Below are 288,358 nucleotides of genomic sequence, written 5' to 3'. Positions count from 1 at the left end.
AAAAAGACTTGCAGGGTTCCACAGAATTAAAACTGTCTTAGCTCTTTTGCAGTTTTACTACCATAATGAGCTCATTTAATTTCTGATGCAAATAGCATGTTTGAGTTATCATTATTCATTACTTTAGCTTCTGCAGTTTCATTTGTCCTGCTGAAACTCTCCATTGAGTTTGCTTAGGCTATAAATAAAGATCTCTTGGGATCCTGGATCTTGCCTTCTGAACAAAAATTTCAGTGACTCATTCTCATACATATTTTCTTCCATTATCTTCATCATGGGCAAATGTTCACGCTCATTCCAAAAGGTCAGAAGGAAAGAAGCTGTGACTAGCTTCCTGTCAGAAGTAGGTCAGAATGCTCTTTCCTTAGATGTCCTTAAACAAAGGTGAGTTATTTTTTAACGAGACTGTTGGAGTAGTTTCAGGTTACAACTAAATGTCCTTAAGCCACAGAGATGTTGGGTGATTCCTACCCAAAAAAGGAAAGTTGCTAATCAGAAGAGTGGTGCCAGACTGACTGACAAGTCTAATGACTTCATTTGGCATCACTAACTTGTAAGCTAGTCGACGCCTTACTGAATTGTTTTTTCTAATGGATATGTATGGTGATGGAGTCAAGAATGTCATTCTTAATTACAACAAATAGTAACCTGAGTAACAGACTTGGAATGGACAAATCTGCAGAAGCACTGCCTGGAGGGGACACAAATTATCCAAATGACACCCCATATATCAGCTCATCAACAGATTATTTCTAAAGCACAATTTCCTATTTGTTTGAAACATGTATTTTGTATAATTAAAAAACTCAGGGACCAGAAACCATTGGCAATAACTCAAAAAGTGAATTTCTGAGGATGCTATCAAGTGCCTAGTCCTTTTCCATACATTGCAATGTACCATACCTATTGATGCATTCAGCTTTTCCAGAAGACTTCCATTGTATGTCCCTCCACATACTCCTGACAGATTCATGCAGACAGTTTCACTCACAGAGCTCTCAGGTATTTCTCTGATCTTTCCCCAGACACAGTTACTCATAGTCCTCCTTTGTCTTTTAGTTCTTTACACCAAAAACTAGCAGGATAATGAGATATTCTCCAGGACAGGTGGTTATGACTGGCTGTGGATCATGCATTGCCTGATGACAGTGGGGGACAGCTTGTAGAATGATCTTGCAAAAACTCTCTGAAAGTGAAACTATCCCCGATGGGCCAAAACTGCTGCCTTTAGCTCACTTTTATTTCTGACTCACAGTGACTTCTGACACTTTCAAGAATATCTCTTGCAATGCGCATGTAAAAAATGTGAATTCCATCAAAATCCATATTATCTCAGTTAAGCAATAGCTTGTGGCAGCTGCATTCTGCAGCACCACACTGCTTTGCTTTAGGTAAATGAACTCAAGAGTAGATACTCGTGCGGTTATAGGCCTTTTCAGGAAAAGGCCCTTATCTTGTATGCCTGTTGTTACAGCTATATTGTTTATGTAAGAAAATGACAAATCGATAACTGTGTTTACCTTTAATAAATTATTAATAGCTCTGTGAGGAATCTAAAGTAGATTGCTACTGAACTACACAATTTCTGCTCTACACTAAGCTCTACACTGCTGCCAGTAAACCTCCAGGTGTTAGTCAAGGTGCTGGTCACAGACTATAAAGTTCTTAATAGCTTGAATTCCATCAGCTTTCCTTCCCTGTCCTGCTGTACAATCTGCATTTAGCACTAGAATGCTTCAGGCAACTGTCCCAGTGATGAGACTTCACAGGGTCTGGGACATGGGGTCAGGCTGCTCACAGGAGCTAGATCTCCTGCCTGGTAGCATTAGCCAGAGTTGGCAATTGGAGCATTGTTCATGCTTCTGGATAATGATCAGATCATTTTTCTCCTGTTGGAGAGTATTTCTTGTTGCTACCTGGTTTTAGTTGCTGATGCTAAAAAGGATTATAGAGCATAAACTCCGTGTAATAGTGAATGCTTCTGACTCCAAATTATGTGTAATGAATCTGGGCACTGCACTGATAGGCACAACATACCTATGCAATCCATAATAAACATTTAGACTTCTTAGGCACCTGTCAAAGTAGTTAAATAATCAAAGTGAGACCTGCAAAGGTGGTTTGTGGGTTTTCTTCTTTCTCTCCTTTGCAATATGGAGAGATCAGGTGATTTCCCTGGCTTGAACCCATTTATGCAATGATTCTGAAACCATCTGCACTCTCCTGACCTGCACTGCCACAGGTTATGTGTTGATAAGCAGCAGCCAGATCTTGCATGTCCCCCTGTTAAACCACAGGAATATGAAAGCAGCAGAGATTATTTTAGTTCTATAAAATAAAGCTGTTCTCATTTTTCTCCTACACTACCATCAACTATTAGACAATACACAATGCAGTTCACTTTTATATCTAATGCACACTTAATTAGAATTAAATAGAACTAGGTCTTTCCCAGTTGCTTTAATAGTTTACATAATTATTCCAAATCTTGACAGGAAAAAGCCAAGAAATGGATGTTTCCTTTCACTTAATTTTTCTGTGGAGAACTAAAAAGTGGTTATAGATTTTTATGGCTTCTCACAAGAACAAGACATGGAAAAAGTAGCAGATTCATGAATATTTAACATGAATTCAAAGAAGAGTTCAGTGTTCATTTTAACAGGAAATACAAGCCAAACTCTAATTCTTTTCTTTGACGTTCTCACCGTTCCACCAGTAAGTATGTGTTCTAGCTACTGAGTGCTCAACTGTCACTGGGTAATACTGAAAAATTCATTTGTTTCTCCTCTTACACTCATCTCTAAAAGATGGAGTAGCATGCACTTCTTTTATTTACTCTGAGTGGCGTGAAACCACTAGAGCATATTTTAAAGTATTATGAGATGTTTATATGCATTCAAAATACTATTGTGAAGGAGGAGAATCTGTAACACTTAAATACCTGGCTCACAAGCTGAGTCTTAATAAAGTACTATGGAAGAGGGAACGTCTTGATTCACTACTTAAACAGAAGTCTCTAATTGTCTTTAGGAAAAAAGACACAAAAGAGACAGTTTCTCTCAGCAAGTTCCAGACTACAGAATGGTGTAAAATGTTCTTCCTCCTGCTTAGGTGAACAGACAATTAGGAGTGGCACATTTGAAGGTATGAAAGAAGTCACTGTTACAGTTCTTTTTGCTATGTTTGCTAAAAAGTTCTCTTTCTTTCATTCCCTTCTTGTATAGTAAAGAGGTCCTCTTTGTCCTTTACTTCTTTATTATCTTAATGTTTTCAATACTGGACCAAAGAAACTTTCTATCCATTTGCAATACTTCTCCAAGCAATTCTGCCATTTAGCATTATCATTATCATTTTTACTGCAATGAGTTCAGCAAAGGAAAGACTGGATAATTATTGAGATATGGAGGAGAAATACAAGTTTCCAGCTTCTCTAGTATTTTTAGCTGGAGAGGGAACCAATAGGACAGGAAGACTAGACTTGTTTCATTTTCTCAGAGATATCCATATTTTAAGAAAACTAGAAGTGAAAAATACTTCAAGAATAAAAAAATGGCTTGATTCCAATAAAGATATCCTGGAATATATCTAAATACCAATTTATGAAAAGGAACAGATCAAATTAGATGACAAATTGACATTGATTTCTTTGAATTAAGATCTAGAGTCTATATTTTAAGGCCTGTATTATTGCATACATAAAACTCAGTCACTGAGTCCCCCAGGCATTTTCATCAAGGCAAAACATCAGAATGGGTTGGTATATCACCACAGCAAGATGAATTTCAGTGTTTATCAACAGTGAGTCCCCATCCACTTACTGACAATAAGGTATTTATGCTGCAATTGCAAATTCTGAACATCATAAAGATGTAATGAAGTACTGTGCACACCATGATGAGAACTTAATGAAATGGAGAGAGATGAAAAATACGTTTATGTTATTTTTTTAAAAAGGAAATATTGGTCTTTCACAAAAATGCCCCCAACCTGTAAAATTCAAGTTTTGATTTCAAATGCCCCAGTACTTTAGGACCCAAATTGCTGTGACCTGCTAGAAGCAGAATAAACCATCTGGATATTTAAAATGAAAGGGAGGGCTATCATCAGGCTCAGAGGTAATCCTGGCTCTCGTGCACAGATCAGGGGGGGAGTTTTCAGAAGTTTCTAAGGGTCAATAAGGTATTGCGGAGCTTAAAGATGAAGGTCAAAAATATCAAGACAGCACAATTCCCACTCAGTGCAACTACAGCATTGAGCCAGCCTAGATATCTCTGAAAAATCTCTTTCCCAGCCACATTTCTGTTCTGTTAAAAATATTACTCTAGGCTCAGCATCTAATTATTAGAATGAATAAATGGTTCAGAAGAAGGCACAGAAATGAGACTAATTACTTATGACATAATCTGCTGGTTTGAGAAGCTTCTATCCAGCCTGAGTTTACCTTCAAGTTTATTTCTTGAGGCATGGAGATTTATAACACTGCAGTCATCTTAGCTAGTTTATGAGTGATTGTTTTGTTAGCCACATAAATGTCTAATCTACTTCTAATCTTGCACAGCTCTTGGCACAATGTTATTTTATGACAGTGAGGAACATGAGTTATGTGTTGTGTTTAAAATGTTTTTCTTTTTTCAACATTTAATTACTGTCCTTTTAATGTCATGTTAAATATTTTAAATGAAGACTAGTTTATTTAATGTAAATAAATATATCCAGCCATGTGCCTTTTTTAAAAAAGACTGTGCAATCTGTATTAATTTTAATTTTTATGATCTAGACCAGACTACAATATGGAGACTAAAACCTCAAGTTCATTCCATTGTAATTCTATTCTAAAAGAGTCAAGTTATTGGATAGCTTAAATGCATAGGAAAGAAAAGGATTCTTTCAGGAGAGCCTGGTATCCCCCTCCTGCCCCACCACCGCAATTCAACTGCTTTACCTAGGAAGCTCAGGCCAGCATCCGACAAGCCCTCTTATTCACCAGTAGGACTTAAGGAGAGGCGAAGTTGCTCAGAGCCTTGCAGAATAGTTCAAATAAAGTGTGGCAACTTTCTAAATAAATCGTGATGGCATTTAACATGGTGAAGTCTCGGCAGGCATGGACAGATCTGTCTCAGTCATACTTCACCTTGGCCAGGCTTTAGCCACCTCTGGCCAAGGAGCCACATAGCCGTCTCCCAGAGATCAGTGTTCAGGCTAAAAAGCCTTTCTGGGAGAAGCAGTGGCCTAGTTCAGCTATCACAGCTGTTCCACTGCTGGGCTGAGCAGGCTAACAGTCAGCCCATGCAAAACATAAGCATTGAAACTCCTCTGGTTTCCACAAATGTTCCCTTCTCAGATTAAAATCCTGAAAGATTGCATATGTCAAAGATTTCACCAAGGTTTAGGACTCATCTCCAGCTGGGATCAGGAAGAAATCCTCTTTCCTCAGTGCAGTTTAGCACAGCATTGTAAGGGATTTACACTTTCTTTTGGACAGCTTCTGTCCAGGTTATCATTGCAGATGGGATACAGACCAGCCATGACCAACCAGCACACTTTTGCTGCAGGTCTGTTTTATTACACTCACCAAAGACAAAATCATTCTTATTGTAATAACTTTCTCATAGAACACTTATTCTGTGTTCTGCTATGTTTTATTTAAAGTGTGAGTCCTTCAAATGGCCCAAGCTTTTCAGTCACTTGCATGCCAAGTGATGTCTGTCATGAGCTGGCAACTGACTTACAGACAGGGTTTCTTTCAGGCACCTGAGCCACGCCAAACTTTGTAGTATATAATATTTAGACTGCTGGAGCTTAGATTCATTCTCAGCTTTCTTATGAAAGAATCTAAACATACTTTAAAGGTCACAGCTAGGATTGAGGGAAAATCTGACTATTAAGGAAGGATGAAAGATGAGAAGAAAATGAAATAAAATAGGACTTCTGATCAGCCAAAGCATCAACCATTATTAGAAATGAATTACAGGGAGCACTGTGTACCCTGCACTGCCAGTGAGCCAGTATTCACTGTGGCAAGTCCATGGTCTTAAATAAAGCTATTTAGTTTATGTACCCAAAGTTTGATCCGTGTGAAAACGGCTCCTGAAGACTAAGTTAATTCACTTTTACCTCCCACTGCCGAGTTGAGAATTCTTAGATTATCTCAGTGGTTTGAGAAGGCGAATAAGCTCCTAACTAACTAAGTCTTGTGGAATTAGAGAGAGATTCCTGAGTCTAACACACATTTTCCTTTCAACCCTTTTAATTTCAAGCATAGTTAATAAGGACTATGGTCACTATTTTGGGGTGGAGACTCGTTTTTCTACAAGGCATACATATCTCAAGCAACAATTGAGAGGGCACAAGAAAACCCTTTGAAATGTTTCTCCTTCTCTTCATGCATTTACGGCTTTAATCCACGTTGTTCTGCTTAGCCACACTGCAGTATAATAGCAACTAAGTGACCAAATTTCTAGATAGAGAAGAGGAAACCAATCAAGACTGCACATTGTATAACCAGAGCAGCAGCACATAGAGTGCAGAGGCAGCTCTATCACACCAGCTCACCAAGCACAGGGCAATTTTGCAAGCATCTTTCCATTGATATTCTATGACAGATATTCACTATTTTTGCATTCATACAAAAAATCAGTACAGCTCTATAATCCTGCACATGTCAAACATAGCTTCATAGCTTTTTCTTATTTTAAGTAAAGATATCCTATTCTTTATATGAGTAACTTAGTAAGATTTATTTTTTACTGCATTATGGTTTGTCAGAACATCTTGTCAGCTAATATTATCTTCCAATAGATCTGTGATCTCTCCACAGTTTGCAATCAACTCCAAGCCAGTGTGACTTCCTGGAAAAAGTCAAAGGAGACTCAATAAAGTAAAATTTTCTTCCACCACAAGAATGTCTTTTTATGCTCCAGAAATGTGCTAGTGTTCAATGCCAGTAGGTGGAAACACTTAAGAAGACACCTGCAATTTATAAAAGAACAACATGAGTGATTGTTCCTATAGAAACTTTTTTTTTTTTTTTTTTAAGTAGGGGATGTTACAGGATAGAACCATGTGTTCTGTTTCACTGATAGTCCCAGTGCAACCACAAGCAGAAAATAAGTTGTCTGCATGAATTGATAAGAGGATCATAAATAACAAGAAAATTATATCCTGTACGCCAGCCTGCCAGCAGACCACGAAGAAAAGTCAGGACTTCATGAGTTCACACTTTTTTCCTCATCCTCTGGTGATATTTGTCTGGTATTTATCTAACTCTGTGATAGTTACTTCTCCAGCAGTTTTAGTCCTCTCCTGAGAAGATGCCAGTAATACTACCTTGGAGCAGGGAGAAGTGTTGGGGTTTTTTTTTCGACAAACAGCAACCCAATGACCTAGTTCAAGCTGCCTGAAGGAGCCTGTTTATAGCTGTTCATCGGTGCTACTGGCTAAGTGATGCTTTGTTTTTGTAGCAGCAGAGCATGCAGGCTAGAATTGCTACTAGCGCTACAGGAAGATGATAAGAGACCGTCTTCTGAGTACTAGTGCTCTGCCCTCTTCTTTTTCCCCAACTCCAGGGAGCAGAGGGCAGGTGGCAAAAGAGAGCAAATGGTCACTGACCATGTGATCAAAACATGGAGGTAGATAAACAGAAAAAATGCATAGTTTAGATAAAGCATAGAGAAAAGGCAGAGAGACTCAGATGTAGCACCTTGTTACTTTTGTTTTCTCTTATTTTCGGGAGGATGAAACAGCTTGCTGTCATCTGTGCTTCCTGGATGCTATGGTGATACTATGTTGTGATACACAGAGGAAGAAAAAGAGATCCTGGAGCCTGCTGAGATTAGCAGGTCCTCCCCCTGTCTTTGCTCTTTGTGGGTCTGTTTAGTGCAGTGTTTGCTTGCAAACTGTGTACTTTATGAAACACAGGTAAGAGTCTCAAAGCAGAAGACACAAAACAGTATCTGTCCGTCTAAATGATGGTAATGTGAGCCATGTGACAAGGTGGCAGCCTGAGGGGAACCTGTACACCAAATTAGCCCCATGGTTTCTGATAAAGTGCAGTTTGCATTAAAAGACTATAATCCCCCCAAACTGTCTCAGAGACCTGTAACACCTAGGTTTGCCTTTAGAGAGGATGTAATTTGCAGTACTGTGAATTCCACATTGGCATGTCTTTTTTTTTTTTTTAATTCAATTTCTCAGTGACTTTTTTTTAAAGACTGACGGCATTAAGTGGGTCCATGAGCTTCCCAAGCATTTTCAATGGACACATGGACATGCACTAATTCCTCCTGCTGCTAGAGAGAGAGAAGCTGTTATTTTCCTCTCTCTTTAAGGCAGGGACATACTTTTTCCAGACTTCCAAATACTGATTTTTTACCAGACCTAAATACATAGTCCACTACCCTCTGCCCAAAAAAGTTGAACTGACATCATCCTCATGAAGTCTGTTTCTGAGATGGGGCCTATATCAGTAACTGGTAATTTTGGGAGTCTTTAGTACAGCTCTAGCAGAAATGCACAGCTAAAGCAGCTTGAGAAAAAATATGTTTTAGTGTGGGAAATAGGCCTGCAAAACCTAAATCTGGAAGAGGGTTTAAGAGTCAGTGACAACATAAAAAGCATAATATTTTTGTTAATTGGCTATATTTTACTTAGAAAATACTCTTTAAATTCTATTTACATAAAAATGACGAGCACTGAATCACCACACAAAAAAAAGATTATTCAAAATTGCAAATGTTTGCAATCTTCTTTTAGCAAGTTCAAACTAATAACCTTAGCTTTTAATACAATCCTATGATATATTTTTCTTACTCTGAAAATAAACCCACAAGTTTTAAAATATCATTACTGGACAACTGAAAATTAGCATTTTAAATGCATTTTTTGTCATCACGGAAATTGATCCTTTCTTGAGGTTCAGGGTTTATGTGCACACATTCAAAGGAAACTAGGTTCTGTTTAATCATGAAATGTAAGGAAACTATAATCCTGTGTGTTTCCAGTGTCTGTGGGAATATTTCACAACTCTGGCTAAGCCAAAGAGGTTTTCTATGAAGGACAAAGATATGCTAATCAGCAGTAATGGAAATAAAGAAGTTTTGTGGATCACACTGTCTGAGGATTTTAAGTGTTTTCCAGTGGTCCTTAGAGAAAGAAAGAAGACTTCAGAAAGAACACTTGTACCAAAACAGTAGTAACATTTTTCACCATCTGTAATTAATAAAACAAGCAATAAAGTAAGGGTAGCTATGCAACTAACACTGAAGTTTCTAACAAAAACAGACAAGAGTTTCATCTTTTTATCAGTATATTTTTAATGACTGACACCATCTACAGAGGTGGTGTATTATGAAGAAAATCATCTAGTGCCAAACAATCAGTGTCTTTCATTTTCTCTGAGCTGCAGATACATTTTATGCATCACATGAGTCTACATACCAACCCACAGTCATACAAAAAAAAATTCCCCAAGCCCACATCCTCGCTCCACTTCTTTGGAATGTTTTAGTATCAGAGACAGTGGCAGAGAAGTGAGATATTTCTACAGCTGCATCCAATGCCCTCCTCATTGTTTCTTGCTTTTCATACTTCTTTCATGAGAGGAAGGCTTTCTGATTTGTGCTGGTATGACAAGAACACTTGTATCAAATACAAAAGCATGTTCACGATACTGTTCAAGTCAGAGTGAATAAGCTAAACTATTTCTGACACTATAGCTTTGTTTTCCTTCAGTCATATCTGATTGTTTATTTCTGTGAGTTATCAGGGTTTCTAATTAAATCAAAGAATTAAGAGGAATTATATAAAACTATATGTAGATATACTCATTTAAATTCTGTATCAGTTCATACTCCCATGCCCAATTAGGAGCAGGCTGTATTGTTATTCACTGGTGTTGCAAAAGTGCTCTGGAAGTGCTTCTGCTGTGTTCCTGAAATCAGATCAAAATACCAGTACATATTTTTAACATCATTTTGTAAAAGAAGAATAAAAGGAACACAGTTCTTTACAAAACTGAGCCATGACAATAGGACTCCTTTTGCATCATTTATCTGATACAACAAAATACATTTTAAAAGTCCAGCATATTTCAAATTTTGAACTAGTCTAAGAACATATGAAGGTGTTCTCAATGTTTCCTCAAATGTATGTTCTGTATCCAGTCTTTTGCTGCTTCAGCAGGCTCTCCGCAGAAGTACCTTGAATACCTCAAGGGCATCCTGTCTTGCTGTACATCATTATTGACATAATATTGAGTAGAATCTCCAGGCTATTAAATTTACTTTTTCATTGAAAACTATGATTCATCTGAATGAAAGCAACTCTGCAACGAATACTATCTGCACTTCTCTGATCAGATGTTTTCAACTGCACTTGCTTGAAGTGCTACCTTGAACTTGGCAGAAAAAGTAGCCTATTTTTCACGGTACCAATTCTATCATTCATCCAAAGGTAGATAAATAGTTAATGTTCATGTCTGGGTTTCAATACAGTCTGCTTTATTATAGCACCTGGCACTGAAGATCCCAAGGCAATTTGTGAACATTAATCAGCTGAGCCTCATGACTATTCAGCCAGTATGTTATTACACAGACTGGTAAACAGAGCTGTGAAAACACATCAGACTTCTCAGTAGGGATGTAAGAGATGAGCAGTAGCTTTGTCTTCCTCTTTGACCCCTAGAATAAGACTCTTCTGTCGTTTCATCTAGAGGGGCACAGAAAGCAGCACTAGTAAGAGAAGCAGACTGGTTCCAGTACTCCTGTCAGCAAAAGACACTGAGCAAAGAAATGGGTTTTAGTCCAAACACTACCAGTTAGAATCCCTAATCCCTTCCCTTCTGCCCTTTCCCGCCACTGCTGTTGGCACAGTGTCCTGGACCTTGCCAGGAAGCTGGAACTAGCTGACTCCTGGAAGTGGCTGTTGAAAGGCTCCTGAAAGATCTGGTTCCTCGGGGCTACAAAATCTTAATGTAGTGTGGCTGAAGCCAGGAAGGAGTTACAGGTCACTGTGTTATTCTTTGCAGGCTGGGCACGTCCCACATGTTGCCAGCTAAAAAACTGAAGTAGATCAGTTTACTCCCTCACTGATCTTTTCTTATCCAACCTCTCCACATTTTGCAGTGATATTTTCTTACATGCCAAAGGCTGTAACATCGTTATGTCTGGACATAATGATCTGATCAAACTAGTTTTAATCAATTTAGCTCAAGCACCAAGAGTGGGAAGATGCAGGCTTCACTGTAGGCTATCCAATCCCACCAGGACGCCCAGGCAAGCAGCTACTCCTGCTGCCTTCTGCACTGCCGCAACGCCACTGAGAGTGGTCCCAAGTCAGATGCCCTGGCTGCGCACAGCTGTAATCACACCTCCCGACAGCTGTGTCCGCACCTTCACAACAGGAGAGAACCCCTAGCCGGAGGCATTCATGGTTTAAACAGACAAGGCAGAGAAACAAAATCAGAAATCACAAACAAAACTGAGAGTGGTTATGTGGATTCCAGCAAGAATGGTAAGTGTGAAGGATACATGTCCAAAATCAAAGGCTGTTAACTGCTTTTATTAGCAATGAAAGCTCTGCCTTGGAGAAAGCAGAGGCAGAAAAGCTGAGGCTAAGCTCATAAATTGAGTGTTTGTTGGTCTTCCCTTCAGTGACTCCATGACATGTTATCATGTCATTCTTGTAAATGTTTCAAAGAAAAGTTTTTGAATGATAGTGCTTTGCGATAGTCCCTGTTGGGAAGGGCTATACAAACATCTGCCATACACTCCTCAAATAAAATTCAACCAGAGCTTTTGTTTACATGGTTTGTCCTTAAAATCAGCACTCTGCAACTCTCAGCCATAGCTGCCTTATTAAAAATGAACCTTTTATTTTAAACACAGTACATTTTGTAACAGGAAAATCAATATACAGTAACCCAGAGTACTGCAGACAACAGCTGTAGGACATAATCTGATGACAGAAAGTTGAGAACAGTATTTTGGCAGTTATATGTTCAGCTAATCTTTCACTTTTTGTTTTTAATGGCACCAAGCTATAAAGATCTCTCCCCACCTGGTGACCAAAAGCTACACAAAATGAAGAAACCAAGAAACCACTCTTTTCAACATTAAAGGCTATTATCTAAAAAATAAATCAGTTGTTACCTATTTTTTTCATTTATAGGATACTGTAAGAGGATAGCTCTTCCCAGAGCTACAATGAGTTAACAACAGTCTCAAAGATCTCACAGCCCTTAGGAAAGATATAGGAAGATACTTAAGCATAAAGAGTACCTTGAAAAGACTACTAAACACTTTTCACTGCCCTCACTTTGGCTGTGGGTAAGGGTGCTCAGCTCTGTTCAAGGCTAGGATTCATCATGTACCTATGCTTAGAAAAGTTATCTAGGTAGAAAAGAGGAGATGAAGCCACAGATGTGCCTGTTACATAGGAGTATAGAACAAACATAAAGATCTTAATAGAGATTTTGATAATCTGTTACTTTTTCTTTATTAACAGAAAGTTTACAATTAGAAACAAACTACTCCCATGTATGTTTTTATGCCATCATTAAATACTGAATCTACGAATAAACTAGGGATTTTTGGAACCTACCTATTTTTCCTTAGAAGGTGGGAGATGATTAGTTCTCTAAAATGGCATGTGATTCACTTCGATTACAAAATAAACTCAAATAAATTTCCTTGGTGAGCAAAAGGCAAAGGGCGCTAGATCATTTTGTACTGAAATCGCTTTTTTCACCACATCCCAGTGAGTATATTTTTCTCAGATAATGAAACTGGGTTTTTTTAAAGGTTTCCAATCCAGATTTATGTGGCAAATGCTTTAATTAAGATTGATATATTCCATTTGTTTAGCTTTCAGATTTTGATATGGAAGTTTTAACTTGAACTGCATTGCCCTCTAGCGCTGTGACGGGGCCAGCCGCAGTGATGTCACTAGCACATGCAGTGTGAGCACAGCCAGCCAGTTCATGCAGAGCTGCCTAAATGCTGACAAACCCTTCTTGGAGACGCATGTCACAGCAGCTAGACAGGGGCATCCTTCCAACAGAACCACAAATGCACAAGGGAAAACAGTAAACCTGTCTTTTATTGCAGGGACGTCATGATCGAAACAGCTACTTTCGAGCTCCAGCCAAGACTTCTGCCTGCTAATTTCTGTTTAAACGAGTTTGTATGAGAAATTAAGCAAGTTTGAACAGCCTATTATTCCTGACAGGCTTCAGAGGACTTCACGCTGTGCAAGTTTTACGTGCTCATGGCTGACAGCTTGCTGGGGAGATGAGTTCTCAATCTAAAACTGGCCGGGGCTTTGCAGCAACTTCTTGGGTAGAGAGATAACTTTCAACTGAACTCAAACCATCTGCGTGTTGTGCAAGGGATCCAATCATAACTTGCTATGGAGGATGATTTTTAAGATGAATACCTACCTTGGCCATAAATCCAATTCATCGATACCTGGATTTTTGAAAGTGTCTGCACTAAATAATGGCAATCTTTCTGCAAACAACTCCAATGAGACAGCAAGCAATCTGGATTCACCTGCCTTGGATATCAGTAGGGCGATAATTGTGGGGCTTATCCTAGGTGCCTTTATACTTTTTGCTATTATAGGTAATATCTTGGTAATTCTCTCTGTTGCTTGCAATAGACATTTAAGAATCCCTACAAACTATTTCATAATTAACCTCGCAATAGCAGATTTGTTGCTGAGTTTTACTGTCCTTCCATTCTCTGCTACACTGGAAATACTTGGCTACTGGGTTTTGGGGAGGATATTTTGTGATATCTGGGCAGCTGTTGATGTTCTATGCTGTACAGCTTCTATTTTAAGTCTATGTGCAATTTCTATAGATAGATATATAGGGGTACGTTATTCTCTCCAGTATCCAACTTTGGTAACAAGAAGAAGGGCAATTTTAGCTCTCCTAGGTGTCTGGGTCCTTTCCATGGTGATTTCTATTGGGCCTCTTTTGGGCTGGAAAGAACCAGCACCCAAGGATGATAAAGAGTGCCGCATCACTGAAGAACCATTCTATGCTTTGTTTTCTTCCTTGGGGTCATTTTACATTCCTTTAATCGTCATCCTCGTGATGTACTGTCGGGTCTACATAGTGGCAAAAAGGACTACTAAAAACCTGGAAGCTGGGGTTATGAAAGAAATGTCCAACTCCAAGGAGCTGACTTTACGGATTCATTACAGGAACATTCACGAGGACACATTAAACAACACCAAATCCAAGGCTCACAATCCCAGGAACTCCTTAGCTTTCAAACTTTTTAAATTCTCTAGAGAAAAGAAGGCAGCCAAGACGCTGGGAATTGTGGTTGGCATGTTTATCTTGTGCTGGCTACCTTTCTTCATTGTTCTGCCACTAGGTAAGTTGGTAATCAAGGGATTGCAAGGGGAGGGGGAGGAAGAGGGTTAGATGTTTACTACAAAAATATCATAGAAAAAAACGAGATGAACGATATGTAGATATCATTTTGAGAACTGCAGTGAACAGATGAAAGGAAGGGAAGTGAAAGTGATTTACTTCTGATGTTGGCTTTTTCAGAGAGTCATGCTGAAACTGTGAAGTGTGCAGCCTGCAGAAAGTCTGCTCATCTGGTAGTGCTTCTCAGTGATGGGGCAGATGTCAAATCAGGGGACAATATCTTCAGAGTTTATATATTAAATCCCCCTTTATGGTCTTTGAACTGAATTAGGTTTCAGAAACATTTTTATAGGATGCTTTAACAAAAATCCTAGATAAGAATGCAGTTTCAGCACTGAAATGTTCTTGTTTTAGTTTACTGTTACATGTTTGGACTATAATACAGTAGGTCTTCTGGCATTATCAGGTGTCTTAAATGGAAATGAACCTGATCTAATGATGAGGTGCAAAACTCCCCTGAGCTTTGGGAAGCTGAAAAAGTTCTAGTTCTCAGTTCAAACATCACTGATCAAATCCTAAAAGCAAACACACAAAGCCCACTGATCCCCACAGAAAGGTTCTCATTGGTTTCAATAGGTCTTACTTAGTTCAGGCATTTCAGGAGATTGCCATGTGAGGTTTTGGCAGCCACTTTGTTCACTGTCAACTTTAAAATATTATTAAAGCATTAGATGATAGAGACCTTTGTTTGCTTTTTTGATTTGCTCTGTGTTCCCAAGTCCTTCTGAAATTTGCCTGTATTGTCTTTCATACTAGCACTACCTCTGAAGCGGAATATCTAAAGACATTGAATTAGTAAGCTCTCAAAAATATCTGTCCAAAATTCATTTCTCTGGGACACAGACAATCTGGCAGCCTAAATATGGAAAGAGATGGAAAAAGAAAAGGGAGAAAAAGCCTTTATTAATGTTCTGAATTCGTATTTACTTAGTTACCCTACCAAAACATTTCTAATTGAGTGGTAAGCGAATATTTTTAGAGACTGTTATAGAAAACCAAACTGAGTTCAGCAACCTGGCCTAGTGAAGTATTATAAAATTATAATTTCAGTGAATGTGTAATACCATTTAGACTAGAATTTTTACTGCAAGACAACTACTTAAGCTATTGCAGGGCAACTTTATAATCTCTAGCTTATTGTATCATAAACTTAAAAACCTTTATGATTCAAGATCTGCATAAAGCTAATGTTAAGGATGTGAAAAATTCCAAAGAGAAGGAAAATTGTGAGCAAAGTTCTCTTTGGCTACTGAAGTTTAAGCCCTTGTGCTGGCTCTTAAAGACAGTTTATAACACAGAGCAAGTTTCCAACCATTGCAAAAATACATACCTGTGGACAGAAATATATTTTAACCACATTGTAACAGTAGTAGTACTAGATATGTAGCTAGGAGGTCATGATCCCCTGATAAAGTAGATTCCCTCCTTGATTTTGTATTACTGAAGGAACTCTGGAGAAAAAAAGCAAATGTGAATGCAGTAGAGCATACCCTTAGCTAGCAGAAGCCAGTATAGCTACTGATGCTGTCAATGAACACAGATGCAGACCAGTCCATTAAAAACATTATGGTCACAGGGCAGAAGCAATGTGAGAAACAATTAAGTTTCCTGAAAAAGTGTCAGTTTTCCCTTTGAGAAGTTATTTCAAAACTCCTGGTCTTTCCTGGGAAGTTTAATGAGTCGTTGCTTAAGACACCTGAGTGAAGAATGTATTGCTTGTCACAATACAATTTTATCTTTCATATAAATTGTGTCCAAGGCATCAGTGAGGTGACAGGCTGCGAGCCTCCACCACAACACACTGTGTGCTGGTAGAGGTGCTGGGTGGGCTGAAGGGCTAAACCCACTGCTGTGGCCTCTGACCCAACACAGACTGAGTGTCTATAACCCCCAACATGCTCACTTGAGCGCTGTGAGCACTTGGTGCCCCACAGAGCTGAGGTTCAGAAAGAGTTACCATTGTGTTGGTTAGAAGAGTGAAAAAATCAGCATCTTGGCATCGCAATGTAGCCTGCTGGCTCTCCAGCCTTCTGCCTAGAAATCCTTTCAGGGGCCCAACTCTTAACTGACAGCCTTTAGTCTAAGAAAGGGGGAAAAAAGGTATACATAGTACCCAATACAGTATCCACATGCATTTAAACAGTAGGTACTTTCCCTTTGTTTTGCTGACTAGGAATAGGGCTGGTTTTGTTCCTTGTCCCTGATCTCTTTTTTTCATTTATTCAGCACACTCCAGAACCTTGGACTTTTCATCTCTGTGTATCAGTGCAAAGTTAATTAATGATGTTAGGCATGACTAAAGCATTGCTCACTAAAACAGGTGGGGAAAAGACCTTTTCCTGACATGCATAATGCAGCCATCCTTAACTGGAGAAGAGGATACAGCAGTGGAGAAAGACTTCTTGCTGAGTGCTGCATTCTTCATACCAGAAATCTTTTGCTTTGTGTCTTGAAGTCACAAAATTAAATGAAATGCTATTAAGAAACCTTACAAAAAGCACACAATGGTATGAAATAAATTTCAGTGATAGGCAAACTGTAGAATCCAAAAGGTACTGATGATTTACAAAACCCTCCATAGGTGCCCTGGACTGCTTTAATCACAACCCACTCACTCATCAGTGTAGGACTGCAAACTGCAATACCTTTTCTGCTACTGAGTCCAGATTAGATACTTACCTTCACTCTACCGGAAGGATAGGCTTCTTCCTTAGCCTGTATTTTTCATACCTTATATTTGCATCATTAACCCAAATCATACCCTCACATCTGCATCTTTACTGTTTTTTGTTGCTCCCTGTTTCACTCAGTAATGCCATGACTCTGGAGAATGGCGTTAGCAGAGCAACTCTGGATTTCTGAGGACCCAACCACAAAACATTTGACAAGTCAGTACACGTTCTTTCTGCAACACCCCAAAACCACGTCTTAACAAATCTGCTTATATGTAGAAGAGCTTCCTTCATGTTAAAAGTGTTCTCAGCTCTTCTACTAGTTTCCCAGACAAGATTATAATTCTTCCACTCTAGCATTTCCATACATTCTGCAGCTACCCATTTTGATATCCCAGACAAAGGGTTATGGCATCAGGTGGCAGATATATACTGGGAACTGACGCGGTGCTGAAAGCAGGGATGTTGCTCGAATAAATATTCCATGACAAAGGAAAAGAAATAATATTAACACTCACAGATTGTTTTTCAAGCAAGAATCAAAAGGCTCTGCAAGGAAAGCTCTCTGACAGAGCTCTGTATACAGCTATGGAGAGCAATTACAGCACTGGCACTATGACATACTGAACATCATGACACAATCAGCACAAAGAATGACCCACGATCTCTTTTTGTAGGACTGAATCATGCTGCCTTTAGTGTTAAGCACCTGATGATGCAGCAAAACTGGTATCAAAGAGAATCATGTCAGAAATGTGGTTTTATTCCAGTAGCTGCCAGATATTTTTTCCAGATAGCAATAGAGTTACAGAATATCCTTGTTGTGCACATTCGTAAATGCTCCATGTCTGTAAACAGTTGTGGTGCCACTCAAAATTATTTGTGGTACAGCATAAAAAATAAAATGAAGACGTGTCTTTGAGACAACTTCTGGTGCCATAAATTCAGTGACTCAGCTTTGAAGAGTAAATATCTTGCTTCTTTAAAAATGTTTTTCTTCCCCCTCATACAAATCTTTTCTTAGGCATCAGGACTGTATTAAATATGCATTGCTGAAAAACGCTGAGTAAAATAGATTATTTTAATGTAGATACTAGAGCCCTGCAGAAATAAGGTAACACTCATTAAAACTCCGTCATTTAAACAAAGGAATATCCAATTTTATGCCAATGCTTTTATTTAAAAAATGAACCCAAAATGAAGGATCATATGTTTCCCCCTGGCTACTAGGTAAAAGTTTAGTCTCATTCCTGTTAATTAAGATATCAAAGTGGCTTGCCAGTCTTCTCCCAGACACCCCCCAACCCCCCCCCCCCCAAAAGGGAAAACTCAGCACGTCCAGTACTTTAACCAACTTTAACTAACTTCCCCAGCCCATTGCTTAACTCCAGTGGAGATCAGCAAGCATTATTTACTTCCCAGTTCAGAGGCTAACTCCCCCCCGCTCCCACAAAACCTGTGATCTTATCCACTGAAGTCAGAAACAAAATTCTTGTAACTTAACTGGCAGTGGGATAAAGTCCCAAGAGCCTCATAATGAAGATACAACTGTTTTGACTATCCTTATATATTAAGCTTTTGAAACCTCTCTATAAAATAATAAAAAGAACATAAAATATTCTTCATGCTACAGGTCAGCCAATACGAAATTTTTCTTAAAATAAAATGTTATTCAAGTACAGTATGTAGATTTATGCTACATCAGGCCAACCTCTGCATCTCTGCACCAAGAATACCAAATTAGGCCACTTAGTTTCCCATGGGAAACACTTCAAGATGTTAGGTCCAGTGCTGTCAATGCTACTGGGTTCTGCTTTCTGCAAGGCTTTAGGCCTGGTTTGTCTTTTATCTCATTTTGGTCTTGCCCCCTCTTCCCCTCTCTAACTAGCCTAGCTCTCTAGATTTGATGCCCTCAAGTTAATAGTTATACAGAATTTGGACAAATTAATGATATATGTGGCAATCTGACCCTCCGCCCATTTGCAGGTCAATCTTTGGTACAATGTTCAACTGCACGGGTGATAGCAGGAACCTTCTCCTCCTATTTTCTAGCCAATTCCTGTAAAACTAAACATCATAAGGGCATTTCTTGACCAGTACAGCATGTTTCGTCACATGTGGAGGACTAGATTATTTCAAGATGATTCATTTTACTACTAAAATAGCATCCCTTAAGCCCTGGTTTAAGCCTTTTCATTTGCAAAGGATGCCAATTATCAGTTACTTAAAGAATTCTACTTTTTAGAACAAAACCGTTTGTTATCAAAGCAGATGAAACTGCACAAATTCTGGGGTACTTCCTATGTAGGCTTTTGATTTGAAGTCTTACAAAAACAAATATGCAAAGCAATACAGAAAAAATACAAAGAAATCCACTCATGTTGACTATTCAACCTTAGGGATGGCAGCAACTCCAGTGATCAGAAAGCTCCAATGAAAACAAAATTCAGGACTGAGCCACTGGGCAGCAATAGGAAATCTCAAAACTACTGAAATCAAAGACAAAAGAGAAGTGATAATTTCAGAGGAAACACTGCTTTCAGTATCCAGCATCCAGCAAAGCAGTGGACACAAGGTCCTGATGCCAAAGGCATTTGTAAACACATGTGCTATTGCTCAGGTTGGTAGTCATAATGAAACCATTGAGTAAAGTTATACATGTGCATATGGTCCTAAAGCATTGAGGCCATACCTCAGGACCTCAGCTGCATGTTCTTTAGCGTACCTATCTGTGAAAGACAGACATGAACAAAAAGTGATGGGTTTTTTAGTATCTTCATTAAAGTCCTCCTCCACTGCCCATGGCAAGATTTTGAGCTATATTGATGGGCTTTGAAGTGATACCTAGAAACAGAAAAGCCATAACCATCAGTCTCTAAGTAACAAAAGAGAAAAAATATAATGCAAGTTCATACAATATCTTTGTAGCTGTGTTACTCAATTCCATGCTAGAGTCCTGTTATTTACCAATGATGTCCAAGGCAGATCACCTCAGTTATAAGTCAGAAGCGAGAAGGAGAGAAAAAGGCACAAAAGCATGCCCAGTAATTGAAGATATTTAAGTATAACAAATGAAATGTCAGCAGACTTAGATTAGTGTTTCTAGGCTCCCTTAATCAGCTAATCCTTTGCAAAACAAGCATAAGCTTAGCTCATATTCTTTCTAGTTAGCAAGCTGCAAAAGTCTGTAACTCTTTTGGACAAAATAATAATAACAATAACATCATGTTTCTGACCCTATCTACTTTCAGTTTTAGAGTACCAAACAAGATTCTTACTAAAATTGATCTTGGTTTTATCATATTTATGTGAAGGCAACACAATTCAAACACAAGTGAATTCTCTCTGTGGTGTAAGTCATCATAGCTATTCTGGATTGAGAGGTGGTAGACTAGTATGCAAGGATATATAGGGTTTGTGTCAAAAATGTAAGTGCTTGATGGAATTTTTCCATATCTCGTATATTTTCCATATCTTGTATCTCCATATTTTGTTACTCAATATATACTCAGAATTTTTGCTAATATGACAACTATGGATGAGACATGAAAAACCTTAATCCTGTTGCTTTTTTTTTTTTTATTGTTCTTTTTTAAACCACAGCTTTCCTCTTTCTTTTTCTTTCTGGGCTGGGCAAATAAAGCTCCTGTCTGTCTTTTCAATTGCTCTTCTAAATACCAACTTGCAAATGGTCTGTTGTACCATAAGGTTTTAAAAATAATTTTCAACTCTCAAAGCTTTATGCATCAACACTATCTTTTGTATGATGCTGTAGGAAGGACAGTCATAGACTGCAGACCAGAGCAGGATCTCTGGAAATGATAGACTATCTCTTAAGTTCTGCCTATCAATCAGAGACAATCTTACTGTGCCAGGAGTACCAGTGTTAGTAGCTCTGTGGTTAAATACATAGGCACTGTCCCTTTAAAAATGCAAATATAGCTACTCTGCTTTGCAATTGCTTGTAATATAAGAAGGTGTAGCAGTTCTGGGTTTTAGTAAAAAGATCTGATCCCTATCTGTACTACAACCTCCATCAGCAAGGCTTCAAGGGAGGTTAAGTCCTGGTTTTATTTTGGCCATTCTAGATAAGTATTTTTGGAGTCTTTAAAAGGCTCTCAAATTTGAGCCATTGTGAATGAAGTTCATGCAGGTCTCAATGAAGTGATTTGTTCATCTGAAATATGAGATACCCTTTATGAAAGAGATAGTGTGGATGACAAGAAATAGTTAATTTTAATTAGGATAAGAAAATAGAACCAATAACCTTTCTCAGCCTATGAGACAGCAAGGAAAATGTTTTCCTTGGGCTTTGCTCTTACTCATGAACATATACATAAGGGGATGTGCTCTTTATGGGCAGATTCTGCACTTGTGTATGTCTGCTACTTTCATTTGTCTGCTTAAGCACTTGTCTATACAGGATCAGGCCTTAGATTGGTAGGAGTTACTGAGTTTAGTTAATACCAATAATGTATTAGTTTGCAGACATTTATTTCCCTGTTTGAATGGGATGGAGGAATGGGTATAAATCACTTTTAACCTGTCAGGACAGTTAGGGGAGATTTCTCTCTGTGACTTCCTTGACTCAACTGGAAAACAGGGAAATGAAAGACTCAAGGGCTGAGGACTGGTTGAATGATACCTTCATTACCCCTCACAACTGTCAGCTCACTGTAGGGCCAGAAGGCTCCAGCAAAGAGAATCCCACAACTGCTACAGGTAGTTCTAGAACATAAATTCCTCACAACCAGGACACTTTTCTTAACAGCTGGCCTAGATCCTTGGGCATATACGTAACATACCTATTAATACAATGAAAAATAAGAACAGCTGTACTTGCAACAGCATCGTGTTTGTATTTCTATTTCTCTCACATTATCTTATGCAATATCATTGTCTAGTCAGTTACTCCTTATTTGATATTTCTCCTTCCTTAACAGCGAAGTGCTTTCCCCCAACACACACACACACACGTTACCCACAAACACAGGAGTGCATGCTGGTGACTGCAGGGTTACCGTGATTCCTATGGTGTCCGCCAGCCTGACAGCCACTGGGATATGCAGCCCAAGGCATCCCACAGAGACTCCAACATGCTTGAAAACCATAACCAAATGCTAGCCATCTTTCCTTTCATTTTCCTTACTGAATTTTATTGTTGATTTTGGATACTCTTCCTATTTCTCAAGATCTTTTTTCACTGTTATCCTAACCCTCTTCTCCAGAAGGCCTACAGTCCCTCCCAGCCTGACCAACTCTCAATTTTATAACCATACTTTCTATTTCATCCTCTACTGTTTGTAAACTGTGGGGGGGGTTCCTATATTAAATAAGTCCAGGGGAATGTAAACAAACACTGAATGCTGGAAGGAAAGAAATCAGGAGCTTTAGAAATCCAATTAGCTTTAAAACCTTGGCATGCTGACTTGGCTAAGCATGTGGTAAAAAGGACCGCAGAAAGCTTAAAAGACGAACACATCCTTTCCGCATTCTCTAAACTCATACTCACAGCAACTCTGGTCAGAGGCAGCTTATTACTTTTACAAGGAGAATTTTACTAGCTATACACATATAGCATTTGAGCTTTCCTTGTTCATTATGAAGTGGCTGTAACTCAGCCATTAGCAGCTACCAACAGTTACGGCTGCAGCAGGAATTACAGCTTGAATTGCAGGGGAGAAGCGGAGGTTCCCAGCCAGGCCATCAGCAGACATCAACTGCCTAGCAGTGGGAAAGTCTCTTGCTGATCACATTACAAATTTGGTCAAATCACTTTTCACAGGCAGGCTGAGTTCCATCGTAAATCAAATTTCTTGCAAAACAATACTCATTTTTGCGGAAGTTGTCTTCTCAAGAACAGATTGAGAGACAGGGTTTGATATTGTTGAAGCTTCCTGTTTTTCATGTTTCAGAACTCATTTGTTATCATTTTGCATTTTGCAATGCTTTTCATCACTACAGCAATTTTTAAAACATTGGAATTGTCTTTTGTGTGGAATGTTGAAAAGTTGAAATTTAACTCGAGTCAGAATGACTCCAATCTGCACCAAAATAGAATAATTCTCTCCTCTGAATGAGGGAGGATATGTTTGCCTTCCAAGGTTACCTTAACTATTTATATTTGACCAGACTCTATAACAAAACTTCCAAATACTTATTACCGACTCTCTACCTTCTCTCCAGAATACCCCCACTCAGTGTTTCAAGTTTTGAAACACTTCATTTTCTACTTGTTATGAATAAAGACAAGTAGTTTCAAATTTTATGGCTTTTCTTTAATCTTAAGACAATGACAAAAACCCGTGCAGTGAACCTCTCCTTCTACCCCGTTATTGTTTCATGACATATTTTATTGTAGCTAGTTTGCTATTACTGGAATATCAACTGACACAAAGTGAAGTACGTAAACAACTCCAGACTATTTTGTTTCAAAAAACCCAAATGTTGTATTTGTTCCAGTAAACAGGAACATACACTCACCCTAGGTTGGCTCTTATCTAAGCAAAACTGGATTTAAAAGATTTTGAAATGTAATTTTTTGAAATGGGCAGAAAACATAGCACCTGATAAACCAAAACTCATCCATAGAGACTTTTTCTCCTTAAATCCAGGAAATTCACAATACTCCTGCTCAACTATTATCTAATCTAAGTATCAAATACTTGATTCTGAACAGAACTGATGATTCTATAAGTAATTTAGATACTTAATTGATATCAAATACACAACTTATTAAAAATTGATGTTTAATTAATAGAAAGTCAATTATCACAACATAAAGTGATTAGAAAAGAGATTAGCAGTTGGAGTTAAAAACTAAATAAGACAAGGAGAGTAGAAATAAATATTTAAACATTAATAGGAAGAAAGGAAGTAAGTAACTGAAAAGTGAACATGCCTGGATGGAAAAAGAAAAAGCAGGGATATTAAAGAGAAGGCAGACAGTAAAGGAGTATGTGCTTAATTTTAAATTTAAAAATCATTAATATTTTTAAATTTTCCTCCCACTGGGTACAAATAATAAATAATGGCATTCTTGAAAATACACACACAGAATACCATCTCCCATGACTCACACAAACATTAACATATAATGTAAAATTATTCAAATGCCCCTATCAGATGCAAGCTGCAGCATATTGGGCTGTATAATAGGAACGGAGGCAGTAGATGGAGCAAAGTGATTATGCCCTTTTACTCAACACTCATTAGACCGTGTCTGGAGTACTGCATCGATGCAGGGGAACACAACAATAAACTGGAGTCCAGTGGAGGCAACCAAAACAATCATGAGGATGGAGCACCTTGTGTGAGGAGAGGGTGAAGGAACGGGGCTTCTTCAGCCTTCAGAAGGGAAGGCTTCAGGGGACCTAATGCAGTGTTGACCCTGCTTTGAGCAGGGGGCTGGACAAGAGACCCTGTAACATCCCTTCCCACTGCAATAATTTTGTAATTCTATTAAGTTCTTGGCTTTCAGTCGCATCACGTATAAATATATATATTCTTTGCATGAAGGATGAAGGGAAGAAATATAACCACAAAATGGAACCCAGTGATATTTCACAAATGACTGTCATCAGAAACAACTGCTGGTCACATATACATAGTTATTTCCTTTGTGTGGCAGGAAGTAGCACACAGAGCAGAATGGCACAGAGATATCAAAGGCATTTTCAAAAGTTTTAGCTCATAAACATTATCTTATATGTTATTTTTCAGATTTAAACTCCAGCTAATCACTAGTATCTCATCACCTTGCATATGCATACAACTGGAGTAGCAAGTTTTCTCCCTTCTCCTGGACATAGTTTGGGGGTTTTGTCTGATTGGTTGGTTGCATTGGCAGACCTAATTTTGATGTTAACTTCTTTCTTCCCTAAAGTGGAAGTGGAAACTCAAACATGTCCTGTGTATTACACTTTTGTCAAGAAGCTCGCCAGCTATTACATTAAGGATCCATAAATAGAAGGTCTTAACTTTCCCATCCTCCTTTCTCTACGAATACAGTGGTCAGTTGTGAGAAGTAGCAAAGGAGCAGATATTTAGATGGAAGAAAAATAGCAGAACAGGAAAGAATATGAGACAGTAGAGTGTGTGTGTGTATGTGTGTGTGCGCGTGCATGCATGTGTGTGTGTTTTTCCTCTGCAGAGGGCTACATCAAAACCCCTTCAATGAAGAGTTTTCCTTAATTAAGAGTATTGGGATTAAGCCAGTCCAGAAGATTTTCCTGCTGCTCACCCTGCTGTTCTAAGGGCTCTTCCAAAGACCGCTGAAGTCCTTATGAGCCTTTACAAAGGCTTTCAAAGACTCCCACTGACTCCAGTGGACTCTGAATTTTAAGGTCTCAGTGATGTTCTGGACAGATATTCTGCAGAATATGTTAAGACAATTAATATGGCAAATTGTTTCCCACAATGTTCCCTAATTTCATTGAGGGTGCTTTACGTACTTTCTGTGTAATAAAGCACTCATTATAAAGAACCAGTCAGACCCTAAATGAAATAAGCTTTTACTAAATAAAATACTTCTCAATTTCTTTTTATGATATTTGCTGTTGCTCAGTGTATTTCCAAACTGAACAGCTCTATCAAGTCTGGTGAGCATGGTCAAAAAACAATAAAAAATTATCAAGTTGATTGAGTGTCTGAAATATTTCTGGTTCTCCATTTGTGTTGGACACAGGCTTTGCAAAAACTTCATTGGTGTCAATGGTGCAATCAGAGATAAGATTGCAGTGCTATGTTTAAAAAATCACAGGGTTTAGTGCAGAAAAATAAAAGAGAACAGAAAATTTACATTCTCTTAGAGTGAAGCTGTTAAACATGAAGCATCAAGAAAGCGATCAGTTTGAGTAAGGAAGCTGCTCTGGCTACCCCCATCACAAATAAATCACTGAGGAGATAGATAATCATATGTAAAATTTTCCAGCCATTTTGAAAAGCAATCTAAATCAGTACAGGGAAATATTTAATCTGTTTATCAGACTACGATGGGAAAGTAGTTGGAGATTAAGGAAGGAAATACTAGTCTCATGTTTAGAGAGTGTGTCTAGTAGGCTTAGCTTTATCATTTTATCAAGGTACCAAAATAGCCCGCAGTTGTTTGCTCCTGACAGGTTAATTATGAGGTAAAGCATGTGCGCAGCTAAATAAAAGGTATTGTTGTTAATTCCAAGAACAAGGTAGGGAAAAGGGTAATGTTAAAAATATACAAGCTAATCAAAATATTTTTCATCTCTTTATATGGTGAAAGTCAGTGAAGCTTTGCATAATAGTCACCAAATTAAACTATATTTAGAAGTACATGGCATGTATGGCAACATCCGTCTAAACCACCTTCTGGGTAATAAAGAACAGCTTTTCTTCTCTCTGTAGAAAACTCAGGCTAGGATTCCACCCAGTGAGGAGGGACCAAATACAAAAACTCAGAAACTTTCCGAAGGCCTGAAGAGAATAAGTGCCCAAATAAGTATCTGTCTTGGACATTCCATTTTTCTAACAGTTAATCCTCAACCTAAATAATGGATATATTTACCAAGGGGATCTAAGACTACATTGTCAGTGGGATTCTAGTACTGCAAATGTAAAACTCTGCTGGGCTGCCAAAACTTAAACCATAAAGTTTTCCTGATGAACACAGCTATATTCTGCAGAGTTAATCAGACAAAAAAGGAATAGAAGGTATCTGAAGAGGTCATTCAGGACATCCTCCAACCCAAAAGCTGGATCAGCTATACATAAATCAGTAGACGTGTGTCTACTCTGTTTTTAAGAGCCTCCAGGGTTGGATTTTTACACCTTTCTTAGGCAGTATGTTCCAGAATTTTTCTGTCTTGGAAGACAGAAAGTGTTTCCCAATCCATAATCTCGGTTTGTCTTGCTGCAATTCAAATCACTGTGCTTCTGTAGTGATGGAAGCACACTGTGCCACTGTAGACGACGTGAAAAAAGATTTACTTTCCTCCTTCTTTGCAGGTAACTTCTATGTTTTTAAAGACGAATTGTCATGTCTCCTCAGTCCTTTTTCCTTCACCATGATCAAAAGTTGTATTACAAAAATACTACATTTCAGAGCATCTGTAGCTTTTGGTGGTGGAGGATCCCTTCATTAGCCATGGATCCCTTCATAGGTGGAGTTTTGCTAGAATCATGTAGTCATTGCATATAGCCTCTGCAAGGCCAGAAATGTATCTGATCATGTGCATCAACCAGTTTCTCTTAATCTCAGGAAATATTCTTGAATTCTGCTTTTTCTTGGGTAGTGGCGAAGGCAGCAGGACCCACCTACACACTACTTGAATGCACTGTACTACCCACTGTGAGTTCTAGTGGTTAAGAGAGTCATGTCAGGTCTCACGGGTCTCTTCTCGGTAAAACAAAAACTTTCCTACTGGTGAAAATTATTAGCATATGACCATCAGCTGATTGCTTTACCTTCCCCCAGCTCAGATTGCCCACTGGTAAAATCAGGAGGATAGCACGAAGTCAGGATGACTGACAGATGAAAAGTGCTATCTGAGAGCAAATGAGTCGTGCTCCTATATACGAATTTATTCTCACTGAGACTGCAGCGACCTCTCTTATTGCTAGAGCCTTCTTGGAATAATTGTCTACCTACCACCTGACTGAAAAAAACTAGGAAGTAATAGGGCACTACACCATAGACAAAATTCATAGATGAAATCCATCTCCCTTCAGAGCAGTTGCACGTATATATATATATTAGGAAGGGTAGAGGAGTTAAGAAGAATTCTATCCAGTTTTAATACATCAGTCTGAACTGAGAGCAACTAACACACCAGTCTGTAAATCAATGGCTTATTTATCAAATTAATAGTCCTTGTTCAGAAAAGCATACTTTCTTACCTTCTTGTGAAAACTTAATCTACTAGTTTGTGTATAATTTATGAGTCAAGCAACACTTGCATTGTGCTGTTTGCAGAACCAAGAAAAAGTGGAGAATGAAGTAGTGTTTAATGATGAGTGTTTTCATTAACTCCTTGACACTTATTCCTGAATTTCTTAGTTTCAAAACTTTTCTACTATTGTAGCTAAATGCTGATCTTTATTTTCAAGTCACACTACCACACAGCTTTCCAAACTGATCTATTTCCATATTTTCTGTTAATGACTCAGCTAGGGTCATGATAGCTTTTAAATGATTGATCAGGGCTCAGTGATTTTTCTAGAATCAGGCCTGAACACAAAGTGCCTCTGTCAGTCAGGGTTGCTATGAGGAAATTCTCTGCTCTTTTGTGTTGCTGCCCTTTAATATAAGAGCTTTGAAAACGCTTGCTGCAGCTGCTGAAAATGGCCTGCATGTCATTTTTTTCAAATGGCATTTGAAAAACAGATTATCATGAGATAAGCGTAAGATAAGCATAAGCTCCTTACCTTTTTTCCTTAAGGAACACATACTCTTTGAAGAAGTTTACAAAGATTAGCCATTTTTCAACACTCAGCTTTTTACCCTTTTCCCTATTTGGTCTCTTAGTCTTTACTGTATGTAGTTATATTCAGTTCATGTGGAATATAGATTATACAAGCATAACTCATTTAACTACATTGGTTCCCAGTTTTCTTCTCTATATAGCTTAGCTCATTTTATTTGTCCTTAGAGAATTTAACAAAATTTGTCAGTAAACTTCCTTATTTTTTTTTTTTATTTTATTGAAAAGTATACCATAGCATTTACTCTGTCCATATATAACCTGCCTAAAAATATTTAAATCTGGTAGAGGGATGTCCTGTAGATTTTCAATTGTTACAGTATGAGAGAAAGGCAAACCAACTGATCTGGAAACATTCACCACTGCTCATTCAACATTCACACATAGGAAAAAATAGGACCTCTTTAGCCACTTCACAAGGTTTACTGTGCTTTAAGAGCTAAAACTCATTTATATTTTAAAGGAGAACCAGAAAAATAATTAAGAAATTATCCATATGAGCTCCAAAAAGTTCCTTGTTGTACATAATAATGCTTTGTTCTTGTTTTGTAAAGTCACAAAGCTTCTCTTTTCCCCAAACTGCAGGGAAAATATTAGCAATTATTATTTACAAAATGAATTCTGAAAAGGTTTGCAACTGTGCATGTGGGAAATTTTGGAGCATCTTGCTCATCTTGGCTGCAGTTATGAACTGAGATCAACTTTTCCTAAAGCTTTATAAGAATTTGACACCTATTTAACTGCTTATTTCATAGAATCACATGAATTGTCACTGAATCTTTCATCAAAAAGTATGTAACACTCACAAGACACAGTTTTAAGTGCTTGCATTGATTTGATTTATCTGATGGAAATTTATCAAATACAATTCATAGTTTCTCTGATGTTAGACATGTTGTACCCTGTACTTTCTGCAGTATCAGTCAGGATGGATGTAGGATCTCCACCAGATGGACAGAAGAGGCATTGGTCAAACCCTGCAAATCATTAGCAGCAACAAAGCAGTAAGGGACATGGGTTCAACTTACAAGAGTCTTGCACATGGAGTAGAAGTCAGTAAAGTGCAGGAGTCATGAAACAAATACTATGAACCTTGTAATTTAAAACCTCCATTTTAACCTTAATGGCTAGCATGTTGCTTAGCTCCAAGGCAATAGGTAGAGCTAGCGCTAGCTGGCACCATACCAAAACACTGCCAGGGAAAAAATCTATTATTGCAGATTCACAGGATCCTTCCTGACTCCTATTGCCCAAGTGAAGGGGGGGAAGAGTCTCTCAGATAGCTAATGCCATCTCAGCATCTTATTTTCTCTTCTGAGCTAGTTCACGGACTAGCTGACACACTGAGAAGGGCAGTGGGTGTGTGAGGAATGACACATACTTACTTCCCTTTGGCTTTCTTGTGAGCTAAGGAGACTCAAACCCCTATAGTCAGCACCAGGCCAGCATTGTCATTTAGATAAACAGCAGTATCTACTGTGGCACATAAGAGCTATTTACCCAAGAAGCTAGGAAGTGCTTTTGCATAGTTTTGAGGCCACAGCTGTGGCCTCTACATTGCTATGAGATGGGAAATATGCCTAGAATCATATCCCTCCCCACTAAAGCATCCTGACAGTCACAACTGACTCAGCTGCTTTCATAGCCCAGGGAATCTGAAACCACACCATTGTAAAAGGTTGCTCTTCTCAGAGATGTGACATTCAGGCTTGAATGTCACCTTCCATTTGAAAAACTCTTCAAATCTAACTCCAGTACTTGACATAAGAATTCTCTCCTGAATCACCACTCTTTGATTACTTGAGCCAGGCACAAAGGTATTTTCCCAGCTGGATAACTGTTGAACGCCTGTTTTGCTTTAAAAATGTCATACATTCTTTTATAAAGCCCCGTTTGCTAAATTTAACTGATCAATTGCATGTTTTTAATACTAAAAGTACATGAAATGGATTTCCCAGTATGAATTTTTCATTTGGTCAGCTTCTTTAGGGAAATTATTTGGTTGTGAATGGAAAAGGAAGTATTCATAAAATAACCTCTTTGTTTGGGTTACACCACTTTTATGAATGCCTGAGATATGGGAAGTACCACAATTAACTTCAGGTTTCAAGAGGTTTGTACTATCATAATAAGATAAATGGGGTGATGTTTAGCAGCTGCCAGAGAATGTATTAGAAGTTATAAGGTGTGTCTGAACACGTTCCTTCTGAGAAGCCTGGGAACAGTTAGATCTTTTTCTTCAAAAATGACATGCGAAAGCTCTTTGAAGAAGGCACATGTGTGCATTGTGCAATAGCTTGGACAATGGAGGTTTGATCTTTCATTGTGATCAACAGATGTTAGTGCAACAGGTGTGTACATATAAACACAAGCACTGCTTTCTATTTTTTAATTCTACATCAATTATGTGCTCCTTTAGCTTTCAGATGGTGGAAAGTATTTCCTTATTAGCTTTAAAAATAACAAAAGTAACATTTTATTACCAAAAGACCAAAAATGAAAGCAAGATGCGCTAAAGATTTTTAATAAACGGAGTCTTAACAGTGATCTGATGGGACATTTATCCTTCCTAAAGGCAGACAAACCAATTATCTCAGATATTGTCTCTGCTTGTTTCTTCTGGACAGGATCTCTGTTTTCAGCTCTGAAGCCCCCTGAAACAATCTTCAAGGTGATTTTTTGGCTTGGCTACTTTAACAGCTGCATGAATCCAGTCATCTACCCTTGCTCAAGCAAAGAGTTCAAGAGGGCTTTTATACAGATCCTAAAATGCCAGTGCCACCGTCGAAAGCAGCTGGGGTGGTGGGCCTACAGCTACAGAAACTGGAATCGGTGCTCCTTTGAACACCCTAGGAAAGACTCTCTGGAAGACAGCGGCAGTTTCCTAAGTGGCAGTCAGAGGACATTATCTTCAGCATCTCCCAGCCCTGGCTACCTGAGCAAAATCACTCACCCACATATGGAGATGTGCACATTCCAGGAATGGAAAAACTCCAGCTCTTTCCTGAGCCCCTTACAGGAAGGCAGCAGACAAAAGGACCCATGCCAGTTCTTTACCTTCAATCTCTTAACAGAGCGCAATGGCCATGTTCCTGCTGGCAGCCAAGCTTCCAGCAATGGGGACCATGAGGCCATCTGTGACACCCTGAATGGCAAAACTGATTGTAGAACAAACATGACGCTGGAATGAACAGTCTGTTCTCTTTGTACACCAACAAGTTTGACGTTTAGCCCAGGTGAAGAAATGGACCAGCGCACAATTTCTCAGTATAGCACTAGAAGGAAGCCAATGAGGAACAGGCAGATTTATGTCACAAGAGCAGCAAAGTGTAGGGGTTAACCACATTCCCAGTGAATTGCCAGAGAGGCTACTGAAGCAAAAACAATGCAGAGAAGGTGCCACATAAGCCCAGGGAAGTGCACATCCAATTATTTAGCTGTCATGGAAGTACTGTGGAACAGCCAAACACATATGTATATAGAAAGAATGTATAAATATGGGGGTGGGCAGGGGAAATGTGTATGAATGTGTGGGTGTACATGTGTGCTAGTCGCATGTATGGATGCCCGAGAGCAGAAGTGAGCAATGCAGTGTTGTTTGTACCTCTCCAGGGTACTAGTTGCCACTGATTTTGCCTGTAAATTCTTATTGTTGTTGTACTTCACTGTACATTAGCACTTTAGAAATGGAAAACAATGTCAAAGATTAAAGTAATTTCGCAACAATTTAAATACTTGCACCTCTTACTATACGACTGGAATTCAGCCAAGTTCCCTCATCACAGTTTTCACTTCAAAATAAAACACTCATAGCGGTTAAGTTTGCCATTGTAGCTCCTAGGATGCTCTTGAATCTCTCTGCAGTTGCTTCCCTTCCATTATTCCCTTATCACCAACATATGTAACTCCTCTATCCTTCATCATGTTCTTTTTTGAAAGTTTGAAAATAGCAGCAATGATGAGAGCTCATAATCTACATTTCAGCACATTAGTAAGTGTCCTGTAAACATACAGGCTACCAGAGGATCTGATTTCTAAAAGCAATACTGATAAATCACTCCAAATACCTCATAAACAGTGTCGTGAACAAAGCACAAAAGAGCACTGACCACTGGAGGCCCAAAACCCAGGAGTCCCTGGTTCTTTCAGCTCACTTTGAAAATAGTATTGCACATTTAGAGGCTTTTACTTTGCCACTCAGACAATAAGAGAAAGAGTCAAAACAAGGGAGCAGTGTAAGTTTCACTGTCATTAATAAATTTCAGCTCAGTACTATAGTACTGTAACAGAATTCCTGAGAATATCTTCTAGGACATTTTAGGAAGTTATTTTAATCTCTTGCCTGTAAGTGAGAATCATGAAACTAATGACTGATTTTTTTACATGAAGTGGTACAAACCATGAAAATTGTCATTTACTCTGTCCTTCAATCGAGACTTTCCTTATTAGGAATTTTAGTGACTTTTTTTAAAGCTTGAAACAGAGAATGAGCCATAAACGGACTAAAAACACTTAGGGACAATTTAACAATGCTAGGTCCCAAGGGAGAGCCGTTTCCTTAAATGTTTATTCTCTCATTAAGTTGACAGGGATGGATGTGGCTTGTGGTTAGATGAAATATGCCCCAACTCAGTGAGCAACGATAGGAAAGTCATGTTCCAAGCTCTTCCCATGGTCCTGTGTTACAGTAAGAACCACATAAGTATGTTTTAAGTCTTATCCTGATTGAAGTTATGGCCAATCTCCCATTTTAATAATTCCATTTTGATTGTGGGGAAGGCCATAATTTCCTCCTAAAAGGACAATGCTTATAAAATTTAGAAGTATTATAAGACAGATAGATAAACAAACTCTTGTTGCTCATATATTGAGGTTGCCATAAAGAATATTCTATCTAGCTGTGATATACTAGTATGAAGCTACACTCTTTGGACCTCTAAATGGCAGAGAACTGTATTTCTAACCTATTGTTATAATTTTTGGAGGGAACCTACAGAAGTCTGTCGAACACTTCTGCGTTTTATAAAGCTTCTTCAAAATTACTGTTAATTGGAAATAAAATTGTTTAATCTAACCACCTGATAGCACACTTAATTTTGAGTCACACATGACCTGTATAGCGTAAAGTAAATCCAAATAATGTTACCCATATTTGAGAATTTCTAAGTGATACTGCAAGGTTTCAGAATAAATAGCATTCCATTACTCTAAAGCCTTTAACTAGTAGCTCTCAGAGACTGATAATTCTTTTAATTAGTTTCCAGTCCTAACAAAGGCTGTGTAATCTCTGATTATCATTTAAACTCCTTAAATAATGACATAATTCTCCAATTACCTATGAAATCAGATAGGCTTTTATCCCATACTGAAGTGACCTATGAGTACTTATCATCTTTGTATGTTTTTTACATGTAATGTCACAAAAAGTGCAAGGGAAGTTCCCTCAGTGCTTTTTTTAAAATCTATAAAAAGAGAATTTCAGCCATTTTAGTACTGAAAAAACAGCTTTCTCTAAACACTGTAATTAATCAGGAGAAGATAATGCATTAACATCATGCTAGTCCGTGCCATTTGTAATATCCGGTGCCTCTAACCTTATGAATCATATACCAAAGCCCTCAGCCAAAAATCCCAAGACACATGTCCCATAAGCCTTAAAGAGTGGAAAAGAGAAGGCATTCCACATGCAGACAGTAATATTTTTCCCCAAGAGTTACACTGCTTTTCTGTAAGTTTGAGCTGGGAAGGCTGCTGGACTCTTCAGGGGCAGCAACACGGACTCATCCACGCATGCTAGCTTGCTTTCTCTCACAGCCAGCCACAGCCCTGCTGCTCTTCCTGTGTCCTACCTTGCATGGGAGGCACCTTGGAACTGCATGCAAAACATATGTGGCTCAAGAGCCACAGGATTTCTACCCTGTAGTGCTTCCCTTCCTCAAGCCCAAGTTCTGCAAGTATGTTAAGGGCAACCTCCCTGGGGACGTGACCAGGTTATGCTGCCTTGCCAAGAAAACAGGAAACTAAGAGAAGCTCTGCTTTGGGATTTCTAATACTGGGGAAAACAAGAAGGGGAAAAAAGTTTATTCACCATGTTGAAGTTGGAAAACAAGAAGTTGGAAATAATCACAGGCAATCAAAACAAATATACTCTGTCAGTATATTTCTAAGACAGACATTATGTTCTAAGACATACATTTACATCAGGCCCGTTTTTCTTAGCATATTCATTAGGCCACATCCTATGGGATCATCTCATACAATCCCTAGCTCAGACAGATGAAGGAATGACAAACTGTAGGCTCCACCATGGCAACCAGTGATAACAGAAAGAAGTGAGAACAAGTTCAGGCAATACCTGGTATATACTTCAGATATAATTTTAACAAACTGTGTCTCATTGTTAATCACTACCCAATTAAATTTTAAGACTGAAGAGCCTACAACTTGTAGCTTTGACAAAAATAAGATGAAAGGCTTCCTAATATTTCTCCAAAATACATTTCTCTTCTCCAAGCTTTTTTCCAGGACATGTACATATTTTGCCATGCCAGGCTCTCCATAGCCATGCATGATATTATGTGACTTCCCCAAAACAAAAAGATGACTGCTCTTCTTCTAAGCTCTTTACTTTTTGTCTCATGAATTCCCATTTTTGTAGGGTCCCATACAGCCTGTTCTTACACTCAGCAACACTGTACCAATTTGATCCCATCCATGCAAATATGCTAAACTATGTAAGACTTCAAAAGAATCATGTCACATCTGCTCATAAGCTGCCAACACCACCTACTTCACCTCCAGCCACACCTTTAATGAAGGTACAGGCAATAAAACTGATTGTAAAAATGGAAAAAAAATTACACAGATCTGAAGGAGGGACCACAAAGATTACAGAGAGTGAAAGTCTGATATGCCACCTTAAAATATGAAACCCTTGCAAAGCCACCTGACTTCTCTAGAACAAATCTATTCTAAATACCTTTATTTTTACCACTGGAATCTTCTGTGACCTCCACCAGGCAAAGCCAGCCCAAATGAGGCCGTACAAATCACCCTCTTCCCTCTGTTAGTCCTTCATTTGTTGCAAAGTTTTCCTTTAAAGGAAAAACTATTTGGGTCAGGGCATCACCATCAAACCTTGTGGGACAAGCCCATATTAGCCCATTTTTTTAGTACAGCCAAAATTAATTTGACAAGCAGAACATCCACAATCTAGAGAAATGGCAATTGGCGCACAATGGTGGTCTATCACGCATATTAACAGACCTTCTGATGAACCCATGTTGTGGGCAAATAGATTTGCCTCCCAAGGGGAGTTGCTGCCATTTAGCACAGAAGGTATTCATAAAACACTGTGAATTTCTAGTTGGAATTTCTAGTTGGAACTAGATGATCTTTAAGGTCCCTTCCAACCCAAACCATTCAATGATTCTCCAGGTTAAGCTACTGTGTGGAGCTTAATCACTAACGAGGGGCTTGTACAAAGCCTTTCAGTTGAGAGGCACAGCTGTAATGACTCACAGAGTATTGTTACAGCCCAGCTGCACATAAATTAAACCCATTAGGCTTCAATGCACTCAGCTATCACAAAAGTGCTTCTTATTTTTGAAAAGAGTTATGGTAAAATCAATCCAACTGAATGAGACTGAAACTCTAGAGCATTCTATATTCTTTACTCTTTGGAAATGCAGTTTCCTATTATCTTTCCAAATGTGACAGGGAGAGAAGAGGGGACATTAATATTATTAAGTGCAGTTCTAGTTTGAAAAATGTAAAAATAGCAATTTTCTATTCAACAGATGTGCTCTCTCCTCTTGGTTTCTGTGCTTGACTTTCACCTGATACAAATGAGCATAAAATTGCACAACATGGAGACGATAATCCACAGCAGCTATGGTATGAAAGTATTGGTATACTAACAACTGCTTATTCCTGTTAGTGGCCACAAACTCACCACCTCATTCCCATGAGAATAAACTGGATTCTGTTTTGATACACTCCACAACAGATATGCTTACTTTTTTTCCAAACCATGTTCACAGTGCTATGGCTCACACACTTCATAGGCAGAACGTGGTATCACGGGGATGATGCAGCAGACAAAGAAATATCACTTTCATCCTGAAGTGGTCAAAAAGAAATACTTCAGAATATGAAGACACATCATGCTAGTTTAAGTCACTTTAATGGAACCAAAAAATGTTTCCACCCACTATGACTTTTTCAGGACTGGAAGGGGTACTAGTTACCTTCCCCGTGAAGCATATTATTTCTGCAAAAAGTCACAATTCCCAAGATCAGTATAACACCTGAAGCAGTAACACAGTGGTCAGGGCAATAACCTAGGAAAATTTCAGCCTCTGCCTTAACAACTGTTTTTATATTTCAGCTCGAGGCTGTATAATAAACTGCACGGACAGTGCAAGAAGCAGAGAATAGTACTCCTCCCTTTCAGATGGCTGTGCACAGCACTGTGGCATGACATTCCCTCCCCCTTGCACAATGCATCTTGAGGTCCCAGCTATTCAGTGGCACGGCTTCTACACGAAACATCCAGCAAAACTTTTTCTCTAGGGTTTAAGGCAGACCCTAGAGTGAAGAGAAAACTGAACACGAGTCCCTCTTACAGAATGACTGCTATGCCCAACTGCCATTCTGTAACTGTTGGGCCTCCTCTAACTGTTTTTTTAAAAAAAAGTGAGCTTTACTCTTCCCTCCAAAGAACACTTGAAAGTGCCTACTCTCAGCAGATATATCAAGACTGTGGATCCCAAGTGTTTGGAGATCACTTCCTGCAGCATACAGCAAGGTCTTTGGACAGGTCCTTGGTTTCAGGATGCCTTCTGTCCTCCCAGCAATGTCCTAGTACATGCCAGCATGCAGCTTTCAGCTTAGGTTCTCCCCGGTAGTCTGTATTAGATCCCATTTTCAGACACCTAACTCTCTCCATGCATTGCACACAATCCATAGACAACAGTATTTTGTTGTCTTTTGTTATGATCCTAGATAACCCTTATTTATGCAGGCATATTTTTTCTTTTATCAAATATTTTTCCACATACTTGTCTCAAAAGAGTTTACTACTTTCTAGCAGACCTATATATAGCATTCAGCAAATATGTTAAGTATGAAAGAAAACCTCCAAAGGCTCACAGAAGAAAGGGGAACAGCTATTTTACATGTAAGTGGCTTATTGGAGCCATCTGCTCAGCTGACATTACAAGCAGACAGAAATCATGTATCTTCCTCAGCTCTCTTTATCCATTACTATTTTAGGTTTGTATACTTACACACACAAACAACTCTAAACTCCCTCATTATTCTCTTGGGATGTGTAATTATTGGTTTGTCTATGAAATGGAAGAGAAATTTCTCTCTCAACACATAGTAATCAAAGCACCATTAACCATGCTTTCTGTGGTAAAGCGTACAGAATTTTTTACTCCATTCTCCTGCCTATGTAGAGATATTTGTGCCAGCCAGCTGAGAACAAGCATGACGTTTGAAAGGCATCAACAAAGTTCATATATATATTGGACAGCATGTAACATTTCCTGGGAAACAGAGAATGAAATCTAAATATAAAAATAGATGTGGTTTAGCCTATTCACTAAAAATTCTGGACTCAGGAACAGAGACCTTATTCCAATATATCATGCAAAGCTGCTTTCACCTTTAGTTGTAGATGAATATATGAATATATATAAAAGTTTACAAATGACATATTGCTCATTAACTTGCATGAATCTTTACCCTGGTATTTTAAAGAACTGAGGCTCACACAATCATTCTGTCTGTCCATCCATCAGCTTCCTTTCTCTTCCTCTTCTTATTAACCTTCATTGGTTACCTCTTCATTGATTTCTATCAAATTGAACAACAAGATAAATTAAGAATGATAATCAATTCTGTATCATGAAAATTTGTAGCTGAATAGAGGAAAGGGACCCAAATCAGTGCCTCCTCAGGAGAAGACCTTTATAAGTCTGTCCCTTGACCAATTTCAAAGCCTGCTGGCTACTAAGCTTGTACATGCTGACTAGCTAGTCAGCACACACATAGCCCAGAGGCAGCTAAGCCACATGCCCCCCCCCCCCCCCATTTGCCCAATAAGATAGGGCAATGTGGAACAGGGTATGTGGAAGGACAACACGGAAGACAAATGAGGGTGCTGAAAATACCAAGTGAATGGGAGAAGTGTTAAGAGATAAAGGTTGCAAATCCATAAATCAGCCTTTATTCATCCTCATGGTCACAGGACAACTTGTTATACCATGTTTATCTGATTGGTTTATAACTAAAATGAGGAGATAAGCAAAGCCTCCCTGTAGAGAAAAGCAAGGCTACTATGTCAATTTATGTCACTATAACATGGACAGATGCATCTGCATTCCTCTGTTCTCTTGCCTTGGTTGTAAAAGCCTAAGGTTAGGTTCAATTTATACTCAGTTGTAATCTATGGTTTGGCTTTTTCCTAGAGTATCCATAATTTTAGGAATATCACGTTCAAATTTGAATACACAGTTCTAATAAGACTAATCTGAAACAATTTTTTCTGCTTTTTAGTCATTCACAATGATACACTTATTGCTGATTTTAATCAAGCACTGGCTTAATGTTAAAGTTGCATTTTTTATTTATTCCTGTAACCAGTGAACTCCATAGAGATTACAAACACGTCTCAGTCACTTCACTTTTCCATTAACATTGTTGGGGGTGGAAATCTGAAACCAGTGTAAGAAGCAGCATGCCCCAAATGAAAGTCACTGGTAAGGCATGCAATCCCACCAGATGAATCAGTGACTTCACTATGGCAAATCCTCATGATGTGAATTGGCATAGTTTTGAGCTCAAATAAGACAAATTCATTTACACTGGCTGAACAATGAGCATCCTGCCTCTACAAAGCACGTAAAGAGTGATAAAGGCAAAGAATAGTCTTAATGAAAAGGTTAGACCCTTAATTTATACCCTGTAAACTTGAGTCAAACTGATGAAAACAATGGAAGGCTTGAAAAATACTGGGATAGGGTAGTTCAGATAAGTGGAAGGTGACAGGGAAAGGAAATCTGGTGTTGTTACTGGAAATTCCTTATGTCAAAATATATTAGCTTGACCAATGAAGAACATATTCCCTATCTAGTAATTCCCACAATCTTTATAGGACTCCAGCCAAGACATGGAGAAAAAGAGAAAGGATGTTCAAAATTAATAAGAATCCTCACAGTTTCTTTAATAAGTCAACCTAAAAAGGGGATGTAGTAAAACTTTAATTTGTAGCTGTGATTAAAAAGCCTTTAATTGCCTATTTCACAGTTTCCTTTAAAATGTTCTTTGAGAAGCACAATAATTTGATTCCACTGAGAATTTTGTGCAAATGTTTAATTCTAGCAAAGAACCTGAACTTTATATGACCTCTGGAAAATGGTAAATTATTTTTTCTTTGCTTGATTTGTTGAGCTTTGGTTTCTTCACTGTGAAGATCAAAAAAGCTGTCCCAAAAAGTAAACTTAGCATATGCTTTGGAGCCTGAGGTAATTATGGAACAGTTCATCCTTCTTCTTCTAGTTAGCTTAGAGTCCAGTCCTGCACTGTTGTAAAACAGGGGAGCTTCAGCCCCGATTTCAGTACGAACTGGATTAGTTTTACAAGGAAAGGAATGTGGACCTGGCTTTGAAAATCCAACATCGCCATCTATTGGATTTCTATTCTGAGTGAGATTCACAAATACTCCAATCCAGCTAAGAGTTCCTGGATTTTACACATCACAAATTCAGCCTCTTTAACAGTAAATCAGGAAGACTTTTTCTTAAGGCAGCAAGAGAACTTAGATATCCTATCTTCAATTTCAATTAAGTCTTTTCCAGAAGTGATGAATTCCCAAAGCTCAGTTTGGTTTTGTCGAAACATTTCTTTTTTACACTAAAATCCATGAAGTAAAGCTGATTGGCAAGCTTACAGAAAAAGAAGATAACTAACTAAATTCTGCAGATGCATTTATAAAATCCCCTCCTTAAACTTTAAGTACATAAAGTGGTAATTTGGTTTCCATAGAAATTCACGTGTCTTGAAGTTTTATTCTGTTTTATTTTTAAAAAGAGAGAATGCTGTTCAGGCAACTCGGAACTAGAACCTATAAAAAAAGGAAAGCTGTGAAAAGCACCTCTTCCTTGGACTGAAAGCTTCCAGATATAACATGAATTCTTTTAGTAGAAACTCTTTCATTCAGTCTTCATTTCTAAAATAAGTCACCTCTTGTTCAAAACACGAGTTTATTGTAATAATAATAATAATAAAAAGTAAAAGAGAAGCTATTTTCCAGAAGGCTGAGTTTTAGCAGCACAGATTGTACTCGGCTTCAGTACATGCCAGTTCGCCTATCTGTACCCTAGCTGTGAGTGCATTAATTTGTATGCATCTTTGCAGTGCTAGTATTGTACCAGTATTGCACCCAATGTGGCTTGAAGCGCTTTGACATCCATGTTAACAAACTCTTATTGTATGCCTGTTCATTTATATTATTCCTGTCTTAAGCAGCAGAAGTCTGATGTTTTCTCAATGAATGCATACTTTTAAAATACATCAGGAGTTACCAGCAGCAGATACTTTATAAGCTTGTGTGTAAGTAAGTTAGCCATTTTCACCCATCAACAAAGGCTCCTGCTTTCATGGCTGGGTAAAAACAGCAAGTCCAGCCTAGGGATCCTAGTGCAACACTTAACTGAGAAGAGCTGCACTCAGGTGGGCAAAAGAGCAAGCCTGAAACAGGCTACAGAGAAAAGATCCTTTTAATATGCAGAATTCATAACCCCATTGGCTCTAGTCTTGCTGTGCTCCTCAAGCAAAGCTTAGATGTTCTGTGAAAAACAAGCAGCATGCATACACATTGCTCAGTTTGTGGGCCTCACATTGGCTCTACCTTGTGAATCCTATGCTGTAAATATTAGTATTTAAGAATGTCTAAACACAGTAAAATTCAAATGCATATCCTCACAATCTCTGGCTGTTTGAATCCAGGGTTTTGGTTCCATCTACTAGCAAAATTCAAACCTCCCTTCAGGCTCAGATTTGAAATACCTTAACACCTTTAATATTGTATGAAACCAGAATGGTATGTGAGACTAAACAAGTTTAGGATCATCTCAAAATTACATGGGAAAATCCACATATTCCTGAGATATATAAACACGAAATGTTCATCAGAGGAGCTCAGAACTGGAATAACTCAGTTCATGGAAACATTTTGAAAAACAATGCAACTTTCTGGATTGAAATATTAGAAAATTGTTATCCACAAAGACAAATTAAATATGTGAGTACCACAAATCTGCAGGACGGAATGCAAGCTTTAACAAGGGGAGCTGCTTTTATTTATCACAAGACCCAGAATGTTTTAAGGATGATTTTTTCAAAATGCAGGTACATGGTTTTTCTTATGCTCAGCCTTCTTGCTTTTTCATATAAATCAAGCAAATGAGCAAACACAAGATATTCAGTGGTAAATTGTCACCCAATGTGTCCCTGAAATCACTGTAATTATGCACACAGATTAGATGCCCAATTGTGTGCAGAGCCATCTTGAAAATGTAGCCATAAATACAGGAGCTACAAACTCCCAGTGTGAGATTTAATTGCCAGGTATTGTTCTCAGGACTTTGTTCAGCATAAAATCAGCTGGCCTGTAATATTTAAACTATTGTATGTCTATTGTTACATTTTATGAACATTTTACACTTGGAAATATGAGAAATTCTCACTTCTAACTCTCAATGTTAGAAGACATTTAGTGAACTCAAGGATATTAGGCTACAAATTTCCATAACTTTCTTAAAAGAGCAGAGTCATTCCACCAACTGCCAATTAGGCATTGCTGCAAAATAGGGAGTAACTATTGTGAAGTCTAAAAATATGTGTTTTTAACAAGCTGAATAAAATGCTCTACTCCGCCCAGTTGCTCCCTTGTCTTCCATAATAGTATTAATAGTTATAAAAGGTAGGCAAAATCTAAGTTTATCTTGAAAGCAGTAAGAAAAAAGTATTTGTATACAATCCAGTAGAAAACTTCCATGTCAGAAACAAAATAATATAAATCTTCTTTCACATTGGTCCTCTCTATATTTGTTTCAGCACTACTGAGAAAGCTAGAGTGAACACAACATTCCTCGCTTCCTGCAGCTTTTCTTTTGGCACGCTACATTGTACTTGAATCTGTTGATCATGCCAGATAACATCACCATCATCATGCTGTGGGTTTGGGAAGAAACAGGAAAAAATTTGGAAGGGTAAAGAAGTTCTTGCTGTAGGAAAGCACTGAGGTATAGACTCTTTCTCTGACTGTACCTCTTCAACTTACACCTGGCTCAATAAAAGTGTTGTAGTATTCAAGTGTTCCACTTGAGGTACTGTGTGACCCTGGATTCTGCTGCATGCTTACCCAGAGAGGTAAGCCCAATCAAAACAGAGAGTAAATCTCAACACTACAAGCTAAGGCTTCCATCGCTGAACTCTTACCCAAACATATCTACTTATTCAGGATTATATGTTCTTGATTTTTTCAACAGGTGTTCACTTAAACAAACATCAATGCTCTGAAAAATCCCTTAGCACCAAGAAGATTAAACAAATGATACCAAGTTTTCATTTTTTGTATATATACAATCTTCAGCTATTCATACACTTCCACTTACAGCAATGAATTAGAGGTTCTAAAAGTCTGATTAAAGCAGTAACATGTTCTGTGTTTGAACAAGTAAGATTTAGTGGTAAAAACTGGCAACTGCCCTATAATCTCTGGGGTAAGTGTTTCTTACTAAAATTGTGTATGTTTGAAAATACTGTAAGACAACTTGTTCTTGTATTTTCCAAACACAAAGTAACCTATGAACACAACACTCCTGTAAGGAAAGTTAAAGAAGAGAAAGTGAGACATACAGACAGTAAGTCAGCACTTGGGAACCTTAAAGACAGAATTCATATGCATTGACTACGTTGATACCTAATGAAGGGTTAGAAAGTCTCCGCCTCTTCATTTGCTACCTGGAGGATTGGTCCCCTGATGGTGGGCAGAGAGCCTCTGCTTCTGCTGGTGGGTGTCTATTCCCTGAATACCAGTGAAGCCTTTGGGATTTTACTTCATAGTGGCAGTGAGGAGCAGTTCCACAGGAGAGATATTCACAGAATTTCACTGAGCTGCAGCTTGCTCAAGGCTAACCTCAGGGGAAACCAACAATCCTAAACAGCAGCCATGAGGCTCAAAGGTCATTCTGCTAAAACAGACTCCTGAGGACATCCCTATCTTTAATAAAGTAGGACCATGAGAAAGCTTGCAGTTCTTGCTAGATCTAGGGTAAAGATTCATAAAGGAATAATCACCCCGAAATGAGAGCAGGGAATTGGGATTCTGGAGGTTGCATCTTTTCCCCTATGTTGTGTTGGGAGAAACAAAATGCTGAATAGACTCCAGTTATAAAGTTCAGGGAGGCCCGAAGTATCTCCAGATCAGAGGAGATGCAGGCAGAAAATTTAGATGGTAAAATTTGCTAATTTTTCTCACACTTCTTCCTATTAAGTCAATAAGATGGTATGTTTCATCAAAGTTGAGGAACTCTATTTAAAAATGTGATGATAAAGAAAAATTGTCAGTCATTTTGGAATAGTAACCCCATGGGATAGGAGCCAAAGTCGGCAGATAGATTTTGGATGGTGTGCAATAGGGCGGTCCAGAGACTGGAACTGGGAACCATGGCTTTCCTGAAAAGCAAACATTCCTAGTCCTGCCTCCCACTAAGTTCAGAGCTGTGTGGAAGCTAGAAACCTGTGCCTCACATAGAGGCAGGGTAGTATCTTGCCACTGAGCAGCAGCAGCTCAAAACTTCTAAGCAAGTCCAATTCCTGCAGAGTTTTTGCTGGCAAATAAACTCTCCTGGAAAAGTTAAAATAAAGGCTAGCACAACACCCTAGATGGGTTGCTGACCCCTGATGTCTAGTAATATTCTTACCAGTTCAATTCCTTCTGGGGATGAAGCGCCATAACTTATTCAAACCCCTGTGCTCTTTGCACAGCCAGAGAAAATTTTAAGTAGCATTTCAGCAAATTCAAAACTGCATGGATCGATTTTGTACTACAGCTGTAATTTCCATGACTTTTAACAGGACAGTGTGAAGGTTCAGAAATATTTTCTGTAACTCAGAATAAATTACACAGTGCTAGCAGAACAGCAGAAAGGCACATTTTTGTGGGCTAAATCACTGCAGCTGGGATGTTCAAGAATGCTGAATCTACTTTTTTCTCTAGAAAGGGAGAAAAATCAGCCATAGAGCTCCTGTTTGCTTTCACTGTAACTAGCCATGCTCTTGCCAACTTACCGCAAAGTGTTCCAGTCTCTCATTAACACCCGCATCCATCACTGACACCAACAGACTCAGTCATCAGAAATGTTCATTTAGAAGCAGTGATCAAGCAAATTAAGACCACAAATGAATCTGGCATCTGAATCTTCAATTTCTACCCCAACTTTGAAACGCCAAACATCCCACAGACCCTTCAGGCTTCAATCAAAGCCTGGTGATGTCAGTTAGAAGTAGTTCAGAAGTCAGGACACATCTCAAAATATTTCTAAAGATGCACCTCCTCCTCAGCACCCTCCTATGGGACAGACACACTTCAGTCTGCTAATGGAGTTCTGCCAGATTTAATACTTTCTTGGTATTTTAACAATGGTGGCTGGTAATTCCAAAAGAGCTGATATGGCTTTAACAGTCAGTGTATTTCCCCACAGTATGAGTGGAAAGAAGAAAGAGAATCACCCTCTCAATAAAAGATTGATAACCTTCTGTTTTTAAGAACCGTGTTCTCTGAGGATAATCCTTGACCATGTCCTACTGATCAGAACAGATTCTACCTAACCTGAATCTGGAACAGCTTCTTTAGCGCAGGGGCCTTTTGGTTGTTGTTGGTTTTTTATATTGGGGGTTTTTTCTTAAATGAGAGCATTTAAGAACTTTGAGGAACATTTTAAACTTTACCTTTCATCAGAACTTGCTTACTGAAAAGCTGTTTAGAGCAAGGAAAACCTCGTAAGAATATGCCTTAACTGCCTCATGGCTTGGCATAGTGATTTTCAATAAAAAGGCATTGCTTCACATGCCCTTGACTTCAAAACTTGTGAAAATTCAGTTTTGTTTCAAAATTTGGGGATTAACATTTGCAGGGTACACAAGGAATGCATGCAAAACAAGATGAAAGGGAGTTTTATTCCAGTGCTTGACTGGATGGAACTCAGTTTTCACATGTCACTGGAATAGAAAAACCAAAACTGAAGTCCATACCGGAAACAACCAATCCATGGTGCCTTAGAAGCGATACAGCTACCACATGCATGCTCAATAGTCACTCACTAGATAAATGAACCACTTGGCTAACAGTAGCGCAGGCAACAGAACCTGAACCAACATCACCAATCTGCCGCTGTAGATACGATCCCTCTTTTTATCCATCTACCAAGACTCTCCTATTCTCTTTTTTTTTTTCAGCTGATCACTTTTTCACCCCGATTTATCTGTTCAAGCCAGCCGGTACTTGCCCAAGACCGCACCTCTCCCACTGTCCACCCGCATCACCCCTAGCTGTGCCCCGTGCTTCTTTATTTACCTCTTCTTTATTTTCCTCACCTCACCTCACCTCACCTCACCTCTCCTCTCCCTCAGGAGAGCCCGCGCCCCACCGGCGCGAGGCGCCCCAACCCCGCGCGCCCTCGCAAGACTGCAAATCCCAGCAGCCCGCGCGCCCTCGCAAGACTGCAAATCCCAGCAGCCCGCGCGCGGCCTCTTCCTATTGGCCGGCGCCGGCAGGAAGCGACCTGCGGGGTGAAGGGTTAGGCGCGGGAGGCGAGCGGCGGCCGGAAGGGAAGGCGCAGGTCTCTGCCCGGGGCCGGGAGGGAGCCCTGGGGTGGGCCCGGCGGGTCAGGAGGAGGAGGAGGAGGAGGGTGTCAAGGGGGACCCTGGCCGCGGCCCGGCCCGGCCCCTCATCTCAAGGGGCGGGATAGGGCTGAGATGACAGCGCCGGGGAACGGCTGCCTGCGGCCTGGCTCGGGGCGGGGGCTGAAGGGGAGCGCGGTGCAGGCGGGGCCGGGGGCGGTGGCGGCGGCGGGGTCTCGCTGTACGCAGTCCGCAGGGGGCCGGGATGGGCGAGGGGGTCCTGAGGCCTGTGGGTAGGCGAGTGCGTGTGACTCCGGTCCCGCTGCAAAGGAAAAGCCGTAGCCTAGTGCTGTGGCGTGCCGGTCCTGGGAATCTGACCTTGCGAATTAACTTATTCATGGGAACAGCATACTGGCCCCGTGTCTCTGTACAGTGCACAGAAAAAGCATGTATAAGTTGCTCCCTCACCTGGGGGATAATAGTTTCCCTCACGTGATGTCAAGAGCACTTTTAAGTACTTTAGAGATAAGTTCGCTGACGAGGCATTTATGTTATGCTTATTGAGGGTTATTTCTTTATCATTGCTAAAAACCTAACCCCTCCAAGGAGTCCATCATGGAAGAGTTTAAAGATGCAAGTCCACCTGAAGAATTACTTGATCACTTAAAGCTTTCTGATCAGAAGTCTTCAGAGACCGGCCCCAAAGATGCACATAATCCCAAAAACATTGAAAGTGGATATACACCATCTTCAGCCAAAGATCCCACAACAGCAGATGAGTGTTTCCATGACTGTCACGATTCCTTTGAGGCAAAAGAACCTATGCTGGATGATGAAGGGAATTTACAGAATGATGAGAATAGCTCAAGGAAGCAGACAGAACTAGATGAAGACTACTTACTAGAACTAGAAAAAGATATGCCAGAGGAAGAAAAACAGGTAATCTGAAGTAGCAGAGTTCAATATAAAAAGATATATTTTCAGTGTCACGTTTCCGAATAGTCTGTGGCTCGCATGAAAATGGACCTTTAAAACTCTCCTATGTGTCTAGTTTTACTGTTCTTAATTTCTTCTTTTAGAAGAACAAGTATTTTTGTGAGCTTTCCTTGCTGTTCTTAATCATCACATTCCATTGCAGATTTTTGTCTACTTTCACCAGTGTGTAAGGTTACTGTGACTCAGAGAGATTATAAGAAACAAAAATCTCCCTGTTTCATGTTATTTAGTTTGTGTGCATTCATTGTTTTCACCTGATTAGCTGCAAGTGCTTTTCCAAAACTTAGAGCAGTTTTCAGGATAGCTTTCATATCTGAAAGGCTAGTTTCTGTAATACAACTAATTGGGATTAAATTTGAAAGCATCGCTATAGATTACTTAAGCTTTAATTGAACAAAACACATTAAATGTGTGGTTTTGTTGACTTTCAGTGCAGTTACATTGGACAAAATGTTTGGGCGACAAACTAGATAATGTTGTGGGGAGTAACCAAACGGGTCTTGGGGGAAGTCCAACAGCCTCTGTAATGGTGTTTTCTCCCCTGTAAGTCTGTGTGAACCAGTTTTTTTGATGCTTAATCAGTGGTGTCACTTGACAGCAGTTAGTTTTCAGAGTTCTAAGATGTTATCTAGATGTATCTAGTAGTTAGAACAAAAAAAAAAACTTTTTTTTTTTTTTCCTAACTTTGAGAAGACATGTTAAATCACTTGCAGGATTAGACTCTTTAATTGAGTAATGCCATGAATTTCTGCTGGTAATTATGTTCTCATAGAAAATGGTGGAAGGCTTTCTACTGATTTATGGATTATTTTTTTTCCTAATTTTTTTCAACTTTAGTTTGCAAATGGTGAGGGAGTAAAGATATTAAACTAAAATCTTGTGTCCCAACATATAACTCTTGTAATTTTTTTTTTTAACACTATTTTTGACAAGTTATATAGCTTGACCTCTTAACAGATCATGTTTCAAAGAACTGATCTAGCCTCTTAAAATCTAATTGAATTATCCAAACAAGCAGTTACTTGTAGTGAAACTTGAAACAGTGAAGAAAGGTACTACTATATTCTTTGGCAGTTGGGGAAAAAGTGGAATTCTGATGTATCATAACTTTTGTGAAGGGAAGATTTCAGCAAACTATTTTATAGTCCTGTAGGCATGAATTAGATCTTATTTTAATAAAGGAAATAGAGTCCTTACTGGAAGACTAGCTGCATAATTTGGATCATAGGTAACACTGAATAACTGATTATGATGAGGGAAGGAGAGACTAGAGTAAGGAATGGCAGCTAACACGAGAAGGTAGGCAGCATATTAGGAAAGCATTACTTCATAGGGGAAGATAGTGTATTGTATGGCTGTATAGTTTTTTATTCTGGCAACTCCCAAATCACCAGGAACAGTAGAAGAAATTACTACTGTAATGGGCAAGTACTACTAAAATGAGGCATTTGATGAAAAAGAAGAAATGAAGGGTCATACCAAATTAATTTTTTTAAAAGTGCTTAAAATATTATTAATGTTTCAGTGAATTTATAGGGGCTTATTATTCTTTTGTACAGGCAAGCTGATCTTTTGTAATTCAACTCACCCGGTAAAGCTGGACCACGCTTTCTTAACTGTTGGCTAGCCCAGTCTGTGTTGTATAAGTAAATAAATGCTGGCTATACATTGCCCAAAAAAGTTGTAAAGAGGGAGGGGCTTGGCAGTAACTTGACTCGCCATGGTCTTATTGTCAGCTACTGTGAATAGAGAATGAGGGGCTGAAATATGCAGACGTAAGATGCCAGAGGCAGCCAAACATATAAATTGTTACAAACCGGTGTACAGAAATTTAATCAAGTCGTGGCTCAGATAGTTCCCTTGCTGGTAGGGTGGGATTTCTGACCAAAATACAGGTAGTTTTTCATCTATAGTAGAGATTGTTGTGTTAATGTAGAAGTTCCTTGAGGTGGTAACGCAATATGGGACTAGTGGGGAAGGGGAACATGGAATTATAATCTCATTGAAGTAGGAATGAGACTAAATGTAACACTTGTCTGCTGCTTGACCTTGTGGAAATCACTTCGTATCTCTCTCTCTGTCTCTCAATTTTGACGTATGTAAAATGGGCATAATGATGCTTGCCAGTTGTAATATTTTGAGATCTAATAATGAATAAGGGGGGGGGGGGGGGGGGGCAGGGCAGAAATCTCAAGAGGTTGTCAGGTTATCTGGTGCATCCCTTGCCTGAAAGGGCCTCTGGAGGTCATCTAGTCCAACCTCCTGTGCAAAGTTAGATCAAATAGATCAGCCTGCCCAGAGCCACGCAGACATCTCTGAATCTGGAGACTGCACAGCCTCTCTGGGCCCCTGTTCTAGTGTTTAACTGCCCTCATGGTGGAAACTTTTTTCCTCATATTTAATTAGATTTCCTTTGTTGCAACTTGTGATCACTGGCCCTCCTTTTTCTGCATGCCTACAGGAAAAGTCTGTCGCCGTTTTCTCTAGCAATGAAGTCTCGCCTGAGCCACCTTTTCCTAAGGCTGAACAAACTCAGTTCTCCTAGGCTGTCTGCTTAGGTCATGGTCTCCCGTGTCTTGACCATCTTGGGGGCCTTCTGCTGGACTCCCTCTGGGAAGTTGATGTCTGTCTTCTTTTTTCTTTTTTTTTTTTTTCTTGTATGGCGGGGACACCAAAACTGGGCACTCTCCAAATGAATTCTCTCAGGTGCTGAACAGAGGGCAAGAATCACTTCCCTTGACCTACTTACTACACAGAAAAAACATCACATTGCCCTTGTGTCTCTTCCAGTTTAGACTAAACAGTCCCTTTTTTCTACTTGTATTTATTGCTTGTACAACAAGGAGCATTGTCATCATCAGTCACGATGAGGCTTCTGCAGCAGCCTATGACTTGAAGGCAGCTTGAGAGTTTCATAGACAAAATGCTAAAAACTGTGAGGAAATTATGTCATAGAACTAAACTCTAGAAAGAGCAGCAGGCCTGGAAATTGGGTATCTTAGTTTTTGTGCTGCCCTTGTTTCTGTTGTATTATTAGGTAACCATTTAATTTTGAACATCAATTTTTGCCTTCTGTAAAAGGAGCAGAAGAATTGTGAATGTTGAATACTTGCATTCAGCTTTGTGGAACTCCATTGAAAGGTGCTATGGGAGTACAAAATAATAACTGTTTAAAGCTGGAAAGATTTCCTTAGAGAAAGTATTGAGACAGCTGCAGTTCTTACCTTTCTGTAGGTTTATTTCCAGTGGTATTGAGCAATTGTGCCCTTCAGCTTGGTTTACGATTATAGCTAACAAAATGGAGGGATTCCATCTCTTAGTATCACCATAACTATTAGATTGGCAATATTTACATTGTGAACTTTGTTTATGTTCCGTAGAGAGCTCTCTGCATGGATTATATAAGCAGTCTTTAAAATACAGCTATATTGTTGGTATCTTTTATAAGCAGAGCTGAGGAATTAGAATCTTACAGCAGTTGTTACAACTATTGGAGTAGCCCATTGGGATGATCTTACCCTGTCTCACCTTACATTCTCTGTGTAGTAAAAACATGGGGGTGGGTCATTCCTAAATTGCCACTCCAGCTTTCTTCATGACACCTGGAATTGATGGCTAAATATTTTATTTTATTTTTAAAAGTGAAATGTTCTATATATTTTGATTATTAAAAGAATTTGTTATATGATGCAGCTTTTAAGAAAAAATACTCCAGTTATGGTCTGAAAGCAGCTGCAGTACATCTGTTTATTCAGAGTTTTTCAAACATTTTAAACCTCCTTCCAATTACTCAAAAGGTCGTTTTAGAGAAGAAGGGCAACATGATTTTTTTTTTTTTTTTTTCAGCTGGAGAAAATGAGGCAGAAATATTCAGAGCTTGTTTATTTGACTGTTCAGGTTGTGACCAGACACTCAGCAGCAGTGCTGTGTTTGCTACTTAGGCAGTCCTTGATCAGTTATTCTCAGCCCCCTGCTGCCTCCTTCATTGTGCTAGCACACCTCTCTGTGTGAATGTGCAGTGAACCAGTTACAGGGAATGATTCAGATGAAAAATAATGCTGTATTTTTAGATCAAGGGCAGTGCTGGTAAAAGTAGACATCAAATGGCAGCCTCATGATGGCATACAGGGGTAGATGGATTTTCTTCAATTAGACTACTTGCCTAAATAAGAAAAACTTCCCATGAACTGTGGTTGCAGCACCAACCATAAACTATGTACTCAAGTCATAAGGAGAGCTGAATGTTAGCCCTGCTCAAATTTATGGGGCTACATCTTAATAGTTTGGGGTTTTTTTTAAACTAAGCCCATTGTTGTGTTTTAGCAGCTTTAATAAATGAGTTCTTTTAAGTGATGTTCTCCGGTAACTAGGCTGTAGAAAAGAAACTCTCTAATTTATTCTGGAGATGCAAAGAGAGATTCTAGTCCTTGCTGTGTGTGTTTATGTGCATCTTATGTGCAAGCTTTCATGGTAGCAGCTCTGAGTAGAAATTCTCACTCATGCAGAAGCTGCTGCAGAGATCAAACTAAAGGAGCAAGCGGTTGTGTATTTTCTCTCCATTATATTTTGAGAGCCCCATACAGTGAGATTTCTAATTTTCAGCAACGGGAATTACTTCCAGGGAAACAGTACCAATCCTGTAAGAAGTCTACTACACAATGAAGCAAAATAAGTACTTGAAGGGATATTAAGAGACAAACCTGCAAGAAGTATTCTTAAAAACAGGTGTAGCATAGAGCCTGGTTACTTGTCTGGACTTGCAACTCCACAATTAAGCAGCCTGAAACAAAATTCACTTTTATAAGATTTTGTTGTTGTTGTTTCAAAAGCATGCTGATTGCTGCCTCAGCAGAGGCACTGAGCAGTAAATTGCTTTTGATGCATTACAAACAGATTTTTCTGGTTAGTTGTCATTGACAGTGATGGCTTTGACATTGGTCTAGTCTGCAGAATTAATCAGAAGACACCCAACAGCTGTTACATGGTAATTGTTTCAGTCTGACCTGGTCCTCTTCTGGGGGGACACCCATTAATTATGAGTTTATCCAGCAGCAAGATTCTGAATCCCTCATGCTCTTCCATCATGACAGATGTCTTGTTCTTTGGGCCTTGTCTGGCAAAGACTTAAGCACCTGGCCTAGTAAGCTCTTATTTTGGATATAGAACACTCCTTTCTAGCTGCTGTAAGACCCTGGAATAAGTATCTAATATTCCTCAAAAGCAATTCCCTTCTTTGGGCTGTTGCATGTGCATTAGAGCTACAGCTGGCTGTAATCATGTTCAGCTTCTATTTTAACACTAGGAAATGTGTCAGCAAGACGAGGAACACAGCTCTAGTAGAGGAGATTCTTGATTAGTATTTTGTTAGCAACTCTGTAAGAATTAAGTGAAACTGATCTTTGAGAAATAATGTTTTTGTGTTATACCTAAGATTTTTTCAGTTCTGGGCTAAACAGTAAAACTTCCTTTTGTTTTGGTTTGGGTTTGGGTTTGTTTTTTTTTTATTCTGTTTTCTCCAGAGGTTCTAGGATGTGTTAGAGAACATGGTCTTAATCAAGAAATTTCCTTTAAACTGCTCCTCTCCTCACCTTTTCTTTCCTGTGCTTTAGGTTGATCCCATTGTTCTTCCATAAATTCTAGCTTCTGTATAGAATTTGCTTTTCCAAGGGTTGAAGAACTGATCTGGGATTTCTTCTGAGGTGGCTTCTCAGGTGTAGTCATTCATTTCAGCATTTGGTGTTTTCCTAGTTCTGACTGTCCAATATAGTATAGTAACCTTGACTCTGTCAAAGTTGCTGTTTTTTCTATAGTATTTACAAAATAAAAGCTAAAATACAAAATGGAAGAGGGATACAGTGAAGTCAGTCATATTTTGGAGCAGTCCTCAGATGTTGATCACTTGCAGATGGTCTCAGAACTCTTTCCAGGAAGAATTATGTGACTGGACAAAAAAAAAAAAAAAAAAAAAAAAAAAATCCCAGGTTATTAACACATGAGACAATCCAACTGTATAGCAATAAAACTTGCAAGACAATTGGGTTTTGAAGGTATCACAATGCAATCTTGTGACTGTAATAAAAGATGATCCCCTTACTCAAATTACCTAGTTTAATAATCTGAATCCTGTATACAGTACAGCACCAATACTAAATAAGCTACCGCTTTGGTCAAATTGGAGGAAAAGGTGGATTGCTAGACTAAAACTGCCCTGTCTTATGGCTTGCAAAAGAGAAAAAAAAACATCCTGTTGTATTTTCTGAGTTAATCAAAGCTTGGAGACGTACATTTGAGAAGTATATCTGTATCTGCTAGAGTAATTAATTCCAAGTGCTGGTGAGAAGAACTGGGATAAAATCTGGATTTATAATATCCCTGTGTGATTTATAGTTCTTTGAGTTATAAAAGTCTTTTGTTGGATGGCAATTTAATAGAAAGAGTGAAAAAGTATACCTTCATCTTTCTTTCAGTGCTGCTATCTCATTTTAGTCTTATATTAATTTTTGCATTTGTCTGGAAGATGCTGATACTGTCAAATTGAGACCTTTTTGACTTGTGGTGGTGATGGATTAAGTGGTCAGCTCCACTTTTCTGCCTGAGGCTGCTGCCTCTGAAACTGGAACAACTGAATGGCATGTATTGTCACTCAGGAATAGTCACAGTTAGTCTGGCATGTTGACTTAAACCGACTGTCATGGATGGATGTGACCTATTGTCTGAAGTGCTGCTTACAATTTCAGGAAAAGGTAGTGATTTGGCAGTAGAAAGACTAATGTGTCTACCATGGAGTTACAATGAGCAGAGATCGGCCACAGTCTAGCAATGCTTATTACTCTACCTCTTGAGTGTAGACGGCAGATTTGGCACAGTTTTCAAGTGACAACTCTAGCAAGATTTGAAAAAGGATTTTTTGAGTGACTACAACATTAAATTGAAATTCAGATCCTTGAATGCATGATACCGCAATAGCTTCACAAAACTGCAGGGGGAAGCAGATGACCGCTAATGGATGACTTAGCAATAGAATTGGTGTTTGAAGCTGAAAAATATATTCCATATCTGTTTAAATTCCTTGCTTCCGTGCACCCTTTGAACTCCAGTAATTTTAAATTGACTGCTACTTGGTGACCTTACAAAAGGGTATATGAGATGCAGATGTGCATTGTCACACTGTATAAATAGCCTTACAGAGAAGAGAGTACGCATTTGCTGTTCTTGACAAAACTGGAGCCAAGAACAGTTCCTAGCAAAGTTAAATCAATTGATCAAATAAAATGCATAGGACCCACCAGAGGAAGCATAGTTGGAAGCATTACAAACTGAGGGTGTTTGTCCTTCAGCTCTTACCAGCTATATTTAAGGATTTCACTTCCAGCACTTTTGTTACATAGGTTACTTCCAAAACAAACAGTGAAAATAGGTAGGTTGCTTTCTTCTCTAATAGTGGAATAATATTTTAATGCTTTTATTTTTAACCCTGCGTTTTTTGGCAGAGTAGCTGAGGTCCAGCGACTGACTGTGTTTGATGGCCTTTCTTTTGAATTGTTTTACTTTATTGTCAGAAGGCCAAGCTGTCTTTTCTTGTTACTTCAGATCAGGCCTTAATCTTCAGTACCTCTTGCTTGCCAAGCAGGTTTATGTTAGGATCCTAATTTCTTCAGAATATGGACAATTGTAATTCAGTATCCAAATATGTCAACATTTCTAATCAGATCCTGTAAGAATCATATTACTAGTTAAATGTAGTTATTTCTTTTGGACTTCAAAAAAAAAAATTTTTTTTTTACTTTGTACATCAAAAACTAATGCCTGCCACTCAGAATTTGTCATCTTTGTGTTAATAAAATTTGCAAAAAACAAGCCTTAAGATTTTGCTGACTTTGAATAATCATAATGTAAGTTGGGGAAGTTGTGCCTGACCCCAATGTCATATATGAGCAGCCTCAGGGAATATAGTGGGTCAAGATATATTTTCCGTAGGCAGAGCATTCTAGGAGTTCAGTCTGACCTACTTCCCTTGCTGAGGAAAGGGTAGCCTGCCCTGCAGCTACTTAAATCTTTTTCTGAAAAATGAGTGGGTAGGGACACTGAAATGACATTGTGCAAAATTTGTCCCAAGGACAAGTCACTTGCAATTTTTTCACTCTGGGCTGATATGATCACAGTAAACTGGTGACCAGTCAATTTGCAATTGTCCATCGAAGCTGGAAATTTAGCGTACTGAGTGGAGAGGTTATGTCTTCTAACAGTGGTTTAGTTTTTGGGTTTGGAGGGTTTTTTTGTTGGTGTTTTGTTTTTGTTTACCCTGAATTTGAATAGAAGACAGTTTCTGACAGCACCCATTGGACCAGTCCTTTCAGGTTAAATGTAAATTAATCCAAAATAGTTGACTTTCCACTGCTTTTGTGTTAGGATTTTCTGTTAAAGAAATGTATATATGGAGGCATAAATGATGTATTTATTTCACAAATACATAGTGTGCTTCAGAGGGCAGTGCATTTAGGATGTGACGTGCTAATACATATGCTTTTACATCTTGTGGAAAAGTCAGAGGAATTTGCTTCTAGGGATAGTCTGCTACTATGTATTGTTTATGGGTCATACTTCAATCCAGAATGAAGTGTGAGGTACCCTATAGACTTTACCTTTTTTAAAAATACTGTGAAAACTTGTACAGTTTGGAACTTAAGGGACCGCCTGAAACCCGTAATACAGGGATATCATGAAAATGTTGGTCAAGCTATAACAGAAATACTGGTTTGGAACCAGGACTGCATTGCTTGCATTGCTGCTTTCCAGGGAGCTGAGTAAGCTGCAAAACCATATACGGTGTTCTTAACAATGCTGCTGGCTTCTGAAACGTGCTTAGACAACACCTTTTCTGGTCAAATAATCAGAAGTGACCACAAGACTGTCACTGACATTTGTATGTCTGTAACAATTATGTGACTAATAGTCCTCTATTCTTCAAGTTTGTGCAGTTTGATTTGCAGGCAAGAGGACGTACAAAGGAACAGGCTTTCGGAGGAGAGTTGTATGAATCATCAGCTTCCCAGCGTGACAGTCCTTAAACTCTTCAGTTGCTCAGAACTTTCATCTGCCCATGTTTCCCCAGCGAACATGGCCATACAGCCACCTTGGTCATTCTTCTGTGCTGTTGAGACTCTAGGTCACCATCTTCTTGGCTACCTGAGGAGGAATCCCACAAGTGAAGAATTTTTTTTTTTTTCCTTTCACTCTTTTTTTTTTTTTTTTTTTTAAATATCAAGCTTCTTTTCCTGAAGCCGCCTTGCTGCAAATCATTTTTATATTAGTGTTTAATTCTTAACTGGGGTAAACATGTAATATTTTGTAATAATTCTAATAAAATGAAACAAAATAATGATAATACAGGTAAAGCTTTTCACCCAGTATTCCTTGATTTTAGGGTTTCTGCATCAGGAGTACTGCGACCACGCTGTAGTTCTCATTTTATGAAAAAAAATTCTTTCGTTATTGTAGAGTTATAACTCTACCTTATGCAACAGTGAATCAGTTAATGGCACTTAAAGGCCAGTTCTTAAATAGGTCATGAGCAATGAAGTCAGTAGGGGTAGTGTTTCAAGCATTTCTTTTCTTGAATGAGGGTTGTCTATGTAGATCTTTCATGTTTTCCGGTAGGATCATCATCTCCAAACCTGTTCTGTGCTGAAATCTGGCTGCTTTGTTCACTGATGTGAAAATTACTTCTGTTGGGCTTTCACTCTATATGCATTCAAGATGTTATAAAAATTGCTTTCTGTGGAGGGTCAACTGTGCATGTGGCAGTGACCTTGCTGGAGCTGTTTTGTGTGGCACTTCAAAAGTTTGGGTACAGCCTTCAAGCGCAGTTACATACTTCCTGTGCTGAACAGCAGAAACCTGCATACATACAAAGAATTGGTGCTTTGAATGCTGCTTGTGCCTTAAGTGGTTAAATTTGTTTGTACGCTCACATTTAGAAAGCATCAACTGGCTTGTGTATGTTGGTGCAAGTGACATTGTGGAAGGACTTGTGTAGGTTTGTCAGTCCACCTTGGAGGAAAGCCAGTTTCTAAATAGGGGTGCATGTTTTGTCTGACCTATGTTCTGGTTTTTGAGGGTTTTTTTAAATGTGAGGAGCAATGAGTATTAGAAAACATATTTAATAGGCAACAGGAAAAAATTTAGTGATGTAGGCATGTATCGAAAGGGTCAGATATTTTACTGTGTAATTTTGTGTGTCACAACTGAATGCCATTCCCCTGAGCCTAGTTTTCAGAGCGTTGTGATCTGTTATTACTAAGATGGTGACAATGGTCAGGTGAATTACTTTCCAAAACCAATAAAACCAAGAGGAGAGACCCTCTGTTTTGTATTGTTTGTCAGCTACGTGGCGTAGCTGTGAGATGGTGCAGTGCTCCACAAAGAGTACTATATTTAGCTGTTTCCAAGGAGATGTTCTGTGCGATATTGATAATTGCATTAATCCTTGATTTACACAATCTGCAGGAAAGGAAACTGCTCCTTTTCCTAGTGTTGGCTTTTTAATTGCTCAATGATCTGTAATTTATAGACACCTTGATTTAAGTCCTTTGTGTCTGCATGTGTGTTGGGGCCAAAATCAGTGGTCAAATAATCATTTTTCTACCATAGAAATGATTCATGAACATGAGCATTGCTTCTTGATGTTACTGTCTTACTTGGAGTGCTTTGTCTTTACTTGTGTGAGGTATGTCTGCTTGTGAAAGACTTCCATTGTAAATAGGTTGAAGAGATGGCTTGGTGAAATCCTGTGTTTTCTGTGTCAAAGGCTAAGAGCATTCATGTCAACTTCACTTGTGCCAAGAGTACTGTTAAAATATTCATGGCTGAAAACACAACTCTGCTTAGCATGTGCAATTTTCACTGTATAACAGAACAATCTTCCTGGGTCTGATGGTTTAGTCACTCTCTCTGCATAAGAAATCTTTCAGGGCAGTATTATCCATGGACCTGTTTCTAATGCAGTCAGCTCAACATGCTTTGTACATCTCTGAAAGTAACTACGAATTTCTGAGGTGGAATTATTTCAAGCAAAACTTTTGAGACTTTACATCTAAAATATATTCTACATAGTTGACCTGCACTGATTGAATTAAATTGAGTTGGAAAGGAGAAGGAAACAGCCAGCTAAAAAGCTAACATATTAGTTTAAACCTTGTAATTCACTATGAATGCTCTTTCTGCATACTGTTGTCCATGAACTGGAGCTTTTTAATTGCCTTGTTGTTATACTCCAGTGTTTCATGGGTATATAAAGTGTATCATGTCACAATGACTACAAGCATGCGATCTTGGTACTAGTTAAAATTCTTCAGGTTACATTTTTGTTCTGATTTCTATTCATATTTTATTTGGAACTGCAGCTGACCTACTTGTTCATTTCAATTAAATACTTTGAGACATTGTCTTTTCTTTTGTAGAAAAGAAGAAAGGAGAGCACAACGCTGAAAGAGAAAGGAAATGAGCAGTTCAAGAAAGGAGGTGGGTTGATAATCTTTTAACACCATATGGATGTTACAGAATCTTAAATTAATACTTAGCCATCATGGTGATGTTGTAGAAAACCCATAGGAAGATCTCACACCTATCATTGTTCAAATTTATCATCTATATAATTTTTCATCTGGCTCTAGAGAACAGAAAAAGATAGCAGACGTCCTTAAGAGTTAAGTTTAAATCACAAAGACTTGGATTACTAAAGCAGTATTCTCATGAAAACTAAGTGTTTAAATCCAAGAACATGATAGAGAATTGACTGCCTTCCAAGTGCCATGATTTCTTTTACTAATCAAAAAAGGCTTCCACTAGGCTCTGAGTTTTGCTAATGCGTGTGCGTAGAATTGATGCAGGACTTGGTGGCCCAGTAGCGCGCTCATTCCTTTGTACATTTGCATGTTTCTTTTTATCCACTGACTCTATCTGTTGTACATTTTCTTTATGTATGTGTGTGTACGTATATATACAGACATCTATATATACATATATACACACATGTATGTATATCTATATGTACTTACATGTACATCTATGTACATATAGATGTACATGTATATGTGTATATAGAGATGTGCACACATGGCTATGTGTGTATATGTAGAGATGTACATGTATGCACACATACATATATTAAAAAAAAATAAAAATCTAGTGATGTGTAAATTTCTAGGTTATGCCAGAACTAGACATGTTCTGAACATAGTTAATACATAACAACAGGTTTGAGGTCAGTAATAAATAACTGTACTAATGCTTTTAATTAAAAAACATAAAGGGAGAAGTGATTCTGACACCTACCTTTCATTTAATGTTCTGGTGGCTAGGGGATTCACAAAGAAACCAGGAAATGCAGATTCATACTTTCCCCAGTCGGCAGGGACACAAGTAATTTCCCCTTCCCAGAAGTATACCCTGATAACCGACAGTGGCCTTCCAGTTGGAGGTGTCTTATTGTGGGCTAAGAGAGCAAGATTCCTGGGGAATGATTTACCAATTCAGGCAAGCATCAGAGCAGGCAGAAGGGAACTGCTCGGACCATGAAAGCAGCAAGCCTGTAAGGTTGGCTGAATCATCTTGTGAAGTCTCATCCATAGCCTCTTCTTGACAAATTCTTCGGCACATCTTTTCAGTGTGCCTGTGCCTGCCAAAGTGCTTACTAATCAGAAATACACAACCTTTTAAGCACCTGGATGGTCACCAGCTAATGTTCACAGAAAGAATTGCCCTGGTTTGAGGACAATGCACTTGTCAGCTGGCGAGCCGTTGTTCAGAGTCAGTATAGGGCCTTTTCACTCTTGACTCTACCTTTATTAGAAAATTAATAACTTGGTGGTAAACCACAGGTCCTTGCTTTAGACCAGACTTGATGATGGATGACCTTCAAGTGATAATGGGTTTGTGGTGACTGACCTTTAAGTCAGTCATTGAAGATGATGTGGCAAATAAAATATCGCCATAGCTGCTTTGAACAGGTATCGGTGCAGTGGCGTGTTTCAGTACATGCTTCCTGTCAGATCAAAGATACACTGAAGAGATTCTACCTCTAAGGCTGGTACTCAAATTGAATGAAACAATTTCGGGGATGAGAATTATATGCACGTCATGCTGCACTTGTTACATTAAGCTCAGGACTGTATTTCTGCTTTTACAAGGGTGTTGATTTTAAAATAATTGTCATTGATCTATGTACTACTTAGTAATGTACTTTGTCTGAGAGCAGCTACTGATTCTGGTTTAATATTGCATCATATGTTGAGAAATGTTTCCAAAGAAATCCTAGCCATGTTGTTCACTGACTGTACTGCTATTTGAAATAAATTGTCTGTTCTGGTTTTTTTGCTATTGCATCTGCAGACTATGGAGAGGCAGAAGACTCCTACACAAAGGCTCTGCAGATTTGTCCAGCCTGCTTCCAAAAAGATAGGGCTGTTTTATTTTCAAACAGAGCTGCTGCAAAAATGAAACAGGTGAATATTCTTTTTATTTTATGAAACACCATGTATTGATTATATGACAAATGCAATAATGAAGTCATTAGGGGTGCATAAAGGAGGGCAAAGGAATAAAGCTGTTTGCAGGTTTTGCTGCTTGCTCAGTCTGTCATGCTCCCAGTAGAAATGCTGGTATGCTTGGCTTTACTGAGGATTAATACAAACCTGAAAGTTGCAGTTGGAACAGCTGTTCAAAGTTGTTCTGCTGCATTATGTTAAAACCACTGATTTTTTCTTTCATTCTCTCTATTTTAATGAAATTCAAAGTTCATGTAGAACAGATGTCTTTGAGCATGTTTAATGTATGCAGACCATGTATTAGATTGTATAGAATTGTAGCTAGTTAGTGGTTTTTTTAAAAGCCTGGATTGTCATATACTTGTCTTCATTTAATTGGCTCAAATGCTTTGAGGCATAAGCAGGACTTCCTAAATAGGGCTTTATTAATTCAGTTAGTCTGCTTCCTTCACAGTTGCTATGTAGTAGGACAGACCTATATAGTAGGGCATGGTCTGGATAGAATGGCTGCAGCTTTCTTCATATGTTTTCTATTCCTTCACCAGGGACAGGTGCCCAGATGTTAACCAGAATCAGCAATAAACTTAAGTAGCATGGAAGGCACAGAACACAATCTGTCTGAACAGAAACTTTCACTTCTTTAGAAAGAGGAGATACTAAGAATTCAGGAGAAATTACTCCCTATTTTTGCCTTTGTGTTTAAGATTAAATTATTATAGAAAAATAGCACAGTTAACTCCTATCCTCAGTTTACCCTCCAGCAAAGGGAACTTTCTTGCAGTTTTCCTCCAGTATTGAGACAGATGCAGCTCTGTTCAGAAATGTACCTTGCAGCCATATTTAGGCATAAATAAATAAATTCTTACTCAGCATAGAGTATTCTTGTTTGGCTAGAGTTAACTAACTTGCTGTTGGGATAGTGAATTGTTTGAGCAGGCAAGGAAAAAATGGAATAAAATCTGTAATAACAGATGCTGGAACCTTTCAAATATGAAAGCTGTAAACTGAAAAACCTCCTCATAATCCAGATGTTAACTATTGATATCACTGAGAAACTAATCCAATAGCCCCCTACAGAGGCCAAGATCATAAAAGAGCTGTGCACAAACTAGTGTATCTCACCAGGATAGATCAGTGGAACCTGACAGACCAATACATTACTCATTAATAATATGAATCTATTTTCAAACTTTCCCCATTAAGTTTGTTCTTCCATACCTGCTGCACCCATTTGCTTTGCACTACACTAAAAGCTTGTGAGGCATTCTCTTCTGAGACAGCTTGTGTTTTATGGAGGAGAAAATAGTTCCTTGGGTGTAGAAAGATTACTACCACTTAGATCAACAATACAAGCACAGAACAGCCTGCATTTTGGGTTGGGTTTTTTTTAAGCCCTTTTAGTTTGGATGAAAATAGGATCTCTGTCTTGGCTCTTTTGCTTTTTTTCTTGTTTCATTATAAGCAGATTGCCTGGCTGTCATCTTCTAACTATGGTTGTCTGGGTGCACTAAAATCTTGTCCCTACCACTTCTGGAAGCCTTATGCACTGTCCCTTGTAGAGAAAGCTGTATTAGTGCTAAAGGCAGTATCTGCTTTCCAAATGTGTTAGCTTGTACAGACAAGAATTTATCTGAGGCTCTTGGGAACCGTCTATTCCAACCCCTTAATTAATTGACAAAGGTAGAAAAGCTGTAGCTCAGTTAAGCCAAGGCCTGCAGATGTGACTCAGCCTTTTGACTGTAGCTTGCTGCCGGCTGTTCAGTGCAGACCGATTAGTGGGGCAGCCGTGCAGTTTGAACACTGGCAACCTTCACAGAGAGGAAGCTAATCACTGGTAAAGAGCTTTACATCAGAAACAACGGTATGAAAAGCCTTGATTACATGAACATCCCAGTTCCTTGGAATGCCAGACAAACCTTTTTGCTTGCAATTGTAAATAATCTGTTTCACAAGAAATAGGATTTAAATATAACAAAACTATTTTGTACTCTAGGACAAGACGGAAGCTGCCCTAAGTGACTGCAGCAAAGGTATGACTTTTTTTTTTTCTATGTGCTGCTCTTGTGCCAGATCTGTCATGCATAAATTATGCCATTTAGTGCCTTACTGCAGAGCTGTAATTTTGGGCATAAGGGTCTTTAAAGAATTTAAAGAAAAGAATTCTTTATATTATTTATTTTGTAAAATGTCTATCAAACTTTTTCTGTCTGCAATAATTTACTTTCTATTCTCTTGTGCCAATAAGGCTGCTGTTTTACTTCTTTTTAATAGCGAAGTCTTTTTATTAAAGAAGCTGTTTCCTTACACGTACTATTTTAAACCCATTTCCCCCTGCTATTCCCCCCCAGAACTTGGTTTAATCCCAGATTCCAAGAACCATGAGGCCTTACAGAATTAAAAGCATTATCAAGTCCCTTTTATGCAAGGCTTTTGCTTTGTCACAAGGGGTTATGCTCTCCTGTTCTTGTCCTGCATGGTTTTCTCTCTGCAACTTCTGGCAAAATCATTTCAGCTGTGTATTGCTTTATTGCTTCCACCCACTCACCCATGCTTGAATATTTGTTAAACTCCCCATGACAGCTGGGGAAAAAGGTCCATGTTACCAATCAGAAAACTAATCCAATGGCTGCGTGCCAGTACTGCTTGTACCGTAAATATGAGTTTGTACATGCTAAAAGTATTCTTGAAGGTAACAAATTCTAGCTCGCCTCTGTCACTTTGTGGGTTTGCCATGTTTTGGTGGTGGTGCATTTTGAAAAACACTTCTGCTAATTTTGTAGTGGATGAAAGGGAATTGGTCTGCTTTGCAGCAGTGAGACTTAAACCTACCATCACTTGACACTCCCCAGGGACTTGGCTTACAAACGGCAGTGCAACACTTGGAGCACAGCAGAGCAATTCACACTAACCTGCAACTTGCTGACTGTAGCATTGTCTTTGTCCTTCCAGAAGAAATAAGCTAGAATATTTAGCTAGATAATCCTTGATTTAATTGTCCCAAGAACCATTTTAATGAGTAAGTAATTATAAAGTGGGCAGTCTTTCATACTCCCTCTTTCTATGATGAAAAATGGATGAAGAAATTTTTGAGAAATTACCATTTGCAGGTTACTGTTAAGTTTACCATTCAGTCTTAACTGCATCTGTAAACACAGTCATGGCTGCCAAGGGAGTAAGGAGAGGAAAAGCTTAAATTCAGTCAGTATGCCCCTCTGACTTGTAGAGCTAATATAACCGTTTGTGGATTCCCAACCCAATTTTGACTGTTTGATATTAAATTCAGAAGAACACCAGTAGTTCTGGAGTTTGTCTCAACTTGAACTGAGATAAGCAGGGAAACGCTTATTTTCCCTGCTGTGTGTATCTTTAGGTATATTTAACTTTAGCTGTAATCTAATAATATACACTTATTAAATATACAAAAGTTGAAAAATATCTTACAGGTCCTTAAAATTTCTGAAGCGTCACTTAGAATCTCTGCATATATAGTATTGCAAAATTAAATGTTTGTGCATTATAAATCACTTCTATCTGTGATAGCGTGTAGACTTTAAATGAAATATGATCATTTGCATTAGACTTTCACAGGCAGATGTATGCCTTTTCTGAATTATGACTTAGCTTTTAAACTGTGCTTGATTCTGAGCTAGCTACACTATAAAGATAACTATTAAGAATTTAATACACACTTAAGAATTCATTTGAGGGGTGTAGAAATGTTTCAGGTAAAATACTGTGCTTTGTTTTTGTTTTGTAGCAGTGGAATTAGATCCTAACTATATTAGAGCTTTGCTGAGGAGAGCAGAACTATATGAAAAAACAGAAAAACTAGATGAAGCTCTGGAAGATTATAAGGCAGTCCTAGAAAAAGACCCATCAGTTCATCAAGCCAGAGAAGCTTGCATGGTAAGCCTTTATAGTATACTTTGGCCTAACTTTAAACCAAGGTCTTCTCTTTCCTTTTCTAAATATTCAATGTTGTTTATGCAAGCATCTTCATATGAAGTGTTGATGACTTTTTTTTTTTTTTTTTTTTTTTTTTAGTCTGAAAGTGTAGTGGTTTTCTCATCTGGTTTTATGTAAGGAAGATTACGTGAACTGCCACAACTTCCGTGACAAGTCTCTGGTCCATAAAGCATAATCCTCTTTTTACCTTTGTAAAATGAGTGAAAGTAAATGTGTACTCTGAGCTGTAAGCATCTAATAATATGTTTAGCTGTTGAATAGCGCATGCACACACACGCTTCATTCTAGTTTCTGATTGAGGCTGTTAATTGTATTTACGCATGTGCTAGAAAAGGTTGCCTGAACCACTGCTGCATTTTAGTAGCCATCGTTTCAATACGGATCTGCAATTTGGAGATCAGAATACAAGCACCCTATTAACACAGTTCTTGCTAGCTGTTTAATTAGTGGGAGTCTGGTTTTCTTTCAGTAGAATTATTTATCTGATTGGTAAATTTGGAGTCAAATGCGTTTATGGCATAATTATAAAATAATTACTTTTTTTGATGACTTGATTCTATAACTTTGAGAATGGCAGAGACAGGATTCTATCAGTCTATATCTATGTCTGTATCTACTTTAAAATGTTGATATTTTTGTTTCTTTATTTATCTGTTTTCTGTCCCTGTTCTTTGCTATGCCTTGTGTGTGTATTGGTCACTTTGAGTTATTTTACTAAGTGACTGAAGTCTGCTATTAATCTTCAAAAACTTAGCCTTTCACTTGAAGAAAAAGGCAATTTGTGGTTGCAAACAGCACTCTCTCCTGATGCAGTTACTTTCTTTTTTCTTAAAAAAAAAAAAACAAACAAACAAACAAAAAAAAAAAACCTACAGCTTAGTACTGTGTTCCAGTGTCCGCTTTCACCACTTTCAATCAAATTACAAATACTTCAGACTTCAGCATTAAACGTTCCTTGCAGAATCTTTGCCATATCTCTGTTAAGTGTAAGGAAATGCTTTAAAAGTTTCCTTGGCCTTTAGGATGTGTCAGCTTGGATAAAAAAGGTAAACCCCTAGCACTTCCTGAAACCCCAATCTAACATGTAAATAATCTCTACTCAACGGGAATTTAAAGTCACTGCCACAGCCTGCTGATTTGAGGTTTTAAGTAACTCTTTGTGTAAAATACCAGCAGGAAGTGATTTTTGTAGTGATATTTAGTATGTTAATGCTCAGTGTGGAAAAGAGCTGTGGATTTGACAAGTTCAGAGGGTCTTTTCACAAGGGTAGTAAGAAGGGAAACTTATTTTGTGGAGAAAGCTCCTCTTACAGGCTGCTTACTGTTCTTATTTTTGAAACGAGTTTATGAAGGCTGTGTTGAAGGGACAAATGCGGTAGAGATGTAGCCAGACAGCCTGTGGTTTTGAAGGAAGATGTGCTAATGAAAGGTAGCCACTATAAAAAGTACAGTGGTGGTCACTTTTTATCAATTTGGGAGCTTCAGGTCATGGTAGGTGAATGGTTTGCAAGCACCAGAGAGCCTGGGAAGAGCTGACCATCTTCTGCAGGGAAAACAACAGCCAAACTATTCTTTACTTCCATTTTAAGGTAAATGGATGCAATTTTAAAACGTAATTCTTAGTTGGGCACTCAAATCCATATGCCAATACTTGACTTTATTTATATCTGGTTAAATTTTCAAAGGGCATCATTATTTTAGTTCAGCTTCACATCAGTGAACCTGCAACGTGTTCTGCCCCATAAAGAAAAAAAAAAGAAAATCATTTGCTTCACCCACAATATTATCTCTAAAACCACTTTGAATATGTTGATGCAGAAATATTTTTTAAAGGCTTAAGTTTAACTGTTTTAACTCTCCATTTGGGAAAATAAATCATTAGTAGTGATTTCCCCCACCACCACCACCTTTTACCCATACTTTGGTGTTGTAAGTGACAGAATAGAAACTGCTTTTATAGCATATTAGACAAGAAGCCTTGCCTGAAATTACTTCCTTTGGGACTGCATCAGTTGCACTGATGGCAGAAAAATACTCTGCTTAACTGTGTAACTCCTGTTAGTGGTAAGGGTATGGTTTCACAAAGCAGCTAACCTGGTGTACTAACTACCTGCTGCTTACAAAGCTGTCCAGTTGCTTTCCTTGTGCTAGCACTGGTACTAGCTCACGTCCGACCCTAGGATGGCTGGTTCTATATATGAGTCTGGCAGACAACTAACTCTGCTAAAGGGAAAAACAGCAACAAGTGAGCAAAAAAAGGCAGCAACCAAAAAGTCCCAAAGTAAATACTTACTCAGACAAGTCCTACTGCAAATGCTAGTGAGAAGGAAAGAAGCCATGGTCAAGGCAGCGCAGGAATTGGGGCCATCCCTTTTGGCAGCACCCACTGACAAGGTCAGTTTACTGTACTGTGAAACAACCCCCTGATGCTTGTTGCATGCATCTAGTTGCAAGCAGGAAAGCACTTTATCACCTAGCTCTTGGCAATGGCTTAATAAATGACAAGCTTGTCAAACATCGTTACTGCATGGGTAGTGAATGTGATCGGTCCATCACAGTGTAGAAAAGAGTATTTATGTTGGCCTTGTTTATAGTCTCCTAGCAGAGACTATGGCTTATTTGATTCAGGAATTCAGCCAAGGAGTCTGCTGATATTCATAAAGGAAACGATGGGGTTTAGTTTCTGTAGCTCGTAGTCTTTTAGCATTAGACTAGCTCCAGAGTGAGGCCTAGTGTAATCTAGCCAGTTACTTGGTAAAATAGTGTATAAGGAGTGCATTTTAGCAGCTCATTATACAAAGAACAACTGTGAAGATCAGACAGATTGTTATAAACCGCCAGTCAGGACTCCACAGATTAAGACTTCAGAACACTGTCAGTAGTTGGTACAAAATGTAAGGAGTTTAAAATACATGTATTTTGGCTGATTGGAACCCCCTGAAAGTATAGATGCTGTCCTTTATAGCTCTTGCAAAACCACAATTTTCTTTCAGTGACTATGCCTCTAATAATCTCACAAAAGACCCCTTGCTCAGTAACCAGTGGAGATTTGGGCTAGAAGAGAATTGTAAACAGCGCTGCTGTTCTTCCGGTCCATCTTTCAGGAACAATCAGTAATTTATTCTTAAATTTTGTAGCTGAGAAGTACAGAGGTTGACTGTTACATATACCTTCTGCTCCTTGACCTCATTTTACTAGGCAGAGGCTTTAGGCTCACATGTGGTGCAGAACACTTTGTACAAAATGCCCTCAATTTACACTGCACTGGGAGTTAGGACATTCTGCCCTGAGTTGGTTCTGTTCTTTGTTAAGTTTCAGAGTAGAAGCAATCTTTTGAGGCTGAAACTTAAAAGTCCCCTCTTGAAAAATTGTTAAGGAAATACTGACAGCTAGTTTTACACTTTTTAAAATATTCATAATAAATTTCTGAATTTCATAATTAAAAACCAATTCCATCTGTAATGTTGACTCCACATATGTGGTTAACATATCTAATGTGTAGGAGACTAAGAAGCTTTGCTTTATTGTAAAATGCATTGCGCTCTGCAGAAATATCGCAGCTTTTTTCCCCGTCACTGGTAATGAAAATGATGCATCAAGAGAATCTGCATATTAGCTTCATATGCTGTTAGAGCAAATCTTTCTCCTTCCTGTACATAGAAAATATTTCAGATACAGCTTTAGGGCATGTCATGATCTTGTTAAATGACAGTTTAAAAATACTAAATACACAGTAGTTCTTTGCTTTGATTCCTGATTTGGTAGCTTCACTAAAATTTCAGTACTGTTTATATTTTAGGAGTACAGTGCTAATGTTCCGATTTAAATCCTAGTGTCACACACTTTAGTTACTTTTGACATATTCAATGCCAGATTAAACAGTTTGAAATTAAAATGTTTTGTGGTGAAATAACCCCTATTGATACTTTCCCAGAAAGTGTTTAATTATATGGTATCAATCTTTAGGTTTTGTTTTTAGCAGGTGTGTAACAGTGTTGTGTGAATTTTAGCTTCAGCACAGTTTTTGAGGGATTGGCAGGCCAGATAAACTTATTTACCAAAAGAAGCTGTACTTTGAGGTAAGTATCATAGACACCAGATAAATAGCTGTCCTTACAGACACCTTTCTACAGATAACTAACCTTGCAAATACATTTCTGGAGTGAGAAATGCTGAGTCTTTACAATAGTAGTATTCAGACAGACAAAACATGGAGTATGTATTTCAGATCAAGGATTTGTGTCATTTCCTGCTAAAGCCTAATGTCCAAATGTGAGAGACACACGCTATGTATGCCAAACTTGTCCAAGATTCAGCAAATCTCACAACCACAATGCAAACTGAATTTAGAGCCTGGGGATATCCACACATGTTTTCATGCAGGCAGCTTAGGTCCAGATCTGCACCCAACTTAATAAGCCCCTCTGGGTCAGCAGGAGTCAGATGAGGTCTGACTGGGCTAATTAGATCTGGCTCACTGGTGGTGATGCTGGGCCTGGGCTAGTTTCAAGCTTAGCCATCCATGTATATCTGCATTCTATTCCTTAGTACTTGTTTTTCTGTTTTTTTCTGGGGTATACCACCCCTCTTCCCCATCAGTATAGAAAATGAAGTGTATTTGCCAGTGTTCACCAGTGTATCCTGCGTTGAAGAGGAGAGGAATAGACAGGCAGCCTTGTCAATGGGCTTTTTCTTGAGATGAACATCTTATTTCACTGTGGGAATGATATCAGGATGCCAAACCTATCCATGATGACTGGAGCTATAAATGACAGGAAGGAACAAGATTAGGAAATGAATTCTTTAACTATGTTGAGAAGCCAATTATCACAAGGCATGTGTATCAGGAGTGAATTCCACACCTGTTACCATAGTCTGCAACTGTAATTAATTTACTGATAGCACCATTACAGCAGATCTGTCTTATTTGCTATGACCTTCACAAGAAGAGACAGCATAGTTATGCATATAATTGCATGCTGAACTGCCAGAATCATACAGTAATAAGCATAGTATAAAGGCTTGAAATAGTACTTCTGAAAAATATGAAAAAAGATGTGTGAAAAGTGACAGTCATTTGTAAGATATTTTGTTTCAATGTTGTATTTAACTGATGTATAGAAAATATACAATTTAAATGATACAATGGTAAATTTAGTTGTAGTGAATATAAAGTTCTAATTAAAAATTATGATTACAATAATATAGCAAAACACCAGTACTGTGTAAGGATGGAAGGTGAGTCACAAGTGTTCCAGGCATAAATGGGAATCTCAAATCATTAGGAATGGATGGACCATGCAGTTATGTAATGCTCATTAGAAACATGTGATAAATTTGTGATGGCGCAACAGATCTTAACACTAGTGCCAGTTCTGAGAAGGGAAAAAGCACGTTAATGAACTGTTACTTGGACTAGTACCTTGCTCAGGATGAACTGTTGGAGTTCCCTCCCCATGATGACCTGCCAAATCAAGGCCTGCATTTATAATACCCTCTTCTCCTCAGAACTATGCAATATATTGTGTAATAAGATGCTGCTCATTAAGCTATGCCCTGAAGTTCATAGACAGTTAATTCAGTGATCTTCTGATAAAATATTTATATTTAGATGATCTTCATGTTTTCACACTGCGGACTTCCCTGAAGTGTGATGCCACTGAGAACTGACTTTATGGATGTTTTCCTTGTTACACCGGTGTTTACATTCAGAAGTCAAATGCTGTGCTTGCTTAGTTCCTCTAGCCTCTCTTACCAAATTTATTGCATGCAGCAGAGGAAATAGGGCTAAAATATACTTTAATTGTAAGTCTCTTAAATTCCATAAGCTTTTCAGTTAAAATTCCATGCAAGCAGATCAGATCTGTTTTTCAGCAGTAAAAATGTATGCCTATATGGAACCTGCACTTACAAGTTTCGACTTACGGTTTATGTGAACTGATGTCATAGGCTGAATTACAGGTTTTCAAAATAAGATGAAAGTGTGGTTTGACATAAGGATTCCTTTTAAGCCATAAACAGTGTATCCTGGGTATGTGTGTGAAAATTCCATTAGTTTAACCTACAATATTATTGAAAGCATAGGTCTGATTCCAATTTTTATCTCTCTCCACAGCGATTACCTAGACAAATTGAAGAGCGGAATGAAAAATTAAAGAAAGAAATGTTAGGTAAGTAACATGTACATATAACTTGCATAATAATCTTCATAGTCTACTAGAAAAAGAAAAATGCATGAGTAGAATCTCTTGTATAATTTAAAGAAGGTAAATCTTAAAGGAAATACTTGTTCTCTGTTAAACAAAACTCGCAATTTCTTCGTAGTTCTCTATTGCTTGGTTTCACCTACAGTAAGTTCTAGCCAAATAATTCTCCCCCACATAAAAGGCTATTAGTTAAATTTAAAGAAAGAATACTCAAGACCTTCTAAAACAATTTAATATTGATGCATGTAAAAGCAGGGGGAAATGGTTTGAAACAGACCAACTGCTCTGCCCTTTCTCTCTGCAAGTAAACCTTCAAAGGAAACATTCCCATGAAAGGGATAAAACAGGGTTTTCACTAAACCTTTACATAAAAGAAGTCAACCAGCTGTAATAACTGAGCATGTTTGATCTTGTGTCTGAAGAAATAAATTTGGTTGTTTGTAGCACTTCCAACCTATAGACCTCCAAGTCTTTATGTTTACCTTGATTTATATAGTATTTCAGTTCTGTTTGTTTGGAGGCTGAATTAGACCTACCTAGTGTTACAAACTGGCATCTGGCCTTGCTAGGAGTGGAATTAGATTTCCTAACTGCGTAACTCGTTGTCTCTTGACTTTTTACAATTCTATACCAAAGGATACTATTGACTTTACTTGTTTGTAGGAAAGAGAATTTAATTAATATAACTCATGTGAATGTATGTGCCCCCATCATCATGTTGTGTGGTATTGCTTGGATAATAGCTTAACTAGATTGATGTATTTCAGAAGGATAACTACTTAAATAAGATTGCGCAAGCAAGATTGATTTTCATGTGTAATATTAAGTATAAAGCACTTCCTTGCATGGCTTACAGGGTTATGGTTAAACAAACAGTTTGGGGGGGGAGGGCCTCCTACCCAAAAAAAGACTACTGTCAACATTGTCTACTGTCTTGTAGTTAACAGAGTTTGTTAATTCTTATAGGTTCAGACACTACATAAGCCAAACTGATATTCTGGTTCTTTTTAAAATGAGTTTTTATTTTTATATAATCTTTTCATTTGTACTGTTTAGAAAATCCACACAAAAGAGCAAGGACAAATGACAGTATAAGATAAACTAACTGTACCTAACCTCTTTCAGAAATAGCTTCAATAGTTATCTGTTTACTCATTCTAGGTGTGACAAGTAGTAGCTGAAATGCTATTTTAAGATGAGTACGCTTTGAGGGTTTGGGATGGGAAAGGGGAAGACAGTGTTTTGCTATTCTGCAGAGAATCAGGTTAAACTAAGTCTGTCTTGCATACTGTAACACTAATTCTTAAAATATTTTGGAAGAAGAGACTGTTTCAAGGGCTTATGCTGAAGCTGGTATTTTTCTTTATTTTTTTTTTCTTGCTGTACAGGAAGTCTGATTTGCTCTTGCTTTGTACCTGTTTTGACCCAGTCAAGTTGCAGTGAGGCTTTCTAGAGCTTTACATCATCAGATTCTGTTTCCACCATTGTGCTTAGAACAAGCCATAAATAAAGAAGGTTAAGTGTCATAGTGCTATAAACAAATGACAAAAGCAAAAAATCTCCAGAAGGATCATGCCCATTTGTAGGACATGGGATGAGTTTCAACAAAAAATAATATTATAACAATTTCTAATCTTTTTTGAACTCTCCCTTTGTACCATTGTTACCAATGTCTAAAGGGCCTCACTAATCACAAGGGACTATACTGAAACAATAAATCCAGCTTTATAAACTGTCATTACAAACCTAGTTCTATACTGCTAATTTTTGCCTAGATTTCAGACTAGATGTGATCTTTTTAAAAAGCGTTCATCCAGTGGCAGTTAGTATTTCAGAACTACACTCGTCTTTTGGGAACCAGTTCAGGCTGTTTATATTGGGATTCTCGAGAAAGGAGTCCCTTTTCAATGATGTTACATACATGCAAGGAGATACACTGATGTTTACTGGTGTAAACAGCCAGGGAAACCAGACTAAGAGTGGGGTAGTACAGCATATAACCCTATGTTCATCCACAACCTCTGCATGCAACAGGATTCATATAAATTGTCACATATATTGTTAAAATTATATGGTGTCAATTGGGCAGGTGGTATTTTATTCTTAGCACTGCTTGTGATCACTAGTGTAACACAAATTGAGGATTTTTTTCTATAATACATTCTCTTAATAGAACATTTGAAATTAAGTTAGGAATATGAGCAGTAACCAGACTAATTTTTTAAAGTGTTATAAAATTCTCTGTATCTTATTGGTAATAGAGATAGCATTAGCATTAGGATCCAGTTATGGAGGCCTGGGAATTAAATACCTCCCAGAGTTTACAGAATGCTGCTGTTCTGTCTGAGGTCAAGTAAAAACCCTTAAAATTGAAAAAGGGGGATTAAATGAGAGTTGTGGAAGGAGTGAAAGAAAACAAACTTGATATAGTGTGGTGGTTAAAAGAGTTCTTTGGATTTTTTTTGTTGTACGATGTATTTGTTTTAAGCTGTTTCAACTTTTCTATTTCAAGAACTTTGTTAGTGCTATTTACCAAGTACTGTGTCAGAATAGACAATTGCTTATGGTAATCTGTTAGAAGTTTACCTGACTACTGGTTAAGTAGTGCCAGGTGTGCAAGGATTCATTCTTGCCTTCTCACAGGGGAGTCAGCTCAGGTGTCTGGGTTGTACCCCAGATTCTTTGGTTCCAGTAGAGCAAGTCAGATGTGTCCTAATAGTGCCAGGCTAGGCCTAGTCCAGGAGCACTGACACTAAGTTTAAATTAATCACCAACAAAATCTTTAGAAAGAATGTCACAGTTCATGCTTTGGCTCCTTTGAAGTTTGGATATTGAATTGAATTTTTATTTTAGTCAATGAATCAGCCAGTAATGTTTTTTCTAGGTTTTTATTCTTTCAACTAAAACTAAGTCCTGGTATACCCAACTTACTAACACTGTCATGAAAACTGGAGCTTTGTACAAACAAACCAAAATAAATGGAGTGCATCTTCCTCCTTCCCCAAGTGTGTTTCCTGTTTTCCAGTGCTACAGCTCATTACCACATAGTTTGTCAGAAGCTGAAACCACTTCTTAAGTGATTGTGTGTAAATAAATCAGAGTACACATTCTTGGCTGGATTTTTCTTCCAGACTACCTAACTATGAATTCTTGTGTGCAAGTGGTAGTGCATGTGATTGAAGTTGATGTCACTAGAAAAACCGTGTTTTGTTGCCAAACCAATTCCATTTCTGCTATGTGTTCTGCAAGGGTCTAACTTTTCCAAAGCTGGCATTTGTGTTTAAATTATTTTCCTATTTTCCATTCAGCCTTTGCAGGTTAGTGCTGCTGCTTGCCACTGATGTTTGCTCAGTACAAGTTAACCTCTGAGTTTCACATTAAAGAAAGCTTAACTTATAGCACACTTTAAAGTAGCTTTTAAATCCATGTGGCTCTTTCCCTTTATGCTTTCATAATGTGAGCGTCCTCTGCCTTAGTAATTGCCCAGGACATGAGCATATACTGACCATCTTCTGTGTTCTTTTTTATTTCTCTTCTGACTTTAAAGCCAAAGATTTCCAGCTATTGTGCAACAAGCTAGTCTTGTTTAGAGAAACTATAATTATTGTGATAACTAGGACCAGCTCCTTTGGGGAGAGGGTGTAAAAAGAGGGGAAGTTTGGAATAGTTTTAGCAAGATTTAGCAGCTTAGGGGCTGTGACAACAATAGTTTTCTGCATAGCTTCAGGGGAGCCAAGTATATTGGATATAAAAAAATCGGATGGAACATATGCCAATCTGTGTAGCCCATCTTATACACACAGAGTTCATCACATCTAATCAAAAACTATGGGGACTTTCAGTTTAAGTTATAAATGAGTGCATTCCAGAAAACAGTGAAATGTACTTGATTATCAATGTGATTAATGGGAAGGCCTATCAGAGCGTATCACCTGGGCCTTTCTGCCAATAAGAGATTTTTCCAGCTACTTGAGATCAGCAAAGATATTTATTAGGCTTAATGCCCAGAGAATTAGTTTCTTTTTTTTTTTTTTTGATACTGAAGGATATGTTATATTTGCAACTAAGCTGCTAAACCCCAGCACTGTATGTAGGGAGGTCACTTTAAATAGTTCAAATCGGAGCTAATGCACAGTTACTTTTAATTCAGTCCTCACCATTTAGGGAAGGGAAAAGGATTTGCCCTTGCTCTTTTAATTGCTTAAGAGATGTTGTTGGTAATACAGAAAGTTATACAAAGATGAACCCTCATCAGGAAATTTGTCTTTTATCCAAAAAAAATTCTTAACACAAATAATATCTAGCTTTTCAACTTCCAAACACCACATTAACACTAGCAACTATACTAGAATTATTGCCAGAAGGTCTGAATAGCAATTAATTTTGGCTGTTACGTCTTAATGTAAATCATGAGAAATCTTTTCATGCATCTGCCTTTTGCAACAGGATGTTAAATTGCAGTTAGGTGAGTAATGAATCACAGACTTCTGAGCCCTAAATTGATTTTTACCAGTTAGTTTTCTGGTTAACGTCTGAATATCACTTTGCTGAAAAAACTTAACATGCTGGAGTTCCAGGTGAAATGTAGACATAGGCTCTCTAAAATGTAAAGAACAAGATCTTTTCTATGAAAATACCATCTCAGAGATGAGAATGTGACCCTGCTTGGGGACAAGTGAGTGTTTGACTGCTGAGAACTCTTTGCAGCTGAGTCACAGCTCCACATGCCTTTTTCCTTCCTTCAAGCACAGTCTCTGTTTTAAGAGAGCTTTTCTTTGGGGGGAGGGGAAGGTTGGACTTAACTACAGATCTTAATTTAGGGATGAAAGGAAAGTGGGGGAGGAGGAAATAGTGCTTTCCTACAATGATGGGTTTATGTGCGCCAAGACAGCAGGAGCAGTGCTTGGGGCTTGAGTTCCCGGAAAAAGCAAGGCTTTCTTCTCCTTCATTACCAATTTATTAAATGTGGCTGCACCAAAAGGCATTGCTGTATGTGGATTTAAGTGATAGAACAGGAAGGTGACCTATGACTGTATTGTTTTAATTATTCAGTCACAGTGAGATGAAGAATAAAGTATTAAATATATCATATGGTCTTTAGCTTCTCCCCAAGAGCTGGCCTAGCTACAAGCAAGAATACCAAGGCAGTTGTTCTGTGTTTATTGGCTCTTGTATGACCGGAAAAGAGCCATCGTACTAACTCCAATTAGAAAAGACCTTTCACAGTTTCCTGAAACAGGCAAACTCGTCTGCCTGCTCCTGAGCCAGCTGCAGTGCCTGGATAACTTCTGAACTGTTTACGACTGACTCTAGCAATGCCACACTATGCCAGGATTCTTCCACCAGTAGACAAAGACACTTTTCACCCCAAACCTGAAGCTAAGCAATGACCAAATGTTTGTCTAGAAGTACAATAGCAACTATTCATCCCAGTCATAGAGATGCTATGAACAACTTTATAGTTTTATAACCAAAATGCTTTTCGGATGCAGTATGAAATTATGAACTTAATAGTTAATTTGGCTTAAACAGGGTATAGCTTAGGAAAAAAACTCCACCACCAGTACAAAGAAGCTAATCCTAGCTGAGCCACTCACTGGAATGACTTCAGCCAGAGCATTCAACCACCTCATCTGTTAATCCACACGGGGGGAAAAAAAAAAAAAAAAATCAAATTGAAGAAAAATCCTGTCTCAGCAACTACCTGTTTTTGTTGGTTAAGGTGGTCTTTTTTTTCCTCTGTAAGGCCATGGAATTTGTATGTTGACTCTCAGAGACCAATCTTGCTTTAAAATAATTACACAGACCTCTGAAAGATACCCAGTTGTGAACCAGCACTTTGATGCAAGATCTTAATTATTTTGCTGTATTTAGGAGTACCGTAGTAATGCTGTTAGTTTCTTTACGCAGGACTGAGTTGTTCCTTAGAATAAAATGCTTACATTTTTCCCCAGCTATTGTTTGGCTTTGTATTTTCTGTGAATGTGTTCAAAAAAGCTCCCCCTGCCCCAATTCAATTTTGAAAATGTGACTGAAGAAATAGTGTATTTTGGTTTATGGTGATGGTGTTTAACCTGTCTTGAACTGTCGCTAGATTGTAGGAGATAAGGGGCATGCTTCCATGGGGTAAATTCAGACTTGGATATGATTTCTGTTTCGAGCGTGGTCACAGGCCTGCAGTGTCATTCAAGGCAAATCTCTTGATCTGTTTGTACTCCATTTGTGCAACATAAATGCTACTTGTATTTTTCTGTAAAGAACTTATATAGGGCTTTGCTCCTTATGTTTCTGTACTTCTTTATCACTGCTGTGAAGTTACTGCTTCAGTATGGCTTAGGAACAAAGCCTGAACTAAATTCTGGCTGGTGCATTGTAGTGAGGAAACTTACTTAATAGCAGTAGTGATGATTGCACTGCTGGGCAGAAACAGGGTTTTCAAACAAACAAAAGACCTTAAGAAAAGCAAAGAAACTAAATGATAAGTGTTCATATGACTTTGCAGTTAGATTCTAATATGTTAGTTTAGAAGTAGAAATAAAGGTGAAGGTGACTAGAACAACAGAGATGTTTCTCATGACTTTAAGGTGGCTTGCTGAAAACACACGCATGCAGGTAGGAATAGGTGTGGCATTTGCACATTTTAGTTACGTGATTATGACTACTTCAAGTTGCTCAGCTGGATTTCCTGTGTGCCAGCTATTGTCACTTTTTCCCCACCCTGTGCATGCACAAAACTCTCAGCAAAACAAAATCCATTGCCTTGAAGAATCTAGTAAAGGTACAAGGCTTTTGAATGGTGGTGTGTAACCTGTGGATGCAAACCTAGAGTAGGCTTTAACTTGTCCAAACTTCTCCTGTTTGTTCTTTGGGAAATTAGTCTACAATTCTGCATTGAAGCCAGGAGGAAAATCATGTTTTCTTGGAAAACTGACCATCTTCCTCCTTTGTCTTGTCATGCCAGGTGCTCAGTTAGCTTGTGTTCAGTCAATGTTGAAGTTGTTATCTCTGCTTCTTGTTTCATTTTATGCATTTTATGTATTCTATCATCTCTATATAGGTAAGATTTTTTTTAAAAGGGTATCCTTTTGTTGCCCTTCCCCTTTTATAGGTGGTAGCAAGATTCATTTTCTAGAGTCAGAAAACATGTATGATACATATATATTGATAGAAGCCTTTAGATTTTACTGTCATACCCTATGTATATTTAACAATGCTTGTTAAATAATAGTTGTTTAGAGCTCTTAGCAGTGGTTAAGTTAGTCCTGGAGAACTGTAGTTTTGAAAGTGAGTTAAACTGCTGAGTTTTTTTGCAGGCAAAATGGCTGTGAAGTTGTACGCTTCAGGTGGGACTGCGTAGTTTGCAGGTGCAAACACAGTTGGAAGGATGAACTCGTTTTATTTTTCTTTATATCAATATACAGATTGAGAAAGGGATTTTTAATAATTACAAACAAGCAGTTTGAACTTTGGCTTTCATTGTGTCTTGCAGTAGTCTAGGAGACTGGGTGGTTATAATATTTTGATTGTTTATAGAGCTGTAGCTGCATCAAAAATGACCAGAACTGAAACCTTTGTGTTAGAAAATTGAATGTTGGCAGCTATCAGATTTATATCCAAGCATAAGTATAGGGGAGACTCGTGCTTTGTTGTGAGCTGTTAAACTCCTGTGCCTCAAGAGCTTATAACTGAGGAAATAAGGTGCTTCTGGATAGCTATAACCAGATAGTCATGACTGTCTGCAGCCACTGGCTCTTTATCAGGGCTAACAAACTGTTCAGAACCAGCATGGTGATCTGTTTTCAACCCCAAAGCTGACAGTAACTGCATCACAGTTGGGATTTTTTTTAACTCATATGAAGAGCCTAAATATTTAACAAACTGCAGAGATTTCCACAGCATTTACCTCAAATTAGTAGATAAATTAGTAGAGCTGGACTGTGTGTGTAGTTAGGCATAATTCAATGGGAGTTTTCCCTCTGCTTAATACCTAACATGTTATCTCTCCTTTTCATTGTAGGCAAACTGAAGGATCTTGGGAATTTGGTTCTCCGCCCCTTTGGCCTGTCAACAGAAAATTTCCAGATAAAACAGGATTCATCAACTGGTTCATACTCTATCAATTTTGTTCAAAATCCAAACAACAATAGATAACGTGAATTCAATCTAGTTCTGCTGGCTTTCAGGCTGCGTGACCGTGTGCTTGCACGTACCAATAAAAGGATTCAGCAAACATTCTTCACGTTCCCCAAGTGAAGATAAGACTCGAGCATATTCATTTCCCTGCTTGTGAAATTATTTACAATGTGGATGTAAAGCAAGTCATTTGACTTCTCTTAGTGATAACTCTGTCCAGTGTGTGATTTATTATTTTCTAAATTTTTTTTTTCTTCCCTTGTGGTGTTTGGCTTATCCAGCAGTCAGGTTCATTATTTTGGCCCATTCAATACTGGCAACAAAATTCTAGCAAGCAATTCAGTTGAATCAAAATGCCCACACACCTGTAGCCAAGAACAAAGCCTAATGCTGTCTTTGGGAATTAATGAATCTCGCAGAAGCACTTCTCCACGCTCAGCAGGTGGATATGACTGACAGCATGCATGGAAGCAAGCCAACCTCTTCTGTGGAATAATTTTTCTTTGTAATAAAGGCTTGGTATTTCTGTTGGTTTGGTTTGTGAAGTTCTTGCCTTATTTAAGTCCTTCCCATAGTGGTATTGTTAAAAGTGCTTATAGCCACCCACAAATAACATACTTGCAAGACATTAATTTGAAGCATCTGATTTTTTTTTTTTTTTTTGTCTTGCTTATAGCAATATCAGTAAATTAACCTCAGGCCACCCTTACCCTTACCACCACAGTTTGTTTACTTTTTATTAATTTTTCTGAAGGCAACAAGGAAATTTTGTGCCTATATATATACACACACTTTGTAATGCTACCATAAAATTAGTTAAATTTGCTTGTCTGAGATTCATTCATGTTACAGATACCCGTAATGGGAAACAAATAAGTGATGTTAAAGTTGATTGCAAAAGATCTTCATAGTATACTAGACCTTGAAGACTTTGAAGTATCTATATATATATATATATCTCTCTCTCTATATATATATATATAGGTGCTGTTGAAATAGTTCATTCAGATTTTGGAGAAGGGGTGTCTGTCTTTTGTAATTACTGCTTACTGGGTTTTATATCGATGCTGAAATGTTTACATTGGAGGCAGATTTTTCAGTTGTCTCCATGCAGATTTCAATACATGATTTAATTAAATAATTAGTGGTGGCTGTCTATTGGCTATTGGTTGTCATCTTGAATTTATTTCAGGAAGTCTTTCTGTGTACTTAAGGACTGAAATTACAGAGCTCCAGTCTTTACGCTAATACGCCTTAAAGGAATAGTCTCTCAAGATGAGTCTGCAGTGAGCGTGTATTAAGTCTCTGGGAATTAAAATGTCATTGTCAAAAGAAGACAGAAGCCCTAATTCACAGTGAGGCCTGTGCAGCCTTTAACATCTTCTGCATAATTAAAATGTCACTTAAGCAAATAATGGCAAACAGCCTCTAGGATTTCCATGTGCTGAAACTGTTAACTATGCTGTGCTTTACTGGAGTGAAGTTTCTAATGTGCAAGGCTGAATTTCCTTTACTAATAAAGTTTGGGCAAATGGGAAGGTGTGTGGACGGGAGGTTTTAAAGAAAGAAGATGTTGCTCCTCAGAGCAGGTACGCTGCTGCTGGGGCTGGGTGTGTCAGACAGACACCAGTATCCAGGCTGGGGGCTGAGCTTACCCAAACAATCCGGGGAGGAGGGAATGTGCTGGGAGAAAAGCATGCTCACGCCCAAGAGACTGTGCAGGTCCAGATAGGCTAATTAGCTGTAAAACCACTCTGCTTTCTGAACTGAGCTCTTCAGATCCAGGGAAGGCTTATTGGGTTGGGCAGAGTGTTGGGGCTAACATAAATGTTAATAATTTTTCCTGAAACCTGGAACGCTATGGGGCAAAGGTGTCCAAGCTGCTTCAGAGGAGCCCTGGGTGGAGGAGGCAGTGCTGGGCTGAAGCTTGTAAGCTTGGCTTGGGGCCAAACTGAGGCACTCAGGTATGTCTGAATCACGCTTCCCTAGAGCTCCTACTTCGGCACGGGCCAGGTAGAGGTGTCAGTTCTTGCCGGTGCAGGCTCCACGCTGCCGGAGAGCGGAAGAAGTGGCTGGCCCTGGAAGTGGTACAATCTGTCTGCACCTGGAGCCAGGCAGTCCACTGACTCTTCAGTTACGGTAGCTAACCTTACACAGGGGCTGAAGGGTGGGGAAAGGAGTTCTTCTAGGCTTTTTTCTCATTTGCCAGCATTAGCACTAGTCCTGCGTCACTGAATGGGAGCAGACTAGGTCTGTGCCCTGGGTTTCACTCAACTGCAACATGTATGTACACCCTTAGAACATACATAAACGGAACCACTTTAAAGCTGCTCTGGATACATAGAAAATTTAAAGTATCTTTGTTATGACCAATTAATTGCTATCTTTACACACACTGTGTTGTGTGTATAACTATTATTTACCGGTGTATGGCTGTTGTGCAAAGTTACAAGCAGTGGCTTTTAGGAACCTCCTGCTTGTCTTACCAATGAGTTTAGTGACAGATTTTCTTCCTTCCATTCTGTTCCTGCTCCACATCTTTAAAGGGCTGGAGGGCTGCAAATATGCCTTCTTGGGTGGAGGCTGGTTAATTTATTCTGGAAAATAAAAGCACAACAAAACTTTTGAAATTACTACCTGCTGCACAAACAACATCAAATAAGTGTGCAACCTCCCTGCTGAATGCCTGATGTGTACCTATAGTTTTAAAATGAAGGGATGAACAAATGAAGCTGAAGGATTGCAGCTGATTTGCTTTCCATACTTGTGTTTGTAATTTAATTGCACTGTGTGAAAGAGGTGGGTTAGTGTCACTGGAAATCGGGCACACTGTTAGTGAGGACTCAAATCTATAGGTCATACACCTACTCAAAGTGCCACTCTCTAGCTAAACCAGAAAGCTCTGAAATGTGTTATCTGCTATTACAGCAAGTTCTCTAGGTAAAATTCCAATTAATTGCCTGAAAGAAGTCCTTTTGCATTGTCCAAATCTTGGAACAATTGCATTTATTTTGCTCTTTATTTTTAAGGGTTTGTTTTTTTTTTTTTTATGTCTAAAATAGTCATCACAGCTGCCACCAGAAAGGTAATTGGTACTTCCTCCTGGTGTAATTGGCCACAATTCCTCCGCAGTGCCAGGGTGTTTTGAGTCACATGTGTTGGGCTTACAACCTCTAATAGGAAAAAAAGGTTTTATGAAACATAATCTTTTAAATAAGTGCTCTTAAACCAACAAGTTCCTTGCTAATTTGTTCCAATAGTTACTCACCCTTATTGTAAAAAGCACGTGCCTTTTTTCCACTTTGTTTGTCCTCAGCTCCCAGCCTTTGTTCCTTCTTACTCTGCCTGCAAAATAAAAATCATTTTAGTACCTGGCCTTTTCTCCCTGAACATGTTTGCATAGTAATGAAGGGGCCTGTTGGTCTTCTCTATAAGCTGAAGAGACAGGGCTGCTTTAAGTCTCTCCCTACAAAGAACTTTCTCCAGGATTTCCTTAACGTTTGTGTCCCAGACCTTCCATTTTTTGACATTTAGGAAGGGACATCAAAAGTGACGCTGAGATTTGTCTCCCTTCTGCTCTCTACAGAAGGCATGATATTCTTCCTCACTTCTTCGTTTATACCCTCAAAGACTGTCTTAACCCTTATGGCAACAGATGAGCGAAGTTTTAGACCTCCCTTCAGCCTCTTCTGGGATAGCTGAGATACAGACTCTCCTTTCCTGCAGCTGTGGACAGCATTTTCTTCCTTGTGTTAATGCAGCTAAATGCAAAATTAAGTCACACTTTGTTTGGCAGGCCTGGCGTACTAAGCAATACATCGGGGTTTTTCTGTGTGTTTTCCTACCATGCTGTTGCTTACCAGCGTTTTCAGAAGCGACTTTAGATTTGCTTCTCAATCACTGATGAAAGTGTCAAATAGTACACAAGGTCTAGCAGTGATTTGAGCAGACTCACAGGAAATATCCCTGTTTGAAGGACAGTGGCAAACTGTTTGAGATCTGTCAGGGAGGCAATCTTAAGCCACGTGTGCGTCATTTATTTTATATTGTAGATAGTTATCTGTAAACACTGCATATACTGTGAAGTGCCATGCCAGGTGATGCATCTTTATAATTAGACTTACTAAGCCTGGTTGAATGACAAGGTCTATTTTGATGGACTTTAATTGCATGTTTGCCTTTAATTCTTTATTAATGGATTTCTGAGCCTGTTTTCAGATTCCTATCCCTGATGTCAGATTAACCAGCCTATATTTACCTGGGTTGTCATCTTTGCCCTCTGTTGCTCCACTGACCTGTCTCAGTATCCAGCATACATTAAAGGCAAAGTGGGTGAGCCAGCTGGCCATTTTAGGTGAAATACCTGGGCTTATTTTCAGTCCTGTTACTGTTCCGCCTGGTTGCTAACAGAATGGCAGGTACATCATCCTATTTGCTTCAAATTGAGAAATACAAAACACCAGTACTTTTAGGGTTTGCAATAGGCCCCCACCGCATTTTGAGCACTGCTTTTGTTCCTTATAGATTAAAATTTCTCTTGTATCATCCTTATCCTTGTTAGCCACATCTTTTTTAAGCTTTCCTTATCAAGATTGTATTCTCTTACATCAAGTTTATAGCAACTACATATTTTGTCTTCCCATATGCATTGTTTTTATTTTTTTAATTGCTGCCTTCATACCACTGTTGAACCTCCAGGTCATATAGCCAAAGATTACCTCATTTTGTAGTTTAAAAAAACTTTTATATTTCCTTTGTCTAGCATCTTAGAAATTTGCATTTTTCTCTGTCATTTTCTTATTGCTAGTCAAGTTTACCCAATTTTTCCTTCTAGTTTTATGGTTTTTTAAAGCAGGGGTAGAAATCAAAAAAATATGTACATTTATATGTGGGTAGATGTGCACAGATCCGTGGGTAACTCCAGACTCTCTGTAACCACCAGCTTCCAGGACACTGATTTTTGTCTCTAGGCATTAGAATATGGCTCAAAGTAATATATCCAGGATCTCATATTAGAAAGCCCTTCTAGAAATAATCTTAGGAAGCTCAGAGTGCCCAGTATGTCTCCAGCAGTTTATCTTTTCATTACAAGGGTGCTTGAAAAGTAGCTCATCTGTCATCCGGTGGGCCCATTAGTCCTGTTTCCTGAGCTTTATCATCACGCTCGTTGATACATGTTTGGTAGCTGTTTTAGTCTACAGGATTTAAAATTGCTGCTGCTTCTTCCTCTACTTACTCTACCCTTCCTGAATAGGTAATACCCAGTAATTGCCAGTCCACTCATTTAAGACATTCCACTACATTACCATATTCTAAAGCTTATATAATTATTTTCTTCTCATTTGTGAGACTGTGGAAACCATCTTATTGTACAGGAATATTAGGAGTAAGAATGAGGAACTAGAAACCTCTGTGTGCTCTCTGATAATTCCATGTGGGTTACTTACAACACTAAATTTCAGATTCTATCACTTTTGTTACCTCTACCTCTTCCTCTTCATGCATGATGGGAGTGGGATACCCAAGAGAGATGTCTTCACCCTCCACTTCTCCACCACCACTCAAGCCAGCTCCACCTCCTGAATCAAACCTGGACACAGAGAAAGTTCAGAGTGGGTGTTTGGGTTAGCACAAAACCCAAATTACTAAAAATCCAGCAGGTGAGCTGCCCCACTAGGGCTCTACAAAGCCCACTCAAGATGACCTTCCCCATGATGGAGCTCTCCATGCCATAAATCCAAGACATGCAGTGAAGTACGGCCATTTCCAGCATCTGTCTTCATTTATTCAAGGGACTGGAAGAATTGGAGAGGTTATCTATCAGTAACTTTACAGGGTCCCTGTAGTGTCCGACAGTCAGTAATTCAATCTGTTCTCCCTCCTGTGGTTATCCCTGGCAGCAGACACCTGCTGGGTCTCTGTAAGCCACCCAGCCTTGTAGCTGCAGCTTGCATTTCTGCGTTTCCACGACCATGCTCGGTGGTGGCTGACCCGCAGGGCTTCCGAAACCGACATTTCACAAAGCTCTAAGGTGTACACACAGGTTCCCGAGAAAGCAAATGCTCACTTAGCCCCAGAAAAAGCCTTGTGTTACCATCTCCTCAGCAAAGCACAGCCATCCACCCAGCTACAGAGGAGGGCTCCACAAACCTCGTCAAAATCCCGTTTATTTGATGTCCCTTTGCTGCAGTGGGGGGGTGGGATGCCCCGAGAAGTTCTTTTCCCCCAAACATTCACTCTGCCACACCTTGCCACATACCCTCATGGGGAAACCCAACGCAGCAGCGTGACCGAGTCGGCAGGGCAGCAAACCCAGGGTCGTTTTTTGTTACCGTGCAGTGGACGCCCTTTTGCTCTTTGCTCTTTCTGCCCTTGGCAGCGTGCAAGGCCCCTTCCCCTCTTTCTACCACCACCTTGCTCCTTCCCACCTGCTCTTGCCTTTTGGCTCCTCGATGAGGAGACGTGCCAGATCTGTCCCTTTCCCCGGCACACGCGGTACATCTCCGCGCTCTCGCCTCCCCTCGACCCTCGGCATTAAACCACAGACTCGGGTGGGCTCCCTCAGCTGCGGCTGCCAACCCACACAGGCCGGGCCAGCTCCACAGCCGACTGCTCCGCTGCCATCGCCGAGCAGCCCGGGCAGCACGTTCTGGCTCGCCTCTCGCTTCTCCTCCCCCTTCTCCCAGGTCTTCTCTAGGACCAGCACCTCTGCTAGCAAATGAACCCGCTCCATTGAGCAACGGACTATCACTTTAGCCAGCTTGTGTCCACCAGACAGCGGCCGCTGCCCTCCGCGGCAGGACAGCCGGCACCTCGGCTGCACCGTGTCCGGCACAGCTGCCTGCCCTTAACTGGTGTTACTGGAGTGCCCAACTCTGAGGCAGGTGCTACAAAACGCAGGACAGCCCAACCCGTTGCATATCAGGAGTAACCAGCAAAGCCAGGTCCATCAGTTTCCCCTAGGAAAAGAATAAAATCAGGTCAAGATGAGCTCAGCTTGCAGGGCAGGCACCCTCAAGGACCATAAAACCTTGGTGCCTTGACACACACGGGCTCTGCCAAACCCCCGGGAGCTCAGTGCTTCTAGGAAAGGCTGCTTGGGCGAAAGCAGTTTTTTCCAGCTAATTTTGGATTCCGACTATGAGAGTCCTAAGGCCTGGCCTTCAGAGGAGCTGAATACTTGTAGTTCCCTCAACCTCACCAAAGATTTGGGTGATTTAGCATCTCTCAAAAAGGGAAAAAAAAAAAAAAAAAAAAAAGTTCTCCATTCTCATCATAAGATCTATTTCCCAAAACACCAGCCCCAAGGGAGGCAGCAGGAGGCAACACTCTGGAGTTCAGAAAAGAGGCCGTGGGACTAACATACGCCATGCCGATGACTTACCGTAAGCACAGCGCTGCCGACCCCCTCCCGCCCAGCTGTTAAGCAGGGATCTGAAATCTCTCTGAGCTCATCGAGTTGAGATATTTAGGATTTGATAAAGCACCAAGCTTTGAAGCTGAATCCTTCCTTCCCCGATTAAGCACATTTCAGCACAAAACTTCCTTGAGATCTACCTCCCTCTGATTAGCACAGACATAGCCAGAGAGAAAGGAGAAGCTGCTGGTCACCAGTTCCAAGGCTTTAATTAGCTGTGTTATTCCCAAGGGATTATTGCAACAGCCAAGCTCTGTTGCTGGCTGCTGCAGCCAAGAACCAATTATATCAAAGTGCCACCTCTTTTTAACAGTAGGTAAAGATGTGCAGGGGCACATTTAATGTGCAGCATTAATACGTTGCTCATTCACAAGCTCTCCCTGCTTGGAAGAATCCCAGCACTTTCTTGTTCAGCAGCTCAATTTTTTTTAAACCTGTGCAGCCTCCTGCTCGAAAGGATGTAATTGTTGGGGAGTATCTTTTATTGGCAGAGGCTCTGGTCAGCCCGTTTGTCCGCCGAGGCACAGTAAATTGTCAGGCTCTTGGCTGCTGTGGCATTAAGCCAGAGTCATTACAGCCTACCCTGACAAAGCAAAGTCCTTTATAGATTAAATCTCCTAAAACAACTGAAAACTATTAACCACATTTTTCTGATTCTGCGTGTTCAGTCGTAATCCCCCAGCTGGAAACTTCACCATCTGCAGCTCCGACTCCAGCTGGGAGTACCCCTACCTGCCCATCTCTCATCTGCTGTTCTCGAGAAGGTGATTTACAAAGCCAGTATTCCTTAAGCGGACACAGCAGATGATACAGTCTGCCTTTCCTAGCCCGACTGAGACTGATACTCTGCTCCCGGCTCCCAGTACTGCCTGCACCGCAGCCGTCCGCTCCCTGCAGCGGCTGGGCAGGCGCTGGTCTCTGGGTGCGCAAGTGCGGGTCCCCCGCGGCCGCCAACCAAGAAGGTGAACCTCCACCAGCCACAGTAAATGAGACTTCAAGTGCTCAGGCATTAGTCGTGCCCGTTCATCTGGGATAAACACGCATTGGCGGGCAGGTTTTTTCTGTTCCGTTTCTAACTCTGGCACGTGAAATGCAGCCCATCCGCGGTCCCTGCAGACTGATGCATCGGTGAAGTGAGATGGCAGGGAGACGGGGGGAAATGGTATTATCTAGTCTGGGCGGTAGTTTGTGCCTGGCTGCTGGAATAGCTTCCTAAATGTATTCCTGGAGTGGTGCTGGCGAGTGCCAAGTGATAAAACAGGCCCCTGGAGAGGCAGCAGGGCTGTGGGCTCTGCTTGCCTAATTGCATCTGAGCACAGCTTCTCACAAATGCATCTTTCTTTACCTCGGTAAAGACTGACACATTTCCATTAGCTTATTCGGCTGTGGTGCTCCATCGGGGGCACCTTTCTACCCGAGGAAGGAGGAATTGCAGTATTTGGAAACTTCCGGAAAGGAGGAGGCTGGAAGCTGACAGATTTACTGCCTACGGCTACAGCCCCTGGCCTGCCCTTGAAGCGACAGTTCTCTCTGTGCCCAAATGTACTTGCGTGTCCCTGCTCCAAGCTCAAATACAGCTGAGGCCACGGTGCTTGCAGCCAGCAGCAAGTTTACTAAGCCAAGATGCAACCGATGGCTTCTGATACGATTTTGCAGTATTAATGAGAAGGTGTACAATGGACGGCTACCCCAGCCCCTGATCTCACAGCTCATTCCCAATGTTGTCTTTCTAAAGGCAAACAGAGCAAACTGAGTGAATCGTGAGAGGATTATCCCTATCTATCTGCGCAGTATTAGTATTTCTGGGATCCTATATTTAACACGGTCCAGTATTCATCCTTGTACACCCTGGAGCCCCCAGCCCCAGCCCCTTCCTCTGATGGCTCAGAGTGCTTCAGTGTTTGAATGAGCCCTCCAGCAGGCACAGCCTTAGTTTAATATTTAATGACCAAGGGAACCACATTTGGAAATTCCAGTCCCTAAGCACTTCGGATGCAGAGCTCTTAGCTGAAAATCTGGATTTCAAAATTAGACCTACCCCTCCTGGGCTTTGAATATTTACCCCAAATTCAGAACACCCCAAAAACGTCCACAGGGGTGTTCAGCCTGCCCAGCATGGAGCGCCCACAGCTTGTGCTCCAAAGCCAGCAAGGGAATAAAAACAAAGACCGCAGAAACACTCAAGGGAAAAGCAGGAGCAGAATCATAAAAACAGGCTACAGAACACGAATAAAAACCAGCTGCCAGCACTGTATGAACCAACAAACAACATGATCCTTTTCCTACTGCCACCCAGCACACGCTGAAGCTCACTGCGCGCTGTCTTCGGAAAGCCCGGACTCCATTCGCCCTCCCTGCATGAGGAGGGAGAACGACAAATCCACCTACAAAGACTTGAACAAGGACAAGTGAGCAAGATAAAAAAAAAAATGATGACAGTGAGCGGCAGTTGATACCAAGGCCATATGCACATGGGCTTGTTTCTGCCCCGGCGGTTGCTTAGAGGCCTGCTGGTACTGCTGCGCCGTGCTGCTGACAGTCTCTTCGCGCACTCATTAGCATTTGGCAATTTGAGCATTGCTTTACCTTTGATTGAGCAGAGGGATGAGCTGCTTTTCAAAATGGCTCAGGTTCTCTGCTGCACTATGGGTGCTCCTCGCAATGCACAACCACACCTCACGCGTCAGAGAATCACTCCAGCCTGGTGGCATTCCCAACTTTCCAGAAAGTGCAAAAGCACGAGAAGGACCTCATCGTGCAAATCTCAGATGCCCCTTACACTCTTAGCAGCCGTGGAGGAGACTGTCAGTTGGGCAGATTAGCCCAGGGAGCACAAAGGTGATGCGAGAGTATCCCTTGCGTGATTTCCTCAACCGCAGATGAGGCTTCAGGCAGGTGACTGCTCGCACCCTCACACTGCGCTCCTCACCACGTTATGCTTGCTTAAAAATAATGAGTATGTGACAGCGTCTGCATTTACCACATCATCTCTCTGTTACCGATCTACCGCATTTCCTTAAGAAATCCGCCCATTGGTTTCACCCTAAAAGAAATCTTATTTCTCTGTACCGATCCCTCACATTTTAGCTGGCAAGCTATGACAAAACCCTCCTGCGCCAGGAGCTGCACTGAGCAGCTGCTCCGTGCACTTTTGCCCTCATTAAGTATCACCCTTTTGATGCTTCAGGGCAGCAGTAAACACTATTACTGAGCGGCATTGTGTAGGACTGGCTTCATCGCTGAAGGTTGGGTTACTTTTATACTTTTGTCACCGAACTACTGGAGTGAAGATTAATCAACGGAGTAATTGCAGAACTCTGAAATCTGTCTGGCTAACCTCTCTTGTGAGCTTCACAGTCACGCAGCAAATCCAGCAGACTCCCACAGCGAGACGCTACCAACACAATGTCACAAAGGAAAAGCCATTAGTGAGCAATTACATTTCAGCAGGATTTCCCTCTCCACCACAGCCTAATGAGGATAACCAATTCAAGAGGAACTGCTGCAAGAATGAATGAATAACGAGAGAAAAAGGATGGGAGTTCCTGTAATCCAGAGAGAATAAGAAACAACCCTGTGAAGGAAAAGAAAAACACGTATGTTGGAGATCTGCTCCAAGCAACAGACAGATGTGGGCATTTCGCTCACAGTTCTAGGAGGCACCAACTGCTTTCAAAAGCATCATAGAGGCCCAGGGCCAAAACAATAGTCACTACATGTGCACGATCACTCCAGAAGTTAATTCTATTTTTGGCAAAGACTTCTGACTATCGACAACAGGTCACTGCAACAAAACACCTTACTTACGAAAGGGTTAGTACCTCAGTATCACCCACTGGTTCCTGGCATACTGTGCGCCATAAAAAAAATAATGCTTCCTTGAAATAAGAACTTACTAGAAATCAAGTTTACCTGAGCAGCTTATTTTTTGTTTAACCTAGGAGCTCAACTAAAATTAGGATATCTTTTCTTTACAGTAACAAAAATGCAAGTGGAAAAAAAATCTACATAAATGCTACCTTCTATTTAATGGGAGAATACAACTCTACAGATTCTGCCATTTGAAGAAATATTTGCCGACGTGGCCCTCCTTAGACCAGAGTGCTGGTGATGGAGGGCTCCGGTACAGGAGCTAGCCGTTACAGCACAACTTGCTCCCCCTCCTACAGGGCACCATGGCAAGATAACGCAACTCAGTGCAAGGCATTTCTTCCCCAAATGGAGAAATACCCAATTACACTTACCTGCAATGGACAGACTTGTCTGAAACTGTTAGTACTGCAGTAAAAACCAGCCAAAGAAAAGACGAGCAGGCAGTGCGCAGGTATTCAAAGGCCCAGCACTTTTTCTGCGTTTCAGCTGCTTTGTGCCTTGCTGCTGCTGTGACAGCACGGACCTCGTCTGCTCGCAGTGAGATTTGCTCTGCCCAGCAGAGCCGGGGGAGCCCTGAGCTCACCCCCAGCTCTGCAGCTCGCTCGACACTCACCGACTGCGCTGGAATCGCGTCTGCAAGGGGCAGCAACCTCTTCCCATGACATCCACCTTCTTCCTTCAACCGGGACTTAGTGCGTCTCAGTCGCGGCCATGGAACAGAGCCATCAGGGCTTCTTTGTATCTGTCTCTACAATGTACACGTGATCTTTTCTTGCTAATTACACAAGAAAAAGAAAAGTTTTTTCCTATTGTTTGTGGGAAGCATCTGGCTGGTGGAGCATGACTTGGTATCTTTTAGCCACTACGGTGAAAGGTAAGGTTGGACCGAGACTCGTCCACGTGATAGACTTCCAGGAGTGGACTAGTAACCTCAGTTTAATCTTTGTTTAATTCAGAAAAAAATTTTTTATATAAATCAAAGGCTTTTGGGCCAAGGACCAATAAAACAAGAAAGTTAAGACATCAAAACATTATTCAACGTTATTTCCCTTTAAAAGAGCACTGAAAAAAATCAAGGCTTTATTTGAATAAATGTTACACAACATTCTTTATCATTTACTTCTCAGCAAACCTTAAAGGGTGAATCATATTTCCTCATTCAAGTCTACAAAATGAAAGAGGCATAGTGACCATTCAATATACAGACAAGAAGGTAGCACGGAGCAAAGCTTAAATATTAAGCAACTAAAGCAAAAAAGTGAAAAGCAATACATTACTGTAATTCTCTATCATTAGAATATCCCTGACAATTTCATTTCAAGATGAAAATCTGGTTTCAAACAAAATGGCTGCAATACTTTCTGTGAAAACAAATGCAAATACAGTTAGCTACCTTGTCTATTTTTATGCTATTTGCTTATATACCCATATTCTCCAATGCAGAGACCTGCATCTCTCTTAAGTGTATTTTTTATATTTCAGCTGCTGTGCACAAGTGCTCACAAAGGTGAGGAAATAAGAGCACTGGTTAAGAGTCAGATGTCACACAGGCAGGCACTACTGGCTTCTACTTACAACATCAATCAGTTTTCAATCCAATGTGCAATAACCCTGCTATTACAGTCCTGGGCCTTTTTCCTGAGCAGAAACTGTTTTGTGCCATGTTGTTTGGTGGCTTCTTTTTTGTTTGGGTTTTTTTTTTTTTTTTTTTGTGTGTGTGTGTGGGTAAAAATGTAATTTATTAGGCCAAGACCCTCATTCATTGTCAATACAATCGGGGTCTGGTCTCTGGAAGTGAAAGGCTAGCAGATACATGACATCAAATCGGCTCCCCTTTCCTCCAATCAGATGTCTTAATTTTTCTAAGTTGTAATCAAATCTCAGGCCACAAACAGAACCAGACTGCTGGTCCTCTTTGACTGGTGAAAAGGAAAAGCACTGTAGAACAAAGATTAATCTCAAATTTAAAAAAAAAAAATATTTGTAGTTTATTATGAAAAGTGGTACAATTTGGACCTACTGCACAGCATTATACAGCTAGTTTTTAAGAAGTAGGCAGTTAAGTATTCAATTTCTGGCTTCATAAATAAAGAATTTACCTCTGAGAAATAGAAACTGAAGCAGCACAAAGCATGAACTGCCTCAGTATGTGTGTATCGCTGATATGCCTATCCTGGATTTGGATGCCTGTCCCAGCCTCTCACTTCCCCCCTCTCCGATTGTTTAACAAGTATAAACCTGTTGCCAATATCAAAGCCAAACAATAGAGTTGTCCTTCAAATTCTATGTGATTAATTCAGGATCCATACATGAAGGCTGTGAAACTGTCTTTGTGCTGATACAGATGCCTCTCAGAAAGACATTTCTGTTTTTAAATGATCTAGACAAAGACACTCTATTTTCTCCAATTGAATCAGGATATTAGTAAGGAGGAAAAGTTTCCTACAAGTCTTTTCACTTCTACAGAAACAAAAATTTGACTTTTAGTAGATTATGTGCACATTTTCATTTCTTCAAAACAAATATTTATTTTCCCAGGTTATATAATAAAACCCCTGCTAAGAACTTTGTAAGAAATGATACTGCTGAGAAAGTGTGCACACAATGTCAAATAATTAGTGACAAATAAATTAATATTTAATAACTCAATATTTCAGCAGCGTGTCCAGCATTCACAAGCTCCACTGAAATAAGTCTTACCAAACACCTTTGGGGGAGGGGAATAAAATGGATAAAACCCACTGGGTTTCTTTTTTTGATTTACAGCTATTCAAAGAAGTCAATGCAACTCAGATCAACAACCATCAGAAGCACTAATAAAACCTTTGCTCTACTAGTTACCTATCTGAAAAATATTTATGTCAAAAGGAAAAATTAACCCATGATTTGAAATAGAAATGCCGTTCCATTTAATCACTCTCCATTCATGATTCCCATCTCGTTATAGTATTATAAGCAAAATGCTGTTCTCTGCGTTGTAGCCCTTCTTAACGTTATTCCACAATCCTCAATTCCCTAAGTGTTACAATAGCATAAATAAAATGCAACCATATTCACACAGAAGGAGCTTTCCCATAATACAGAGATACATGGAGTTTGTGGTCACTGTCCTTTCCATTACCTCTATGGGAAATATTGGTCTCATATAGCAGGACTGTTCATATTTTACAATACAATTGGTTTTGGACATGCTTTTGATCACAGATCACAGCTCTGCTAACACCTGCACTAAATACTAACTAAGCCTCATAGAATGGAAAATTGCAATGCTAAAGTTAAGAATTAAAATAAAAGTTCAAAAGTTACAGTCAACTTCCCAGGCAATTGGCTCCATCACTGGCACCTATCAAAACATACAAACGTGACTGTCACATTACAAAAAAACCCAGTTATTTGCAGTGATTCTTCATACTAATAATTCAAGTGGTTCCTTGCATGTAAGTGTCATATAGTCTTTAATAATTTCATGCGTCATTTATTGCAAAAAAGTTTTATAAAATATTTCCTAACATCTTTTTAAATTTTGAAGAAAATGTACATTAGGTACAGATGCCCTAAGAGGGTGCGAGGGGAAGCTTTAACATATTTACCCCCTTTCCCCTTCAAAAAATGTTTACTACTTGGTGAAGATTTCAGAGGAAAAATAGGACAATTCAGTCTCAGATTTCTTTCAGTCCTGATGAGCTGGTGCTCTTCGTGGCAGTGTAGTGAGGTTCCATAAAAACAGCAGTTGACTAGTGTCTCTGAGCTGAAAAGGGGAGAGAAAGGGAAAATGGTTAAATGCTTTCCAGTATATATTGCAAAAGTAGGTAAGCAAAATCTGAGGTGGCCAGAAAAGTTACCAGTTCACCTGCTCTGTGCATTGTATGCAGAAGACAAAAAAAAATATTTACATTATCACGAGACATACACAAGTGAACAAACTCCTCAGCTGACTGGAGTTTTAAGAGGAGCTACCGTAGCAATCTATGTTGTATCTCACCCCATTTCAGCATCCAGAGAGAATTTCAATTTTTAGAGACATTTAAAGATAGCTAACAAAGGAGGAAGATTAATATACAAAGTCTATACAATGATGTGTAGTTCACAATACAAAGCTAAATCTGACACTCTAATGCCATTTCAAATGCAAGACCTAAGTGTGCATGGGAGCACTGAAGTATAAACCTGCTAATCTTGTTTCTTTTCCATTATTGCTTATGTTTTCCTATTTGCTCCATGTAAATGGAATAAAATGACGATAAAGCAGATAGAAGGAGTCCAGGTACTAACTGCTGAATGAGACCACCACCAGTCAGTAACCATTTAGGGTAGTGCAGAATCAGCACAGTCTGCACTGACCTGTCTCTTGCGTAGCATGGAGAAAACATTGTTCTAGAATAACTTATGTTGGAGGAGACCTCTGGAGATCATCTGCTCCAACCCCTTTGCTCAAAAAAACACACAGGAGACCAAACGAGGTTCCAACATGATCAGGCCAGTCTTGTTGATTCCTTTTACCATTCTGCTGAGCTTTTGACTGCTAGGATTATTTGAAAGGTACATACACATTTTCCAGTACTGACAACAGCATTGTGAATAACACAACTGAATTTTAAAAAGGAGACTCCTAGCATGCACAGGAAAATCCTGAAGTTCTTTCTAAACAGACAACTCTTCTGAATAATATCCAAAAGAAATGGAAAAAAAATGAGAAGTAGAGCGCAGAGTTTGTGAAAATGGTCCTACCACAAGAGCAGGCAGGGAAGACAAAGGGGATAACTATGGAGTTTCTCAATTAATCGGTTGCTCACTGTGCCAGAAAAGGACAACATAAAATAAAGAAAAATACTTAATTTTATATCCTATACAATGCAATAGAATTAAAATAGGAATGAAATTTTGGGAAAGTTGAAACAGAAGCAATAAGGGCTAATTATGAAGTTTAACAGATCCAGGCAGAGATGCACTGAGCTGCTATATGCTGACAGTAGACTAGGAGGCATTCATTCCAATATCCAATAGGTCCTATTTGGGTATCATACTCAGAATTCATATATAATCAAACCTATTTTAGCTATGGTCCACTCCAAGATGCACGAGATAAACCTGCAGAGCCTCTACAAAGAGAAGGGTGCTGGACAAAGTTCCACTGTGTTCAATAGTACTTACTGTTGGTGCAGGTAACTAAACACCACAGTATTCCAGGCTGCAAAACAACCAATATTGGGTATTAAAGCACATGACCAATAAGAAATTCTCTAAAATAAGACTGATATTAAATTAGCACCATGTATCCATGAAGTCTTGCAAAAAGAAGCTTTTATAGTATGTCAGAGAACCAGACTCTACTCAGAAATACTAAAAATCCCATAAGAAGTTGGACAACAGTTCAGCCAGTATGTCCCAACACCCGCACTTCCAAATTCAAGCCTCAGTGACACTATTACTAGCCAGCAAACTTCTATGATCCACAAAGGAATAAACGAGACAAGAATTTGGTTCAGTTATCTCAGCATGCATACAACTACTACTAGGTCTAAGGAAATGGACAATTCACTTTAACACAGGTGTTCCCTCATTCTGATGGCAGGCAGTTTTACTTTTCACACCCCACCTACCAGCTTAGCCATCGATGCAGTTGCCGTGATATTCAGAATCAATATTTGGCAAAGACTGTTCATTACAAACCTGGCATCTGTGTTCCTGCCCAAGTCAGTTCTACAGCTCTCTTTTACTCTGTGATTCTTACCATCGAGAGATTCCAGAACACCCTTAGCAAGCACCAGGAGCTTCACTTCTCCCGCTGACATTTACACACCATCACTAGTGACTCCAGAAACATTACTAGTCTTATCCTCTATTATAGTCCAGACTTCTGTTTTACCAGCAGCAAGTCTTAGTTTATAAAAACTGAAACCAATGGATATTGAATATCTAATCCCAGACCTAATGCAATAATATAGTAGTGGATCAAACTTTTAAATGTTAATAAAGTAAAAATCATGACTTCTTCACGTAAATCAAGCTCCCTTTACAGCAACAGTATGTTCTCCTCACTGCCCTATTTCCTCTCCATGTCAAAAAAAGATACGAGAGACATGCATACATCCATGACAGATCTAAGTAGTAAATACATGTTTGGTCTAGAATTCCCAATAATGTTCAGTATCTGCTTGGCTTTAAACATGTACTCTAAATTTCCTTACGGACTTAGGCATGCACTGAAAGTTAAGCATGTTTGTTAAGTGTTACCACCTCAGATCAGAGCTTTGGGGAAAAAAAAAAAAAAGCAAAACAAACAAAGAAAACAAACTTAATTTTCCTAGAAGAGTGGCTCCCTCCCAGTGACTGTACGTCATCTGCAAGTTTCTCACGAGATCCTCCTGCTCATGTTTCAATTCTTTTCCTTGTTTTAGGTACTAAACTTCTTTAAAAACCCTAAAATGTTCTAAATTTTTTTCCTGATTTTACTTTTACACATCAGCAAAGGCAGGAAGCCATGCCTACAATCACAAACAGCAGATGAACTGCCCACAAAGTACATCCTACTAAGATGTGATCCACATAGCAAAAATGTTTGAGGATTGCTGGTTTAGGAGACAAAAATCTTTATTTTTAATTTTTTTTTTTTTTTACCTTCACATTATACCTGTCAAGTTATTTAATCAGATCATGTAATGCAAACTTCAAGAAGCAAGCCTAAAGAGAAACTTGGTGTGGGTCTTCTCAATGATATATATATATATCAATCCTGACACCAGGTTAGGTCAGGGAGAACAGCTGCATCTAAAGTGTTCAGATAGAAGAGGGAAATAAAATAACAGGTAGCTCATTACCTCTGTCCTAACCTGTTTTGCGTATGATTAGTTGATAGCATAGTGAACCCTTCACTTAAGGCAGGGCTTAAACCAGACAGACCTGCCAATTTCACTGATAACTTCAGTGCCCCCAGACTGAATCCACAGTGGTCTGTCAGACACTGTAAGGGAGCAGCAGGACTCGTCAGTCTGATGTAAAATGCTGCCATTTGTTGAGACCTATGGTAGAAAAAATCCAGTTAACAGGAGTAAAGAATTTACGATGGTTTAAAAAAGAAAACAACTGACTTCCTTGCCAGCCTGAATTCTTACCAGGTGTACTACTTTTGCTTTCCAGAAAGCAGCATACCATGAAAAGATGCTAAAAACTCACAGAAGAATCAGATTCAACTTTTTTGATCTTAAACTGGTCTTCACCAGCAGAGTTAAAGGGAAATTACAGATCATTTAGCAAACAAACTAGCAGACAGGGAAACAAAGTATCTACCTGTACAGACACCTATGCAAACACTGTCCTGCCCACCGAAGAACTTGGTGCTCAAAGCCAGAGTGATACTATGAAATTTTGCTGGACAAAGTAACTACCTAGAATAAGTGGAAACTGTAGCAATGGATTATAATTCATGGTGACCATGACCTTCCTGTATTTTAGAGTAAAAAAAGCAAATTTGGGGCACTATCTATTCAATATTGATGGCATTTTACATCCATTGTCCAATGCAGCCTGTGATAAACCAGATTTTTTCATATACTGAGAAATGCAAACAAGTGTCACAGCGAGGCAGACAACTTGCCATTGCAGCAATACAACTGGTACCCATATCCAGTTAATCATTACTTTCTTCCACATCTTAGATTTTTCTTGCTTTCTAAAATGTGAAAACCACCAGCTATTCCTCCCCTTTTTAGGACGTAACTCCGATGAGACACCAGTTTTCCCCTCCAGGTAAAAACCATAAAGATGAGATTGTGCCTTCTTTTGGCTTTGTATCTTCACGCAAACCCGTACACATACACTGTGTTCATTATGGTCAAACTACCAAGAATTTCTTTATTATAATAATTAAGTTTGCTTAAAAGAGAAGCAGATGACTCACAGTTGCAGAGTATATTGGAGTTTCTTTGTATTTTGCTTCTCATTCTTTATTACAAGTACTATAAAAACTGTTCCCATTTGGTCGCTCACACAGTCTTTAAACTGAAATTCAAAGCCTTCTTGCCAGTGGCATTACAATCTTTGTTGAAGTGATTATAGGATGAAAGAAAACTGAGACAACAGAAGGTGAAAGAGCAAATGTACCAGTTGCTCTCATGGATGTTATGATTTGAAGGCAAAAATCCAGGGTAAGAAGTAGATTAAAAAAAATACAAGTTTATTAATTTCAAGAGAGTGTTTCTAACTATTGCAGAATCTCTCTATTCCAATACATACTAACCATACACTTGTTATCTGCATGTTTGACAAAATTAACAAATATGAAATATTTTGTGCAGGAACCTTTGTATTGTCACAATGAAGCTGACTTCAGAATGCTGCATGTGGATTTAGCCCAGATTAGTGAGGAATAACCTTTGGCTGTATTGCTATAACGTACAAAAACTGATCAGGAGATGTCTGATCTGCCCAGTTAAAATATAATTGGTTTTACATTGTTTTATGTGGATCAATAGCAGTGTTTTGTATAGAAAAGGTTTAAGGCAGGAGTATACAGGATTGGGCTCCGGAGATATAGTGACTGAAAAATAAAGCCACAGACGTGCAGTCACATATCTTATTCTCCTTGTATTGTGGAGGAACATTTCTTACCCTGCGGATTCCCTGGTGTGAACCACGCGGAGCAGGGACCAACAACCCAGAGAACAAAAGGTACAAAGAGCAGACTTGCCACAAAGGATGAAGTGTCCCTGGGTCCTCACAGACAGCGCTTCTACACTTGCAAGCCGCTTGCGTCGGCTCAATATCCGTGTCATTAAATTCCCCGACCCTCATGAACTCAGCAAGTTGTCTGTTTTATCAATCATTCAGTGAGTTCATTCACTTCATCATGTAAATCCACGATTTGTAGGTGAGTGATAGCAAAGCCTAACTCTGAGGGTACGGCTCTCCCGTGATGTACAGTATGCTCACAGCAGTCTGGGCTCTGTTTTGAAGCAGTTTCATTCACCTGCTGGAGACTATGGAGTCATCATAAAAATTACCACCAGTAATAAACGTAAGCATGTGTGTTAGGACAGGCGCTGACACAGCTTATGGCCTTTCACCACTGATGTCATGAACATCTGCCCCACTCAACTGCATTTTACACAGCCACTTTGCTGAAAGTCACCACTCTAATGTGGATTCTGATTTTTTATTGTGAAAATTTTCACAATCCTGTGTATTCACTATGTCCATAGAGAGAAGCACTGCTTTTGAAAGTATTTGTTTTTGTCTTCAAAGGAAAAGTAGAAAGACAACAGGCAGCCATCAAGAGGAAGAAAAGGCAGCCCATAAGGACAAGGAAAGTAAAAATAGCAGTATCTCCAATCGCATACTGTGAAGGAGAAGATACATAGCTCGAAGTAGAGAGCCCACATTTAAAAATAGTTACAGTAACATATACGCAACTTCTGTAGGGGACTAATACTTTGTCTAAATGCAAAACTGTGTTACAGAAGAAATAGCACATGTTATTTTACTGCTACAGATTCAAATTTTAACTAGTTAGGAAGAGTTAAAATAGGCTTCTAATGAATTACTAAAAAGCAAGCAGAACTGTTGCATTCCTCTACAGCCCAATACAATCTTCAACAACAGGGCCTCAGCTACAAGGAAAACCAAGAGCAGTAATACATTCTTCAGTTTACATGCCTAATTCCCTGAAATACATAACACAGTATCAAGAATTTCTAAAACCCGGCCAAAGCCAGCTTTTTCATATAAATGTACCAGAAAAGATTAGGTCCCTAAATCCCTCAACACTTGAAAAAAATCAAGGAAAGATTCCCCCCCCCCCCCCCCCCGGCCCCGCAAATAATCAAATATTGCTAATGGGATGTTCCAACAAAAAAAATTCCATGCTCAGAACCTTTAGCTATGATTTTTAACAGCAACTTGTAGAGACAAAAAAAATCTGGGTTTTTTGGTTGGTTGGTTTGTTATTTTCCCTAGCAAAAATACAGGAAAACAGGTTTGCTTATCTTTTGGGGGGGACCAAAGGTAGAGGAGGGAGCTGTTTTTAGTACTAAGCCTTCTCTTTCTTGTTCTTCTTGAAGGACTCAGGAATCAGGAGTGACTTGGAAGCTTTCACAAACACATTTCCGAAGTCTTTCATGACGTCTAAGTTAAATGAGCATCATGAAACCAGTAAGAGTAACCTGATAATAATTTCCTTCTCCTATTGCTCAGACTTCAGCCACTTGTTATTACAATCCCTAGCAAACACATTTCTTGGTATTTTTACCAAAACAAAAAAGTTTGTGTGTCAGAATCAAAATCTCTGCTTACTAAACAAATACTACAGATGGCCAAAAGAACACAACTTTGTGTCAGTCACCTTCAAACTGAGGTTCCACGTGTGTCACCAACAGCAGAGCAAAAATAACCAGACCATTCCTAGTACTAGCAAATGTAAGGACATGTTCCTTGCCACATTCATCTGCATTCCTGTATGAAGTACTAACTGATTTTAGGGATGATTTTAATGGTGACATCTTAGAGAAGTTGACACGATACGCCCCTTACTAAAATCAGTATCAAGATGACTTCAGTTTTAGATGACTAAAGAACCAGACTACATGAAACAGTCCACAATTGTTTATGAAATGCCATTCAGATACCTGTGTGTCAACTGAAGAATTTAATCAGGTCATACAGAGCAGCTTGAGGTTCTAACCCTAACTAAACTTCTTTGAAAAATCCGGTTTTTATGGATTTAGTTCCTTTTCACCAGAGCTACTAATTACCAAAACTGGCACCATATGCTTTAAAATTCTGAACCACTGCAGAAGTACAATGAAACACTAGTGTTTCCTAAAAATCAAACAAAAATCCTAGATGTTACTAAATAAAAATGATGCAAAATTAGTATTTAAGTAAATATTGCTTGGAATTGTATCTGCTTACTTTACTGACAAAGCAAGTATCCTCTCTGCCTTTATGCACCTGTTAAAAACAGGCAAGGACAATTCTGTCACCAGAACTTTGCTGCGTTTCTGTTACAGAATCTTTTAGTGATGGTAACAAGCTAGTGAGAACACAGCTTGCCTTCCAAATCACGGATTCATAGCACATGGCTGGCACGTATAAGAATATTTCTTATTCATATTGCATATTTGACATCAAAACCATTAGTAAGCAAACATGAAAACTGACCTAGATCTATTTAAAAAAAACCCAAAAAACAAAACAACCACCAACCTAATTTAAAGTTGACATGTTATATAAATAATGTCATCCAAACATGATTTTGCATAGAAGAGGCCCCTGGCAGAAGATGCAGTGCAGTTTTACTACACATGGAAGCTAAGACTCTATTATTAGAAGGCCATACTTCCACTATACCAAGCGTGATTCCTGCATGACTAAACAGGACACAAGTCAGAATCCTTCATTATATACATATTTCTACAAAGATTCTGTTTTTCCAAAATCAGAATTGTTAATAACAAAATTACAGAAAACAGAGCCTGACAGGGTCAGGATAGATCATCTATTCTGTCCCATACCCAAATACGGGATGAATTTAACCCATTCTTGACAAAGGTTAGCCTAATCTGTTGTTCTTAAAAACATGTAATTACAAAAACTATGCAACTCTCCAAACACCACCTAGGGTTTCACTATAACAACTGGAATAAATATTCTAGTGTCTAATCTTAACTTGCTGTCTTATAATTTTAAATACTATTTCTTGTCCTAGTTGCAACTAAACAGAAGTGTGTTTCCCCTTTGCCTCCGCACCTGTCCTGCAAGTATTTGCAGACCTCGAATATCCTCAGTTCCAATAGTCCTTCTCTGGACTGAGGAATAAAATCATTGGCATAGAAACTGCATCACAGTTGTTCAAAATACGCATGGTCCCGATTTTGAAAATAACTTCTCAAACATGTAGCCCAAATAAATCCCACAAATCTATGTCTTCATGCACTGAACGAGCAAAGCCCCAATTTAAACTTGCAACAGGGGATCCTGATTTGTTCCCTGTGCCAATTTATACCTGCAGCTTGTGTTGTTAACATTATCCCCTGGGACCGTGGGTAGGTAGGTAGAGAAGATCAAAGACTACACGTCTCCATCAGCACAAGCACAGAAAATCAGTTTTCAGCCCTGTGCATGCAGAAACTATCTGGGAAGGTTACGCAGGCATGCAAGACTGTCTCTTATTCCCATTTGTCTCCCTATTGGATGTGCAAGGTGGCTCAGAACTTCTACAGTATAAAAGCCTTGGTCTTACCAATGACATTCATTTTCCACACTGCTGCTTATTCAACTTCACGCCAAGAACACCAATTGTTTTTTCTTGGGGGAAAAAAATGGAGCCAGAGATATGAGTTTCCTTCAACAATCGGTACCTGGCACTAAGCTTGCCAGTGCTGCCCCAGGGAGTTATTCCCAACTGCCGCATCTGGTAGCAACAACAAAAGCGTGCAGGGAAAAACCATGATAGCAAGCCAGTTACCAAATCACTGTCTCCACAGCCATGCCTGGGAACTGCTATTTTGCCTTGTGTTCACAGAAGGGTAGTTGTGTCACAGTTTAATTTAAGAAAAATTTCATAAATTAATCTAAATTACAGTCTTGATTGGTATACACATCCCAGGTAGTACAGAAGAAAGACTGAAATGTATGAGTAAACCATAGGAAACCATAGGGTGCTATTAGGATCTAACAATTAAAAGCCAATAATCAGAGATATTTCTGACTTAAGGAAGAATCACTGCTGTTCGACAAGAGTTTTGTAAAACCCCATCTAAATTACCATAAACAGTTCTTGCCACCAATGTCAGAGAAAGATGAGTTCAAACTAGAACAGGTGCACAGAAATGCCAGTAAGATGAGCAGGGAATACAAAAGCCATCTTACAAGGGGATCTTATTTTATCTAGTTATATGGCCACACTCTATAAATACACTAACAGGATGACATCATAGGAGGGAACTATTTAAACTAAAATACGAAGTTGTCACAAAGAACAGTAGTTGAGGTATTTTAAATGTTGAATAGGAACTTGTCATCATAATTGTTAAGGACATGTATCAAAACAGAGGTTCTTCCCATTACAGATTAAGAATAATTTGAAGCTGAATACTTACATCCACATCTCAGAAGCTTGGATCTAACAGATCTTTAGATAGCTTGACAGCTACTACAAAAGTTTTCAATGCTACAGGCCTCTCTACCTGTCCTGATGTTAAACGTGGATGATCTCCGATCACTACAGTCATGTCAGAAGAAGCTTTAAGAAGTTAGTTGTGCAAAACCTCTGCCGTTAATACTTTATTTGATTTATAGGGATAATTTTACTGTATTGTTGCAAGCATAGCCTGTCTATATCCCCAAAATGTATGCTACTATATCCTATCCTAAAAAAACAGACACACACACTTAATGTAAGCACAGCTTAAACTGACAAAATCCTGTAGCAAGTCATTTCATTTCCACAAGCGTGAAGTAGATGCTGGATGACTTTCAAACAGTTGACTGTGGGACAATGACATATGTTTCACCAAAATTCTCCTATAAGCTCTGTAAAACAGGAGAGCACTAATCCCTTTTACTGAACTTGCAGACTAACATATTATTCTCAAAAAGCCAACTGAGTTTTTCTTCCAGTATCACATCTAGCTCAATCCACCAAGTTCCTCTCTTTTCCTTCAGGTTCCCTATGACCTCTCTATTTATACCATTAAAAAGTAAACTGAAAATAAGAACAGAAAGCACCTCAGCCTTTAACCATTATAAACTCTGTACTGTAAGATCACTTTCAAGTTTGCTTTTAAATAGCATACCTACACTTCCACCAAATGGCTTATGACAAAAAACACTGCCATCTTACTGCCCTTTTAATCATAAGCTCACTCTACTTACCTTCCAGTTCAGTCTTTATCTACAAGTTAGTATAGTGATCCCACTGCATTGACTGAATTTGCTTATTCCTGTAGGCATTTATTAGAATACAATTATAAAGAGGAGATGAACTGAAATAGCTTTTCACTGATTGTCAGCCTCCTCCTTTCCAGAATTCTTTAGCCAAGAAGGCAGCTCTATTTTTTCCACTGTACTTCGCAGAACATGCATGAGGACAGATGATAATACTACTGAGGACTAGCTACCAAGGTTTTCCAAAACTCATGTTCCTGTTCTACTCTGACAACTTTAGCAAGACCTTATAGGAGACATGAATGGAAATCAGTTTCAGGACTTGAGAGTTAACTAGAAACAAACCTAAGGCTAGCAATGCAAAAAGCAACTCTTACCCCTTCCTCAATTCCACTGATGAGTGATTTCTTAAACCTAATCCATTTAGAAACTACTTAAAAAAAAAAAAAAAAAAAAAAAAGTATTTTACAACATGCTGAAAGAAATAAGTCTTCTCAGCCTTGCACAGTTGACCCAAATTACCCCCACTAAACACACCCCTCCTGGTGAGGTAGCTGTCAGTTATGTATGTTTCAAACTAAAGATAGCACTGTCTAAAAGAAAATACCATATAATCAGAGATGATTATCTCATTTAAGTGTTGACATAAGATTTCAACTCTGATTAAAAAAATAACAAATATTTGTTCAATTTCCCATAGAACTCTACTTCAGAAACATACAAGCATTTCACAGTTGCTTCTAGCTTCACTCATGAAGCAATCACACCTTCAAACACTTCTGTTAAAGGAAATCCTTGTAAGTTTTGGAATAACTACTCTCTCCCAAAACATTTTAACTGAAGCTAAAGATCTTCAAAGGAGAAGTAGGCTTGTACTAGAAACTCATCACCACCTGTCACATTTTCCCCCCTAAATTGAAAGGCCATACATATTCAACAACTACACTGAGGAATTTCATTAATTCAAAAAGACAGAATTTCCAATTTATTATATTAAGCTGATAGAAAACTAACAGTCACTCTTTCAAGTGATGTTTGTCTTCTCAAGACACAGGCTGCTTGCAACAGTTGCACAGCTTAATTACACAGAGGCACTATCCTGGCACTGTACAGGCGTGCTCCTGTCACGAGTTATTTGATAAGTCATTTAAATTGTCAAGTTAACTCAGAGATGGTAGATGCGTACCCAACTGCAAGAACAATAGTCCACACTCAAAGTGTATGCATTGCTGGGAGCAGACAGGCACATAAAAGTGTGGAGGGTTTTTTGCAGTTTATAGCTAAAACAGCACTCAGCTTTGTCTAAGTCTTCAAAGCTGATCTACATGCAGCATCCATACTGCCATAACCAAGGTTACTTACTGTAACTAGACTTTACGTTAAGCCCAACATTTTCTCCACTGCAAATCTTGTTATATCTAGAGTGTTAGCTACTTCAGAGGGAAAGGAAAATCATGGACGACTATGAATAGGATATTTTCAACCTAATGTAACATGGCATTGTTAAAAAAAAAAAAAAAAAAAAGTAGTCTATTTGTTTTGAGACCTGGTAAGTCTGAAGTGATAATGCACATTCACTGTAAAACTTTGGAAAGACTTCTTAAAAGACTGATCAACTACAAATCAAAACTAAGAATCTTTAAATGCCTTTCATAAACAGTTCTTTTGAACATAAAACAATCTAACGAAACCCCTCTAATACTTGTTGCTCTCCCATCTCACCAGTGAACACCTGAGCAAACTTTGGCTTTAGTACTATTCTAACTTTATATAAATTAATAGAAAAGAGTACAAAGCTTCCAGGTCTTTTAAGGAAAAATTAACAGTGTAAATATTGATTTCACCACTACTTGGCTCAGAACAACTAACTTATAGCCAGTTTGCTTGAGCTTCTAAACCTCAATGAACTAGTGTAGACAGCTAAACCACATTGTATGGGTTCTTGACTTCAAAAATCAGTCTGCTTTAATAACAAAGTACGGCTTATTTACTTAAATAGAGTAACTGTTTCTGTTTGCAGGAAAGAATACATAGAAGTGAAACAGGATTTTTTTTTTTTTCAAAAAGAAAAAAATTTTTTTTTTTTTTTACACTATGAAATTTATTGTGTGTTTATCACATTCAAAAAGCATTGACCAGTGAGGTTTTTTGGTAACTGTTAGAATGCCAAGGTAAAGCTGGTATGTTTGGAAGCTTAATTAGCACCTAACAGAGATGACCATAAGCTTAAGGAAAATTTGAACGGCCATGTATTTGACACTTTGGACTTCCAATAGTTTTGTGGGTACAACAGAATAATTTAAAAAGGGAAAAAGAAACTGAATGCTTTGGAAAGACCAGACGGTATCATGAACATATGAAATTTAAGGTTAAATTAAAAAGATTTGAAGGGTTTGATGATTAAATCCTTACCCCCATTTTCATGTCTGTTTAAAATCTAATTTCAGTCTAAGCTTAAATTTTTACTTCTGTCATGATTGCCTACATGGGCAATTTATGGAAAAAACAGGATGAAAACTGCTTTAGGATGAACGCTGAGAGATTCTTCACAAGGCATTGCAAGGCTGAAACAGGAGTGGGTTGGAGAAGAGACAGTAATTCACATGGTCAAATAAGGACCAAAACTAAAAGAAAAAAAAATGTAGTCAGTTGCATGAAAATGCCCCAACATTGAGCAAAAGACATGCAAGAAAAGACGAAGTAGCAGTGGAGAGTGGGTCTGATTAGGTTTTGATAGATGGAGAAAACTGAAAACATTTCCCCACTGTATAAGTGACTTTATCCACAGTCTTTATTCAAATATATGGAACAAAATCTAATTAAGGGAGAAATTTGATAAACTTTACAGAAAGCCCTGTACAGAGCTAGTTTTGAAACAAAAGGGACAGATAATTGCTTAATCTCAAAATTAAGACTGAAGTATACCAATAATACTTTACATCAAGCAGTTATCTTTAAGAATGCATGAAAAAGGACAATTTACTTTTTAAAAGGGTGTCCTCTAAATACGGCATACATATAAAGTACTCTAACATCCTGGACTTTTTTCAAAGCTTTTTGAGAAACACACACAAATAATTCAGATTTAGTCAATTTTATTTACAGTTTGTTTTTTTACATTTCAGAGCATTACACAATTACATATTCTCATTTTCTGACCTGCAAACAGATACCTTAAACGGAAATATTAAAAAAAAAAAAATGAAGTTAGATACATCCAAAATGCAACAATTACACATCTGACAATTCACAAAGTGTAATTTACTAGGACGTATCCTAAGAATTTAGGAACAACCAGTCAGGAGAAAATCTGACCAATTTCAGCAATCAATTATTTACACATTCAGAACAAAGCCTCTCTTAATCTAAACCTCCAGGCAAATGGCCTGAAAGATTTCTTCAGGAAGAAAGACCAGAAGTTATGATTCACACCTATGCAGCATTAACAGCCCTTGATCCCAAATACTGAGCAACTTCTCAGCTTTGTCTTAGAGCTACAGGCATCCCTCTCAGCTTCTCAACCCTGAAGTGTTATATTTGTGCCCCCATGTGCATAGAAAGGCTGAGTGTTTTAAGTGGTCACTATGATAAAACCCCATTTAATCTGGTCTTTAAGTTACATGAATTCTTCTTCCTTAAAAATTTCAGCAAGTCTTCTAATGCCATTTATACTGGCCTATATGGGTTGGGGCATGCCCCCTTAAGATGTTTAAGCATGCTTTGAACCAATTTGCACTGGCCAGACTAAATACATTAGAGACTATTTAAAATAATCTTTAAAGACCATTTAGACAAGGCTTACATTTCTACACTTCCCTGATGGGCCACCAAAAAAAAAAAAAAAAAAAAGTCACAGCTACTACTTTCATCCCTTGTGTTAACCCTTTGCCACACAGCAACTAGTTATATACTGGGTAGAAACTACTAAAAAATTCCCTGCAAATAAGCTGCCTTTCAGCTGAGGCTATGGCTCCTATGCATTGGGTGTTTGAGGAGTTTTATTCTTTAAAAAAAATGCTCACTTGAAAAATACTGAAGTTCTCACTTTAGGCTAATTTTGATTGCGTGTTCAATTTGTTTAACTGTCAAGAAACCGCTACAAATGGAACAACTTTAGTATAAAAAGAGCAGTCAACCGAGTGCAACTTCTGACTTGGCAAGTCCTTCATGGTAGTTCTCTAACTAGGCTATGAATTTTGTGGAGCCTCCAGATTTCTTGCCTACCTTACTTTCCATGTTCACGTTTCAAACTGTGTCAGCAGGGCCCGAACTTCGGGAGTCAGCTGCTTAGCAGCCTTAGCTGCCTCTGTGACGGCCTTGCGGTAAAGACCCTTTCTCTTCTTATTAAAGCGCAACTGGAAGCTTTCTAAAAAGGGGGATAGTTGTGCAAGAGCAAGAAAAGATGTTGTTGTGGAGCCAAACCATGAGATACGAGCCTCCTGTCGAACTAAAAGGCCATTATCTTTCCGGCTCACAGTTATGGAAAGAATACGGGCTGGCCACCAAGGGAAGCCATAAATCTTGGCCCAAACAATGTCCCCTACACATACGGTCCTGCCATCTGGTGTGACACATTTAGAGACGTTTTTGGAAAAGACTTCCGTTTTCAAGGAATTACTGAGCTTTTTCTCTTCCTTTGAAGAGGAGGAGGAGGAGGAAGGTGCATGCATGCTGCCTGGAGGAAAATCAAAGCTTTCAGTAGAGCTACACTCAGAGTTGGTAGATTTCAAATCATCTGTGCTATCACTACTACAAACTGATGCACTGGAAGAGTCAGATTTCTTTTGATTAAGGGTCATGTAAACCGTTATATTGCTTTTGCTGCCTCTCTTGCCCAATGTCTGGTGTTCATCCTGATCAACAGTTACATGCACTTCACTTGTGTCCTGAACCTCACTGCTGGCCTCTTCAGGGCCTTCTGAGGGGCTCTGATTTTCTGAAGGGGCCTCACCTGCTGAGCGGGTGGAGGAGCAGCGAGACTGGGGCTTAGTTGCCATCTTGCCACTCCGTATTTTCTCAAGTCCTGTCTTGAGAGAAGAGTCATTTTCTTCATTCCGATACCTTTGTGGCTTTAAACGCAATCGGGGTGGAAGGGAACCTGAGCTGGTGTTCTGAAGACGCCGTGTGAAGTGGACCTTTGAATGTGCATTTTTGGAAGAGGAGGTTGCACTCTGCTTCTTTTGTGCCTTTTCTTTGGCCATTTTCAAGACTTCCCGAGCTTTTGCATGATCCATGTTTTTGCTCTGGAGAACTTTTTTTGTATTTAACTGCGCTTTTGAAGTATTTGCTTGTGCGGAAACTTTAACTACTCTGCTTCTGCTGTGGGCAATATTTGAAACCTTGACCACAGCATTCCTTTTCTGGCTTTCATTTTGGCTTTTTCCGTCCACTTTATGGTCAGTCTTAAGTTTTTTATTCACAGTAGTCACACTCTCATTTCTTCGTTTTTTATTATCCTCATATTTTGAAGAGTCACTTGCATTGCCACCTTTTTTTATTTCCTTTTTTTCTGCAACAACACTGTTTTTGCACTTGTCACATAAGACCTGCCGAGGTCGTAGTTTGATAGCATTCATGATAGAAGTGGGTTCCTCCCTGTACATTTTACGCTTGGGCCGCTTAATTTTCCGGGGCGGAGGCTGAGGTATTGACTGGTTATATGTGTCCCTGATAAACAACGGAGGAGGATATGGTGCTCCCTCATGAAAGAGAGGAGGTGGTTTAGAAGTCCATAGGCTTTTAGCTATGCTAGGTTCTGATGGCTGCGTGAGAGAAGAGTCATCAGGGACTGCAGCATTAGATTCACACTTCACCTGTGCCTCATCTTGGAATGGTTTACTTTGGAGCTGCATGGCTTCAGGTTTATCCTTGTATTCCCTTTTAGGAAATATGGTCACAGGGATGCCATGGGGTCCAAACCTTAAAGAGAGAGGAAAAAAAAAAAAAAAAGGGTTTTGAGGGATCTTTTGCTTGCATTTATTAAAAAGCATATGAAAGCCTGTCTACATTATGTAGCCACCATTTGAAAGACATGAGTCTCATGAAAATTAAAGCTTTATATCTAGCCTTATGGTAAGCTTGGAAAAAGCAGGAAACCAAAACCAAGTCAGCAGAGAACATGAAATACATAACCTTGCTTATTATTGGTTTCTCTTGCATCAACAAGATGCCCTGAAAATGTAACAAAAAAATGTAACCTACAGACAGAAGTAAAAGAATTAACTTTGTACTTTTAGAAAATGCTTATAAACAAGTAAACTACACACTCATCCCATCAACTCCAAATCTACCCAAGATCAATTTCCATACTAAGTCAACTTATGTGAAGAAGGCATCTTCAGCAACTTTTACAAAATTCTTCCATTTTTAGCATAGCACAAAAGGCCAAATACGTTTCAGATTTAATCAAGGCAAATACAGACTGCATAAATACTTGCACGGAACAGAGGAGCGCCATCACTCTTCATCCACAAAAGATTAGCACCTGATCATCATATGCATTACAGCTCAAAACTTGCTAGCCTAAGAGTTTCTTCCAGCAAAACTACCCTTATTTCACCACAGTACAAACCGTTCCTCCCTGTTTTGCAAGCAAACAATATTTTAAACCTTTGCCTACTTTTCTCCAGACAGCTCTAGATCTCTGCTGCCCCATTTGACCCACACAGGAGTTCTCACCACCCTGATCAGCTCTGAGAGAAGAGAATGAAAAATCCTAGTATGACTTAGGCATTAGCTCAACTTTCCTATAGTAAGTAGCATGTTGCCTAACAGGTAACCAATACTTTCTGCAAAGGGTTGTGCCAAGGGAAACATTTTATCAGTTTGCAAGGCATTATGCTTGCCTTCTCCTGAGAGGAAGTCAAATGATAAATACATTCATTTACAACAATGTATCTTTCAATCCCCAGAACAGGGCAGGAGGGATTATAAAAGCTTGCTTAACCTTCCTCCTGTTCCACTCCACAATCTACCAGCTGAGCTACCAGCCTCACAGAGCTGTCACCAGGCTGTTCACTGCTCTTGAGCTCTGCCTGACTCCACCTCTCATACACGCACTAGTGTTTCGCTTATATTAGTTGGTATTTTAATAGTTTGACCTTAATGCAGTAACAACGATAGACAAGGTTGCAATTCAAATGCCAAATCATCCATTTTGAATCACTAAACAAACACCATTATGTTTATCCCACACCTGACAGGAGAATGAAGTAATTACCCAAGATTTGTCCTCAGGTTAACACTAGTTCATGTTGCACTGCAGCTGCTCAACTGCAACATCCTCTTAACTGATTGAACTGAAGTTTATTTACAATCTATGGTTGCCTCTCAACTGAAGATAAATGCTGAATACCGGTCTGTTTTCCATTCACACTCCTGCAAGAAACATGCAGTTTATACAAGTGCCTACGTGTTGGCTTTATTTCTTCAAAATTGGTTTTGAAACAACATCATCATATGTGTTAGGACATTCTTTACACTGTCACCAAGAAATGCCGTCACTTGTTTGTCCTTTTGCTTATCGGTTAAGCCTCTTTTTACACTTAAAAGTTGCAATTGAGGCAAACAATCCATCCAAGATTAAATTATCCATCCAGTTTGCACTTCATTACAAATGGAGAACAGAAACAGCAAACAACCTACGCAAGGTTACAGAAATGAGGAGCATAACTAAATGCAGTCTACTGCACTAGTGAAGGCTACAGTGAATTATAAACATTTAGCAGCTGATGCAGACATTTTTCCAGCTTACAATCTGGCATTAAACCACGAGGGACTCACTCATAACTAAGTTTTAAGTTCCTTAAAGTCCCAGAAGTCCACCACATGTAAAGAAGTTGCTTTTCCACAAACATTCTTCCTTCCACCAAAGATTATGACTAAGTTATACAATTCCAAGGGCTTTAAAAGAAACTATCAGCTGATAATAATTAAATTAGCAGTATTTTCAGTGTTACTTGCAGCAAGAACTTCAGCTTCTTTAAGAGCAGTAAGATCCAGATCCCATCTTTCACCACCTAACAAAGATTACAGGATTTGGGAAAAAGTTAACGTAGTATAAGAGCTGAGAACAAGACAGGGCAAGATCCCTGCTGTGCAAATTTCAATACCAGACAAACACCACAGAAGTAGAACTAGACAGCAGTGCAATATCAAATGGGAAAAACCCATGCAGAAGAACATCACTTACAACTCTCTTCACTGTCTCAGGAACTGCATTTCCTAGCCCCTCACAAGTCATTTCCATAGTCCAATACACAAGACTTTTTCCTAGAAGACACTTATGCTGACCCCGTCTTAGGAAATTAAGCATTACTAGTGGTGACCAGGGAAGAAGTGGATGAAAAGGACTGCAAGGAGATTCTCCAGAAGGATCCCATTTAAGTACTTCATCTCTCTTTTCCTAGATTTTTGTTCTACTGCCTCACAAGCAAAATCAGTGCAATTAGCACTCCAAACACATAAAAAAGCCTAACGGAAAGCTCAGCATATGATTGATACCATGAAGGCACTGAAGATTAATACTGCACTTTAGACTATCCTTTTCTTCAAGCATCTGCATAATACACTACTAGGCCAAACAGCTGAAGAACAGGACAGCTGAAGTGGAATATTTATCCAAGATGCAAACCTGCTTTAGTAAGACAAAAAAACAATCCAGACTGAATCTCTGAAGCTAGAGTCTGTCTCACAAAAAGTACCATTTTAACAAGTGAACTCGAATTTCCCATCCCTGTCTACCTAAAAATTAATGAATTGTAGAATTAGAGAACATTCACAGATATCGTCTGGTCCCAGTTACATAAGAGCAAATGAAGACACTATTCCTGTAAATGATGTGTCAATACATAAAGACATGACTAGTCAAGACATAGTCCAACTGAAGTACAAGATAAATTTGGTAAGTCCAGAGACTGAATATTACTTCCAACAGCTGAGCGTGTGGTACCTTCTTTGGCCTCATCCAATAGCAGGTTGCGTCCATAAACATTCAGTTTTTACATGATCTTTGCTTCCTCCTTGGTGAATGAAGTTCTCCAACTATGCAACTTGGAAGAATGATACGAAAATTAAAAACAGAGAACAATGGCAGAAAAACTTAGGAATGAAACAGTAAAAGACACAGGAGAGAATGAAAACAAAGAACAAGGTAAGAAGAAAGCGAAGACAAAACAAAGAATGGCCTGTTTTTCTTACGAGAAGCAGAACGAAGATGTGATCTTAACAAACCTATTCAAGACAAGGCATGACACAGCATCTAATTAGTTCAACTGCAAACACAAGTATTTATTGCATACACTAGAATTTGAAGCCCTATTTTCATACATCTAGTTGGTGGACGTTGAAGACAAGTGCTTCTCAGACAATCACAATAATAATTTTTTTTACACCAACTACACGTTTGAAATAGCTAGGAGTGCCATGTGTATGTAGGTTAGACATAAAAATTGCAAAAGCTAGCATTTGGTTCATCTGCTACAGAGATGAAGAAGGACTAAAAGGCTACCGTATAAAAAAAGGTTAAAAATTCCAAGCAGCACAACTCAGTTGTATCACAACATTTACTGATCCACACGTCAGTCAATGACTGGGCAGTAGAAGATCACCTCTAAAAAAAAAAAAAAAAAAACCCAAAACAAAACAAAAAAACCCCACCCACATTTCAGTTATGCTACATCAGTGAGACTACCTACATATTTCGTTTGTCACATGTTGCATGTTTAAGTACTATAAGGAAGTGCCTTGTCTTTATTCTAACAACAAACTACATTTTTTTCTTATATTGATCCCAAGTATCACCTGTCCCTACTATAATATTACTTTCCTCCAGAAAAGGCTACTCTTGGAAAGACATACTCCAATTACTGTTTGCTTAAAAAGAAAAAAACCCAACCCATTTGTGCCCAAGTTCCAGCTGTTCATTGTACAGCCCACTCATGCATAACATACTATAGTTCTACCTCAGACTATCGCTTGAAGGAATAGAAGGGTTCATCGATGTGGGATCTAAAATTGAAGTGTTAGGAAAACCAAAGTAAGAAATAGGCATTTCAACCTAATTTAAGGCAGTTCTGTGAAGCAGTCCACTGGTGCTTCATACTTATTCAAAATTAGAACCAGTTTTCCATGTTGCCAGGTTCCTCTTCTGTATAGGTGTCCTGGCTCTTTTTTGCTTTGAAAAAGCACTTCTAAAAGAGAAGACGGTTGAGAGTCATCCTAATAAACTTATCTCCAAGAAGTTTTACAAGTAACAGAGCAATCAGTAGGATCTGCTATCATCATATTTCTGCTATACATATCACTTCAATATACATATGCATTAAAGACATAAATAGCAACAGGAATATCAGGAACTATATTTAAACAAGAGACTAATGGGGTAGATGAGATTAATTCTAGCAGTCCAGCAACCTTTACACTGAGAAGAGCTTTCAGTTGACTAGGGTACACAGAGACAGAACTATGACAAAAACAGTCAGGTTTTATTTCCACAGTTTGTCAACTGCAAGTTAATTAATAGGTAGCCATGGCATCTTTTGTCATTATGTAAAAGCTAGTTTGGGTATCAAACCTAGAAGCCTGTCACTTAAAGCCATATAGATTTGTGTTACAGATATGTAAACTTAAGTACTTCAAGCAAAGGAAAAACACTTTTTTCAAATCTAAATTCTCTAGCAAAATTACTACAATGAATATATATTACTATTCAATTTGTATGCAAAACACAGTGCAGTTAAAGAGTATTTTTAAAAAAATAATCATGACATAAGGAACAAATCCCATTTAAATTCATAACTGTATGTACATAAACATCTAAACAATACATCCTGGGGCAAAGAGTTTTTATGTTACTACATAAAGTCTTAAGCTCTCATCTTTAGCCTCCAATGTCTAAGTTTTACTTCTCTATTAAAAGAAACAAAAATGAAAAAGCACCTTGTTCTGCCAAGAGCCAAAGGAGAGAACCCACTGAACTGGTTCAGAAGTATTTCATATTTGTCTGCACACACACTGAATTAAAGTCAAAGCACAGTAACTTCCAGAGTTGTGATGTTAGATCAAGTCTGTTGTAAATGAGTATGATCAAAACTCATCTTCACCACTAAGTCAGACTACAGTATTCTCTGATTACCTTTTTATGCATTGCTCTTGTACTCAGTATCACTCTTAGTGTTTTGCAAAAGCCAAGACAAGCAACAACTGAAGCAATTTTTATTGCACGCATAAAAGTTCAAAGACTCTGAATGCTGGGAGTATAATAATATGCTGAAATAATGTAGAGCTAAGTATATATATACATTTCATGCATGTATCTACACTGAGGGTTTAAATTATAATATTCAATGTAATATACAATTAGATCATAGCTATTTGAACACCAAGTATTTCAGAACCCTCAAAATAACCCGTATTCAAAACAGATTATGCAATAACCTATTTTTAATATACGATCTACTTGGTGCGATAAAGCGCGATATGGAACACATTGCTTTAAGCAGCAGGCACCTTACTGAAAAAAGCATACGCAGAAGCCAAATTATCAACTCAGTGGTTTACTCGCCTCCTGAGCAAGGTAACACAGGCTGGGCTAAATAGACTAGAAAATGTGTATTTCACTTAGAGCTCTAAAAACACGGTAAAGGACTGCAGTGTAAGTGACTCTCTGGAAAGAACACATCATCAGGAATAGATCTTGCCACACCATCACAAACTTGCAGCACCAAGAAAAATTTGGTTAAACATACGATAGTTCAAATTAAGTAATGTGTGACAATCCACATCTAAGCAAACTAGTAGGAAGCTTACAAACTTGGAGACTTTTACCATTCAATGTTAAACTTAGTGTTTTTCAAGCAGGTACACTTGCCTGAAATCCAAGCTCTTGTTTCTGGCACACTTTCAAGGCAGAGGAAAAACAAAAGCAGAGTATGTATAGAATTGAGTTTGAAAGAGTATCTCAAAAAAGCTGGTTAGAAGTATCCAAGGCAGCAGCTGATTTTAATTATTCCTAACCACTGTCACCTAGGTCTCCTACTGCAATCACTACCCAAGTGGAAACAACTAATGGATACCAAACAATATGCAAATATACCAAAGGCCGTATTAGCTTACAGTACACCTCTGAAGGAAGTTAGAAGCCCTTTGAGAGACTTCAACTTCCAGGAAACTGAATCACAGAAGTCCATGTAGTCAGGCTGCTGATGCTTTGAAGAACTATCCACTGTAGAGACAGAAGAATCCCTAAGTTGATAAGCCTGAAGAGTATGCAAGGGGGTCCCCTAATCACTGCTTTCCCCTCACAGAAGTGGGAAGGTACCCCTCACCTTTTCATTGGAAAGGATTTACAAGTGAATTCACAGAATTTCCTTCAGTTTTCTGTAACTTGGAGTTCTATCAAGGATATAAAAGTAAACTTTAAAAGATACAATGCTTGCTTACAAACTTTAAAAGAACCCAATGCTTAGGGTTCCCACTAACTACCACAATTTTACTGGCATGCTTATAAAGCTGAAGGTCTGTTTAAACTGAAATTATCTTTTCGTTTTTACATCTGTTAGCATTATTAGTTTCAAGTGTCAGTTGCATTTTAAAGTAGATGTTTTGCTGATATATTTGGAAGTGTTACACAATTGCAAAACTTTATGATTATGATAGAATACCTTGAATATACACTTCAAGATCATCCACATACCAGTCAGACCCAAGACAAATGGAAGAGAATGATACCATTTATTAATGGATGAAGTTTAAGCCAATTCAGTGTCAGGATGGACAAGATTCATCAGTCCCATAACAGTGTAAAGAAAAAAAAAATATATTTAAAGCATACTGAAAACTTCACCTCCACCTTGTCTCTCAACACTTCAAGCCAAGTCAAGTCAAGCTACTCTTAGAAAGCAATGGCAACCCATGCTGTTGGAATACAGAAAAGCATACCATAAGAAAAAAGGACAGTTTATCTCTTTTCATCTGTTGCGTCACAGTCCAACAAAGAACAGTAGTAGATTACAGCTGCTTTAGGAAAGGAAAGTTTGAGGCACAATCCACAGATGCCCTATTTACCAGCAAGACTAGGGCTTACTGGTTTGAGAAAGGGAGAAGTCACACTCCTCCTACTGGCTCAAAATCAGCTGCAGATTGGCAAGAGTTTTCAGTACAACCAGCAGCTTTAACAGCCTTTATACCTATACTAGCAAAATCCTAAAAGCTCGTCCAGTTTTGTTAGCCATTTTCACTTTCCAAGTGGAAACAAAAAAAAAGTGCCTTTCAAAAAGCATTTGATAAGTGACCACAAATAACACTGAATAAAGTTTTGGATGCAGATAGAGACACAAAAGAAACTATTTTCATATAGAAGCTGAAACATTACAAAATTGTAGAAAAATTTAGGTTTGAAAGCAATATCACAAGGTCTTCTGATCCAACCCTGTCCTCTAAGTGAGGCTAAATTTGACACTATGCCATTGAAGATATACTTTGCTTGTGACTAACAGAGGTTATGTGATTAACTCTCTTCACCACACACCCATCACACTTATGCTTCCAAGGTTCTGGGGATAAAAGCAAATATCAAAGTGTTATGGCTGTTCCTTAAATGCTAGAATTTCACCAAGCTCCTTTACACATCTGAGAAACAACAGAAGAGAACAGGTGATGAATTGTAGGAACACCTTGCAAACCGAGTGTAAGTTTAAAAAAAAACGAAACAAAACACAACCCACACACAACCCTGAGTAACAGACATTTCTTTACTGTAGAGAATATATATCACAGCACATCAGTACTTCTATAGAACTTAAACCTTCCCCAGACAAGGACGGCCAAATGTTGTCCCTATTTATTAAATGAAGTTATTAGTAAAAGAGAACTTAAGAGCAGGCAGAAACGTGCCACATTTTTTCAAGTAAGACTTCTGCTGTTTCCTTCTTGTGTCAGCAGATCTTGAATTTCTCAGCTTGGGAGTACCTTTTTTCCCCTCCCACCTTTCTTGGCGTATATGGTTACAACACACTAGATTCACCCTGCAGAGTTTATACCAACAAAACGTGAGCATACATAGACAGCACGTTTCAAGAAATGCTAAATGTAAGTGATTTAAAAATCTAACAGATGTTATGAAGATTAAGACAACATGAACTAGAGAATGGATGCAACAGTTCATTATTTATCCTTTTTCTTTTGCAGTAGAAAGTTCAATGAATAAATTGAGAAAAGCGTAGGATTCAAGAGTCGCCAAGAAAGCAAACTGTAACTGAAAACTGCTACTAGGATTATAAGAATTTGAAGCTGTCTATAAAAGTCTATTTTCATCATATAGTTCACACATACCTTGCTGCAGGAAATATTTCCTTATCTTCCACAACCAAACCCCAATTAAGATATAATTTTAAACATCTGTCTACTAGCAATACATTGGGCATCTTTTGGCAATCTAAGGCTTTTAGGTCACAAAACTTTTTGCTCTTCCTTTCCCCCTCAAGAACTACTGTGATCACACACAAGTCAGAAGAGAAATAGCTTAGAGAAAAAGACAATAGGAACACGTGTCCATCACATCTGTATGATCAGAAGGAAAATTTTAGTCAAATGATAAAGCAATAAGAGAAAGTCCAAGTACTGACTGTTGGCAAAACAACAGAACATAAACTTAATCCCCTTCCCCCCCTTAATCTTTGGGAAGGAAAAAAAAATAAATTGCAGAAATAATTATCCTCTCTCCAGAGGAGCAAACTAAAACCAGGACTTCTTAATCCTACATTTTATGATTTACAAACGCTACACTCATCAGGTATTTCCTTACTGTCTACTTCCTGCAGGTGCAGAGCAAGATTTACACTAATTCTGAGCCAGCAGGTGGCATTAACATTTCATATACCCTAAGCAAACACAGCATTAGTCAAATGCTGGACACAGGCAACCTTACAAGCCCTATTTAAGCCCCATACGCAATGAGTAGTTTTCAATGACAATTTGTACAATGGCATGGAAAATTAACTACAGTCGTGCATGAAGCATTCCACTATCCACTCTGACAAAATAAGACAGGATTGCTGTCTCCTGCCTGCCTGATGGTTGGCTGGATTTCCCGTCTCTCCTATCAGCACGACTCCATCAGGTATACACTGAGGAACTCGCATCAGAACCTTATCCTAGCATGCAATAAGGCACTTAAAAGGTAATGGCAACAGTAGTAATAAAGTTTAACAGTAGGATCACATTTTTAATTTGTGCAATGAGCCTTTAGAGTAACAAAAGTGGGAATATGTCCCTCTTTAAATGATGACTTACTGCATAAGAAATTTATTTGGGACTCAGTACATGTAGATTCCTATTTTCTGCTGATTTTCAAAACTTCCTGTGCAGCTGCTGACAGGTACACGAGAACTGCCATTACTGCAGGCAGACAAAATACTTCCTTACCTCACATAAATGTAGGAATAAAGTCCACTGAACACTGACGTGCTTGTGTTCTTGTGTTATAAACTCCTAAATGGACATCCTACTTACAAGGGGTAGGAGAGGAAGAGGAAATCAGATCTTTAACACAAACACCACTGACTTCATATCAAAGTCCACAAGAATAAAATCCAAAGTCAGTGCATCATTTCAACAATGGAAACAGAACTAGGAAAAAAGAAAATATACAAAGCCAACCAAAAAAACCCTTTAAAACGAGAAACATATGGGGACATTTTTGCTTTTCTTTCACCTTGAAGTTCAGGTAACTCAGAACACAACTTGAGAAGGCTAAAAAGAGTCCAGTGGACAGGTTTTTTAAAAGGTCATTAAAACTTGCTCTTCTTAGTACTGTACAGAAGCAGCACCTTCATTGCCCTGGAGGGGAAAGCAGAAATTAAGATCCAAGAAGGACTAGGAATTATTTTCTTCCGAGTATACGATGAAAAGAGTATTAGCACATGCAGTGAACACATCAGCCACTTTTCAAAGCTATTGAATGAGTAAATTCTAATACAAAATTTCACTTTTATTACATAAGAACTGGCAGTCTTAAGATATTGATCCCCTTTGCATTTGGAAAGTTTATAGGACTATTTCCGTGCACTTGAATGAGCTAGTAGAGACAGCTTTCAGTAACCACGATCTTCCATACTAGAAATCCCAGTGTTTTCATGTAATGTATGCTGGAATTTAGGTGGTTTTTATTTAACCCTACCCTTACTTTTTTTTTTTTGGCCCAGTGGAAAAACTTGTTATAAGAATGCCAGGGCCTGCCACAGTGCCACAGATACAGAAGGAACTTCATGAAAAATGTTAATGTTCTACAAGTCCACGTGCTGCTACACAAAACAAAAATAAACAGATATAAAAAAAAAGCTGATACCTAAACAGTACTATCATTCAGTCACTTACCACCAAAGTCATAGAGTCTAGAAAAAATTTAAATCTTGGGCATTCACATAACACCTGTTTTCTGATAATGCTTCAATTTCTTACAGGTAGAAAGTTCTTGGACTGTTTCTGGCATTTGCTTACCACTGCATTTTCTGCTCTGAGACATTTCAACACAGACTCCTATTCATCTACAAATATTAACTTGTCACCAGCCAAATATTATAGACCTTATGTCTAGAAAGTCAATTCTTCTTGTCCAAGCACTCCAAAGAGCTTGGCTTTTAGAATTTAAATTTCACCTTCTGGATTCCCATGTAACAAGCACTTCTGAACGAAGTCCAAGATCATATGAACGGAGAGAAAGGAATAAGTGGTTTCACTGCATAAGAATATCTGGGAGTAACAGCACACACAAGCCTTCATGTACCACTTCTCCCCAGTTCTTACTGTGAAGACTTGCCCCAGGGCCTGTGCCTAAAAACAGGGGAAATTGAGATGCATGCTTCCACTGAAGCCACAATGCAAAAGAAGCAGACAGTTTGCCTGCTACAGATGACCTTTACTGCAAAGGGCTGCAGTAGATCTGCTGCATGAGAAGGGTCTTCAGTGCACAAGAAAACCTCAGGCAAATGAGGGGATGTTTGTGGTCAATGTGTGTTTAGTAAGATATGAAATCTCTCAGAAGTAAGGGAGTAGCTGGTTTTTTCCTTCTTTACACATATAGACCCTAAGAAGTACAGAAGCATATGCTTTGTCACTCTGCTAACCAGGGCAACAATATAATTTGCTGGTATAACTTCAGACCTACAAAAGAATTGATGTTAATCAGCATTACTACTTAAGTTGTAAGGCCTTCTGGCCTCTTTGAGACATTTAATATTTCACACCAGAAGTGAGTACAGTTTACAGGTCACATTTTAGGACTTGGCTTTAAAAGACAAATTGATAACTTAGCATTCCAAACCACAACAACTGACAAATTTAAAACTTACTTCCATGACATTATCCAGAACTTGGGTTTCAGAAAAGGCCTTTTGTTTCAAAAACGAACCAAAAAGCTAGGCCCAGGACAAAAGTGCTTGTCCCTAATACCTTTCCTTTTAGAAAGCATTGACAATATTGATACTACAGGAAGTTATTAAACAGCTACTAGTAATGTAAAAGGGAGTGATAAAAGACACATGACCACACATGCAGCTGAAATTTGGGGGGAAAAAAGCGCTGCGTTTTTTGCATGCCAATTATTTTCAACAACAACCCTGGTTAAATTTCACTTTTCTCTCATGTACTTGCACAGTCCTTATGTCTAGAAAACAAGCGCTAGGATGAAGAGGTATTTTCACCTGTAAGTAGCAGTTAGATTTGCTTATAAGATATACAGTATCACTGATGACTTCTGGCCTCCCAAGAACCCCTTACTATAGAAAAGCAAAGAAAAAAGCAAACCCCAAACCTCACAATCTGATAAGGCTTTAAGTTATTTTGTGATACATAACAGTGTCGTCGTCCCCTCCCAAAAAAGGGCATTTAAGAACCATTAAACTTCACCCCATTCATTGCATACAAGGAGCAATCAGTGCTAACAACTGTACTTCAGGACTGTAATAGCCTGGCTTGAAAACCATTATTCTGAAAAATAGTACGTAGTGAAAAATAGGTTACCTAAGCAATGTAAGACACAAACCAAGAGGAAAACAGATCCCTGGGTCTGTAGGTTTGTACAAAGACTGGAATAAATGCCAACATCTGTAGCTCAGGTCCTTGTTCCCCGGCAGATACAGATGCTGGAGGCCCGACGTGAATCCCAGCCGAGTCAAAAGGATGTGCCCATGTGCTCACCCCTCTCCCGGTTCCCCCATTTTCTCATTCCCACTCGGGACTACTTTTGTTAAGGACAGCACTACAAAACGGGGGGCCGGCCAGCTGCCGCTCACACCCCGCGCCCCGCGGGGGAGGCCGGGGGCGGGCGGGGAGCGCGGGGCTGGGTCCCGGGCGGGAGGGGGGCCCTGCCCGCCCCGCTCCCTCCACTCCCTGCCAGAAGGGTCGAGGAGGAGGACGCCCGTGAGCTGCTGCCTCCGTTCCCCGGGGAGGACGCGAGGGCAGGAGCCGCTTGCCCCCCGGCGGACCCACGGCTCCGGCCACCCGGTTCGAAGGAGGGGAGGGGAGGGGAGGCTGCTGCCGTCGCGCCCCTCGGCCCCTGCCCAGGCCGTTCCCCGCCGCGGGGCGAGCCCGCCGGGGCCGCCCCCCCCTCCCCCGCCGAGGGCAGGAGAGGCGCAGGGCGGCGCGGGCAGGCGGCTCCGGGCGAGCTCGCTGCCCCCGTCACTGCGTTGGAGGGGGGGGGGGGGGGGCTCGGGACGGCTCCCCCGTGAGATCTCACCTTTTAGAGAGGTCCATGAGGACCCCAGAAAAAAGCTTCTCTCCCAGCCGGAACGAGACCACCAGGGCGTCCTCGATGATGTGATCCAGGGTGACCCGCACCTCGGAGCCCGGCAGCAGCGGAGCCTCCGCCTCCCCTCCGGCCAGAGCCACGGGCACCGGGGACTTGGGCTCGACAGCGGCGGCATCAGCAGCATCCGGCTCCTCCTCCTCCGGCGGGGACGGCTCCTCCCCGGGCTCGGGCTCCGGCTCCGCGGAGCCCCCAGTAGCCGGCGGGCAGGGCTGCGGCTCCTCCTCGGGAAGTTGAGGGTGCCCAGCAGGCGGCAGGCAGGGCTGCGGCTCCTCCTCGGACTCCGGGCTAGGCGCTCCCCGCTGCTCGGCCTGGGGCGAGCCCACCTCCGGGCTGGAGGGCGGCAGCTTCTCCGTCCTCTCGGCTGCCGGCTCCCGAGTCCCGGCCGGGCTCCGGGCGAGCTGCACAGGCGGCGGCTCCTCGGCCTCGCCGGGAGCAACCTTCCCCCCGTCGGCCTCCTCCCCATCAGGCACCACCGACTCCACGGCCTCGGTGACGGCAGGGAGAGGGTCCGCGCCGGCCTCGCTGCCCGGGATAGGCTCCATCTCGGGCTCAGCTTCGCCAGCCCCCCCATCGCCCGGCACCGCTGCAGTCGCTGCCGCCTCCGCAGCCATGGCCGCCATTTTCTCTGCTGCTTCACCGCCGCCTCCCTCCAGCAGCGGGATCGATAACCACGGCCTTCCCCGCCCGCCTGGGAGGGAGAGCCCGCCCCCTAGGCGCGCGTCCGGCAGCCTATTGGTGGGCACGGTGCGATTTTCTATTTCTACTGGAGAGCGGAGCAGTCCGTCAAGCCCAGCGGGAACTTCTCGTTGGCCAGCGGGGACTTCATTCAATGAAGAGTCAGAAAGAGGAAGAAAGGGTGTGGCTTAGTGCTTTACAGGCCGTTACAGATTAGAGGGGTTGGGCCCCTAGGGCTGCTCCGCCATCTCATTGGTGGAAGGAGGAGCCGCTCCCGCGGGAGGCTGGTAATTGGCGGCGCCAAACGTCGGTCGGGGGAGGGGGCGCGAGGCAGGAGCCGCGCGGTGGCCGGCATGCGCGCTGCGGGCGGTCGGGAGAGGGCGCGAGGGAAGATGGCGAGGGCAAGAGGGCGGCCCTCAGGGCGGGTTAGCGCGGCCCTGGAGCGGCACCCCCGCGGGGGAGAGGCCGTCTGCCTCCCGGCTCGTACGGCGCCGCGCTCGCCGCCGCGCGTGTGCAGGTGGGGGGTGCTACCGGTCTGTGGCGCTACCTGCCCCTGTGCTGTGGGGGCGAACGGGGCCCTTGCTGAGGGGAGGGGTGGTGAGCGGAGAACAGGGGGGTGGGCGGGCGGGTCGCTGAGGAGAGGGAAAACGTGAGGAAGGCAGAGGGCCTGGGGTCTTTTGTGAAGTAAATCAACGCTTTAAAAGGTTGAGTAGCGTGAAGTAGGTGCATCGGATAAAGGTGAAGAGCGCAGTGATGGGAGAAAAAGAGTTAACGTTTTCCATTAAGATGTTCTGAATCTATGATTTTTCTTCTTGTGGAATCAATAGCTGCTACCGTGTAGGTATTTCCCACCACAACCACCCCCACCACACCACCCCACCACCCCACCCCACCACCCCAGGTAGGCAATTTTGTGTTTCCTAAACAAAAATTAAGGAAAAAGGAAAGCTTTTCGTCTGTTACATGCATGATTTTACATTTTGGGAAACCGAGTCCTCTGTAGAAAGGAGGGATTTGTTAGAAGGAAGGATGGATGAGAAAGAAAAGTAGGAGCAACTGGAAGCAGAAAGACAAAAGTGATCTTAAAGCATGAATGGGTTTATTCTTCATAGTGCTATTATGAGAGATATATTGTTCAGCAACACATGACATTTTCTGAAAAGTAACAAGTCAAGTCTATAAGATTTTCTTTAAAAATAAAGTATTCCCTTTCTTTCATGTTAGTGACTTATTGGCAGATTTCAAAGTTGCTGCCAACCATATGCTTGCAATAGAAACAGAGCTACACCCCGGGTTGTCAGGTAAAAAACTGATAAACAATGGGCATGAAGAACTAACCAAATTTTTGCAAGAGGTATGAGAAAAAATCCTTGATCAGATTTAAGGCCTGGTACTACGCTCACCATTTTTCTCTTGTAGGAAAAGTGAGTTATATGCGGTTAAAGGACTATAGTAATGCAGAGAATTTTTTTTAGTAATAATAAATGAGGACATGAATAAATAGTCTTCTGTAACAGCAAAAAAGCAGTGTATAACTATGCAAGTAAAACATGATCTTGCAAGCGGCTAGCTATAGGATTTTATTAAGTGATAAAGGCATGATTAACCTACCCTGTTGTCCTGATCATAGTGGTTTGACTTGCATAACAGACATAAAGACTCTTACTTTTGTATCTGATAGTGGTTTACTTTGCATGGTGAACGTTTTTGCATTATTGGTGGTGTAAAGTGTGTAAGGAACATATGGGAACATCAGGAAGAACAGCTAGACATTTCTGGAGACAAATACATTAGAATACAGTTAAAAGAATTTACTAAAGATAAAACTGTTTGCTAAAGATAAAACTGCATAATAAATTTTTTTATGTTTTACCACCATATCTGTTAAATCAATGGTTTGGTAGTATGGGTGGATAGAATAGAATGTGTTTATTGGGGGAAGGAGTAGTAGATACTGAATTACAAATTATTTTTTTTCCAGCCATACTTGCAGCTTTGTCAGTCTGTATTACAGAGAAACAGCAGATGGATTCAGCGTATGATCTGTGGCTTAAAAGAAATCAGATTTGGTAAGCTTTTCCAAAACTACCTGCCATTAATATTACTTCCTAAATCATTTTGAAACAATTTTGTTAGACCATATTTGTGAAAGATCTGTATTCCATATCCTAAGGCCATAATGCTTTGAAAGATGGCAACTGTCTAGGTGCCCCTAAGGCTAAATATGTTCTTTGCCAGAATTCTGGAGAATAATGAGAAGATTTGTGTTGCTACTGAGTTACCTTCATTTCAAAGCTATCCCTGTGCAAGGATTTCCGTTTTAATTCAGATCTGATATTTCAGGTTTTTCTTTATGTTCTACCAAGGAGAATGCAATAGTGACTTGGAAGGTTCACAGAAGTTGCAAATGGTTTGTAAAGAGTTCTCATCTTGAAGAAGCCTAGTATAAAACAAATGGTTGTAGGAGTGGAAGGAGGACTCTGGTGTTCTTTCCTCTCATTATTTTTGTTCTGTGCTATTATGACAACATATGACATGTAGAAAACGAAGATTTGATTCCCAGAAACTTTTTACCTTATTCAGATGAGTTCTAGGACAAATAAAAGAAATAAATTAGCAAAGATAGCTCATATGTAACACCAGAACTGTTTTTACATTGCTCTCTCCTACACAACAAATTTCACTGTGCTTGGAGGTACTCCAGCTGTATTTCAACAGTAGACCAAACTATGTTCTACATGCACAGGACTGTTCTGCATGTTGGAGGTGGTATCATCTGTTTGAATGCTGTTTTCCTTATTAGTGTCTTGCACTAGTAGTAATGTGTTTGTTTGTGCCAAGACTAATATTGTGAGGAAAAGGCATCACATTAGCTAGAAGGGCTGGCAGGGTACAGGAATATGTATTGTCATATATTCTATTCTTTCTTTATTATTTTTATTTATTTATTTTTTGCTCAGGAGAAGTAGTACTATATTGCAAAAGCTTACAAACACTTGCCCTCAAGATAGAAGTTTGCAAAAGCAAAGTTGCCAGACAGCTTTCACCCAGGGGAGGTCAGAACTGTCATGGTCCTTACTATAAAACAGCATGGCTCAGTGTAGATACTTTGTATGGCTGGTGATTTTAATTGTGCTACCCGGTCAGTTCAGTTAACCACAGTTCATTTCCCTGGTGCTGCTGTGCCATGGCATAGAAGGATGGCAGTAAATTCCAAGCCTACAAGAAATTACCAACTAATACAAAGAGACCCTGAGCCCTTGAGCTGATGGGACATTAAGATCCAATAGCTCAGCCCAGCAGGCTTTTTGTTATGTTAAGTTCAGACTTATGTAGAGGATGGGCATAAAATGGAAGATTTCCTCTTGCAAAACTTCGAGGAGGTTAATGCTTACTGAAATCCACCTTGCTTTTCAGCAGGTGTTGCTTAGGGCAGACAGTTACCATTAAAATGCTAACTGTCATCTTTTACATCTACTGGAATCCCTAGCAATCCTTATGCTAAGCATAGGAAACAAATCTGGGTGTATGGCTTGTTAACACTCTGAATTGTTTCATTGCAATAACAGAGGAGATTACGTGCTTGACCCAAGCAGTTTAAACTACTAGGGGGTCTTAAAATAGAATGTAAACAGCTCTTTCTCAGTATCATTTGCATGTTGAAAGTGCTATATGTGCTTTTTAAAAGAGGTAAATAAGGACATTTATATACCACTGTAATGGCCAACAGGAATATGATACCATAGGTAACCCTTAAAAGAAAGTATAGTAACAATAGGCATGTAGATGCAGGATGAAACTTGTAAGTTTAACAAAAAAGCACGTGCTATATTTTTTTTTTTCCATCCCAAATTCCTTTGATCACCATTTAATTTCTGTTTATTTTAAATCTAGCCTGTAATCTCTTTAGGATAGGGTTTGTCTTTTTGTGGCTGGTTTGCATAGTGATTGGCATAGTTGGGGGTTGGGGCCTTGTTTCTATCCTGGAACCTTTAGAAACTGCCAAAATAAAATTAATGGAGTTAGTGAAACAAATTGCACTAACACACTTTCTGTAGATTAAAACGAGTCTCCGTGTGTTCAGCAAGTGGCAGAAAGGACAGAAGTAGAAAGAAGAAACTAAGAATTCGGGAGAGAAACCGGTACAATTGGAGGGAATAAAATGATGAATTTGAAGGCAGAAAAATGCAAAGCTCTATGAAGATGTGTTAACAGCATATTGGCAGGCTGGGTAGCTGCAGAAGTTGTAGTAAGTTCGGGTTCAGTGAGTGAACAGATGTGATGTGGTTGCATGATGCCTGTAAGAAGTAGATACAATTGTATCTGTATGCATGGGTATACACGGGTGAAAGAATTGTTTCTGCATGCGTAAGCTGGGACGTGATAAGGATCGGGTCTGGCAGACTTGACTGTTTAAAGGCCTGTGCTGCTCAGTATTAGTGATACTGATTTGTTCTGTCATGACCAAAATGTATTATTGCACTGACCTAACTACGAATAGAAAAATCTTGAAGTCTGTGAACAGTCACAGCATGTATGTGTGTTTCAGTTAATAAGTGCATTGGGTTAGGGTGTATATAGTTTAAGATGATGTATAGTGGTAACATCATTCTCTGGGCATGAAGTTCTGTAAAAGTGCACTACTGTGAAAGAGCCAACAGAAAATGCAAGGTTGTAATGGAACAATATACATATAAAGAGTATAATCAGGGTTGCGGTGAAGCCAAAGTGCATAATTGCAGCATATTTACAAATACCCAGCTTCCTTGAAGCTAATTTAGTTACCAGTAACAGTGAAACTGTGATAGCAGTCTCCAGAATGGGCTGCACCCTGGTAATTGCCTAGTAGCTGGAATTTGTGGTGTTACTGGTATCCAAGCTAGCTGCATATGTGTAAATTCACTATGCCTGTTCATGCTGCAACTGATCTGTCTTAGTGTAGGCTTATGAAAGCTCTAAACGAGTGTGTGGATTTATAGCGACTGTTTATATTGTCTTGGTAGGATAATAGATATTTTTCCTAATATCTAGACTGGGGCGTAAGGATTTTAGATTAGAGGTTTACAATTTGAAGTTCTAACAACCTTGCTGAGACTTTGTGAGTCCACACATTAAAGGGATTTAATAAAGTGGTTTATATACATCCAATAGCTCTAGTCTTTGCTGGCTTTTCAGCAACACCACCGAGAAATAGTGTACTACAGGAAACATCATACTTCTTTCCCGGCATCATAGTGAATCATAGTGGCCATAGCTTCCTGTGACTGCTATAGTGACAACAATTTCCTGTGACCCTGAGGAAGGTCTCAGGGTCTCACAAAAACCTCCACAAGTCAGGGTTTAGGGACCACAGTTTTATGCTGTTGAGAAATCCATTTTAACATTTTTCAGTGTTTGCAAGGCATGATCTGCTATTGTTGTGAAATTTTCAAAGCTTTCCTATTGAAAAAGAAAAAGTGTAACCAATGAAAGCCAATGGATGTAAGCAATGCAGAGGAATGTAGGCAAACAAAGAAAAAGTGAAGATTGGGTCTTGATTGTATGCTGCAGGCTTACTGCTTCTATAACAAGTTAGGAAAATAATGCTCTTAAAACAATTTTTAATTACGTTTAAGCTGTTTTGAAACTTCATTATTGATTTATTACAGAAAATTGATATGGGAGGAGAAAATAATCAGTCATTCCTGTAATGTTTGGTAACTGATTTTTGTAGCCATATGAATGTAGAGCTTATTTTGTTAGGTTTATGAATGATCATTAAAGGATTTGTAAAATCTCACTATATGCACACATGCCCCAGAAGTCTACCCTGAAATTTGAAAAGTTAATTACATGCTAAATTTCTTGTGAACGACAGATCAAGTCAATGATTGGGGCTTTACCTAATGTCCATATGGAGAATTGATTTAAATCAATTACCATAGTTGGGGTTGCTTAAAAAAACCCTGCAACTATTAGTGAGTCCTTACGGTGAAGCACTGGCATTAGCTCACTGCTGACATGTCTCACTTATTTTATAATTTTAAAGAAATGTGAGTCTGAAACTGATTCCTGTCTTATCTTGTAATCTGACTGATTTCTGCTATTTTCTGAAATTTGTGCATCTAGGTACTGGTGGTATCCACATATTTTTCCATTCGGATAAAATAAAACAACTTTGAAGATGCAAAATTGCTAATACTATTATTGTTTCATATTTTGGCATCTAAAACCTTATCTCTAGTTTTGCATGCATACATTATAACTGTCTTTTAATAAAAAGATCTTTCATTATTTTAGTATAAATAGAAAAAATAAATTCATCATGCACTAAAATCTAGGTCCGTAGTGTGTCTCAAACTGTGATCATTGTTATTAAATTATTAACTTACTGATTATAACTAATTCTTTGTAGATAAGTCCTTTTCCCACACATATAACGCTAGCTCCCTTCCACAGTTACTTATTATCAGTATTAAAAGTTGTTGTTGTGAAATGAATTTATTCATTTATATGATATAGTTATGTAGTGCCCAGTTAGATCAATCAATTTTATTGCATCTTGGAGACTCAGTAAATCAAAATTAGTCTCAATTTGACCAAGAAACCAAAAAGCACAGTTTGCAGGGTATCCTTTTCAAAAGTATTGTCAGGACAATTCAGCCTTCTTAGTGCTGAGGGCCATAGATGTATCGATGTACCTACAAGACGCTGTTGGGCTAGATCACCATTCTGTCAGCACATGAGCTGCCTTGTGTCTGAGTCAGGTATGGAATACTCCCGTTCCTTCTTGTTGGAGCTACAAATCTCATGATGGGCTGGCAACCCATCTGACCACCTCTTCATCAAGCATGGCAGACAGGGAAGAACTTCTTCCAATCCCCTGCTCTGATAGACCAGGTGGATTCAGTCTGGGAGATGCTAATTGGTTGATGTGGGCCTAAATGATTAAGAAGGTTCATTTAGGTGTTTAGGTATAGAGTAAGGTATTTACATGACCTAATTTAAGTGCCTCGATTAAACGGCCAGTTTAGGAGCTGTGTTAGTAAAGAAAGGAATCACTCTCAGGACAGTGGCTCAGAAAGGGATGCTAAGCTAGCTCTGAAGTGATCTCAGAAGACCATCTGTCCTTTTGACTATACAGGTACTCTAGTTTCACATTTTAAACATGAAATTGTGATTATCACCTGTACTGCTATATTATCAAGAGGTAGGGAAGGTTCTACAGATGTTAACAAGTATCTGTTTGGGCAGTAAGTGACCAATCTGTTGAGGCATCTAGCTTCATTTTGTCTTAATTGTGAGTGCTAAGGCTAAGTATTTTTGAAAGCATAAAGGCCTTAGGCTCTATGAATAATTTTGTAGCTAAAACAATATTTATGTTTTCAGGGCTTATGTGAAACATAATACAATTTCTGACTCTATTCAGGAATAAAATTACTTATACACATTCTTTAAACAGACTTGAGTATTACTTATAGAAGTGTTCTTCCTCAACAATTTCTGATTAATTTTCCTTGATGGTTTTAGGAAAGCTTAATTTTCCTGTTCTAAAAGAACGTGTTTTCGATCTTCCGTGTTTTGCAAAAAGCAGAACTGTAGCTAGTGTATTCTCTTTGGATGACTCTGTTAGTGCCAAGAGCAACACACTTGGGGACTGTGTTACTGAACTTAAGATCTAGGGAAACTGAAAACTGGTTTCCTTCAGATGTTAATTTTTTTTCTTTCTTTCTGCCTGTTTAAAGATCTCCCTGTCTATGATTTGTGGTGAACAAAACAGGATATAGTATTAGTCAAGTTTTAAGTGATCTTTTAGCCAGAGTCTCACAGTGTTTTAACATAAATACAAGGTTGTATAAAAAAAAAAAATCTAATGTGAAGGAAACAGTTTGCTTCAAGTAGTCTATACAGTGTTGTTCTTTCCTGTGGGAATGCAAGTCTTTGTATGTTTGGATATGGTCAGTTAGTTCTAATTTTGTGACTTAACTGTAATGTACACATTTTAATTTTTCTGACTTGTCATGAATATTTGTATATGCTCCTTTCTACCATATCTGGATGCTGCTTTTGCACCTTGATCACATGTCCATTCATAATCATGGATTTTTGCAAGTAAAAACTTATATTTCAGTTTCAAGATGATGAATTTATAGGAAAGTCATGCTTGTTCTCAAAGTGTCTAAATATTTCTGATCAAGCTCCCTGGGTTTAATAGGGGATGGAAAAGCAACTGTGTCTTGCCAGACATTTAGTGTGTCTTATGTAGACATTTAGTTGTGAAATTCTGCTGCAGTTCTTCAGATTCCTTTAGGTATAACTTACTGCTCTAAAACACAGTCATGGCTTGCAGAGTCCGTAGGGTTTCTGAAAGCTTAATTTAGCAGAGAGGTTGTTTAGTTTTGTCTCCCATGTTAATTTAAGAATTTACACTGTCAATCTTTTAAAGATCTCCCCTGTGGTTGTTAGATTCTAGCTCCTTTCCTCCTTAATGATCTGTGATGATACCACCTCCTTTGACATTCTACCAGTAATTAGTTAATAGATACCTGTTTTGTATTCTCTAAATCTTTACCCCTTCAATTGTAGATCGAAGAGAAAACTTTCTGAGTGTAAGTTTTTTTCATTCCTTATGTATATGTTTTGCAGTATGTGCACAGTATGTGTCAGTTACTGATTGAAATATGATCCTGACATGGCAAGCAGGACTGGGCCTTACCTGAATTTGAGTAGGAGATCCCTACAGAGTACTCAAGTGATTTACTAATTAAGTCAGTAACAGTCTTTCCCTGACTCAGTGCTAAATCAGCATCCTATGCTGAGTAATGGCTCACGTAGAAGAGTTTGCTCACAGGAACAGTTACAAAACAATTCCCTTTATGGATACTCTGTTCTGATTGAATAAGGCTTTCCAAAGTGAGGCCTTGCCATGCAACTTGTAATTTTCATAGTGCAGATTTTAACTGTGACTATCCTTCGCAGATACCCTTGCTCCCGTGGCATAATCTCTTCAAGCTGTCCTAGCACCAGTAGAAATGCCCTTGAAGCTTATTGGTGCCACAGCTGTCAGTGTGGAGACCCCTGCAGTTGTGCCAGTTCCAATTACTGAGTTACTTCTTTTACTTTGCATAGCAGAAGAAACAGTTCCAGGATTTGTTGTAAGGGCCAATCATTGCTAATACCAGTATGTTATGTAGCCTTGGTTTGAGGTTTCATCCTTTGAATGGCTCTCTTTGAACCTGAAGATCTACTCTAGGACTAAACTCACTTTTGTCTCTCTGTATTTTTAAACTAATTGTCCAAAAATGAAGAAAATCATTCCTTCAAGGAAGCTGTTCCAGAATAGGGACTGGGAGTAGCCCTTGGGGTGTTCCTGGAGGTACTGGTTTTGATTTGAAATGTAAAACAGGCAACTGAAGCTCCCTTGGTACTTTTGCTAAGAGTTAGGGTATTAGTCTTGATGACTTGGATATTTTCTTTTCTGTGGTGGTGTGGTGTGGTTTGTTTGGGGGTTTTTTGTTTGTTTAGGGGGGGTGTTTGTTTTGGTTTTGTTTGGTTGGTTTTTTTGTTTGTTTGGGGTTTTTTTTTGTTGGGGTGGGTGTGTTTGGGGTTTTTTCCTCCCCAGTTAAACTGAATTCTAGCCTTAGGTATTAAGTTGGGGTTGAAATGTGTTAAGTTCTGCTCTGGAACAGAGTTGTGTTTTAGTGACTTTTCTATCTGAGATGAAGGTTTAGAAGCTTCTTTTTGGCTTTAATTCCCTGCTATCATGTCCTCTCTTATCTTGTGATAGGTACTGCATCAAGCCAGGATAATGATGTTTTTTAGAATCACTAGGATACTTCTGAATCACCCAGAGATTCATATGTAAAAATGGCAGGTTCTGCAAGACTTGATGTTGCTTTATACCTCGAGCAATATAAACCACTTTCTTAGGATGTATGTCCTCCTTCCTTAGCCCCTCAGTTCCAGTCAAGAATGTCTAATTTAATGAACTCTGTGCGTTATGCATGGACATTTAGGTACTCTTTAGGATGAAAGGGGCTATTTGTAACCAAGACTGTGTAAGAATTTACATTCTAAGCTCTAGTTCTCTCATTACTTTGGAACACCTATGGGAGAGATTTCTAGATTTCTGTCTGAAAAGTATTAAGGGAATAAATGGAAATGAAAGAATGGTTAATTTATCAAAAGCCAAACACTCCATTGCTCTGTCTCAATCATTCCAGCTGGCAAAACAAAATTGCAGTGTGATTAAATGATCACAAATTATATTTCAAGTAATGCAATATATCTTATGAATATTTTGTATGTGAGTGAGTTTCAGAATATCTCCTCGGAAATAGAGAAATTTGTATGGCTAAAGTATGAAAAATGAGTGATGCTGTACTGAAAAATGCAACCAGGTACTTAAATGCTATCTAAACAAATACATATTAAAAGACAAAAGATGTGTGTGCAAACTTACTTTTGGCATTGCCTGGCTCTTATGTTCTTACTCAGGCAACTACTGTCTTTTTTTGTTTTTAAATTAAGGTACAAACAATTATTTTATCTATGAATACATCATCTTCATCCATTAATTTCTGTTCAGTCTCCTTTATTTAAGAACGCTGTTTGTGAGAAAGCTCTTTGGAATGTTTATGGCAAATAAACAAGACAGTAAGTATTAGTGAAATATGTGGCAGGAATATGTTTAATATGAATTAAAAATGTTAGAACTATGAAAGATGAGTATTTTAAGTCTTATATAAAGGGATCAGCAAGAAAATGTAGTATACAAATTTCCTGGAAATTTCCAAGTAAACAAAATCTTTCAAATTCCTTTTAGCTCGTCAATAGTTTTTTAACAGTTTGTAGGTTTGGTTGTCTCTATCAGATCACATCCAGCTTGACTTTCTTATGGGATGAGCACAGCAACTTTATTTCTTTGCACCAGAAAATGGGGACTGGAAGTATTTGGGCAGCACCTCTGAAAACCATATTTACTATTTACTGATGGTCACCTGTGTTTTGGGAAAAGAAATTGTGCTGAATGTCAGGGTACCTGGAAAAAGCAATAATCAAATAATAGTTGGTATTTGGCTGAAACGTTAGACTTCCAATTTTAAGTACTAAATCTTATTTAACAGGGGATTCTGCATATTATTATATTAGTCTTGTTTTAAAATATCTAACATATCTGTTTAAGATTCTTCACTGAGTATTTTTGTTTAATATTAGTTCTTTGCAGACTGTCGATTAGATATTAAATAATTCTTTTCATTGTTGCTGAAGAAGTCTATGCTGCTACAGGTAAAGAAATATCTAGGACGTTCACTGTCCTTTTGAAATCTGAAGTGGAGTATGTCTATATTCAAATTTGTGTTTAATGAAATAATAAAAGGGCAAAGATAGGGACAAAAGGTATCCTATTTGGATAGGGTAACCAGAACTGTTACTTACAAGCTGAATTATGTTTGATTTTGTGAGAAAATAGGCAATCAGTCAATTACTGTTGCATACATGTCAGGGAGGGGAGGGAAATTACTCATATGGAAGTGGAAACAAAATGTTTTCAGAAGGACATAACTGTCACTGTTTTTCTTTCTTGGCTGATGTAAGACTGAGTATTGAAGAAGTTTTCTTTTGTCTTACAGCTGAACTAAGGTGGGAAGACAACCACCTTGATAAGCAAGTTGAAAAGATGACTGAGAGTTTTACTTGCCCCTTTTGATTTCCATTACTTTTTTTTTTTTTTTACTAAGCCCATATACTACCTAATTCATCTGGAACTTGTAAACTAACTTGTAAATTATATGGGCATATGATTAAGTAACACTGCTTTAACACATTGCGCAGCGTAACCCAAGTTATTGTAGCAGCCTATATGAATCCACTCCAAGGGTGAGGTAGAATACCATTGCTTTAAACATTGTTCTCTTCTACAAGAGAAAGTCCTTTTACAAGTCCTCACAAGGGGGTGTATTTTACTGCTGTGTAAACTATTATTATTCATTTTATGACAGAGAAGGACTGAGATCCAATGTCTCATGCAGTGGTTCAGCTGACTCGTTGCAATCTATTAAGCTGCTGGAAGTTGTTTGCGTTTGATCATAACTGTTTTTAAGTGGGTTTTTTTGGAAAGGACCAAACTGTACCAAGTGAAAGTACTGTTGAAAAGTTTCTCAGGATTTTCCATGCCATTCCTAAACCTTTCCCCAAAATTATTTTTGGTGTTGAATACATGCATTGCTATGTATAGTATTATGTAGTTAGTGTAAAATATGTGAACATTAGCCTTTAAATTATATGCAATGTGCTTGTTTGCCAAGTGGAACAGGATACACCTTCCTTTAAAGATGAGTGTTGGGTTTTTTTGTTATATGAAAAAGCAAATGAATACATTATCTAATTATTTCCCTTTCATAAATGTTAATGCATTGGGTACACAGCAGATAAGAAACATTTTGATGTCCCTCTGTTAAAGCACTAACATCAAAATATATACAAAGGGTTGATGGATGAACACCTTCCTTCAGGGTAGGAATTAAACCTGTTTGCCAGAATATCTTTATAGGCATTTAGGGCCTTTGAAAACAGACACTAAATCAGTTGGTGAAAATCCTCAATGTCCAAAGCAAATGGTAATTTTGAAAATTTAGAACTGTATTTCCTCCATAGTCACATGGCAAATCATTGACAGTGGTGTAAACGCCACCATGTTCCTGTAACTGCTGGAGGCAGCTGCCCAGCAGGCCTAAGTAAGTGTAGCTCTCTTAAATTGATGACTTCAGTTCATGCCCGCTCAGCATCAAAGACCCGGTTTGTTTCTGACAATTAAAATGGAATCCTCTTATTTCTGCAGTTGTACCTCTTCCTCATTAATAGCTCTTATTTCATCTAGGCTTTTGTTCTGTCTTGTTCCTTTTGTCATAAATATTTCTTAGCCATCTATGTATAATATAGAGGAAAATCATTGAACAAGATAATCTTTATGTAAATGAAAATAATTTGACCAAGGTCTCTCAAGTATATTTAGTTCTTTTTCTTAATTCTTGAGCTGTTTATTCACACTGTCCCTTTTATACAATTCTTTTCAACTTTTAGTGCTATCAGTAATTATCTCTCCTCCTTCAAATATTGTGTTGAGCTGGCGTTTAAATTGCGTGTTACAATCACTGGCTCTTAAAGTGCTTTACAGAACACTGACTTACATAATCTACAGTCTTTAAAAGAGAGAGAGAAAGGAGGAGGGAAGAGTAGGATGATTGTCTTAAATTAATACGTGATTCAGTCTGCCACACCAACTTGTCCACTAGTCTCCAGTTAAGAGCTAAGATCAAAGCAAACTGATCAGTGGGTAGCTGCAGTAACATCAGTGCAGGAAAATTTTACATGGGAGTATGCATCTCATGATGGATCTGATTCAGCCTAGAACTGTTTATTGTGCACCAAGATCATGAACATTGCATGATTACAGAAAGCGAGTTGAAGTTCACCATCTATTTCCTTTCAGATAACTGTCTTCATCTCTTCTTCAGGAGGCAGAGCCAGTCAGTAGGTGACTGTTGACAGAGCATGTCTATATAGACATGCTCAGATGGTGTCACATTAGCTTAGCCTATGAAGCTATGTTAATTAAGGGCCTTGCAGGGGGACAGCTCTTTTCCTGCAAAGGCAGCTGTATATTAGCATGACTAAAAGGTTGTGGATTGACATTGGTTTATGCCTAACCATTGCCCAGTTCAGGATGCAGGACGAACATGCAGCTGCATCCATCTCAACATATGGACAGGCCCACAGATCAATAAATCCTCTGGCAGGAATGGAACATACTAGAGCTGTAAAGAAACTTATTTTGTGGAAGTACAGATGATTTACTTTGCAGGACTGTGAAATTAGAACATTTCATCAAATGTTAAATGCACAAAAGATAAAATTATAGGTACATGTGTGCTCTTTAGGATCAGATACCTGTTGCTATGAGTTGACTTAGCAGAGCAATGAGTTCAGTATAAACAGATATCCAAGCTTTCATACTGTAAAGTTTTTCCCAACAGTATGACCTCCCAAATCCTCTTCTGGAAATTATTTCTTGCTTGATTCAAGCCAAGAAATCTCCTGGTTACTGCAGCATCTTTATAAGAATAACTTATGTGTGTAGTGTTTCAAAAGTTGAAAGGACAAAAAAATACCTAAGGCAGGACTGGCATTTGAAGTAAAAGAGCCTGTTGGGGCTCCTGAGTATTTCCCAGTTTTGTTTGTTTGGTTTTTTCTGACCTGTTTCCTTGTCCCCTTATTTCTAGGAACATGCTAGCTAGCTAGTTAATATTACCACTGTTTGAATGAGAAGAAGCTTATGCACCACTCTTTGCTTTATCTGTAAAATTGCTCCTGAGTCTTGTCTTTTCTGCAGTATTTTCTATGTACTTAAGTATGAATTACATGAACTTTATTAGCTCTTGTTTTCCATGCAAGTGCACAACAAGCAGGCAGCAGTGGTGCTCTCTTCCCTAGTAATGTATGGCACCTATCCCTTGGGCTCAAGGGCTGCTTCACAAATGCATCTCACTCTGATTTGACACAAGCTACCAAACAGGAGTGCAGAGATGGAAACGTTTATTTGGGCGGTATATTGCCCAAGGTTTTGGTTTGTTTGTTTATTTGTTTTATTTTTAAATTTTCCTTCTGATTTAAAGTACTTTCCAAAATGCAGATTGCAAGGTACATGGAGGTCTCTCTATATGTTTGTATGGAGCATAAAACAATTGGGCCCAACCCTGGTTGTAACCTTTACCTGCCACTGTAATACAAATAACTATGCAGCTTTCCCTCCAGTACCAGCAAGACTGTTTGTAACACATATAAGTGTGTTGCATTTTATCCTCCAGGCCATATTATAACTGCAGTGTTGTTCCTATCCTGATCCCTGCCTGCTTCTATGCAAAAATACCCATCTTGACTTAATGGCTATATTGTTCAATAATTAGTTGGTTTGGCATAGGTTGTGGGTTGAAATGCATATTCTGCTGACATGCCTGTAATGTATTGGTGACATTATCACTGGAGCTAGAATAAATTGGGAGGCCTAAACTCAAGTATAGGCAAGTTAATGTGGTAATTGGTTTAGAATTTCTCATAGAAGTCTTCCAAGCAAATTAAAAAAGTCTCTTTCACCTTTAATATGTCAAAGCAACTCTTTTGTTCTTTGGTTGTGGAAACATGGTAGTGTTTCTGAGGTTGTTCTACATCTGTAGACAAGCTCTGTTGACCCCAAGATCAAGAGAACTTAGAGCTATTGAGGTGTGGCTTTTCCTTACCTGTGGTCCGTGGAGATAAATTTCATGTCAAATAGGAATAAAAGGAATGGTAAAATACTGACCCTAATTACTTGTAGAGATGGGAATCCTACATAGTCTATTCTCATTTAGGTTTTTTGTGCTGACAGAGCTTAAGACGATGGGACAATAGCGGAAATAGAATTGACTAGTAATCATTTGGAACCATTGTACTTCCCGAGCTGAAGCAAGCAGCTGCCAACACATCTCTGACATTGTGTCCTTCACTTTGTCGCTAACTTGTAGCCTCAGCTTTGCTGGCTGTGAAATATGGACAATAACTTTTCATTCACGGAAGTGTAATGTGGTTTAATTATAGCAAATGTTTAAAAACAACTTGAGGATGACAAGTGCCATGTAAGTGCTAAATGTTATCCTTGACAAAGACACAATAACCAGATAATTAGTCTTTCAGATGCATCTAGTTATTCCATAAGTTACAAATTAATTTCTCTCCTTAAATTAAGTTATTGACACATTCAGCTTTCTTGCTAATTGGTTTACATGACCAATTGGATGTATTTCAGTGAAATGGCCGGTGAAGGCAAATGTGTTTTCCAGCTAGACATTGCCCTACATGCAACAACTATATATGGATTGGCTATAAATCAAAGTGAAGCACTGCAGTAAGGTCAACAAAATAGAACAAATTTGTGTTGGGATTTGCTAGGTAGATTTCAAAAGTGTGCTTATAATTGGCCATCCCTCTTGAAGTCACCTTGACTTCACAGTTTACCTGAATAAGAATGAGTAACTTTTGTCTCACTCCCTTGTCTTATTGTCCATGTGCCATTCATAACTGGTATGTTTTGTAATTGGATCTTCCTCTGAGTTTGCTATCTACTATGTTTGATGTTTCGAAAGTCATAAAATGGAGAGACCGTGGAGCCTAGGATTCCACCCTAACTTGGTTCTTTCTGCCTCTGTTGTGATACAGTTTTGAAACTGTTCAAAGGGGACGGGTGTGGCATAAATCACAATGTATCCAAGTTTTTCAAGCCTTTCCCCCTCGCTTAAAAAGGCCAAAGTATTGAAAGCTGTAGCATACTGCTTAGCTATGCCATCCAGTTAAGCTCAGTTAAAAAAAACACCCCCAAAAAAACCACCAACAAAAAAAACTCCAGCTGGTACTGAGGTCTGCAGTTCTCATGGGGGGGGGGAGCCACTCAGAGCTGGAATCTTCCCATACCATCTAATCACATTAATATAAAGATATTCAGGTTAATATTTATTTCTGATATAATTCCACTGACTTTTTAATCCAATTATACTGAGGATGAATTTGTCCCTCATGGTGTCTGCAAACACACACACACAAAAGCACTAACAACAGTTGGAGAGGTCATGGCCCATTTGTGTATGCTAATGTCTCTATGCCTGATGTGCACATTTCATCTCTTTATCAGATGCTCTGTTCTCTGACTAAAATTAGAATAAAAACTTGCAGTTAGAAATTTTTGAATGCCAGAGACTTTTTTTCCTGGATTTTTTTTGGTAACACTTTGCTAGAGGATTGGTTCTCATTCCTTCTTTGTCTATTTGTTTCTCTTTTCTTTCTGTCTTTCCGCAGAGTTCCCTTTTATCCACCCCCTTACTTCCTCAGGCCTCATCTGACGTGCATGGTTTACCAACTCAAGAAATGCTATCATCACAGACAAGTATTTTCAGCTTTTCTGATCTTGAAAATGTACCTCAGACTGCATGTGTCCCTGTCTACTCTGTATATTTTTGCATTCTTTATAAAAATAATAAATGGTCCCTAGTGTTTAATAAAAATGACAAATTTATTATTAATTTTAAAATATCACAGGTATTGAATGGGAATATATAAGGAAATAAACTACAGAGATTGCTCTCAGTCAACCTTTTGGGGAGAGGGGTGGAAGGGGAGAGTTGTGTACTTATGTCCCTTCTTTCTTTGGAACACAGTACAAATTTTTAGCTATTCAAATTAAGGTCCTTCTCCCCCTTTCACCTCCTCCCCCAAAATGAGGACTAGCTGAGGATGTAGTTGCCATCTTGTCAGTAGCCTAGGGGTATGCATATAGCATTCAGCAGCTGGAGCTGAGTGCTGTCATCCCACCTCATCTTTAACAGTGAAGTTAATCTTGCAAAATCTCTTCATTTCTCTGCCATGTGCTGAAAAGCTTTTCATTTGGTTCAAGAAATGTGTGGTGCTTGGAGTTTCAGGTGGGAAATACCTTCCTTCACCTAATAAAGGATAGCTATGCTATAACATTGTGTTGTCACATGCCTTAATTCTGTCAGCAATTTTGTATTTGTGCCACTGTCTAACTAGGCTTGGTTAGACTAAAGTTGTAGAGACCTTTCTTTGCTAAAACCCAATGAGCATTAAGTATGCAAGGGAGAAAATGCTGTACTGCTTTTAGGACCCTGCACATTGACAGCAAACTATGCTTGGCATGCAGTGATTTTCAGTGCTCCCTGAAATAAGAGCACTGAAAAGACAGTCTGGCCACAAGACTACAGAGTTCAATCGTTAACACAGTGAAATGACAACGTGAACATTTGGTCCTGATTACTAAGATATCTGCGCTTCTGACCACTCTAATTCTTTCTAGATCTTAAACCATTTTGCTCTTTTTAGTATATCACACTGTGTTCTCTTACAGATCTTTATTTTTGTCAGTGTCTCATGTTCTGTTTTCTTGTGGACTTTAAGTTGTAGAACCTGTTGTGCTAAGTGTGTTTCAAAACAAGAAGTGTATCACCTGTATTTTGTGCATAGCTGATACATGTGTTTTCTTACCGTTACCTAATCTAATTCCAGGTAGGATCAATTTATGGAGTATTCAAGCTCAGCCTGTCTTCCTGTCAGAGCTCATCAGCAATACCCAGCATGGTCCTTGGCAATTCACTTCCTTTGATAAAGTCAGGTCACTTTTTAATTGCTCTTACCAGGTTATCTTGTAACTTCTAATTCTGAGAAAACACTATTTGCAATTGGTTTGCAGATCAAGAGAAAGAATCCTTCAAGCTAAGAGCTTGCTCTGTTATCTTTCAAGGGTGTGCTTGATTGTCAATAGTTGGGAAATAGTGTTGCCCTCATTCAGAGACTCCCCTTAACTCAGGCCTTACAGACATAGAAAAAACATTCCATCATCTCCAAAACAAAATAGGCTGTGGTTCTGATACTGTAATCAGTAAACCACTGTTGTTTGCTATGTCAGGGTAAGTGATTGGCAGCTGGTCCACAAAACGATGTCAGAGGTGATTAACATAAGAGACTTGATTATCCTGTCAATGATAAGGACACATGGTGATCAGCAGAAAAATTTGCAAGATAGTAAATGTTGCTTGTCCAAAATTTTTGGGAATGTAGAGTTAGAGTGACAGAGTCAAAATGGAAACTCTAAGAAATCCTTTTCCTTGGTCCTGTCACAGACAAGTCCATAAAATTAGATGCCAAGGTATAATAACATCTCTGTCACTGTGTCATTCAGTCTGTGTTTAGCCATGACTTCTGCATATCTATCTATTAGCAACTCTAAAGGCAGAAGGTGAATGTAATTAGAACTAATCTTGATAATTTGCAAAACATTGTTTGTTCCTTTTAACTGCATTCCATAAGATAAGCGTGGCTGGATCTTGCCTGTGAGCTCCTGCATTTGTTGTTTGTCATGATTATTGTCTGTGTTCTACCTGAGAGTTGAAGTCAATGGAAGTTTTGCCAAAGCATAATATGCAGAACTAGATTCTTGTTTATATTCAGAAAGGGTTGTTTTGTTAGCAGGAGTCTGTGAAGGGTTTTGACAGGCGATTTTGGGACAATGAGCAGGGTTTCAGAGCATTTCAATGAAATTTGAACTGTTGCATTATAGGGGTGGGCATTACAAGGACCTAAGCAGGAAGGCTGTGTTGCCTCACGGAATGTTTTTACCCACGTCACGCAGTTCTCCAGAGCTGTGCACAGCCCATGGAGTCTGACAGCAAGGCTGAATTCAGGACTTTGTGAATGTGGCTCTGTCAGAAGGCTGGAATGGGGTTGTTCAGATTTTTGCAATTCTTCCGTTGGTCAAGTGACTTCTAAAGCTGCAAAAACCTAATTTTTATGTTGTTGAGGTTATCAGGAATGTTAGCGATTTTGTCATGTAGCAAAGTCCTGTCTCTTTCTGTCTGGTTAACATCAACTCTTACTGTGGAATCCACTGAGGCTGTATAGTATTTTCTACAAAGTATCTTGCAGGATCTGTAGGCCCGGAGTTTCAATGCTGTAATTAAAGCATATAACATTGTATTTTCTAGGCAAATGCTCAAAGTCACCACACTTCTTTTTTTGTTTGTTTTGTTACTGGCAAATTTAAATACTAGAGAATAAGTTGTGAAGTAAAGTAATATGCCAGCCTTAGGGAAGGAAACTTGAATAGTGGTGCTCAGTAGGTACTGCAAATTCTTAAATGGTAGTAGAATGCATGAAAATAGTGCAGAATGTTTAAACACACTATGTTATTTCACTGGGGTAATAGCAGTAATGTCTGATCTTGAATTACATATGAAGGATGATGCAGTATTAGTATCTTTTATAACACAAATTCTCTTATTTCTAGAGTTGTCCATCTGAAACTTTCCCCTCTCATCCCCCAGCAAATAATAAAAAGAAAAATGCAAGCCTTCAATAACTGCTTCACCATCCTTGTGAGGAAATACATTGGTGTAACTATGATGCATTTCTCTATAGCTGTACTAATCTAATTCCCATGTGGAGGCTTATCACAGAATAAGGGCCAAGTCTGCAGTACCAAGGATATGCTGATGTAGCTGTATAGCACAGGTTTTTTTAACAGATGGAGTTCCTTCCCCACTACAGCTAAAACCACCATGCTGAATAGTACATACTCTACCAGGCAAAGATACCTTTGCCAGCCTAAATTTATTTCTATTCATTGGAATGATTGGTTAGAAGTGTGGTTGTTTTTCTTCATGCTTCTAGTAGGCATAGTTAGGCTGCAAAAACATTGAGAACTGATTTTAAAATGCTTTTTTCCCCAGTGTAGTTTATACTAGTTTGAAAAATATAGAAATTAAACCACAGTAGAGATACTTCATTCTGAAAAGGAAGGACATATTAATGACTACTTTTTTGCAAGATTATAGGATTCTTCTACATAGGCTCAACCAAAGTAATGGAATAAAAAGAGAGGGAAAACTGTTAGAAAAACAAATGAACTGTACCATGTCATTCTACTTATTATGGGGGAAAGATTGAGAATAATTTAAAACTGCAACACTGCTTCCAACCAATCTGTCCTTCATACAAGGTTCATTCTTTGTGGTTTTGAGGTCTGCAGTCTGGATAATGTTGGAGGACCACTGGCATTTAATATTACTTTCACCCCCTTGTCATTGATTACTGGGTCGGTTAGATGTTATGTTTACTGAATGTTTCATCACCAGTTCTTGTACTTCAATCTAGTACATGTCTGAGGGTGATCACTTTGTTCTGCTTTGGCATCCATTCGAATGACAAAAATGTTCTGAAATGCAACTTCAATTTCATGATGTACCCTGTCAAGTGACACGTTTCTGTAGTAAATAGGGTATGGTGAATCATACAATGCAATGTAAGTGTCTGTGTCCCAAAAGAATTAAAAGAATTAAATCATGCTGTCTCTTAATGGAGAAGTTGCAGTTAGGATTCTGCATAAAAGCTAAAGCAGCCACATATCTTAGCAGTACAGAGGAAAGAACAGAAGAAGGAAGGAGAAAATGTCTTATCCTCTCTGAGGTGAAGAAAGATGTAAAAATCGGTATTGTTTAAAATTCAATAATTGGAATATAATCAATCATCACAAAGCATCCTCCATACCTTTGAGGAAGATGCATTTAGGAGCAACTTCTGATTTGACACATTTTTGTTCTAACATGATTGATACAATTATTCAGTTGCCTTGTGCTATCAAATTACTTTCACTGAGAATCTCTTGAAAAAAGACAGATAGTTATAGTTTTTTTAGGTTAGATGTCTAAACTACTGATGGCTCCAGAAGTAAAACTACCTACCTAAACTTCAGCGTTACTCTGAGTGACTTCTTTTTTCCCCAAAGGGTTGCCCTCGTGCAAAAAGTTAAGAAGTTCTTAAGGTCCTTGAAATGAGTCAACAGAGCAATCATTTGCATTGACATCATTAGCTGGTGAGGTGCTGCAATCAAATTGTAGACAGGTCAAATTCTGCTCCTTTAGGATTTGCGTACTGTTTTTCCAAACCTAAATCCAATCCATTATTTCTTTTTCAGTAGAAATTTTGTTTTGATTCTTTTAATAAAGAAACATTGATAGCTCACACACAATAGTAGCATCTTATCAAATGTTGAACAGAAGGGAACTAATGAGAAAAAAACTGAACACTTATTTTTACAGTCTAAGCCTAGAGAGTGCATAAATCTCACTAACTGCATAATCATGAGTAGTACATTAGACTTCAATATTGTAGCTTTTTTTGTATTTCTAATAATCCTACTTTTTTGTAATACATATTTTGTTTGCTTGTTTTTGAGTATTACATTCCTTGTTCTCTGCTCAGGCAAAATTCCCATCGATTTCCACAGGAGTTTGCCCAGCAAAGAACTGAACAAGTACACAGTAAAGCTCTTGGAATTTTGCCCAGTGTTTTTCACCTGGCAGTGGCCCTTTATGCATATTTCATAACCTGGCCTACCTTGTACTTGCAGGCATAGAACAGACTTTGCAACTCTGATGTATGAAATACACAAGTGTTTAAAACTTTCATAAGCCACTCTGTTAAAACAAAGTAGTATTTTATAGTTAAAAACACTGATGTCTATTTTAATACATTGTAATTGGGGAAATTTGATACTATTTCTCTGATTTTACATCATGAGTTCATATATATGTAAGAATGGATTTCTTAAATTTTTATCTGTGGTACAGTGAAATTTTTGTAATTGTAAGGGTTTTTTCCTCTATGGCATAAATTTAACATAAAAGGGATTCATGATATTCATTATGTTTTCTTCCTCAGAATAAAACAAAATTGGCTGATTATTGCAAGCTTGGACCAGTGATAGACCAGACAAATACTGCTTCTGCATTCAGATTGGAGGCCAGGAATTATTTGTCACGTCAGTAGAGAGACTGTAGTTACAATTGGGCTATAGTTTTGCTTTTTCTACACCAATCTCAATTCGATTCCAATTTCTGAAGTCACCCAGGGTGAGTCAGATCTGGTCAAGCCAAAATAAGCTCTTGAATCATTCCCAAATAATGGAAAAAATGAGTCAATTCAGAGAGCTAAGCAAGTAGACACAGTCGTTATAGGCATAAAGCAACCACAAAGCTTTATATGGTTCAATGGGAGAGAAGGTCCACCCAGTGAGTCAAGGTTGAATATAACTGGATTTCAGGGCTCTTCTGTTAGCAGAGCTGGTGAATGGCCAGAAGAGAGGTACGAGACCTATGAATGGGGTGGAAAAATGGACTGATACTTATGTGATTGTTTTTGGATTAATGTAAAGCAATACACCCAGAAGAGAATAGGTTTAAGCTGTGGCTTGGACTTGAACATTCTTTGAGGGGAGACTAGAATAATTAACATGGAAATAGGCAGTGGACTTAAAACTCTGAAGGCAGGTGATGAGGCTGTGACACATCTTACACAGTAAGAACACAATTCCTTGCATTCATTAGCATTTTTGTTGCCAACTGTATCAGCCTGGGTACACATGTTACAATTAATAACTGTGCTTTCTCAATAGTTCTGGGAAAATCTGTGCTACTGTCATACACCACAGGGAATAGTTACTATTTTGCACAAACTGCTGTTAGCTGTGGTAAAACTTCTCATGCAGAGACCTAGAAAACAGGAGAAGTTGATATAACACAATAACACATCAAAAGTCATGTTTAAATATGCTTTATTTTTTGATAGTAGTGCTTCCCAGGTGTTCATGGTCATAGGCAAAATACAGTGCATGTGCTGAGTGCAGAATCGAGAAGAGTTACTATAATATAGATTTGGCTCTATGAGCGTGGTTACAAAATTTGGTGAAAATGCCTTATATAAAGGCAGGACCTCAATGATAATTTTAATTACAGTCAGGTATGTACCAAGACAAAATCCTTTTCTTTTAGCTCTTTTCTCCTTATTTGTAGCCTATTGCTTCTACCTCATTACTACACTGTTCTTTGCTAGTGCAGTAAATCTGGAGACCTAATGGTGCACAAGCCCCTTTGAGGACAGCACTGACTTTTAAAATATTCATTTCTATGCGGATCAGGGATATCCCAGTCTGGCTGTAATCAGAGGAAGAAGGAAGGAGACAAATAATCACTGAACATGACTGTTTAGGGAGCAATTTCTGTCAAAAAAAACAATCAGCAGCAAAGGTGGATATGAGCTGGCCTTGCACCCCCAAGCACAAGTAAGAGTGATGTGGCCTTGTTTGATAGCCATAATAGTATAATTGCTTCTTTCTATTCCTTCATCCTCTACCCAGCTGCTTCTCCTTCACTATGCTGAAATGCCTGTTGTTTCTCTCTGCTAACTGCTGAGTAATGTAGGGCTAGTGAAAGGTGCCAGACTGACAGCAGTGGGATCTGCACTTCTTTGTTTATACCCAGAGTGCAGGTATATCATGAGCCCTGACAGTGCCCCTTGCTGTACTGGTAAGATAGAGCCCTGACCTGCAGGGAGAAATCACAAAGCAGAGGATCCTTCAGGGCAGTTCAGTTCTTGGTTATTTTTTTGTTTGTCAAAATGGTGCCAGCTGTGGGAGTGAATTGCATGTTCTGGAACAGCAGTATAACTCTGCTTCCAGCTGGTGATCCAGACAGAGATCAGTTCATAGCCTGAGTTATTCCAAATGGAATAGACCTTTGTGCTATGAAATCAGTTTGCAGCAAGTCTCCAGCCACTGGGAGTTGAACTGACTACCAAATTTATCTCACCCAGGCTTAATGAACAGTCATCAGGTAGTAATGATCCTACCAATCTTGATTTAAATGTAAGTTATAGCAGGGGTTGGATTCCATATCCCTAGAGTAATTTCTTGTGCCATCCAAACCTCATCAAAGTGTCTTGGTGAAAATGATTTAAGCTAACATGTTGTACTGCGTGTTGGCAAGCAGCTAAGGGGAACCCGTGTGTCGGTTACTGTGGCTCAGTGGTAATGTGTTAACTCACAGTAACTTCATTGTGTGCCTCAGTCCTGTGTTTTATTCAGACAGATACGTAACTCTAGGCTTTTTTTTTTTTTTTTTTTAATATTAGGATAACACTAGCAAGGGTGTGTCCATCAGTGCCACCTTTAGTGGGTAAACTCTAGATTTTTATTTTTTTGTTGAGAGATATTTAAACACTTGTCATGATAGTGAAAAAAAAACCCAAACAAACTAAAATTATATAAACTCATATCTGATCCTGTGTGAAAAAATAACAGAGAGGCCACAGCAACTCCAGAGCTGGCTCAGCCAAGCAATGTCACGTAAAGCTCTCTTTAATTTTTTATTTGGATCATGTCTGTATGTAGGTCACAATGACTTAAAAGAGAAGGCACTGACCAGAAAAAAAACAAACCTTGCAAAAAAATACCACTGTTTTAGGAGAAGGATTCTTTCTCAAACAGAAGACTGAAAATTAGTAGTGAAAGGATTTCACTGTTCACTGCTATTTCAGTTAGTTGTGATTCCAGTTACCAGCGACTGAGCACAGGGGGACCTGCAGTGGTTGTGTTCTCTGCTTGCCTGTCTCCTGCTTGTAAGCTTATCCAGTGCATAGCAGCAAGATGCTATGAAGCTAGTTCTAGCCATTTCTCTTTCTGACTTTGTGTGCTGTGATGACCTGATATAAATCAATTCTAGCTTGATCATCCCTCCTCAGGAATAAAGAAGAGATGTGAAATGTCTCACTGCAGCTCCCCATACTGGTATACGTTTCTGCTTTCCTTCAGTCCCTAATCGCAGCGTCTGGACAAAAACCTCTCCTGCTGCTTCCACCCTTGTGAACATCACTCAGTGGCCAATAGCCACCCTAGTGATTCTGTGCTTCTCTGCAAGAATTGCTCCTTTCTGCAGGAACCTACATCTTGTATAGTTGTACATACTACATGTATAGTCCATACATCTTTTCTGAGCAAACTACTTTCCAGCTTTGAGGAGCCTGAAGCGGGGGGGAAAGCAGATCTTCTATCTAGCCCTCTGGTCAGCCTTTGTGCAAGCACAAGAATAGCAGCATGTAACAATAATCTAATAAGCATTTTTTCTAGGAGAGGAAGCTGGAGGCTGTGATGCAGCTGTGAAGAGTTAGGGCACAGAAGGTCTAAATGCCTCTGGCGAAAGAGCTCTTAGTGACATTTGGGTTACAAATAGTAATGCTGTGTGGCCACAGTGCAGATAAAAAAAAAAAAAAAAACAGCCACAAAACCAAGGTATAAACTGGGCCTAAGAGTACAAATCACTTGTAGAAAAGCTGTACAGAAATGCAGGTTGATGTTTTTGAAAACAAAAGTGGAAACCAATAGATTCCCCTTGGCTTACAAATTCTGGGTGCATAATACAGATTTTAATCAAAGTCCATGCATGTGTGATTAGCAAAATTTAATTTTTTTTTCGATGCCAGTCCCTGGAGATAGCAATAACTTTAAGGCATTGTGCAGCAGTGGAGGTGTTTTTTTTATAGTGAATCATCTTTTCACAAAGATTAGGACTTTTGAGACAAATATGCTCTCAGAGGATGATGTTCCTCTGCAGAAAAACATTTTTTTATTTTGAATGAGTGGTCTTTTTGATACTTTTTTAAGATTTCCAGTATTTTATTTTTTTAATTTCCTGCAATGTTTTCAAAAGATTGTGTTGATTTTATCTTACCAAATTACGGTTATAAAGCCATTATTTAATTACTACATTTTCTAATAAGCTAAGAGTTTTGGTAAGCTAACTATGTCAAAGTTCATTTGCATAGTAGTAAACAAAAAAAAAAAATCAAGGTGATTGACACTATTTTGAATCCTTAGTAAAGGAATTAACTTTATAAGTGGTTTAAAACATTTGAAAATTTTTTTCCAGGTTTGTGCCAAGTATAGTTTTTGAGAGATGGGGCAAAGAAGCGGAATCTGTTTCAGGCTCAAATTTTCCTACTATGTTGTGGGTTTCATTTGTGGACAAAGGACATTTTTTATTTGGCTCAGCAGCCGAGGTGGAAATGGTTGATTATATTGTCATAGACTCATAATTTATATTGGAAGGGACCTCCAGAGGTCCTCTAGTCTGACCCCCCACTCAAAACATGTCTGGTTAAAGGCATGCTGCCTTGAAGTTTAGATGGTCAGGGCCATCTCTACTTGAGTCTTGACCAGTGCCAAGGATGGAGATTCCACATCCTCTCTGGCCTACCTGTTCCAGTATTTCACCAGCCTCATGGTTTTTTTTTTTTAAAAAAAAAAAAAAAAAAAAAAAAAGTGCTAATATAATTTCTCATATTCCCAGTTGTGTCTGTTCTTCCTCCTCTTATCACCATGCCTCTGAGAAGTGTCTGACTCCTTTTTCTCTCTCTCTTCCAGTGAAGTAGTTATAGAATGCAATAAGGTCTCCCTGCTTTGTCTTGATTTCTCCAAGCCAAAGCAAAGAGACCCAGTCCTTTCAGCCTCTCCTCATACATCGTACCCTTAAGCACTAGCATTTCCACAGGTGGCAAGAGGAAAGCTAGGCATAAAAATGTAAGCAAACCAGAGATTTAATCCTATAAGTATAGCTTTAGTTGCTGTTAATTATGAAGTGTTTTATTGCTAATTCCAGTATCGCTCAGTGGGAGATGTGCTCCCATTTTGTATTAGCTCTATTTTTTCCATATGTTAGCCTCCTTTCCCATCTTCTTTTCTCTGTTTCAGCATTTTTGTTTCTCCCCTATCCCATCTGCCAAAATGAAAATAATGAAGTAGTTAATATTAGTATGTAAAGCATCACAGACTTGCATGAGCCTAACAATCAAAGGAGATGAATAGAGCAGGATAAATGATACTTACTTTTCTTCAAACAATTGTCTCAGTCTGCCTGTTTTACAGGCTCCAGAATACAGCAGGATAGTGGTTTATATCCAGCATACCCTTGAAGACTGTCCCATAATCACAACAGAAACTCAACAATCATAAGAGAAGGTGAGAGCTAATTTTCAGATGTGCTAAGCAGTAGTGGACCCACAGACATCACTCTCTGACCTTGAGAAGACTACTTGCTCAATTCCTCTGGCCTTTGCAACATATTATTTGTAAAGGATATTGACAGCTTCAAGAGAAAAGTGTTCTAGAACTGTAAAGAATTAGTAGTTAATAATCACAAAGGGCTGAAGAAATTTATATTTCAATCCTCAGAGACAGACCTTGCAGTTCAAACCAATATCAGAATGTCTTCATCACACTTCTCTGCATTAGCAAGTTGAGAGGGATTTTTATGATAAAGCCTGATCTTGCTGTCATCCTGTCTTTGCATGCAGGAATCATTATCGTGGCTTATTCTGCATGAAGAATTCTACATTCTACCAAGAAGCAAAATGAAAAAAACAAGCACAATGAAACCAAAAGGCAGCCCACCTTGAACCAAGGCAACATTGTGTTGCAAGGCAGACCTTAGCAACCTGAAGCCAAACAGAGACCCTTGTGTTAACAGAGAGTAAACTCAAGCAAAGATCATTGTGGCTTGTTTACAGAATCTTATCAGGTGCTGCTAGCAAAAAAAGAGCTTTGAAGGTGGGTGGAAGACTTGCTGTTAAACAAGTGCAGTGTAGCATTTTCAATCAATGTATTTAATAATCTGCCTATATCTCGAATTTTGTAAATACAACAAAAATTCCAGTATCATGCAGGAAGAGCTTAAGTATTTTGGTTTCTTTAAATCTCCTGTCTTTTAGGACACAAGCTGCAACTAGCCTTATTAAGGCACAGATTTTGGCACAGAAGTCCATCTGTAGCACCCTTGGACGTTTATTCAGCTAAGAAGCAGAATTAAAGCTTTATCACTAGATGGCAGTATGGCTTATGACACTGATGTCTCTACCTGATTTTCAGTCTGCTCTCAAACACCATGCCTACTCTGGAGAAACATTCACAGAAACTCAGACTGGTTTTAGAACTACCTCAGCATCCTTACCAGGGGAGTCACAAGGATAATCCTGGACACTAGAATCCTGCATTAATGGTGGATGCAACTGTTTTTTAAACTTTGTGCAAATTTTGTCAAAGCATTTTCTGTCTGAGGAACCAGAGTATTGGGAAGTTGGCATGCTGTCCAGTCACTGAACTGAACATCCAAATTTTTAAGCATCCTGAGAATGATAAGTGATCTGTATGTTACCAAAACTGAGCCATTCAAAAATGCAAATTTAGGTTAAAAATGAAGTTTAGAAAAATAAACAATTGTTACTGTTTAGTTTTCTTGTTCCCTGCTGCTTCCCTGTCATTTCAGAGGGGAACAGCTGTTGTTTGGTACTATGAAGTAAAGAAACTTCCAAGTGGAAGTTCAGATTTTGAAGTGTTTTCCAGATTTTCCTTCTGATTCTGGAAGGAAGCTTTAAGAGAAATATGGCTTATTCCAGGGTTTAAGATAAAATCACAGCTGTTAACAACATAGTCTCATATTCCCAGTTTTACATCACTGTTGTTTGATTAATAAGGGCAAATTTATTGCTGACCAACTCAAGAATAAATAAAACTGTTGAATAGGGACACTACAGGCTAGACGTAATAAAAGCAGTTAATAGAGCAAGCAGATGCAAAGACCTGCTTGTTTTGGAGATGGTGAAGAAATGGCATGTGAGATGTATGTATCTTCTCTACTACAAAAGTATATATATTTCTCCTGTTAAATGTATCTAAGGAAATATAAACAATTGCAGATTGTTGTAAAATATGCAGTGAGATGTTACTGTGAATCATACACATCAAAGCATAGCTGAAGCCTGAAAAAATACTTATATGCAAAGAAAACTGGCTTTTCTTGTATTTCAAGAAAAGCAATGCATCCTTCTCTGCTTCACACATTTTCAAACTCTTTCTGTTCTTGCACAAATAACCTGCATTGGTATTTTCAGTGTGGCACATTATAAACACTGCACTAGCGTAAAAAAATTCATTCAAATGTTGGTTTCCCATGTCTGCCTTTGAGATTCTTTAAGACAAAATCCTTGTTTGCTTGGCTTACTAGGGTAGCAAATAGCTTATCACCATCACCAGACAGCTGTCTGTTCCATCTAACTCTTCCCTTCAGGTGAGCTGCAGGAGAAGAGAATAGAGGAAAAGCTTGACAGAGTGAAGGAGATGGGAGGGAACTAGTAAACATGATTTTAAAATATAAGAAAAAGACAACTGCAAACCAGATGTGCCTTCAAAAAAAAAGTAGTATCTAAATTTAATGTTCCCTTTAACACAGATTCAGGAACTGCAGCTGAAGGAATCCTTTGGAATAGCAGAATTTAACTGTGCATGGGGTTTATGTGCACAAATAAAGCAGCAGGCTTTACAAGTGCAATAGATAGAGGTTAATACACTTCAGAAAAATTGGTGGAGGTACAGGGCAATGTGTGGGACAAACCATCGTATCTAAAAGATGGAGGGGTGACTATTGATTTAATAGACAGCAGTGAATCAGGATTTCTAGCTATTAATCACATCTCATATGACCTGGAGCAAACTACATAATCTGTATTTAAAATACAGTACTATTGCTTTAATGATGGAGGGCTGGGGAGCAGCAGTCTGGGAAGCAGGATGCATAATAAAGTATGCTGTGTTTATTCCATGCATACTGAACTCTGAGTAACCCTTGCAGTAGAAGGAGTTCCCCTGGCAGCCCAAGTGGGGAATTTGGCCTTTCTTTAGCTCTGCAGCTCTGCGTGTTTGCTTCAGTAACCATTGATGATCCAGATACAGAGATGTTGACATTACAGAAGTAAAAATGCACGAAAATAAGGAAGTTGTGAAATTGCAGTATCTTAAGAGAAAAAATAATTATTTTTTTTAATGTCTTCCATGTTGGAAATAAGAAAATGCTGTGTTGGCATTTTCAGTAGAAACAGTCTGTTTCAAAATCAAAATATGTATTTTAATTTATTGGAATGACCTAGGAAGTTTTCTTTTGAGACATACAAAACACATATCTATTTCTAAATGGGAAGTGTCTTACTGAAGCTGAAAGTTAACCTCTTGCTCAGCCCCCATCGCTAGCCTGCATTTTTCATCATATGTATGATGGAGTAAATTCTGCAATATATTAAAGAAAATGCTCTGAGTATCCCAAACTAGAGGGACAAGGTGAAGGGTATAGGAGTGCTACCAAGGTACAGTTATTAAAAGGCACTTGTATATAATGCATTAATGGATTTGAAAACAAACATTTCAGATGTTTTAAAAATGTGTTTGTTTTAAAGCAAAGAAAAAAAAATATTTGTGGTTTTTCCCCAATATTAACTGTGATTAAAAAAAAAAAATCTAGAGCAGCATGGTGTGTAAAAATATTATTCCCACAAAAATATAAACTTTTTAATATGTAAGCTATGTATAAGCTTGCATGTTGAACAGAGATAATGTAATTCAGCATCTACACTGCAAGTCAGAAATATTTTCTAAGGAGGCAGCTTTAGTTATACATTCGATAAAACTGGGTTGGCCATGGATATGGGAGCAAATTAGACTAGACATAGTGCTGGGGTTATCTGAGACCCTTACATGTCTCTCTGGATTGCTGTCACTCTCAGCACATTGATTCCTTAAACTAAAGGAAAAACAAGGAAAAGACAGAAACTCTTAAGTCTTTGTTCTTCCTCGAAACAGTGCTTAAAACTAATGAGTTTTTCTTTAAACAGTATAAGGCAGAAACAGACGAGTGGAAAAATCATATGTCCCTGTGCTTCAAAATGTGGTCTTTTTTTTTTTTTTTTTAAACGACTCCTTACCAACGTGAAGAAGTCTTTTGTATTAGATAAATATGACACAAAGTTCTACAAAATCCTGAACGCCTTCAATTCCTGTTAGATTCTCAATTAATACAACAAAATATTTTGCCTTGCAAGACTAAATAGTAGTCTTTTATTAAGTAGATAACGTTTGTTGTTAAAAGTCCATAATTTCCTTCCTTATTACCCATAGGCTACACGCTAGCAGCATATGCTTAATAAGCCAATAATGTAAGTAAAATTGAGAAAGGCAATTAATTTGTTTATAATTTCCTTTTTTTAAAGAACTTTCCATTTTCAATGTCTCTTATATTATATCTCTGTAGATTTTGAAAACCTCTCTCTTCCATATATCAGATAACATTTAAAAACTGATTTATAACATGGTTTGTTTGGGAGGAAACAGAGCAGCTCTTAGAATAATTCCAACAGAAAAACAAGTTAAAACATGGTGTTGCGTATTGTTCTTTATTGACTTCAGTAAACTTAGTTAAAGGCAAGCTCTGTGCAGAGTGTCTCCAAGAAAGCCTAAATCAACATCACATACACTAAACCATCAGTTGCTTAGTTTCTTAGGTGGAGCAAAGCATTCTGTGATTATTACAGTGGAGTGAATGCTGCCTGCTAGAATGCAATTGTAGGGTGCTGCAGAAGGGGTATGTGAGAAGTAGGAATAACTGTAAAATATGCAAGTCAGTTCAGTGCATATGAAAATGCAAGCTCTAGGACTGGTTTCAGCAAGCTGTCCAGCTATCATGAGAGGCCTGCTGCCACCAGAGTCCATGCACAATTCCAGTTTATGCTGTAGAAGCAGGATAAGTTCCTGAAACACTGCATCTTGCCTTCATCCCATGTTCATCCTGCTGCCTTCTAAGCCTAATTTGACTAAATTACCCTACAAATTTTGTAGGTAGCTATAGCTGTAGAGAGGAGGCTTCCAGAGCATGATACCTTCCAAATACATAGTGGCTAAGAAAGAATTTGACTTTTTTTTTTTTCTTGGTGGTGGTACTGGTGTGTGGTGGTGACATCCTATTGCATTCGTTTACCCTCCCTGCTATCAGTTCCCACTAATTTTAAATGCAGGCACAGTGCACATTCATTTTATATTGGTACGTAGCTTTCCCCCCCTTTTGGTGATGACTGAGGATTGCTTAGAAGACCACAGCCATGTGACGGAAGTCTCCAAATTAGACTAGCTTACCATGAAGATAAGCTCCCATTTGGAGCTATGTTGTCCTGATGTGTCAGCAAGTACAATCATGTAGATACTATCAAGTAAATAAAAACTTTACAACATATCACATGAACTATGTAGATAAAGGGGAGATGACTATTGATTCCTATCTTTAGGGTTGTCAGTTACTAATTTTATTAGAACTACAGTTACTTTCTGTTAGGGACTTCTAGTATAAATATATGGAACAAAGAAATACAGAGGCAGTATGTTTAACTCAGTCTGCTTTTACCAGAACACTCTGCAGATAAGGTTGAATTATATCTTTCATTTTAGCAACTTTTTAAAAATTGTCTGTATTAGACTAAAACCACTGAGGTTCAAAATGTTCCATAGTGGCTCTTAATCCAAAGATGGTATTTCAAAGAAATCTTAACAGTCTTGTGTGAGCCAAATTGACAGTAGCCAAAATTAGTTTTACTGTGCATTTTCAGATTAAATGAGTCAAAACTGGCACAACAAAAATCTTCAAGTCTTCTGTTGTAATCATTACTAAAACTTTAAAATCAAGACAGCTTCCTGTTTCTGCTATCAGTCCCCATTACCATTGAATTGGATGCAATTGGTAACATTTAGTATAAGATAACTAATTAAAGGAAAGAATCCTGAAGAAAGAAAAGAACAATTATATTCACAAGAAGCTGCTGGTATCAATCTTACTGTAAAACCAAAACATTTTAGTATGTCTGTTAATGATCTTAGTTTAAAAGATGGAGAGTATACCAATAAAACTTGTTGTTGAGCTGGAAAATGTTATAGGTCCCAGCCACCTCTGTTCCAAAAAGTAATCTAAAATTTGAGTAAGTGAAGAGGAATACTTGGATGATAAAAGGAAGAAAAAGTCTGTTAATTCGGAAGTGTCTAACAGAGTTTGGCATAGCTTAGGCCAATTTATTTACTCTAGCAAAAAAGAGGATGTAACTGCTCTCTAAAGGACTTTGGGGTAAACTCAGAGAAAGAAGTTCTACTTAAAAGAATGGGCAATGCTGGCACAAATACAATCAGGCTTAGAATAACCATGCATTAATTTAAACTAGAAATTAAAAGAAGATTTTTACATACCAGGGAGTAAACTGCCTGCTATGGTAACAAAAACAAGAAATTGTATAGACTGCTATCAATTCTAGAAGAGACTGAAATGATAACAGAGATGTTCCTTCCAGTTCTTTGTTTTGGTGCTTCTTAGTCCAGGAGTGCTGATTTGATTTACTTGGGTGTTGGAGTCTGAAGAGACAACAGGAAATAACGAGTTCAGAGAATTTGTACTGAGCCTTCAGCTTGCAGAAAATTTGTTCAGTGAACCTGAACTAGGCACACATCACTAGCTCAATTAGCATAAGTGTATTTCTGCTTTTCCTCTCCAGAGCCTTGTTTACAATTATCAGTTTGGACTTCTTTATTCTTTTAATGTAGATCATAAAGTATAACTCAGACCATGATTACAGTGAGCATTTTTCAGTGGCATGGGCACCTTGTGCGGATGGATATTCCACCAGCTGCTTGTTCCCTTCTCCATGCCAATACTTGCATTATGCCAGTACAGCTGTTTGTGTGATCATGTGAAGAACTGGATCAGAGTACTGATCCAGCTGAAAAATACCTTTTTATTTTATCTTTGGAATTTTTAATTCAAATCAGGCCCGTGCTCTGGTTGCCATGCTACTGCGTAAATGGTTGTGCCAGCACAAAGTAGGAGGTGGCTCAAGGACAGCTAGGAATCACTTGAACAATTTAAGCAGCACTGTCATATCCTTAGGCTGCTCTAATTGCTCTCTGGTTTGCAGTCACCACTAGGCCAATGGAAGGGCTACATGTTGTTGATGATGATGGTGCCATTCATCTTCCTCTCCTCTCTCTTGTACCTCCTGTTGTACTGGCAGGGCCTGACCATGCAATTGAGACAGTTCAGAGAGCCAAATCAGCTGAAAACTGATGAAACCACCTGAAAACTAAGCACTTCTTTTTTCTTTTTTTTTTTTTTTTTGTTTTCCTTAGGTTTAGTTTTCTGTGGGTTTAGTTGCCCAGGCCAGATCTCAGCAGTTCCACTGATGTAGCACTTGGAGATGTGGAACACCAGTCAGGGGCACCAGAACCAAACGCTTCTTACAGAAGCTATGCCAGCTTGTACAGCTTGAAATGAATCACTTCATTATCTCGCTCTTTGGAAACTACCTTTCTGGAGATTCAAACAGACTAAAGGTTTTCCTTGGGATAAGAGTGTTTTGGCAGGAAATAATCAAGTTTCCTTTTAGGGAGTCCCAAAAATACTGGATTTTTGGAAGATCTGTGCCTTCCTCCCCTGCAAATGTTTCTATCTCCGAGCTTCTGGTAGGATCCTTTCTTTCCTGTTTTTGTTAGGCAGAACCTACCCATCAGAATGTCATGTCTGGGGCAAGGCCAGTGTACTGTGTCACCTGTAGAAGTCCTGTAGAGCTGGCTGGTGCATTTCTGTTAAATATTTAGACTCTGTACAAGCATTAGCTTTTCAATAATTCAACTGCATCTTGTTGGTAATTACTTTCTACTGCTTATGGGTTTAGAATAGTAACACCTAGTACTATTCTAAATGGGTACTTAATAAGGCAACATTATAATAGGACTCCCATGGAATTACACATTACATTAACACCAAATGAGTTCATTCTGAATTCATTATGAATGATTACTCTGAATACCAAAGGAATTAATAATCATTAGGCATGTACTATGGAAGGTTGCTGAATAATTGCCAGATACAGCTGTTTTAAGAATTTACAAGCTTTCCTGATCAAGTTTCATTCTGAAAGAATCATTAAGTGTAACTTTCTTTTTCACTGGAGAGTTCCTACTTTTATTTTGCATCTGTACTCCTTGTTCAATTGCATTCCAGTTCTAAAAGCACTTCAAAGATAGTCACTCAGCCTAGTTCATTCACTAATGGAATTACTTTCCTTATCTCCATTTTGTCTTTTGAGTGTATCTCAGTTGGCTTTATACAACACATCTGAAAGGTTAATAAACTTTAAAGCATGCTGGGAGACATTCAAGGGCAGGGTGACTCCAACATGACAAAAAGAATGCAAAAGCGTTATATTTATGACTTTGTGGCAAGTAAATTCTGAAGGTAAAGATATCCAAGGCCTTTGATTTGGTTCCTGAAAGTTCCCTCTGTTCCTACCAGCATTTGAAGACTCAGCTGTTTTGCATATCAGAGGTAGCTGACTTGGGAGAAAGAGGGAATTAACTGCTTGCTTTAGATGAACTTTTCCCTTGGGTATAAGCTTCTGCTAGAGTTTTACTTCTTTGACACGCTAACTTTTATTCATGCTGTTTACAACACCACACAGTTGCAGCTCACTTCATCCTGATAAATTCAAATACAGTGTTGAGCTTTTCTGCATAACTTCTCATTGTAACTAGTAGTTTGATTCCTGCCCATAGTCCTGAGAATATATATTCAAATATGAGATTTACTATGTGTTGATGTTTGTCATCAAAAATCAGTGACTGAGGTTTCGAAGTTCAGTAAGCACAACTGTGTGTGTATGTATGTTTTTGGGTTCTTTTGGTTTCTTTTCCCACTCAGACAAATTCAGTATAAAAAGCCAGTACACCTTAGACCTCATAAAATAAGGTTATGCCATTTCCTTGCATTCTGTCTGCAAACAGTGCTGCTCCATCTAAGCATGCACACCCTATTTGTGTTTCTCTGTGACAGCTGAATCCACTCAGTGGGTTTCACAAATGCCAGTCTGCTGCAAATAGCTTTTGCACATAAAGTTAGATTCAATAAATTGTGTTAAAGTGTTAGTTCAACTGTAGATGATTACCACTGAATTCAGGGGAGCCAGCATTTGGCCTCTGATCTATAATGTTTAATTAAATCTGTATGAAGCAGTCCTGTGTCTTGCTGATTGCTAAGATCGCAATACAAATGTATTTCTGTTTAAGCAAAGGCGAATACTGTACGATATGTCAGTGATGCCATAAAGCAATGCTTAGGAAATCATCTTCATTTAGAACTATGTCCCAAAATGAAACATATGAAGATAATTGCTTGTATAAATACTGACATATTTTTATATATTTTGTAAAGATAAATGATACATTTAACATGACTCTTATTGAGATGATTATAACCAGCTTGGGGGATTTTTTTTTTTTTTTTTTTTTTTTTTTTTTTTACAGTTAGAGAATGAAGGGATCGGCAGTTTGTCTTGGAGATTCAGCTGTGGCACAGGGCTAGCTGCAAACGCTGGCATGCTATAACTGAAGTCAGGGGTTTACACGGGTGAGGTGGGGGCTCGGTGTAGGACATGCTGCCTGGCACACGGGCCCTGACAGTTGGCCACCAGATGGCAGACAGTCTCCTATAGAATAATGATATTTTCTTTTGACCTACATAAAGAACAGCTGCATCTTTCTCTATTGAAAATAATAGATGGTGCCAAGTACACTGAAGATAATGGCCACTTTCTGAAAGCTGTTTTCAGCTTTTACACCTGAAGCTTTTTATTCTTTTGCATTTCTCTGTTCCGATTCTCACCTTGTGCCAGGGAAATACCTTTTATTTTTCCACTGACCTCAGTTATAGCTGTTAATTCAGTTGGGTTTGAACTGACTTCTGTTAAGCAAAAGTATAACATAACCAAGGGTGTTTGCAGCAGTGTGCAGGCTCTACATTGTAGTAGTTGGAATGGATGAAATACACGTAATGTATTTAAAATACATGTTTACATAGACATAGATAATTTTGTTTTAATTGATTCTTTTTTTAACTGGATAATTCTGGAGTTCTCTGCACCATTCAGCCCACCAAGGATGAAGCACTGCTGTAGAGGTATTCAAAAGGAACATCACATGCTCACAGCTCGGAAGAGGCAGAAAAATCACAAATATTGTAAATGCAAAGTGTAAGGTCATTAAATGGATACTGGTTTTAGCTGAAACCAGCTGAAGAGATAGGGACTTGAATGACTAACCTTAGCAATTGTGCAAGTGACTGTAACTTCAGTAAAGTAAGAGGGCCTCCATTCCTTTATTCTTGGAGTAAACATTGTCCTGACTCAGTATTTGGAAGACTTCTTAATTAAATTCTTCATTCTCTAATACACTATCAAATTTAATTACATTTTATAACAAAAAAGGCAGGAATGAAAATAAGGATTTATGTCAGAATAAGTGAGCAGAAACATGGGTGCAAATTCACAATGCACATTAAAAACTCCTCTGCACAGACAGGTACAGATGATGGCACATTTGCTCAAAACTTGTTGTAAACTGATTTGGATCCTGAGCAGCCAGGGAGAGCAAGCAGAATTATTACCACCGTGTAGCTTTACCTTTATTGTTTGGATGGATGTTTCTAACCTGCACTGGTACTCTCATGTGTACAGCGTAGTGTACACCTCCTTGGAGGTGAATAAACTCATACTTAGTGTGTGGCAAGAGTGACCCACCCAGTCAAATAGTTATTCTTTGGTAATTTACTGTACTACATGCTAGCTCTATGCCCACCACATTCCCACTGCAGGCAAGCTCTAAGTATTGTATAGTTGTGTAGATGTCAGCATTTTTATATCACATCACAAGCAAGCTATCAATATAATTTGATCTTTAGAGAGAGAGAGAGAGAATATAAAAGCTCAAGTACTGTTCATATAATCTGATTATCTTTTTCCTGTTTCACAGAACTGTGGTATTTTTCTTATCCAGTTTGATCTATCTTCCAAGGTCCAAGTGGTGTTACTACACCAGTGGTATTGTCCTCCAATAAGTTTTATGTAAACAGAAGAGTTTATGGCTTGAGTTCGTTTACCTTCTTCACAGGGTTGTGCATGTCTGTCTGGAACACTGAGAGCCTAAGTGCAAGACAGAGGCCTTCAGTGCTTGGCTAACCTGAGGACAGTCTCACCAGTCACCCACTCTCCAAAAGCACAGCTGGGGCTGGACACTGGTTATCTTTCAGTATACACAGAGCTACACGGAGACAGCAAGATACTTAACTAGGGACTTGCTCAGCCAGTTGTGCTAAGCAGCTCTAAAGATTCTCACAGCCCATCAGTGGAGCAAGTGTAAAATTCCCTGGGTGACTGAAAGTAAATGGTTGCTCAGAGCTCTCATTGTTTGCTTCTAACAGCTGGTTTATTATAAGAAAGTTTAAATTAATGTGCCATCCTCTGGACACTGGGTTAATGCCTGGACTTAGGATTTCTTACTGGCTGCATCATCCATTCACTATATCATAAACTCTGATAGGTCACTTTTTCTCAGTGTTTGAGCTTTCTCATGTATGAAATAGGCTTGATGATACTTTCCTCTAAATGGTATTTTTGAATCTGTGTATGACTGAAATTACTAGGGGTTTTGCCTCTATTAATGGCATAGAGTTTACACTGTTGTAGCTTAACTGGTGTCTACTTAGCTTTACCAGAGCAATAAGAACTGAGGCTTCTATGTATGTGCAACCACTTCATTGTTTTCCATGCTAATGCTGTTTTTCTTTATATAGATGGGCCTAAGCATCTGGGTCCAGCTGATAAAGAAAGTTTCCTTTTCAGTTGTCTGCTCCTGCACAATTGGTCATTGAGTTCAGCAATCTTGGGATTAAGCTGAAGGAGCTTTGATTAAAAAACTAAGTGTCAAATACGGTTGCAGGACAGTCAGAATCATTTTACAGACACTTTTAAATCAAGTGCAAAGGCAACTCTGGTGGTGAAACAAGTTTCTCTGTTCCTTTTCTGAATCTTATGTATTTGTAATTGATACAGAAACCCCCAGTTTCATACTTTTCTCCCACACTCCTGTGTTTTGAATGCTAATCACAGGGGACAGAAAATGTTCACAGAGGGAAGGTATATGGCTCTCTTCTATTTCAAGTATGGAGACATACTTTTAATTGCATGCAGACAGCAGATGGTATGGCTTTTGTGGCATCATGAACTCCAGCACAATATAGTCAGCCACTGCACAGCATGGTACAATTTAAAGCAGAGTAAATATGGGGAGAGTGAAGGGTTAGGGGTGGGAAGGCAGTAATTCCTAGGACATTTGTTCTATTTTTATTTTACAAATTGACCATGATTTTGTTATGCTTCACTCTTGTTCACTTTCTGCATCTGTTCTAGAAAACTGCTTTCCTGCCAGGAACATACAGCCAAACAAATAGTTTTAAAAGGATGTTTGTCAACTGCAAAAATCACATCTCCATTTGAAAGTTTTATGTTTTCTTTCATAAGAAGATGTAAGATTTTGAAGTTACTTTCTCTCAGACTTCAGAAGGGGAAACAGGTAAAAAAACCCCAGAAATAATATAAATTCCCAACTAATAAACATGAGGCAAGCTCTTTTCCAGTCCACAGGTATAATCTGCCACAAAACTGATTCAGAATTTTCTAAAGCTTTTTCTGGTCAGAAAATTCTTTTCCATTAGAAGTCCCCTTCTCACTTGATTCAGACTTTTCACCCATCAGTCACTGTGTTATTCTGGAATACCTCTCATTTTTCTCCTGTAAGGAAAAGTTTTGAAACTGCAAAAATTTTCCTAAGACAGGAAGTATTTACCTATAAAAACCTCATATGCCCTGTGTATTCTGTAATTGGTTTAAGGGCTGTATAACTTACGGACAGCAGAGGCTTTGCATAAAAGAAAGCAGCTTAGTAAGTAAAATAAAAAATTAATAAAAATTAGAGAGGATTTTTTTCATTGAGTTGCAACTTACCCTGACAAGTAATATGCCATTAAATATATATGTATATATAGCAAATATATTTGAGTTTAATAAAACCTTAAACCCCCCCCCCCAACAGATACTAATTTAAGGAGTTATTGTACACACTGGTATCCTGTGACAAAATAGTTGGGTACAAGCTGTCCTATTTCTAGCTTCTTTTGAATTTAATGCTGGTAATCTACATCCAGTCCCAAATCTGTGAGGCTACATCAAGACACAGCCAGTATGTGACCATAGGAGAGAGGACCCATAGGATGCAGGATTCACTAAGAGGCACCATTCTGTCTCAACTCAGTAGAACAGCTTGCAAACTACACTACACTCTCCAACATGCAGGATTTAGAGCACAGGCTGAGGGAGTGTACCACTAACTGTGTGAATTCAGAGGCAATGTTACTGGTAATAAAACTGTTAGATGTAGCAATGCTTTGAATGTGTATAGTTTTACAGTAATGATATATCATGATTTATGATATTTTTTACTGAAGTTTCATCCCATTACTGAAGTTTGTCATGTTCTCTGACAGAGTGGAGTATGGATAAGTCTATTAGTTAGACACACAGAAATGGTTATACAGAATACATTAATTTGAAAGTATACCAAGGAGAACAGTGGTGAAGTTTAGTGGACCTTTGTTTTCCATGTTTTTAGTCACCCAGCCTATGTTCCTGTTCTTCTGATCAGTTTCTTGACTCTAAATAGACATGTTCTTGCATTAGCATGTGGGATTAAATTAATTGCATTTAAGAAATGGGACCCACTTTGCCTATAGCAAAACTTGTTGAATGCTGTTACGTATTTCTCCAGACTTTTATGAAACCAAGGAAAAAATAGATTTTCTGTTCTTTCCAAAATTTTATTACTTTAATTAACTAAAATAAAATTCTAATCTATGACACTATTTTCACATAAATCCTAGGAATGTTTTTGTTCGGATTAAAAATTGTTGGTCTGCATCCTCAGCCAGCGGAGCTATGCCAATACACAGCAGCTGGGAATTTCCTACCCTGCTATCTGTGTGTGGCAGTGGAGTCATTAGGCATAGGACATCTCCTGTATGCATTCTAAATTACCCAGCAGACTCCCTGACTTTTAACATATGGTTATCTTACATAAATCAGAGCTCTGCTTTTTCAAAATAAGTATATTTTTTGTACTTTGTGGGAATACTTGCTAAGCAATACAAAGCACTATTTGTCTCTTGATATTAAATAAGGTATGGGAACATGGTGCCACGGACTAATCTCATGTACTTTACATCCAAGTAGTGTAAAATATTTCATAATTCTTTTTTCTGTGTGGAGATAAGGTAAGACATGTGCAGGTGCAGTAATTTACCTAGAACCTTGTCATTGCCCATATCCTACCAGAATTACTTAGGAATCTGTGCAGCTTGTTTCTTATTTTCATATTTTAACTAGTACAGGGTATGCTTCCAAATAAAGCAAGGCTGTGATCTGGGGACACTGCTTTGAAGCCGTTTTCTCCCTGTTTCATTAGAACATATTTTACCATTATGCCATCCTAAATGCAAAATCAGTGGACCCTTGAAAGTAAAAATATATCATTTTGTTTAAACATGCACTAAAATGAAAACCGAGATTTTGTCCTTGATTTCTGCTGATCTCCAGATTATTGTCAAGAATGTATAACCTTGAATTATAACCTTGATTTTCATACAGGTCAATGGCATCCATGCTAGTGACTCACATAGATCATAAAAGTATATTTCCAAGGGGTGTGGGCTGAACAGCTTGGGCTGGTTTATAAAAAAGAGGGCCTCAAGCCATCTGCACTTGCCCATTCTTCTTTGTTCCAGCTGCTATTCTGCTCCACCAGCCACATCACCAGGGCAACATGGCATTTACAGGCAAATACGAATTCGAAGGCGATGAGAACTATGATGACTTTGTGAAGAAGATTGGTAAGTATGTCTTGGGGTGTAAAAGTCTTAAAGGTTATAAATTAGTTAAAAAATTCGTTTTAAAAAAAAGGTTTTTTACTGAAATGTGCCGAGATCAACGGGGGCTAAGACTGGTAGAAGTGCTCTGCACTTCAGCAAGGAGATTCAGTTTTCATTCTTTTAAGCAGCATTATCAGCCACAGGAAAAAGTCCTGTTCTACAGAAGTAGTATTCCTTTCTGGCAGCAGAATGAAGGGTCAAGATGTTTGCAGTATGATGATTGTGAAGGTCACTTTTTCTGTCCTTAGTATTCATTGGTGGGAGTATAAATTTAGTGTGAAAATGCTTGTCAAAATCTTACACAGGACCAGGTTTCTGTGAATGCTTTCAGAAGACTGTGCAAACCTGTTTCAGAGATTACCCGGTAAAAGCTCTTAGAGCGGTTTTCATGCTATGATCATAAGTTCAGTGCTTGTGTTCATTTATTTAAAAAGCAATAGCAAATAGTAAATAGGTATATGCAGCTATATAGCAAAGGTACAAGTTCTTACACCTTAAATTCTATGCATCTGCATGTGTAGATTAAGTAGAAGGAAATATTTATATGTATTTTGTATCTATACATTTATTCAGTGTGTTGTTTCTCAGGGAAAAGAATGCAAGACCAAAACAGTATTTTAGCAAATGCACTGATGCACCTGTATCTTCCTTTATACCAGTAATTTAAACTCAGAGCTTTGATACTGCTGTAAAAAAAAAAGAAAAAACCAACAAATCGGATGCTCAGACATCAATGTCTGAGAACAAACATACTATTTGCATGCTTCAATTCAAATACAGCTGGTAGGCTATAAGATTCAATAAACTGTATGTTTCTATTAAGGTCTCCCCAGTGAGAAGATTGAAATGGGAAGGAATTGCAAAATAGTCACTGAGGTAGTGCAGAATGGAAATGACTTCACCTGGACACAGCATTTCCCAGGAGGCCACACCACAACCAACACATTCACAATTGGCAAGGAAGCAGACATGGAGACAATGGGTGGTAAAAAGTTCAAGGTAAATTAATTTAGCTCTTAAGTTCTACACTGTCTCAGCTGTTTTTTTAATTTAGGGTGAAAATCAAATCTGTCTTAGGGACATCTTCCTTAAATTTTTTCATCTGTCATAGCTTAGAAACATATGATTTTTTACCAATTTCTTGATGCCCCTAGCAAAATATCTAAATCTGATTTTAAAGAGAGCTAGAGCTTCAAAACTGTATGTACTAATAAAGAACAAGGGTAGAGTGTCAAGCATCTACTGGTGTCACAGCTCAAGCAAACATAATGCTCATTAAAACTCTAAAGAGCTGGTTGGCAGCTGTGTCATTGTCCAGCACCATACAGCAACTGCAGCACACTCTGAGGGGAGTGCTGTGGTCCCTAGTTCTGCCCATGCCTGTCAGCAGTGCTCACCTTTTGAAGTCACCTGGGCCTGAGTCTTAAACAAAAGACTGTGTAAAGTGAAGGGGAAAAAAATAAGATCTCTGTATCCTCCTTCCTATTGGAAGGACAGAGCAACTTCCAACTTAAGCAAACTCTAGTGAGATGGAAGATTACACAATATCGATCTGCTCCTCTCATGGACAAAATATAGATACAAAACCTGCTGTAAAATGGTTGCTTTACTTACCTTATTCATTTCTCATCTATTTAAAGGGATAAGACAGTTTGGGACAGCTAAACTCTGCATTTGTGAGGTGTCCAGAACCCTACAATAGATTACTGGATAAACGCTTTATACATATTGAAAAGACAGGAAAACCAGCAATTGCATCAGGGAGCTGTGACAAACTGAGAACAGCAATAGCATTGCATGATTTCCAAAATGCTTTTTTAGTCACACCTTTCTGATTACGAGAGGAAAAAACCCTTGTCTTTGGCTTTGAGAAATCATTGTGAAACCTGACAGATAGAGTAAGACACAATTCTACTTGGTCAATTTATTGCAAACTTAACCATTTTGAAATATTACAAATTCCATTCTCTTCTCTTTGGCCCTGGGCACTTCAGCAGTCCAAAGCCTATTAAGGAGCCAAAGATGGAGGCAGGGTAAATGACCCTCAGCAGAGAAACCACTGCCTTTTAGTACAGTGTCACTAAACAATATATAAACTAGTAAGATGGTTTCCTGGTATCTGGTAAAACCTGTCCACTCATCTCTTCATTTTGCAAATTACTTTTTTCTCCTATAAATGACTGGCTCATCTGTCTTTATTACTAAAAGCATAGGCAAGACTGACTAGTTATACAGACAAGATTGATTTTGTGATGGAACTACATAACTAATTTTGGCAGTCAGCTGAGCTGCTGTAGTATTTGTGATCTTCATAGTAGCATCCTGACATACTACTTCCATACAGAAGCAGCTTTTACAGCAGTTGGCACATATTATAGTATGAAGGTGTGACTGCAGACTGTGCAGTCATGTTCACCTATACTTAACATGAGCGAGATGAATTCTAGTGTAGTTAGAGGTATGAAACCCAGATCTAGGGTGAAGATTCATGTCACTTGTCCACAGTGACTGCCGCTTGCAGGCAGGTTTAGTAGTATCTGAGAATGCTACTTCAAAATTAACTGATACAATCGTGCCTTTTACTTCACTGTCAAAACAAGAGAACCACGTAAAACCTTAAGGACTAAATGAGAACCATAGTCTGTAGTCAGGTAATTTTTAGAGCTATGAATGAATGTTGTGTAGATATGGAACTTGCATATATTGTTAGATGAACATTTTTCTATTTAAATTGTGAACATTTAAGAACTAAAGCGCAAGGATTTTAGTCTTGTTCATGAAGCTGCATGTGTAATACACAACTACTACTCTTTTTAAAAGTAAAAACTTTAAGCATCAGGTGTACAGATGTTTACAGTGTATCTGATAATATAAATGCCAGTAGCCCCAGGGAACATTAAACCTTTCTCTATTACAGGCAACTGTTAAAATGGAAGATGGGAAAATAGTAGCTGATTTTCCCAACTATCATCATACTGCAGAGATTTGTGGAGGAAAGTTAGTGGAGGTGAGTTCTCAAATATCCAGGTTAGTTTATAAAAACCAACAAACCAACCAACAAAAACCCACAAGAGCAAAATTCTGAGTTTAGAAAAAATCTTTATCTAAAAGTAAAGCAAAATTATTCAATAACTTTCTCATTCACTCTAAATAATCTTCTACAATTTTGTGCAGGTTTAATCCAAAAATTGAATGAACAAACTTTTCATCATGTATTTTTGATAAACTTGAAATGTAGATCTTGCATCTTAGGCCCAGACACACAGTTTTATAGCTGTAAGACTGGAATGTTGAGACTGAAATATTCCCAAGCTGCTATGTCTTCAACTGTATTCACTGTGCCTATGCCTCAAGAATAGAAAATAATATATATAAAACTTTTCACCTACTACTTAACTTTATAGAAACATGTATTAACTTTGTTTCATTCTTAGAAAACTATTGAGCTGCAACTCCTTACAAAACTCTATTTCCTTAGTCATACCAAAGGAAAAAAACAAAACAAAACACAAGAGGTTGGATTTCAAGTAGTATCCTAGTTTATCAACAAAATGGCAACATACCTTTGGAAGATTACTGAAACTACAGTTCTTGTAGTGAAACTTGTAAAACAGATAGGATGGTCAAACATCATGATTTCTGATTCTCAGAAGTTGTCCTGAGTTGACTTATGTCTGTGTCAGTTATGTATGTCTGAGTGCGTCTTCAACAGAGACTAACCAGAAGTAAGTTACTCTATGAATGAAGAAAGGACACTCAGCCTCCCTAAAAGTAATAGTGTCAATCATTTATTGCTTTTGGAGAACAATTATCTCACTTGTCTAAAACCCTGATAACTTGGAGTTGGGGAAGCCACATCTAACACCAGATACATTTAAGTTATCCCTAAACCCCTGTTTAGAAGTTGTGCTTTTTGTGTAAGAATATTTTTGCACTGTGTAGTTCAGACTTGACAAGGACATTCAGCTTATTTTCTAGATATGTCTTCTACCAAAGGGTAAATGTTGCTTCAGTAAAGGACAGGTTCTGTAAGCCAGTCATGAGGTCTTTTTATTTGTGACACTGAAGCTCTAATTACACTGTTCAACCAAAGTTTTGGTTTTTTCTTTATTCCAGACTTCTACTACTTCTGGTGTAGTCTACAAAAGGACCAGCAAAAGGATCGCTTAAGGCAGTAAAGCCAGTCTTTTCCAGTGCACTGAAAAACAAACAACAATACAAATAAATAAATTAGTGCTGAGTGTCTTTCCCTCTTTCTTTGCATTACAAACACGAAGAACTGTTTTTCAGAGTAATGTTTTCCTCAACATTAATGCTTAACCCCATTCCTAAAGATCTGACAAATACTCAGAAAATCAGAAGATGCAACAAAGCATTTAATGATGCTGTCCAGTCTAAGTATTTCAGGATATGCTACATACTTGGTATATTCAATTGTTGTCTACTATCTGCTTAATAAAAGCTCTATTCAGCTTCTGTCTAGAGAATAGGACAATACTCTGCCCAAAGCATAACATCAAAATGCAAGATGATGGTAGTCTTTTGCCCTGTTGCTGGTTGGAGGGCAGAAATTTAGGAGCCTGAAAACAAGAAAAAGTCAGTTTATCACTCATTAAAAGATATGCTTTCATACTGCTATCACGGTTTTCTTGTTCCCATCAGTGTCTCCTCTTGACCCAAACTTCTAAGACATGTAAGGTTTTACAGACTCCTGCAGGAAAACATGGCATCTTATTTTCTCAATGCAATCCTGTTATTTACATACAGCGCATGTGAAAACCTGTTTTCTTGAACACAATAGGAATGAAATATAACACAGTTTTTGGCTTCACTGTTCCAAATCATTTCTGGCCAATACCTGGTCCACAAAGGGTTTTCCTTTTCAGACTCCTTTTTCCAGCTATCTTGCTTTCTGGATCCACATAGCTCCTTGCCCTCACAAGGTACTTATGCCCTGTTTAGTTACTGTGTCTTGTGGCCGCAAAAATTCATTTTCTGATCAGACTATGTACGTGACCGATAATCCCAATCATTTCAGGTATCTTGCATTAAAAAAAGGCTTTTAATTTCATTTTTATGTTTTTCCTCAGTAGAGATTACTAAGCTTTCCAGCTGCAACAAGGCTTCATCCAGACTCCATCATTCAACCAAAACAGACTGCACATGTCTTTTTTACGACCAGGTGTTGCTCAATATATTACTTACTCTGTTTCCAAGGCAAAGCATAATGCTGAGCTCTAATTAAACATGAGTCAAATCTGCAACCTGTTCAATCTTGAGACATTCTTTTGGTACTTGCAACAAACAGATCTACTGATTTGATAGAATTTTGTTGAAATTCAGGCTCTTCAGTTATATGAGGTCATACTGAGGAGTAATAAGGGATCTCTTCAGGCTTACTCATCTGAGTTCAAGTCAGCTAGTACCTTCCTCTGCAAATAATAATGTTACATCTTAGAACACCTGAATTTAGAATATACCCATCATATTCAACACTTAACCAACTACACAGAATGACCTGTAGAGTTAGGCACAGGTAGACACTGGGCAAGCGTTGTATGAAACTAAAGCTCATACTAGAATTAAGGGATGGTGGTGTTTTGTCTGAACCATTCACACCCACAAGAACCTGCTCTGAAAGAGATGATGCTGATACCTGACAGTTCCCTGCTTTGAAAACAAAATGGAACCAGCCACCACTAATTCCAGTTCTAGAAGCAACTACATTTAGTCTTGTGCAACTGGCACATTTTGTTTTCACATTTTGCATATGATCAAGTAACCCCCATTATACAGACAACAATACTTTGAAAGGAAGGGTGGGATATTTAGGCTCTCTAGAAAGCATATAAGGGGTGCTTTCACATGGGAAAAAAAAGCATTGCTGCCTTTTCAACTGGAGAACATTCTTGAGGCTTGTCTTGAAATGGCAGTATAGAGAGCAAAATACACACCCCCTTAAAGAAAAAAAAACGTGTAAAATTATCACTAAGAATCCATCAGTTTGGCCCACATTTGCTAGCATCTAGACTTCTCAGTAAAAAATACCACTAAGCTAAATTTTATTAAACACCACCTGTATACTTTACTGATGAGTTGATTATACTGATCAAAGAGCATTATATCAACTTTAAATTGTTCACTACAGTGTGTAAAACTTGCTAAAACAAAGGGATCAAACAGTGGCTTTGACAACTTCGCAAACAGCAAGTTGCGGCTTTCTCACAAATAGCAAGATGGTAGTAGTTTCCTGTTTAAAAAAACCAGCAAGCTACAGCTGTAAGATTTTTTTTAAAATAAATTCATTTTAACCTTTGATGCCTGATCAACATTAGCAGACTTTTTTCCACCTGTATCCCTACTGCAGCTCTTGTCAGCACTCACTAATACAGTTTTTCTAACATCAGCTTTCTCATTTGTTTGGTTACCTCTGCAACATCCTCCCATGTAAGGAGGTAACTAGTGCCATACCCCATTTTGTATTCCTAGCCACGTTCCTCTGCATTTGCTTTTGCAGCAGCCTTTCTTACTTCAAAGTCTGCCAGAGAAGAATGAGTTAATCAGCATGTAAAAATTCTGATCTATGACTATGCTGCAACTGACAGCATCAAACAGCACAATCACAGGGTGGGAAGTTTTGCATCCATTTGTTTAAAAATTAACTCAGCTTTGCATGCACCTCTGCAGCTCCCTCCAAAAGTAATTGTGGCAAAAAGCCTTCAGAAAAGTGTCCTTAGGTTGGCTGAACTTTATTCTACATTCATTCTTCGTGAGGAGGTATGTTTTCACAAAAAAAAAAAAAAAAAAAATTAGTCACATGAAAAAGTATTTCCTAGAAATTAAATGTGTGGAATTGCCACAAACACTTAAAGCATTTTGGAGAGAACTGTCAATCGAAGCAGTATTAGGCCAACTCAAATTCTCATAAATCTTTTCCCTGTCAGGGTCTGCTGTGAGACTTAATCTGCCCCGACTCCACCCATGATACAACAGCACAAACAGAACCTAGAAGTCAATGGACAATTCCTGCTTAGAAAATACAGTTACCAGAAGAAAGATTGAACATACAACTTCATTCTCCTGTTCAGCCTTTCAATCTCCTCAGGTAAGATGGCACCCCCAAGACACACTGGCCACGTGAGCTGGAACAATCTGTTCTTATACTGGTTTATGTCCCTACCTTGTCTCTGCACATTTTCTGCCTTTCTTGTGCAGTGACCAAATTCCTTATCTGCCTAATCCTTCACAATGTATTATTTGGCAAGGCCTTTCCATCACATTTGTCCTACCACTCTTCTGTAAAACATTGAGTGCTCAGATCAAGTATTTTTAAGGTATAAACATACATTCTTGACTAGCTCTTAGAAGCTAAGGAGAAACACTGGGGGGAAAAAAAAAAGGGGGGGGGGAGGGTACAAAGAGGGTACTTCAGCTGTGTGCTTGTTTATTGGAAACCTTCATTGGGAACTTAGCAAGTATTTTCATAATTAAGCACGATGGCGGTCCAAAGTGTAACACTGCACATGATGCAAATTATAAGGATGATAAAAACTATGCAACAGTACTGCCACATATATGTTGTCATTTACATCTGTCAAATAACAAAAAATACACTAAAGTCTTCTGAAAATAAAGTTTAATATAAATACAAAGCCAACAGAAAATGAACTAAGTTCTCTAAACTTCTAGACTAATTTCTGAAGAGTACTGCCTCTTCATTTACAGTTTGCTTTTTTTTTTTTTTTTTTTTTTTTTTTTAATAAAACAAGAAGATTCCTCTAGCCTGCTGAATGGAAGAAATTATTAACTTGATACCAAAAGTTGCATTCTCAGAAGACAGTTACACAAACACACATTAGCATGCAGGCCAGTTTTTTCCCTCCACCCTAAAACACCCTTAAAAACAATTCTCTAAAAATATAATTTAAAACAGCACTGTGACATGACTTGAAAAAATTGCCCCAAGTCAGTAAAAGCATATTGCACATTACTTGTATTGCTGTCCTGAGAACCTTCAGAGAAAAGACAAACCAAGAGTACTGCCTTCAAACAAACTTACAATATAGTGGTTGCATATATCAAAACTAAAGTTTCACATTTGCAGAAGTCCATTTCTTGTAAATATCTACATTAACATAAAAAAACCATCTATACAGTTTTTTGAACAATCATCCCTGGTTTCAGTTGAGAAAGAAACCTTTGGATATGTGACAGTAAGTGTGGAGGCAACAGGATCTTCAATTTACCAGCTACACTTTCCAAGAGAATGCTAAAATGGTATTTATAAAACTGTCAGCATTGTCTAGCACTGCAATCAAACTCTAATTTCACAGTAAAGTTAACCAGTTCCCCATCTCTGCCCCCATTAACACCAGTTCCTCTGTCCTGAGCCTGAACTACTGCCACAAGTCATTGAGCTCAAAAGATGAAATAACTGAAGGCAATGAACCTTTCAAGAGTTTTTCTCCAAGAGGATTTCTTCAAGTAACATTAAATCCCTGATAAAGCTCATGAACAGTTTTACTAACAATAATCTCCAGTCTCAAAAACAGCAGAACATTAAAGATCCAAGAGATGATTTAAGGGTTTGTTTTTGTTTCTAAAATACTTGAAGGCAGAGTGATGTTCTGTTCAGCAGCAGCACATTTAGATTCCAAGAGAATTTTAAGCCAAAAATGCTTGATAGTCTTCTGGCCCATTTTTCTTTTTTTCCTTTTATTCTGAAGTCTTACTCTTGAACTATCACTCCTGCTCAAAGAAAATGGAAAGTGTCCTACACATAGATTTCTGCATAAACGAAGTTCACATTTAACTGATACCAATTTCAATATATTTTAGTAGAAGCTTCCAGTAGTATAAGCTGCCACCATTCAAGTGACATGTCACTGGGAGAGACGGAGAACACTCTGTGTTTTCCAACATCATCTCTAGGTACATTGCTACTTGGCCAGAAATTCAACAAACGCTCCAGCCTGAAATAACTCTTCAACACAAGCTTTCAGCCAACTCTGACAAGTCACTAACTGAAGACTAGAAGGAAGTAATCTCCACAGGGTTTCTATGCAGATGCCTCTCAAAGTGGCACTGAATGAGGTGTATTAATGGATTTGTATTTCTCTCTCTCATTAAGAGCCAAAGGTACAGCCCTTGGCAGAAAGGCACCCAGGTTCCAGTGATCGGTGGATCCAGATCAATGTCCTCTGAATGAGTCATAAGGATTACTGTTCCTTCAGATACACATCTTGTATCACATACAGGGTCTCTTCTTCAGCTTCTGTTCACCTTTTTCTTCTGTTAATATCTATCCATCAAAACACCCAGCTGTATATGAGTGATGACCACTGAAGTAACTACTGCCACAAGCCGTGGAAATGCAGTGTCTGGGCTCTGTTCCTAACGCGACCTGCACAGCAATGGGCGTTTGGATGGGCAGAGTCTGGGCAGATGGCCGAAGGCTGGCCTGAAGAGTTGCATAGGAGTGCAGCGAGCTGTCAGCACTCCCAGCAAGCAGACCACTGGGCCTGTGGGCCTGTAAGGAGTCACGATAAGCAGAGCACAAGTCTTGCACTGGCGACTGGAACTGGGAAAGCGTAGCTGAATGCTGGGCTAAAGGGTGATAACTAGATTGCTGGAAGAGAACTTGAGTAGTAGCTTGATGGCTCAGATTTTCCACTGCTTCCTGTTCTTGATGTTGAATTGTTACTTGCTTTTTTAGGTTACTGGCTTCTTTGATGTCATTCTCATAATATCTGAAAAAAAATAGAAGTAAGATTTATCAAAGAGAGAAGTTCACAGAGCTTGCATGTGTCTCAAAGTTTTCACCAGTCCAGCTACATCATCAGCTTTTTGGCTCTAGCAGTATATGGTAATCCTCAGCTGCTTTCCACAATTAATTTCTAATTATCCTGCTGCGATCTTCGCACACTAACAACAGGTTTATGGATCATTTTGCATCACAAGTATGTTTTTACTGATGGGCTGGTTATCTTGGAACCTTAAGTCCACAACACAAAGACATTTTGAAATGCTCTGTGTAGGTACTTGCAGAGTATTAAAATGCATAGCTATAAGGGAACAAGGCAAATTCCTGTTAGATATTAGGAAGAAACATTTTCACGCTTCTGATTATCATGAGAATGATGAAGCACTGCCAGAGAGGTTAGGAAGTCTCCGTCATTGGAGATAGTCAAAACTTGACTAGACAGCACCCCAAGCAGTCTGATTTAACTTCATTTGGCCCTGCTTTAAGTAGGAATTCAGAAGGCCCACCATCACTCCCAACCTAAATCATTCTATTAAATTTTTTTATTTTCCATTAAGACTGTATGTGCTCACATACCAGACCAGTATTAATGCATTACAGTCATGTCCTTTACTGGAAAAAAAAACCCAAAGAATAGTTCTGAAATGTCTCCCTACTGTATTCTTGATGTTAGAGATACACTGGTGTCTCTCTGCAGCAAGTATATTGCAGGTACAATGAGAAAACAAAGGGAAAAAAGCTTTCAACCACCATCCATAAAAGCTTCCATCCAATCACATAGACAACGAGTACAAGAAAACATAATGAACACTAAGTTGTGCACTCCATTCTGCATTGCAAATGTTGTTAAAATACAGTATTTAATAAAGTGACCTGATTTTTTTGCCTTTTATTCCTCGCCCCAAACCGAAGATGGAGATTACCGGTGTAACATTGTACTATCTTAATTCTAGCTAAATAATTACTTAAAAAAAAAAAAAAAAAAAAAAAAAAGGAATATTAACATCTTCCTAAGAGACAAACAGGTTTTTTTCTTTCTTATCTTACATGAACATCATTTCGATGCATTGGGCAAGATGTTCCCAGGAATAACATGTTAGCAATTCAAGCTGTGTTGTCCAGGCAGGAGAAATCTGCATACAGATACGTGCGGCGCACACACAAGCTGCAGCAATCAGAGATGGACGAAAATGGAGGAAAGTGTGATCTACAAAAGAAAAAAACAAAAGCAAGAATTGTACTCTTACTAATCACTGCAGTAAGCCTATTATGTGTATACATGGCAAAACAGGAAAAAATTAAATCTACAACTTTGTTCCACACATCTCTGAGTATTAACTCATGACCAGAAAAAGTCTCTCAAAACTGGATCAAGCTTTCCTGAAGATTTCTGTACTACTTGTTCATAACTACTATCAAGGTTTCACTGTAGTTTCTTTCATTTCAGAAAAAGCCATGAAATAGACTATGCTGAAATTTGTAGACTGATCTCACCTGAAGCAAAGTTAGGTATTGACAATTACACACATACTTACATTAGTGTTGAACCTAGCTTATGAGGATGCTGCAGTTCACTGCCTCTCACATAGGCAGATATTGGAAGCGATGCTGCAAACCAAATCATTAAAAGCCCCATCATTCTAAATATGTCATGTCTTGCAGCACAGGACTCTCTAAAAAATATCATTAACAAAGATTCAGACATTGAACTGCATAATATCATGTCTGCAACTGACAGTAGTTCATACTCCACGGCAGATCAAAAATTAGACCCCATTTCTGACAATCTCACCAATTAGTGTTCTAAGCTGAAGAAAAAAGTTGATCTCATCTACAGGTTTCTGAAAAGAGACAAGAGGCTTATGCGCAAGGAAGGAACACTGTACCATTTGCCACCTGAAATAACTGCAAAGAGAAACCATTCTGCACAGATAATTTTGTGCAATCCATATTATGACAAGTTTTAAAGCTCTTATCTCTTTCAGATTTTTGCCTTTTGCCAAATGGAAGATCATTCTAGCATAAAAATAAGCCTCTTACCTTGCACTGAGAAATCAAGGAAATAATACGCATATTTCTCCAGAAAATCTTTGGTTTTAGTCAGTGAGGTGATCGGCCAGCCGTTGTGAAGGTCATTCTCACCAATGGACACACAGAGGTAGTAGTCAATGTAGTGTGCTGGGGTTGGTAGACAGAGGTTCCAGTTGAAGTTTTCCAAAAGCAGCATTTCCATTCTAAGCAAATCTTTCTTGTTCAATACTACATTCACATTGCACATGCATGCCAGGTTATTTACATGCTCCAACTTTGGAACTTTATCTTCTTTTTCTTCAAATTTACCTGCCAGAAGAGATGGTTTTCAGATAAGATTTATCATTACCATTGAGTGGCCAAAAGCCAACAGAGAACACTCCCAAAACCAGAAAGTCTAATGATTAAAAGGTGTTTTTTAAAGATGGACAGGAAGTACAGTGACACAAGTAGGAAAGAAGCAACAGACTGGTCAACATATTCCTATATCCTTTTTATGGGTTTGTTTGTTTAATTGTTTGTATAGTATTGATGCCAAAACCCAGACCATAAACTCATTAGGATTACAGATAGTTTTTCTGACAATATACTGGAATCGGTTTTCTGAAGGGCATTTGGTCAAAAGTGAAGCAAGCAAGCAGTATGGGGAAAGTATGGCAAAGGAAGATCTAATATTGAGGGGAAAAAAGCTCCTTTGTCATGGTTTAACCCCAGCCAGCAACTAAGCACCACGCAGCCACTCACTCACTCCCCCCTCCACCCAGTGGGATGGGGGAGAAAATCAGGGGAAAGAAGTAAAACTCATGGGTTTAGATAAGAACGGTTTAATGGAACAGAAAAAAAAGAAACTAATAATGATAACACTAATAAAATGACAAGAGTAATAATAAAAGGATAGGAATATACAAATGATGCACAGTGCAATTGCTTACCAGCTGCCAATCGATGCCCCATTAGTCCCGGAGCCACCGTCCCCCACCCCCACTCCCCCCAGTTTCTATACTAGACGGGACATCACACGGTATGGAACACCCCGTTGGCCAGTTTGGGTCAGCTGCCCTGGCTGTGTCCCCTCCCAACTTCTTGTGCCCCTCCAGCTTTCTTGCTGGCTGGGCATGAGAAGCTGAAAAATCCTTGACTTAGTCTAAACACTACTTAGCAACAACTGAAAACATCAGTGTGTTATCAACATTCTCCTCCTACTGAACTCAAAACATAGCACTGTACCAGCTACTACGAAGACAATTAACTCTATCCCAGCTGAAACCTGGACAGTATGGAAGCTAAATGCACATGCTACAAAAAGGAAGACATTAAAAACCCTTGGGCAACACCACCTTTGCCCTTGCTGCTTCAGAATTTCTCTTTGTTTCTTCCTGTCTTGGAGGGCCTCGTTAGCTAAGGTCACCAAAAGGCTAGAAGTACACTGTAACCAAGTGATTAACGTAAATAATTCCTATGGGATTAGAAGAGAGCATACATTTTCACAGTCAAGATAGCTGAGCAAAGCTGCACCTTTTCCTAAATTGTATTTACCAGCCTACTGACACAGCAGTAGTCTCTAGAATGACTCAATTTTCATCAGTAGCTACAATGTGCTGTCATTTTGTACAGAAAAACAGAATCTCAACTCTATTCAACCTTCTTTCATAAAAAGCATCCAGTATCAGATTTGATTCCCAGGATTAGATCTATCAAGTAATAAAGCAACAGTGTTTTCTTAAGTTTGCAGTAAAGTAACAATTAAGTCTTAAATTCGCACTGTTGGTTTACCAAGCCAAAAATGACCTATCTTCCAGCTACTCCTTGTTCAAGAGCTAGCAACAAACAATCACCAGTAATGTTTCCAGTACAGCTTAAAGTACATCCCTGCTGCAAAATCCAAACCCATAGCTACTTAAGAGTACTCTGTAGTTATTTTTCCTCTTTGTTCTTGAGGGCATATATTCCACAATTGATTCTTGCTTCAGTTGTCCTTCCATTGCCTCTGTAATAGTCCTCCTTTACCAACACAGACCAATTGACAAGATAGTAGCATATCATACAGCTTCAGAGTATTCTCGCCAAATCTAAAAACAATAAAAATGCATGTTGCACTAGAAAATTATTTCAAAAGGAAGTAAGATCTTGCTATCCATTTAGGATACCAATTCTATCCACAGTGTCTCCAGTGTATTAAAAACCTGACAATTTTCTGTACTATTAGCAGCTTAAGTGTCTTTTTAACACATTTAAAAATGGATTTTCCATCTTTGAGCCTGTTCAGGTATCATGGATATGAAATGCATTAAAAGTAATATAGCAGCCACCTCACCATAAAAGAGCATAATCATGAAAAACAAAATTCATCCATCATATGAAGAACAGGAAAGGATTGTGGGCACACTGTCAGTGAAAAAGCCCTTAAAATTCAGGAGTCTGTACACATGTTCATGAATCTCCTTGTCACCTGAATTTAGAACTGGTTAAGAAAAATGAAATTTGAGAGAAAAGTTAACCCTTTGTTCCCCACCCCCACCCCCCAAGGTGATGTCACAGCCCAATACAGAAATTTAAGGAGTATGCTAGCCGAAGTAGGAGAAACCACTGCATGCCCAGGAAACTAAGGACAAGATCTGTCATTCTGGCTTTCAAAAGGTCCAGTTCCTTCTTTGTTCCTACTCAACCTTGGAAATTTCAAAAGGTCAGACTATAGTCTAGAGAGCAGACTACCAGCACAGCAGTGTTGGGAAGGTATCATACCAACATAGGGCAAAGCTATTTGACTTGACCAAGATAATTTTTCTTTTAAAGTTAAAAATAATTTACAACAGCTAAATTTAGTGATTTAGATTACTAGTTATTTATTATTTTCCCCTTTCTGCTTTTCAATACACTAGTTCCTAGCTTTAATGTTAGATAAGAGCAGCCACTGCAGCAGATTGGAGACACCGAGTATAAATGTAGCTCAGTAAGTTGAAGAAAGGCTCCAAAACTGAGTTGGGAACGGAGGGAGAGAAATCAACTCAGAAGTTTTGCTTCAAATAAACTGTAAAATTTGAATATGAGCTACTTTCCAAAGTAACATACAAGCAACTTGATAACATTTTCTTTCCCAATTCTACCTTGACCTAAGCACTTTGCTTCCAAGTTCACCAAGCACTTCCCTATTTTTAAATTGAAATCTGGAGAAGACAGCAGAAGTTAGTTCATTCCATCAGACAAAATTGATCAGAAGCAAGCTGGGAAAGAACAAGTTTAAGATGTTTTTAAAATGCAGTGTTTCCTTTTCCAGTTCCCCAATTTTCCTAATTTAAAGATATCAGAATATACTATTCCTATTTTTGTTCCTTCAGTTACACCAGAAACTGAGATTCTATGCACAGCATATTTATGCTTAGAGAACCAGGATCTCCAACACAATTGCTGCAAGAATATTAAAGGGTCAGACAAGACAGCTGGAAGTCTGGTATTGACCAAACAAGTAACACTGACTGGTTTAATCAACATCAGGGTTTGGGAAGAAAAACAAAGCTGTTTCAGCTACATTATCACTTGGAGTCTGTAGTTTGAAGTTCATGAGAATTGTGTATAAGTCATTTGCATGCTTTTGAAATGCCACTGTAGACACCTCAAATTAAAAGTTTGCTATTGTGTTCTGAGCTCCAGTTACTGATAAAACCATTTAGTTGTCACTATTGCCCTCAAAAATAGTTTTGTTTTGAGGTAACAGAATCATAAGCCTTTGAAGCAATGCTTAATTTAAGTAGTATATGGATGCTGCAATTTTTTATACAAGGAAGCCTACTGACATCAATAGGATGAATAAAATAAGATGAACATGTAATTTAGGTTTACATTTGTGACCAACTTTTTTTTGTAAAATCTAAATAGACTGGGGCAGCATGGGACATTTTTAAGAGTGTGTAGTATTACTGTAATTAATGATGCAAAGATTTTCCATGTTACTTTAGATCACGTTCTGCCCCACTCTGAATTCTACAATCAGATGCTCCCCCATAAAAAGAAAAAGTGAGTGCTTCTTATGTTTCACATTCACACTTCTGTTTTGATGAATGAAAGCCAAAGTCCTGTTGTCAAGGGGAACAGGCTTAAGTTACAAAGAGTACATGTCATTAGTACATTTGTCACATTATCAAAACAGCCTATCACTCCATGCCAGCTTTTCACTAGGAAAAACCAAAGGTCTCAGAGAAGCATCGCTGCTGTCAAATGTACCCTGAAGAACTGATTTTTCCACTGTAGGAGGCAAGAGTCACACCTAGCGATGCAGCATGCAGTTGAGACTGATTACTGGCAGTTGGGTAGATGATCTTCCTTGGGTTTTTCATGGGTAGCAAAACAAAAGCAGGCCATGCAGGCAATTTGTTTTATTACATTTTCAGAGTCCTTGAGAAGACCAAGGAACAAAAAGGACTGCCAATTTAAAGAGTCATTAAGGTGTAAGTACTTTTTGTCCCATAAACAATTAAAATCAATCTAAAAGTAGGATAAACCACTCAAGCCCATCTATCCTAGCATAAAGAACAGACCTATGGCTGCTTACACAGCTGGACTACTTTCCTTTATTCCTGCATTGTTGCAGGGGGTACAACAAACTTTTGAGATTCTCTCCCAATGCTGCCCTCCGATAGAAACATGGCTTCTAACTGTCCTCTAAGCAAAGCAAGAAAGAGACAATTTTAGAGATAGCCTGCTTAATTCCTTTTTCTGCAATGTATTTCATCTGTCTGTACAATACCTAGCACACACACAAACCACTTAGCTCAAGGCACCTGAGTTTTTAATGCCTTACTATTAGTAAAGTTTAATTACTAAAAAAAATATTCTGTACATGTTACAGCAGCAGGGAAATAAAAAATAATAATAATAATAAAAGACTACAGACTAAGTTTTGCACTAATCTATATTCTGGACTGACAACCCACTTATTTTTTATTCAAAACAAGTAGTTCAGCTGTCTTTATCAGAACAGTTACCTGCTCAGTGAGACAATAAATGGAATATGGATCACAAAGCACAGTCCAATAGAAAAAGCTGCCTGATGTCTGACAACAGCTCCTCAAAGTCAATGGGGAATTAGGTGATAAAGGATTACCCATGCCCTAAACTCAGCCCATTTAGCACAGACATCTTTTCTTGCTCTAATTTCCTTTATTGTCCTGATTTAACTCGGCTGCTGAGAATCCACTGGCAGATGAAGGAGCTGGGCAAAGTAAAGCCAGAAAAACCACAAGAAGTACCCAAGTACTCTGTGAAGTAATGCAGCACTGGATGTGCTGAACAGTAAGCTAGCTTTGCTTAAAAAAAAATACTCAAATTTAAAAACTGTTATCATGTCTCCACAGCAGCAGAACCCTCTTGAGGAAGAGGGGCCGTAAGAACTAGAATTGCTGGAACATTCGATGCCACTGAATGGCCGAGAGAGTTGTTGCTTTTATCAGGTACTGAAGCACGCGCTACTGAAGAGGGTTAGCTCTTCAGGGAAGAAAGGAACAGCTTTTAAGACCCAGCTAGGGTTTTACAGCAACAAGCAAAAGCTGCACTGCTTTAACTATACTGATACACCATAACAGTACAGTCCCTGTATACCGCAGTTACAAAACCCACAGAAGAAACAGTCACAGCAGTTTAAGACTTACTGCCCAGGTGCTCGCTCTCTCCCCAGAGTTTACTGCTCCTGCAGCTGGACCATCTGAATGGATTGCATCAGTGCATCTCACCTACTTTGGGGCAGCTGGTTTGCACAGCTTTCGGCAGGCAATTTGAGCCAAGTAGCACTAAAGCAGATGGGATATCTTTACACAATCCCTTTTTCCAACAGAGCACTTAAGGCTAGAGCACCTTAAAATATCACATTCATTTTCTGTAATAAATTGCCCAATGAACTGCAGTTCAGAACACTACAACCTGCTGCTGCTGAACAGTGCTCCTCTACAAGGGGCTGCCTCCTCAGCTGCCAGGTGAGATGAACTGAAAGTTCCTCAGTTCCCTTCAGGCAAAATGTTAGTTAAACTAGATCTATCCACTTACTGAAAGCCAGCTGATTTTGTCTGGAGAAAATCAAAGTTTACACAAAGCACTGGGATGTTTTGGGAGAAGAGGAAAGTAGTAACATTTTCAGTCGCTTACCTGTTTGCAAAGTGAGCATCCATCCAGGGCCTGGTGCAAAGAGAGCAATCCTGGCTTCTGTGCAGGTGCACTGGTAACTATCCTGCTCTAGATCCAGCTGGCTTGCCTGAAGACCACCAGTCCTAGATGCCCAGCGTTACTTCTGACCAAAAGCCAGCATCTCCCTGACCTAACAGCAGTCAACCTGAGCAATCACTAGTCTGCTTCAAGCAAGGGACAGATGGATCATCTTGAGCAGTTAAAACCACTGGACTTCACTAATGATCTTGTAGCAGCAGGAACCTACAATCTCTTGTATTACCACAGCTGGACCTCAAAAGGAGGTCCTCTGTCTTCTAATTGTGTACCTAGCCAAAACATCCATGTAGACCAGGTCTTTCTGTATTACAAAAACAAGTTTAGTTTATGATCCTGATTTAGATCATAAAGTTCCCTTAATGCAAGTGAAAGAGACAGACTAAATATTCTAAATACATTCCTAAAGTAACTGTGACATCAACATTTCCAGCCACATTTCCTTCCCTCCCCCAATAACTTTCAGTTCACCTCTAGATTACTGTGAACAGTTTTTACCATTCTTTTTCAGAACTGATTCAGAGGAAATAACAACCATTGATGACATTAGTAAACTTCAAAGCTTTTATAGCTGTTCTGAGGAGCTAAACTATCTGGCAGGAATTTCCAGAGGCCTTCTCCAATTATCACACTGTGCATATATTTCAAAGAAACATACATCTTCCGGCTAGTGAACAACTGGATGATTTGAGGGACACACACCCACATTCTTCTCAACTGCCGCAAGTCCAGGCTGAACATTACTTGGCTGCTAGTGCAATTTGTTTGGAACAGTATTATTTTCTCACTCCCTCATCTCTTTCACAATTACCACTGAAGTGGGAAGCACTATCATGATCCAGTTTAGTTTCCCCGTGTGGAGAAACTAATGAGCCAGTCAAAATGCATTTCTAGAATACAGCAAGAGAAATTAGCTCCAGCTAACTAAATGACATCTAGCAAAATGCTATGTTCTCCATCATGAGGGCACTGCTGTTGTATGCTATCAAAAATAAGCGATGGCAATGTTTATAGGTAAAGGAGAGACAAGTTTTTGAGATCCTTTAGATCCGAGATAGAAGCAACAAACTTCAAAGCTAAACACAAGTTTACAACAATTTCTCTAAGCTTAAAAATTGTCCTCGACTTGCATTTAGCTTAGAAGTTTGTTGCCTCCATTTCAAAAGTTGTGTGTCTAAAAGCTTCTCTATTATGCTCCTCCCACCCCCCAAGAAACCCACACTTACCAGATAAGTAATCTTGCCTCTAATTACACCTCATCTTCCTTGTGGTCTGCACACTACCCTTAATCTCTTTCTCTAAGGAAACAATCAGGAAGAAAAACCCAGAGTTTCTCAACATGACCTTATAACAATTATTGAAAGACAGTCTCCATTAAACATTCATCTTGTTATGATGTAAACACCACAACTACTTAAAAAAAAAAATTAGGTTTTTTGCTCTCTACAGTAAAGGTATAAAATTTTTTATAAGTACAAGTGTCTTGCAACACAGCCTAAAGAGCATGTTTGCCGCAATCCTCTGCTGAAAAACTGTGCAACTTCCTACAGTAATGCCTTGCGGGAAGTTCTAATTAGTGCATTTGCAACAACAAGCAAGGGACTAGTTTTATTCTTCTTCACTACAATGAGAACCTTCCAGGTGACTTCAGGTCAATACTTCTGACTTACTCAGAATCTTTCACTACAAAACAACAACAACAAAAAAGACATAGTACAAGTTTTCTTCCATTTCATGTAATTTTGAAAGTAACAAACTAAACACAGGAATCCCCATTTACTGTAAAGTGGCTTTTCCTGACTTGACTTGCATCACTTTGAAGTACACATACCAAAAAAGAATATCCTTATTGCATGTTAAGATGGCCCAGACAGCAAACAACAGAGCTTACTATGCTCCCAAAAGTCTCCAAACTGAGCCCTAGCATTTTAAACCTTATCTATACAAGTTAGTTACGCATTAATTTTGAAAATTGAACCAAAGCAGCTTTGCACAATGTTTTGTTTCTACACGTTGGTAGGACAGCTGCCTTTATGGTAATAGACCTTTTCCCCTTCCTGTAAGGGATGATTTAATTCCAGATCAGGATGTATACATGCTACTGCATTGCTCTAATCTTAATTTTAGAAAGATTCTCACAATCATTAACCCACTAGACTTAGCCTTGCTCTTTTAAGCAAACTGCCCTTTTTTTTTTTTTTTTTAAACAGGCAGAAGTTGCAAAACATTTCCCTCTAGTGTTATCATAGGGCAGTTTGTGAACTTCCTTTTGCTTCACAGTTGCATAGAGGTGGCCTAAAGTTGCATTTTACTTCAGTCATTTACATAAGGAAAATCTTGAAAGCTTTTTTGCTTCTTTTTAAATCCTGAAAGCTACAGAAGTCAGCAGTCCAGCTCTCCCAATCTGATATAGTGAACATCTGCCCAAGATTTTACCAGTATACAAACTCTGACAATTCATACAAAGTTTGAGGATACTGTTTTCATCCTATCTGCATAGCACTGGAAACATAACCCATAGCTACGAATTCTTCTTCTAAATCCAAATGAAAAGTTATTAGAAGAACTGTTGAAGCATCAATTTTATGCTGGGGAAAAATGGAGGAGGAGTATAGCTGAAAGTATCAGATTTATCTAAAGAAAATCCTATTCTCTCTTCCTGAAGGTAACATTCATCTATGCACTTGGGAAAATAATAAAAAAAACCACCAAACCCAAAGAACTAGCAATGCTGCAAGGCATCTTGTAGTTATGAGGTTACCCAAAAAAAGAAAAAGAGATGGTCTGAAAGCTGAAGGAGTACACCTCTGAGCAGACATCAGTCTCCAGGCTACCTGAAGCTGGTATTTCATTCAGTCTGATGTGTTTGTTATGAAACTGTACCCTGAATTTCAATTTAGAAATCAGCCCTAGCCCCTCTCCCCTCCACTGCACGAGCCCAAAGCTTGTCTGACCCCTCAGAAAAATACCTCTCTGGTAAATAAAGAAAACAATTCCTCAGCTGGGATGGTTTTCTGCCAATCTACTGGTCTGAAGGAGCTAACGAAAAGTTCAGGTCAGCAGAACTACAATATCTGAGTCACTTAAGCTGCTGTAAGACTGCACCTACAGCAACCATTTACATTCTTCTTTGTTCCAGTTTTAATATTGGCCTTTTTTGCAACATGAACCAGTAACTGCTCCACATAATTCACCATCTTCGCTGGAGTCAGACAGACAGCAATGCTTAAATACACTAAGTGTATGGGGTTTTTTATTATTTTACTATTGTCTCTGCAGATTCAAGGAAAAGCAGCAGCAATCCCAAGTCCTGAGGGGTAAACATATAGTATCACCTTCTTCCCTCAATAGCTTCTGGCTCTCCATAGTGTTTTTTACCTTAACCAGTATGACTACTTGCACTTTTCAGCCATTAATGCTCAAGTTTGCGTAACTTTTGTTGTCCACAATAGTGCATTGCTCTACATGGCTCCCATATGGCAGGAGAATTTCTCTGTAACCTAGAAACAGAGTCTGCAGGGGTAGACTGCTATTCCTTGAGCCACCAGTCTCGCTTTCCTCCACTTGCACAGCACTGGCTGCAGAGAAGATTTCAAGAAAGCACTAACGACAAATGTTCAAGATCATTTGCTAAATGGATGCCAATACTGAAACTTTACTATTATGCAGCAATGCCTAGCTATTTGGTAGCAGCCCAAAACAAGCAATATGCATTCCAGCATCATCAACACATCCACTAAGTGCCTCAAGAAGCAAATTTTCCTTTGGCCCCTGTATAAGAAACCTGTGATTTACAAGGAACTGATTATGCCCAGCGATCACAACAGAGGCACAGATTGTCCAAGGACAGATCTCCAGGAGAGGCTGCGTGTTACACAGATGTCATTCCCTGCTACCAACTCTTCCTTGGAACTAACCTCTCCCAGTCTTGCCACTTTCTTCCCCCACCGTCACCCCCTGATCTTTCCTGTCCCCATCCACTGACCCAGCTTCAGCTGCCAACACTTCCTCTGCTCATTAACACCAGCATATAGATGGGTAGCGCAAGCTACGCAGTTGAGCAGAGTTTATTAACAGACTGCTTTATGCCTTGACTTGGACTTCATTAGGCTTTATACTAAGTAGGTGGAAACTGTCAACACAGAGAAAACAGCACATGATATATAAGGAAAACAACCATCTGCTCAGAAAAAAAGCCTTAATATACAGCAGCCAACTTACTTGCTAGGAGAAGACAGGCAAATGAAATGATGTGCAGTTGCTTGACCGTGATATCATAGCGATCCATAAAGTGGTCCAATAAATAGATAGCAAGATGCCGGGCCGTGGGGCAGAGATTGCAACGGTTGCTGAGGACAGTCAAGAGATCAATGAAGTATCGGCGCATCCCAATCTGTGGTGAATGAGCCTTATACATAGGCAACTTAAGTTCCTATGGGGAAAAAAAAAAGGGATGAAAGAGAGGTACTGAAACAAACACCATTTCAGTGTCTGGAATCCCAAACCAACACCCACCACCTGCTATGGCAGATGCTTAGCAGCTACAGCACTATGATTGACACAGGAATCAGGGCTGGATTACTGTATGTTTTGACAGTTAACTTCTAATACTTCGGTCATCCGCGCACTTTCCTCACAAGCATTAAACACATAGTCAAACGCTAAATTACAGTTTAACCCAGGAACAACTTGCTGTTGCTTTCTACAGAACACCAAACTTCTCGGCCATGAAAATTGTTCCTGAAGGACTCCTTTTTAATTTTGTTCACCCAGATTGGACTGTTAACTAAGGTTTTAACAGAGTTTCATAGGCAAAAAGGTCAAGATATGTTTCTCTGATATTGCCCCTTCTTCAGTTGCCCAAGTTACTACATCCTGTGCCAAAAAAATGTGTAGGTCTTTAGAATAACTAACATCTACCTTAAACATATTAAAAAAAATAATCACATGGTGCATGGCTGCAGCAAGAAACAAAAGTAGGCATTAACAAGAAAAAAAAACCCCAGAGAATGATTAGACTTTTCTAATCACAGCAAATTCCAGTATGTTCTGTAGTAACCTATTTGAGTATTATAAAAGCTAATTATTGAACTGACAGACTGTATTTCACATGTAATGTAAGAATTTTCATTTTAAAGGGGGAATTATATAAGGTTTTGGTCTATCTATGCTAGGTCTTCACCTGCAAGGGTTTTTACACACAGGTTTGTAGCCACTATGCAAAGAGTAGGTTAAGGGAAGGAGTGAAGATCCTTGGGAATACCTGCAACAAGCTAATGCCACTTAGAAGGTGATACTTTCTCACTTTAGACATGGTCATATACTAATGCAGTTACCGTGGCCAGACTTTAATTAAAACACGCTGAATACATGTTGATAGGCATGGATTAGAAAAATACCGTTTCAGCAAGGTATCCTCTCTCAGTAATTTGTCAAGGTAATACAGCATTTTTGCATTACATATATTTGAAAATAAATTAGCAGTAGTACAGTGCTGCAAGATAGACAAGTGGCATACAAAGCACTACGTAGCAGGTAATTTTACTAAATCAATCATGACTTTTTTTTTTTTTTTAAAAAAAAAAAAAAGCGTTGAGAGGAAGTACCTGCACTGACTACCCCATTTACACAAGTAAGACGCACCACCTTGCACAGGCAGCACAGTGGTTGCCCACACTTCTTTCATCCCCTGGAAGGGAACATTCCACAAGGAGGTTCAACTTATCAAGGAAAAAATAGCTACACAATGAGGCTCAGAGGGGCACGCATAACTGGAAACCAGGGAGGCTCCAGAACGAGAAGCAGCTTACAAAGACAGCAAGCCGAGTGCTGTTACGGATGATTGCTTCCTAGGCCTTTTTAAAGAAAGTCAGTGAAAAAAACACATTCCGGACTGAACAGACACATGCTGTGGACAGGCAAACAGCCCTTTGAAACCTGGGACAGCCTTCACTGGGGGATTATAAAGAAATCGCCCACCAGTAACAATTTACAAAGCAGGGAGACAATGGAACATGTTCCCCTGATTGTTTTATACCCAGAAAAGCCCCATAAATTTCATTTTTCGATTGCCTCATGTACAGAGATTTCAATCCGTCAGTACAACTGACATACACTGGTTCAGAGCAGGAATTCATAGCGTACCTGTAACATGAATGTTCTGGCAGAAATGGTTTCAAGCTCAGTGCTTACATCAGTTAAAATAACTGCCTTTTTTTTTTTTTTTTTAATATGTCTATACAAAGCCCAAGCTATCATAAGATCAGGTGGCAATTCTACCTCTGAAATATTTTATTCTTCTAGGCGGCTGGTAGGAGCTTCAAGTTTTATTTTTTGAAATGTGCTTCCTGTTTCCTGGGAGCTAAGTCTCCCAGCAAAATTATACTGTATACTCTGAGGTCAGGATACATATTTAATGTGAAATTTGCTTTTTAGACCATAACAACAAAGGCAAGAAATAAACAGTAACTCCAGTTATATACATCTAGTCAAAAAATCTGACAGGTCTAAATGTTACAGTTCAGTGGGTGAGCTTTAGAGGCTCAGAATGAAAGCTGAGATCTGGAGATTTGCATCCAAATCTCAGATGCTCAGAAGCCAGAACTACCCCTACTCAGCCCACCGCGCTAGAAAATTCGAAGACCAGTCAAAGCACTGAATTTAAGCCAATAGGATTATTCTGCTACTGGTTTAACACAGACATTTACTCCCTTGTAAGCCATCTGCTTTTTTCGGGGTTTTTTTAATTTATTTATTGGAAATCGGTTACTAGTAAAGGGCGTAAGTGAGAAGCGTTCTCATTTTGTTCCCCAAACACACCCACGTGGGCTTCCGTGTAACGAGACTTGACAGCACCGAGAAGGTTCAACTTCAGGATTAATGTTAGGAGGAACAGAGCCACGTGCTGGGGTTTCTTAAAAGATCAAGTTCCTAGGTATTAATTGATCCAGGGTAATTATCTGTGTATAGGGAAGAGCCTCGCCCTGCACCACATAGCAAGAAGCAGCTAATAACTAGTTCAATAGGGGTGCTTTTACACTGACAGATCAGTCTTAAATGATGAGATTTTCTTTTAAAGGAAAGCGAGGGGTACATAGTTTAACAATGCAAGAGCTGAATAGCAGGCTTAGGGTTACCAACACAGTTGGTACCATCAACCCCCCACAGGGTTCTTTAGCATAAGTTCGTCAAGGAAAAAAAAAATTACTCCTTTGAATTCGAAAAAATGCCTTTGCTGCTTTGGGCATAGTGATGCAGGATCAGCAAATACAACTATATGGAAAAAACTTAACTTTTAGGGACCAAGAATAAAATAAATCGTTTCCATTGCTTATTTTTTCTTCTATCTCCAGTAGAGGAACACAGAAGAAACTAGGAGTCCTGCTGTCTGCTGGAATTGCCCTTTCATGTGCTGCTTCTGCTTATCTTTGACCCGTTCATCAGTATCTACTTCAACAACTTTGCTTTGGGCTACTGAGCAATTGCTACATTGAAATGCTAAAAGCAGCAGCACATAAAAGGTTCACAGGTGTCTTGGAAATGACTTCGCAAGCTTTGCTCAAGGTATTGATCGGTGTCTCTCCACAAAAAGCCTCCAGAAAGTCACAGCACAGACTTTAAAGGGATCACCGCTTAATCTCAGAACCTGAAAAGTAAGGCTTGGGACTGAGAGTCAGTGTTAAGGGTGAAGACAATTTTTAGGCTGCCACCTCCTACCAGCTTCAAGATCTGACCTTCCAAAAGAAAGGAATCAGCGTAAACATTTTTAAGTGGTGTTAGACGACAAATCTTCCTCAGCAATCACATCTGAAAGACAGCCAGGCTCCAGACACGAGCCACTCGTTCACTGCAGACACAGCTCATCACCTGACGCTTCAGCTGGCACCACTCGTTACCCGAGCTCAGGAGACAGGATTTTGTCTGCTTCGGATGGTTTTGTAACTGGGCTGAGCAAATGCACTTCAGAATCCATACCTAAAGCTGACGCTAGGCAACAAGACTTTAAAGCTTTTGAGTAGCCACGTGAAGGTTAGGCGTTCACTGGCCATTTGAACTAATCAGCCAAACAGCAATTAAGGTGGAGAGGAAGAAAACTTAACAGGATCACTTCCTCCAGCTCCCTTAAAGCAGCAGCTGGTACAGGCCAGTCTACCCAGCACTTATCTTCATCAGAGTACCACATCAGATGGTTTGGTTTTCAACGTGGCAAGAAATTCCATGCATACATTTTTTCTGTCCAATTTCTTTTCAGTAAAACTCTTCTCCCACTGTTACAAAGCCAGTAATGAACTGACAAGCAGCCAGGAGAAAAAAGTTAGCAGTAGAAAAGTTAGCAAGTGATGTGACATTATGGTAATAAGTCACACTAATAACGATCAGTTCTTGGAACAGAAGTGGAATTCATCAAGGTATTTTAGAACAACTCACAGGCTTTTTGACAAGGAAAATGAAATGCTGTAATAAATATGCCTCGGGTTCTGAAATTCAGGGAGATGTTAACTGAACCTGGTTTCAGAGCACTTGGACTTCAGTTAGGATCTGTTCTGTGCCACAGGTCAAACATGCAGCATCTCCCGACTCCCTGCAACAGCTCGGGTCTTTCTTACTGCTCTCCTCCTCTCAGCACCAGCTGTCTCAGCTGCAAGATACCCAGCTGCTGCACACGGGCATCTCCAGAGAGCTGCATACTCTGTGAAGAGCCAGGTAAATTACCTTCTCATTTCTGGAGCAAAATGAAGCACCTGAACCAGAGCTACTCGGCAACAGTAAAGCCTATTCATCTAGAAACAGCTGTTGCAATACTCCCCTACACAGACACAAGCTTCATTTACTAGTATGAACTTCATACTCCTCTCATTATTATTCTTTTTTAATCTTATTATCTACTTCTCTTTCTGGATATGTAAACAGAATCCAGCGTACGGCCCCTGCTACCACAGCTCACAGATATTCACCACTGATCCTAACTCAAAAATCTGAAAAAAGGTTCCAGCTGATGAACAAAGATACCCAGTGAAGTATAACTTAAGTTTCGACAAGTTCTCCATGATTCTTATTAATCCAGGGGAAAAGTATATAAACCCAAGACACCACTTGTGTGGTGTCAATATAAGGCACCCAAATGAATAAAAAAACTAGTAAAAACCATGGTAACTTTGGCAATTGTTTCGCTCTCTGTATGTTGCATGTTCTGGAAAAATAGCATGTATGTGACTTCCACCAGACCCTTAAGAATTCCTGTAGTAAGAATAACAGATACTGCAAAGTTGTTGGCATTAGAACAGGAAAAAGAAATGCCTGTAGATGAAAAATAAAGAGAAAGCTTATCTAGCAGGCTATTAACAGTTGTTCTTTGAAAGAGACAAACTCCTTCCTGTTTTGTGTTCTAACCAGTTTCCCAGCTTTGGAAGAAAGGTGCCAAACTGATCTCTTAGATATAATTATTGCACCGCACATGAGAAACCACTAAAAACTAACTCCTCTATAATTCATTATTTATGCGGGCAAGAAGATGATATACAAAGAAAAATTTAGACCATGCTATTTTTTAATAGCAGCCTGAAAATTCAGAGCACTCTGCATGCTCCTTTGCTGCAGACTAGGTAGCATGCCACCAATTTAATTCTGCTACTAACGTCATGCTATTCTCTCTCCCCCACAGGAACAATCCTTCTGCCTCTGCACAGCACTGCAGCACTATGCCTTCCAGTAACAAAATTACTCATACAAAACTTGCTGGTAAGTATTTCTATGCTTAGGCAGCTGACTGCCATTTAATTAGTCGGTCAGAAAGGTTAAGAGTTAGTGTGTTTGTGAACAGACTGATAGTAGAGTACAGCTGATGCATTTGGCTTTTACTAATCTTCAAGCTGGCCATGCAAACTCAAGGGGAAGGGCAAAGATAACTAACAGGGCAGTGCTCTTAGGGTATGGCCAGCAGGATTTGTTTCCTCGCAGAGCAGAAATGCCGTGGTGAAAGTCTCTGAAACAGCCACACTCACTTCATGTGTGCAAGCACAAGCTATGCTGTCTTATAACACAGAGAGACCTATGATTATACCTGCTAGAAGATACAATAACAGACAGTCTAGGATTCACTGCATGAGTTCTTACTCCTCTGTTCAGCCCTGCCATAACCATATCTCCCAGAGACCTGAAAGTTATGGCGTTTCCCATTATTCAAGCAACCTTCAGCCATTTTAGACAAGTCTTAATCAGATTTTAGGAGAAGTGCCAGTCTTGCACAGCGTCTGGATTCAGTATGTGGGAGTAAGAGACAAACCTGACAGAAACACGTTTCAAAAAGGATGTCAGTTAGTTCCTCTCATTATTTCCAGTGAAAATTTAAAATCCAGAGATTTTCTAACAAGGAAGGGTACATGGGCAATATATCTTTTATTTTTCCCCCCTCATTCAACAGTAACCAATCAGATAGCCAGAGCAACAGCTTAAACACACTCATTACACTGCCTAGATCAGTGCTGCCAGCAGCTACCCTTACTGTTTTATGATACATTCCACTGATTCATGAGTGAAACACGATAAATTAAGATTTTCTTCTGTGTCACCACTGCTCCTACACACTCCAAAGGAGCAGCAAATTCAAGTGCATCTCCCACAAAGGACCAGAACTCTGGCCACGTAAAACAGAACCTCAAGTTCCAACCTACTCAATGACTTTGGGTTGTTTCACTTACTCTTTCAAAGAGCCTTCAATAGTTTTCCCCCCTTTTACCTAGATTAAAGGCCATCTCAGACTACATTCTGTGCTCTTCATGCATCTCCCCTACCACCCAGTTCTGTCTTCCAAGATAGCTACAGCTAAACACAGACTCCATTCCTTGAGATCTGAGCTTAGTGTAGACACTTAAAATTAAGCTTCAGGCATACTACTGAGATGTCACACGCAAAACCCGTGGCAGACCAAGACAGTATTTCAACTGCACATAAAAGCTTTTTGTGCTTGAATCCACTCCACCCTTCAGCATCCTCACAAGAGTCCTAGGCATTTGAAATTTGCAGGAAAGTTGAACTAGTATTGTGCTTGAAAACCCATTACTTTACATGTTCCACTGTGGTATTTTATCAAGCATTTCATTAAGTCCTTCTTACACTCTTCAAAGTATTCAGAAGTTCAGCAGCTAATCTGAGAAGGATCAGAGAAAGGAGTGTGAAGATTGAAATTCCAACTTTAAGGAAAAAAAAACGAGAGAGATCATGAATAACCATGTACTTTATTAGGACACCTGTTCCTTTCAGCTTCATGCACATGCTGCCATCTATAACATAAGCAAGTTACAGCTAGCAACCAGTAATGCATTGTTGCTGATTTTCAAAAGCTAGGTTTTTTGTGTGTGTGTTTTCTGTTAAGTGAACAGATTATACTTTTGTTGCTGGGCTACCAGTCTTGGATAAAAAAAAAATGATATTAATACACCTCCATGCCTGTTACACTTAACTTCCTTTTACAGCTGATTCAAACTGGAAAGATGCATCAGAGTGAAAGGTTCATGTTTTAGCCTCTCTATTAAACAACATGGAAAAGAGCACAAAACCTTCTGCATGTCTGCAGGTATCCAGGACCCCTGAAGTTCTCATCTAGATTTTGTTTTAAAAAGAAAAACCCAGAAGCAGCATCTACACAATGCTCTAATGCCTTCCCTCTCTTCAGAGTGTTACTGTCTAGTCTGCACCAGTCTGCGTTTCAGGCTGTGCCAGGCAGATCTGAACATATCAAACTTACCATTTAATTAAGCATTGAAGGGACGACCAGTTTTTAAAATAACAAGGACAAGAGCGTACTTACAGGCTAAAAGATAAAACAGTACCCATTACATCAAGACCTTCACACTACCAACAGGTCAAGTAAACCCGATGCTTTGGCACAACTACAGAAAATACATACAGGGACAAGAGGAAAAGGTTGTGTTTCTACCAAAGCTTTTACTGAACAAAGTTAATAACAGGATCCTGTACTACTTCTAACAGGATGATTTAAAACTGCAAGAAATGCATTTATGGTGACAGTACTCAAAGACCAGTGAAGAATACAACACCATACTTCACACCAGTGAAGAATGTAACAAACCCTGTATGGGTTACACTCCTGCTTCAGAGACCGCAAGTCCAGACTGACACCATCGACAAAGCAAAGGGAAATGTTGCACGTCAAAATAGAATGAAACACGTTGTGATGGTAAACAGCATTTCCTCATTAAGATCTTTAAACCAAGAGGAGCTGGGAGACAGGTGTGGAGGAGCTTTTACCTAGAGGAAATCACTCAGACATTTTTACCACTTAACAGCAAAGCACTGTTTGCCTTCAGCAGAAAGAGGATCAGCTCTCCTCACCTGGCTGAAAGTAACTGCAGACAGTAATTTGGACTGCCTTTAAAAAGATCAAGTTACAATTATTAACCTTTTAAATTCGCAAGGAACAAGTCCTGTAAAATTTGGCCCTACTCTGAGAAGCTATGCAAGAGATAAATAAAAAGGGAAATGCAGGCAGATCTAGTAATTCTTATTAATTGCAGGAAATGAACATATCCTGGAAGGAAACAGCCCAACATAAGCACAAAAATGGGGGAGGAACGGCAAACAGACATCACTTATTTCTGGGACACTCAAGACTGCCTTCTAAAGCAAAGTATTTCCTCAACTTTAGACAACAAACAAACAAACTACGCCAACACTGACTTGTTGCTCAGCTTTCCACACTTGTGGCATATTCAGGGCTACTGAAGCAGACAGAAGAGTTTTGCACAGATGTTGCAGTAGTCCCACGTCCACAGAGGTCTCTGATTTTTGATATGGAAGTCAGCTGCCAGGCACAACCAGCACCTTTCCAGTAACAGTTACACAGGGCCATTGTAGAAGTACCAGAAAATATCAATGCATACACACAGCACCTTTTTCAGCTTGGTGTGTGTTAGGCTCTTCTAGCACAAACACACACAGTATGCTCCAATTTTTATTTTCCTTCCTGGCTCAGTCTTGCAACAGGTTTAATGTTCTGGCCTAATCCAGGGATACACTTTAACCTTTCATTTAAAGTCTAAGGATGTGTGTAGCACTTGCGGAATTTAAGCATTTTGCTCCACTAGGTCAGCACGCTCAGTAACTAACACAATACAGTCCCGCTAAGCTGAATACTACATCCCAATAATCACAGCAGATATTTTACTAGTCAGACAATTCAGGGGCTATTAATTTCCTCCGCATTGAGCTAGAGCCTTTGAGAAGTCACAAAGCCTCACAGCATCTTTCAGCCCTCTCTGAATTAGAAGCCAGGTATACCACACGCATTCAGTATCTGCTCTCATGCAGAACATATCCATCAGATACTGCACACAACATCTGTCACAAAGGACACTAACTTTCAATGAGGTTAAGAAGAATTTCCAAAGCCAACTGGGGGGATGGGAGGGATGGCATAATATTTTTTCCAGTTGTTAACATAAAACCTAGGGCATACATGTCCTACATTAATGTGTCTCAATTATTTTTGGAAAAAAAAAAAAAAGTGTTTCTAATGATCCTTCAGTTGTTTTAGGAAAAGAGTTATGTTAGGGACATAGGGACATTTTATTCCTCACCTTAAACCCAGAGTTTAAGTGTGTTCTTCAAAAAAAGTGGGCTAGCCTGCAACATGCGTTTCAACTTCCTTGACAAGCATCTTTAAGTAACTTTCCTGTCAGATTTACACGCTAAAGCTAAGGCCTGTTTATTCTTACCCAAGATCAGAGACACACACCGTTCCAGACTAGGACTCCTCAGCAAGTATCTTAAATCAGAGAGGTCATTTAGGCTTAAGGGTACCATTGCCTGAATCTTCTGTATTCCCATATTAACACACTAGTACACTAATAACGCACTAAGACACTAATACTCTAGTGAGGATGTCACTACTGAGGCTTATTTTGTTCTATGCAATGGCCACAGGCATCCCTAAAACTGGTCCATGCTCACAAAACTGACTTCAGTACCTCAAAACTACTTATCTTCCCCAACTGTGCTGAAGGATCCTTTTGAGGAGTTTCACAACCTTCTACAGTAAATTCTGACACTTTAGACATCAAAAAAGCAAACCTTGGCAATATACTTAAGAGTTGTTTCTGCAACGTATTACTTCAGGGCGGGGGAATCACAGAAAGTGAACCAAAGAAGTTTTAGGGGCTGTGATTATTTTTGCTTGATATATTTGCACTCTGGATTCTCATGTAGTACTTCATTCAAAAAGAAAAGACGTCCTTACAAGGTGGGTAGAATTAGGATTAGAATTGTCCACGCAGTAAGAGTTGTAGACCTTCCTCAGAGCAGAAGCAGCAGAGCAGCCCAGAGACCCTTCTCCCTCTTTGCAGGTTCCTTGAATTCAAAAATTCTTGTCATTTCAGCTGGCCTAGGTTAGTATCCATATATACAAATAAGTTGTTTTAGCAATCTAGAATCATCAGATGCATCCAGAAAGCAGGCTGAAGAACGAAATAGTTGATTAAAAGGTAGCGGATACACTACAAAAAACCAACCCCAAAACAACCAAAAACCAAAGCTTCGCCCCACCTTTTAACACCCTGTCAATTGGATTCTCTCAGTTATTCCTCCCCCCCTGCCAGGAAGACCTGCCTCAGCTGGAGGACATGAGAACAAACCAACCCCCTCGCAGAGACCTGATAACAATTAACTCACCTGACACAATTTATTGCTAAATGCCTGTAAAGAAAACAAAGGGAACCGAATGTCCAAAGCATTAACTTTGCTAGCCATAACTTTAGTAACTTAAAAGCTGTGTCAAGTGCAGGTAGTCAATATTTGCTGAGGGCTCTCTCTCATGTTACCCAACTAACCGCATTTAGAGCCTCTCTGAAGTTGGGAGTCTACCTAAGGAAACGTGAAAAGTAAACCAACAGCCTTAGTTCTACCGGCTCTCTGTACAAGTACGCCAGTTCATCAAACAGCGACTGGACTATTTGCCTTATTGCAGGACATCTTACTGGTTTTCCAATCCACGAGTAAACGATACGCAACTTCTAGAAGAGCCACTACAAGCCACGTCCGTACATCTCTCAGCTCCTCTACAGTCTGCCAGGGAACAGGGTCCTACCTTTTCCTCGAACTGGAGCATTTATCTGTTGGAAGAGCAGCAACGCTATTCCTCTAGATCCTACGATACGCTGATTTTTTGCGGGTCACCATCAGCACCCTCTTAGCATTTAACGCAACGAGTCGTCAACACCCCGGCTAAGTTAAAGCCGCTGAAAAGTCGCAAGCGGGTACTTTTGGGTAGCAGCTTTCACAGGTTTGGTTTTGAACCAACCTGGATCAAAACGCAGAGCACCGGGAGGGGCTCCGCGCAAACCCGCTCCGCGGGGACCTGCCGAAGGCGGGATTGCCACCCCCGAGCCGCAGCCGCGGGCCGGTGCCCGGGCGTTTCTGCCGGGGAGCAAAGCGCGCAGGGCAGAGCGAGGGGGAGGAGGGAGAGAACAAAGTGGGACCCGACCTTCGTCCGCAGGGTCTGATGGATGTCCGCCGCCAGCTCCCCCTTCCACCACTGCTCCTCCATCCTTTTTCTTCCCATCCAGACACCGCTCTGGAGGAGAGACGGGGCAGACGCTCTGCTGGGAGGCAGAACAAACCGGACAAGTGGCCCGGAGCCCCGCGCCCGTTTCCGCCGCCCGGCCCGGCCCGCCCCGCGGCACCGCCGGCCGCCCCCGCCCGGCCCCCGCGGTCACCGCCGGGAACCACGGAAGGCGTTCATTTACTGACCGCCCCCGCGGCTCGCCCCTGCCCGCCGCGCAGACCCGAGGGCCCCCGCGGGCCCCGAGCAGCCCCTCAGCGGGCGCCCGCCGCCCACGCGGGGCCGGGAGCCATCGCCACGGCTCGGCGCTTTGTGCCGGCGGGAGCGCTGCCCGCGGCCCCCGAACCCCCGGCGGCGGGAGGAGGAGGAGGACAGGGGGCGGGAAAGGGAAGGGGGTACTGCTGCCGCCCCCCCCCCCCTTAGGTTAATTAGCGCTAATTAACAGCTGCCTGCCCCAGGGCAGGGGCAGGTCCTTCCCCTCCGCGCCCCCGAGCCCCCCGCCCCGCCGGCCGTCAGCGGCAGCACCTGTGCGCGGCCCCGCAGCCCCCGCCGTGGGACGGGGGGAGGCCCGGCCCGGGGGGGGGGTGTTAGGGCAAAACAGCAACACCCGGGCGCGGCGGGCCGGGGTCTGCCGCGTTTGGTTGTCTTCCTAGCCGGACTGGAAAGGGGAGCGCAGGCAAAAGCGCCGGAGGAAACGGAACGTGAGGCTTCTCCCCGTAACGAAGGCTCTGAATACCCAATAAATATCCTCAGGGTTAACAGAGGAGATTGACTTTTTCCTTGTTTTAGGATTCCCAGTCCAAGATGCCTTATCTAAAGCTGCCAGAAACCTGCGGATAGAAGCGCTCGCTTACGCGTGAGCGTGAGGTTTGGCAGGAGCACAGCTCCCTTTCGGGCCACATGTCAAGGTTTCCCTCTCACAGTGCCAGGAGGCGACTCCGTCCTCTGCCGGCAGGGAGCTGGCGCTTGCCAGAGCACACGCTTCTCCCCTTTCTCCGTACTGCAGGCAGAACCCGTATCTCATGCCTTCGGGACAGGTCCCATCCTTATTGCACAGCACCAGCTATAGCGGGACCCTGACGTGCTGCCACACAACTTGGCGATTTGTGGTTTGCCACCAGAGCTCGCCCCGTCTTGAAGCTTTAGGCAGGCTATCGGTCACTGCTGTGCCCTGGGAACCCAAGGACCCTCATCCTTTCCAAGTTTTATACCCAAAGAGCCCAAGAAACCGTCAGGCACCACGTAGCTTTATTCCCAGGCCTTTGAGGGCCATGTTTATAGTCCACTGGATATTTCAGCACATAGAACTGAAATCTTTCGACAAGTGTCTCTCAGCACTCTGCTTCAACAATTCCAGGAGCCAAAAAAAAAAAAAAAAAAAAAATCACCACACAACCTGTTTTATACCCAAGTCACACTGTTGAGCTGTTAAGGATGAAGAATTTTCATAAGGAAGTTTACCAGTCCTAGCAATGGCTTTCCCATTTAAAGAACTAAATGTCATTTTTAGAATTAGGGTGTTTGGTTTTTTGTTTGGTTTGGTTTTTTTTTGGTTTTTTGTTTTTTTTTAATAATTGCCAGTCATTCTGCACTCAAATTTGCAAAAGAACCTCACAAAAACGTTTGTTCCTCGGTTGGTTTCTTAAAAGGAAAGGAACAACAAAAATCTACCTGCTTCTGTCAAAATAAATATTTTGATTTTAGCATTCCTGGGAAAATATTTTTGTGATCAAAGAAAGTTGTTGACCAAGTCTTCTGGGGAAAACATACCCCAGTTGTTTATAGTCTGTGTTTGCTGGCTTGTCCCCTGCTATAAAAGAGAAGCAGTGAAGTTAAGTGTCAACAGCTATTAAGCCTACAGATAAAAGCTGCCACCAAGTGTCCATCAGAAATAATTTTCCCCTGTTTTCTTTTAAGTACATCCCGGTATCCCTTGAAGTACTTAGGTGCCTTAAATTTAAGGCAAAGAAAAAAATATCTTGTCTTTTTGCTTAAAACTGAGCACATGCTTAACTATTTTGTTGAATAACAGCCGGAGCATTTCTTTATAATGTAGTCTGTTTGTGGTTCATACAATGATATATTAATTTGCCATAACAGTTTTTATATGCATGTATTATATCAATATAAATCTCAATTTTTTTTGCAGTGTAAATCAAACCAATGGTATTATTTGAAAGGAAGAGTATCAGTTCTCTGAAATAAAGTTTCAATGATATGAACATGGTATGGATTTTCAGAAACTCATGTCCATAGCATCTACTGATTTAAAACTCCTGTATTTTCTAAATCTGAATTATTTTAAAAAAATCTTGAGATTCCATGTGAAATAGAAAAAACTGTTCCATATAACATTGGTTTTAATTTTGCAGCCAAAAGATTTTATTTTTCCAGAATATGGTCCATGTGTTTCACTTGTTCCATTTGAAAATAAATTAAGTGTGATGTACCAAAAGTTTCCTTCAGAAACTGCATTGATATTAAAAATGGAAAGAAATAATGAATAAGGTTCTCCTTTCTGTAGCATGGCTGTTAGCAAGGCTCAAATAGACTGCCCTGTTGATTTAAAAAAAAACCCCAACCAACAGTGTCTTTGATATTATAAAATGTTCACAGCAACAATTCAGAGAGAGCAGTAATTCTGGATTTGATAAGAGCTCAGACATAGCCTTGAACCTTGGAATTGCTTTCTTTTGAAGGAGGGAGTGCCAGCAAGGCCATGTACATAAAACACGGAATTCGGTACTCTTCCATCTGATAGTCAAATGAACAACATACCGACATTATCATTAACACATTGATATTGTAAAAATTGACTGCAGCTGCAGTGTCTCTTTTTCCATCCAAATGGGATCATTCAAATCCTCATCAGGTTCTGATATAATGGGTAAAGTTTGGGTTAAAATACAGGCTTTAGCCACAACACAACTGTGTTGATTTAATTTTCAAGTGTTTTAAAAAACAGACCAAGAGAGGTAAACATAAAATCCCATATAGATTCCCAAAGTAGGTTTGCATAGGGTTTATATTGACTTTGAGAATTTTTATGTTACTCTTTCATCATTAGCAAGTCATGGTTGGGTAAGGCACAGATGCAGAGTTAGTAAAACATCACTGATACAAGTTGAGTTTCTAAGTAAATTAAATTGTTGATGTTGAGGGTTTTCTTCCCCTTAAAAAAAAAAATCAGTTTAACTAAGCAAGTTAACATCTTTACCACTAGTGCTACCATTCTGAGTGCTGGGGCAATAACATTGCTTTTAGGCAACAAGCTGTCTGAAAATAGCTGAAGACACAAACCATAAAGTGACCAAAAATTGGCTCAGGCAACCTGTACCTTACCTGCCAGCACGAAGGGCTCAGAGGAGGCAGGGGCTCAGCTGGGGAAGCAATACGGTGGAAACTCTGGTAAAGAGAGAGCACCAAGGGCAGGGAGAGGCTGTACCTGTGTCAGCAAGGAGCTGGGCTGCTTTTGGTTGAGCTTGGGTGGAAAAAATGGGCTTTTTACCCAAGTCTCAGCTATAACACCGGCAGGACCAGCACCTGCTCATGCCTGCGCTCCTTCCAGGGAGGCTGCGTGTGTCAGGAAGACATCAAAAAGCCTCTTGTTTGCCCCTCTACCCCTCACAACCTCACCTGCTACCGGAGGCAAAGGGGAGCTTCCCTCACGCCCAGCAAGGATGCCGGTTCAAACAGGGACCACCTCGTACCTACCCAAGGCCCAACACCTCCCCCAGGGCTTCTCCTCCCCCAGATGAGCAGCCCAACTTGTTGCTACCCAGGTGCCTCCCATTTCACCAGGATCCCAAAGCTAGATTGGCTCAGCAACAGCTGAGCCCTAATTTAAGCCAATTTGAGTACTTCTACACAGTGTAATGCTTTCCTGTTGATGAAGAGCTTTATCAACTCTGGTTCTCTGTGTTTGTCCAGACCTTCCACTGCCCTGCCTGTGTGGTTCCTCTGTCACTTTTCATGCATTTTTCTTATCTGATCTACCATACTGAACCTAGTTTTCCTACTGGGTTAGTTTTCTGCAGTTTTAGAGAGTGACTTTGGTTCACAGAGGGATCTGAAGCCAGTACAAAGCAAGGAGGTGCAGCCCTGAGCAGCAAGAGGTAAGCGGGGCCTCTTCCTTCAGCAGTGTTAAACTGGGATGATATGATTTGTGGAATTGTGCCCAAATCTGGCTTGTCCTGTGCCCTCCAAGAGCCAGCACTGATGGGGCTGGGCAGTGAGAGTCTGATCCAGCAAAAAAATGCACAGGGGAAGATCCCTTAAGCTGCGTGGAGCTGTACCCTCGCTTTACTGACTTGGCTGGATCAGGTTTAACACAGAACCATTAGCAAGCTGGTCAGAGGCGTGGGAGCTTTGTGCCCTTGCAGAAGGCTGCACCTTTCCACGTGGGGTTCGTGGGTTTGGAGAGCTGCAACCTGCTTTCCTCTGCTGTTGGTAGAAGTGAGCTATGAATGACTTCTTGGTTTTTTTAAGGACAATGTTATAGGATTAGGACTGTCCTTAGGAGCTGCAATTATTAACCCTGGCTGGCTGGTATGAAGGGCTTTAACCCCAGCAAGCTGCTGTTGGGTGTGTATCTGTGCCAGACTAAGCCTGCGACAGTGCAAGGAAAGAGCAATATTACAGATAGTATTCTAGGGTTTAAGGAAAACACTGCTGTGCTTCTGTGTAGCTTGAAAAGCCTGTTCTATTCAAAGGCTTTTAAATGGTTGCAGTTCCTAGCTTTCTCCTGATGCTCAGTGGGTTGAACTGGGATACTCTTGCCTTGCCTCGGGGCACTGAGAGCCCCCAGGGAAGGCTCATGGGCCCGTTGCTGCCCAGCAGCCTGAAATATCCGAGCTTGGTGCCTGAGAACTGGCACGATGCACAAGCCAGCGCCCCCCCCCGAATTTCCCCTTCAAGCACACCATCCCCTCGTCCCTGCTCCTTCCTGGTCTGAGCACTCAATTTTCTTGTTCCTCCTCTCAGCCAGTGGTTTATGTGGAAATTAGAAACTCTGTGAACATACCCTTCCTTGTAGAGGTCTGTCACTTCTCGACCTGCCTGTCAAGCACCCGGGGGACATGGCCTCTCCTGCACACAATCGCTGAAAAGCGCAGGGAGGAATGACGGGGCCGTTACGGTGGTCACGGCAGCGCTGGACTGGGGCACGGGGAGCTGCGGGTCGCGGACTTGTGCTGTCCTGATGTAACTCCGCAGTTTCTACTGTTGGACCTGGCTCGTTTCAAGTGCAGAAATGGCCCTTGGCAGCGGGAAGGGGCCGCGAGCGGGGCCGCGGCTGCCAGGAGGCAGGAGAGCAGGGACGGCGCAGAGAGCTGCCAGCAGCCATGCGGCCCCCAGGGCTGTGTAATGTTATCGTGGGCCTGCCGTGACATGGTCTTCAGGGACATGGTGCTGCTTGGCGAGGCAGTGTTGACAAAACCTGGAAGAGGAGGAAAAAAAAGACTTGCCCCCCACCTTTTTTTTTTTTTTTTTTTTTTAAGCGTTGGGGTGCTGACTGTTGGGTGTTAGCTGGTGTAACTGAGGGCAGGCTCACCTGGGAAGCAGGGCAAACCAGGGTGACTGGTAAATGCACCTGGATTCTCCTTAGTGCACCAGAAGGAAGATGCAATTGAGACTCGCAGGCGCTGGTCTGCTTGGGTGAGTGCTGAAGCTCAGCAGCGCCAGGCGCTCAGGGCTGCGTCGGACACATGGGCTGCACAGGGAAGGTGCTGCCTTCCCATTATTTCCAGCTGCGACATCGCATCCTTACTTTCCAGACAGCCCGTGTACATTGAGTCCATGGTAAATGTTAATTTCCCAGAGTGAAAATATTTTTTGATGTTTATTTTTTCTTTTCATTGTTAGCATTGAAATGTATGGTTTTAAAACAAAACAAAAATGAAAAACAAACAGAAAAAGCCAACTTTGAGGTCCTTTTGTGTAGATCAGCCCTGAAGGGGGGAGGAAAAGGGCTTTGGGAGGCTGAATTAAGGGGTCAGAAGCTGCAGCAGGCAGGAAGAGCTATCCTTGGGCTCATCCAGCGCTGAGTGCTTCCCACCCTGCTGATGTTTGTGCAGAGTGCTCAGAGTGTGAAATCACAGCTTTGCCTGAGCTGGAAGTGCACTGCTGCATAGCGTTGGGGGTGGCTGTGGGAGGGAGAAGGCTGCGTGGGAGTGGAGACAAGCTCTTCTGGCAGAGAAACCCTCCTCTGCCTTGTAGGGGACCTGGGCAGGTACATGTGTTCGCAGCCAGGTCCGTGCTGGTCTTTAATGAGCCACAAGCTGAGCCTGCTGAGCCTTTTCTCTGTTGCTGACTGAACACTGAAGGTGGGTGCTCCTGCCTTGCCTTGCCTCCCTGCCCTGGCACGCTGGATGTGCCGGAGGGGTTCGCCTGTGCCCAAATGGGGTGCGAAGGGCAGCTCTGACACTTGCCGTGAAGGAGGATGCTGCGGCATAACAGGTCTTGCGCGAGGGTGGCAGATGTGGATGGCGTCCTGTTCAGCAGGGACATTCCTCCTTCCTTCCTGACGGCATCTGCCCGTGTGCTCACCCAGCTACCGCCGTTCCCAGCTCTTCTCCCACCGTGCCAGAGGTGCGGGCAGCTGCCTGGGCTGGGGCGAGCAGCCTGCGTGGGAGTGATGGTCTCTTGAGACAGCTTGGCTGTGAAAACCAGAGCTCTTTATTTGGTGGTTTTCCAGAAAAAAATTGTGCTTCTGGAATAAAGAGACTTTATGTAAATCTCAGTTTCAGTTTAAAAACAAAGTAGATAACTGCTTGGCTGGAGGACAATGGCAGCACAAACCAAAATGCAGCCTGAAGATGCAGGAGCAAGCCGGAATGTGTTATTTTTAAAATTCTCTGAAGCCTGAGCCAGTCACTTTGAGTTTTGTGGGGGGTTCTTACCCCCTTTTAATATTTCAGTGATTGGCCCTGTAGTGACCCAGACACACTTGTACCTTGCCAGCTGCCCTTCCCTCCCTCTTGTCCTGGGTGAGGCAGGAGGAGGGGAGCCCACAGCTGCTTGAGATGATTCTTCTTGCAAGATTAGACTGAGTGGAGACGTTTTGTTCAGCATGCAAGTTGCTCTTAAGGCCTCAGAAGAGGAAATTCATCATTTTCAGAGGAACCTGGGCAAGAGGAACCCACATGTATCACTTCAAGCGCTCATGCCTCTTTCACAGAAATACTTATGATATGTGGCATCTTTAAATTACTTCAGCCCAATGGGACGTTAAACAATCTGGAGAAGCTGTTCCTCTCCCTCTTGCCTGCTACCTTTTATTAGTTTGGGTTTTCCATTGCTCGGAGTCCTGGATGGCAGCAGATGCCCGAGGTGGGGTCTGAGCTGCGCAGCGCGGAGGCCAGCGCCGTGACCTGCTGGGGCGGCTGGGCCAGGTCCCGAGGGAGCACGGGAACAGGCTGGAGCCAGCGGTCCCGTGCTGCTCCTGCGGGAAGGACCGGCTAGCCCCAAACTGAGAGCAAGCGCTACTGCACTGAGCACTCAGCGGGGGTCGGTGGTTCTCCTTATAATTTGCATTTTGATATTCCAGACTTTAAAGACTCGTTTGCAGGTTTTCCTTTTCACTAGAATAAAAAGGACACTTTGACAGACAGTTGAAAACTTCCCTTGCTTCTCATCTGGGGAAACAGGCTCGTGTGCCCCTGGGAGGGCTGACAGTGGGAGGAAATGCTGCCTGCTGGGGCCTTCCCTGGAGATAACAAGGGAAGACTGAGCTGATCTAATTCCTCACTGCTGCTTCCCCTCCACCCTCCTCTTCTCAGGCTTATTCCCTGTGATGCTCTCCCATCCCCTCCCAGCTCTGGTACCTGCCTGGTGCCAAGTGGGTTCTGCTCGTAAAATCATTGGAGAACTAACCCGAGTACCAATAAAACCCAAACAATAAAAAAAGAACACCCCCAAAATACCCACTTTTGGGGATGGGTAATGCATTGAATCAAGGGGAAAGAACTGAGGAGGGCAGCCAGGTCTCTGTCTTTTGGTAGCAGTGGGCTGTGAGCGCTACTGGATTAATTAAAGCTGTACTATGTAATTTCCCTTTTGGGTGCAGCACATCTGGGTGGTGGTGCGGAGAGGCAACATCCTCCCATGTGTCCCGCCACCTCCCTTGCGCTGCCCCTGACACGTACAGTTGCTGGAGGAGCTGCGTCAGGGTAGAGACCTGCGCGCAACTCGGGCCAGCCAAAAAGCAGTTATTGCCCCCGCTGGGCTCCTGGGCTGTCCGGGTGGGATTGAGGGGGAAATGCAACGCTTGAACCGCTGCTGCCCTTGAGAAGCCGCCTGCAAATGCACCCCAGCTCACCCTGAATGAGAGAGATTTGGAACAAAATATATTATCTGAGCCACCACTGTCAGGGAAAGGACACCCACCATCTGGGTGAGCAGCTCTGGGGGAACGGACAGATCCTATTCTTCTACCTTACAGGTTTTCTTGCACAGAGAGCAGAAAATTCTGTTCATTCCCCAACTTGCTGGGCTGGGAGGGGAGAAATACTCCTGTTGCACCAGCCCTACAAAATCCATCACTAAATCCAACAGTGACTGTGGAATCTGTAACACAGTTTTGAAATACCTTCCAGGAAATCACTTTTATAAATATCAAGACTATTCTTGATGTACTAGCAGTACTTTTGTTCAGCTTTATTTTATAAAATGTATTTGAAAAGATTTTTGTAAGATACAACACAATTACTGTAGTTCACGAAAATCACACAAATATTTTTGACTTGTAAAAGTAAGATTGGAAAAAAACCCCACAACTTTGTTCTTATGGGATATCCCTTCAATGCCTAAATATGAGGATTAGAGGAGCTGGAAGTTCATGAGAGTTTTCACCAAGTGATAAAGGAGATGAGAAATATGACTGGAAACCAAGAAGATGTATCTGACAGCGAGGGAGAGACTCCTTCCATCTGGCTACTGAGACAGAGACCTCTGTGTTACAGGAGCATTGGACACCTTGGGGCAAGGTAGCCGGACTGAGAGGCTTTATAACAGGAGAACTCTTTGTTCTGGTAATAGCAAACCATTTTGGAGTATGTCCCTGTATTAGCTGATACAGAGGAGGAAAAAAAATTGCTAAGCTCTGCTTAGCAAAAGCAAAAAGCTCAGCTGAGCAGAAGTTCAGCTTTTGAGTTTTCTGGGTTTTTTTCCATACAGTTCAGAACCAAAACATTGATTTTGGAGCATCTGTAATATTTGACATACAACATCAAAAAAGCAAAGCAGCAGTTAAGGTATAGTCTAGCTGTAGCATTAAGCCCTTGAGGAGGATCTCAGCAGCAGTACAAGTATAAGCTGGTGAGGGGCCTGGAGCACGAGTCTTATGAGGAGCGGCTGAGGGAACTGGGGTTGTTCAGTCTGGAGAAGAGGAGGCTGAGGGGAGACCTTATTGCTCCCTACAACTACCTGAACGGGGCTTGTAGTGAGGTGGGTGTTGGTCTCTTCTGTCAGGTGGCTGGAGATAGGACGAGAGGAAATGGCCTCAAGTTGCGGCAGGGGAGGTTTAGATTGGACATTGGGAAAAATTTTTTTACTGAGAGGGTTGTCAGACATTGGAACAGGCTGCCCGGGGAAGTGGTTGAGTCACCATCCCTGGAGGTATTCAAAAAGCGCGTAGACAAGGCACTTCATGACATGGTTTAGGGGGCATGGTTGATGGTTGGACTCAATGATCTTAAAGGTCTTTTCCAACCTAAATGATTCTATGATTCTATCTTCTTCCAGCAACAGCTGCCAGGGATGACGGAAGGGGGTTATTAATGAATCTGTTTCTGCAGTGAAGGTTTATGCTGTCTTTGACAGTTGAGTCTTATCTGTAAAGTTCATCCTCCACCATGGCTTGGAGGCCCACAGGTATTTGGCTTGCACAGTCCAGTTTAGGCTCTGGTCATTACCAACGCTTGTCTGAAACCAGATGCAGGACTCCAGCACTGGTATATCGAGGCTGAAATCTGAGAAATGCCAGTGGTGCTCAGTGCTCAGTGGTCCTTGTGTCTTACGAGGAGTCTTACCTTTAACCTTTAAAGTGAGATCTCTCTTTTGTGTCATTTCCTATTTAGACCAGATGCCTTTGCTTATTAGTGCTGCTTTGATGAGGCTGAGAGCTACTCTTATAACTTTAGCTGACAGCTTTCTGACTCTTAGGTAGCTGGTAAAGTGTAACTCTGTATTAACAAGGATTATTACTATTATGGGGTGTAGAGGGAGGAGACGCAGCGATACCATCTCCAGCATCAGTGGCACTTCTGAGCCCAGCTTTCAGGCGATGGTTGTTGGTTTCCATGCTTTAGAATAATAATATAATAATCAAAGCATTCTGCACCAGTATTTGAGTTACATGTCCATGGCACGTTGGAATCACCAGGGAAAACATAATGGGTGGCTTTGAGATTTAGAGATTCATGAGGCTGCTTAAAGGTGAGTCCTGCTGGTCCTTGGTACCCTGTGGACTAGTTGATGACATCAAGTAGATATCTAAATAGCCAATACAGGCTGTTAGCGCCAAAAATGTGGAATCATATGATAATCCCACACATGTCCATGTACAGGCTACACTTTGCTGGACTGAGGTCTCATGCATTTCCTATTTTTTCCCACAGGCTAGTTTCTCATCCTATATTTCATTGAGATAATCTTGATCAGGATATATCAGGAAGCCAGTAAATAAGCTGTCTGTCCAATAGGGATCATAAAAGAGCCCATTTTGTTCTGAGTAAAAGATCTGCAGCCATACCTCATCCTCCTGCTTCAGAGAAAGGATGGTTGATCCAGAGGCAACGTCATGGTTCCCAGTGTTGGCATCAAAAGTCTTGATCCGGTACTGCCCGTTGTGGACCAAGCCAATGGCCAAATGTTTGTTGGCCAAAGTGATATCATAAGTGAAGTAATAAATACCTGGGATGCTGCATATAAATTTCCCGCTGGAAGCATTGTAATGTCCTCCCTCGTTCATCAGGACCCTGTCAAATTTGATGGGCAGCCTTTCCCTTGGGTAGCTCTTTGAGACTGCCACGGAGAAGGCAGATTTGGCTTTGTTGGCATTACAGGTGCAGGGTCCTGGCATCCCGGTCTCGCCCTTGTTCCCTTTGGGCCCTTTCTTTCCCGGTGCCCCATTTTTCCCAGGATTACCCTTTAAACCCTTGGGCCCTCGTGGGCCTGCCTTGCCAATAGCTCCTGCTTTCCCCTTTGGTCCTGGCTTGCCGGGGTTTCCTGTTCTGCCTTGTGGACCTAGAAAACAAATAACCTTGTAAATTTTTCAGTGAAAGAGATGATATGGCAAGTGTAAAGGGATTGTATCGTTGCAGCAGTATATTTTCATTTAGGAGGAAAACATTGCTGGTGAGAATCCCGATGAAATACCACCTGGGGCTGGACATCTGTCAGGGCTGACTAACTATGTCAGGTAGGTAGTTGGCATGATAACAATGGGACTTGGGAGCAGGACAGTCTGTCCCTTTTAAGGACCAAAAGGCTGGTTCAGTTATCTAGCTCACTTGAGAAAAAGTAGTAATTAATTATAAAGCTAGCCAAGAGCAAGCTTTAAATGTTTGGGTTTTTCAGGAGTGGGACAGGTTTGTGAAGCTTTTGGAACCTTGCTTTGAGCAGATGGAGTACTTTTAATCTCCTGTCTCGTTTTTTTTTCACATTTAACATGAAACTGTTGTTTAAAAAAAATTAATAAATTCAAGGTGTAGTAAAAAGCCCACCCTAGCTGGGGAATGAATCAGTCGTGAACCAGAAGACACCTGGTGCAGGGACTGCCTTGAGGTGGGAAGCGAGTTGGGATGTTACAGTGATGCTGAAACTGCTGATTAGTGCTGATTGCAGCAGTGTCTGATACAAGACAAATTCATGGAGATTTATACCCCATCTCTTGACCTGCTGTAGCAGATTTAAATGCAACTGTGGTTGAAAACCTGTTCTCCAGATTCCCTGGTTTGGGGGTAGGGGAAGAGAGTAAGTTGCAGCTTTGGCACGCTGGTGTTATGCTGAATCAGGAGTGCACTCTAGTGTGGCAACGGGAAATCACTGTTTTCTCACCGTAGCTGGTCTTGATGCTTGCTGACTGTGAGGCTGGATCTAAAGGAGAGCCCCACCGCAGGATTAAAGAAAGGTTGTTGTTTGCTTTGGTTTAGATTAAGCATGGTCAGAACAGTGCCTGTCACCCAGCTAGTGCGCTGCAGGGAGCAAGTACTTAATTTTTTCGCCTGTTTTGCTTGAGAGCAGGAGTCGGAGACCACAGCTTTGTGTCATCTAGACTGCATATATCAGAACAGGGCAAATCTCACTTCATAACAAAATGAAGCCAATAGGAATTGCATACAGCAAGATGCTATCGGCAAATAATGCGAGTCTGAACCCCCCTGGCGGGAGCTGACAATTGTGAGATGTTGGAGGAGGGAGAGTGGAAATTTCTAGAAGACTTTCCTATGAGATGTCGTCTGTCCCTGAGCTCCGATTCAGGGTGACACGTTGCTCTTAGCTGGGCTGTTGCACTATTGCTTTTACGTTTTACCCCCGTGCTACGAAGCGCTTTTCTCTTACCTTCATCGCCGTGCTCGCCTTTATCCCCGTCCTTGCCATCCTTGCCGTCTTTGCCCGGGAAGCCCATCCTGCCGACCGTCCCTGGAGCCCCGGGCGCGCCGGGGGGGCCGGGGGGGCCGGGGGGTCCCGGCAGGCTGCACGCCAGCTGGGGACCTTCCTGCAGCGTTCCCTTGGCAAAGCCCCCGAGGATGTGGTTTGCCACACAGGGCACGGTCCAGAGGAGGAGGACGGCGGAGATCATGGCGCAGCCTGTAAAAAGGAGACGGGACGTGGCTGTTACGTGTGGTGGCCGGCACGTGTGGGTACGGCGGTGTCCCCTCCGTCGGGACGGTGTATTGTGTAGACTTGCATGAAAATGGGAGGTAACTGGGCTTTTTTTGACAGGGTGGGGGAGCTGTTTGTTTTGGTGTGACATGAATTCAAGGATTTGGTTCATGGAATTTTCTGGGTCTGACCAATACTGTTTTCAAACTCGCTCTTCTCTAAGTCCGTATCTGCGGCCATCCGTCGTTTTGTTTTGTTCCCTGGGCCTCCTTTCCCCTGAAACACAAGCAGCGGTGGCAGAGGGGTGCGCAAAGCAGCCGCTCGGGACTACCAGAGCGGAGGAAGGAGAAAGGGGTTTGGTGTAAACTTCCCCAGTAAGACCTGCCCTGCGGCTGGGTCACTGGGGTTTCTTACCAAGCACAAAACCCATCGTGTGATGCAGGGCTGATGTCAGAAGACGGGCTCGCGGAGGCTTTGGGCCAAGGCAGTCCTTACCGCATTTTGTCTGCCAGTACGAATTGAGCCTCTTAGCTGGCTGAGACTGTCCCGTTCCTCACCGCAGCTCGGCCGCGCGGCACTGCGCAACCTGCAGCCGAATCGCCGGCCAAGTCTCCGGCTCGGTGTCGGGGTGCAGCCCCCCCGCAGCCGTCACCAGCCCTGCTGCAGGCGGTTTTCTAACCTCTTGCTGTGCTGACCTGCCTCTCTGGGGGGGCAATAGTTCAGTCTTTATGTTTGTTACTAACGTTCACCTTGGAAAGATAGGTAACTGTTAAAACCCTGGCCGTTGTTTGTCTCCTGGCTCTCTAAAGCGAGCCATTGCTTTAAGTATAGCAAACCTCAAGGGCTTTTTTTTGGAGCATCCCAGGCTCTGCCTTCATTCACAACAGGAGGCTGAGCCTCCTGGGCTTGTCTTACTCCACTCCTGAATGGGGAGATACTGATAGAAAATAATTTCTGGAATAAAGCTATTTCCATGAACCTGCTAATGATACAGAGCAGTTATTATACAGTAAAATATCCCTCTGGATGTCTGTGCATGGTGCTGTTTGCAAATAGCTATGCTCCATGTGCAACTCCTAAGTAACTCCACTGCATCTTGAAATAGTGCTCAGATGCATCAGCAGCTTAGAGAAGATGTTCAAAATCAGGCTGATTGACAAAAGCCCACCTCCATGCATGACCCACTCAAGACTGTGGGTATTAGAAGCATTTAAAATGGGTTCTACACATAGTTAATTATATAGTAGAAAAGAGAATTTCCCCTACGGGATAGGTTTCTGACTACCCATGGGTAAAGGTGCTCCTGCCACCCCCTCCCCAGAACAGAAGGCCTCCCCATGCCCGGGCTGAGGATTTTTTCCTCCCTTTGCTCTGCCAGTGAGGGAGGTTATGGCCATGGCTACCAGCTCCCCAGCAGCTCCCTGGTGGGCCCTGACCATGGGCTGAGGGGAGGTGCTGGTGGAGTCGGGCTCTTTCCCAGCTGTATGAATATGGGAACAAGCTGGTGGGGGGATGAAAGGCATCCCCTGGCCCAATTTCTTTCTTTCAGCTTCTGTAGCTGGAGTAGCCCTTGGAGAAATGATACACGAAGCCTGAAACTGCCCCATACAAATCTGTGCTGGTTCACTCTTTGTTCGCTAGCTCTTTGATTAGGAGAGATCAAGCTAAAGCCAAAGTTTTGTTTTGTTTTTTTTTTTTTTTTAAGGAATTAGCCATGTATCACTTTGATACAACTCCTACCCCTGGGCTAAGAGGTGCCCACCCTTATCTGATGGAAAAGACTCCTATGAAATTTACTCTTTTCTCTTATTACAGCTACCTCTGATGGTAGGGGGTTAAAAGTTTTACAAGAATCATCTGTTTGCATGGGCTTTCTTGTCACATCCTGAAGTCCTGCTAACAAAATACAGAATATAAGCAAGAATTGAAAAGCAAGCAAACTCCTTTCACATATTTCTTCAAGGTTTGGTGCTGAAGCAAATTTGTAGTTAAACACAGATGCAATAGAAGAGGAGCTGGGACATCCCAGACCTTTCAACCTGTCAGTGGCCTTTTGGTCAGGCAAGGTCCTGCTTGGCATTAACTTGAATACCGGGAGGCTTTAGCATCTCCCCAGTAGTGTTATGTTTAACTCCTGCACTGGAAATAAGACGCTTAAAGTACTGTATAAATTTCATGTTGGCCTTAGCACTCTCATCCTGGTATTGGCTCCTGAAGGGGGTGGAAATGCATATTACATGCTCTAAATCCAGCGAGCAATATGCTACATATCAATGCTGAGTGGCAGCCCCCCAGTTCTGTGATATGTATAATTAAGAACACACAGAGGAGTGGGAAATGCAAAACTGATCTCCGGGCTGGATTTGGCTGCTAAGCCATTTTGTTCTTCAACTCTCTTCTGATTTTCTTATATCTAAGTTTATTTGCTGCTGGTGAAAGTTGTCAGTTTAACGGCCTTGTGAGACGGAAATCACCACCAAGTATTAATGTGAACAGTTGAATAAAGGCTTCTCAGTTTGCGGAAAGGGAAACAAAATGTTAAAATGCCTGCGGAGTGGGGAGATCCTGAGGAAAGCTACATCCCTGCTTTCCAGTAACCACAGAAGAAAAGTGAGAGGTGTCTGGAGCTGGATGACACTAATAAGTTGTGGCAAGGAAAAATGTCATTGGGGAGCATAACCTGGAAAAAAGCTGGAACTGCTTCATGTAGAGAAGAAACAGGCAAGCGGGAGCACAGGGTAGGAGGGCAGCTCCTTCTCTTAAAGTTTCTTACCATAAGTACTTCTATTACCTTCAGACAACCCAGCTAGTTGACCTGATGGGATAAAAAGTAGCAAACACAAAATACCCCGAGGCTGGAAGGTTAGTAGTACTGGTACTTGGGTAGACAGGCAATATTCCGCTACCTGGAGCCATGCTCTGGCATAGCTCCTGAGTCGGTGTTAATTAACAGCTCCACAAGAACATTTCATCCCACATCACAGCAGTGCGTGTGGGATGCAAAGCACAGTCACATTCACAAGAAGATCTATAAATAACCTCTTAAAGAAATCTCTTTGAAAGAAAACAAACCTCATGCTGTTCCACCTTAAAAGGAAAATTGCTTCTCGATGTAGAACGTATGATGAGCTCCAAAAAGCAAATTGGAAACAGATCAGCGTCTTTCCTCTTCACAGTACGGGCGGCAGGCCTGGCACTGGAGGCCATGCAGCACGGTTTCAGCTGAGGTCTTACTTTTCTAATGACATTTTAATTAATGTCTTTGATAATAGGGGTTTGGAGACTTTTTGGTCATGACCGATGCCTGTTGTGCGGGAGTGTGCACTGTGCCCAGGGGGTTATGAGAGCTGAAACGTGGTGGAGGACTGCTTAGGGAGGAGAGGAGAGGAGATCCTCCGTCGTCTGACCGAGCGTGGCTGTAGGTTGTACCTGCCACTGAAATGCAAATGTTCGGCTCTTCAGCACCTGGGGAGAGCACACCAGTATCGGGCACTGATTTCAGCACGGGAAGAGAAAGTGGACCAGCTTCGCTTAACCAAGCTAGCTCAGGTGTCCGCAGCATAGGCATGGCTGGCCAGGCCCTGAGGTAGCGGGATGAGGCAGACAGGTGGAGTGACACGTGTCAATCACCTGGGTTTGAGGGGCAATGACTCCCTGTGTCCTTCAGCTGAATCAATGGGAATTGCTGCTGTGGGTCCAGTCGATGCAGTCTGTAAAACCGCGCTGTGGATCCCCACTGGGTAATTATGGGGAATACTTGTCAGGAAGCAAACCAGGAAGGGGATGATTTTGGAAAATGTTCACTCCTGAAACTTAGAGCTTGAACACATCTTTATAGAAAATACCTCAGGACAAATAAAGCAGTAAAGACAGAGCATCTCTGATTTTCAAGCATGGTACATGCAGGGCCGAGCACGTACTGGCTTCTCTCTTCGTAACGAGCCACATGTTTAGGGGCCTTCACTATAATTATGTAATAAAATGTAATGAATGACTCAAAGCAAAAATGTGTCTGAAACGGGATGTTCTGAGACTGCCCCGTGGCCTTTACGTGACACCCCCTTTCTGTTTTAGGACATTCTGTTGTCATGGCTTGTCGCCTCGGTGGGTCCTGCTCTTCCTGCTGGAGCTCGGGCCCTTGGCAGAGGCTGCCCCGTGCCCCGGCTCTCCCCGCCGCGGGGACCGGGGAGGGCAGACTGGGGCTCAGCTTTCCTCAGGATCAAGAAAAGCTGGGAGTGGGTGGGCTGCCTGACTCCCCAGCTGCCCTAACCAGCCTGTCTGAAGCGGACACTCTTACGCTCAGCAGGATTTGAACCCGACCGCTCCATGCTGAAACCCGAGCGTCCCGTGAACTTCTGTTCTGCCATGTCTCCCCTACAGCGTCGGCTGCCACGGCATCCCTGCTCCGCGTGGCTCCTGCGAGCCTCTGTGCCACCACCCTCGTCCCAGCCCTGCTGCAGGTGAGCTTCCTGAACCACTCCACGGTTAAGAAGCCAGACCGATTCTACAGATCTATATGCATTTTAAAAGGTGTTTCTGTAAGAAAAGCTTTTGCCTGTCAGAGTGAGCCCCAGGCGCGAAGGATCAGTTGTACTTTCTGGTGCTCACAGGGCAGCTGGGCTGAACTCGCGTCAGAGGGAAAACCCCTGAGGGTTTGCCAGACGTGGGGTGGTTTGTTGGCACGTGCGGTGGCCGGACGGTGATTTTTGGCCAGGGAAGCCGTCCTGTGCCATGCGGTGGTGGCGTGTGCCCACCCACGGGGAGGAAAAGTGCAGTGGGGGAGAGGAGAGAAGAGGAGAGAGTCTGGGGGCAATTGCTGCTCGCACGGAGGGAGGAGCAGGATGGTCTGATAGCCCAAGAGGGGACCCAGCAGCAAATGAACGACCGTGACTTCCTACTCTGTTTACTTTCAATATTCAAGGCTTTCTTAAACAAAACAGCCATCTTCCTGCTTCGCAATTTCCCAGCATACCTCAAGGCTTCTTAATTAGTCTTCAAAATAATCATTATCCCCGTGAGCCTAATTCTTATCTCTGGTGGTTGCCCTGCAGAGTCCCCAGGGCACAAGGAGCCCTTGGGAGCGTGGGGCTGATTGAGATAAAATAAGGTGTGCCGCCGGTGACAGCAGCTGAAATGGATGTATTTCATTTCTGATATAAGCCAGTGAAGTAGTTTACACCAGATATAAGTTTGATCTGCTATCTGCTATTGCACAAAGCAACGTCAAAGGAGATAAAGGAGAGCGATGCATCTTCTGTGCCTGAACCTGCATCACCATCTCAGCTTTAGGCAGCCAGGGATGCCCGTGGCAAACCTTTCCTAGCCCTGAGCTAAAGCCCCGTTGCCAAAGCTGCCGATTGGTACCAGAGCGAAGGGAGAGGCTGCGGTTTCGGCTGCACGAGATGGGTACTCCCAGCAGAAGTCTGAGGAACGATTCCTTCCTCGAGTATTTATTTTAACTGGCGACTGTTGCCCTTATGGATTCCTGTGCAGGCGTTGGAAACCTGAGTGCTCAATGATCTAGACCTTATTTGGTAAGTTTTCGAAGTTAAGGTTAAGAGGAGGGAGAAAAAAAAAAAAAGGAAAAGTGAATCTACTCACCACAACTAATCTCTTCAGCGAGATCTTGACAGGCACTGGAAACCTACACGATTTTAAGCAGATGTTTTGCTGCAGACCGCTGTCACGTGCAGAGCCCGAGCCCCGTCCTGCTGCAGCAGCGTCCTTCTGAGAGGTGTGCGATGTAGACTTCGGTCCTTTTTTTGTTAACGTTTTACTCCTTTTTGTGCGGATTGCTAGCTTCCTGCAGCAGCTCCAGTTTTTGGCTCAACGTTGCCAAAGGCATATTTTTATTACTGTGTAATGGGTCTGCGCCTCTTCCTCTGTCACGTGGCACAGGAAGAAATTTTTACGCACATATGGCTGGAAAGCTCTTGATGCTTGGGGAGCTTTTCCCATTCTCTCTCTCCCTTGCAGTCTTGTATGAAAGGCTCAGGAGTTGCCTGGATCATTTCTGACCAAATCTGCCCCTCTCTGCTGTAGCTGCTGCCCGCGCAAGCAGAATTTGTAAGGGGATGGGTAACACAGATCAAACTAGGGAACAACTTTGCCGCTTGATCCTGGAGCATTAGCAAGGGAAGCAAATCTTGTCGTAAGGGTGGAAACTCACTTCTAAAACAATTTAGACAAACAGGTAATGGCAGATCGCTCCATGCTTTAATTCAAGGACATCGTTGTGAAGCAGCAGCTTTGCAAACGGGAGTTTTGAGAGGAAACTGGGTATACTGTGGTGCTGCCTCAGGTGGATGTGTGAGACAAAACACAGGGACTTTGCCATAGGGGTGGCAGGGTGGGAACGCTTCTGTCTTTGGAAAGGGTTGGCATTTTGTTTTAAGCTTGCACAGTAATTACAAAACCCCTAGCAATTGCTTCAGGTAAGGCAGTAACACCAGAAGCAGTGGCTGAAGCCGGAGTTCAGCTTTAGCTTTGCCAACACAGAAGTGTTGAGTTGCAGTAAATCCCTGTCCCTTCTTGTTTCTCCGCTGCAGCAAGTCACGGTGTTACAGCTCTGAGCAGGGTTGATATCCCGGCTTACACCAGCCCATTAAAGCCAGAATTTGCAAGTGCCTTACAACCCTCAAAATGGACAGTGCTTCCCTAACAGCCCCCGGGGAGGTGCAGAGAGAAAAACGGGGTTTAAGAGTTTCCTGACCCTGCTCCCCCCACCCCTTCCCTCCCTCCCCGCGTTGCAGGATGCTCTGTGATGCTGCTTGGTACGGACCAGACTCATCTTTTTAACGGAGTGGTGGGTGAAGTCTAAAGAGGAGCCGCGAGATGACCCAGACGTAGAGCCTGGCCCCACGGGTGCCTGTGCTGGCAGCGTGGGAGGTTATGGGGGACCCATCACCCTGCCGGGAAGGCAGCGATGGCCCTGGGGCCATCATCGCCCACACAGAGTGGGTCACTGGTGCTCCTGGCCGCAGCCTGTGGGTCCCGGTTGCGGGTGCGTGGTTCCTGCTCTGCCCCAGCCAGGATCCTGCACAGGGCTTGGGACCAGCCGTGTGCTTGGTGGCAGGGCTCCAGATCCTGCCCTGCTGCTCTCCAGCCAGTAAATATTTTCTGCTCAGTGCAGATCATCAGATGATTGGGAGTACGCTGGAAGTATCATTCCTTACTCTGCCAGAATTCATCGTTTTTGGAGCTGTTGTGGGGTTTTTTTTAAGCTTTCCCCTGCAGTTGCTGTTGGAACATGAGGGGAAAGTAAAAATGAAGTATGTATACAGTTTGCTTCATGAGCTCTAACCAGTTCAGCTGCTTCTGGGAGGGGTGGGAATGTTTGGCCGAGGAAGCCCAGGGCTGTTCTCGTGCTGTGCCGATGGTCCCGCAGCGCTCCTTCAGAGCCGGCGCCCTGGCCCCCAGCTCCTTGATGGCTCAGCAATGTTCCCTGCCATTGAACAACCTCCAGGAGAACAATCCCCCTCCCCAAACCCATGCAACCATCACCTTGAATTTCACCGATAAGGGCTATTTTAGAAAAGCTGCCATATAGCCGCAGAGCTCTGGCGTGCCTGTGGGGAGCTGCCCCCAGCGCCGCTGCCCCAATGGCATCGGGGTGAGCGCAGGTGGGGACACCCCCAGACACGGGCTCCGAGAGCCGCTCTCCCCTGGGGCAGCTCTGGTGATCGGTCGAGTATGAATTCTTACTTTTAGCCTGTTTCCATAAAGTTTGTAGGAACCCAGTGCTCTTGGAGAGCCTCTCCCGCCCGGGTGTGGGGCTGGAGTCAGCGAAAAGGCTCAAGGCATTGCACGTGCACGGGTCCTGCCTCAGGTTTCTTTTGAAACCAGATGAAAACTTCCCGAGGTCTTTGCCAAGGTGCCACTTGGATGGGCCTGGGAAGCCACAGCGGTTTCCTCAGGCACTAAAGGTGTTGAGAAGAAAAAGCCCTTATGCTTATCCCAAACCTGCCCCGTGGCCGCTGTGCTGGGGCACCGGGGCGTCGGGATGGATGTGAAACGGGCCGGGGATGAAACGATGCTTGAAAATACAGCAGTCCTGCCGGGCAATTCGAGGTGTGACTGGGGAATTTGCGGTTACTGGTGATTTTGTGCCCAGATCCGCAGCATGTTGAAGGCAGCAAGAGCCTGACCTAGTTCAGCGACGTGGGGAGAGGCAGTGCTGGGAAGCTCCTGCCAGGCAGATGGAAAATATGTCTGCGCTGCAACGCCGAGCCGAGCTCACCCGGGGTCCCAGACAGCTCTGCTGGAGGACATGTTTGGCAGCACACTTTGTTAAATAAATAAACTGCCCGTTCACAGTGAAACAGAACAGCCCTGAGACTTGCTCCTCGGTTCATTTTGTTTCAGCTAGACATTGCAGGGAAGCGTTACAAGAGATCACGTCCCGTCCGTGCTGCTTTTTAGCAAAAGCCTCCCTGCCGTGACTAACGCAGTTTTTCACCGCGGATGGCAGGGAAGGCGGCTCGTTGCTGCGGTGCGGGGAGCCGCCTCGGGCCGACGTCCGCCTCGGCAGACCCCACGGGACGCGCGCCGGAGCGGGGGTACCTCGTAGCCCCCGCGCCAGCCCCGGAGCTGCTGCCTCCCCCCGGGCTGGGGGCTGCTCCTGGCTGGCGTGGTCCCGTCCCCCTGCCCGCATCCCCCGTCCGTGCCCCCGGCACAACGCTCCGTGGCTTTACATCCTTCAGAGAAAGCGTGTTGGGGGGATGCATGGCTCGTGTGGCAAGGGAAAGGTGCATCATCCAGCGCCTACAGAGTAGAAAGTGTAAATTTAGCTCCGCTATCGCCTGTGCGCACGCTTTGGGTGAGAAACGCGAGCGCCTGGAGGTGGGCGATCGCCAGCTCCCACCCCGGGACCGCAGGACAGGACCACGTCCCAGCGAGGAAGGATTTTCCCTTGTTTTCCTTCTGAGCGCTGATGTGTTTCACCGCTACAGATGCCGACCTTGCAGCAACGACTTTGTAACCAAATAAAATGACTCAGCAAATGCCAAAATAGCTGCAGTTCACGCAGAGGCTGTAGGCAGCCTAAAATACAGCCTTCCCATTGCACTGGCCACTGGCAATAAAAGTGTACCTTTCTTCAAAGATGAGTGTAGGTGTTTGGGGGTTTTTTTTTCAGAGATACTAATGGGAGGGAAAAAGCGTTTTTCTACCTGACAGGCCTCCTGGCTTAGTGTGGACTGGTGGTTTGAGTAATTTTTATTGCCCTGCCTAAAAGGAGTTTGGAAGTCTGTGAGCAGTCTTCAGAGAGTGATTGTCCCTCTCCAAAAGCCCCCATAAAAATGAGTCAAATCTCTGTTTAAACTTAAAGGATGCCCTTGAGACCATTAGCTCTGCTTAGGAACTGTGGTCCTAACCCATTAAGATAAAAATAAATAGAGCTTATTTTAGGAAGAGGTAAGTGGGAACCAGCCCAAGCACCAGTGAGCCACCGCAAGCACAGTGCAGATGTGTTAAGGTTGGGGTTTTTTCTTTTGTCTCATGCACCTTCTAAGTCAAAGTGAAATTCAGCAATCTTTTTGACTTGCCACAATTGGCTCCTGCCTAGGTATCTAATAACATAGTTAGACAGGAAAAGACTCTTCTAAAAACGCCTTGTATTTCCCAAAATACAAAAAACTCCAGCCCTGCTTCTGGAGTCTGTAGCATCATCATCAGCAATCCCAGTACCTGGGGACACAGGCAGCATTTGCCCAAGCCAGGAAAGCCAGTGACAAATGTCACTTACCCCTGTCATGGTCCAGTGCCTCCATCCTTCAGGGCAAAGCAGCATCCTCCAGAGACGAGTGAAAAATTACTTACATTGCGTGCAAGCAGTGACAGTCTGTGCAGATAGTAACAATTACAGATAAAATCCCCTCTCCTACTGCCGTTTCCCAAGCAGAGAATTTTGCATTAGCACCGACTTTTGCTAAAAAAGGTCTTTCAGCTATTCTTAAAATATTGAGAAAATATTAGTATCTCGGCAGAATATACTGTGGGGCTGTGCTGCCTCTTGGATGTTAAAACCTGCAGCCCAGTGCTTTTGCTTCCGCACGTGCCCAGCATGAGACTTGTTAAAGCAAGAAGGAACACCTGAGCAAAGCCAGAAGCCAGCTGAAGGCACCATTTTCCTCGCCCAGCGTGGGTCTCATGCAGCCCAGAGGCTGATGGCATAACCCTTTCCCAACCAGGATGTGCAGAACCAGGAGCAACGCTAATGCGAGGAAACTTCTCCTTCACCCGTGCTGCTGTAACGGCACCACCGCAGGCGACTTCAACCTCAGGCCTTGCGCTCCAGCATCCACTTCCCCAATGCACTGTTAGCATACGTCGTAGCAGCTTGTGAATAAAAAGCAGCAATGGGTTAAACTCTGCTGTGATGGTGGAATTGGAGCCAAATTTGTAGTTCCTAGCTTTGTATTAAAAACTGAGAGCAAATGCATATGCAAACATGATAAGACTGTAAATGCATCTGAAAAAAAGTCCCACTTGTAAGAGACGTGGTGGAAGATTATAGAGCAACGGGCGGAGGACTGTGCTTAGATCTAAATGCAGTGCAGACCAGTGGCTGGGTGGAGGCTGTTTCTAAAATGCTTTGCAATTACTGGAATTACTTTTAAGACTTTGTAGGTTAGAAATTTTGGGTTTGCTAATCTGTCCACTAAGCAAGGTTTTCTTAGGCAATGTGATTTTATTCTCTTTTCCACTGAGGTCTGAAATGCGCTGGTATTTTGCAGAAGCAAAAACCATCGCCATCTACTACCCCAGTGGGGTTCTGGTTAGGTCACCTAAGAGACATGAACAGATTTGTTTCATGTAAAATAACTGGTTTATTATTATTCTAATAATATTTCTGTCTATTTCTTTGTTGCATCCATCAAAACAAATGCAAACAGGAGTGCTAACAGACCAATGGGGAGTTGTCTACATGTAGTTCAGGGCACGGTGTTTTGGCCTGAATGGGGTAATTTAAGTTATACCCAAAAGTGGTATGGAAAACTGCAGTTACTAGGTTGCATTAGGCACTAGTGGGCACAGAAAATCCTGTCTCTTCTGTTGTTTTTTCTTTTTCCTAAAAGTTGAGCTCCATTTCATCTTTAACTAATTGCTATCATTCCTGCTTTTTTCTGATCCCTCAACAGCCTAAAACAATTACACTCGTGTAGAACAGTGTGCAAACCCACTCAGGAAAGCCATAAAGATCCAATTACAAAGAAATGTAGAGACAGTAAAAGAACTACCTTCTGGCATGCCTTGAAAGATAACACAGAATGCTAAACTCTTCAACAAAAAAATAAAGGAGAATGTTTTAATCTACATGTTTTAAAAATGCAAATGTCTTCAAATCAGCTGGCTAGTTAGTTCAGTTTGCAGACTTGAGTATGCCTCAGACAATCAGAACTCAAAAGGATGAAAAATGAGGCAATCAAAGCAATTGTTGACAAAGGGAGTTGAGAAAGTAATTTTTGAGATTTGCCAAGGGCAAGATTCAGAGAAAGCTACCCAGACTGTGCTGGGAGGGTCTGTCTTGTATTATGATTTGAGAATTTGACTAGTCTGTGTTACCAGGCTAAGGAATTTCCTCTCACCTTGCTTCTGTCTTTGTGCATGTGAAAAACAGGAGTACCCAACTTCAGCTGCCTCTGCTAAAGTATGCTCATTTTCATTGTACGTTCATTTTTGTCCAAGTTAGCCTACAAACTTGTTTCAAACTCATTTTAGAAAGGAAAAAATTCTTCTTGTGCAATAGGAAGCAGTCTTTGGAGATGCACAGTTGTATTGCATGCCAAATCCAAGGGGAAGCAGATGGAGGAAAATTAATCCTCATGATCAGATCCACAATGTTCTTTAACATTTAACCTTTATGATATAAATAGGACAACATGTTTTAAGCTTTATTTGTCCTTTAACTGTTGAGACTGATCCAGACGAGATCTACTCTGCATCATTCACAAGCTCAAGGGAACTGTATTTTGAATAAAAGGCTACTAATTGCTTTTTCCCCTGGAGCTGCCTTCTGCTTCACCAGAGAAGAAACTGGTCCATCTTCCCCATAGGCTCTCTCTTAGCAGAGCGAGACACAGCATGCCGGAAAAGTTACAGTCATGTCTTCAGGTATTGAAAAGCAAATCCATCCACATGAGTATACTTAAGGTGGAATTCAGTATGTTTACGTGTAATAAGCAGATCTTCCTATAGACTGAACATGTTATATTGGCTTCTAAAATACACACACCTTCAACTCTCTCCCCATTTTTCTCTTGAAACTAAGAAAAACACGAAACAAGAGTTTAAAACTGAACTTTACAGGCTGCGTAGACTGGTGAATTATTTGTTCTTCATTCTAAATCACTCTTTTCAGTGTTATTTCTGGATTGCCTCTTCTACTTTAAAAAGAACCAAGTCTCTAGCTACTTTTAGAAAGGTATCTAAATAGCTCAAGGAACTGATAACATGGACCCTTCTGACATCTCATCTTCCCTCAAACTGAACTTGGCACTGACCAAGACAACAGCAGTTGGTATCTCTGCAGCTGGAGGTATGCTGGCCAGAACTTCAGATGTTACAGCCCTAAGAAGAATCATAGGATCTCTGGAACACAGTAAATATTGAACCTAAAATTTTGATCATCAGTGAGAATATCACAGATAGTTTTAATATAGAACTATATTGCAGACTAATGCAGAATTTCCATTATTAACTATGTATGCTAAAATACTCAATCGTCAAAGCGGCTGTGAAATCACACACATGACACTTAAATTTATGTTTATTGTATGTAATTACTTGTGGAAAAGAGCAGTTTTCCCTTGAAATTATCCGTAACTTAGAAAGGTCGAGACATGAGCTGATCTGGAAACTTAGAATGTGAGTCACTACTATAGCGGAAGGAAAACTATATCCCTAATATTTTTCCCCCTTTGACTGTCTAAATCCACATTGTTTGTGAAAACATAAAAGCAATTTCTGCAAAAGCTGATTTCTACTCGTTAAAGTTTTTCCTTCCTCGTACTTGGCTATATTAACAATTCCACCCCCAAATCTTTGATCTCACTAGTTGGTTATGTTTTTTGCAAGTGACAGGAGGATTTTAAAATCAAGTTTTATAAAATAAAAGTCTGCATTCAGATTTATAAGCCTTATAAAATAAAGTCTGCATTCAGAATTAGTATGTCTATAACAAAACCAAAGGGGAAGCAGACTTGGAGAAAACCTAATAAAAAAAGGAAACCAGCTTTACAGGTGGAAATTCCAGGTACAACATGTTACAGGTATAACATATTGTTTCCTTTTCTTCCAGTAACTTTAAGCTTCCTTCATTGTTTACAAAGTGGAAACTGTAATCAGGTTCTTAATTTTAAGAGGAAAAGCCAGGATTACGGAGTCTTCCTTGTCCTACGATTAATATAACCACATGAAATGTGGTCATAAAAGCCATGTTTAATAAGACATTTTAAGCCAAACCAGAAGTAATTCTCAAGCCTTCCAACTCTAAGTCATGCTGTGAAGTTCTTCACCCATTTCTTCAACTTTTAATAGTGAAAGGGGAAAGCTCCCAGTTTAAGGACTAATATTGCCAAACACAAAGCAGATGCTGCTTCACATTATCACAAGGTATTAAAGCCTGACACTTGGCATTACACCATGTAACAAGATTCTGGAAGTTATAAGGTTAAGATGAATACTGTTATCAAACAGAAAACCAAAGAACTCGGATCTTTGCAACTGCAATTTATATGTTAACATCTGCAGAAACAGAATTAGAATTTAAAAGCTCTACACTCAGAAGCTAACCTCTTCATTAAAAAGACTGGACAGCATTTAAGACCTTTATATTAAATTAAACAAAACTGTACAAAGCAATCAATTTTTACATTTCCAAAATACTTACTAGAAAGTGATCAAGAAACTATTTCTCCTTTTAAAGCCATGTGACAGGCAACTCCCTTTACAAGTAAGAGGCTTCAGTAGCTTAATTTTTTTTTCAACAATTTTTGTTCTATATTGACATCTGCTGACCATTTCCTTTGAATAGTCAGTTTTACTGAATGTATCATGACTTTATGTATTAGCTGGCCAAACAAACCTAGAATTCCAGTCAGTTCTCTTCCAATAAAGAATTTACAGAGTAGGTGTATGTATTTTATATATACATATAAATTTTATATATATGTGTGTATATATATATTTGTGACTGTATATGTATACATACACACATATATAAAATTGCTGTAAGTATTGGACTGCTTATGTCTGTTGAAAGAAGTTTTCAACAACTTCTTTGGTGAAAAAAAAAAATCTCTGCCACTTCTAGCACTTATTACACACAGGGAAGGTAAGCAAATGTCTACAGAGTTGTAAACAAGTATGAAAAAAAGTCTTGTGTATTGGAATGATTTTCACCGTGACTACTGTCCAAGAAAAGAGGCCATGGGATCATCAGGTCTCTGCCGTTTCATTCTATAGGCTTCCATTTCCTCTTCTGTTGGCTCCCTGGTTTCATATAGGCTGTTGTATGGTCTCTTCCTCTCATCTAACTGCATGATTTCTTTAACGTGGAGAAGACGAGCCTCTTCTGCATTTAGTGCCTGAAATGAAAGCAAAGGAAAAAAAAACCCCACAATGAAAGTTAAGCAAAAAAAACCAATGAAAGTTTGTATTAGATTCTAGTATAAGGAACAAACAGCAGGCAGAATGGGGGGATAAGTAATGCACATCTGTCTGGCCCACCTATAGCATGCTTCATTTAATGCTCATTTGTTAGCGTTTAACATAAATTGATGGTAAAATGGTATTTAGCAAACAAGATACTTTAATCTCTTTCCAATTGCCAAAATCAAGTAAGAAATTCCTTGGCTTAATCTAAAATGTAATCATGATCCAGCAAGTACAAAAGCAGATAAGCAAGCACGTGATCTTAGTGGCTTGGGTTGGTTTGTTGGGTTTTTTTTGTTCCCCTCCACCCTGCCCTGTCAGGGAGCATTTTTTTTTAAATGCTTTTTGAAATACACATTATCCCATTCCTCAAACTACTACTGTTGCTCCTTCTTGCTATTGAAAAGAAGTTGCATTTGTACCATGCTTTGATTAACCATAGTTTAACATTAGTTTCACACTCTGAATATCCAGAGGCAGGCTGCTGTGCTTGTGGAAGGGCTGTTCAGCAGCAGTGAGTTGATAGCTTGGTGGATGGATTTATTGCATTAACTGTGAGACTGGGCCCAAGTCTGGGATAAAAAGTGCTACATTAAGCTTTGACAGTGCTTTTGATCTCTCCATCTTTCTTCAATACACAAATCATTGTGTTCTGCAATGTCTTATATATATCTACAGCTGTAATAGTTGCCTAGACAAGGAGTGTTCTAAATCATCTAAACTAAGTCTTCCAAAACTAAGTATTTATTGCATGTTTGCTTGAGAAATAGGGAATGGGCTTTAGAACATCTAACAGCATGTTAAATTTGCTTTAGCTCAGAATTAGCATCAAAGAACATCCCACAGAATACCACAAGAACTGCCTTACAGGCTTCATAAAACTGACACTGTTGTAAAATATATTTCAAGTTCTTTTTGCCACAAAACCACTGATGAATATAGTGCACCTTTTTAAGTTTTTCTTGCTTCTTTTTCTCTTCACCCTCACTATCTGAATTTGAGCTCCTTTTGTGCTTCTTCTTTTTCTTCTCTTTCTGTTTCTCTTGGTGGATCTGTAAGGTGGAAAACCAGTGACCGTTAAGATTCAACTTGCAAGCGTTAATAATGTTCAAGCCATTAAATCCCAAGCATCTACTAATGCTATTTGAGAGCTTAGTTTTCAAGAGAGATGTTATTGATCTAACAATGCAGTCTAATAATTTTCAGACTCATTATGACTCACATAATTTTTTGGTTACACATATCTTTCCAACTCTTAAAATGCGGAGGAAAAATATCTGCCTTCCTGAGAAAGGGAAACAACTTACCTCCATCAGTGTTTTGGGTTTTGTCATGTGTTCTTCCTCCCTGGGTTGCTCTTCCAGTAAGCTTGCTTCAGTATTCTATACAACAGACAAGAGAAAGCATACCCATTTACTAAGCACATTTGAAAGGGAAAAACCCCTCCAAAAACCAAACCCAACCCAACCAACCAACCAACAAAAAAGTGAAATAGTCTAAAACTTGGGTAGGAAGATGAATGCTTTTTAGCTCTTTCCAAGTGACTAAATAAGACAATACTTACAGCAATTTCTTTCCCAGCTTCTCCTGTACAGTATGAATACTTGACAAATGAGTGGCAGCATTTGTAACCCCACTTGCCTTCCTTCCAATATGAACCCCAAATGCACTGCAAGAGAAGACACCATGGCTGTTATGTCCATCATGATACCCCCTTAAGAGGCAGGCTGCAATTTATTCCTGAGTTTATATCTTGGTGTCGTGGTTTAACCCCAGCCAGCAACTAAGCACCACGCAGCCGCTCACTCACTCCCCCCCCACCCAGTGGGATGGGGGAGAAAAATCGGGAAAAAGAAGCAAAACCCACAGGCTGAGATAAGAACGGTTTAGTAGAACAGAAAAGAAGAAACAAATAATGATAATGATAACACTAATAAAATGACAACGGCAATAATGAAAGGATTGGAATGTACAAATGATGCACAGTGCAACTGCTCACCACCCACCGACCGGCACCCAGCTAGTCCCCCCCGAGTGGCGATTCCCTGCCCCCACTTCCCAGTTCCTATACTGGATGGGACGTCACATGGTCTGCAATACCCTGTTGGCCAGTTTGGGTCAGCTGCCCTGGCTGTGTCCTGTGCCAACTTCTTGTGCCCCTCCAGCTTTCTCGCTGGCTGGGCATGAGAAGCTGAAAAATCCTTGACATTAGTCTAAACACTACTAGCAGCAACTGAAAACATCAGTGTTATCAACATTCTTCTCATACTGAACTCAAAACATAGCACCTACCAGCTACTAGGAAGACAGTTAACTCTATCCCAGCTGAAACTAGGACACCTGGTAAGTAAATTATTCAAACAATCCAGAAGGGAAAGTTATGAGAAATACTTTTGCAATTTTTCATTAGCCTTACAGGTACAGTTTCAAAAAAGAGAAAAGCAACACGATGTGGTCAACTTATATTCAAAGTCAAAGAGAAATACAGTAACTTCCCCTTTAAGTTTGCCATTGCAACTCCTCAAACTCACATGGCAACCATGACAATTTGAAATTTCTCCTTAGTAGAAAAGGGAGAGTGTCACATTTGAGACAGGAGAAATTTATTTGCTGTATTATATTGTACTGCATCCTACCATACCTCATTCCCTTCCAATGGGAAGGAATCTGGTTTTTTTATAATTTTAACATAAGCTAGGGCTTACTGTATGGTTGTTGATCTTAACATCCTCTTCATATTTAGAGCAAGCAATAGCTTTCTCTTGTCCTTTGATGACTGTTCCATGCCTAGAGTACTCCACATAATCTTCCGTTTGAGCTAACAGCAGTTCAGCTGGTGGTGCATCTAGGTGTTCTTGTCCTCCATACTAAAATGCAAATAGAAAAGACATATAATAGTTTTGAAAAAAACCCCACCTTTTATGCAGTTAAGTATACATTTCAAAAATGTCACCTTCAGTACCTTCTGAAGAAGACACAAAAGAAGTGGATGGAGACAGTTTAATCTTTAGTGAATAGATAAGAGAGAAATACTTCTCCTCCTATTGCCATTGTGGTGTTTTTTGGTGTTTTGTTTTTTTGTGGGTTTTTTTTTGGTTTTTGTTTTTGTTTTTTTTTTTTTTTTAATGCCTGGAGGATTACAACACTGATATTCCTCACTCAAAGCAGGAAAACTTTTTAGACAAAACAAAAAGGCTCTGGTATAACCAGAGCAGTACTTCCTGTTCCCCTTCAAACTTCAATGTAGACAAGGTTAGAATCTAAATGGATTACTTAGTTCTTTGTCAGTTGTCCAAGAAACTAGCTGCAAAATATAAAATAAATATTTATCTAGAATACTGCACCTGAAACTCGAGTCTGAAAATTCTGCTTTTCACATATAAGAAAAAAGAAAAGTTTAAAAATAATTTGGGGAGATAGTAACTTGGGTATTTTACAAAAGATAACACTTCTAAACTGTAAAAGAATTTTTCAACCACTTGTATTATTTAAAAAAAAAACCCCAAACCCTAAATTCCCACTCCTCCTACATACTGCTGTCAGATTTTTCACTGGAGAAATTCTGACAGTTAAGGGAAGAGCTCCCAATAATCCAAAGAACTACCAGCAGATCTTCAAAGGTTCCTATATTAAATAATATAATGAATCCAATTGATAAGATAGTGTGTATAGATATAAAATTCTTTTTATAAATCTAAGCTACTGAGAACAGCTGATGCATTTTCACATAGCATTAGTAACCTTATTTGTTCCCCAAGACCCAGACTTCAAACTCAACAGAATCCTTATTAAATAAAACCAAAAGTCTATTACCTTCTCTAGGATGCTTTCTTTCTGCTGTGCCTTGAAATCTTCTTTTTTCACTTTGAAGGATTTATAAAGTAGCTCTAATTTTGTAGGGTCTGCTTGAAGATGAACTTCAGAGCCTTTGTCATAAGCCTCCCAAGCAAACACTGTGTACACAAGATGTTTCACTCAATATTTATTCTAAAACTGACATAGGCATTCAAATTACAATCTTTAATTCTGCAGTAATTTGAAAGCAAGCCTCAATCTAAGAAGATTTATTTCTCTTTTGCAAGAAAGAAGCATTGTTAACTTAAGTCTTTTAAGTTCGTTTCCTTAAAAAAAACAAAACCCCAAAACCCACTTACGCTGAGTCTGTGCCATTGAAATGGTATCTCCAGTGTAGCGAACAAAGTTGTCACCTGCATAACCAACTCTGCAGAAAAGAACAATATGATTCTTAGCATTCAAGTAATGTGATTTCCTTTTAAATAAAATCATAGAACACCAACAGGAAAGTAAAAATTCTCCTTTGTGCCCTGAGAGTTAAGAATGGAGGGAGAGGAAGGAGCATTCAACTCAATACATGAAATGAAAGTCTGGGCTCCCCATAGAGTCATGAAAGTATACGATAGCAACTCAGAATACCTGATGCCTATGTTTACATGGAAACATCTTATGACACAAACCTGGAGCTCTGCCTGGAATACCAAGCACCAGGAGTCAAACTTTGATCGAACTACACAATAAATATGCATAAATGGTAGGTGATATTCTAGCATAGTGATTCTCAGCTTTTGGATTTGTGAATCTCTCCTCCTGCCCAGACCCAGTGTATTTTACTGAGTTAAAGCCTGGCAATAGCTTTACTGCTCTCAGTTACCTTTTGCACACCCCTTGAAGAGATTCACAAGGAGTATATGAAACACAGGTTGAAAATCAAATAACGTTAACAATCTAATTTCCCACTCTTTTCATCTTCCCAAAGTCCCTCTGAATAATTTACAGTCTGCAAAGCTGTGGCAGAAACACAGATTCAACAAAGGTCAAATTATGACTCTAGAGAGAATTGAAAGCATCTGCATCTAAAAGAAGAATTGACTAGCATTATTCTAGCTGGGGGCAAGGAGAGGTGGAAAGAGCATTATTTGCTAGCATTTAGCTACTGCCATTCTATTTCAGGCAGTGAGCTAATCCAATTACTGTACTCTGAATAAATGTTTCTACTCACAGCCTGTCTACTCTGTAAGTCCACAGCACTACACAGGTCAAGGCGGGGTCACAGCTCAAGTGCTTGACTTGGGTTTTAAGTGAGACAGCCTTATGTGCAGCCAAAACCCAGCCTATGGCATTTTTTAATTAAGTTGTCTATCTAGACAATGCCAAAGCTTTCAGACCTTTTCTATGCAGACTCCATTAATGTATGAGGAGCTCTTGCTCCTAGTTCAAGCATTTAGTTAGGTACCACAGACAAGGGATGAAGTTTAAGATTTGGTTACTGAAATACTTTACAAACATCATTATTGTTTACAGGTATCACCTCTAGATACAGCAGAGTGTTCTAACCCTTGTACAGATCATTACACTAAATGGTGGTCTGCATATCCCTGAAGATGAAGGGCCAGTATTACTAAAATACCACTTTTATATACTAAAACAAAAAATGCTGCTAAATAAAACAATTTTTTCCATGTTTACTACTACTTCTACCCATAATTGTCTAGAGATTCATTAGTAAAAGGACATACAGATAAAAGAAAATACAGAACTATTAATCTCATTTTTAACAGTTTTGTTGGATACACAAGCATGACCCTGATTTAACTTACTCATCTGGATTCTTGCCTGTATTGGCATATGGGTTCTCCCTCATTGCTCTTGTTTTGGGATCATAATAAGCAGAGTTCGGATCTAGATTCCTCAAGTACTAGGGAAAGAAAACAACACACAAGATATTCGATATTTATGATTTTAAAAGAACTGAAGTTACTCTTGTATCGCCCAGCTTAGACATTTTAAAAAGTTCTATCTGTGTAAAAGAATGACCTTGACGAAGTCATGACATGAGCAGGAACAGAACTGAGAATAAACCTTAACCTCCAAACCCCAAGACCCATATGCAAACTCATGAATAATTGAGCGTACAATTTTTTGAAATTAACTCTCACGAATACAAAAGAATATCTGTAAAGAATTCTTTACTCACTTTTGCAATATCTTCCCGAATACGTAAATTTCGAACGGTGATACGTCTTTTAGAGTCAAAGTTCTGCCCAGGCATATCAATGTCATCTGCATATTTATCTTCATCTTCATCTTCACTGTTATGATCTCTTTCCTGAGGAAAGATGGGAAACTTCTAAGTAAAAGAAGACATTCACTCCAGAGACAAGTATGAGAATCTGATTTTAGTGGTTTCATTAAAAATTCTGCAATCCCTGTAGTTAAAAGCTGGCATCATTTACCTGGGCTTAAGTGTGCTGTCATGCTAATCTAACATTCAACAGGTTTCAGGTTTTTCAGGTTTCCTCATACGGAAACAGTTACAGAAGTGTAACTGTGATGATATTAAGAAAACAGTTATCTTGGGCAAAATAGACCACATATTAAAAACTAGTTATTTGCTTGCATCTTTAAGGTTTGACAACACACTGGAATTAAAACAAAACCAAAAATGCCTCTGTGAAATCTGACAACCGATGCCCAAAAGAATAGTCAGCCAGTGGCATGAACCCAACATTCAAACCCTTATGCCACCCTTGTTTCACTGATCCACTAACTACAGGTCTTTTTTTCTGCCCATGGTGTGATGCAGTGGGTAATCATCTTACTGTCTGTGAATTTGGTTCCTCTTCTCCCCACTGGTGTCTTGGGGAGTTCTGCAGCAAACAAAGAGCACATCAGCAGAGAAGACAAGGTAGTGGGGAGAGGACAGAGGGCAGGGATATAAAGAGCAATCAAAGCTGAGCTTGATGTTGGATGCAAAATACAATTTACCTGTGACACAATATGCACAAAGATTGCTATATAAAGGTCTAGGAAAGAGCTCTATTACAGACACGTTGGAGACCTTTTCACTGTTTTCCCAATTAAATTTTCAAGCTTTTGCAAGAACAGCAAATTCTAGAACTGTCACTGTTATTTAGAGCTTGCTATGCCTTTGAACACTAATGGTTTAGACTAGAATATTTCATATCATGCAAATATAACGAACATTCAACTCTGAAAGCTTAAAAAAAAAATTAAGACGACATATAGCAAGTATTTAGTTAGGATTGACAGGCATACTGAGCATGAATCAGAAGCCATAATTTAATCTGGAGAAATATAGCCAGAATTTATTTTTTTAACCTGCTTAGCCTCTAACTTGAGAATACTTGCAACAGTGAAGATGGAAACAACTGTGAGTCCTGGAACACTCATCAGCAAACTGGCCAGCACTGACTATGCAAAGCAGTCTTGCTCCTCTCCATCAGAGATAGCTCTTATGTTTCAAACATACTGTTCTTCTTACAGCTCCATTTTATACGGAATAAGTGTATGGAAGCCAACAATGTTTGCTTTGTGGTGAAAACAGGCATCAAAAAGAGAAAGAATCTTTTCTATCGGGAAGGTCAGAACGCTGTAGTTTGTGCTGGGTTGGCGATTAAGTTCACTCTGCCATCTAGTGACAAAATGCAAGGTGACAACCTCTGGAAAATGGAGGCCCAGTTGTATGTAGTCTTTTGCTTGGTGTTTTCTTTCTCACAATGTTGATTAAAAAAACCTACTTCTGACCAGTAGCAGTCTCTACTTTTCCCCTACTTTATAAACTTAGAATATTATCAGAAATGCCTTTTAAAATTATAATTTTATGTCAAAGAGTATGAAAAGCATTGTCTATAATCCAAGAGGAGCTTGTAGAAGTTAGTGGAAGATGCAAACTCTGCAGTTATAAGCCAGAGGGAAATACATATGCTCAGCCTTCAAATAACCAGAGACACCGCAAATAGTCATAGCAACGACTGAAGAAGAAACAAGTTTGGTTCTAAGATAAAGAAAATACCTTCCTATTCCAATTTATACTAAGCATTACTAAAACAATCCACAGTCACGTACTAGCCATTATCTCAACATTAGTCAGACGTAAAAATCTTTAAAAACAAAAAAAGCTTTTCAGTACATGAACAAAATTACTACATGGAAAACAAATTTATCTGACCCCAAATGCTGTGTCATTAACTTTCGCAAGAATAACAATCACACAGAATTTTCGCCCATAAGGGGAAAACAAAACGACTCTTATTTGAAAGAAGATGCTTGAAATTCTTGAATGTGACACAGAATATGCTGGTGCTAGGAAAATCTTTAAATTACTGAAGGGCATAAAACCCAATAATAGACCCTGTATAGACAGTAAAAGCATCAGAGGGCAGGAGTAACCTGTTGTATATTTATTCAGCCTCAGCAAAAATAAATTGGGCTTTAGTTTACTTACCACTTGCTCCAGCTTTCCTGATGCTAACTCTTCCTGAAGCTTCTGGGCTTTCAGTGTACGTTTGGCCTGTGTATCATATAAATGCATTTGTTTCAGTATTTCTTTTTAGTAGCAAGTGTGTAGTAATACTTACCATAAGCATCTCTTGTGACTGCTGTCATTTAAAATGTATTATTACAAAAAAACCATGTTTTTTTTAATCCTCTGGGTGCTTGTAAAAAATCAGCAGCCTAGAGCTTGTCACCTCTACTCCTATGCTTTACCACATTTGTTTTTTGAGCCTCAAGGAAATGAAATTATGTATGCTAACCATTTTGCTATTTTATATTATACTGTTAAATGAAACAGTTTACTAGAATTTATGCAGCTATACCACTACTATGAGATAGTTTTATAATTGTGCCCTCGTACTCTTAGTTAGAAACTTCAGTGCTTAAGGTACTTCGTGACTGATGCTGCAAGCATTTATGGTTCATTCAGGAAGCACCAAAGTCTAGCATCTAAAGTGAGATTTTAAAGCTGCACATAGTGAATTTTTGTATGTGTTTGACATCATAGAACCATAGATCAGTTGATATTGGAGGTACCTCTGGAGACCGCCAAGGACAATCCCCCTGCTCAAAGCAGGCGTGCCTACAACAAGATGCCTGGGACTCTGTCTAGGCAAGTTTTGATTACTTCCAAGAATGGAGACTCCCCAGCCTTACTGGGCAAGCTGTTCCACTGATCACCCTTTACAGTAGAACATTTTTTTCTTATGCTCAAACAGAATTTCTTGTATTTCACTTGTGCCCACTGCTTCTTGTCCTGTCCTGTCACAGGATACTATTGAGAAGAGTCTGGCTCTGTCTTTAAACACTCCCAGTAGACATTTATACACACTGATTAGATCACACTTAACATTAGCTTTTCTACACACTATAGGAAAATACTGAGGACCAGGCACTGAAGGGAGTTAAGTTAGGCGCCTAACTACCTTTTGGACCAGGTAGCCAACATCCAGCCAAGGTAGAGAACTTTTTTTTTTTTTTCCTTCTAAAAAGTTAGTAACGTCTACATGGATTTGGTGCATACAGATAGAAAGTTAACTGCAACAGCAAGGTGCCAGTCTGCACAAAGACAGGTACAAACAGTCCACTGCTCCATCATGGCAACAAAAAGGATTCATAAGTAAAATAACATGAATGAAGTTACAAAATAGATATAGATTTATTGGCTCTAATACAGCCAGATAACAAATTCATTTCTTGCCTGCAATTCAATCTGTGTCTCGGGTAATAAATTCTACGGCTTGTCTATTAGAAAGTAAGCAATGTAGGGAGACAACTTCATTTATTGTACAGACCCATACTCAGTTGCCAGTTCTGATCTGAATTTTCAGTTTAGGTGAAGTTTGCTATCAAACACAGAACGCATCTTGCTTTTTCATTATGAATACAGCACAAGGTCTAATATTAACAGTGCATGTAACAAATGTTCCTCCTCCCAGCCAAGCCAAACACTAAACCTTTCCCTAGTAAACCACAGAACCTACATACCAAATCAACTTTGGAATACTCCTCTACAATCTTCATGTGCTCTTCTGGGTTATAACCATTCCAACGATCTCGCTTTCCATCATAATCAAACATCAGTTGAGGCTGCACGTGTTCATCTGGTGCAATATTCATGCCTGTGTATTTTGCTCCAACTTTCCTGGGTCTCTGAAAGGAAAAAAAACCAAACGGTTGGATCAGTCCATTAGACTAAAATATGTTACTCACTCAGATATCCCTTTAAAAATAGTATCAATGGAGCTCCTCTGAAGCCAGCACTACCAGCCTGTGAATTGTAAATAAACGCAAATAGTTCATTTCTGTATTTTAAAGTATTGCAACTGACTCCAAATCCCATCAATTTCTAACTCTACTTGCCACAATTAAGAAAACACTTGAAACACAGTTTCTGGGGATGGCTTTAGCTGACATGAAACAGAAAGACAGGCACAGGAGCACTTGAGTTAAAGCAAATTAACATGAAAAGCTAAACATTTTCACCTATTATTGCAGTGCTTATCACAAATAGAATTGATGAGCAACACCCTGAATAGTATCATTTCTTCCCCTTCACTTCTCCTGCATAACAATTTCTTTAGAAATTTTCAAGCCACCTTTCAATACTTATAACCTTTTTCAAAACTAGTAGTTTTTATTTTATCTATAGCTAGCTATTTTCCACTAAGATTAGAATTCAAATTGTTTTCAAAACCATTAAAACATCAACAAAAGTCAAGTTTACCTCCATGCAGTCTTTCTTTTTGTGTGTCAATGCACCACAGTTCTCGCAAGCTCCTTTACGATATCTAGTTGCTACAGCATGCTAAACAACAAAAAAACACAGTGTTGTACAAACTTGTGGCAAGATTCATATACGTGTTCCCAATAATCATTTTTTCAATACAACTAAAGTGTGCATGGTCTACCCAAACTCATAACACATACTTTGATTACTACCAGACGCTGTGACTTGCCTGCTGAATAAGAATTCCCAGCTCCTGTCTCCCTCAAAAACATGTAACCAGAAATTATTTCCTCATGGAATCAAACCAAATCTTTATTTTATGACAAAAACATTTTACATACCTCTTGAACTCCTCGTTTGTACCAATCTCCAGAGGAGCTATACTGTTTCTGCTTCTCTGGCTGAGGTCTCTGATGCTTTAATGTAGGTCTTTTAGAAGGATCTATGTACCATGGTACTGAGGATATGTACTGAGGAATATGAGGATTGATATCTCTGTAAAAGATGTTGTGTAATAAATACAGGGCATAGGGAAAAAAACCCACAACAACTTAGCCTAACAAATAACTCTCACATTAAAGTTCAGGGCTTTAGGAGCGATAATAAAATAACGAAGTTGTTACAGTGCATTGCAAAATAAACTCTAATTTAACTAGATAAACACAGACTTTCACTGAGATTTTCTTGCCATCTAATTCACCTAAACTCCTGACTCCAAATCAAATACCTTATTCTATGCAATGTTACTGAGCACAAAAATAGTAACATGTCTCTTCTCAGAAGTAACAAGCCTTGTAGAAGCAAGAGAGAGGGAACAGATAAGGTATGCAGTAAAGTTCCCTAGTACTACTTTTTGGTCACTTTCAAAACACCACTCGTAAGTAGCCACACAGATGGGACTTTTTAGCAGCACTGTCAATAGATCACAGTAGATAAACACTGAACCTACATTTTTTGGAAAATATTTGTTTTCTGAGAATGACTGGAATGTTAAAAGCAGATTTACAAATGACTCATGTAGAAATCATGTATCACCCTCAGGATTATTCCGTAATCACAACAGGAAAAAAATCATTTTTAGCCAGTAGCTTTAGAATAACCATAGCTTTAATAAAACTTACTTTCCTTCTTCATCCACTTCAGCAGGTGCATTTCCTAGTTTTCTTTGTTCTTCTAATTCTTTTTTTTTCCGCCAGTCTTCCCTTGTCATCTTCTTTGGTTCCTCCAGGCTCACATCATTCGATCCCCCTGAAGGTGTGGCGTTCATTACCGTCCCTGATGCCATTTTGGTTTTGCCCCCTCTAACAGAAATAAGAGGAGAACAAAGTCTTACAGATCAATACCGTTTGACAGCACAGCTCTTCAACGTGGTTTCGTGTCATTCAGGGAAACCAGTAACGCTCTGTTATGCGTTCTTGACGTATGCCTTTCCACAACAATAAGCACCACTGCTGAAAACAACGGTCTTACTAATGTTCCTCTTCTCTGGCCAGTGTGATCCCTGGTGGGGACGAACAGCAGCAGCTCAGCACACAGCGTCAGGACACGCACCGCCGGCCCCCCCCCAGCCGGCGGGGAGGGGGCCACGGACTCCCCCGCTGCTGCAGGGGCGGGCAGAGCCGGCGGACAGGCCGGGGCTCCCGGGAGGCCCCGCCGCGGCCCCGCGCAACCCCGGGCCTACGCGTCCCCCGAAGGCGAGGCAAGAGAGCGACCGCCAGGAAGCAGCGCCCCACCGGCGAGGACGCGGGTGCTTCCCCGGAGCGCAAAGCGGCCGACCCCCGCCCGGGAAGCCGACCCCCGCCCGGGCTGCCGACCCCCGCCGCCGCCCGTACCTGCTAGGCCGCACCGCCACCCCACAATGCGCCGCGGCCCGGCCCCGCCCCGCCGAGGCGGAGTCACTGCCAGGGGCGGTGCCGCGCCGTCACCACAGTAACGCGGCGCCGGGGCCTGGGGGGCGGGCTTACCCCTGCGCGGGCCGGCCCCGCCCCCGGAGCGCAGCGGGTGGGTCGGAAGCGGCGCTGCTGAGCCAACCGGCTGCTGAGCGTTTGTCGAAGCAGCCAATGGGCGATGCGTAGGCGGTTTAAAATCTGCCGGCGGTTGGGGCGCCGGGCAGCGCGGCTCTTCTCTGTGTGGTGGGGTGTCTGTGGGCCGGCCCGCCCCGCCCTTTGCGCGACCTGAGCCGAGCCCTCTCCTTCGTGGGTGCCGCTGTCCGGCCTCGGCGCTGCCGGTAGCTCCTGAGGTGAGCCGGGGGGGCTGGGAAGGCGGAGGGCGTTACCTGGTTAAAGCCGGGGTCTCCCCTGAGGGCAGGAGGAGGGGGCGTCTGGAGCTGTCGCCAGAAGGTGGCTTAAACAAGGGGAGCGGCCGGATCTGTGGCTGTAAGTCTTGCTTCGACTTTGTGCTTGAGCTTTTGACTGCAAGCCGCACCGATTAAAAGCGGGTTTTTCTGTAGGCCTCTCTTGAACGAGGAATCGCCTGCCCAGGTGTGTCACGGCAGGGATGAGCTCCAGGTGGGAGCTGCCTGGCTGTTCCTAACGGTGCAAGGGAGTGCTCTCATCTGTTGCCGCAGATGGGGTGGAGAAACGGTAGTGAAGTAATCCATTTGTATAGGGTGTTCTCTAATGGTTTCTTTTTCTGGTGAAAAGGTGTCTCTGCTGGTAAAATAACTGGCATTACTCTTGGCTGCTCAAGTGCTACAAGTTGAGCTAAGGACTGGATTGCTAGGAAATGTATGCTTTTCCTGTACTGAGGAAACAGTTAAACACCACAAAGAAGTGATAAAGCAAACCAAAGTATTAGATCTTTCTGTGTAGGATTGCTGGTGAGACCTTGCTACTTTCCCAAAGTCTTACAAGCTCCTTGAGAATATTGGCCTACCACATTCACTAATAGTGCCTTCAAATGTAAGGGTCTGTAGCTAAACTACTATGAAATGGTGTGAAGTAGGGGTTTGTTCCCCCTCCTCTGGGGACCGGCACATGGCAGCTATGTTGCCTTTAATGTGGTTTGTTTATAAAGTGTGCTGTGGTGAAAGAAATGACAAGAATGATTTCCTCTTTTTCCTGTATGGACTTCCCAGAGTGGTCTCATCAACCTGAAGATGGCAACACTAATCTTTATTGACAAGGAGAATGGTGAAGTTGGTGCCTCTAAGAATCAGCTAAGACTCCCTTCAGGATCTTGTGCGTATATGCTGCCTTAAGTCAGTAGGGGATCAAGGGAAGAGCATATATCCTGTTTTGTTACTCACTGTTTTGAACAGTAATATCTCTCTATTCTTATGTCCAATTATCTAACTGATTCTGCTAAGCTTACCAATTACTATAAAAATGAAAATGGCTCTGTGCTTTTATCATAGCTGGGGCTTATGCTTCTGAGTTATAAATGGTGAGCGATGATTTTTATGACAACTGGTTTTCCAGGACATGTGCTTACTGAAGTAAGCTTTAGGGTTCATACGGTGCTAAAGTTTGCTTTTTTCTTCCCCCACTCCAGCAAAAGTCTTGTCTGAAAGAACACAAGTTAACACTCCACTTCCTAAAAAAGCAATCAGTACACCTCCAGCCACATCTCACTCTGTCAGAAGGGCTCTTGGAAATGTGAATAGAACTGAAGGAGTCATGAGCAAGATGGAAAAGATAAGACAGAAAAATCAGCCTTGCACTGCAAACAAAGTGAGTATAACACCCTTCTACAGGGTTGAGGTGAGGAATGGGAATGGATAGTTTACCTGTTGTTGTGGCTTAACCCTGGCAGGCAGCTAAGCACTACACAGCTGCTTGCTCATTTTCCCCTCAGTCGGGTGGGAGAAAGAACTGGAAGGGTAAAAGTCAGAAAACTCATGGACTGAGATTAAGACAATTTAATAATTCAAAATCTCAAGGAAAAACAAAACCAACTTCTCGCAACCAGCTGACCGATGCCTTGCTAGTCCCTGAGCAATGGCAGCCCCGGCAAAACTTCCCCACTGGTTTTCATTGCTTAGCATAATGTCTTATGGTATGGGATATCCCTTTGGTCAGTTGGGGTCAGCTGTGCTGGCTGTGCCCCCTCCCAACTTCTTGTGCACCCCCAGCCTACTCACTGGTGGGGTTGTGAGAAGCAGAAAAGGCCTTGATGCTGTGTAAGCACTGCTCAGCAATAGCTAAAACAGCTGTGTGCTATCAACACTGTTTTCACTATGAAGCCAAAACATGGCATCCTATGAGCTACTAGGAAGAAAAATAACTCTATCCTAGCCAAAACAAGTACACCTACATAGGCACAAGGAGTACAACAGCTTAGGGGGTACTTAATGGCAAAGAAGTGGCTCTAGGGAAAATAGTCTGAGTTAATATCTTGTTCACATGTTAAGAATCAGGAGTTTAATATTATGAGCCTAAATGTTCTAGTGCTGTGACTTGTTGCCACTGTATATAGTACTGCACTATGTAAACTCAGCTGAAGCATTTGTCTGTCTTTGCTTATTTATGTTGAAGGTATTGCAATTTAGGCTTCACTGAGAACTGCATGGCAGGTATGCCTGTCTGTAGACCTGTGTAGCACATGAAAGCCACTACAATGGGAAACTACAGTAGCTCAAATAATGTGACTTTCTCTTCTTAAGATTACTGAAAAGACTGCTGGATTAGAAAGCTGTGATGCAGTGGCTGAAGAAGACTGGCCAGAAATAGAAAATATGTTTTCTTTTGATCCTCGAGGTAAGAACTATTGGTGTAATTATTAAAATGAACCATCAGGCTTTCCTGAGTGTTGACATTGCTGTAAGACTTTGGTCAAGCTGTTGTGGCAAACAAGCTAGCATTGCATTTCTCCGGAGCCCTTTCTTAACCATAAGGGCACTTGCTACTTCTGAAATACCATCTCATTCTTGTGTAAATATTTCTAGCTGCAATAGCTGTGTTCCATATATGTAGTAGTCCGAGTCCATTATTATGGTGGCAGGAAACTAGTTCCAAATAACCATGCTATAGCCTCTTAATTCATTAAATGGCAACTAGTAGACAAGTAGTCAAGATGGTAATTTGTAACTGAAGAGATTCCTACTGCTGTAGGATACAATAGTTGAAGATGAAACTTGTAAAGCTGTTCTTAGCACAGCCCATTGCAGGTATTCTATCTCAGTCTTTCAAAGTGCGTCCTTAAACCATCCAGTTCATGCGGAAGTGAGTGTGCAAAAAGTACTGTACCAAAGACTACTTCAGTGTTGGTGAAACATGCTGTGCTTGATGAAGTTGACTTGGTGTAGTGATTGGAGAGAAATTACTGAAAGCTTCTGCTTTACATTAGCAGCTATGTTATGCAGTTTAGTCTTTTGATAAGTGTTAACATATGGGATTTTTATGGACAACTAAGGTGTAACTGCAAATAAATACCCTATAAGAGTGGTCTGTTGGGTTGTGTTTTGGACCTGCTCCCACTTCATTTAATCTAGGAGAATGTACAGCTTCCCAGCTACTGTGCAGTATTACTAAACTACAGTCTCTTTCTCAAACAGACTTTGAGAGTTTTGATCTTCCTGAAGAGCACAAAGTAAGCAATATCAACCTATGTGGTGTTCCCCTGATGATATTTGAAAGGACGTATGACAGCTGTGTGAACATGGTTCCTTCACCTGTGAAGATCAAAGAGACTTCATGGGAGTCTAGTAAGTGGAAATTTAGCATGATTTTCAGTACATATAGTGCTCATCAGTGATTTGGGAGGAAAGCTAGTTGGCTGCAGTAGTGAACTGCCATTGCTGTCCTAACTACCAGAATAGCATACTAGTATCAAACAGCTTTTGGTGTATAGTCAAGCTGAATTTAACTCGTCAACCCTACTAGTACAGGTAGTCATCTCAAAGTGATGTTGCTGAGCAATCTTTTGTAGTGCATTGCTAACTGATCAGTTAGGTGGAATTGGCTTATGCAATCAAACAATATTTCCCTTAGGCGTTCAAGAGGCTTACGCTAATCCCCTGGGAGCTAGCTTATGTTAGAGAGTATAAATTTTGGGTTTCATGAGAAACTGATTTGCTCTATTTCTAATTTCAGACTTGTTACAATCAACTGCTGACTTCCTTGCTACGCTGGATGAGATCATTGACATGCCACCTCCTAATTATGACCTTTAATGCATATTCTGAATCTTTTATTGAGTTCAAATTTCATGTAGTTCTGTATTTTAATAAAGGCTAACCTAATCTGTATAATACTGGACTTTTTTCAGTGGACCCAAGATATAGGTAGTCTCCTTTTCAGAGCACCATTTTACTATCTGACAAGCAATTAAAGCAGAGCCTTGGTAAGCTTCTAAGCAAAACTGTGTAATACAGTGTTGTGAACCATATCCTGGAGTTAGTACCTGCTGTTTAGACTATGTGGTCATGATGGGTTAAGTGGCCCTTTAGGCCTCACTGTTTATGTAACTTTATCCTTTATCCATTAAACATGCAAGGGTTTAAAACTAATCTATATATCTAGTGTAAATTAAGTACTAGAGCTAGTACTCTTCTGGCATTTTTCCTTTCTTGAACTTGTTTTTTTTCTTCACAGGGGTTGTCTGATAGTATATGTTGGATTGTTATGCAGCTGTAGACTACTTTTAATTGTCACAGCATTATGTGGCTCTCATTGCTGGATACTGTCTGTGCTCTGTGAGGAAAGGCTGGTGGAACCTCATCCTTCAAATTATAAGAACACAAGTTCAATAATCTTTTCTTTTGCATTGTAATGGCCTCAACTCCAGTTCTTCATCACATAAGACAAGTCTGTTGTAGAGGTGGTCAGCCTTCACTTAAGTTAAACTGCTTTTATAGTTCCCGAGCAATGCTTTGATCTAGTTGGATTACAGCAGCCTGAGCTGCCTTCAGCTTTCAGCTTGTCCTCAAGGCGAATCACAATGCTGTGCCTGCATTCTGGTCATCTGCTAAGGTGGAAGGCCTTCCTGTTCTTCGATGACGTGCCTGAGCTCTGAACAGGAAGAATTGTCATGTCAGATTTAACATTAGTACATTGTGGCATTATGTAACTGCAAGCAGTGGCAAGACCAGCTTTTCAGCTCACACTTAGAGTAGTGTCTGAAGTAACAAGAAATATGCTTTAATGATTGCAAGTTGACTAAAAGATGAAAATACTCTAGCTAAGGAATGGGGTTAATTTGGTGTGGGTCAGTGCTGCATCCCACAGTGCTGCTTCTTGGAGGCATGCCATGGCTGCAATGTGACTGCAGGTGAAGATGAGATGTGAATGTGTAACCATGCTCCTTTCATGCTTTCATGTTGTTTCTAGGAAACCTGAAAATGCAGGCAGTGAAAGAGCCCTTGTGTTTTCCAATAAGTTGTCTGTTTTGTAGGTGCTGAAGGGAATCTGTTTGCCCTCCTGTGATGACATAAGTAATGAAGGCTCCTTTTAGTCTTGAAAAGGTTAACAGGTAGAGCAGAGAATACCCATTTTCACTGTTTCCTGGTTTTGGATGTTTCCTCAAGACAAGTTTCATTTGCTTCATGCTTTTTACTCATCAGGAGGTAGATGGGCCTCTTGGGAATTGTCCTGTTGCAAATTCTGACCTTCAATCTGTTAGGACTAGGAATTTGCTACTGCTGTTTCTGAATTATCAGGCATCTGATGAAGTGAAAACATTCTGTTTCTTCCTCAAGCTTGTCAGGGTACTAGCTAAAGTGTTAAATTGTAATGAATTGTACAACACCTGATCTTTATCTTCTGTTTCTTCTCTTTGGTTTGAAACCTGAAAGAATTTAGGGGAATATCAAACTAAACAAAAAGATATGATTAAGGAAATTCTTTATAGAGATTTCAGGTTTTGGTTGATCATTAATTGCATTGTAATAGTTTTTGGTTCTGAAATAACTTGGCCATCTCAGCTGAGAGAGAAGTTTGATGGGTATAGTCTACCAGCCACAGGAGTTAAACCGTAGTTACTATAAAAGAAAGTGACAAAATGCATCTTCCTTTGACTTTTTGTCTTTACCAGTTCAAATGAGCTGGGAGAAAACAGTCCAAGCCCAATTTTACAGAAAAATGCCTGTAACTAAGGCACTGAAACTGGTTGCACAGTGCCATCATGTGGCTGCTTGTTATGCAGCCACACAGGTAAAAATAGTCATTGGTATGCAAAATGCCAGAAAATGTGGTATGAGATCCCATAAGGATATGACACTAAATCAACATAAATGTAGGTTGTAACTTTTTGTATGTACGAACAGACATCTTGTCTGGAGAGAGTCACTAGTGCTTTGTATGTGTTATGGAAGTTTATCATAGTAAAAGTTATTTTTTTGGTTGATTCAAAATATTCACTGTGACCAAGCATCTAGATCTATTATTTGAACCTCCAGAAATAAGCTTTCTGTGCCATGTCCACATGTGTGTATACATGTGCACATGTCAAAACATTTAAAACATGCTTGCTAGTTGTAGGATTTCATACCAAAATGGATGAGCATTTGTATGTTTGTAAAGGTGATAATTAAATGATTCAGATAAGCCTCTTGGTACCGATAGACCTTAATCTTGAAGCCCCAAAACTTGTTACTTGTAGGTACAGTGGAATGGGTGTGCAGAAAGCACAGTGTGAGTCAGACTTGGGAATATTGTTGGTCTGTCTGCATGAGAATGATGCTGCTACAGTGTGGAACATAAGCTAATAATACTAAAGAAACTGAGTTCACACTATTGTAATCTTATTTTACTTAAATCTTAAATCCTTTCAAAGTCTGGGGAAAAAGAAACAGTCATAGGTTTTGTCCTGTCTTTCACCCATCCCCATTTTTTTTTTTTGTAAAATTATGAAAGGGTGTTTTGGGTGCAGCGGAACATTTTCTGTAGGATCCTTTTTTGGGTGTTTCATCTGATTTTCTACAAATACTGTCTCTTATAGCTGCTGGCAAGCAACACAAGCCAGTCAAAGTTAGGTCTGAGTAAGAAGCAAGCAAGGTTTTAAAGATTTTTAGCTGTAAATAATTGAGATCAAAAAGGTATGTTTTATCACATAGCCCATCTCTGAGCCAAAACAGGAGTGTTGCTAGGAATCTTGTGTGTGGAATATAAATCTGTATTCAGCAACACAATGCAAAAATCAGTTTTCTCTATACTACCACTACAGCTAATTAATATTTATTGTTTCAAGATTGATTAGCTTTTTAAAATGTTGGCCATGATCCTTTTGGTTTAAAAGATTAAAAATAAATAAATGCTAATGTCCAATTTTAGACACATCCATGACAAAACCCAGAGTTAAGAAGTCTCTATAGCAGATGAATGATAAACTTAACTTCAATTTTCGTTAAACTTTAATTCTCAGCACCAAATTTCAGGTGACTGAGAATATTTTTGTTTCCTACTGTAGTGTACCTCGTCTGGGGCTTTTTGTTCTCATTGGGATTTCTGGTTAATGCAGGTCCAAGTTTTTGCTTTTATGAAGCTTTATTTTGTAAACATTCATCAGAAAGATTAATTTGTTTCAGGTGACTTTTATTTTCCCCATTTCATGTATGCTTCAACTTAGCTGGCTGGGGTTAAAGGGAAATGCATGTTCCTGTGTCTAGCATGAGAACAAAGCTGTGATGAGACTCAATCTGTGGCTTGAGCTTCCTGGCTGCAGTGACTTGAGATCACAGTCACAAAAGCATAGCGTCCTAATTAGAAAATGTAAACTCTTAGCCTCAGAGCTGCAAAACTAGCTGGTGTCAGCCCATGAAGTGCTGGCTTCCTGAAATTCAGGGAGCCTGGTTGCTGGGAAATTTGCACTGCTTCATGCTACTGCAGTTAGGTGATAACACTGACTTCTACTTGTGACAGAAAAATAACTTCCTTAACTGTTTTAACGTTGCTATAACATGCAGCTTTTTATACTCAAAGTTTTAATTTCTGTTGTGGTATTACCAGAAATACATGCAATGAGTTCAAAATGTCGTGTAGGGTAGTGCTCAGACTACAAAAGTCTTATTTAAAACTGCTTGTAATGTTTTGGTTTACTTGCTTGATCAGTTTACGCTTCCTGCAAAGATCTGAGATATTTGGGATTTTAAATGCATGGCTGTGGTGAACATGAATGCTTGCTTGGTGGCTTGTTCTCAGTTTGAATGAGCCTTAATAGGCCAGTGTAACTGCACTGTGATTGGGAAATCTGGATTGTAACCAAGTACACAGAGCAGGTACCTTTTTAGTTGGTTATCACTCTGTAAAGCATCTTCTTTGACAGCGTTCTGGCTGTGAGAATCACTTTAAATCCTTACCTGAATTTCTGTAAGGAGAACTTGGAGATTCATATAAAAATAATCTCTTAGAAGGCTGAGTAAAATTACTTCAGTGCACATCAGATATTTCATCCTATTTGTAATGTTCTGGCAGCGGGTGGCACCATGGTAACAGCATGTATTACGGCTTCTCACTCCCACAACCTGACAGCTGTGGTGTGATGATGTTTGCCTTTGGTACATCATGCACAGTGCAGGCATCTCTAATGGGTTTCATTGCTTCATTAATGTGAAATGGAGGATAAGAGTCAGCACTAAGGAATTCAGTGTGCCTTTACCCTGTGACTGCAGGGAATAGTATATCAGCCAAGGGCATTTTTATCTTTCCTTGTTTAGAAAGAACAGAAATTAGAAGCCTGGAGGCAATTGGTCTCTCCAGGGTTAGCAAAGCCATGAATCTTGTAACTTTTAGTTTCACTGTAGTTTTATTAGTGTTAGCAAAGTACTGTATAGAAATACAATAATGTCCCTCTAACTAGCCCCAAAGTGGTACTTGCTGTTCTCCCAGAGACATAGGCACTGATCACATCAACATGTCTATAATGAGGTTTATATACACAATATATATTTAGTAACTGGTTGTTTGGGATCTGACTGCAAGCATGTGTTTCTGCACATAACTTTGCAAAGCATGTAAGAAAAGCATAATTGATAAATTTACTTCTAACTGCAGTTTGGGAGAAGTTAAAAGCATGGTGGGCCTGTTGTTCTTGAATGATCTACAAAATTAGAGGGAAAAGTTGAAAAATATGCCTAATGCATATTTTCTTGCAATCAGATTATGAAGAATGTCAGGATGAAAAAGGAGTGTGTAAAGAACTTACTGGGGTGACAACTTACTGGGGTGGGTGTTTTGTGCTTTTCTAACAGGTGAGGTAATCTCTCCCAGTTAATGAAGTTGGAGGGAGGTTCATGGAGCTGAAGGCATACTTCTAGCTCTAGATATTGTGTTTGGTTTTTTTATGCTAGCCAAATTATTTCCATAAACTGTATGGAAGGTGGAGCCTTTGGAGGCCTTCAGATGTTGGTCTTCAGTGGCTCAGGCTGGGCTTCCTTTGAGCACTTCTGCTCAAAATATATAGCCAATGGGTAAAAGCATCTTGTAAGTCTCTCTGTATCACATAGCCAGAATTGCTACAGGCTCTGGTGGAAGTGATTCCCCTTTCTATTGGTCAAGGGACAAAATTGAGGTGGCTATGCATAGGGAGAACATGTAAACACTGGAAGAGGGGAGAGCTTGGAGTCTGTTATATATATATTTGCTTAGAAAACTGCTCTGAGTCAATACTTTTCCTGCAGCTATGAATTCTTTAAGGGCATATATCAGGCATGTCCTTTGTGTTTGATGACACCGTCTGAAGTGACCTGAACTGATCCCAAATGCTAACTTTGGGAAAGTTTAAACCAGGAACAAAACTAGACTTTGTTTGATCTCATTATGACTTGTAATGATGATTTACACAGCACTGAAAAAGATCTAAGATCCAGTCTGCAAGGATATCACTAACTGAGACGCTAAACTTGTGTTAAGAGTTGCTGAGGACCTTTAAGATCAAGTAAGATGGAGGTACTGTTTTGGTGATGGAGATTCTTCCTCTCGTATCATTTTTCAGTTACTTAAAGCAGAATTAGAGATGCTTCCTTTGAGATGGTATAATGATTGGTGTAGCTGTACACAAACAGATTTGAAAGAGGGCAAGGAAAGCTTTTTTTGTATGGGACACCGAAGATTCAAAGAATAGCCAGAATGATGCAGGGTGATAGACAAGATGTGTGCGGAGACATATCCTTCTTGGTGACAACATTTCTCTTGTATCTTAAATTTAACTTTTAGCTCCAGTGCGGCCTTACACACAGCCACAGTCCCTTCAGAAGTAAACCTGCTCCAACATGGCCTTACCTATGGCTGCAGTCCCTCCAGGGGTGTACCTGCTCTGTCATGGGCTTATCCATGGCCACATGCTCTAGCATGACCTCATGCACAGCTTCTGATGCTTCAAGGCGTACCTGCTGTGGCACAGACATAACCACAGCCACAGATGCTTTGAGATGTACCTGCTCTGGTGTGGACTTATTCACAGCCACAGATGCTTCAAGGTGTCTTGCTCCCATGTGGACTCATCCATAGATCATAGTCCCTTCGCCTCAAGTTCACACTGGCGTTCCAGCCTGTCCATTACAGCAGTGCAGAAACAGCAGTGATGCCCTGGCCATGTGCCAGCCTAGGCACATCGCCATTGCTGTTATCAAAATGTTCCCAGGCACAGCAGAGTAAGATGATAAGGAGTACAGCAAGCAGCGAGAGCAAAAAGCAGCCACTGGCAAGCGCTAGACTCTAATACACAGTAAGGCAAGCAAGCCCTATGGCGAGCACAGGAGCTTGCTGATTAATAGCTAAAGAGCAGTAACAGCTATAAATTTGATCTAGCACATTCCAATCAAATTTGCCATTATCTTGTATCCTTTGAGGCCCATGTTGGGTGCCAAAAAGGACTGTTGTGGTTTAACCCCAGCTGGCAGCTAAGAACCACACAGCTGCTTGCTAACTCCCCTGCAGTGGTGGGGTGATGTGAGGAGCCAAAAAGGCCTTGACTCTGTGTAAGCCCTGCTCAGCAGTAACCAAAACATCCCTGTATTATCAACACTGTTTTCAGCACAAATCCAAAATATAGCCCCATACTAGCTACTGTGAAGGAAATTAACTCTACCCTAGCCAAACCAGCATAATAAGCTTCATAGATCTTAAAACAGCTAACAATGTCCCAGAAAACGCTGACTTCTGACCTGAGAAAAACCTTTATTACCTTGCCTTTGAGGCATGTTCTGGCGGCAGTGTCCAGTGTAGATGGCACTCAACTTCAGCTCACAAATGTGGTATTTTGGGGTTGAATATTTTCCTCAGGAAGTCAACTCCTGGAGAAAATACATAACAAACAGCTGGTTTTGAGCTATTTAAACAGTTAGGAAAGAATCTTTTACTTTTAATGAAAAGCATTCAGTTTGGTTTCAGGTATATGCATTTAGTTTCATTTTCACAATTAACCCTGAGCCTCCTTGATAAAAATGTCTTTTGGAGCTGAACTGTCAGACAGCCTTTCTTTGTGGCAAGTGTGTATTTCCAACTTGAGGAAGAAAAAAATAAGTGCATGGCTGGGGCAGCTCTGTAGGTAAAGACTTCATTTCCTCTGCCTAGCAGTCCAGAGGTAAAACGGCATCACAATTAAAAATGATCCTTGGGGTGCATCCTGTAAATCCAGCCTTTTACAGCTCTGCAGCCTCGGTTGAGCCCTACCTTCGCGTGGGTGCTCAACAACCCTGTGAGATCTGCTCCAGTGTTTCCTAGAGGCCAGATCCTGCATCTTCTGCTCTTTCCTAATTCAAACAAAAACTCCATGAGCAAAACTTTTAGAGAGCGCTGAGTAAAACCAGGCATTTCAAAAGTGCTGCATTCAGGAGGGGGTAACTGCAGCTTATGTGGACGCATCCACGCCCCCTTTTGCCTCGCTCTAGATCTGTTGAGCCTTGTGGCTTACGCACCACAGTCCTCTGGCTCTTCTCCCTCGCTGAGGAGCCTGTGCTGTCCGGCCTTTTCGCCCCTGGGCGACTGCAAGTGCTGGAGGAGAGTGCTGCGGGCGCAGGGCCCCTGCCAGCTCTCGGGGAAGCGGCCGTGGGCCGGGCAGCTCCTGCCTCGGCGCAGCTCCTGCCTGAGGCTTCCTGAAGTGGGGGGGTCTGGGTGGCTGCACGAGCAGCCATACGGCTGCGGGGTGTTTCTTCTGGGGCTGCGGCCTCAGCGTTGTCGGTACCTGTGAGGTGTGTCGCAATTGTGCGGGATTTTGAATTCTCCTGAATTGTGCTCTAGCACCGCCTCGGGAATCCTACCTTTAGTCCTGGCCTTTGCTTCGCAAAGTAGTGAAACTGTCATGTCTCAAAAACCAAACTGCTGCACAAAGTCTCTGCAGAGCGAGCGCAGCTGAGCAGTACTGGTGGGAGCTGCCATTTTCCTGGTGCTTTTTTCCCCTGTTGCGGGCTGAAAACTAGTTGAATTCTCAGGTTTGGTACTGCACGTATGGTGGGAAAGCCCGTGGGGTGAACTTCATGCAGTGGAGGCAGAACTGGGTGTGGTTGAACTGGGGAGGTGGGACTGGGAGAACTGGGCTGTCCTCACCACAGCCGTGAGGTGGGAGCGCCTGATGCTGGCAAGAGAGACAGACCTCATCCCTTTGGCACGGGCGGCTCTTTGCTGTGGTGGCACGGAGGACAAGGCTGCCTTTCTGGAGGAAAGACCCCTCCTGCCAGACTGCTGCCTGTGGGGGAAGCTGGGCCCTTTTTATTGCGGCGACGATCATGAGCTATGTGTTGTGTAAGTCCAGTCTTCATCCGTGAATATAGAAGCTAATATGTATTTAAATATGGACACGTTTGTATGTACTTATCGCACAGATAATTGTTCACAATTCTTATAATGTCATTAATATGTGTATTGACACAGAAGTCACAAGGGAGGGCATTTGCTGACTGGCGAGGTGTTGAACTTGCCACATTGCCGTTCAAACAAGTCTCCAGCGGACGGCAGAGCCAGACCCTGAGTGAAAATGAAAAAGGCAGGGTGGGAGCTCTGAAGGATGAGGATAAAAGGCTGATGACACGATTTGGGTTACTTGAGGACAACATATTTCACCGGTGAGAGAGGGCATTATCACTGTGAATGATCACGCAGGACGGCTGTGGAAGGATCCAGAGACCTCGGTAATGGCATCTGAGGGGCTCCAAGTGTGGGTGCTGTGAGAAAGGCAAGAGGAGAGTGGGGGCAAGGACACGGCCGACAGCTCTGGGTGTGAGGAGGGGTAAAGGGGGCTAAAGGAGCCGGGGAGAGGAAGCGGCACCCCTGCACCGAGCCCGGGGGGTGAGCAGGCGGCCGGAGGAGATATGGGGATGAGGCTGGGGATGGGGACGAGGATGAGGCTTCTGGCAGCCAGGGTTTTCCCGCCCGCCCGCCCGCCGCCGTTCCGGGCACGCCGCGCCACTAGAGGGCGTCCCCGCTGCCGCCTAGCCGGAACCAGGGCCGCAAACAAGCGTTTCCTAAATGCCTCTTGTGGGGGGGCTGCACGGCGGGGCTGGGCCCCGGCCCCGCGGCGGGGTGCCGCTGGAGCGCGGGGACCCCGGCCCCGCGGCGGGGTGCCGCTGGAGCGCGGGGACCCCGGCCCCGCGGCGGGGTGCCGCTGGAGCGCGGGGACCAGCGCTGAGCGGGGCAGGGCAGGGGCAGGGCCTCTGCCTTACGGCTTCCGCGTCCGTCGCTGCTCCGTGGGCTCTGCCGGCCGCGCAGCCGCTGCTGTCAGCCCGGCTTCTCTCCGCTTCCCATTACCATTGCTTTCTACGGCCACAGCACTCTGGGCGTGTGACGTGGATCCCAGTAAGAAGATTTCTGGATCCTGAATTATAGACCCTTGTCTTCCCAGAGGGCAGGGGTTGACCCTTTCTTCAAAAACCAATGTGTTTTCTTGTGAACTGTGACAGCGTGATTGCTGTGCAACAATGGAGAGTGTCTTTTAATATTTCTGTCACTTTTCTCTCCGCTGCTGCTGCTCAAATTTCTTCTGACACCCAAGCAAGATACTGCTGTTAATCTTCTGTAAATAGCCAGCTAGGATACTGAATATTAGTGGGTTTAAGCAAAAATCCCTGGAAACGTTCACATTCCCCACAGTGTTTTTTTCCGGCTGCGGTGTGAACATGCACTCAAGATGGAGAGATGAGCTGTGCCTCAGCGGGAGCACAGGGGAGAGCAAGCAGAGTTCCTGCAGACATGAAGTGCAAATCATCCCATTCTTCCTTCTCTGGTAAACTCCGAGCAATCCACAGAGACACAAAACCAATGCGTGCCTGTCCCTGCATCGAGGGATGTCCCTGGGACTGTTGCAGGGAAATCCCAACCGTGGGGCCCTGTGGGCCCTTACTGCTCTCCAGAGCAATACGCGGTTCTGCAGTCTGTGGGGTGAATAATGTGGCCAGCCTTCCTTCTGAAGCTTGGGCAGGTGTGAGAATTCCACGTGGTGAACAGGTCCCTGCTGGGGTGTGAAGAGCAGTACTGAATAATTCTGCAGGGCAGTGATAAAACGGCTGCTCCACGCGCTGCTGAATCATCTGGCTCGAGAGGGATGGGCTGTGGCATGCAGCAGATCTCAGCAGGCACAAACCCCTTCTGTGCTGGGATGTCCCCAGCAGGGGATACCAGCTTTCAGCAGAACTGTTTCCTCGACAGGAGTATTTTCTTTGGCTGTTGTTCCAGTGCAGGTTCTGCAAAGTCTCTATGACTAAGCTTTGGAACGAGAAAAAAACCCAACACAGCAAAACCAAGCTTGAATCAGTTGTTGTTTGGCTTCAGTTTTCTGTAAGCCAGGTGAGCAAAACCATTCCAGCTTCAGGAATCAATAAACTAACATCATGTTTAGCTAACCTTATCATCTTGTTCCTTAATCAAATACAAGGTGCTGCTGGAATTTATTAGTTCAGAGGGTTTTGCATTTCATTCAGCATGGTAGCAACCTCCTTTTAAAAATCTGATTAGCCAGAATTGGGGTTCTCTGTACCTGCTGCTTGTGGAAACTCCAGGCAGGAGAAATAAATTGTGATTCTGTCTGATGGATTCTGTTTGTTTTCAGGGAATGTACCAAGTTCTGTTCATCTAAACATACCCAGCAGCAAACAGTGAGTGACAGTTTCTTTGCTCTGAACGTCTTTTCAGCTTGAAAGCTTTGTCCATACAGTTTTCTTCCTAAGGCTGTTTAGGTATTGCCTAGTCCTTGCCCATCACCTTCCTTCTTAAAAAAATACACAACCCTTGAGAGCTGTTTTTAGCAGCTGCATGATCCTTTGTCTGGAGTAGAGCCTATTATGTTTCATCTCCCGGATTTTGTGAAGGAGCTTAAAAATTCTTTTTAGGTATTTTAAATTGTCAGTTAGAGTGTCCCATTCTTATGAAAGCAAGACTTCTAATTCCAAAGCTGACTTACAAAATCTTACTCTGTAAAACTTAGGAATGAAACTTCATTTTGTAAATGCAGTGTCCCCTGGTTCCAGAAGCGTGCTGACCTATCAAACTACGTGTGAGAGAAAAAATCAAAATCAAATTGGAAACATTCCTGTGGGAAATTGATTCCAACAGCACAGCACTTTTCTAAGAATAATTATTCCACTGGAAGGTGTTCAAAACTTGCAAGTTGCAACCAGATACTGCATTTTGCTTTTTACCTTCTACCCAGTATTGCCCCAGCCTTTTTTTCAGATAAGAAGTTCTCAACAGCTTCTTTCAGTGTTGGTAAACCTTCCTCTGAAGTGTTTTGTTCTTCTGTGCCCATCTTCCCACGCCTTACTCTGAGTTTCTTTTGAAACTAGGAAGGATTTGGAAATGCTTTGCATTGAAATCTAATTGCCTCGAGGAAGCTCATGTTCTACTTCATTTGTGTCCTGGTTCCCCAACCTGGTATATGTGACCATGCTGTGACTCTTAAGTCTTTTGCTACAGTGGTTTGCTGCTTTCTAGAAGCTTATTCTAAGAAGAAGCAGAGGGCAAGGGCCTTTTCTAGTGCTGGAACTCAGCCAGTTTTGTCTGTCCTTCTCCAGATTTTTTTTTTTTGTCAGTTGGAACTAGCATCCTATTTTTCTGATTAATACAGAGAGCAAAAAATGATTTGTCGTCCTAATAGCTTCAACAGTATGCTTGAAACAGAGGCCAACATATTAGGAACCTGATGCACTATCTGTGGAACAGCTAATTCTTTAACTATTTTGCCCTATTTAGGAGTCTTCGAAAGTTGGTGGGAGTTTGTTACCAGTCTAGGGTCTCAGTGCTTGTGCGATTCTCTGGGCTTAAGGGCTGAGTGTTATTTCCTGGTACAGCAACTGGGAATGCAACATTTCTGTGTGATGGACGATACTGTCAAATATCTAGACTATAATTTTCAAAGCTGTCTGTGTGACTTCAGAACCCAGGTTCTATTTTTAGATGTAGCTTGTGTGCCTGGAGGTACACCTACAAAAGGACCTGGGCCTCTTTTTTACCTATGCTCAAAATGCAGATCCTCAGAACTCCTGCCATAATGCTGCTGAGCTGCAGTAGCACTGATGACTTATGGCTCTTCTGTTTACTCCAGATGAGTTCTCTGATAAGCATCTGTTTCTAGGCAAGCAGCTAGTCTTGTTTATGCCTAAGCCCTGCTAAGATGTTCCTTGGCCTCCTTGTTCTGTGGAGGATGATGTGACAGTGTTTTCAGAGCAGTTTCTTCTCATGTGGGATGCAGGCAGAGTAGGATGGCAACTGAGGAGGAGGTGTTGGTGTTTCTATTTCCAATAGCACAGTACTCATCTGAGTGTGTGAGGCCAGTGTTCAAATTTCAGGATGCTCGAGGGGACTCGAAATCCCGATCCCAGCTGAGTTATTCTGGAGGACTCTTCTCAGCTGCTCCTCCTGAGCAGAAGTGCTCAGGAGGCTTCGGTGTGCCTGGGCAGGGTAGGGACGAGCTGGTGGCTTGGTGGTTAGGCTGCTTCTACAAGGAGAAGGAAAACTGGTTAGAAGACAGTCCTCTGCATGGAGAAAATCTTCCCTCCTTTGGGCAGTGGTCGGTGAAGAAGCGTCCCTTTTCCTCGCTGTTCCTGCCCGGCTGACGCTCTCTGCTCTCGGGTCCATTCACTCTGGTTCTGGACGTCCGGGTCCGTGTGCCGTGGCTGGGTGTCTGCGGTGGAAGGGGTTGCTGTTTGCTGTCCCTCCTGCTCAGGGCTGACTCACTTCCTGCCTTCATAACTGGTTTGAAACCTTCCTGTTTTCTTTAACTTCTGTCTGCAAAGCATCTAGTGAAGCCATGTATGAAGCTTGTGACAGAAATTGTACTGTGCTGCCTGGTACTACTTTGCATCATTTCTTTTCGCTCAAGCTGGCTGATAGGGCAGCAGTAGATTTTTTTTTCTTCCCCATTGAAATGCTGCATTCATTTTAGCGAGAGCCATTTGTCACAAGCGCAGGGTGCACGCAAGCCCAGGGCTTATCACGGGCAGCAGCTCTCAGGCAGGAGCGAGGCAGAGGTGCCGCAGGCCAGGACCGAGGTGCGGTGGCAGATCTGTGGGTTTGAGTGGGGTCTGACTGCGTTGTGCCAGCTCTCACAGTCTTGCTTTCACAGATGTTTAAGCCAGTCATGGCAAAATAGTTAAGAGAATGATAAACCTGAGCAGAATAACTCTGGCAGGGTTTTAAGACACTAGGACAGATAGCCTGGCTGTTGTGGGGGACTCTGAGCAAAGCTGCAGGGGTCGCGGGCCGTTCTGGTAAGATCCAAGCCCTCTGTGCAAATACAGAGCAAAATTCTTCCTTTAGGATAAGAAATATGTGCATGTACGTGCACTCACGTACACAAACAGACTCTGGGGGGAAGGTGACTGCCTCTGTATGAATCTCTGCAGGCATTTCCTACTGGGAACACTTCCCAGTTTAGAAAAACATGTCATGGAGGGTAGCTGCAGCTCTCCTGTCTTGGCATGTTCCTCCCTCTTTTGTGAGCCCTGTACACAAGCAGAGCTCTGTGGCTTCTGGAGGCTGCACAGGTCATCAGGAGTACACAGAAGGCCTGTTCCTACCATCCCCTCTCTACTCTGCTACCCAAGCATGCCTTACGTAGCTCTGCACTGCCTGCATAAGAGGTGGGAGCACTATGTCCTGATTTATATGCCCATCACAGGGCAAAATAAGAATTGGCTAATCAAATCCTACCTGGCTTGTGATACGACCATAGCCTTTGTAGATGTGCAAAGTGGTCTATGAAAGGTGCATGATTTATGAAGTATTTCCTAGGTTTCTCTGTCAGGCCAATCTCTTTTGAATCAGTTGTATTGGATATTAAAGCAATGAGACAGAAATCAGTGGGAGAGCTCATAAAATTTGTAAGTCAATTCAGCTTAAAGTAACCTGACAACTAGATGCACAAAAGTAAAAAATGATTTATATTTTTTTGTATAAGGCTCTATATTCTAGAAAAAGATCCACAGAACTCATCTCTCAAGGGAAACTAAGTGAAAGTTTGCTTTCAACAGTATGGAGGGAGAAATTCCAGTTTCTTCAAAAGTAATGTGGATTTTGCCATAGTCTTCAAAGGGACCAAGCTCCAGCTCCTCTTGGAATTCATAAGTCATGGTATTATCTCACTGTCTGTCACAAAGAAATACTATAAGCAGGGATGGAAGATTTATGAAATCATGCAAGAAGTGACTATATGTTTACTGTGCTTTCTGAAGGCTATATTTCTGTGAAAGATATTTTATATACAGGACCTGATTTATCTCTGATGCCTGCATGTTTTATACTCCTGTAAAGATTTTAACTAGCTTGGGAGAGATCCTCCCTTCTGGGAGGACCTTCCTCCCCAGTGAAAGAAGGAACTCAGCCCTTCATATTTATGCAGAATACAGTGAATAGCAATAAATAAAGCAGAGAAGCTGGAACTACCTGGTGGTGATGATACTGGCACCTGGGCTGTGATTTAATGCCTTTAGAAAGCACTGCATGACCACGCATTGTGTTTCTGATGGTGCTGCACTCAGGGCTGTAGTGTTACCTTGTTTGGCCTAACATAATATTGCCTCAAGAAATTCCAGCCACTGAATTATGGTAAGATCTAGACTTCTTGTCAAAAACCAAATTCAGTTGGTCAAAACTTTCTAGGTGAGTTGCTAAGATGATAATAACCATCCTGACTGTGTCAAGAGCAGTGCACAGTATATTGCCTGTCTCTTCACTTACCAGTCACTGTGTACAAGCTTTCTTTTTTTTTCCTCCTTTAGTCTTTGCTTTTATTTCACAAAGCGAAGTGGAGAACCTGTCCTGTATCTTTCCTTCCTAAAGGCCTGTGTAAATGTTTACACTTTACTGGTCACTTTTCTGCTTTTGCTTGGAAGATGTGCTGAGGACTGAGGAATGTGATTCTCTCACCATGGGACTCCGGTTGTATTTAGCTACTTTCTGCTTTAGGTTATCCAGCTGTGACACATGCACATAATGAAACCTACCTTTTGGGACCCAGGAAACTTGAATGATCTTTACTTAAAGAACCAGCAAAGATGTATTGGTCAGCAGGGAACAGATTAATTTAGTTCAGTGTCTTTTACAGAGAGGTTTTTAAACCTGGGGCTAGAATGAGGATGCATTTTGAAAGTTGTGCCAGTGGGCACTGCAAATACAGCTGAATACCAGCTTGAAATATGACTCTACCTCTCTTCCTGTGCAATGACTCATGCAAATTCATTTAAGCATTCTTATTGATAAGTCCTACTAGGACCTTTGCTTCTCCATGCCCAAATTAGACCCAGGGCAGCATCTGAGAGTTCAGACATGGGATTTTGTTAGCCAACACCAGGTCTCTCATGCTGCTGAAAAGCAAAATCCCAGTTCCAGATGCTTTTGAAACTTTGGGATTATTTCCCATCTGGATCTGAACTCAGTGTCAATGGATCTGCCTTCCAGTGTTAATTACTGTTGTTACATATTTTACCATGGGTATTAAAATGATGAGTGGTTTTGTGTCTGAAACCTCTGCTCTTGTGAAATGTATCTTGTGTATTACCCTAATTGGAGATCTGTAAACCAGATCTTGGGATGAAACAAAAGATGCTACATACTTTTGCCCTGACTTTGGACATCCTGAGCCTTTGTACTGACTTGGAGGAATGTGGTTATTAACAATAAATATCTTCCCAATTTTCCTCTTCTCCAAAGTAGCTGGTCCATACATGAGTTTGTTTTTGTGGTAACCCTTAGGGTGAATGCAGCAGAAAACATCAGAGCTCTCATGAAAAGTATTTGATAAATTTTATGCTCTGGGAGTGGAAAGGAGATTAAGCCCTGACTGCTTGCAGACCTGCAATACCTGGGAAAAATGTTCCTAGTTGCTTCCAGACTCACAGATGGAGTCAGTTTCTCCAAGCTCTTCAGAAGTTGCCTGTGAAGGAGAACCTCCTGGAATGTATCCTAGAAAAGCTCCCTGGCCTGGCTGAGATGAAGGAGACCGGTGGAGTGGGAGTGATTTCCTGTGGGTGAATCCCGATTCAGTACCCATCTGAATTGGGAAATGTTGGGGGTCTAGACTGTGGTGGTGGAAATTTACTCTTCCAGGGCTAAATCCACAGATCAAATTGTAGAGCCTGCCGTTAGCCTGCGATGAGTGGCTGTGAAATGGGTTTGGAAACATCTCCCTCATGCCTGGTAAACAAGTGTCTACATTGAACAAAACAAGGATTGCCACACTTCCCAGCTTTGCCGGAGAAGCCTGTAGGATGAGTGTGCACCAGAGTTTCAAGCAAAACCTCTCTCTCAGAAACAATCTGCCTCAAGTCAGTGGTGAACAACGTTGGGATGGAGTAAGCAATCCGTGCTGCTGCTTCTGCTGCGTTATTTGTTTGTGGATAAATAAAGGCATTTAATTAACCAGACATATAATTCCACTCCTTTTTAATAAGCTTGGATTACACACACTGAGCATCTTGATGCAGGTATGGAAAAGTAGATTTGTTTATGCCGGTTTTAAACATCAGTCACATTATTTTGGATACCAGCGATGTTAGACTGCAAGGCTAATCTCTTCTCCGTTAGGGTCTCACTTTTTATTTAGATTTTAAAACTGCATTCAAATGAGGTTTTGACCGAAACTGAATCACTATGTACTTGAAAGCTAAAGAGCTTATCAGGCATCTGATAATGTTTTCAGGATTTCCCCAGATTAGACCGCGGAGTGTACAGACAGGAAGCTGAAGTATTGAGCGCCTGACCAGAGCTTCCTCCTGCACAGGAGTGGGGGTTTCTCTGACTTGAATCTTTAGCTCTACATGTATGGTCTGAGCCTTGAAATCTAAAGGATAAAAAGCACCCAAATTTCCCAGTTGGGTCCTCTGAGCAAGGCGAATGGAGTGCTTCATTTAAGCCCCGCTTGCAAGGTCAGCAAAACAGTTCTCACCTCTCCCTGCTGTTGCGTTACCTTCCTGGCTCTTTATCAACCAGGGAATCAGAAAGGGACTTTCCAGAGCTATAAACATGTGAGCTGAATAGATGGAATGAACCCGTATGCAAATGAGTTTTGATTCCCTTCCCTTTATAAAGTTAAAATGTTTTTGAGAGAGAAACAGATTCTCCAGAATGTGGGTGTCCGAGATTGTTACCTTGGACTGGCTGTATGTCTCTTCCTGCTGTCTGTCTGTCTGCCTTTCTTTCTGTCTTTCTGTCTGTCTTTCCATTGTAGAGAACAAAGCGGAGTGATGTAAAATAGAAAATGAGAAATGCAAACCTGTGGTGATTGAAGAGGAGGAAGGAAAATGAAAGAGAAAAAGCTGAAGAGTGGGAAAAAGATAAAATAAAATGAATTTTGGGGATTCCACTGTGAGTAAGAGCTGAAAAAATGTAAGCTTATTTATTACATGCTTATCTTCTGCCTGAGAGCCAGTACGCGTTGTATACGTGGAAGGTAAATTGCACATTAAAGATTGAATCAAAACGCCAAATTCTTCCTCAATTCCTCCAGCTTTAAACCAGAGTAATTCTGTCAGCTTCGACGGATTTACGTTTTGTAACAGCAGCAGAATCAAGATCAAGTGTTTTAAGTCATTTTGAGTTATATTTATGCTAAAGCGATGAGAAATTTGAATGACTTTTAAATATTGTTGTGTCAGGGAATCTGCACGTTTTCTAATGCTTCTTTTCACCGGGCAGGAATCTTTTTGCTATTGTCCTTCCAGCGCTGTTATGACTTTATTCTGAATCCAATGGCAATTCAGAAACAAGGGGTGTGGTAGCATTATATGCATTAATATTTTCCTTGCATTATGATTTACATATATTCATTTTTTCTTTTAAATCTGTATCTTAACCCACTTAAATAACACCTATTTAAACAGAGAGAGGATGTGAGTTAATCGATGTATGTATTTTTTTCTCTCTCTCCATCAAATGCCACTGATTTTGAAAGTACAATGTTTGATTGCAGCCGAGGGGTTTGACTGGCTATACCTGGTCTTCTTTCACATTGATCCTTTACTTTTTTGAAGATGGTTTATTTATTTTTTCCTCTATGTGTTCTGAGCTTATCTAGGCATCCAAAAATTTGTTTTACAGTATGGAAAAATAGATGAAGGAAACGCCACACCTTTCTGTGGTGGAATTTCCAACAAATTCCCCCTTGGGTTAGAAAGGTGCAGAGATGGGTTTCTGGAGTCTGCAGGATAAGGCAGCTCCCACCCTTCCACCTATTAGCCTGAATAGAGACAGGCAGTTGCTCTTTTCTTTTTCTGGATAGTTTGCTTGCTGAAAAATGCAGTTTTGAATGAACTGAAATTATTTACAAAGCTCAACTGAGTGCAGCAAATAGTACTGGGGAAATAATAAAAAAGTAAAAATATTTTAACATTTTCAGAATTAAACCTTAATTTTTTCCTTTAAAAATACATTTTCATTTTCTTAATTGCTCTAATGCAATAATAATAATAGCAAAAAAGAAACAATTCTTTGTTTTAGGCCAAAAAATACCTTGTACCTAAAATCAATGTGTTTTGTCTTCAGTAAATAATTTAAAAAAAAAAATCATTCCAGGTTCAGCCAAATGACATTTTTCTTTTGCCTCATTTTTCTTCTTTTTGGCTAGTGGATGAAAAAATTGCTAATCGACATAGCTTTGGTGCAGACCATTATTGGGACCAGCTATATTTCACGGTCATCTGGGAGAATGTTGAGATTTTATTTTTTGTGGGAAATGGTGACGAAAATGTGAATTATTTTGATGACAAAAATGTATACTTTTATGTCTTTTTATTGGTCAAACTAAACACATTATCCACCTTTTCCCATAATTAAAAAAAGAAAGGAGAAAAGTCAATTTTCATTATTGAAATGGATTTTGTGTATTATTTTTGAACCAATTCCCTAATTTCGTGAGCAAGGCTTCAGCTACTCTCTCTTCTGCAGCTTTTCAAGTATCTGTATTCCATCTCAATTTGCTTTGGGGACGAGGATTCACAGGTGCTTAAAACAGTTTTGTTGTTGGATAAGTGGGGCCTGGAGCTCCTAGGGAGCGGGGGAGTTTGAGGATTGCTGTGATTGCAGGACAAGGGCCTGAGGTTGCAATGGGGACTCTTTTGCGAGACAGACGTTTCAAATATATTGATGACTATCTGTGACCTTCTTGGGGGGATTCATTAAGGAGAAGCCCGAGAAAATTGATTCAACGCTGCATTTAATCCTTTAGTGGATACTGGATATCCAAGTCCATTCTGGCAACTCCAGTGGTCTTACGCTAAAAGTCTGTGCATGCATCAAAGAATGTCTTTACTTTTCACTGTAATCATTAGGCGTAGTCAACATACTTGACTAAATATTCTAGGTGTGATTATGCTGAATCTAAATAGCACCTAAAATTATTTTCTTTAAAATCAGATCTGATGAGCTCAGGAGGGAACAAGATTTAAAATCCTGAATAGGAGGCGAGCGTATCCCAGAGGAAGGCAGCATCAGGTCTCTGCAGGCTGGCTGTGTCAGCGTTTCTCAGCCTTTTCTAATGGAGCCCCTTTGAAACAAAAATCTTGGAAAATTTCACATGCGCGAAAAGGAGCCGTCTGCACCTGCAGGCAGTCCCAGGCAGCATCCAGAAACTGGCTCCCAACTCTGTCTGCCAGCACTCGTGCGTCGCTGCCAACAGAGTGGGGATAGATGTGCGGTTTTTCATCTTCTAAATGAGATTGTTCATGGATCAGCTTCTGGTGTCTGACAGCAGTGGTCCACAGCCCACAGGCTGAGTAATGCTATCTAAGTAGCTTGCAGGGGTTAGGGTGCCTTAACCAGGTCACAATTCATTGCTCTCATACTGTTTTATTAACCGTCATGTACCTTTGTCTGAACTAACTATGGCCAGTTTCCACAGTACTTGAGCTGTTTCATTATTCTAATATTACACTGGTTTGTTTCAGTGAATTAATATTGAAACAGACTATGTATGTATTGAAAATTTGCTTGCCATTCATAAACTACTTTATTTTCAATAATTACAGTATAGTTACAATATAAAATATAAACAGAGTAATCTTTTATATTTCAAGTATTTATATATTGAACCTGTTTGAAGAAAAAAAAACCCCTCTGGCTTCTAATGGATTACTAACATTACAGTTATTTATTACAATGTGCTTTTCCAAATAAACTCCTTGCTGGGTGATCATCACATTCCTTTTTTAAATAATGGGAGGGTTACAAAAAGGTGATTAATTGATGTTTGCCTGTTTGTTTTTTAACTGCTTATACAGAGTCTAACCATTTTGTGTTAGTAATACACAGTATAATAGTTATGCAGTGACAAATAATGTAAAAATCTGTGTACTTTCAGCAGCTGAAACATTGCTAGTTCTTTTGAATTATTAAAAATGTGGAAATTGGAAGGGAACAAGAAATGGCCATCTACTCTCTCCTGTTTACTTTTTTCCCTCTTCTTATATTTTTGGCTGTTTAGGTCACATCTGAAACATATGGATTGACCAGTGTGTCAATGTGCAAAATATGTGGTTTAGACTGTTTACATTCCTCTACACTGTTTCATCCCGTCATCTGAGAATATATAAAAAAACAAAAATTATGGAGCCCATAAATGTTTGTATTCTTCAATACAAAAAACCTTGCTGAAATTGTCTCCAGGGCTGTGACCTACGGCTTGCTGTAAGTATAACTGAAACTATACTATATTGTAACTATACTGTAAGTATGCTATAGAGAATACTAAAAATAATACTTAGTATTAGAAGTCTTTATTATTATTGCTGAACTTTTTAAAAATATGAAATAACATTTTCATTATGCACTTTTCCATATCACTGTTTAACCAGCTGCAATGTATATAGATGGCCGATTAGGTGTAAATACATGTTTTTCTTAGTGATTTATGCCTGCTATTTATTTTGCCATGTATTTTTTCTTTAAATTAGTGAAAAAATGCAAAAACCATCAGTAAATTTTAGGTCAAAAAATGAAATGGAATATGCAATGATTTTTATCGTTCATGAAGCAAAATGGTCTGTTGCACAAAGTACTGTGTTGTTGGAAAATGTGATTAAAATGGAGACAACAGAATTGAACCTCCAGATAAGCAGAGTGGAATAATTCTACAGGAGAGGAAATTGAATGTTTGTTATTCGTGACATAGACATTGGCAGTAGAAATATAACTACTGCCTGAAATTAAAAATGCATCCAGGAAATAACTGGGCGTTTCAGAGAGCATATTGGGAACAAATGCACTTGCTTCTGCCCAGCCCAGAATAAGTGCTTGGGCTAATACCCAATACTTTATCTTGAGATGTGAATTTTTTTTCAAATACAAATTAACTGTTCCAGGTTTTTTTTTTTTTAAACTTTTTTTTTTTTTCCTTGTTGGTGGAGGGGACAATGAAAGTGTCTGTGTAGTTGCTGGGCTGAAGGCACTATGGACCTGATGCATTTGTCATCTTGAAGGGTTCAGGAGAAGGAATACCTACAGGCAGTTCCTCAGCTGACATTGCTGATGGTCTTCACTGACGTGGTGAGAACCCGGGATGTAATCCTGGAGCAGGGTGTGCTTAGCACCAGTGTATCTATGTCTGATGTGAACTGATTGATACTGGCAGTATTTAGCTCAAGAGCAAAGCTTAGGTGTGCTTTTTCTTTAAGACTGCATCCAAACTTTTGTCTTGGGTTTTTCAGTGGTAAACATGATCTTTATGGAGCAAGGAAAGATTTATAGCTTCTCTGCATGTGAACACTCTTTGCCTGTGAACATGCATATTAGCTTTACTGGAAGGGATTAACAATATTTAAGGTGTGTTAATGGGTGGGCAGCATTTGCCTTGTACCTAAGCAACAGAGTCAAGGCTTTCTTGCTGAGCCTTAACTTGTGAGCGGAGCTGCTCTGCTGGTGGTAGGAGGGATGGAAAAAGACCCGATCAGTGTAGAAAGGGCTTGATTGGTTTTGGTGTGGTGTAACCCTGAGCGGGGACAAGGCAGGCTCCCCAAGGCCCAGCACACCATGCAGCTCCTGTAGAGCGGTGAGCTGGGGGAGAAATTTGAATTACTGTGGAGATCAAGGGAGGCTGCCTGTCCCGGACTGAGCAGGGACAGATGGGCCAGGGCGAGCAGCCAGCCCAGCCGGGCGACACGGGGATGCTTCTCTGCGGGAAAGTTCAAGAAATGCGGGGAAGAGGGAAAGTCAAAGAAATGGGGAATTTTTAAATGGCGAAGACCAGAAAGGTCAGGTTTTAAAGGCTGACGGTCTGGGTTTTGAATGTTGAGATCTGGGCTCACCACGCTGAGCAGCAGTTTCTCACTGACCAGTGCCCTCCCAGCAGACAGGCGGGTGTGAGGCCGGTCTGCAGCTGCACCTGGCAGTGCTGTCACAGGGCATGAAGGAGATCTGCCCAGCAGGCAAAATACCCTGCTGCTCTGCAGAGCATGCAGCCCACGGCCCCGCTTCTGAAACCCTCAGCTCTCACGCCTTGCGACGCGGCGGGCCAGTTTTCACCTGAAAGCTTCTGCTGAGTCTATGGCTGCCTCTGGTGTCACTGTGGTCCCTTCTGGCTGTGAGTTTTCCTTTTTTTTAAATCTCAAGATCTCTAGAATGAGTTCATCTTCCATTTTGCCCTCTTGGTTCAACTAACCAGATGTCAGTGTAGCTGTGAGATATGTATTTTTCTACTAGCTGTGGGGAAAATGTATTTAACTAAGTAAGGGTGAAGAAGATCCATTATGCTCCTAATGAAATGTGACCATATTCATATTTTATTTCAAGTTCCCCATCGGTGCTAATTAATTACCACCCACGATGAGCTCATTTGAATAGTATCTGGATTTCATGTGAAGCTGCAGTAGATCATTGACTGGTTAAGAAGCATTAAAATCTCACTCTTCAGTTGTACGTTCAAAGAAACGTAGATGTTGTATTAAAAAGAAAGGCAGTAATGGCAACATAGAGAATAAAAGTAGGGGCCGATAAGGAAAATGCAGAGAATTTACTTGATGGCTTTAGGATCTTTATGTTCTTTTCCTGTTAAAACATATTTAATTTGAAAGGGAACTTATGGGAGAATAGTCTTCAGGCACTTAGTATTACTTAATCACCCTAAAAAGGTTTGCCTTTCGGTATAGCAGTAAAACTGTATATGATGATTGCCTATTAAGTATCTGTCCTGTAGGAATAGTTAATTCTGGTGTAATAAGATCTCCAAGCTATATGGTACTTAGTGACCTTGCTGGAATAGGAAAAAAATAATGTTTTTTCAAAAAGTAGATTTATGGCCTGTTGAAAAGACTCACCTCCTCACTGCTCTTGCAAAGGCAGAACAATGTAATTTTATGGGCTGTCTTCTTGTTTGCAAATGCATGAATTTAATCCTTGAGTAAATGAGTTCTCAGAGGGAGGGGGGCACTCCAGGAATGACACTGAAAGGATAGAGGATGACACATGTGAAGCTGATAAAGGGTCAAAGCAGAACGTGGCTGAAACCGGCATTGTGGTTTTTTAAGATCAGAGAGCGCTAATGCACTGTGATGGTATTAAACTCTGCAGGCAAACGGAGAGAGAGAGTTTGACCTCTTCTCCTCCTTGGCTAAAAAACCTCTAAAGCCAACTTACCTTGAAAATGACTGTGGAATTATGAGGATGCACCGGTCCATACCTGCCCTTTAGGGATTTCACTAAAACACCAGCTGTGCCGGTAGAGAGCTCAGCTGGGCCGTCCTCCCCAAGGAGACCTTTGGGACGGGTCCATCCCAGAGCTCTGGGAGCTGCCTGCCGCAGCGGGTGCTGCAGGTTCCCGAGTCTGAGATAGTAATCTCAGAGCATATTCGTCTGCATCGCTGTCCTGGGACGTCTGCTCTCCGTGCTCATCTCCCCGGCAGACGGCAGCTCTGCAGGCGCTCGCCCGCGAAGCGGGAGAGGTGGGTTTAGCTTCCCGTGAGCACAGGGCTGGGGAGCACCCCGCGCTGCGCCCCGATGCTCCGCTGCCCCTCTGGCCTGGGTGGGGGCTGCTGTGGCAAGGCCACCAGCCGCGGCTGAGCTAGCTGGCTTAGAGCTACCGCAGGCCCATTTACTGTGTTTCATGGAGGGGCATTTAATATTTTTCCGTGCCACTGGTGTGCTGGATTGTGCAATGCAAACGAGTGCCAAAGTTTGGCGTCCCCAGCTGTGCATGCTGACCGTGCTGGTGCCCAGGTAGTGCCAACTCCTCCCAGGTACCCTACAGAAACGCAGTGCGCTTAACTCAGGCAGCGGCACTGTCCCAAGGGCTGGGCATGTCCATCCTGTATTCTTCTTGACCCTTTCTCTGTTTTACCATATCATGTTTTCATTGATGATAGTTTGACTTTTTTCCTGCTTGAGATTGGAAGAGTGATTACCATGGAAGGGCTGGGCTGCTAGTGAATGCGTTGCTTAACGTCAACAACGACCTTCTTAGCAAGCAACACTCCAGTGACCAATCAGAAAAATCAGACAAGCAAAATTTATTGCTATGGTATCCTATTTCAAGGTTGCAGATTAAGTTGCGTTTTATTTGAGGGCCTTAACAAGATGTTACTTTTGTTAATTTGTTTTTCCTTTCCTGTAATGGAAGTCTCACAGAGTCAACTGAGAGATTGGTGGGACTGAACTGGGCTGTGGGTACCACAAGACGGTTACTTTGCAAAAATGTTTGTTCAGAGGTTTCCCTCCCAGCAAGAGAAATAGTTAAAGAAGCATATTTTTAATTTCTGTTGTTTGGTTGACTGGTTCAGCAGCCTAAGAAAACAATTACAGCTGTAAAGACATAGGCACACTGTTGGATACCGCAGCAGCGGAGCTGTTGGATATCCTGGCAAACAACGCGCTCTGTGCTGAGCCTCTGCTGATTTGGCTGCGTGTGTTGCTAATTTAGCTGAAAAAGTGACACTGGGTGTTATCAAGAATTGTTCACTGCAATTTTCTCAGATGTTTGTTGTTCATTTGAGATGAAGGTTTTAGAGATAAATTTAAGAGTGGGTTCCTAGTTAAATTAAATGATTCAGAAAACCAGATAGTAATTGCTCTAGGACAGGCTGTACAAAGAATAAGGTTTTCATATCCACACAGTGTGGCTGCACAGTCACCAGTACCCCTGTCTTCAGCTTGACTAGTGAGCTACTGGGGGAGCTCTGAATTCCTGCCAGGGCTGGGCAAATTTTTGGATGGAATAAGTTGGGCTTTTTCTAGTAAAAAAATTGGAAATATTTTGCAGCTTTTAATCAAATTACTTTCTCAGGAAAAGCTGGAAACTCCTTGATGCTTTTTAATTTTCACTCAATATTTTTATTTCAAAAAAATTTATGCTTATTTAGAATTTAAGAAAAGCAATACTAAAACAAAATAATTCATTCTTCTTGAACCACTCTGTTAAGTAAATTTACTTAAATTTAGGTTTTGAGGCTAAAAGATTTAATCTGAAATCCCCTTATCCCCTTGACCTCCAAATATTTTATTACAGACCAAATATTCATTTTCACTGAACCCAAAGGGATTTTTTTGTGATGCCTCATCTCATTGGAACGTAAAGAAGTATGTTTAAAATGTTCCAAATAAATCTGAAAAATTTTTTTTTTATAACTAAAACAACACTGTTTATACATGGTGCTGTGCAGACATAACATCTAATTTACAGATAAATGCATCATCCAACATCTTATCCAATCTATTTTTCCTCCAAAATTCCAAGTTTGGGGTATGAAGTTTAATGAAACTTGTGACTTCTCTTAGGTTTGTCAGAAGTGACGAGGTGTTTCCTGTCTGAGATGTCAGCTTTGATCTTCAGTGCATTTGAACAGTACTTATCTGTAGTTCAGAACTGCCTTTGGGTGAGATTGTCACCCTCGGATGAGGTTGTCACATCAGACAAAGTTGTGTCAGGGCACAACTGTGTGTCTATAATACTGAAGGCTTCTGCTTGCCTTTTTGCCACCCAGACTCTGATGACCCTGAAGGGCTGCACCAGTGCCAGATTTCCTTCTTTTGAGCTTCTGGATGGATTATTTTGTTAACAAAGATTGCTGTGTGACTCTGGAAGATTTTACTTCTATGTCTGTGTTGTTGTATTAAAAAAAATAGGGAAGGAAATTCGTAACTCACCTCTTTGAAATTCTCAAAGGCTTCCAGAAAAGTGCAAAATGTTATACTCCTTGACTATAAATTTCATTTTTTATTACTAAGAATTCTGCTATGTGTTAGGGCACATTCTGTCTATGTGTGTGGCCACTTCTGGTGCCAAAAAAAAATACAAAATAGCCTATTTTTCAATATATATGTCCTCGAGCCATTATTCTGCATCTGACCTACAGTCTGGGTAGAGTTGCTTTGGCTGCAGTGAAGGTTTCACTCTTCTGTTTTACAGCACCTGGAAGAAGGCCAGGCACTGGAGAGAGCAAGGAGGAGTATGAGATACTACTCTGCGTCAGGACAGCCTTAAAACGAATGTCGTGTATTCTCAGCTTTGAGAACTGAATTCCATGGGTTGTAATTGAATCCGCTGTCAGACCCATGGGGCTCAGTTCTTCAGCTTGGATATTTCTGTCTTCACATACACAGGAGATCAAAGAAGCACTTGATCATTCGCTGACTCTTCCGGATGGTGATAGTGGCAAGTAGGAGAGAAAGAATAACTGATGTGAATCATTTTAACAGGGAGGTTTCATTGCAAAGGCCAGGCTCTCTCATGTTAAATAGCTATATAGTGATTGAGTCTTTTCTTAGCTGATAGGCTCTGTGTTGCTGCTCACTGTTTAATTCACTCTGTTCTTTCCTCTCGGTTTTATCAAGGTTACATATAAATCCCTGAGATATTGTTGATTGAATGACGGTCCCCAAATAATGCAAAGTGGTGCAGTGCTCCTAACGGCAGCCATGGTGAGCTGCACTAGACCAGTGAAACCCTGGACCTCCCCAGTCTGAACGCCAAGTTTGCCAACTGATAACCTGCTGTAACCTCCTCTGTCCAGTACCGCTGCTGTACAGTTATTGTTTCTTTTGCTTTGTCTTATGCCAAATACCCATTTTCAGCAAAAAAAAAAATCTTAGTTGTGACTGTAAAGAATATGCATTTGCACCAGCCACCACCACCCTTGCATAAACACTTAGGGAGCTTCTAGTGTAATCAGTAATGGCAATGTGTGTGCTGTGTGAAGGCTCGGCAGCACAAGCATCCCCTTATAGGGGGATTCATTCAAGTCACAGGCTGATTTTTTTTTCTTGGAGGATCTATGTTCAAATTTTTCATTCAGGCATCAGGAAAATTGTATTTGTGGTCTATAAGCATGTAAAGAGTTATCATTACCAATGAGCTTTCCACCTCTTTCCTGCAATAATAACACCTTCCTAAATTACATTTTTCCAACTCAGTAAAGTGGATCATGCACTGATCTTATCCCTATCGTGCAATGCTCTTAAAAGCATAGAAATATTAAAATCCCACAGGTGCAGGAGCAGTGTGTTCAGCTAAGTAGCTTAAAACTGTCATGTGCCTTTTATGCTGAAAATGTATTTACACTAAAAATAATCAGATCTAATCACTGTTGCCTGTGGATACAGATGTACCTTTATACTGATGTGCTTTTCATATAAATTTTTATTGTAGGGGTTGAAGAGCTTCTTTGTGGCTGTCTGAAATGTACCGTGCTCACCTGTCTAGAAATTATAGTTCTTGGAAGAGCTCACCAGTTCCACCAGCTCATGCTGTGGCAATATCCATTAAACAAGAGGGAGAAACGCACAAACAAAGGATGATATTGAAGTTTCATTTTTTTTATTTCATCCCTGTCAGAAAGTGGAAGTGAAATTTGAGGTCAGACTTAGCAAAGTCTGCAAAGGAAGAGAGAGCGACGGAACAGTTTTACAGGATGTCTAATGCAGGCGGCGCGGTGGATATTAGATGGCTGAAGGCGCAAGACTTCATCCACTTCCTTCACTATGAAGTCCAACCTCCAGGCAGCGATGCGGCGGAGAAGATGATGTGTGTACGGTGGTAACCACGCAAGGCCACTGATGAAATCAAGATGGTCTTTGGTACAGGAGTCTTTGCAGTCCCACCTTTTTGAGGGCAGTCCCCAAAATGTGGTGTAAGTAATGCCTTTTTTTTTCTCAAAAGTCTACAACAAATCGTGAACTAATAATAGCACTATTGATGTTATGTCAAATTAAGCTTAAGTAGTTAAAATGTGGAGTGGTGAACAAGTCATCATCATGTAAGTGAGAGAACAGATACAGGGCTGTTGTTGCTCTGATAATGGCTCACGCCTGCGATCGTACTCACAGGAAGGGTGAGGGGGTTCCCCTGCTGGGCCAGAGCTGTACACGTGTACCCCCAGAGTACACTACACTACAAATTCACACACCAGATTACTACACCTTCCATGAACTGCAAATGGGATATCACTACCAAATAGTTGGTAGCTATGTCTGCATGGTGCTGGACCTTCCCCAGTGCCATGAACTGCCTGTGCCTAGGTGAGAGTCATGAAACTTCTGTCTAGCTCTTGAGCTCCAGCTCTCCATGAATGTTGGGCACGCATATAGGAAAACAGTCACACAGCCCATGTGTGATGAAAAAGTAGTTGGTATTTGTCCCCTGAACAAGTATATGTTCTGATCATAGCTGTTCATGTGAAAAATGGGGAAGGAAAAAGCTGTTCCCAGAGTTTGTTATTCTCAAGCCTTTTTTCTCTCAAAGCTGCCTAGGTGTTTTCTGTGTTGTAGAATTGCTGCTGGGTGAGAGAGAACAGATTAAAATGATTAGGCACAGAGCTATTTTGAAAGCAGGAGCAAGCCTGCCTTTCAGCCCCACAGTGACCGACCATTCAGTGTGTTCTTCCTCTGCTACAGGCTACTGTAGTTACTTTTGAACCTTGCTTGCCCTGGATGACAAGGCATCTTCTTTTTGGATGTTCTTGGGATCTTTAAACCAGATAAGTTTTCAAGTCCCAGACTATCCTCCTGACAGTGCTGTGTCTTTCCAGCAGAATAGAAAGTATTTTTAGCATGTGGTTTCAAACCAATGTACCTTCTGTCTGTCTAATTATGCTGCCTGGCAGTATACACGTTTATTCTACTTCATGTAACCAGGGCAGTCCTCAGGATGCCCCAGCTTGCAGCTAACACCCTAGCCAGCCTGCATGGGGATACGTGCCTCTCAGCACACCGAGGTAATGCAGTGTCGCAGTGCTGAAGGTAGAGCGACTCAGTGACTCATTTCGTGATGCTCTGTCAGAAGTACAATGTGTTATGTGTATTAATTGATACAAGTCCTTACTGAATTCACCAGCTTTGTGCACAAGCACCAGAACTGAAAGCATCACAACTCTGATGACTGCATCACTTCTGAAAGATTTTCTCATCTTCTCCTGTTCCCTGACTTACAAAACCGATCTCTTTAATCTGGCCCTCTAAATGTTTCATTTTGGAATGAAATTCTGATTTTTCATTGTACTTTTTTTCCTCTTGGCAGAATCATTGAGGTGAATTCAGCTATATTTGTTAGGGCTGCTATAGATCTGAAACTTGATTTTAGCATTTGCTAAAAAGATAGACCTTCTATGTATCTTTTTCAAGTTGATCTATGCCACCTTCTAGTGCTTACTCACAGATCTTACTTTGTTTATTTTGTTCTGAATAAATCAATGGGCCGCATCCCCCCGGCACAGCTGTGGCAGACCAGCAAGGCTACCTACATTTTGCAGATGAATAAACTGAGACTCCAAACACTTAAAATGGAGAAGCAGCCCTGAATTCTGTTGCATGCTTATTGCTCTTCACTTGTGGCTTTCTGCTTACTATTCACAACAAACAAATGAGGACAAACACCTACACCGTTCTTCTTCTGGTATGAGCGTGCCCCAGTGTCGCCCACTGCCGCTGTTTGTGCGGTTTGCTGCCTCCCCCTCCCTTGGCTGACATTCTGTCCCCACTTCTTGGTCCTTGATCCCTCCCTGCCTCTCTTGGGTCATCTCTTTTGGTTTTTTTTTTGCCTTTTCCCCCTGTATATTGTGGGATTATCTCTCTTTTTTTTTTCTTTTTCTTGCTCTGGGACACTTTTCTCCCTGCTTCCAGATAGTGCTTGAACCTGGTGAAAAAAAGCAAACCTCATTGAGTGCTGGAGGGGCTTGTGCACTACTTCAAAAGCAGAATGGAAACAAATGGTACAACACATGGAGGGGAGCGGACAGAGGCAGACAGAGGGAGAGGAACTGCCGCAGCAGTAACAGGTCTATAGGTCTTCGTGTGTTTTGCATTGCAGTTGAGGTGAGAAAGTGCCCTGTGGCATTAAGCACTGCTCCCTTGCTGCCTCCCACCCATCATCTTCTCCTTAAGCCTCTGCATTTCTTCTTTATACTGTGTGTGCCTTTTCCAGTGAATGCTGATGAGAGACATTAGTGCAGGCTGCAGACAGGTGTTTATTCTCAGCAAATGATCTTAGGCCTTTTCAAATGAGTGGCTGCACTTACACACTCCTGTAGAGATGGCTCTGCGCTTGCTGCCCTTTGGTACGCCAAGACAAGATAGCTGTTGCCGACTGTGGCTCATCTTTTTGGCTAGCGTCCCTTTTTGCTTCCAGGAAAATGATGAGTTTATGTCAGGTTCAGTAATCCTGACGATTGAGAGAAATAGCACTTTAATGCAAGCGTGAGTGTGCATGTGTATATATGGAAACTACAGCTTTGACAAGCCTCTCATCTCCCTTGGAAAAGAAACAGCAGGGCTTAAAAGCTATGGAGTCACAATATGCTGACTAAGGTCACTAGCTTTCAGTGAATCACAATCTGTTTTTTTGGCAGCCCAACCATACAGCAGGTTGTGCTTTTTTGTCTTCTGTTTCTTTCCTTTAAAAAACTCTACCTCAGAAAAGTTAATACCTAAAGATATGCTGGAAGGTCTGTCTCTTTGACATGCACTCAAGTATAGAAATCTCTGTTCACTGGCATCCCTTCCTCACTCTGCTATACTAGCCTATTTTTGCGCTGGCAAAGAGATACTTTTAAAATTTACATTAGGTTGAAGTTATTATGAAAGGTATTTGCTAGGTTGTCTTTCTGGTAGTCATCCTTATTTTCCATTTTCCGACCGCTCACTGCAGACCTGGAGAGGAGTGTTGGGCAAAGCCAGCTGAAGCAGGCTGTGCCATTACCTCACTGAGGCACTGAGATGTTTCTGGCTGCCATTAAGTATCTAGTTTCTAAAATGAGGGACTTTTCTGTGCTAAAGATAGGATTTACACTGTCTCAGCACTTATGGATCATAGAATGGTTTCGGTTGGAAGGGGCCTTAAAGCTCATCTAGTTCCACCCCCCCTGCCATGGGCAGGGACACTTTCCACTAGACCAGGTTGCTCAAAGCCCCATCCAACCTGGCCTGCAACACTTCCTTGAATACTTGGAATTAGTCAAAGAATGTAATTTGTTAGAAGAATCTGCCAAGATAGGATTTTTTAACTTTCATTTTTCTAAATTTTTTTAAGGTTTTCTCTGACTTTCCTCCCCTTTGTTTTCCTTTCTCTTTTACCCTGCAAAAATTTTGTTGTCTACTACCTGTTGAAAAAACTGTCGATTTTGGAACAAACAAACATACAGTCATCCGGCAAGAAAGCTGTTTCATTTCAAGATGTGAAGGAAATTTTTAAATCAGATTTGAAATAAAAATACATTGCCCAGAAGATTTGTCTGTATGGATTGCCTGTAAACTCCGCTGCTGCGCAGCTGATGGCAGAGCACCACAAGCCTTCATGCCAAAGTACCAGGCAGCACTTCCACTGTGCTGTGGCCGTACCTCTTAGAAGCAGGTCATAGATAAATGAACCAATTTGTATAAAAATAACCATCACCGGGATGATTCTTTCAGATTCATAATAGTGTATTAAATAATGATCATTAATTTGTTGTTTAGAAAAAACCCCAAACCCAGCCAAGCATTTCCACTTTCTATAGATAGCAATTCAATTACTATTGCGCTGCAGTTAAATCTCATGGTATTCCTCTCAGAAATTTTATTCTTTATTTATTCTCATTTTATAGACTGGGACACAGGGCATACTTGGCTGAGGACACAAAATGAATCTATTTGAAGTTTTCTAGGAAATTTGCCATAGTTAATATCACTGGTTGAAAGGCTTGAGTATAAGGGAGGCTTTCAGTGTTGTCCGTAGCCAGCCCTCCTCTAGACAGATGCCCACAGTGCAGAAATGTCCATTTTCTGCTTGCACTGTTGCTCAGAAAGTTGCTCTGCCTATTCCTGCCAGGGAGAGATCTTACAGGAGGGGAAAATGCCTCCCCATGCTCACAAATGACTGAACACCACTGGAGGCAGGACCACCTAAATCACAGCCCCACTTCGAAAGCCTCCTGCTAACATTTTACAGCTTCACTTGTTTTTCACATTTCCTCCTTTCTGTGTTTTCCTGTGCAAGCTTAGGCAAGGAAGAGTTTTTCCTGGACACAGAAATCTGTGGCTCTTGTGGCGTTTTTAGGCACATTGCTGCCAATCAACCGGTTCACGCAGAAAGCCCTTCAGAGCAGACCTGAGGCCGCAGCACATCCTTCAGTGCCTGGGCACTTGCACCATGGTAGGGGCTTAGTAGTGGAAATTTTTATCTTTTCCAGCATGAAAACAAAGCTATTCTCTTGACTGAGATCTCACACAGCGCTGACACCATTTGCTGGGGTGCTGCCAAATAACAAAGGGCAATATTTTCTTTAAAAAGCAGAAAGCGTATTAAAGTTTCTAAGCTGTGTTTGTGAAAATCTCGGGGTTGCTTGATTAGGAGCTTGAAGATGGTCAGACTCCTTCCAGCTTCCCCACTTCAACCGTGTTTCTGCGTGATACTGCAGCTGCTCTGATGAAAAACAGTTATTTAAAAATTTGCTTGTAGCTATGGCAACCTTCATGCACTGTATTTCAATTGAAACTCTAAAACAGCAGCAGAAGTTTCTTAATAGGATATTTATGAAGATTTTAGTCTTTGTACATTTTAAAATGGAAATATTCCATTTTTAAAGGGGGGGTATCAAAATCTCATTAATTTTGGAACTGCATTTTTGTTGTGAGAGCTGCTGCTTAGCTCTTTTTTTGTGGGTTTTTTGGTTTTTTTTTTTTTTTTGGTTGGCTTTTTTTTGTTGTTGTTTAAGATTCCTCTGGTTGCTTTAACTCTTCTGAGCCTAAGACCTGGGACACTTTCCAAATGCCTGCTTCTCCTGTCTGTGCCTGGCCTCCCACTCTCTCTAGCAGACTGCTGGTTTTGTAGTGGCATGGTGGAGGGACAGGGCAACCAGTTGTGTCGGGATCAGGCTGGTGGGGCTGGAGCATTGCCAGGGATCTCAGACTTTGCCTTCCTGCAGTAAAGAACCCAGGTGGTTTATTTAGCCCTTTACCCGTGCAGTTGCCAGGTGTCTGCTTGCTCCAGAGAAGCAAATAGGTGTGTTTGCAGTTAGATTATTTAGTACCTCCATGATATTTCAATGTTTCATCTCAAAGGCACAAACTTTCAGGTGTACTCAGTTTGTGTAGGTGCAGTCTGAGTAGGTTTTAACCTCACAGACAACTCAGTTTTCTAGCTGTACCTCAGAAGGGTTAAATTTGCAAAGCTGCTATTTTTCTCTTGTTTTCTTCCCCCTTCTTTTTCTCTGTGCATTCACACCTTCAAAATCATGAGGATAAAATTAAGGAAGCCTTGCTGAGACGTACACTCTGCTGCCCTAAACCCCCTCGAGCCGTGATGATATGTTCTGGTGCCTCCGAAGTGTGGATTAGGTCTAATTAATACTGTTTCTTGATCAATGGTTTTGACACAAATGCATCGAAGGGATTTATGTAATTACAGCTGTAACAGCAAGGGCTTTTTGCTAGGAAGCTCCCAGAGCTGCCGTGGGGAAGTTTGCTCCTAATGATGGGGTTTTTGGCCTCCAGCCACTGTAGGTGCGTGACTACTCCTTCACTCTTGAGGTTTTTTTTTTTTGCCTGGACAGGTTTGAAGCTACTGGTTTGCATGGGAAGATGCCTGAGGTGTGGACGGGTACATTCCTCTGTTAGCACAAGTTTGTATAACTGAGCATTGGCACCTTTTGTCCGTACCAATGGTATTATTCCTGACCCATGAAACATTCATTTTTGGAAATGCCTCACAATAGGTTGTAAATGAGCCAGCTGAGGAGGTGTTATCAAGGTATTCAAAGAGGATTTTTGTGTTTCTTTATTCTAATCCGTAGAAAAAAGAGTGGAATTGATCACATTTCTCACAATACATCTAAGAGAAAACACGTAAGGGATGTGAAACATTCAACACCCTCTAGCCCTCTTATTCTGCATGTTGGATGACTGACATTGTCTCCACCCTCCTCCCAGCACAATGGACATCCAGCGTCTAATCCGTATGCCACGTCTATTGCTGTGATCAGAGGAGACAGGACCAGGACACAGAAGAATATACGCCTATTAGATAGGCAGGGCTCTAGTAGGGGAATTGCACTACTGCAAAAGAGATTAAATTAAATGATGGAACTTTGCAGTCCATTGACTGCGCTAAACCAACTACGCTTTATTCAGGGTTGTGAAGGTCTAATGGAGATTGAAAAAGCTGCCAAAGGGGCTGGAATTATATCTGTATTAGAACGGGAAGTTTCTGGTTCGATAAGAAATTAGAAGGATCAAAGAAAATAAGGCTGGGTGGGATCTTAAGGAATCCTCTAGTCTAGACCATGCAATGTGCTGAGAGGCATTAATAGACATCAAGGAGATGCAGGGCTTGGGTTCAGGGCTGGATCTGGGCTTTAGCAGTTTTATGTTGTAAAATTTCCCTATCACAGTACAACCACTTATCAAAGGATTTGCACAGCCCTGCATGCCTTTGGCATAGAGGTGAACGCACAGGAATGAGGAGAGCTGAGGTGTGCCCGTCCTTTGCTGAGTACCAGCAAGGTCTTTTATAAGCCAGCGCAGCATGAAGGAGGCTGGAGGTATAGAGCTGCAGAGACATCATCCAGTCATGTCTGTCCTCTCTTCCAGTGGATCTTACGCAGAGAATAACTTGGTCAGCCCCGAGATTGAAAGCTCTACTGCCTTTTTTGGAAAGTGCCACGTGCAGCACGCAGACACAGGGCCTCACTGCACTGCCGTCTGTGTGCTGCGGCTATGGCAGGGTCAGTGCCAAACTGTGGATTAAAACAGCATTACCACCATCTACTTCGGGACATATTGTACTGAGACAGTCGTACCATGAGCCAAATCCTTCTGACTTAAGAAAAAAATATTGTCGTCTGTTTGCATAGAGGCATTCAAGAAGCTATAGCATACCTTGTTATGTTTTTCTGGTTTGTTTGTTGATTTTACAGTGAAATTGTCTTCCTTCAGCAGCTGGAGAAAGTGAACACAGTTAGAAGGCCAAAGACAGGGAATGACGCTGGGATGATTTGCTTCAGTAGGATTTGTGCTCTGTGTGAGTTAACTTGTAGCTGGTGCTTAGATTTCATTTTAATGGGAATTTTCTCAGTTACTTTTTAGTATGAGAAGATGGAGATAGATCTAACTCTTTCAGCATTTCAGTGCTTTTAGCTGCAAAACTATAATGGAATGAAAAAAAATGAAAAAATACAATTTGGATAGGAACCAACAATGTTTTGTTCTGCAGTTTCCCACTGAAAAAAAGGAGGAGTTTTTTTCCCCTGCTACTCAAAACACAGAAACAAATTCTATCAACAGCTCAGAACTGGAAGGAATTAACCAAGTAAATACATGAGCTACAACTTATGAAAGCTGTTTTCAAAAACTGTTTGAAGGAACCACTGAATCACTGCACCTCCTCAGCACTCATTGGGTCGTGCTGCTGCTGCCGGAGCAGCTTGTGGCTGCTCACATTGTACCAATGGCCTGGTGGAGCTGCCAGGACAAGCACTTGCAGGGTATCTGACGTTGAAACTAATGTACAAATATTTATAGGAACCTTTAAAAATCTGTCACCCGTCTGGCTTCCTTTATTCAGATACAATGCGATGTTTCCAACATATCTGGTCCTTCTCTAATTTAATAGCTTAAGAGTTTTAAGACCCACTACTCTCCATCATTTCATAGGAGCTTTCCAGCTAAATCTGGTGGATCTGTAACTTTGAAATAAGTCTCTGTAGTTTTCTTAGTTAGCGTTTAAACTTTCCTTACTCCATCCTGGCTAGACACATGGCAAGCTCTGGCCTCATATTTCTACTGTTTGGTTTTACCTTCCTTCAGGGATTTTTCTTTTTCCCCTTAATCTTGCAGCTCGCATCCTCAGGAAAAAAAAAAAGTGCTCTGAACTTCTGGTTGAATAAAACCATCTTGTATAAATCCCTTTTGAGGTCCACGAAATCTTGTGATAAAGCCTAGTTCTCTGATGCAAACTCCTCAAAATTGGCTGAGAAACTGAAAACGTGCATATTTATTTGAGCAGAACAAATATTTATAGGAGCCTTCTAAAATCTGTCTCCTGCCATCTGGCTCTGCTGCTTCAGAGGCACTGGAGCCTTCCCGGCGTGTTTGGCCCTCGCCTCCATGTGCGGGGGGAGCGGGGCAGAGCCGCAGCTAGGCTGGCAAGAATTCAGTGCCTTTTTCATATTTCGGGGCTTTTCCTCCCTTTCCTCAGCCCAGCCAGAAAAGCTGCGAAGCTCCCTTTACCCATTAGAGGGCAGAAATGGAACAGCAAACACCGTGCACAGCGCGGCGGAGGCGGGGGAAGGGGAGCGCCCGCAGCGCCTACCGGCGCCGAGCTCCACGGCCGACCGCGGGGCGGCGGCACCGCTCCGCACCGCTCCGCACCGCTCCGCTCCGCACCGCACCGCTCCCCTCCCACCGCCCCGCACCGCCCCGGCCCCGCAAACCCGGGCGCTGCAAGCGAACCCTGCGTAGTCTGGATTGGGATCCCTGTTAATGCACTCCTAGTTTTTCAAAAAATAAGGCACTCAGTTCCAGAAGGGGAGGGGAAGGTGAAGGGAAAGGGGTACGAGCTGGAGTGTGGGCATCTGGTGAAATGGGTTGCTAAGTGTCTGTCAAGCATTTGGGGGGTGGGGGGGAACAGAGAATGAACCTTTGCCAGTTAATTCTATAGGCAGAAATTGTGAAAGAGAAGGTGTTTTGCCTTAAGAATATTAGTTTTAGCAAAGAATTTACAGGTGGTATTGGAACAAGGGGTAAAGTCAGTAAGGGGGTGTTCTCAGAACCATTACTTCCACTGACTAGCACTGGGTATTTGTCCCACTCCTTTCCTGGACTCTGCAGGAGAAGAAATCCAGTGGTCCCAGGTTTGTTTAATCAAAATAGCTCTGCAGTTGCTTTTGCTTCGGGGATTGTCTGTTTGCACAGAAGATTGCTCATCTGAACCTCAGAAACATTTGCTTCATCTCCTTCCCCCTTCCCTGAAGAAGCCTGGTTTGCAGCAGTGTGTAGCTCCCTTTCGTCAAGCTGCCTGCAGAGCTACTTGGGAAGCCAAACACAGCTCTCCACATTTATTAAAATGCGTTGCTTGCTTTTTGTCAGCAGTGCTGATGTCGGTAAGAACAACAGGGCAACACCTTAATAGGCAAGCCAGGAGCCTGTGTAGTGTTTATCTACCTCACGCACACATGAAGTCTGGATATGGCTCAGCTATTGCATTACAGGCAGTGGTGGTATTAGTTTCGAATGGTGTTGGAATTAAGTACGACCGGGCCTGTGTAGAAGCCTAGATAGCTGCTGAGCTTAATAGTGAACTGCAGAGCCGATTGCCTCCAGGGCTGTAGTCTGAATCCAAACCCAGTGCGGGGCCCTTATGGGTGCAGATCTTTGGGGGCACTATTGTGGCAAAAGAAAGCTTTTAGCTGGCTCAGACTGGCCACAAAGGCTGAAAGACCCTGTCACCGTGGCGGTACGGAGTGCTGTGAGGGCTGGTACTGGGGGTCTGTCACACTCCATCCACACTGATGAAATACAGGAGAAAGAGGCAGCTCTTCAGGTGCTTTGCTAGGAGAGCATATTACAGAAATAGAAACAATTCACCGGGCACTGCCCTCCCGTGGGTAGAGCTGCCTTTCCACAATGCACAGAAGCTCCAAAAATGCTCCTTCTCCACGCACGGGAAAGAGAATACTCTCCTGTGCTGCCAGTGCTGCAGAACTACTCCAATTAGTCAATAGTTTTAAGGTAGAGGTGCTTTTTGGATCTGAAAAGCTATGGCCACTGTCCAAATCATCTAGGTCTTTTTTATGTGAATAAATGTTACAAATATATGACAGAGAGATAAAGAGCCTCACTGAATAGTTGCACAAAGAGGCTGAAGAATAGTGTTGAATTGCTGAAATAAAAATGCATCAGTGGATGTAGACGGATCTCACCTGTGAGAATTGAAGTCCCTTTTGTCTGAATGTCTAGTTGTGACCAACTGGGATTTGCACCCCATCTCAAAAGGTAGAGCCATTTGTTTAAAATTCTTAACCTTCATTTAAGAGTTGCTTCAGTAATGACTCACGGAGGAGACTGCAGTGAATTGAATCACTACTCAAATTGTCTACTGTGTGAAGAATTTAGTTGCAGAAAAACGTTTAGTGAAAAACCTCTAAGGTCTAAGACGATCACAGCCCAAACTGCTGTAACCATTTTAACTTGCTAACTGCTGCAGTCTGGGCTCAGCCTCACTGCTGATGGTATTTTCCACTGCAAGATTGTTCTCCTACATTTCTTTGAATTATGTTGGTATTGCCCAATGTCCAAATATAGAGTAACTCAATGTTTCCATTCAGTGCTTTTGTATGTAAAATGTGTTAATCTGTTCTAAGCAGCAGAGCATCTTCTATAAGCTGATATTTTGGCACCTCCTTTGGTCTGTAGCTATTTCAACTTTCCTGAGCTGTTTGAAGGGGAAATGTGTCCTGGCACAGAAAGCAGAGCTGCAGTGGTCCCACTGCTTAAAGACACTGAGGTATCTTCAGCCAGTGGAACTCTTCCATCAAAGGAGTCCAGGCCTACATGGACATGCTGAAATTGTGGTAGTAATGTTGCAGACACGATTTCCTGTGTCAAAAGGAGCTACTTTGTTCCTAGCAGGTCAAAGACTGGATCAGAAAGGTGAGGACTTTCTGAGGAGGCTGAAGTTTTAGTCTTTAAGGACAACAGCTACTATGGAGAAGCTGGTCCTAAGGATGGCAGGGGCAAGGGGATAAGGTCTAACCAGAGATGTCTGTGAGCAGTCTCAACAGAGGGTATCCAAGATATCGGTGATTCCAATAAGCCATATAGGCAGTCCTGCTCCTCTCTGCACTGTTGAGTAAGCCAGTTCTCAGCTCTCCGCCCAGCAGAGCTCAGCCTCCAGCAGCAGGGCGAACAGCCTCCAACACCTCCATTTGCACCCAAAGAGAGGTGCTGCCTTGGAAGCTGTGCGGGAGGAAGGGAATCGGCAGTCAGCTCTGTCTGCTGTAGGCAGAGCTGCCTCGTACAGCCCATGTCCTTCAACCCTCTCAGCCTGTGCCCGTCGCGGGCTGCGGGAAGGACCTGCGCAAAAGGCAGGGCTGTCTCGCTGTTGTATTTCAGCTTTCCTTGCTCATAATTGACTGAGTGTTAGACATCGAATCTTGATTCAAGCCAGGGAGAGGCTTGCGGCTCCAAAGTAACTAAGTGGAGAGACCAAGCATTTTATGGGAATCTGAGTAACCTGTTGGATGGCAGGGGGGACACAAAACCTCAGTTTCACAGAGTGAGTGATGAAATAATTACATCATAACTGACACAGCTGCTGATTTTAAGGAGGATAAATTTCCCAAGGGCGATACTAAGATGACAAGCTTTCAGCTCTGGTGTGTCATTTACTGCTCTTCCCTGTGTTGATTTTTTATAGTGGTTTCTGTGGAGCAAGTGGCTACTCAGCAAAATTAATGTGGCAGAATGAGACCCTCAGATGGGGTCTGGGATTTCATCACTGAGCTTTTCACATATTTCAAAAAACATATTAATGTTAGGAGAGACCATTTATCAATTACTTAGTAGTTTGCTTCCCAGCCCATACCACAAAATTTCACCCAGGGGTTCTTGGAGTGCTCCCAGGAGTTACTGGCAGAAGCAGCTCCCTGGAGCTAAAGTGGAAGAGACAATTTAATGTGACTAAAGTTTAAAAAAATGCTTCTCTCCTTTCTAATACAAATTATCTGTGATGAATTATCACTCCTCCTAGGGTTAGAAAATAAGCTCAACAACTTATACCTGGCAACATTTAATAGCTGTGCATATGCAGCCTCTTTGCTCTGCGACCCAGGAGAACGGTATCTTAATATTCCTCTTAAAGACTTAGTGTTTGTGTTGGGTTTCCTGTAAATTCATAGTGTTTCATTTGAAGCCAAACTGCAACAAAAACCCACATAACGATTAGGAAGCCTTGCACGTAGATACAGAAAATGCAGTCACAAGATTGCTAAATAGAAATTGCTCTATCTTTAAATGATCATGAGCTGTCAGCTGTTCCTTTGTTCGGATTATTATAGACACACATAAAACATTTGATTGAATGCTCAAGTTTTCACCAGCTAGAATCCAGACGGATGTCTGATAAAATAACAAACACACCCCACTCCACCCCTCCTCAAAATCCCCTTCCTGCTTCGGCTGAATTTCTCCCTGCATTGAAGCCAGTATTTCATGGACTAAATTGGACAAAGCAAGCAAACAATCTCCTTCGCATTGATTTCCAAATCAAATCATTGTTAATCACATCAATATTCCCAGCTGATTCAACAGTCTCGGAGGCCGGCTTTCTGGCTCAAACAAGCTCCTCTGCATGGATGTCATGGAGCCCTCTGTGTGTGCCGCCCAGATTTGCTATTAATTATTGTTGGAAACATCCAGGTCTGATTCTCTCGCCTCTTCTTTCTCCCCCCTTTCCCCTCATGCAGCAAGGAAGAAACAGAAATACCATTCTTCACTTGACGGTGGACTTCTGACCTCTCTCAGTGATGTGAAGGAGGCAGCTGCCTAGTGCTGAAATACAGATCCAGGGCACCACTGGCTTACCTGTAAGCAACCACAATACCTCAGCCACTGGAAAGCGCGGCAGATATTTCAGTGTGGTGAGCTGCTAATTTCTGGGGCTAAACTCTGCTCTTTTGTGGTACAGCTCTGATGGGGGCTGTGACAGCTTAGAGGTATCAGAGCCTGCCTCCTCAGGCTGTACTGATGGTGAGGCAGAAGCCTGCTCCTGCAGACATTTGTCCAAAGGATTAATTTCAAATCCATGTGTATCTCTTTAGGTTCAGTGAGATGCCGCTCATGCTTTAAGCTAAGCAAGTGCCTGTGCTTTGGGAGGATGGCAATCAGGGCAGAAATGGTGGAGCTGCGGTCTGACCATGGCAGGAGCAGCACTGGCATCGGCAGCCGGGTGCTGGAAGGGATGCTGGTGGGAGGAACTCGGAATCAGCTCCTGCCTCCGCAGCAGCTCTGCCCGGAATCAGCTCCTGCCTCCGCAGCAGCTCTGCCCGAGGTCAGGTCTCACCGCAGGTGGTGAACAACTCCTTCCCTCCTTTGCAAAAGAGGGAGCAGAAAAGAAGAAAAGGTGGCAGACTTGAACATGACTGTTTCCAGTGATAACAAGAAACCCCAGCAGTGTGCACACACGCAGGCAAAGCAGCACACACAAACACGCAGAGCACATCACGATCCAGTGTGGAGAAGTCTGTCTGAGACCAGATTAACGGTCAGTCTGAAAAGGAGAGGATGAGCCTCGGAGACTGAAATACCTCCTCCCGGTTAGACACAGCTCACAGAGACTCTGCCTGTGCACACATGGGCACAGCTGGTTGGGAAAGCATATGCTGCCCATTTGACATGTAAGATATTTACCCTGTCAGATAAGCAAGACTTCAGGACTATATCTGTAGCATCTATTAGGAATGGCAAATTAATTAAAAGTATGAACTAATTAACCTCCCTGCTCTCTGCCTCTTCCTTTGCCAGGGCAGTGAGGCTCATCCTGCCGTAAGCCCTGCAGCAGCCTGCGCTGTGTCCCGGGCAGCCTTGGTTTTCCTGATGGCCCGTGTGCTGCTCCCTGTGCATCTGGGGACAGAGGTGCCCTCTGCTTAATGAGGCCACTGACAGTTTGATGATGCTATCTGTAAAAGTGTTCTGCCCTGTGCCTTTACTGAAATTGTCTGTGGACTGGCTATAGTATGGCCTTAAGCGTAGAGTAGATTCACCAGCAGAGGCTGGGATTGGAATGGGGTTTTGAAGGGTCTCTGCCTTAGAAGTGGAAACCCAATGAGTTGAAGAGGGCTCTAGAAAGAGACATGAACTTCTCTTAAGATGGTTGAGCTGACTTTAGGGAATATTGGTGTAACCTACATCCCTTTGAACTATCTAGCAGAGTAGGCTTGGTATAGCCTCAAGGAGGCTTTAGCCAAGGGGAAATTGGGTCTAACTTGATATCTGCCGTGGTTAACCTGCTAGAGACCACTGCATCCTCTGCAAACAGCAGAGACTGCGCACAAGCTGGTGAGCGCAGCAGGAGGCTCTGCAGTGGCTGCACAGTCAGCCCACGTCAGCGCTACAGGTGGCCTCACCCCGTGAGAGCTAGTCTTTCTTCTCTTGCTGTCACATTTTCCTGTCTGCTCACTTGTAAATCAAATTGCCATGTTCTCTGATGATAATGTTTTACTCCTCTGAAAGTTACTGTTTGCACAGTGGCATCTGTACGATGCTATTTTCCCCTCTGAATAATCATTTTCATAATCTGAAACTGAAAAGAAAACCCAAACAACTACCGTGGAAGAAAGGAAAATTCTCATGGAATAAATTACCATAGACTCAGTTAAATTTCCCTGTAAATGCATATTACTTCTGGAGCTTCCCGTGAAGACAACAATGAGAATTACTCTGCTCAGTTTTTACCTACTGACCCTACCAAATACTTTCCTCAGCATGCTATCAGAGGTGTTGTAGAGCTGATGCACTTGCTATTTTCTGTTTAATAGAGCTGATATTCAAATCGAGTGATGTCCCTTGTCACAAATATAATTTCATCCTTCTACTGCACTTGCCAAGAACAATGCAGTGGCTTCGCTGTTAGATACTGTGCTTGGTTCATTACTTTAAAATATGTTAGCACTTTGTTCATAATAGGTTTGATGGTTTAAACAATATAGGTGCTGAATTTTTAATGGTAACAATAAGGTATTTATTTTATTTGTATTTGAAGAAGGAGCAGGAAGGACAAGTACCTTGTGAGGAAGCTTGTTTTTGTGAGATTAAGTCCAGTTTTACAGCCATGCCAGATCATGTCAGCACCCTTTTTTGAGGTGACCCTGAAAATGTTGCAATTACTGCAGGTGATTTGTCATTTAAGGATGTTATGAAAAATACTTCAGGGGCTCTCGCAACACATGGGTGAGTTTTACCTTTATCCTCACAGGCCAGCCGAGACGGTCTGGCCAGCCATAGGGTCTAAGCTGCATGCAGAGAGAGAAAATCTTGCCTGTGCTCAAAAACATCGTAAATCAGTGGCAGAGATGTTTCTTGTGGGGGTGCAAAATTTGACATAGGAGCATAGGCGTGGGTTGGGGTTTCAAGATCATGTAGCCATTGGCACCATCTCCCCTATTTCCTTCTGGTGTATTGAGTGCTATATTCAGGTCTGATGTGTCCAATTAATAGTGAGATTGAAACCCTACCAAGTGTCTCAAAATTATCCTGCAAGGAGCAGAGCATGAAGCTGCAACAGGAGGGGAGGGAGGGGACCAGCTGTGGGCTCTCGCAGCATGGAGCAGCTCACGGCATCCCATGCTGCCAAGGTGCTGTGCGGGTGGGCTCCTTACTGAGGAGTTTGGAGGTACAGCCGGTGATAAATAGCATTACGATGTGCTTTATGCATAAAGCATCCCTGCCTTGCAGGGGCAGCAGGCTTTCTGGGGAGAAGCACGGTGGCATTTCTGGATGTGGTGGTCCGCCCCTCTGCTCATGGTGGGCTTCAGTTTGCCCTGCAGGGCTGCTGCCCCATCTTCTCCTGGCCTGGCCCCACACCAGCCCCGTTCCTCAGGGCAACTGCACAATCCTGTTGACATGTCCAGAAACGGATTCATCGATCTTTCCCCTGCTCGGGAAAAAGTTAAGAGGCTGCACAAAATTCCCATATTGCAACATGAATCTGGGGGTTCCCCTGGCAGGACTTCCCAATGGCGTGCGGGGAAGAGATGCAACATTTTAAGGAAGGAACATTTGACAGTATTTCTGCAAAAAACAGAAAATATTTTATTTTCAAAGCCTTGTGCACAAAATCTGGCTTCCTCTGAAACTAGAAATTGTCTCACAGCAACATATGCTAAATCATTAGATGAATTTCATTCATTGAAATGCGAAC

General features: G+C 40.7%; 8 protein-coding genes and 1 long non-coding RNA gene across 27 annotated transcripts; 5 read left to right on the top strand and 4 right to left on the bottom strand.

The window, feature by feature from the left end:
- Positions 1–12,958: 12,958 nt before the first annotated feature.
- Positions 12,959–32,300, top strand: ADRA1B (adrenoceptor alpha 1B). Its single transcript, XM_029998436.2, has 2 exons — positions 12,959–14,384; positions 31,196–32,300. Exons 1-2 carry the CDS (start codon positions 13,412–13,414, stop codon positions 31,756–31,758), a joined length of 1,536 nt encoding a protein of 511 aa, XP_029854296.1. The 5' UTR covers positions 12,959–13,411; the 3' UTR covers positions 31,759–32,300.
- Positions 32,301–46,418: 14,118 nt separating this feature from the next.
- On the top strand, positions 46,419–79,861 carry TTC1 (tetratricopeptide repeat domain 1). Of its 2 annotated transcripts, none has more exons than XM_029997603.2 (8): positions 46,419–46,483; positions 47,091–47,423; positions 58,940–59,000; positions 60,870–60,982; positions 63,018–63,054; positions 64,782–64,930; positions 71,106–71,160; positions 79,214–79,861. In XM_029997603.2, exons 2-8 carry the CDS (start codon positions 47,100–47,102, stop codon positions 79,345–79,347), a joined length of 873 nt encoding a protein of 290 aa, XP_029853463.1. In that variant the 5' UTR covers positions 46,419–46,483; positions 47,091–47,099; the 3' UTR covers positions 79,348–79,861. The 2 variants fall into 2 exon arrangements, with proteins under 2 accessions (XP_029853463.1, XP_029853465.1); XM_029997605.2 differs by having other exon boundaries at positions 47,082–47,423.
- A 903-nt stretch (positions 79,862–80,764) lies between these two features.
- Positions 80,765–123,925, bottom strand: PWWP2A (PWWP domain containing 2A). 6 transcript variants are annotated; one of them, XR_003921005.2, is made up of 5 exons: positions 123,234–123,925; positions 109,452–110,419; positions 84,811–84,919; positions 82,598–82,674; positions 81,891–81,926 (listed from the first exon to the last, which is right to left on the bottom strand). XR_003921005.2 is itself a non-coding variant. In XM_029997601.2 (4 exons), exons 1-4 carry the CDS (start codon positions 123,923–123,925, stop codon positions 81,870–81,872), a joined length of 1,794 nt encoding a protein of 597 aa, XP_029853461.1. In that variant the 3' UTR covers positions 80,765–81,869. The 6 variants fall into 6 exon arrangements, 3 of the variants coding, with proteins under 3 accessions (XP_029853461.1, XP_029853460.1, XP_029853462.1); XM_029997601.2 differs by lacking the exon at positions 84,811–84,919 and having other exon boundaries at positions 80,765–81,926; XR_003921006.2 differs by lacking the exon at positions 81,891–81,926 and having other exon boundaries at positions 84,817–84,919.
- A 24-nt stretch (positions 123,926–123,949) lies between these two features.
- FABP6 (fatty acid binding protein 6) lies at positions 123,950–193,806 on the top strand. 9 transcript variants are annotated; one of them, XR_005931144.1, is made up of 8 exons: positions 123,950–124,161; positions 125,962–126,049; positions 165,959–166,063; positions 166,926–167,101; positions 169,020–169,109; positions 173,047–173,207; positions 192,658–192,806; positions 193,765–193,806. XR_005931144.1 is itself a non-coding variant. In XM_041119378.1 (6 exons), exons 1-6 carry the CDS (start codon positions 124,135–124,137, stop codon positions 173,056–173,058), a joined length of 498 nt encoding a protein of 165 aa, XP_040975312.1. In that variant the 5' UTR covers positions 123,950–124,134; the 3' UTR covers positions 173,059–173,482. The 9 variants fall into 9 exon arrangements, 8 of the variants coding, with proteins under 8 accessions (XP_040975312.1, XP_029853472.1, XP_029853467.1 ...); XM_041119378.1 differs by lacking the exons at positions 192,658–192,806; positions 193,765–193,806 and having other exon boundaries at positions 173,047–173,482; XM_029997612.2 differs by lacking the exons at positions 173,047–173,207; positions 192,658–192,806; positions 193,765–193,806 and adding an exon at positions 170,219–170,343 and having other exon boundaries at positions 123,971–124,161.
- On the bottom strand, positions 173,727–199,740 carry CCNJL (cyclin J like). Its single transcript, XM_029998386.1, has 5 exons — positions 199,600–199,740; positions 188,325–188,535; positions 177,906–178,205; positions 176,913–177,072; positions 173,727–175,851 (listed from the first exon to the last, which is right to left on the bottom strand). Exons 1-5 carry the CDS (start codon positions 199,675–199,677, stop codon positions 175,404–175,406), a joined length of 1,197 nt encoding a protein of 398 aa, XP_029854246.1. The 5' UTR covers positions 199,678–199,740; the 3' UTR covers positions 173,727–175,403.
- Positions 199,741–208,316: 8,576 nt separating this feature from the next.
- Positions 208,317–218,549, bottom strand: C1QTNF2 (C1q and TNF related 2). The gene is made up of 3 exons (XM_029997907.2): positions 218,104–218,549; positions 212,239–212,487; positions 208,317–210,921 (listed from the first exon to the last, which is right to left on the bottom strand). The coding sequence occupies exons 2-3, from the start codon at positions 212,477–212,479 to the stop codon at positions 210,308–210,310; spliced, it is 855 nt and encodes a 284-aa protein (XP_029853767.1). The 5' UTR covers positions 212,480–212,487; positions 218,104–218,549; the 3' UTR covers positions 208,317–210,307.
- On the top strand, positions 211,075–243,887 carry PTTG1 (PTTG1 regulator of sister chromatid separation, securin). 3 transcript variants are annotated; one of them, XM_029997911.2, is made up of 6 exons: positions 211,075–211,096; positions 240,777–240,879; positions 241,193–241,371; positions 242,304–242,397; positions 243,195–243,344; positions 243,733–243,887. In XM_029997911.2, exons 2-6 carry the CDS (start codon positions 240,798–240,800, stop codon positions 243,810–243,812), a joined length of 585 nt encoding a protein of 194 aa, XP_029853771.1. In that variant the 5' UTR covers positions 211,075–211,096; positions 240,777–240,797; the 3' UTR covers positions 243,813–243,887. The 3 variants fall into 3 exon arrangements, with proteins under 3 accessions (XP_029853771.1, XP_029853768.1, XP_029853770.1); XM_029997908.2 differs by lacking the exon at positions 211,075–211,096 and adding an exon at positions 239,707–239,939; XM_029997910.2 differs by lacking the exon at positions 211,075–211,096 and adding an exon at positions 239,960–240,075.
- Positions 225,254–239,657, bottom strand: SLU7 (SLU7 homolog, splicing factor). 3 transcript variants are annotated; one of them, XM_029997904.2, is made up of 16 exons: positions 239,533–239,657; positions 238,822–239,001; positions 238,042–238,195; positions 237,698–237,778; positions 236,959–237,123; positions 235,421–235,486; positions 233,775–233,822; positions 233,150–233,281; positions 232,773–232,870; positions 231,312–231,379; positions 230,971–231,110; positions 229,863–230,024; positions 228,722–228,826; positions 228,465–228,539; positions 228,105–228,209; positions 225,254–227,090 (listed from the first exon to the last, which is right to left on the bottom strand). In XM_029997904.2, the coding sequence occupies exons 2-16, from the start codon at positions 238,983–238,985 to the stop codon at positions 226,911–226,913; spliced, it is 1,743 nt and encodes a 580-aa protein (XP_029853764.1). In that variant the 5' UTR covers positions 238,986–239,001; positions 239,533–239,657; the 3' UTR covers positions 225,254–226,910. The 3 variants fall into 3 exon arrangements, with proteins under 3 accessions (XP_029853764.1, XP_029853765.1, XP_029853766.1); XM_029997905.2 differs by lacking the exon at positions 239,533–239,657 and adding an exon at positions 239,171–239,430; XM_029997906.2 differs by lacking the exon at positions 233,775–233,822.
- Positions 243,888–270,391: 26,504 nt separating the features above from the next.
- Positions 270,392–285,932, top strand: LOC115334342. Its single transcript, XR_003921088.2, has 3 exons — positions 270,392–272,105; positions 284,907–285,080; positions 285,261–285,932. It is a non-coding gene; the product is annotated as an uncharacterized LOC115334342 (long non-coding RNA).
- Positions 285,933–288,358: the final 2,426 nt, after the last annotated feature.

The sequence above is a fragment of the Aquila chrysaetos genome, chromosome 22, assembly GCF_900496995.4.
Source record: "Aquila chrysaetos chrysaetos chromosome 22, bAquChr1.4, whole genome shotgun sequence".
NCBI lineage: Eukaryota > Metazoa > Chordata > Aves > Accipitriformes > Accipitridae > Aquila > Aquila chrysaetos.
The sequence above is the reverse complement of the archived record's forward strand: the minus strand, read 5'-3'. Positions and strand labels throughout refer to the sequence as shown.

What these genes read in the sequence shown, in the direction of transcription:
- ADRA1B (XM_029998436.2), top strand. Translation starts at nt 13,412, where the DNA reads ATGATTTTTAAGATGAATACCTACCTTGGCCATAAATCCAATTCATCG. An exon ending in CTTCATTGTTCTGCCACTAG is followed by an intron (nt 14,385 to 31,195) that starts GTAAGTTGGTAA and finishes TCTTCTGGACAG; the next exon opens with GATCTCTGTTTTCAGCTCTG.
- TTC1 (XM_029997603.2), top strand. Translation starts at nt 47,100, where the DNA reads ATGGAAGAGTTTAAAGATGCAAGTCCACCTGAAGAATTACTTGATCAC. An exon ending in TGCCAGAGGAAGAAAAACAG is followed by an intron (nt 47,424 to 58,939) that starts GTAATCTGAAGT and finishes TTTCTTTTGTAG; the next exon opens with AAAAGAAGAAAGGAGAGCAC. An exon ending in TGAGCAGTTCAAGAAAGGAG is followed by an intron (nt 59,001 to 60,869) that starts GTGGGTTGATAA and finishes TTGCATCTGCAG; the next exon opens with ACTATGGAGAGGCAGAAGAC.
- PWWP2A (XM_029997600.2), bottom strand. Translation starts at nt 123,925, where the DNA reads ATGGCGGCCATGGCTGCGGAGGCGGCAGCGACTGCAGCGGTGCCGGGC. An exon ending in CTCATGGACCTCTCTAAAAG is followed by an intron (nt 110,420 to 123,233) that starts GTGAGATCTCAC and finishes TCTCTCTTTAAG; the next exon opens with GTTTGGACCCCATGGCATCC.
- FABP6 (XM_029997612.2), top strand. Translation starts at nt 124,135, where the DNA reads ATGAAGAGTCAGAAAGAGGAAGAAAGG. An exon ending in CTTAAAAGAAATCAGATTTG is followed by an intron (nt 126,050 to 165,958) that starts GTAAGCTTTTCC and finishes TCTTTGTTCCAG; the next exon opens with CTGCTATTCTGCTCCACCAG. An exon ending in TGGGTGGTAAAAAGTTCAAG is followed by an intron (nt 167,102 to 169,019) that starts GTAAATTAATTT and finishes TCTCTATTACAG; the next exon opens with GCAACTGTTAAAATGGAAGA.
- CCNJL (XM_029998386.1), bottom strand. Translation starts at nt 199,677, where the DNA reads ATGGGAAGAAAAAGGATGGAGGAGCAGTGGTGGAAGGGGGAGCTGGCG. An exon ending in TGCCTGTCTTCTCCTAGCAA is followed by an intron (nt 178,206 to 188,324) that starts GTAAGTTGGCTG and finishes CTCTTCTGGCAG; the next exon opens with GTAAATTTGAAGAAAAAGAA. An exon ending in TGCATCGAAATGATGTTCAT is followed by an intron (nt 175,852 to 176,912) that starts GTAAGATAAGAA and finishes ATTTTTTTTCAG; the next exon opens with ATATTATGAGAATGACATCA.
- C1QTNF2 (XM_029997907.2), bottom strand. Translation starts at nt 212,479, where the DNA reads ATGATCTCCGCCGTCCTCCTCCTCTGGACCGTGCCCTGTGTGGCAAAC. An exon ending in AGGCGAGCACGGCGATGAAG is followed by an intron (nt 210,922 to 212,238) that starts GTAAGAGAAAAG and finishes TTTGTTTTCTAG; the next exon opens with GTCCACAAGGCAGAACAGGA.
- SLU7 (XM_029997904.2), bottom strand. Translation starts at nt 238,985, where the DNA reads ATGGCATCAGGGACGGTAATGAACGCCACACCTTCAGGGGGATCGAAT. An exon ending in AGTATTCCAAAGTTGATTTG is followed by an intron (nt 235,487 to 236,958) that starts GTATGTAGGTTC and finishes TATGATACACAG; the next exon opens with GCCAAACGTACACTGAAAGC. An exon ending in AGGAACCAAATTCACAGACA is followed by an intron (nt 233,282 to 233,774) that starts GTAAGATGATTA and finishes ATCTTTCCTCAG; the next exon opens with GAAAGAGATCATAACAGTGA.
- PTTG1 (XM_029997911.2), top strand. Translation starts at nt 240,798, where the DNA reads ATGGCAACACTAATCTTTATTGACAAGGAGAATGGTGAAGTTGGTGCC. An exon ending in AAGACTCCCTTCAGGATCTT is followed by an intron (nt 240,880 to 241,192) that starts GTGCGTATATGC and finishes CCCCCACTCCAG; the next exon opens with CAAAAGTCTTGTCTGAAAGA. An exon ending in GTTTTCTTTTGATCCTCGAG is followed by an intron (nt 242,398 to 243,194) that starts GTAAGAACTATT and finishes TTTCTCAAACAG; the next exon opens with ACTTTGAGAGTTTTGATCTT.